Source organism: Schistocerca piceifrons, chromosome X (genome assembly GCF_021461385.2).
Source record: "Schistocerca piceifrons isolate TAMUIC-IGC-003096 chromosome X, iqSchPice1.1, whole genome shotgun sequence".
Taxonomy (NCBI): Eukaryota; Metazoa; Arthropoda; class Insecta; order Orthoptera; family Acrididae; genus Schistocerca; species Schistocerca piceifrons.
The window spans coordinates 561,057,698-561,346,055 of NC_060149.1; the positions used below are offsets into that span (position 1 = coordinate 561,057,698).

Consider the following 288,358-nt stretch of genomic DNA (forward strand, 5'->3'; position numbering starts at 1 on the left):
GTGGCGTCGGGCGTGTAGAAGCTTCGCTGGCGACAGGCCGTTGCAGGGCTGGGAGCAGTACGCTGCGATGAAGATCAGCAGCGCTTGCTCCTGTGTGTGGGAGGCAAGTAGTTCGATCATGCGTTGCTTGAACGTACGCACAAATACTTCAGCTTCTCTGTTCAACTGATGATGAAACAGAGCACTGGTAAGGTGAGTGATACCACTGGCTGTTCAAAACTATTCAAAGTCCTGAGACGTAATCTGTGATCCGTTGTCTGTAACCAACACTTCAGGCAAACCTTCAAAGATATATATATATATATATATATATATATATATATATATATATATATATATATATATATATGTGTGTGTGTGTGTGTGTGTACGACAAAGTCTCAATGGTACTACCCGACGTAGTCGAGTTCATGGGGACACCGATCTGATGTTTGTGAAAAGAGTCCTCAACAATACGGCAATGAGTGTTCCAAAAGGGACCAGAGAGTCCATGTGCACTCATTGCCAGAACGATTGAGATTTTGGCCAAGCTGAAAACGTCTGCGGCGGGGCCGATAGAGTTCCAGCACAAGCGTGACACTGTGACATCATCTGATCAATGTGGGCGTCCATTCCCGACCAGGTGCAGTGCGGAAAGCTAACTGTTTGGTACTACAATTCCCCAATGTCCTTGGTGGAGCAATCGAAACACATTTTTTGCAACACTGAAGGAATAATCACACGCGAATATCGAGAGTCATTTTGCAATAAAATTACACTGTGGTGGGCAAATAGCCTGTGCCGACGGGCAAAATATGGGCGCACGAAAGAATTCGGTACGTTTTTCACTGAACGAGGCCAAGCTTTACGAATGTAGTGCAACTAAAAGTTCAATTCAGGGTCTGCTTTCGTGGCCTGTGCTATTTTACTATAGTACAAAGGTAAAGTTTGCAGAAGTTCAGTGTCCTGCGCATAGATCTGACAACAAGACGAGGCAGTAGCATCGAATTAAGAATCAAGACCAACAGGAAGGTGAGAAAGTGCATCAGCATTTGGAAGCTTCTACGTCGGCCGGTACAATATTACGTACTGTGACAATAACATAGTCCATCGCTGCAGCCTCTGAAGTTTGTGGCGAAACAGGTTTGGACAGGTGAAACAAAGACTGAAGTGGCTTATGGTTCGTCGCTAGGTGAAACTCCAGAGCAAACAGATATTGGTGAAGCTTCGTCACGCCATAGATGATTGCCAGCGCTTCCTTCTCAGTTTGGGAATAGTTACAATGAGTCTTGGTCAACAACCTGTAAGAAAAAGCAATCGGCCTTTCCTGTGAACCAAATCAGTGCGTGAGCACATTTCCGATTCTGTTCGAAGAAGCGTCTACTTCGAAAACCACATGCTTAGCGAGATCGAAACCAACAAAGCATCTGTAACTCAACAAGGCATTTTTAAGTTTCAGGAAGGCATCCCGACACTCCTTGGTCCAAACTAAAGGCATACTCTTCCGGGGCAAACGATGTAACGGAGCCGCGAATAGGCTTGTTTGGGTATAAACCGGATATAGTATGTTTTCCCGAAAACTGGCTGCTATTCTGTTACGTTACTCGGAGCAGGGAGATCGCGGATGGCCAGCAAATGTCTGAAGAACAGGCGCATTTGTCCAGGCGATTCTTCAAACCTGCAGCTGAAAGTACTTGAAAAAGTGTACGAAGTTTAATGATATGTCCCTCCGGCGTCCGTCCTGACATCACAATATCGTCCAAATAATTTGAAAAGAACGAAACTTTTGCAGTAAGCTGTTCCAAGTAGCGTTGGAATATGGCAGGCGTGGAATCGCTGGAAAAGAATAAGACCACAAAGACTGTCTGAGACTCTTCGCATAGAGGAATTCACAAATAGGCATCGCGTGTCAATTTTCGAAAAACATCAGCTTGCAGCAAGGCTGTCCATTAATTCCTCAGGTGAAACAATGGTAAGTGTTTTTGGATTCCCAGCGGATTTAGTCAACGTAACGACAAAGTCTTCCTGGAGGCTTTGGTAAGATTACCAAGGGAGAAGTCCATTGACTTACCTGAATAGGAGCAACAACACCATTGTCTTGCCACTCTTTAAGTTCCTTTGCAGCTTTGTCTCTAAGCGCATAAGGGACAGGATGGCCCGGAAGAACTTAGGTTGCACTTTGGCTGTCATTGCCACGTGCGCCACAAAATTATTTGCTCTGCCGACTCCTTCAGAAAATGAATCAGCAAAACTCCTCAATCAAATGAGTGACACTATGTTCTGGGTTGAAAACAGAAACAGGAAGTACATTGAAAACAAAGACCAAACAAATCCACTGAATCTAACCCAACAATATTTTCGCACTCTCGCGAAAGCAAACTTGTGAATGTCACTGTTCTGGCGTCACACCGTAATGTTGCAGGAAAACTACATGTAACAAGCACTGGAATGTCATGACGGTTAAACGTAGGAAGTTTCTTGCAAGATTTTGTCAATTGTGGCAAGCCTAACTGTTCAACAATGACACGGTTAAGCAATGTAACGGAATCGCCGGCGGCTAAATGAAGTTACACACAGTGTCCGGTCATTACTAAGTTCACAAAGAGTCAGTTTCACTGTCGTTGCACAGTATTTGGGTGCGGTAAATGCACATCCTGAATTAGGTCATTACTATACCAGTAGCTGCGTTAGAAAAAACCACACTCACTGAATGAGAGCGAATGTGAGTAAAGCTCTTTTTCTGTTGCAAGCACACAGCCTTTATGTGAACTTGCTTTCCACAAGTAAAGCAATTCGCGCCCTGAGAGGGGAAATTTTATCGTTTATGCTTGGAAAGCAGCGGGGTGTGATTTCACAGTAAACATACGCGTTGACACTTCTTTATTCTGTCCATGGCGCGGTCGCTAGTTTGCGCCCTGTGGTCAGTCGCAAGGCCATACCTGTTTGTCACTTTGCATTTCACTGCAGACGGGAGCTACCTCAAAGTTTTCCACAGCACTATCTGAGTCCTGATGTTCAACAATTTGTATCACTGGTTACAAAATTGGATCAGAATGTTTCATACTTTGTTCTTGAATCCTACTATCTGATACATTGTATGGAATTACATCACGAATTATTGCGTCTCTATAGTACTGTCCACAGATACACTGAAAAAGGAACTGTTGCGTCAAACCCTGAAGTTTGACTGACGGCATGTCTGTTCTGGCTTTTTTCGCAATCGAAACAACTTCTAACGACCTGCAGCAACCTGTACCTGATGCTTGTAGTACATAGTGAGAGCGGAAACTAAATCTTAAAAAACTAGCAACTCCAACCTACTAGTTGGGAATAAGTTGAGAGCGAGACGATAAACTTCTGTGCTGACCACTGACAAGAAATAAGAAAGTTTCAGGGTACCTTGTACTTGACGTGTAACACAATGAGCGTTGAGCTGAGCGTACCACTCGTTCCTGTCTTCCTGCAGTTCATTGAAGCCGGCCGGTGTGGCCGAGCGGTTCTAGGCGCTATAGTCTGGAACCGCGCGACCGCTACGGTCGCAGGTTCGAATCCTGCCTCGGGCATGGATGTGTGTGATGTCCTTAGGTTAGTTAGGTTCAAGTAGTTTTAAGTTCTAGGGGAGTGATGACCTCAGAAGTTAAGTCCCATAGTGCTCAGAGCCATTTTTTGAGTTCATTGAAACCTTGGAACGCTGGAATGCACGGAGACGGTGCTGAAGATGTGGCTGGCTTTATATTTATTGTTATTGCAACAGAGGCTTGTGCGTTAATGAGCTGCTGGAGTACGGTCATCAACTGCGATATTTGGTGGCTTATTTTTTCGTGAAAACTGTTAAAAACATGAAACATTAGTTGCAGATCTTGGTCACTCCCTTGAAATATTATGAGAATGTCATCAACGTAACTAGCATAAAAACAAATCATATTACCGAACACAGGATTATTTTTGAAGAAATGTCAGCTAAGATACCATCTAAGGGGCAACCCGTGGCTAAGCCGAATGGTTGCTCATACTTTTGCCATTAAACTGAAAGTAATTATAATCGAGTACAACCAGCAGTAGTGACATAAGTTCTGACAGTTGCGACTCACTTAAAGTTTTATGTTGTAGAATAATAATTTCTATAGTTTTAAGGGTGATATCTACCGTAACATTAGTACACAAACTTACAACGTTGAACGCTAGTGAGATGCTCCTTTCCTGTCTTGTTGGGATTTTACGTATTTTGATGATTGTTGTTGGCGGTTTTCAATGTGTATGTGTGGTTGAAATTATTCTGTTACGTTTTTTATTCATGACGACAGATGATTTCGATTTACTACAATAATTTGTTCGTTTTCGCTATTATGTATCTTAGTGTTTAATTTGTGCGAGATTCTCGCGCATAAAACTAGTGCCCTCTCTCGTTGGATATGTTCCTCAGCACAACCTTCACCTGCTTGACACTAGGACACAGGCAAATTGGTGTTCATATTTTCTATTGTAGGCAGGTGTTTTAAAGGGTTCTCATATGTTTCATTTATTAAGACAGAGGGTTTCATTAAGCACAACCTTTAAAATTTTATTTCGCATGAGCATGTATCCCGGGTTTTATTGTGCGTGAGTGTCTCGCGCATACCGTTAAGTGCCCTCACTCAGTGAAACTGTCTGCCCTAGTGCTGCCACACCATCTTCACGCTAGTCCACAGGCTCAGTACTGATAGTATGCCGTGTTCGCATCGACCATTTCTTCATAATTATGCTGTACGGATGGAGGTGATATTTTAATTTTAACTACTGACGACGCCTTTGGGCACGATTGCTTTATTCATCGCCACTGTAGGATGTGGTTTTAGTAAGTGACTACAAGTTTTTGTGCTTGTAATATTTTGGTAAGTTTCATGGCTACTTATGGCTTTAAGTGGTTGTTTTCTTTCTTGTGTCTCAGTGATGGTAAGTTTTCTTGCTAATGATGGTGTCTTCCTGTTCAGGTATATTTTTGCTTCTGATGAAGGTATCTTTATATATACCGAAACCGTGGTAAAGGATTTCAATAAATCTATATCTTGCAACTGTTTGGCTGTTATCGTTTACCGTGAATGTCTTATATCATTTGTCTTGTTCATCATTATGTGAAGAAGGTAGTCACCATCGAGTACATCAGCCATAACGCTTACTATTACAGCTTTCCAAAACGTAAGCGCTGATCACATATATGTTGAAATATTCAAGAACATACTTTCACTTCGAGAACTTAGAGGTTACCAGGGCTCCAACATTTTGACGACTATATTTACCAGAACTCGTCTTGTTAGTGAAAAATGCACACCACTTACAGAAGGTACTCTTTACGAGAGTATACCAACCAAAAATATTTCTCCATCCTTCTTAGGCTGAACTTACGAATTGGTAGTTTTGCAAAGTGAGGAGGAATTTGTAATTAGTGTCGAGCGCAAAAATATTTCGAAAATAATGTAGCTTCATGTGGTCATCAACGTTTTCGATATTTGGTAGCAAACAATCACTTAGCTCTTACGGCTTGGTGTGGGTTGTCAGAGCTTGATGTATCAGTAGAGATGATGATTTCGCTTCAGAACCCGACAAACATGGTTTAGAATTAGCAATAATGCTTCTTTTGCATGAAAGCAGCGGCGGCAACTATGGTGAATCACCCATTTCGCAGACCTGAGATGACGGAGTTCCTTCTAGTCTTGGTGTTTTGTTGAAACAGTCCAAAATTTTTCCACGTTTTGTTGTGTGATGTGTTGACTTAGCTTTAAAAATCAAGATTTCACTATACTAGTAGCTTCCACAACACTGATTTTCGCAACACTGTCGTATCAACACTTTCACAATCAGTGACGTAGAAAATCGTGTACGAAGCGAACTACAACATCTCCAGGTGAGCGTATGCTCCGACGAGTGTCCACCACCTCTATATTGCGCATTGTTTCTGTATTGTGTTATCATGTAATGAAGCACATTCTTTAAATGAATAAGCTATAATTCTTGAAGAATATCTGATTCCCGTTAACCAGTCACAAAGTACAACCACACTAGGTGTCATGAAATTACAATTAAATCAATACCATTCGCTGCTGACAGGCGTTGATAGACATCAACGGGGACAGTTGAAAATGTGGGCTCCGACCAGGACTCGAACCTGTGATCTCCTGCTTACAAAGCAGACGCTCTATCCATCTTCTTTTTCTTTTATCTTATTTTGTTCGATATTGTTCGTTGCATTTGTTCGGTGCGGATATCCCATGACACGCGCTCAAGTTCAGTGTTCAGCCGTTGACTCAGTTTTTTATTACAGCTAGCCTGTCTGAACACGCTGAGCTACCGTGCCGGCATCCATCTCAGGCACGCGAGGGCACAGAAGATAGTGCGACTGCAGGGAATTATCGCCAGCACGCTCCCCGTGAGACACACACTCTCAACTTATACTCCACACACTACATTCGTAGTGCCCCTGCCATTATACCCAATACTCGCGGCAGACAATCCATCGATTCCCGTAAGAGTTCAAGCAATTCGTGTGCATCCGCACTGAAGAAAGTCATCAGCTGGTTAGCCTTAACGAAATGAAAATGGCATCTGTTCTTCCGGACATGCCCGAAAGAACCGATGCCATCTTCATAACGCTAGTTATCAGTGATTGTCCTTTGTGTGGAGATTCATTCCGAATTAGTCTGTCACTGGCACCTTGTAGCATCACACAATCTGCTTCTTCACATAATGAAGCAGAGGTGTTATTAACCCATCTTTTCTATCCATAGTATTACGATATTGTGTGCAGGTGCCTAAGAAAAACATATATATAATTTCGCATTTTGAGGGGAGCTTAAGCACTGAATACCCCCCCCCCCACCCCCTCCTCCTTAAATACGCCACAGGTTTCCACTTTAAACAGATGCTACGCAGTACAAGGATAAACAGAAAGTAAATATGTAAACATGCATACCTTCAGTAAAATAATAATACGATGTAACATCATCTTCTGACTAGGAATATAAAACTACAGGTAGTGACAGATGTTCCTCAGATGAAAACTACAGCGTCTCACCCTCACATTAATGAGCCAAAATCCTATTTATGGCATTTACAATGTCCTCTTCTGTTCTTAGAGGTTTAGACATAATGCATGTGTATATTGCAAGCGACATTTATGCAACTAACAGCGTATTTTATGGAACAAAGCAGTAACTGCGTGAGATCTGTGTACACATTCAAACGTGATTCAACTTCATCTCCATCCCCTCCACTGCTGGGGAACTGCAGCGTCATGAGGAAATGACGTAAATGTCAGTAATGGGATAATTGACCAAACACAGTCCAAAAATAAATATGAAGTTATACGAGATGTAAAATTACTATAACTGCTACAGCAGTGGGGTCGTAACTCACCCGTTCATGGTTCAAAGTCAATCTGGATTTTTCCAAAAAAAGTAAAATTAAGCGTGATAGTTAATTACATTATTTGATAAAAAATCGTAGAAATTCACGAATATAGGCAATAATCCAAATTAGTAACAAATGTAAGAATTAAGGGACGGGTCACAAGTGACAATGCAGTGGTACTAGGGCACACTCAGATATCACACATCAATAATGCCGGTACTAGTTTCTTGAAGACTTGGTACACACCCATGTTTTATTTTTTGCGTTGCATTAATTTTTTAGAGTATTACTTACGAACATCTTTGGTTAATGATACCGAGAAGTATGAGCAAATAGGTAAAAGGTGCAGCAAATGTAAACTGCCATGGTAGTTGGGGGTACATTGAGGGTTAAAGAAAATGATATTGTCTCCAACACACCATAATGTTAAAAGTTGTTCAGGCACATGTTAGTTCCTCATGTTGCAAGTTTAAATAATACACTGCAGACAGGAAACATTGATTTATTATCTCGTTTTGTAATTTCAGCTAACATTGTAGGGAACACATGTATATACAAATACGTGCGTAATTCCTTAGCTACATTCAGTAGCAAAGATGCACCATACATACCGCATACATGAGCGCAACGGTCGTTGAAATTCATAGCGGAAACGTCCTTTAAGGTACTCTGGCGAGTGTGCTCTTTGGGGGGGGGGGGGGGATGCCATAGATATCCTTTTGTGTCGTCTCGTGATCACTGTAGGCTTGTACCATGGAAAGCAAGGAGAGGATATTGTTTGGTGGCCGGTCTCCTTTTTCTATAACGCAACTGCACACATGTATTAACAGAACTCTTTATTAACTAGATCAAGAAGTTACTTATCTTTGATCTAGTTGTTGTGGTACATGTGATATTCCATGTTAGCCTCACTGATGATGAAGTACACATCCCGTTATGCGTACTACTCTGGTCCCTGTATGCTGCCTGAGACTGAGACTCTGATTGTGACTGTACGTGACTGGGCCGCAGCTGATGTACAACAATGACTCCGCCACACAATGTCAGGTGGCTTGCGGGTTATGGATGTAGATGTAGACTCTGTCACTGAGTGAGCCCTCCGGTCCGAGGGGGCGATCTAAATACTAGAAGTTGAGAGCGCGCTGGCTGTTCGTTTCTTGCGAATTTGTCTTTGGACTCTTTCCTCATAGTCTTGCTTGCTCCAGGGCCTACCATCGATCTTCTCGCAACCTCTTTGCTGGCCTGTGCGCTGGTGACAGCTTAGGCCACCATACTAAAAATCCATATGCATACTCACAAAACCTGAATTCTCAGTCACAGCACACTGAATGGTTGAGCTAGCACACATTAAATTTACTGATGATGATTCTTGAGTGCATGTGCATTATTCAGTAATCTACTTGTTATATTGTAATAGATTTCAACTGTTCTCTGGTTGCTGCCAGCATAACCGGTGTAGTAATCTCATAACAAATAAGGCATTTGATCACTGAACGTAGCATGTATAACATACGCCATTCATAGTGTGAAAGCATTACATTATTGCGGATTTTCAATCATTACCACTATGGTGAATCAACACTCTGGGGGCCGGCCGCGGTGGTCTAGCGGTTCTGGCGCTGCAGTCCGGAACCGCGGGACTGCTACGGTCGCAGGTTCGAGTCCTGCCTCGGGCATGGGTGTGTGTGATGTCCTTAGGTTAGTTAGGTTTAAGTAGTTCTAAGTTCTAGGGGACTTATGACCTAAGATGTTGAGTCCCATAGTGCTCAGAGCCATTTGAACACTCTGGGGAGAAACCTACAGCCAAATATTTACTGCCACTCGAATTTAAATTTATGATATAGTGAATAACATCACCTTAATGGGTGAGATATGTCATGTCAGCGGTCCCACGAGAATTTCTGACGATACTGACAATGGGAACTTTTCAATGTCCAAGAACGATTGTTGTACATCAAACAGCTGCTCAGTGTGATCCGGCTTCTGGGGTACGTACGCCAGCTGTCTTTTCTGATCCCGTAATCAAGGTATCAGCTGCTGTGCCAGTGGTGCAGACAATAGAACCACGAACACATGCATACCCCGACCAACATTGCAGCTGGTGCCGCAGCAGTGGAGCGTTGAGCTGTAGGATAAAGAAAATAAATATCCTAAGTAAAACCACATAGTATATCAATAAATAAATTATCATCTGTAGAATGAAAATCGTACTTCCAGAAACATATAGAATATTAATAAATGGATATTCCTTTGTAGAAGGATAAAAAATCGTTATTATATTAAAAAAAACACATAGAATATTAATAACTGATTAATAATGAGAGATATGAACTGACTAAAGCTAGGTGTACACGTGAGATCTTATCACTCTCATAGAGCTTTTGCGAGTAACACGCGTCGTGTAAACAGCGCCAAAGGTCAGCTCGCAGCCAGTGTTCGAGAGTGGTGCTAGATCTAGACAATCGCGCCTGTGCATTGAGAGCTCCCGTGCAGGCGTAAACCTTGAACTCTCGAGAACTATTCGACGTAGGTCTCAGATAAGAAAAAATACGCCGGAATTGTCGGCAGAGTTGAGAATACTCGGAGAGTGTTGAGTAGCCATATTGTATCGCTAGAATTGTGCCGTAGTTCACAGTCTGTACACTACCACATCTTGATAATACATTTTGTCGTACTAATGCATATATTTAGAAAAATTTTCCATGGAACTGCGTGTTTGAGGAATAATATGTGATCGCGGCATGTTTCTGAGTGAATAAATCGCCCGTTTTACCTTCTAAACGAACAGTACGAACAATTAGCCTGTTTATAAAACTGTGGACTCAAACAATGATACGTACCTAGTAACATACATACAATTTCAAAGATATATTATACACCCTGAAGCACCAAAGAAACTGGTATAGGCATGCGTATTCAGATACAGAGATATGTAAAATGGCGCTACGCTCGGCAACGCCTGTATCAGATACAATGTTTCTGGCGCAGTTGTTCGATAGCTTACTGCTGCTACAATGGCAATGGCAGGTTATCAAGACTTAAGTGAGTTTGAACGTGGTGTTACAGTCGGCGCACGAACGATTGGACACAGTATCTATAAGGTAGCGATGAAGTGGGGATTTTCCCGTACGACCATATCACGAGTGTACCGTGAATGTCAGGAATCTGGAAAAAACATCATATCTCCGAATCGCTGTGGCCGGAAAAAGATCCTGCAAGAACGGGACCAACGACGGCTTAAGAGATTCGTTCAACGTGACAGAGGTGCAACACTTCCGCAAACTGCTGCAAATTTCAGTGCTGGGCCACCAACAAGTGTCAGCGCGTGAACCATTCAACGAAACGTGATCGATATGGGCCTTCAGAGCCGAAGGCCTACTCGTGTACCCTTGATGATTGCACGACACAAAGCTTTACGCCTCGCGTGTGCCCGTCAACATCGACAATGGACTGTTGACGATTTGAAACATTTCGCCAGGTCGATCGAGTCTTGTTTCAAATTGTATGGAGCGGATGGACATGGAGACAATTTCATGGATCCGTGGACCCTGCATGTCAGCAGGGCACTATCAAACTGGTGGAAGCTCTGCAATGGTGTGAGGTGTTTGCAGTTGGAGTGATATGGAACCCCTGATACGTCGAGATACCACTCTGACAGGAGTCACGTACGTAAGCATCCTGTCTGATCATCTGCATCCATTCATGTTATTGTAAATTCCGACGGGCTTGTGTAATTCCAGCAGGACAATGCGATACCCCACACGTCCGGAACTTCCAGATATGAACATGATTGAGCATATCTGTGATGCCTTGCAACGTGCTGTTCACAAGAGACCTTCACCCTCTCGTACTCTTACATCTACATCTACATCCGTACTCCGCAAGCCACCTGACGGTGTATGGCGGAGGGTACCCTGAGTAGCTCTATCGGTTCTCCCTTCTATTCCAGTCTCGTATTGTTCGTGGAAAGAGGGATTGTCGGTATGCTTCTGTGTGGGCTCTATTCTCTCTGATTTTATCCTCATGGTCTCTGCGCGAGATATACGTAGGAGGGAGCAATATACTGCTTGACTGTTCGGTGAAGGTATGTTCTCGAAACTTTAACAAAAGCCCGTACCGAGCTACTGAGCGTCTCTCCTGCAGAGTCTTCCACTGGAGTTTATCTATCATCTCCGCAACGCTTCCGCGATTACTAAATCATCCTGTAACGAAGCGCGCTGCTCTCCGTTTGATCTTCTCTATCTCTTCTATCAACCCTATCTGGTACGGATCCCATACTGCTGAGCAGATTTCAAGCAATGGGCGAACAAGTGTACTGTAACCTACTTCCTTTGTTTTCAGATTGCATTTCCTTAGGATTCTTCCAACGAATCTCAGTCAGGCTTCTGCTTTACCGACGATCAACTTTATATGATCATTCCATTTTAAATCACTCCTAATGGGTACTCCCAGATAATTTATGGAATTAACTGCTTCCAGTTGCTGACCTGCTATATTGCAGCTAAATGATAAGGGATCTATCTTTCTATGTATTCGCAGCACATTACACTTGTCGACATTGAGACTGAATTGCCAGTCCCTGCACCATGCGTCAATTCGCTGCAGATCCTCCTGCATTTCCGTACAATTTTCCATTGTTACAACCTCTCGATAGACCACAGCATCATCTGCAAAAAGCCTTAGTGAACTTCCGATGTCATCCACAAGGTCATTTAAGTATATTGTGAATAGCAACGCTCCTATGATACTCTCCTGCGGCACACCTGAAATCACTCTTACTTCGGATGACTTCTCTCCATTGAGAATGACACGCTGCGTTCTGTTATCTAGGAACTCTTCAATCCAATCACACAATTGGTCTGATAGTCCATATGCTCTTACTTTGTTCATTAAACGACTGTGGGGAACTGTATCGAACGCCTTGCGGAAGTCAAGAAACACGGCATCTACCTGTGAACCCGTGTCTATGGCCCTTACGGATTTATGGAAGGGCGTGCTGTATTCATGGTGTCAGTTCCCTGCAGCACTACTTTAGACATTAGTCGAGTCCCTGCCACGTCGTGCCGCGGCACTTCTGCATGCTCGCGGGGCAACTACACGATATTAGGCAGGTGTACCAGTTGTTTCGGTTCTTCAGTGTTGTGTTACCACATGAAAATGAAAAGGCTAATGTCCCGGTGAATATGTACTATAAATTAATGTTAGCGATGTCTCGGCAAAAAAGTAATTAGGACAGCTGTCAGGAAGTGGACTCTGTTCGAAGCTGTGCATTCAGTTCCTTTGTACAAGGAAAGGCCTGCGTTACCAGATGTAAAGCCATTAGACTACAAGAAATGTGATAAGAAGAGAAGTTTGTTAGCAGAAATGGCTACAGATTGTAACACCTTCACAGAATCAATTTACCAGAATACTTATAATTCAAGGAATCAGACAAAGTATTTTTGTAACTTAGATTAACTCTCACAGAGAGACAAGCGATGTTATGTTTGAAAATAAAGTTTTGGAACTCGGAAAATTGACATTTAGCTTCAATTAATACTGATATATCTACATGTTTATATGATGTGGTAAATTTCTTTGTTATATTATTATAATGGGTGTAGAAGAATAGACATTCAGGAATTTAGGGGTTTCCTAAGTCAATACAATTAAAAAAATTTAGATAAATGTATTTATGGAAATGCTTCATTTATCAGCCACCTGGTATACTAGGCTTTTAAACGACTATGAGTATAAAGATGAAACTGCTGTAATGTTATTCTACCACTACTATTACTTTACCAAATGTTAAAGAGAACAAATGTAGTTGCGGTTAGAAATATTATTGTCATAAGTTGTTTGTCATTAACAGCCAGCCGCTGTGGTCGAGCGGTTCTAGTCGCTTTAGTCTGGAACCGCGCGACCGCTACGGTCGCAGGTTCGAATCCTGCCTCGGGTATGGATGTGTGTGATGTCCTTAGGTTAGTTAGGTTTAAGTAGTTCTAAGGTCTAGGGGACTGATGACCTCAGATGTTAAGTCCCATAGTGCTCACAGCCATTTGAACCATTTGTCATTAACAGTTCCTAGATTGGCAATTTCGGGTCCACTTATCAAGAGCGTCTCTTTTATCTCCACAGCTGCCATTCTCGTAAAATGTCGATGTTGTTGTGGATTTTCCATCACAAGCTCTACAATTAGATTCTTGCAAGCGCCAAAATAATACCGCTACTTGAACCTCTCTCTTATCAAACACAAACACTCTCGTTTACCTTCCTTGCCAACAAAAGTATTACAAGTGCAGCCGCAATCAGCAAACACTTCCTTCACGCACAAAACTGTGACAGAAAAATCTTGCTAAGAGTGATCATGCAGATCTCACAGACACTCTCACCCTACTGTGTGTAAACGCTTTCGATATCTGATCAGCGAATATTTGCCGCTTGTGTTAACAGTACTGCGACTAGCATCTGAAAGTACGAAACAGTTTGAGAGCAAAGTAAACTCTAACGTGCATCCCAGCACTAAAACCATTTTTTCGAATGTGACAGTCCTCTTCTTTTTATTCTGGCCATCGGCAGTGGCTGATCTCTGCTGCTGCTGTCGCTTCATAATACTCTTATTAAGGTGTACGGAACACGAGTGCTGAAACCCATGTAACTACGTAACTGAAATAATAACAAAAGTAGGCGAGGAGGTTTCAGGCCTTTTTAATGTTTTCCTGTAGTTTTAAGTCAGTTTAGGTGAGTGGAAGGGGATTCACGCCTTTCTTAAGCCATGCTGTTGACTTAAATCAGTTAGGGAACGGGACCTCGTCTAATCTGTTCCAGATCGTGCATAGTGAATGGGTGACCTTCATTTTCCCGTAATTTTATGTCACGTAATTACCCAAGAACCAACTTTTGACTACAGCGCATACAATGGTGTCCAAAATTAAAGCAACAAACCATTGTTTTCCCTTCCTGTGCCTGAGTATAGCCTTGACTCAGAGCTGTTGCGACAGCTTGTCTGAAATCTACTGAATATTCTTTAGCCTTAGACTTTGCTGTAAGTAAAAGAAAATATTAGAATTAGATTCACTTTATCTCCCCGTTCCAAAAATTATTTATGAAACCCTTAGAAACACTGTTTACGGCGTCCATGCTTACCTGCACTCAGCAATAAATACAAGTAACCCGGGCGAGGTAAGGTTTTCTTTGGCCCCGTGTATAGGTAAACATGCCTACCTGCCTACTAGTTCAACTACAAAATATTTTTGAGTGATACTGCTGCAGCTATGAGGAGCTGAGGAAGTTGCTCAGGGTCGGCTAGCGTGGAGAGGTGCATTGAGCGAGACTTCGGACTGAAGACCATAACAGCAACAACAGTAACAGTACAATGCAATTGTTATACATTCTTTGTGGCAGGGCGAGTCACAAATCCTGAACGACGCCGTGACTCCTTTGGCATTACTCTCACGCACCTCGTGGGACAACATCTGATGATAGTGTTTAAAAATCACGGATGGGAACATGAGTGAATACGAATGATTGGCAGGATGCGTGCTCAGAGAGTATAAGGTTTACGGCGACTGCTCGTGGAGAACAGGAAATTTTCCTTTTGCTGTAGTCTAGCGTGAATTATCAGTAGTTACAACCTATTCATTACCCTAAGTCGTTCGTTTAACGGGAAACTGCAGACGCCAAAGACAACTTCCGTGAGCACAAACATGTTGATGGCAGTGGTGGCGTCGAATACAACGGATCGTAACAGTAGATAGGCGGACCACATTGTAACAGATTACTAAATGCTGGACAACCGGAACCTGTTGTCCATCTTACTTGCTGCGGGCACGGGAGACGGCGTATCGTAACCGTACCTATACTTGCTACATGTAAAAGGTCATGGTTACCAAACAGCCGCCACTGAATGCCTGAAGTTTGAAAAATGTCGCGTACACTAGAAAGACAGTGTACTACAGTGCTCAGAAGTATTCGAACTACACGAATTGCGTTTCGCCTGATCTGCGTGCAACATACATCAACTTCTACATCTACATCTACATCTATACTCCGCAAGTCACCCAACGGTGTGTGGCGGAGGGCACTTTACGTGCCACGGTCATTACCTCCCTTTTCTGTTCCAGTCGCGTATGGTTCGCGGGAAGAACGATTGTCTGAAAGTCTCCGTACGCGCTCGAATCTCTCTAATTTTACATTCGTGATCTGCTCGGGAGGTATAAGTAGGGGGAAGCAATATATTCGATACCTAATCCAAAAACGCACCCTCTCGAAACCTGGCGAGCTAGCTACACCGCGATGCAGAGCGCCTCTCTTGCAGAGTCTGCCATTTGAGTTTGCTTAACATCTCCGTAACGCTCTCACGGTTACCAAATAACCCTGTGACGGAACGCGCCGCTCTTCTTAGGATCTTCTCTATCTCCTCCGTCAACCCGATCTGGTATGGATCCCACAGTGATGAGCAATACTCAAGTATAGGTCGAACGAGTGTTTTGTAAGCCACCTCCTTTGTTGATGGACTACATTTTCTAAGGACTCTCCCAATGAATCTCAACCTGGCACCCGCCTTACCAACAAATAATTTTATATTATCATTCCACTTCAAATCGTTCCGCACGCATACTCCCAGATACTTTACAGAAGTAACTGCTACCAGTGTTTGTTCCCCTATCATATAATCCTTCTATCTATGTATTCCCAATACATTACATTTGTCTACGTTAAGGGTCAGTTGCCACTCCCTGCACGAAGTGCCTATCCGCAGCAGATATTCCTGCATTTCGCTACAATTATCTAATGCTGCAACTTCTCTGTATACTACAGCATCATCCACGAAAAGCCGCATGGAAATTCCGACACTATCTACTAGGTCATTTATATATATTGTGAAAAGCAATGGTCCCATAACACTCCCCTGCGGTACGCCAGAGGTTACCTTAACGTCTGTAGACGTCTCCCTATTGATAACCACGTGCTGTGTTCTGTTTGCTACAAACTCTTCAATCCAGCCACACAGCTGGTCTGATATTCCGTAGGCTCTTACTTTGTTTATCAGGCGACAGTGCGGAACTGTATCGAACACCTTCCGGAAGTAAAGGAAAATAGCATCTACCTGAGAGCCTGTATCTAACATTTTCTGGGTCTCATGAACAAATAAAGCGAGTTGGGTCTCACACGATCGCTGTTTACGGAATCCATGTTGATTCGTACGGAGTAGATTCTGGGTTTCCTAAAACGACATGATACTCGAGCAAACATCATGTTCTAAAATTCTACAACAGATCGACGTCAGAGATATAGGTCTATAGTTTTGCGCATCTGCTCGACGACCCTTCTTGAAGACTGGGACTACCTGTGCTCTTTCCAATCATTTGGAACCTTCCGTTCCTCTAGAGACTTGCGGTACACGGCTGTTAGAAGGGGGGCAAGGTCTTTCGCGTACTCCCTGTAGAATCGAATTGGTATCCCGTCAGGTCCAGTGGACTTTCCTCTGTTGAGTGATTCCAGTTGCTTTTCTATACCTTGGACACTTATTTCGATGTCACCCATTTTTTTCGTTTGTGCGAGGGTTTAGAGAAGGAACTGCAGTGCCGTCTTCCTCTGTGAAACAGCTTTGGAAAAAGGTGTTTAGTATTTCAGCTTTACGCGTGTCATCCTCTGTTTCAATGCCATCATCATCCCGGAGTGTCTGGATATGCTGTTTCGAGCCACTAACTGATTTAACGTAAGACCAGAACTTCCTAGGATTTTCTGTCAAGTCGGTACATAGAATTTTACTTTCGAATTCACTGAACGCTTCACGCATAGCCCTCCTTACGCTAACTTTGACATCGTTTAGCTCCTGTTTGTCTGAGAGGTTTCGGCTGCGTTTACACTTGGAGTGAAGCTCCCTTTGCTTTTGCAGTAGTTTCCTAACTTTGTTGTTGAACCACGGTGGGTTTTTCCCGTCCTTCACAGTTTTACTCGGCACGTACCTGTCTAAAACGCATTTTACGATTGCCTTGAACTTTTTCCATAAACACTCAACATTGTCAGTGTCGGAACAGAAATTTTCGTTTTGGTATGTTAGGTAGTCTGAAATCTGCCTCCTATTACTCTTGCTAAACAGATAAACCTTCCTCCCTTTTTTTATATTCCTATTAACTTCCATATTTAGGGATGCTGCAACGGCCTTGTGATCACTGATTCCCAGTTCTGCACTTACAGAGTCGAAAAGTTTGGTTCTGTTTGTTACAGTAGGTCCAAGATGTTATCTCCACGAGTCGGTTCTCTGTTTAATTGCTCGAGGTAATTTTCGGATAGTGGACTCAGTATAATGTCACTCGATGTTCTGTCCCTACCACCCGTCCTACACGTTTGAGTGTCCCAGTCTATATCTGGTAAATTGAAATCTCCACCTAAGCCTAACGTATTGTTCTAGGAGGTCCTCCGACCCCTTCGCGGTAGAGTCGGCTGATAGTACAAAATGCTTACCACAAGCGACCAAAAGAGAAAACTCCTCTCTATGGTAATCAGATCAAAAGTAAGTTAACAGCACAATATTACACATATTAGAAATAACTTAATTAAAGATGAGACAGTATTGACGCTTATAAACTCAGCTTTATTGCAGAAACCTGAATATAAAATGTATTACCAAATTCATTGAATCAGAACTAACTTTACTCCTCTGGTAGGGACTACCAGCCATCAGTGCCATACGATTATTTCATTTCACTATATTTATCACATAAATCATTCTCTAATCTTTAGTAAAAAAGAAACAAGATAAGCTCAGACAGTATCTAGATTCCTAAAGTTCTATGACAGTTCGAAATATTTTTGGTGTCTGAAGGATTTTCCCACCAACTGCTAAATGTCGTTCATGTGGCAGGTGAGTTTACATTAACTGGTTATTGAATTAACAAGTTTAATTAAATTCGATTAATACCTGCAAGAGCTATATGGGAACCTCAACATTAAAAGCGTACCTGCAATTTCAACCTATTCGTGGTTCATGATAAGTTACTTGTGGACATTATATGACGTGACGAACTCTTTTTTCCAGGTTTTTATTCAAATTCATCACCTACAGCCACTACTTACTAACAAAGCGTTCATGTCAGGCCGAGACTCGATCACGATAACAATCGTCATTGATGACAACTCATAAAAAGATGTGAAGTATCCGTTTTTCAGCCTGTGACAGTTAATAAACCTGAACATGAAAATAAATGAACATCTGTGTAGTGAACTGGGAATAACATCAAGACCTTTATTTTCCCGTTAAATAGCCATATATAATTTCATTTATCAGCAACAATGTGTACACATGTTTAAAACTGAAATGCCATGAAATACATTTCTGGGACGAGAATTCGAACCGAGCAGCTAAATGGATAGTTAAGTACAATCACATGTTAAGTATCGAAATTTATCAACAGTAGCGACGGAACATGAAATGACGACACAAAGTACTTTCTGAAAAATGATTCAAATGGCTCTGAGCACTATGGGACTTAACTTCTGAGATCATCAGTCACCTAGAACTTAGAACTACTTAAACCTAACTAACCTAAGGACATCACACACATATGCATGCCGGAGGCAGGATTCGAACCTGCGACCGTAGCGGTCGCACGGTTCCAGACTGTAGCACCTAGAACCGCTCGGCCACTCCGGCCGGCAAAGTAGATTCTCCCGAGCAGGATTCGAACTCGGCCCCTTCCACCGTTGTTTTCTACCAATGAATAGACGTTAAATATCGATTGTTTGTTCAGCGATAGGAGATATGCACATTTCTGACCATAAAGTGTAACCAGCACCTAACGTTATTGCTGACAACACAAGAAGAGACTTTAAGAATGAAAACAATCTTCCACCAGTAGTTCGGTGTGCCCATGCTAGCCAGATCTTCAGTGAAACGATAAATATTTTTCTGCTGGCATAAGAAATCAGATACTTGCCTATCGTGGAAAACTATATCATTTTCCTATCTTGGCGAAAACGACGTAATGATGAAACGTTCCGAGACGGTTAAATATCGTGAGTGAGATCAGAACTGGAATACAATTTTAGCTCAAAAATTTCTCAAAGTCTCTAGTTCAAATAAAATAAGAGTTCTGTGGCCTTAAATGACTATTGGTTCATAAAATAAAATAAAATTTTTAGTGTAAGCGCGCTGATTGGAGACAGAGTTTCTGTTAGTCATGACTTCGATCTCTGTCATGGCCCAATCTAAACTGACTTTAGCCCAGCCGGCAGCAAATGGGTGCAACTTTTGATGTGGATTCTGAACTACAATGCAACCTGACCATCTTTACTTGGCATCACCATATGTGAAGAAGTTCCGTTCGTACTTGTTAAGAATGGACGCTTGAAGGGTGAACTGAGCCCGTACCTTGCAGATATCAATCTAGAACCAATCCAATACACCATTGCAACACACATTTATATCCCTCATGACAGTGTTGTAACGGAAGATGCACAACAAAGTATGAAGGATCTGACCTCATGGAAGTGTATTCCTAACTGTTCAGTTCAAATGGTTCAAATGGCTCTGAGCACTATGGCACTTAACATCCGAGGTCATCAGTCCCATAGACTTAGAACTACTGAAATCTGACTAACCTAAGCACATCACACACATCCATGCCCGAGGCAGGATTCGAACCTGCGACCATAGCAGTCACGTGGTTCCGGACTGAAGCGCCTAGAACCACACGGCCACCGCGGCCGGCTGCATATAGTTCAACGATGCCTAGACGGTCAACACCACAGTTCGATCGCGTCCGTATTGTTACCTTGTGCCAGGACGAGATTTCAACAACGGAATTGTTCAGGCATCTCGGAGTGAAGCAAAACGATGTTTTTTGGACATGGAGCAGATACAGAGAGAAAGACGCTGTCGATGACATGCCTCGCTTAGGTCGCCCAAGGGCTACTACTGCAGTGGATGACCGTTACCTATGAATTACGCCTCGGAGGAACCCCGACAGAAACACCACCATGTGGAATAACGCTTTTCGTGCAGCTACAGGACGTCGTGTTACCACTTAAACTCTGCGCAATAAGCTGCATGATGTGCAACTTCTCTCCCGAAGTCCATGGCGAGGTCCATCTTTGCAACCACGACCCCATACAACGCGGTAGAGATAGGCCCAGTAACGTGCCGAATGAACCGCTCAGGATTGGCATCATGTTCTCTTCACCGATAAGTGTCGCACATGCCTTAATCCAGAAAATCGTCAGAGACGTCTTTGGAGGCAACCGGGTCAGGCTGGACGCCTTAGACACACTGTCCAGCGAGTGCACCAGGGTGGGGAGTCCCTGCTGTTTCGGGGTGGCATTATGTGGGGCCGACAAACGCCGCTGGTAGTCACTGAAGATGCCGTAACGGCTGTACGATACGAGAATGACATCCTCCGACCGATAGTGCAACCATATCGGCAGCATACTGGCGAGGCATTCGTCTTCACTGACAACAATTCGCGTCCCTATTGTGCACATCTTGTGATAGACTTCCTTCGGGATAATGACATCGCTCGACTAGAGTGGCCAGCATGTTCTCCAGACATGAACCCTATGGAACATGCCTGGAATAAACTGAAAAGGGCTGTTTATGGACGACGTGACCCACCAACCACCCTGAGGAATCCACGCCGAATCACCGTTGAGGAGTAGGACAAGCTGGACCAACAGTGCCTTGATGAACTTGTGGATAGTATGCCACGATGAATACAGGCATGCATCAGTGCAAGAGGACATGCCGTTGGGTATTAGAGGTAGCGGTGCATACAGCAGTCCGGACCACCACCTCTGAAGGTCTCGCTGTATGGTGGTACAACATGCAATGTGTGGTTTTCTTGAGCAATAAAAAGGGCAGAAATCATCTTTATGTTGATCTTTATTCCAATTTTCTGTACAGGTTCCGTAACTCTCGGAACCGAGGTGACGTCAAACTTATTTTGATGTGTGTACATCTAGACCAGGATTAGTGCCATTGCGCAACAAACGGCGACAACAGCGAGAAACTAATGTATAGATCAGGTGGGGGCAAGTCTTGCATACCGCACGTACACGCGTACGTTACGCCACGTCATACAGACACGGCAACTGGACATTATTGTCTCAGAAATACTGTACCATTTCTTATGTCATGTACTCGTTGCTCGTTTCTGTAGGTGTTGTCATTAAAATAGTACCGATCGCTTTTCTCCATTTTCTACAATAAAGCAATATTTCAAAAAAAGGTTTATATAAAAACTAAAAATTTTAACACTGATGCTACGGGTAATTGATATTCGGTTTCTTTGTATGGTTACCAGAAAAAAATATAAAAAACACCTGTTATAACCGAGACGAAAGAAATACAGAAGAATACTGGTTACTCAGAACTAAAGTATCGGTATCGATTTTAACCGGTCGGTTTTTCCCATCCCTAAGCTCCTCTGACTACTCAATGCATATTTTTGATATGCTCAATGCCTCCACAAATAATTCAGTGGTATAATGTGTCACAGTGAAACCATCTCCAAATCCTGTATATGTACGGTTTTAACTGCCAATGAGTTACAGTTACTTTTTTACACTGTGGTTAAAGAGAGCTTACAAATTAGACATGGTAAAGGGGCACAAGGTCTCTGTTAACTGGTTAAATACCAATAAGCATCCGACATGGAAGTTATTCAAGTCTCATATTAGTGGTATGTAGAGATGCTTCTTGTCATCACAGACACTACTTGTAGCCCTTTGGAAATTTTCACTATTTCAAACTACTTCTTTGTTCGATAAAAGCCACTGCAGTATTCATAGTTAAAGAGTAATTCGATTACGTATCTCATTGTTACTGTTTTTTTCATTGAGCTGATTTTGTTACAGGTGTGGTTTCATAAATTATTTAGTGTTTTTTGGCTATTTTTAGAGTCTGTAGCCCGAAAACGGGCAGTTATTTAGTCCTTTATGTATATAGGGAATACTTTTCAGGTGAATATCGGATATCACCAATTATTAACTGACTATACAAAAACTAAAGAAATTGACGAAAACGTTGCTGGATTAGAGAAATCGTGATGTATTACTTTACTTGCTTGCAGTCAGCAATGTCGCTTGTTATACGCTAAAAGTGATGGTAATTGCCAGTTAAAAACCAGATGATGTTAATGTTTTTCGTTAAATGTCATGGTCATTCTCTGCAAATGATTTGATCAAAGTTACCAATATCAAGTAGTACAAGAAACAAATGCAAAGTATTTACCATTTTGGTTGCAATAAACTCAAAATATAGCTTTCGACATGGTTCACATTTTCTAGGAAATAGTTTAAATTTAGTACCCACTTCAACAACGTAGAAACATATTACACTGTTGTAAACTACACATCTGACACAGCGACCTTATACGTAGACGTCAGTCAGAAATTCTAGCTCTGTGGAACACCAGTTCCAGTATCTGATTTAACGAAAACTGTTTACAGCGCTTTCTCCAGCCGGGAAACAGGCAGTTCAGATGTATATGAATTTCTGAGGGACCAAACTGCTGAGGTCATCGGTCCCTAGACTTAAACACTACTTAAACTAACTTATGCTGAGGACAACACACACACACATGCCCGAGGGAGGACTCGAACCTCCGGCGGGAGGGGCCGCGCAATCCGTGACATCACCCCTCCAACCGCCCGGCCACTCACCGGAGCCAGGCAGTTCACACACTGGGTCCATACCTACACTGTAACAGTAATTTAGAGATTTCGCATTGGAGACTAATTAATTCGGGGCTTCCAGCTCTGTATATCCCTGACCTAAACATTCCCTGTGTCATTTCAGGCAGAGGTCAATGAAATATCATATTAACACCAGCAGTATGTTCGTACTGCCGGCTTCATTGTTCACTCACTTGATTTTGAAATCACTGAGATAAGACCACATAACCTCTCAACGTGAAAGGTTTGATTTCGTCCTCCTTTCCTTTCAACCAGCGAAATGTGGGAAAATGCGGCCAGTAACCGATTCAAAAAAATGGTTCATATGGCTCTAAGCACTATGGGACGTAACATCTGAGGCCATCAGCCCCCTAAACATAGAACTACTTAAACCTAACTAACCTAAGGACGTCACACACATTCATCCCCGGGGCAGGAATCGAACCTGCGACCGCAGCAGCAGTGCGGTTCCGGACTAAAGCACCTAGAACCGCTCGGTCACAACGGCCGGCCGTAACCGATTCACAAACCGGTGTCCAGTCTTCTTACGGATATCTGTTTTAACGTTCATTGTAGATGAAGGATATCAGTTTCTTGTAAAACTGGCTCAAGCAACAACTATCATCAATTTCCCGAACAAGGAAAATGTGTTGTGCAAACAGTAATGAGATTTAAAAACAAAGTCTCCACAGTCTCAGCGAGGTCGATCTTTTCATTTGATGGCACTGCCTAAGTATTTTACTAATACGTTTCCGCAGCTGTTTAAGTATTAGTTGAAGCAGTAGCTAAGGTACGGCCAGTTCAAACTGTAAAATACTTTTGAACAGAAAACTGAGTTCATCCTCAAGCAAGACGTATTTATATGACGTAAATTTCTCGAGACTTTATTGACGTTCTTCCCCTAAAATGATGACACTTACGACGTATTAAAATTTATAGAAGCGATAAGATATGAATACACTGCCTACAGATTCGAAATTTACCAATGCCATTGAGGCAGTCGATTTCACTGATATATCTGAATGGAATGATATGGTCTGTGAGGTCATACCTTTGGTTATCACATCCAATAGCCGGGGAAACATAACATAGATCACTATGTGAATCTCAATTTTCCTTCTAAATATGTCTCTTCGATATCATTTGAAACAGTATAGTCACATGCAAAAACGGCGAGCCATCCGGCTGCCTCCACAGCCGATAAGACTGAACCGATTCCGTAAGTGGCCAACATAGCCGCCCCGTAGGATACGAAAATTGGTATCGGAGATGTTATCATCTCCAGGAGCCATCGACTGTCGCGCCTGCTAGTAGTCAAGTGGTAATCGGCGCCTAAAAGGACGACAAAGCCGACTAACTGTATGGCAATTTGCTTGTATGTTAAAACGGTGTATGTAACGGAAGTCCAATCATAATTCCCCATTCTGACACCTCTAAAATGGCAGTCTACTATAAAAGTACTTTATTGACAGATTTCTGGGCTGAGTGTCAATTTCAGAACATTTTCGTGTTTGAGAGGCCTTCCCCACCACAGCAGGCGTCCGCTTTATACAGAATCAGTCGCAGCCTCCTCCTTATACACCGTAACCTCCAACGACACCTCGACGAGATAACACAGTAGTGTAATCGCTGGAAAATAAAAACCAATCCCACCAACTGCCAGGCGATGTATTTCGCCCCTAAAATCAAGCTCCCTGATCGTCAACTCACCAATGACGGCAGAGAATTAATCTGGAGGAAATCAGTACTTTACCTGAGCCTCGAAATAGTCCGACGCGTGACATTAAAAAGGCACCTCACGACCGCAGCAAACAAAGGCTGCGCACTCTTCTGTAGGTTATATCCCCTACTGAAAGGGAACGGGTTAACCATTGAGTGCTTCTTCTTTTCTGGCGCCAGTTCATACTTCCGGTCCTCTTGTATGACTCGGAGGTATGGTCTATGGGGTCAGACAGCACTAACCGCATCGTCTCCAGAACAAAGTTTTCCGTATCATCTCAGGCGCTCGCAGATACGTCCCCAATACACAGGTAAGAGACTTTTTAGGCCAACCCTCCATTTACACACTTGTTCAGGATTAATACACAAAATTTTATGAAACGCCACAAACTTCGCCCCAATTTCTCATTCAAAATTTAGGACACTAACCACCAGAAGCTCCTCTCAAATGCCCAAAATTAATCCTTACACTACACGCCTCTTTAGGGACCAATAACACACACACATAAAACACTAAACACAAGCTTACACACTGAAACCACGCACACAACCCCAATCCCTCATCTTCACGAAAACCCCTAGCGCATTCTGAAGTCAGATGGGCACAGACCAGTAGGACTTCATACGCTACAAAAACAGCCAAAGCCTCGTCAGCGGACGCGGGTGCTGCCCCTTTTGCCAGCCCCCTAGCCGTCCATATCTTCCCTCTGTGTTGCAGTGACTGATTCCGACCTCCGCCGTATGCAACTGCTCTCGGTTTGGCTATTATAAGACTCTTCATAGTAGCAGAGTGAGTTTGCTTGGTAAGAGACTGTCGAATACCGAATGAAAGCAACGCAGTGTGTCTTTGATGGAAACACAGACACATGCTCCCTAACTGAATTCTATGAATGAAGTTACGAACAACACAAGTTTATTGAAACTGACGCAACTGGTATTATGCTAAATTACATCAGAACCGCTTATTTTGGAGGTAACACATTTGGGGGGATTCAGAACATGGTTACTGCTGATGCAAATGTTCCAACATAGTGGTGGGGAATTTATTCATGTAATACTAACATATGGCTTGACAATATTTGCTGCGTGTAACCTGCCACCATGATTACAATGTACCAGAAAAGAAAACTGGACTATACACTTACTATAACTATCTAACAACCAGGATTTGTTATAGCGGAAGGTAAACGTAAACAGTGTGTCCCAGCGATAATTGAAAAATGAGGCAATTTGTCATAATTGTCTTCAGCTGCTAGAGACCACATTCATATTTGTACAGTTTGGCTTCATTCGAATCAGTCACATTTGTCACCTTTATGGCTGCCGTAACATTAAAACAGAAAAGGTCAATACATCTGCCGTTATAAAAAGAAATTAACATAAAATCCAACTTACCCATACGTCAGGAAGCAATACTGTACTGCGCACTTTTGATATTAGCGATCAAATGCCATATACAGGTAGCATTTCAAGACACTCGTCATAATGAAAAATATGACGGTGGAAGTAGCAACTTGTGAAACATTTCCATCGACATCGTATAGTAATCAAATTTCGTATTCACAAACAAAATTTATCTCGTTTGATGCAGAAACGAAAATGAAGATGTGAAGAAGCTTTCAATTCTGCAATTTAATACGTACGTTTTTCATCTCCAGATTTACCATAGTTAAAAGCTATTGAGAGTGTTGTTTGCTACCATAACTATTGTTTGCGGTGATGATACCCTATATGACGAACAAAACACAAACGACTGTCATTAATGATCCCTTACAGTCTTTACAAAACCTTTCTTGTGAAATAACACGATCTTTTCAAAGGAGACACGCTTACAGCTATAAGGTAGTGAAGCGAGGCTGTGCGATGGCTTATTACGTAGAGCTTCTCTTAAGATTTCATTACTGAATTTCGTTCTGCCCATTTGCAAATCGCCAACGGCCTTGCCACAGTGGTTACACCGGTTCCCGTCAGATCATCGAAGTTAGGCGCTGTCGGGGTGGACTAGCACTTGGACGGGTGACCATCCGGTCTGTCGAGTGTTGTTGCAAAGCGGGCTGCACTCAGCCCTTGTGAGGCAAGATGAGGAGTTACTTGATTGAGAACTAGCTGCTCCGGTCTCGTAAACTGACATACGGCCGGGGGAGAGGTGTGCTGACCACATGGCCCTCCATATCCGCAGCCAGTGACGCCTATGAGGTGAGGATGACACTGCGTCCGGTCGGTACCGTTGTGCCTTCATGGCCTGCTCGGGACGAGAATTTTTTTTTTCATTTGCAAATCGAGTAAGGAAAACGAAAAAACCTTAAATACTGCAACATTTCTGCAGAGAGGCACTAGCCGACATCTAAGGTCTCAAAAGTATCAAAGGACAATTGTGTTTCCGCTAATCCGCCAAGACACAGTTGCAGCATACATTCTCTCATTATTTCCATGGTGATCTTGGCTTCAACCAATGTATTTAATAGCTCAGTGTCGCGTCTTAAATGGGGTCATTCAGAATATTTTATCAGGTTGACATAAAGCATCAAATGAATGTAGACAGATACCTTAGCCCACACCCGGAAGTAAGTGGAAGATCAGAGGGTTGACAAACTTTTCATGCTGAATTGTCAATTCCATTCTTCACTAGTGTTCATATTCTAACTGTACGACTGGCTCTGAGGCTCCCGCATACTGCTCAGCCCTAAATTAAGTTGATAGGTGGTCACGCGCCTGGAGACTGCGAAGTGTCTGCAAGAATTTCCCACGGTGCTTCAATGCCATTTCAGTAGTTAGGCTACAAGACTGAACTACCGACAGCAATATCAACCTCGGTGATTACAGCAGCTGAAAGCTACATCAAAATTGAGGATAAAGAGAATTTTTTAGGCAGGCCTGCCAAGCAGCGGTGGTTACACCTGTTGGATACAGTGTTGATCGTACTATAAATTGACATGCTCGTTCAAAAGACGCGTTTCAATTTTGCCACTAATTATCCTCAACTGTAGCGCCTGAAAGTCGCTATCTGAATTTGTCACGGTATTCAGACGGCCATAATTGACGTGAAACTACAATCTGTTTAAGGTAATGGTTGAAAAGTTTTGAAGATCATTATTTACAGTCGTACCGAAATGTGTGTAGACGTCGGTCTCGGGGAAGATCAGTTTTGGTTCCAGAGAAATGTAGGAGCAGCTAACTCTGAGTTGTATCATAAAGATCAGACTGAAGAAAGGCAGTCTACATTTATAGCACTTGTAATTTTAGAGAGTGTTTTTGACAATGTTGACTGCCACCCATTATATGAAACTGCGAAGATAGGAGGGGTAAATTACAGGATATGAAATATATGTACACCTTGTACAGAAACCAGATTGCGGTTATAAGAAACAAAGGGTATGAAGTAGAAGCAGTAGCTGAGAAAGGACTACGGCAAGGTTTCAGCCTCTCCTCGATGTTATTCAATCTGTACACTGAGCAAGCTGTAAATACAAACAAGGAGAAATTTGCAAAGCGAGTTAAAGTTCAGGGAGAAGCTATAAAAACTTAGTGGTTTACCGCAGACACTGCAATTATGGCTGATACTGCATAGCAGTCGTAACATTCGCTAAACGGAATGAACTGTGTCTTGAAAAGAGATTATGAGACGAACATCAATAAAAATAAAATAATGGTAATGGAATGTAGTCGAATTAAATTAGGTAATAGTACGAGTATCACAGTAGGAAATGAGTCTCTAAATGTTGTAGAACAGTTTTACTATTTGGTAGCCCACATAACTGACGATCGAAGTAGAGAGGATATCAAATAAAAATCGGCATTAGCAGAAAGAGTATTTCCGAAAAAGAGAAATTTCTCAATTTCGCATATAAATTTGAGTGTTATGAATTTCTTTTCGGAATGTATTAGCCCAGAGAACAGCCTTGTGTGGAAGTGAAATATAGACGATACGCAGTTCATACAAAAGTAGAATAGAAGCTTTTGAATTATGATGTTACAGAAGGACATTTAAAATTAGATGTGTCAATTTCAGGAAAAAGTAATTTGTGGTTCAACGTGATTAAAAGAAGGAAGCGGTTGACACGACATCCTCAGGCATCAAGGAACAGTCAGTTTGGTAATGGAATAAGGCGTGGGAGGTGAAAACTGTAGAAGGGGGCCATGGCTGGAGCAGAGTGAGCAGGTTCAAATGGATGTAGACTAGCCTCGAGATCCTCGTCAAACCATTCTTCAGATTGCAGATCAAGACAACAACAGCTCAAGATGAAAGATCTATGTGATCAACGGGGCAGTGAAAGAATCTTAGAGTATAATATTTCTTCGGAAAGGTACAGCTTGTGGGATATGAGTGATTGAATATTGGAAAACAATGAAATTATTAGATTACTGGTTCTGTTATTGATACCTGCAGAAAAGGTGTTACTTTACGAAGTCCATCTCAAGATTTGGCTGCGTTGTCAACTCCAACATATTAAGACAAGCTTCTCCACTGCCTACGCAATTTATTCTCGCAGGGGTCCTTCACACAGACCAAATGTCTTACATCTACATCTACTTCTAAATCTATGTGTCTACTCTGCTGTTCACATAAGTGCTTTTCAGAGGTTTCATCGAACCATTTGAGACTAAATCCGTACCGTTCCACTGTTGAATAGCGTGCAGGAAATGCAACACTTAAATCTTCCCTTGCTAACTCTGATTTTTTTTGATTTTTTACGATCGTATTTTCTGCTTATGTAGGATGGCGTCAACAAAATATTTTCTCGTTCGGAGGAGAAAGTTGGTGATTGAAATTTCGTAAAATGTTCTCGCCACATATAAACATGCCTTTCGTTCTGACGATTGCTACCCCCAACTTCGGTGTAGTACTGAAGGCACCCACTCATATGTTTCGCAATAATACAAAACCAGCCGTACTTCTTTGAACTTCTTCAGTGTCAGTCGTGTCCGGCACGTATCCCACACGGCACGGAAGTACTCTAGAAAATAGTATCTCTAGCAGAACTGTTGCATCTTCTGTTCTGCAAATAAAACGCAGTCTTTTTTCTTCGCCTTCCCGACAAAGTTATATACGTCATAATTCTAGTTTAAGCTGTTCGTAATTGTAATCCATAGGTATTTAGTTGAACTGGCAGCCTTTAGGTCTGTATGATTTATCGTGCACCCGAAATTAAACCGATTTCATTTAGTATTCATATGGATGATCCTACACTTTTCATTATCTGGAACCAACTACCATCTTTGATACCTTCTTGCCTAAATCATTTCGCAGTTGGTTTTGATCTTCTGAAGACTTTACTTGGTGGTTAATGATAACATCATCTACAAACGATCTAAGAGACCTGCTCAAATCGTCTCCTAAATCTTTTCTACAAATCAGGAAAAGTATAGGGCCTATAACACATCTTCGGCGAACGCCAAATGTCATTTCTGTTATATTCGACGATTTTTCGTCGAGTAATACGTCTTGTGACCATTGTGACACGAAATCCTGGATCCAGTCGTACATCAAGACAATTCTCCATAAGCACGCAGTTTAGAAGCAGCGTGTGGGAAACGATGTCAAAGACCTTCTGTAAATCTAGAAATATGGTATCAATGATCACCTGTCGATTGTTCATAGTGCTTCGTGTGAATAGAAACCTAGTTGTGTTTCAAATGAATGATATTATCTGATTTCGTGCTGACTATATATCAATATATCGTTTCCTTCGAGGTATTCACAATGTTCTCACTCACACCAAACGACGACAGAAACACGTGACAGGTAAAGTCTTAACCAAAATACACTTCCAGAGTATACTAATCACCGCTCTTCCGATAGGCAGTCAAATGAATAGTGCCTAAAGCGTTCCTCCGATGGGGAGCTACACTGCCTTTCGGAACACTTGGTGGTAGTGGTAAGTTCCTATGTGACCAGACAGCTGAGATCATCGGTACCTGTACTTACACACTACTTCATTTAATTTAAACTTACTTACACTAAGGACAACACACATACCCATGCGCGAGGGAGGACTCGAACCTCCAAAAGGGGGGGGGGGGGGAGTCGTAAAAACCGTGGCAGGACGCCCTAGACCCAGCGGCTACCCCGCGCGGCTCGATGCACTTCGCACGTTTCTAGCCCTAAGGGGACTATATACCCAAGCATAGTAACTGAGGAAGAGACTGGCATGTATATTGTCCATGAGACGAACGAATGCCACGTCTTTCGCTGAACACAAGGTGTGGATCATTCACAGAATGATTCTTGGTTATTCAGCTAGCGACTGCTGTAGATGTTAACATTCAGATAAATACAGTCAGTCACGCGGGGTTGCCACGTGGTTTGAGACGTCCTGTCACGGTGCACGCGGCTCCCCCGTCGGAGGTTCGAGTCCTCCCTCGGGAATCGGTGTGTGTGTTGTCCATAGCGTAAGTTAGTTTAAGTTATATTAAGTAGCTTGTAAGCTTAGGAACCGATGGCCTAAGCAGTTTGGTCCCGTAAGATCTTACCACAAATATACAAAAATACAGTTAATCCTCACGACTGTAAGAGTGAAGGACTTAGCGCATGTCTGTATAAGGGTTGGGTTGTTTTGGAGAAGGAGACCAGACAGCGAGGTCATCGGTCTCATCGGATTAGGGAAGGAAGGGGAAGGAAGTCGGCCGTGCCCTTTGAAAGGAACCATCCCGGCATTTGACTGGAGTGATTTAGGGCAATCACGGAAAACCTAAATCAGGATGGCCGGACGCGGGATTGAACCGTCGTCCTCCCGAATGCGAGTCCAGTGTTTAACTCTGTATTAGGTTCCGGTTCTCACACGACAAAACAGTTAGTAAATTTCGTTGTTGTAGATAAAAGGGAGAACACTTCGTAATTCATTAACTATTCTTTCAGCATGTAAATTAAAATTAGTGTTTACAACAAAACACTTCCTTTCACACCTGCCTCGTAATTACACCCCGATTATTCCTATATGGAAATTATGATAGCTTTAAACGACGACTTTTAATTATAAAAACTGATAGCATTTAGTCGAAAAGTCGAAAGGCGGCTCTTGAATGAGCATGTCAATTTGTAGTGCGCTTAACCTGGAAGGAAATACACTCCTGGAAATTGAAATAAGAACACCGTGAATTCATTGTCCCAGGAAGGGGAAACTTTATTGACACATTCCTGGTGTCAGATACATCACATGATCACACTGACAGAACCACAGGCACATAGACACAGGCAACAGAGCATGCACAATGTCGGCACTAGTACAGTGTATATCCACCTTTCGCAGCAATGCAGGCTGCTATTCTCCCATGGAGACGATCGTAGAGATGTTGGATGTAGTCCTGTGGAACGGCTTGCCATGCCATTTCCACCTGGCGCCTCAGTTGGACCAGCGTTCGTGCTGGACGTGCAGACCGCGTGAGACGACGCTTCATCCAGTCCCAAACATGCTCAATGGGGGACAGATCCGGAGATCTTGCTGGCCAGGGTAGTTGACTTACACCTTCTAGAGCACGTTGGGTGGCACGGGATACATGCGGACGTGCATTGTCCTGTTGGAACAGCAAGTTCCCTTGCCGGTCTAGGAATGGTAGAACGATGGGTTCGATGACGGTTTGGATGTACCGTGCACTATTCAGTGTCCCCTCGACGATCACCAGTGGTGTACGGCCAGTGTAGGAGATCGCTCCCCACACCATGATGCCGGGTGTTGGCCCTGTGTGCCTCGGTCGTATGCAGTCCTGATTGTGGCGCTCACCTGCACGGCGCCAAACACGCATACGACCATCATTGGCACCAAGGCAGAAGCGACTCTCATCGCTGACGACGACATGTCTCCATTCGTCCCCCCATTCACGCCTGTCGCGACACCACTGGAGGCGGGCTGCACGATGTTGGGGCGTGAGCGGAAGACGGCCTAACGGTGTGCGGGACCGTAGCCCAGCTTCATGGAGACGGTTGCGAATGGTCCTCGCCGATACACCAGGAGCAACAGTGTCCCTAATTTGCTGGGATGTGGCGGTGCGGTCCCCTACGGCACTGCGTAGGATCCTACGGTCTTGGCGTGCATCCGTGCGTCGCTGCGGTCCGGTCCCAGGTCGACGGGCACGTGCACCTTCCGCCGACCACTGGCGACAACATCGATTTACTGTGGAGACCTCACGCCCCACGTGTTGAGCAATTCGGCGGTACGTCCACCCGGCCTCCCGCATGCCCACTATACGCCCTCGCTCAAAGTCCGTCAACTGCACATACGGTTCACGTCCACGCTGTCGCGGCATGCTACCAGTGTTAAAGACTGCGATGGAGCTCCGTATGCCACGGCAAACTGGCTGACACTGACGGCGGCGGTGCACAAATGCTGCGCAGCTAGCGCCATTCGACGGCCAACACCGCGGTTCCTGGTGTGTCCGCTGTGCCGTGCGTGTGATCATTGCTTGTACAGCCCTCTGGCAGTGTCCGGAGCAAGTATGGTGGGTCTGACACACCGGTGTCAATGTGTTCTTTTTTCCATTTCCAGGAGTGTAGCTGTAGCCACAGCGACGTAACAGGCCTACCTAAATAAAACGATCCCGCTCTTAATTGTACGTTGCCATTTCCATATTCGTTGAGATCGATATTCCTGTCCAAAATTTAGCCTTGTAGTCTAGTTGCTGAAACGGGATTGACACTGAGTCGGAAAATGGTGCACTGTCCTGGCGCCTGACTATCTATCAAATTAATATCGGGCTGACCTGCAGCTGCTCTCTAGTAGGCGGGCTTCCCAGAGCCACTCGAGCATTTTGGATACGGAAACTAATATAAAATGGAACTGTAACATTGCCTGAAAAGTTTAGCAACACTGAGAGCTTCCACTTACTTCCCGATATATACACTCCTGGAAATGGAAAAAAGAACACATTGACACCGGTGTGTCAGACCCACCATACTTGCTCCGGACACTGCAATAGGGCTGTACAAGCAATGATCACACGCTCGGCACAGCGGACACACCAGGAACCGCGGTGTTGGGCGTCGAATGGCGCTAGCTGCGCAGCATTTGTACACCGCCGCCGTCAGTGTCAGCCAGTTTGCCGTGGCATACGGAGCTCCATCGCAGTCTTTAACACTGGTAGCATGCCGCGACAGCGTGGACGTGAACCGTATGTGCAGTTGACGGACTTTGAGCGAGGGCGTATAGTGGGCATGCGGGAGGCCGGGTGGACGTACCGCCGAATTGCTCAACACGTGGGGCGTGAGGTCTCCACAGTACATCGATGTTGTCGCCAGTGGTCGGCGGAAGGTGCACGCGCCCGTCGACCTGGGACCGGACCGCAGCGACGCACGGATGCACGCCAAGACCGTAGGATCCTACGCAGTGCCGTAGGGGACCGCACCGCCACTTCCCAGCAAATTAGGGACACTGTTGCTCCTGGGGTATCGGCGAGGACCATTCGCAACCGTCTCCATGAAGCTGGGCTACGGTCCCGCACACCGTTAGGCCGTCTTCTGCTCACGCCCCAACATCGTGCAGCCCGCCTCCAGTGGTGTCGCGACAGGCGTGAATGGAGGGACGAATGGAGACGTGTCGTCTTCAGCGATGAGAGTCGCTTCTGCCTTGGTGCCAATAATGGTCGTATGCGTGTTTGGCACCGTGCAGGTGAGCGCCACAATCAGGACTGCATACGACCGAGGCACACAGGGCCAACACCCGGCATCATGGTGTGGGGAACGATCTCCTACACTGGCCGTACACCACTGGTGATCGTCGAGCGGACACTGAATAGTGCACGGTACATCCAAACCGTCATCGAACCCATCGTTCTACCATTCCTAGACCGGCAAAGGGAACTTGCGGTTCCAACAGGACAATGCACGTCCGCATGTATCCCGTGCCACCCAAAGTGCTCTAGTAGGTGTAAGTCAACTACCCTGGCCAGCAAGATCTCCGGATCTGTCCCCCATTGAGCATGTTTGGGACTGGATGAAGCGTCGTCTCACGCGGTCTGCACGTCCAGCACGAACGCTGGTCCAACTGAGGCGCCAGGTGGAAATGGCATGGCAAGCCGTTCCACAGGACTACATCCAGCATCTCTACGATCGTCTCCATGGGAGAATAGCAGCCTGCATTGCTGCGAAAGGTGGATATACACTGTACTAGTGCCGACATTGTGCATGCTCTGTTGCCTGTGTCTATGTGCCTGTGGTTCTGTCAGTGTGATCATGTGATGTATCTGACCCCAGGAATGTGTCAATAAAGTTTCCCCTTCCTGGGACAATGAATTCATGGTGTTCTTATTTCAATTTCCAGGAGTGTACAACGCTATCCGTCTACATACACTTCATACCTCCTTGTCATTTTCATGATATATTCTTAATGACTTCTATTTAAGATGTGACACTGACAAGTTAAATTTATTGTCTGAACCAAAGATAGATGATCGCCGCTTAAGCTACGACTGCTCTCTCTCTTCGCGTAGTGAGCCATATGTATTAGACACAATGGAAGTATGTCAAAAGGAATGCTACAGCTGTGTCTTGTTGGGTTAGCGGTAACACAGTCTGCTAGTGCAGCTTTGGAGGCTTTGGAAGTCGGTTGGTATCTCACTGGAGAAAAGTTTTCATACATTTTTCTTTTCTTTTACTCAATTTTCAAGAAGACAGAACAAAATCTAGAGACAAAATTTTACGTGATTATCTTAAGAGAAGATCTTCATCATAGACCATCTCACGGCCTCGATTCAGTGCCTTGCACTGCTGGCGTAAGTGTCTTCTTTGAAAATACCGATTTACTTAGTAAGAAAGGTTCTGAAAACACTTCAAGAGACCATTAATGACTGTGATTTGAGCTTTGTTCGTCATTTATGGATTCATCGTCCCAGGGAAAAGTTACAGAAGCAATGAACACACTGAGTAGCATACCACTGTGGTAAATCTGGCGATTAAAAACCGTATGAAACAGGAGAATTGACCATTTCTTAGTATCTAAATTTCTCTTTGTGTATCAGGAAAGATAATTTTCTTCGTTACTTCAAAATTTGATTACTGTGTGATTTCGAATAACTTACCAAATTTCCTTATGAATTTACACTGAAGTGACAGAGAAACTGGAATAGGAATGCGTATACAAACACAGGCAGGTTATCAAGATTTAAGGGGAGCCGGAACGATTCAGCTCCTCCATGTTAATTTTAGCAAATAGAATGAACATTTTTTCTAAAACCATTAAACATATAGGTCTGAAATTTGGACTACACGTTCAGTGAATATGTCTCTACAAATTCGTAATGCCATGTTAAGAAATATTTATTGGTTTTTGTTTAACAATTTTTTTAATAGATGCTTATTTTTTTCTGTAAAATTTTGCACTTTTTCTTCTATGACTCTTGAATTATACAGTACATTTTTACAATTTGTTACAAAAATGAAGGAAAAGAAGTAAAAAATATTGTGTATAAATTTCATTGAGATACTTTTAGAAGTTTTTGAGAAAATGTTCCTCAAAGATGAGAATTTTAAACTTACAGGAAATGGCTTGCTAAGTTTTTTTGGCACATTCCTGATCCATATGATGGATTATCAGCATCCTCTTCATTTTTCAGTGTTAGTTTCATTTCCTCTGGTCTTTTCTTCCCTTTTGCAGCATTTTGTAGCCTTTTGTTTCTTCTTCCCGCAACTCTTAGTCTTTCTTCATCAATTAGGCGCATTGTGGAAATGGTGTTGTGTCCTGGTTGGAAACCTAAACGTTTCGGTACATCACATTTCATAATGTTTCCTTCATTGTATGTTGCCACTGCATCATACACTCAAAAATGCAATATTCTTATCTGTACAAACACTCTTTTGGGAATCCTAACTCAAATTAAATTATTTACTCTTTCATTTGGATTTTGTGTTTTCCCATGTAAACACTTTTCCCATAAACTTGGCTGTGATAAATCTCTGAATATTGGCTTAATTACATCAATTACAGCATTTGGCAAACCGTTTTTATGGGAATATTCCTTTCCTGATTGGTACTCATGCCATGACCTGTGGGGCACAGTGCATGTTGAGGGTGCTCATTTCTTAATGCAGAATGAAAAAATAATGCCAATTGCACACCCATAATACCTCTGCAATCTATCAATTGCTTCATCTGTCAGTCTTCCTCTTCCTCCTAGGGCTTTACCATAACTAAGCTTCTGGGACCCTAATGTCTGCTTTAGTTCGCGAAAGCGAGCTCCCATGCGCTTCTGCACATGTCCAATGCACTCCTGTTTTTTAATGTGAATTTCATTGCCATAAGGTTTGAGTTCCTCTACTGTTTTATAACCCTTAGAATCACCATCTCCTAGATAGTGTATCGTACATTATACCACTCCTGTGATCTGGAAAAAACTGCTTTCACTCCCTCTACTTCCATCGCTCCACTCGTGCCGTAAAAATTTGCTTCACAACTTTGACTATGTTCGTCATTGGTATTGCTCCTACATCTACAATCTTTTGAGAGAATAGCAACTTCAATTACTTTGCAACTGTCTCTATTCGTAGCTGTCACAACTCCATTTAGAGATTTATGACTTCTACGTTGCCATGACCCATTTAAAGCTACAGTTAAATCTCTACAATTCCCATTACCTGTCACAGCTTCTTTAACTGCTTTCTTCATTGTTGCTTGAGGAATATCTTCAGCAGAAGATCCCACCAATTCATTATAAAATCCAAACTTTGTTGGTGGTTTTGGAAAGGTCATAATTCCACATAACATTGTTCCTGCAGCACTGCCCTTGCCAATGCAATGCAAGCCATAGGCTAGCCTAACATTTATGTCATACACCCTCTTTCCACTATTACCACTACGAGGAATACTGTTATAATTAGAAAACGAAACTTCTGCATCACATTTGTTACACTTCAATAACATTTTACAAGCCAAACCAATGTGTGAAGTTATTTTCAATTCCAGTCCTCTTTCTTTGCAAACTTGGCATAATACGTTATGTTTCAAAATATTAGAGAGCAAGGAAATGTTAGTTATTTCATTCACATCATTACTGTCACTTTCATAGTTTTCAAATTCTTCTTTGCTGTCACAAAGTTTCTTGCTGGAAGAAGTTCTATCACATTCATCTGGAGTACTCAGTGAAGCAGTTTAAGCAGCATCTCCCTTCGAAACAACAAAAGATTTCTTCTTCCGCTCATTGTGCCTTTTCTTAAACACTCGATTGTTGAAACGGGGCATACTGATATCCACAAACCAAATACGTAAAACAGGTACGAGCAATGTTCGTCAAATCCGCGAAATTGAACAGCTAAACAACACAAAGCGAGCTCCACAAGTCAGCACACACGGTATAGCGTTTATGTGTACCAATATGAACAGTAACTTGTCACAGAGATAAAGCCATACAACGTTGGAAAACAAAACACTGTCTAATTCAGCAAAGATACCATGCTTGCAGCCAGCGAGCGGCGCCGTCAGAGGCGAAACACCAGGTCGCTACAACCGTTTACGCGGCGCGTCAATTTTGTAACGATAAAAAACACACTTAGAATTCACTTAGAAGGGTGAAACTTGATTCGTTTTGTTAAGAAAACTACAAATAATATTACAATGAAGAAACCAAAAATATGTTAATTCTGTCATTTTCATCGTTCCCGTTCCCCTTAAGTGAGTTTGAACGTTGTGCTATAGTCTGCGCACGAGCGATGGGACACAGCATCTCCGAGGTAGCGATGAAGTGGCGATTTTCCCATACGACCATATGACGAGTGTACCGTGAATATCAGGAATCCGGTAAAACATCGCTGCGGCCGGAAAGAGATCCTGCAACAACGGGAGCAACGAAGACTGAAGAGAATCATTCGACGTGACAGAAGTGCAACCCTTTCGCAAGCTGCTGCAAATTTCAATGCTGGGCCATCAAGAACTGTTAGCGTGAGAACCTTTCAACGAAACATCATCGATCTGGGCTTTCGGAGCCGAAGGCCCACTCGTATACCTTTGATGAATGCACCACAGGAAGCTTTACGGCTCGCCAGGACTAGTCAACACCAACACTGGACTGTTGATGACTGGAAACATACTGCCTGGTCAGAGAGTCTCATTTCAAATTGTATCGAGCGGATGGACGTGTACGGGTATGGAAACAACCTCAAGAAACCATGGACCCCGAATTTCAGCAGGGGACTGTTCAAGCTAGTGGAGGCTCTGCAATGGTGTGGGGCGTGTGCAGTTGGAGTGATATGGGACCCCTGATACGTCTAGATACCATTCTAACAGGTGATACGTAAGCAAGCATCCTGGCTGACCACTTGCACCCATTCATGCCCATTGTGCATTCCGAAGAAATCGGACAATTCCAGTAGGACAATGAGACGTCCGGAATTGCTATCGAGTTGCTCCAAGAACAGTCTTCTGAGTTTAAACACTTCCGCTGGTCACCAAACACACCAGTCATGAACAGAATTGATAATATGTTGAAAACCTTGCAACGTGCTGTACACAAGAGATCTCCACCCCCTCGTACTCTTACGTATTTATGGATAGCTCTGCAGGATTCATGGTATCGATTAACTCCAGCACCACTTCAGACCTTAGTTGAGTCCATGCCACGTCATGTTGCAACACTTCTGCATGGTTGCGGGAGCCCTACACACTATTAGGCAGGTTTATCAGTTTCTTGTGTCACTTCCACCACCATGGTTTCACATTATGACGAGTGTCCTGAAATGCCACCTGTATATGAAATCTGATAGTACGTATCTAACTGCAGAGTGTATTATTTCTTCCTGACATTTGAGTCAGTTTTTTTTCAGTTACTTTTTCTTTATGAGGGAATATGTATTGTCCTTTTCTATTTTAGTGATATGGGACCAATCATGGCGATAAATATGACTGATTCTCATGAAGTCAACTAGTATAGACTTCAAGATGACCTCTAGCAGCCGAAAATGGTTATGACCACCTGGATCATTACTCAACTATGACTTTCTTTCTTTGATTTCTTTTGCTTGCGCCTTTTTTTCCCGCGGATACGCAGGGTCGGCATGGTTAATCGGATGTGGCAATGTTAATGTAAGGGGTGGCCGGATGCCCTTCCTGCCACCACCCCGTACTCCCTGGGACGGAATTAGTGTACCCCAACTGTCTGCAACTAGGATAATCCATGGAATAGGGCGGTAGTGTTCAGATGTCTGCGAGCCGTGTAACTGAGGCGGTACGTGGGGACCAGCCCGGTATTCACTTAGGGGGATGTGGAAAACCTCCTGAAAACCACATCCAGGCTGGCCGGCACACCGGCCATCGCCGTTAATCCGCCGGGCGGGTTCGATCCGGGGCCGACGCGCCTAACCGAGTCCAGGAAGCAGCGCGTTAGCGCTCTCGGCTAACCTGGCGGGTCATTACTCAACTATGACTGAAACAAGCAAATTACCTATACCTTTCATTATAAAAAACTTCTGTTGCAAGATATATGTCGTAAGTGCACAATTCAACCATATGTTCTGGTGCATTTTAATGATGGCGGTACATTATATGAATCAAAGATTCTCACGCCTTGCTGCATGAACAATTGTTCAATGAGAAAGGTTGCCACTACTGTGTCAAAACTTTATGACATTTGCATTAGCAGCAATTCAGTTCTCAACTGTTCACAAACAAGGCGTCTCCAAAATAAGTAGCTCCGATAACGTTTAGTAGGATTCATATTGCGTCAGTTTCAATAGTGTTGTATTGTTCATAACTGTTTCATGGAATACAGTGAGACAGACTGTTACCATTTTGATCGAAGACAAACTGCATTGCGCCGGCCGCTGTGGGCGAGCGGTTCTAGGCGCTTCAGTCTGGAACTGCGCTGCTGCTACGGTCGCAAGTTCGAATCCTGCCTCGCGTACGATTGTGTGTGAAGGCCTTAGGTTAGTTAGGTTTAAGTAGTTCTAAGTCTAGGAGACTGGTGGTCTCAGATGTTACTTCTCACAGTGCTTAGAGCCATTTGACTATTTTTTGAACTGCATTGCATTCACTTTGTATATGGTTAGACTCTTCCCATGGAAACTTACACAGCTGCTACGAATGGCCTTATACCAGCCAGAACCTAAACAGCAGCATACGCCGCAGATCTCAAGCAGGGAACATCTGGCCAGCAAGGGGGCGTGTGGCCGCAGCCAGTGGCTGCGCCCGCTCTATTGGGAGCGGACTTCGCCATTTTCGGGGTGCCAAAATGTGGAATTATGCATATGCAGCTGTAGCATACAAGTGAAATTCAATACAGAGAGTGGACTTTGACGAGCTCTTAGATGCCATTTACCAGACGATCACAAGCAGACATGAGAGTCTATGGCTTTAGCAGATGATAACACCTTCGCTACCAACTGCCGTATCCTATAGGGTGGCCAATTTGTGCTGAATGGCAGCCAAAAATTTGTAAATTGTAAATTTGTGGTAAGTTCCTATGGGACCAAACTGCTAGGGTCATCGGTCCCTGACTTACACAGTACTTAATCTGACTTAAACTAATTTACACCAACGACAATACACACACGCACACACACACACACACACACACACACACACACACACACACACACACCCATGCCCGAGGGAGGACTCGAACCTCCGACGTGCCAGACACAGAACTATGAGAATTGTTATGTTGGCCACTTAAGGAATCGGTTCAGTCTTAATGGCTGTGGAGGCTGCCGGATGGCTTGGTGTTTTTTTCAGTGACGGTATTATATGCAATGCAAACGAAGAGGCTCACTTTAGAAATTTAGATTTACATAGTGGCTCATTTTCTGTTTCTCCGGTTATTTGACGTGATTAAACTAAGGTATGAGCTCACAGGCCGTATCATAGCATTCGAAAATAACAGTTGAGCCGACTGCTACAATGACGTCGTGGTTAAATTCGTAAATTTCTAGCTTGTAGGTAGTGTGTTCTAATCCTTTCACTTCTACAAAATTTAATACTTTGTTAGTTTTGTGTATACTGCTTCCAATGCTTGCTGGAGGAAGGCAAGAGGAAATAGTCCCCATTAATTTACGTGACATAAATAGTTGAGGAGGAACTCAGCCTTCGGTTGATAATTGTTTTGCAGTTTTAACAACTCTGTAGCCTTAGCTGTTGAACACACTGATTCAACTAATGCTTTCGACAGCTACAGAAACGCAAAGTGTGTTGTCTCCTAGGTAAATTACTTGTGCAGTGGTATCAGACGAAAAGATCTACCTGGCTGAGAATTTGCAGACTAGATTTTTAAGCCTCTTACTGTTTGGGCAATGACCTTTACTTCTTCGGAAAATTTACGGTAGTTGTTGCTTAAGATTTTCTTGCAAGAAACTAAACTCCTTCAGCTTCATCGAACGTTAAAACAAATGTTCTTAACAGTACTAAACAGCAGTTTTTGAATCGGTTACTCGCCGCATTTTCCCACATTTCGCTGGTAGAAAGGAAAAAAGTTGACTAACAAAAAAAAAAAAAAAAAAAAAAAAGTCTTCGAGAAAGAAAGAAGGATGGTATCAAACTTTTCGCACTGCAAGGTTATGTGATTTTATTTCAGTGATTACAAAATCTAGCGAACGAACAATGTAGATGGCAGTACGGTTACACTGCTGGTGATATATTTCACTAATTTGGGCCTAATCTGATGTAGGGCCAGCTTAGACCATACATATACAGAGCAGGAAGCCTCGACATTATTAAATTCGGAAATCTGAAAGCACGAAAGTACTTTAACGGAAGACATTAACATCGTCTGGCTTTTGAATTGGCATTTACCATAATTTATAGGTGTTTAGAGGTAACATCGCTGAGCCCAAGTTAATAAAGTCGTGCAACGTGATTTCTCTTGTCAAGTATGGTCTTCGTCTATTAATTAAGTTTCGTGAAATCAGTGAATAATTGGAGGTGTCAGATATTAACTTCAAAGGTATTCCCTACGTATGAAAAGAACTAAATAATTACCCGCTCTTTGGGAACAGCTTCTAAAAATAACTGAAAATCATTAAATGTTTTCTGCAAGCACACCTGTAACAGCAACAGCTGAATAGAAAAAGGTAACAGTATTACGATGGTAATAATTAAATAATCTGTTAACTACATAATGTACAATGGGATTTATCGAACTAAGAAATTGTTTGAAATAGCGAAAATTTCAAAATGGTTCCGAATAGGGGCTATGATGGCCAGAAGCGTCTCTACATACCACTGATTTGAGACTTGAATAACTTCTATGCGGAACCTTACTGATAATTAACCAGTTAACAGAGAACTTGTGTTTCTTTACTGCCTAATCTGTAACTCTTTCCAGTCTTTGTATCAGAAATTAACTGTAACCGACTAGCCGTTGAAACCGCACACATGCAGATTTTGGCGGCTATGTCACTATGGTACAATATACAATTTAATTGTGAAATTTGTGAAGAAACTGACCATTTAGAAAATGTGCATTGAATAGCGAAGGAAAATGGTGAATGTCGATGGAGTCGAATACATTTACAGCAGAACCAGAAAATGAAGGCAATGAACAGTCGGGAATACACTTCCAGGGAATCAGATCTTTCATACATTGTTGTGCATCTTCCGTTATAACACACTAATGTAGGTTACAAATGTGTGTAGCAGTGTTGTGTTGAGTTGGTTCCAGACTGATATCTGCAAGGTATGGGCTCAATTGTCCCTCCAGCCGTTCATTCTTAATAGGCACAAAAGTAGCTCTTACACCTCTGGTAACGCCAGGAAAAGCAAGTCGGCTACATCGTAGTTCAGAATCCGCATTAAATATGATGTCAATTTGCTAATAACTGGAGCAAAGACAGTTTAGGTTGGGCAACACAGAGGCAGAAGCTGCGACGGATAGAAAGTCTGTCTCCAGTAAGTTGTTTTACACTAGAAATTTTATTTTATTTTATGAGCCACTGGTCATGTTAGGTTACGGATCTCTTATTTGATTTTAACTTGTGACGTTGAACATATTGTTGGTGCTTTGCTGGAATTTGGGTCTCCCTTTTCACGTTATTTGACCCTCTCAGGGCGGCAGAGTTACATCAATTCGTTATTTTCATCAAGATTTCAAGTTGCTATAGGTCTTCGTGAGAGGCGCGTATCTTTGTTCGAATCCCGTTCCAGCACAAACATATTCACCACTTCATTTCAAGCACTAACTTGCTCACGCCGAACTACTGATGAAAAACAGATTTCCGTTTTAGCGTCGCATTTTTTTTGTCACAAGTAACGATAGATGCTGGTTTCAAGTCACAGGCAGAGAATGAACTTCTAATCACAGTATTACAGGTTCAGACTTTCATCATGTCATTTCAAGTACCAACATTCTACTCGAAGTTCCCGGTGAAAAATAATTATATCACAAACCTCTCTTTGGTTGTACCCAACAACTACGGAACGAGATGGTTTCGATGCCTAGTCAGTCGATAAATTTCCATCAAGTCATTATAAGTTGAAACATGCTACTCTTAGCTGCTGGAGAAAGAGTAATTTGTTTATTAACATATCTTCGTTACGATGTTTGTACGGTTGGAGTTACATTTGCACAAACATTTCGTCACGTTCTTTCAAATCAAGCATGCGCACATATCCCTAATAGTGAACAAACAACATCTATTCTTGGGTGTTCAAAAAAATGGCTCTGAGCACTATGGGACTCAACTGCTGAGGTCATTAGTCCCCTAGAACTTAGAACTAGTTAAACCTAACTAACCTAAGGACATCACAAACATCCATGCCCTAGGCAGGATTCGAACCTGCGACCGTAGCGGTCTTGCGGTTCCAGACTGCAACGCCTTTTTTTTCCGAAGAAGCAATCTTTTGGAACAATTTTTTTTTTCCAAAGCCAAACTCAAATTTCTTTTTTTTTCTTTAAGAACAAATTGTGAGGAATAAATAAGGAAAAGTTTTTTTTCCAAAAGAAAACAAAGACTCCAAACAAAAATGAGTCTTGTTGGCGAAGAAGCAATCTTTTGGAACTAAAAAAAAGTTTCTCAAAGCCAAAATCAAATATCTTTTTCCTTTAAGAACAAATTATGAGGAGTAAATAAGGAAAAGCTTTTTAAGTCGTCGTGCGACATGTAGTTAAAGTCCAGTTCTTACAGGAGCTCCTGAAGTGTATCCGCCTACAGCACGCCAGCTCGTCCAAACGTGTCTTCTCATGGCGTAGGCGTGGGTTCTGGGTAGCAGATCTATTCAGTTCGGTTCGTTTTATACTGTTTTCAGCTTCTCAGGGCTTGGACGTTCCAGCTACGAGGTGGGTCATCGAAAGTGCTCCGTAAGAAATTGGAAAAATATTGTTTATAGCGTGGGTTGTGTATCAGGACGCAGTGTCGGTCGTTGAGATAAGTCCAATATCCTAGCGTAGACTTGTCGCCAGAAGTAAAAAGGTAGCGGATCGTGTGGCCACAGATCCAATTCACAGAGTTAGTTTTGGCGGAGGGGTAGAAAGTCTTATCGGGGTACAAAAACATGTGGACGTCGATCTGAGCCGGTGTCTGGCGAGTAAGAAACGCCAAAATTCGCCGCGCAAGTGTCCAGAGGTCTAGCGCTGTGCCACAGTGGAACCGGTGGACATCCGTGTCATCCACTCCACAGTGGGTGCAGAGGGATGAATCGGCGAGATGGATGAGGTGCAGACGATCTCGGTTAACTTGTTTGCCATTCACGGTGATGTACCATGCTGATTGAACGTCTGATTCGAGAAAACGTGCATGGATCGCCTTCCATATGTGTCGCCACACGTACTGTGGATACTTACGTTCGATGGGGTTGGACGGGCGGCACTGTTGTAACAATTCGGAGATTGTTTTCGTGAGGTACAAACGTGTAAGTCGTAAGGACCGGTAGATATAACTGAACTCCAGGAAAAATCGTTGGATGTAATAAAAGGGGGTTGGAATAGTCGATACCAGTACTGGGGCGGACAAGGAGGCCGGTGCAAAGTTGTGAAGCAGGAGGCTAGTAAGGCTCTGCGGGCAACGATGCCAAAGTTTTAGTTGGGAGCTGACATATAGTGCCTTGACACGAGTCGGCACGTGGATGAGTCCCACCCCGCCACGATCTCGTGGCAGTGCAAGGGATTCATACTACACCTTGAATAACATCCCCGAACTGACGAAGGAGCCGAAAGCCATCAACAGTCGTCGCGCCAGGAGATTTGGGACTAGTAGTACTTGAGCCACGTGTGGTATACGGGAAGCATGATACATGTTCACGTATTGCGCGCGTTAGATAACGTCGAGAGCTCGTAGCCGGTGATCTGCGAGATTTGCTCTGATTGTCTGTAGCAAGTGTCTACCATTGATAGTCGCTGAGCGGCGCAGGTCTGCTGTGAAATCAAGTCCAAGACACCGTATGGTGGCGGCGACACTAATGGGGGGCAGCGCATCTCTCCGGCAAGCCCTCACCAATGAGCAGGACCTTGGATTTGGACACGTTGAGGCAGCTCCCCGACGCTTCGCCGTAAGTCGCCACCCATGTCAGTGCTGCTCGTACTTCATCTTCACTGCGCAGATATAGTACTATGTCGTCTGCGTAGGTTGTACAACAAAAACGGTGGCCTTGCACAGCCATGCCTTCCAAACGTTGGCGCATGCCCTGGAGCAGGGGTTCCAAGGCGAAAGCATACAAAATTGTGGAAAGAGGGCATCCTTGTCGTACAGATCGTGCGATAATCAGGGACGGTGTAAGACGACCATTGTACATGATTTTAGAGGTTGCACTACTCAACAGGCGCATAACCACTGTGACAATACCGCCAGGAAAACCCATATGCTGAAGAACTGTCCGTAAATAGAAGTGGTCAACACGGTCGAAAGCCTGGCTCAAGACCAGTGAAGCCAAGGCGCCAGGGAGACGCTGATGATGCGCTAATGCTATCATGTCTCTGTAACGGCAAAGGGCCGTACGGATGTTGTTGTCGCCTCCTAGGGAAGTCGCAGGATGTGACGTAACGTGCGACCTTCTTGAGTCGCGATGCCAGTAGCCGTGTGAATATTTTCATGTCGCTGTTGAGCAAAGTAATTGGTCGATAGTCCTGGACCCTCGATAACCCGCGCGGTTTATGTACGGGGATAATAATTCCTTCTAGAAAGGCGCTCGGGACCACTGTCATCGGTGACATCAGCTCTTGTGCGATTGCCGTCCACGTGGAATCCAACAAATAGTGAAAACTTTTATAAAATTCGATGGGTATACCGTCAGGTCCAGGAGATCTGTTATCGGAACCCGCCTTGATAGCGTCTACCACTTCATCTGTGGTTACGTCGTCTTGGAGGTCATGCACTGCATCCTCCGGAAGAGTGTTCGTAGTAAGCTGAGCGACTTCTGTGACCAGTGCTGCAGAATGCGGTAAGGCTGCGTAGAGCCCGGCAAAATGAGCATGGAGAGCACGACCGATGCTTTGTTGGGTGTCGTGCCGGCGCCCCTCCACATCAGTGAGGACTTGGATTAGAGCTCGTCGTCGTCGTTGTCTTTCCTGAAGGAGGTGGTACATCGACGGACGTTCTTGAGCGATTCGATTAGAAGCTCGAGAACGGACTACAGTGCCTTCTAAGTTACGCCGCATGATCAAGGAGATCTGCGCCTTCATGCGATGGACCATCGACTGCCGGGCTGGCGAGAAAGGCATCGTCGTACAGTCACGTAGAATGGTGTAGTAGAAGTGCAGGGTGTTAGTTTGCCACGCCTTTAATTCCTTCCCGTAACTCATCAGAGTCTTCCTGAGGGTCGGCTTTGCACAGGAGAGCCACCATGATAAGGTGGAGTCATAGGCTTCTCGAAGATGGTGGCAGCGTGCCCACGCTTCTTCGACCATACGGCGACAGTCTGAGGAGGTCAGGTGAGCGACGTTGAGTTTCCACAGACCACGACTATGCCACACTTGCTGTCGGGCGAGAGTGACGTCACAGAGGTACGCATCATGGTCTGAAAAGGCCAAGGGCCAGACTTCCGCATGACGTGTGCCATCAGCAAGGGAGCGGGTAAGGTAGATGCGATCTATGCGGCTTGACGAGTGAGAGGTGTAGAATGTATAGCCCGTTTGAATTCCGTGGAGCTTCTTCCATGTGTCAACAAGTCGGAGACGGTCGATGACCACTGAGAGAGATGCACAAGGGGAATGTCGCGGGAGTTGGTCCGCGGGCTCTTGTGTCGAGTTAAAATCCCCACCGAGTACCAAATCGTCCTGTGGACCGGTGAAGAGGGGTGTGACGCTTTCGGCAAAAAAAGTTTGTCGGTCATGACGGCGGCCAGTGCCGGACGGAGCGTAGATATTAATAATACGCACGCCGAACAGTGTCAGGGCCATACCTCGCGCAGTGGGGAGGTAGATGACGTCCTCTGCAGGGAGTCCGTCGCGTAGCAGGATGGCGACGCCGCTACCGGTATCGGATGCGGGGGAAACATGGGCGTTGTATCCGGTGGGAACTAGGAAGTCAGCCTCAAACACCTCTTGTAAGAGTGCTATATCCACACACGCAGAGTAAATGGTGTCTCTGAACATGGCCAGTTTATGGGGGGCACGATTGGTGGCAAGATTCATCGTGGCGATACGATATTGCTGTGTACGGCCACCCTCAGTATTTGCAGAACGTGCGGTAGATGTAGCCGGCAGGTGGAGACCCGCCGGTGGTCCCGCCGTGGTGATAATTACTGGCGGGGCGCCAGCCCCAGTGTCGCCGAGGTGGACTCCTGTGCAGACACGCTGGCAGTCTGTTCCACTTCTTCTTCAACGTCATCGGCCCAGGAAGCTGACGACGTGGACATGTGACGGTCACGTACTTCCGGAACGGGTGTTGTGGATTCCGCAACATGAGTGGCAGGGGGACCGCCGTCATCATTCGTTGACAACGGCGAGGACACGTCCCTGGCTGGGAGAGTAGGCGTCACAGGAGGGGCGCCTGTTGCTGCCACATCGCGTGACTGGACGCAAAGTGGGAGATCACCGTCAGACATCAGGTCGACATCTCGTGGGGCCGTCTGAGAAAGGGCGTCATCGGAAGGCGTTCGTCGTCGTTTGCTGTGTTTGCGAGGCGACCGCTGTTTTCCGATGTGGCCTTCTGAATCAGAATGTGGTCGCCCGTCGTCTGACGCCGAACCCGTCTGGACAAAGGCAGACGTCGGCAAGACACCGAGGTCGACGTCCATGGTTCCAACAGGAACATCGGTTTCGGTCTGCATACCGGACGGTCCTGAAGCGAGCACTGGAGGCGACGCCGTGCTTGTATCCTCGGCGCGTTGTGTTGCGGCGGGTGGCGTTGACGATACTGCTGGCGCAATCGAGATTGGTACGACGGGGTCCTGTGCAACCTTGGCGTAGGTGATGGGTAAGGACGTGACCGTCGAAGCCTGGGTCTCTTCACGTAACGGCGTCTGTATTAAACGGCGGTGTAAGCATTCGGAACGTACATGTCCCTCCTGGCCACATCCTGCGCACGTTCGTGGCTGTCCATCATACATGACGATGGCCCTCACACCGCCAATCAGCAGGTACGATGGGACATGTTTCGTCAGCTCACTTTTTATTTGCCGGACGCCATTTAATACGGGGTAGGTCGTAAATGTTTGCCACTTCTCCGCGACGTGACCCAGGACGGTGCCATATGGTTGGAAAGCGGCAATGACCACATCCTGAGGCACCTCGAACGGGAGCTCAAACACCCTCAATGTCCGGAGACCGAATCCAGCATGGGCGACCGTCACAGCTCCCATATGTCCATCAGAGTGTTTAAATTTCAGTCCGGTGGCATGACGGTGAATTATGTCATTGCAAATTTCCTCCGTCGACATCTTGATGTAGACAACATTTCCAGTGATGGAAAAATGTATGCCGGTTACGTCCTGGGGGTTCAAACGTAGATCCTCACGTAGGAACTGTTCGACTTCGAAAGCTCTGGGTCGTGGATGTTCGGCCTGAAACGTTACTTTGATCGTTGCACGGCGGTATGAGTGCGCCATGGTGTACTTCAGTACTGGGCTCGATAGACACAAACACCGCGACGCGGAAGTAAACACCGCCGAGAGCGGAGCGTCGGACGGCGCGCGGAGCAGCTCCGCACGCTAGCACGGCTGAGAGCCGACTGTCTTTAACCGCACGGCCACTTCCGCCGGCTCTTGGGTGTTCAACGAGGGAGGAAAGTGACGAGCTGGAATCCCGCTCAAGCAAAGGTGGTGGTTATATTCGGTATCTAATATTTGATATTATTCAGTTAACAATCCTATTATGTACTGGGTTCGCATTCCTGTCACAAAATTTTAAATCAAGGAATTTAAAATTTAAACAAGTGGGCAGTTCGTTACTTCATCTACATCTACATGATTACTCTGCAATTCACATTTAAGTGCTTGACAGAGGGTTCATCGAACCACAATCATACTATCTCTCTTCCATTCCACTCCCGAACGGCGCGCGGGAAAAACGAACACCTAAACCTTTCTGTTCGAGCTCTGATTTCTCTTATTTTATTTTGATGGTCATTCCTACTTACGTGGGTTGGGCTCAACAAAATGTTTTCCCATTCGGAAGAGAAAGTTGGTGACTGAAATTTCGCAAATAGATCTCGCCGCGACGAAAACCGTCTTTGCTTTAATGACTTCCATCCCAATTCGCGTATCATATCTGCCACACTCTCTCCCCTATTTCGTGATAATAGAGAAGGAGTTGCCCTATTTTGCACCCTTTCGATGTCCTCCGTCAATCCCACCTGGTAAAGATCCCACACCGCGCAGCAATATTCTAACAGAGGACGAACGAGTGTAGTGTAAACTGTCTCTTTAGTGGACTTGTTGCATCTTCTAAGTGTCGTGCCAATGAAACGCAACCTTTGGCTTGCCTTCCCCACAGTATTATCTACGTGGTCTTTCCAACTGAAGTTGATCGTAATTTTAACACCCAGGTACTTAGTTGAATTGATAGCCTTGAGAATTGTACTATTTATCGAGTAATCGAATTCCAACGGATTTCTTTTGGAACTGATGTGGATCACCTCACACTTTTCGTTATTTAGCGTCAACTGCCACCTGCCACACCATACAGCAATCTTTTCTCAATCGCTTTGCAACTGATACTGGTCTTCGGATGACCTTACTAGACGGTAAATTACAGCATCATCTGCGAACAACCTAAGAGAACTGCTCAGAATGTCACCCAGGTCATTTATATAGACCAGGAACAGCTGAGGTCCCAGGACGCTACCCCGGGGAACACCTGATATCAGTTTAGTTTTACTCGATGATTTGCCGTCTATTACTACGAACTGCGACCTTCCTGACAGGAAATCAAGAATCCAGTCGCACAACTGAGACGATATCCCATAGGCACGCAGCTTGATTAGAAGTCGCTTGTGAGGAACGGTGTCAAAAGCTTTCCGGAAATCTAGAAATACGGAATCAACTTGAAATCCCCTGTCAATAGCGGCCATTACTTCGTGCGAATAAAGAGCTAGCTGCGTTGCACAAGAACGATGTTTTCTGAAACCATGCTGATTACGTATCAATAGATCGTTCCCTTCGAGGTGATTCATAATGTTTGAATACAGTATGTGCTCCAAAACTCTACTGCAAACCAACGTCAATGATATAGGTCTGTAGTTCGATGGATTACTCCTACTACCCTTCTTAAACACTGGTGCGACCTGCGCAATTTTCCAATCTGTAGGTGCAGATCTATCTATGAGCGAGCGGTTGTATATGATTGCTAAGTAGGGAGCTATTGTATCAGCGTAATCTGAAAGGAACCTAATCGATATACAATCTGGACCTGAAGACTTGCCCGTATGAAGCGATTTGAGTTGCTTTGCAACCCCTAAAATATCTGCTTCTAAGAAACTCATGTTAGCAGCTGTTCGTGTTTCAAATTCTGGAATATTCCATTCGTCTTCCCTGGTGAAGGAATTTCGGAAAACTGCGTTCAATAACTCCGCTTTAGCGGCACAGTCGTCGGTAACAGTACCGTCTTGATAGCATTCCGGTTTCAGTTAAGTTTTGATTTACTGCGAAGTTCAGATCTGGTAACTGATACTGATTAAATCCTTGATATTCCACGTCTTATTATGCCCAATCAGCAATGAAAATCATTGCCGTGATCGTGGCCTGTTCAGAAATGATAGGTTTTCTTAGTTACCAATGACTACAGATGTTGTTTATGAATTCAGATCCAGAACTAAAAAATGTTCTCATGCCATTTAAAGTTCAAACAGGTGTAAAAATTACATATAAGGCACCATGAGTAGATGAAAATTATGGTGATACGCTTTTTCCTGTTTTTACTTCTCATTCCAGTAACCAGATAATGCAAAACCACCCGCCATAGGAACGACGTTCAGCAAGTGGTGGCAAACGTTTCAGACAGCAAAAATTCTTCGTACTGTCATAGACCTTCGGGAGTCCGGATATTCTCTCAAGACAGTTTATTTCATTTTCATTATAGATCACAGAACGATTTGTGTGATTAAGTAAATTTCAGATCCAAATGGGTATAGTAACAATTGTGAAGCAATAAAGCTGAGTTTACAAGCGTCAAGGACTGTCTCATCTCTAATAACGTGATTTCTAATGTTTGTAACACTGTGGTATTAATTTACATCTAGACTGAATACGATAAAGAGCAGTTTTCTCTACTGGTCGCCTGTGGAAACCATTTTGTGTAGTCAGAAGACTATACCTACAAAAGATCTGAAGACCTGCAAGAGGGCTACAGTGTGTGGGCTGCATGCAAATCAGGAGAAACGCAATTCCGGTCGTTTGGATAGCTCTGAACTTATGGTGGTGACCGCACACACGCCGTGCGGTGGGGACCCAAATTTCTACTGTCCGATGGCGAGTATCTGTTTGATCGTCCACAGATGGCCACTATTTTCAACCGAACAGTGCAACACCCAGATGTCAAAATTACGTTAGCAGCACTCCACAAACATCGCGGCAATTTCATTAAGAGATTTAGGAAAATAAAATAAATCCTCCGTGTGAACGTACGGAATATAATTGGAACCCCCTACGCCCACAATACGAATCCAATGTCTTGATTAGTGAGCCCTTCCGATCGATACACGAAGCCACTGTTGTCAATCATACGTCTCGCGATATAATTTTACCCAATACTGTTACTTTCCCGATCAACTGTACAAGAAGTACTCTTACGAGAACACGTCAAGTGCCATAAACTTTGCTCAGGGGAAGACATACGACCATTTCTGAGAAAATAACCGGACGCTCAGAGCATCCAGTGAGCTAGTGACTAGCGTCATTTTCACTTTTGCGTCCAGTGTTGGAAACCCGATAATTGTTTTTATTTTATTTTTTCTATTATCTACCCACGTCCGTGGAAGTTTACTACATTACTGTTTCTTATAAAGTTAGGGAATACAAGAGCGCTACATTAACTGCAAAATTACGGCTGGGTGTCACAATAGGTGTTACATATTTTTTATATAAAATATATGTGTATATGGTATTTCTAGGGCTTACAGACTTTCTAAATTCTCCTATTCTCATGGTTATTCTTATATCAGTTCTTGAATCTCATATTTTATTCTTACGTTTATTGTTCAGGGAGATTTGCTGCGTTCCTTTGGCGGATACCGATCGTAGAAATATTGGAAAGAGAAATTCCGAACACGAACGCGGCACGAAGGTAGGTTTGCCACAGATACACTTCTTCATAAGAATCTCACTCGGGGAAGAACCGTTCTCAACATTGCTGAGGATTTCACGCGTTGGAAATAAATTCGTGGCAAATCACGCATAACGGATCGTTTTTCCGAAAACTGATACCTGTAGTTGATTATGTATCAAGCAAGATACACTAAAGGAATTCCACCAAAAACAATTACAACCAATTTTTTCATTCATTTTTTTAAATTTATTCGCCAGACTCACAATTAATTGACGAATATGGACAACGTTATTTTAATATACGTTGGAAAGCATTCTTGTTGTTATCTTCTACGGACATGGATAGATAAATGAAAAACAAATATGAAAATAGTAATCAGGTTTTCAGCACGGAGTGCAGAAGTGTGAAGCCGTGACGCTAGCCCATGCACAAGCGCTTCGATTGTACTAGTTGTTCGCTTAAAGGCACATACCCTACCTCAAAAGCTTTGATCGTCGTTATCTCAAAAATCGTCAAATATCTATTGGTAAGCTGAGACATGTGTTTGCTTATTTTGAGCTCTCTTCCACTGAGCAGAGTTTCTGGGATATCGGGTTATGGCACTTGCCGTGTTCTCCTCGTTAGTAGTTGGAAACCTCAGAGTACCGATATGCCTCACTGACTTTACGGACAACTTGTCGGAGTAGGCTAAACCGAGGTGAAGAAGGCCGCTCGAAGGTCTCATTAAAATGAGGGTCACGAAATGGGCACAAAACGTGACAGTCGACCCAGAAGTTGGGATGAAGGAATAAATACTGTTATTAAGGTTAGTACATCTGTCGGAAGCCAGTGAACGTTCTGTGACAGTACACGTGGTCTGGGATTTCAATGCCCGTAGCTGGCTCGTTTGTAGGAGATGAGGACGCATAGTGAGTGCAGCGGCGGCAGCGGCGGCGGCGAGTGCTGACCTTGCGCGGCGGCTGTCCCCCCACCACCGCAGCCGGCAGGCGCTCGCTGCGGCCCAGGCCAGTGCTCCGCCGCTGGCGCCGACGTTCGCAGCCGCAGCGCGGAGCCACCATGCGCCTCCCACCAGCCACTGCACGCTCCCTGAACGTCGGCCGGTACGTATCAGCTGTCACTGCCACACGGCTCAACGCAATGCGCAGTTACCGGCGTTACTAGGCTAGATACCTAACCGTGCGACTAGACGCCAGTGTTAATGCGGAAATGTGACAAAAGAGTAGAGAGCAATATGAGGTAAAAAGAACGAACGTGTATATTTCTTGAAGAAGCATAGCAGAAGTATTGTGATAAAAGTTTACTGTTATTATGTGGAGAGAGAGAAGAATGAGGAAAATTGGCAATACACTGGAAATGATATAAATATGAGTCATACATTATCTTGCTACTGTAAAATGGGCAGAATTGTATCCTCTGATTTATGGAAAAAGCTGCAGCACAAAATGGGCTCGGAAGTAGCTCGCCAATGTGTCTGACGTGCAGCTGAGCCAGTGAGATAATAAACATTGTCACTGTGGACCTAGCAGCTATCTCGACTTCCAGTAATCTGTTTCTAAACAGTAATCATAATGAAGACTGTGTCAGACAGTTCTATTTTCGTACCATCATCTTGCATTTTCCCAGAAAAGTCGCAGAAAAGCTTGAATGTATCTCAATAGGCGCATCTGCGGGAAAACTTCGGGTATCAAATGTTAGTGAATGATACCAAATCTCCGAAAAATATTCGTTCCTGCTCCCAGGAGGTTTAGAACATACTAAATTGTCTGTTCGAGATAGATTTGAAAAGGCCATTTTTGCAATGCACATTTACTGAAATCGCTAGTAGTAAACATTCAGCACACTTTTCATGAAGCCGGCCGTGATGGCCGTGCGGTTCTAGGCGCTTCAGTCCGGCGCTAGGTTAGTTAGGTTTAAGTAGTTCTAAGTTCTAGGGGACTGATGACCTAAGATGTTAAGTCCCATAGTGCTCAGAGCCATTTGAACCATTTTTGAACTTTTCATGAAAAACGTGGGAATAAATGCTCAGAATAATGGGTTGGGTTGTTTTGGGGAAGGAGACCAGACAGCGAGGTCATCGGTCTCATCAGATTAGGGAAGGACGGGGAAGGAATTCGGCCTTGTCCTTTGAAAGGAACCATCCCGGCATTTGCCTGGAGTGATTTAGGGAAATCACGGAAAACCTAAATCAGGATGGCCGGACGCGGGATTGAACCGTCGTCCTCCCGAATGCAAGTCCAGTGTCTAACCACTGCGCCCCCTCGCTCGGTCAGAATACTGGATAAAAATTGGTTCCATACGTCACTTTATAATGGTTGTGTAACAAACAATAAATTTGATCAGTAGTAGGAGAAAAAACATATTTACTAACCTACCAAATGGGAACACACACCAGTGAATAGTTGAATCAGAAACACCCACTTAGTAGCCCTCATTGTTGACTTGAAGACAAGTTGTGGCACGACTTACCGATATACAGTAGTCGCTGATGAGTCACGGCCTCAAAGATCAATCCATTAAATTTTGGTCAGGTGACTTCGGGTTCCAAACACGGGTCCTCATACCCGTGGAGCGTTCTTCATACTCTTCTAACATAATTCCTGCGTGATGCATCGCTTCGCTGGAGATACAGATCACCTATGGGGTGCTAGATGCACAGGATCCTACATCAGATTCGAACATAGTTTTCCAGTGAAAGACGATTGAAGGGCATTGTTTGACCATTCGCTGATGGACCACTCGCTCAAGAGGCATTCGACGTACTCTTTCCGTCCCACAAGGCGACTCCATTCCATGCGCCTTGACGTACGGTAACCAAACGTACAACTGTGGGGCAGTTCTATACTTCACAAGTGGAGTATAGAGTGGCTTTGTATGTTTCGGCTGCTCACTTATTATGTCGCCTAGCACTGGACACTTATCTTCCGTGATGTTTCCCCCGGCTATACTTGTCGTCTACCTCTGTCTTCAACACACTGCCTGCCTAAGACACTGCGGCTGTCTTTCAAACAAATATTCCTGATACACACATTCAGTATTGGTGTGTCGAAATCCCGCTGCATGCTTGACCTAGAGACAAGATACTCGATGTGCGGATCTGGCTGCGCTGACATCGCACATCGTGCTTATCCTGTACTTGAATGTCAGGCGGACGGCCAGAAGAAGTTGTGACGACATCAGAGACACGTGGCACACCGAACTATTCCATTAGCTGCGGCAATACGAGCGCTCTCTCTCCACAGCAGGGGTTACGTCTAGTTCTACTGCTCACCAGTAGATTCGTCAGTGCCACATACTTTCATATTCAATATTAACATTACATTAAATGTGAAACCCTAGTTTCGCACAAAAGTTTGAACTAAGAAAATAATGTTTTGAATGTGATCAAAGACAATTTTGAACACTAATTGCTTGTAGTAAATCAGTCGAGACGACAGAACACTGATGTTACCATAATTCAACATACACACCAAATTCAGCAGCACACATGACTATACGTTTGAATAGTGAAAACGTCTCTATCGAACGTCACGCAACTGAACTTGATGCGAATAGACGAATACCAATCCCTTGTGTGATCAGATTACGGGTTCAAATTGAACTGTAACAGAATCTCTGAGGAATTCTGGGGTTGTCAACTGAAGTTTATAACTTTACGTACCATCGACTTGCATAAATAGACTGTGGCAATTCGCAGAAGAAAATAAACCCACTCAATTAATATTCTGGAAAATTTTCCGTAATAAATGGGTTAAAGCAACAATGCAAGAAAAGCGTCGGCTCATATAGGAAACCAGTAGCGATTGTCAATGAAAGGAACCAAAAACAAAACTCGTACTTATTCCCACACTATTTCTTTCAAAAATCACCCTCATAACTATGTCATAGTGATCACCGTTCTGTCTAGGCCTACCACGCACACTCCAGTATCCCAGGAAACTCACTCACACACTTAGAGGCTGAATATTGGCAACTCTTTTGGAGTGCTGTTTTCTTAACTCTTGAGATCACTGCAGAGAATACGTTACTGAAGTGCTTTCTTTTGACCGACCTGGTAATAATACATGTTAATGCCATTTGTGATCTCACTCGCTTCTTAACTTTGATTGGCAGGGCAGCTAGTTTGAAAGTACTCTGGTAATGTTTATTTCGGAAAACTGGGAAGACGCTTTGCAAAACTGTATCTCGATTCTTAAGTAACTGGTTATCGTGAATTTCGTGTACCACAACATTATATAAACGTTTCTGCACAGAGTAGAAAAGTTTTTTACTATCATTCACTTCCTAATACACTGTAAGCCGTGTACTGAACTTAACACCCCTAGCTTTCTAATGATCGTCGACACTGCTTCGTTCCAAAAGATTTTCCTCCTGTGTTGCGAGGTATAATATCAAAACAGAAATACCGTAAAAGTTTTCGGAGGAATTAGCTCTACTTTGCTTTCCTTAGCGCATAGATGTAAATGATAATCCATATTTGTTCGTTGGATGGCTGGCGAGTTCATGATATGTGCTGTTTAGGTGTTGGCAGAAATATAAAATCACGTTCCAGGTTAGCGAACGCGCTCCATGACACATGACAGACATACAGAGCTCCATTTCCTTTCGCATACGGGAGGACGACGGTTCAATCCCGTCTCCGGCCATCCTGATTTAGGTTTTCCGTGATTTCCCTAAATCGCTTCAGGCAAATGCCGCGATAGTTCCTTTGAAAGGGCACGGCCGATTTCCTTCCCCATCCTTCCCTCACCCGAGCTTGCTCTCCGTCTCTAATGACCTCGTTGTCGACAGGACGTTAAACACTAATCTCCTCCTCCTCCTCCTCCTCCTCCTCCATTTCCTTGTACCTATAACCACACACGAAGAGAGGAATTAAAAACTATCGTATCGGATGTTATTAATGAGGAATAAAAGTCAATTGTCGACTAAGAACCAAGACACGGTAACAAGGAATATTTTCGTAATGGTTTGATTAGCACGACAGAAGTTCTGAGCGAACCTATTATGCTACACTGGAAGGCGAGTGTACAACGGAATCGAAATTAATGTGCCTCAACGAAGCGTTACGGGATCTCTATTGTTTTCATATACGAAACGACTTATCAGATGGGGTCATGATTATCCTCAAATTGTTCAAAAATGTTCAAATGTGTGTGACATCCTATGGTACTTAACTGCTAAGGTTATCAGTCCCTAAGCTTACACACTACTTAACCTAAATTATCCTGAGGACAAACACACACACCCATGCCCGACGGGGGACTCGAACCTCCACCGGGACCAGCCGGACAGTCCATGACTGCAGCGCCTGAGACCGCTCGGCTAATCCCGCGTGGCCTAAAATTGTTCGTTGACGAAACTATTTTCTATGAAGCAGTTTCCTCTCAAGATGTTTGTAAGTAAATGCATAACGACTTTGAAAAAATTATCAGTTGGCGCAACGAATGTCGACCCCCTTTAAATGTTGATAAACAAAAGATAGTGCCCGCAACAAAGGGAGAAAACATGGCTGAATTCGATTACGGGCTCAGTAGTAAGCATCCGAATTTACAGAAAGGCGCTGCTAGAGCCTAAACGGAAGTGCAACGGGGGACAAGCTCAGGAAAGTTAAATAGATATCTTTGAGGTAAAAGCTGCGCTGTTTCAACAAAACCCACCTGTATGTCTGTAGTAACCTGGTATCCAAGTAACACTCAGCAACTATTCTGTAGTAATTAGTGTGCGTACCGAGGGATATAGGATGCTATTTTTCTCTCGCATTGTACGCAAATGGAACAGAATGAAAAGTTGCTAGAATCGATTCTAAGTACCAGCCACCATGCTCAGTACACTGATTGCCAAGTACATATGTGAATTCAGTTGTAGATGAGGATACTCTCTGCGAAATTAAAATTAATAAATACTGATGAGCCTTAACTGTATGAACAGCCCTTTTTCTTAGAAAAGAGATCGCCTGGTTCACGTTGAGGGGTGTGTATCCCAGTGCGGAATGTATTCGGAATGCGGTAGGGTAAAACAGCATCGTCAGTGGACCCAATTTCGAAGGCTGCTGAATTAAGCGACTTTGAGGCACAGCAGGTCAGGATGTCTGGGCTCTGGCAACAAGCGTTATGGAAACGGCGAAGCTCTTCGGCTGTTTAGGTCCTGCTAGCATTAGTATCTACTGGAAGTGTACAAACGACAGTTCAAGCTGCAAGTTTGACCATGGTCGGCGATGGCTTGTTAGCACGGCAAAACAATTTCGACGACAAACTTCAAGGAAACTTTCAAATGTGTAAAGCGAGGTGATCTTCAGTGATTCTACCGGTATGTGTACTTTTATGTCCAAACGATGTAAGTTACCATTGCAGTGGACACTAGAATGTTGTGAGGATACAGTGGGAAAATGAAACACAGTGGACCAATCAGGTAAATCAAGTTCCTGGGTACTTCACACTCGGTCTTGATCGCAATTTTTTTTTTTTTTTATGTATTGGAGTGAGTGACCGGTTTCGACTCTTTCATAGAGTCATCTTCAGATTCTGTAAAGATATATTGCGAAAGTAGTGTAGCTGTTATAATAAGCATATAAAAGACACATAAAAATAAGATAAATAATAATAAATTATACCCACAGAAGAGGATGGACACTGCCAGACGAGTTTTGTCGACCCTCGACGATTGTGTAACTGCTGACTGCATTTTTTCCCCTTTATTGTATTTCGATTCCCCCCGAAGGGGGCGAGCTGGCAGCAGCTTATTACGCTGCTCTGCAGCCTACAGGCTTTTTAAAACGAAAGAAGAAGTTAAGAAACAATAAAAACAGGCGATAAAACGGTGACTTAAAGTGTAAATTGGCGGAAAATTGTGGAACATTAAAACATAAAGCAAAGGGTTGGCAAATCGAATAAAAGACACAGGATGCAGACAGGTAACATAGTAGACAGACAATTAAATAACATGGCGACAGTCTGGTTTCTGTACGCAAGAGATATAAAACCACACCCAGCGACAGTATGATGGCCGTTTGCAACACTTCGGAAAAGACACAACACTGAACACTCACTGTAAACACTTCACTAAAATGTCGGCACAAAGGACACACCATAGCCTACGGCAGATAAGGGGGGGGGGGGGAGGACCTGGACAGATGAGGGGGAAAACAAGGAGGGAGGAGAGGTAAAACGAAAGGGGGGGGGGCAAAGGAGGGAGAGGACTCATAAGGGGGGGGGGCAGGTCATACGTGAGAGGGAATGTTAAAAGGCAGAGGAGGGAAATGCAAAAGGACTGAGGGGCGAGAAGGGGGGCATAGAGAGGGTAGGTGGGGAAAAAAGAGGGCGGAAGGGGGGGAGAGGGAGCCCAAGAAAAGGATGGAGGAAAGGAGGGGGCTGAGGATCATAGTTGATAGGAGGGATAAATGGAGGGAGAGAGGGCATCATCCGGGAGGGGGAGTTGATGGAAGCTACCTTGCAAAAGGAAATGAAGGGTGTAGAGATGGAGGGTTGGGCGGATACAACAGTGAAGACGTGCCAGGGGACAGGGATGGGAGAGGAGAGGAGCAACCAGGGGGTGAGGGGGATCAAGGCGGAGGGAGGTGTGGAGTATGTGGATATGGTCGAGGAATAGGAGCAGATGGGGGAAAGGAATGAGGTCATAGATATTCCGCGTGGGGGACGGGAGGCGTACATGGAAGGCGAGACGGAGTGCATGACGCTCAAGGATCTGGAGGGACTTATAGAATTGGGGGGGGGGCAGATATCCAGGTGGGACTGGCATAACAGAGGATGGGACAGAGTAAGGATTTGTAGGTGTGGAGGTTGGTAGAGGGGTGCAACCCCCATGTCCGGCCAGAGAGGAGTTTGAGGAGTCAGAGGCGGTTGTGGGCATAGGATTGGATGGAGCGGAGATGAGGGATCCAGGTGAGGTGATGGTCAATGGTGAGGCCTAGGTAGGTTAGGAGGTTAGGGATGGGGTGAAGCGGACAGGACGGGCGCAGACGGTAAGGGAGATATCCAGGAGCCGGAAGGAGCGAATGGTACGACCTACAATGATTACCTGGGTCTTGGAAGGAATGATTTTCAGGAGCCACTGGTTACACCATGCGGCAAACTGGTGAAGGTGATTCTGGAGAAGGCATTGGACCGCTGGAGGCTAGGAGTGAGGGCGAGGAATGCGGTGTCATCTCATCGGTAGATTCCAAGAGTTGTACTGGGGGGGGGGGGGTTGGGGCATATCTGCCGTGTGCAGGAGGTAGAGCTGACTGCATTTTTTTTCTTTATTGTTATTTTAACACCTGAACAATCAGGTAGGCTGTCAGCGGCATGCTATGCCGCTCTTCAGCCATAGTGTTGAAAATAACAGTACAATAATGGAGAATTAAAATGAACTGAGTGATGGGCAAAAAATAGTGGTCACAGATACACAAAAAACACAGAGCCGTTCACACTCGACGATAACGACACTGAAAACACGTTGACACGGCGCACATAACACTGAGGAATCCGACGGCACAAGTGAACGTAGAAGCGTGACGGCGGACACTAAAAACACAAAACGACGGCACACACACGAGACACTGATGGCGATGATCTCCAGCGCGCGAAAGTCCACGTAGCATGTGCGAGTCCGGGGACCTGCCAAGAGGGGAAGAAGGGTAAGAGGGGTTGGAGAGGGGAGAACAAAGATGCCAATGGCAGAGGAGATGGGAGGAGGAGTAGAGGGACAGGGGAGGGGAGGCCCAGGGGAAGAGTGGGGAGAAAGGGAGGAAGGAGGGAGGAGGGAGGGAGGGTGCTCAAAGGAACAGACACAGGAAGAGGGAGGATGGATCAAAGTTGGTAGGAGGGGTACATGGAGGGGAGGAGGACTTCATCAGGGAGGGGGAGCTGACGGAAGCCACCTTGGGAGAGGGTAAGGAGGGTGGAGAGATGGAGACCAGGTGGGACATGGGAATACAGGCACGGCAGCGGGTGGGGTTGGGAGAGGATGGGTGATACAAGCGGATGAGGAGGATCGAGTTTGCGGGAGGTGTACAGGATCCATATCCTTTTAAGGAAAAGGAGGAGGTTGCGGAAGGGGATGAGATCATAGAGGATCCGCATGGGGGAGGGGAGACGGATGCGATAGGCGAGGCGGAGAGCATGGCGTTCAAGGATTTGGAGCGATTTATAAAAGGTAGGGGGTGGCGGAGATCCAGGCCGGATGGGCGTAACAAAGGATATGGCGATGAGGGATTTATAGGTGTGGAGGGGTCCAGACCCCACGCACGGCCGGAAAGGAGCTTGAGGAGACGGAGTCGGGAGCGTGCCTTGGCTTAGATTGTCTGGAGATGGGGAGTCCAGGAGAAGCGACGGTCGAGGGTGACGCCTAGGTACTTAAGGGTGGGAGTGAGGGCGATAGGACGGCCATAGATGGTGAGATAGAAATCAAGGAGGCGGAAGGAAGGGGTGGTTTTGCCTACAATGATCGCCTGAGTTTTGGAGGGATCTGACTGCATTGAGGGAACAGATATTAATAGGGCTGGACACACCCACCGTTCTGAGTATCACATCATATGAAGCCCATCAGAAAACACCATCATGATTAGATAACTTAATACATAACTATGAAGGAACAGTTAAAGTTATAATACCTCATAATGTCAATTATCGATCATTATTCGTCAGTGAATTTAATTTATACTATTAAAAAGGTTCATTGGTTTGAAATAGAGTATGCTGCCCTCTAAACTCAGAACTACAAATCTGCACCAAAGGTTTTCGTTGCCCCAACGCTGACGTGGATATTCGGGGGTTACCATGGAAATGGCGTCCTGTTCCGCTGTGGACATGCTGTCAAAGTCTGTACTATGGGGAGTTACGTCTTATGTTACAGTTATGTGCCGTAGAAAAACGGTTAATTTTGCTCTCTTCTGATGTCAGCGCCATGAAAATAACCGTACTATGGCGGAACCATACTAATATTTCTATAACAATAGTGGAACGATGTTACTAAAGTGCATAAATAGTTGCCATAGAAACGGCGTCCTAGCTCGGTGAGGCAGGCATCAGATGATCAGAGATTATAGTGTACTGCGAAAGATATCGCAACGGTTGACATTTCGACCACGAAAACAGAGTTTCCATAGATAAATCGGCAGTTGTTATAGAAATAGCGTCTTATTTTCACTGGTGCTGTAATAAAGTTATAATTGGCGGAATTAGACGCCTTTGTCAATATAGCATAGTATTCGTCATTATGACAAAATTATACGTCATAAAAGGATAAAATTAATGGGTTATAATCAGCTTAAAAATCTCTTCGCAAGAAATTCTTTGTATGAGGTTATAGTATTGGCCATAGGATGCTGTAAAAGTGTATGGTGATTGATTGGAACAGGTGCCTGATACCGCTATGGCAAAGTACAAAGCGTACATCAAAAAATGTTTATGTACGCTTTGTACTTTTCCACAGCGGTATCAGGCATCTGTTCCCACCAGTCACCATATACTTTTACAGCATCCTGTTGCCAATATTATAACCTGACATAGAGAATTTCTTGTGAAGAGATTATTGAGCTGATTATAACCCTTTAATTTTATCGTTTTATGACGTATAATTTTGTCATAATGACGAATACTACGCTATGTTGACAAAGGCGTCAAATTCCGCCAATTACAAGTTTGTTACAGCACTATATATTGTCGCAGTGAAAATAAGACGCTATTTCTATAACAACTGCCGATTTATCTATGCAAACACTGTTTTCGTGCTCCAAATGTCAGCCGTTGCGATATCTTTCGCAGCACACAATAATCTCGCACGCCCGGTTGGCCGTGCGGTCTAACGCACGGCTTTCCGGGCGGGAAAGAGCGCCAGGTCCACGGCACAAATCCGCCCGGCGGATTTGTGTCGAGTTACGGTGACCTGGCCAGTCTGTGGATGGTTTTTAGGCGGTTTCCGATCTGCCTCGGCGAATGCGTGCTGGTTCCCCTTATTCCGCCTCAGTTACACTATGTCGGCGATTGCTGCGCAAACAAGTTCTCCACGTACGCGTACACCACCATTACTCTACCACGCAGACATAGGGGTTACACTCGTCTGGTGTGAGACGTTCCCTGCGGGGTCCACCGGGGACCGAACCGCACAATAACCCTGAGTTCGGTGAGGGGCGGCGGAAGGGTGAAGTGGACAGCGGTAGTCGTCGTGGGGTTGTGGACCACTGCGGCTGCGGCGGGGACGGAGCTTCTCCGTCGTTTTTAGGTCCCCGGTTAACATACGATACAATACAATACAATACACAATTATCTCTGATCATCTGATGCCTGCCTCACCGAGCTAGGACGCCGTTTCTACGGCAACTATCGATGCACTTTAGTACAACGGTTCCGCTGTTGTTATAGAAATATTATTGTGGTTCCGCCATAGTACAGTTATTTTCATGACGCTGACATCAGAAGAGAGCAAAATTAACCGGTTTTCTATGGCACATAACCGTAACATACTACGTAACTCCCCAGAGCACAGTCTTCGACAGCACGTCCACAGCCGAACAGGACGCCATTTCCATGGTAACCCTCGATTATCCACGTCAACGCTGGGGCAACGACAATCTTTGGTGCAGAGTTGTAGTTCTGACTTTAGAGGGCAGCATACTCTATTTTATACCAATGCACCATTTTAATAGCATAATTTATATTAACTGACGAATAATTATCAATATTTGACATTATGATGTATTATAACTTTAACTGTTCCTTCATAGTTATGTATTAAGTTATCTAATCATGAACGTGATTTCTGATGGGCTTCATATGATATCATACTCAGCATGGTGGGTGTGTCCAGCCCTATTAATACCAGTTCGTCCGCAGCTCATAGTCGCGCGGTAGCGTTCTCGCTTCCCGCGCCCGGGTTCCCGGGTTCGATTCCCGGCGGGGTCAGGGATTTCCCCTGCTTCGTGATGACTGGGTGTTGTGTGTTGTCCTTAGGTTAGTTAGGTTTAAGTAGTTCTAAGTTCTAGGGGACTGATGACCTTAGATGTTAAGTCCCATAGTGCTCAGAGCCATTTGAACCATTTGAATACCTGTTCCCTCAATATAGTCAGCAGTTACACAAGCGTCGAGGGCCGACGAAACTCGTTTGGCAGTGTCCATCCCCCGCTCTGGATATAATTTATTACTATTTATCTTACTTTTATATATTATTATATATCTTTTATATGCTTATGATAACGTCTACACTACTTTGGCAATATATATTTACAGATTCTGAAGATGACTCTATGAAAGACTCGAAACCGGTCTCTCATTCCGATAAATAAATAAAAAATTGCGATCAAGACTATTTTAACTTTAACAAATTTTAAGATCGCTGAATATGTTTTCAAAAATTCCAAAAACTTAACATCACCATCAGGTTGTTTCCGCACACAGCGTTTTCTACAAGAACGTCTACATGAAATATGCACAGCCAGACTTAATAAGAGTGTGATGATCGCAATATTACGTTAATGGTAACGGAAATGTGAACGTCTCTGGAAACCGTTGTTGTTGCCGAAAACAATCTGAATGGTGTGAAACACATCCATTACTGCTCACAGTTTGCTTAACTATCGGAAATTGTCCTAAAAGGCAGTTATAGCTTTCATCAGATAAAATATATTAATTAAAATAAGTTGAACATAATGAACGGAGATGAAATCAATAAAATGACATCAGAGAAATCCGTCCAGAAACACTGGACCTTCATTGTAATGGTTACGTCGTGACAAATGAAAATGTGTGTCGGATCTCCTGCGTATCAGAAGCAGTCGCTATAACCATTCACTTGACAAGAGTGCCCTTCAGTTATTGCCGAAAATGACAACCAGAGGTCGTTGCACGGTGTCTGTGACAGTAGGACTACTAGCGGAACGTATTTGATGGAGCGACCCGGCTGTATCACAGACCAAGGGATGGGATACTAAATATAATGAAAAACTAATACCAGTAAATGACTACTTGCTCAGGTATAGGTGGCTGTAGCGTTCGAAAATAATAGTTGAGAAAAGTCCTTGATATTAAAATCTGAGTATATCCTCGAAGATTAATATTGTCAAAGTGACTTTTTGCGACAACCTCTGATTCGAATATCGTTTTGTAAAAATTTTTCATTTGTTACAATTCATTAATTATGACTGAATCTTTCTACAGTGATTTGAGTAACATAAAGACAACTCCCATTTGATATGAACACTATAGAATACGCCTGGGCTGCCATTTCTAAATTGACAAGCGACATTACTATCATCTGCGTTAATTATTCATGATTATATGGTTCCATCCACCTCTTGCCACATATCAATGACTTTGGCAGGGAAGATATTAAACCGTAGCTACTTTTTGTGTCGACCAAAATATCGTCTAGCCAACACTTTCCATTTATTTTAGACAAAAATCAGTAACTTACTTTAGACATATGCTTTATGAACATGACTGTTGCGTGGCCGGGAAAGGTCACGACTGAAAGTGGGTTTCTGTGTTAGTGTCAAAAAGAGATAAAAGATAATTGTTTAATAAATACCAGTCACTTTCCTCTACGGACAGACTGATGTTTCCAGCAAGTTAGCAGAAAGAAGGAACTATTTTCGGGCTAATCACAGTATGTCTACATTAATTTTTAAAAATTTCCATTGCGTACGACAGTTTACTGCTGCGAATGCTGGTTGATCATTGTTTTGAAATGAACTCTCTCGAGGTGAGTGCTGTCCAGGTAATGCTAATGGCATACGACGCCTATCCCGTGGTTGGCACGCTGTGAGTCTGCATTGGTGGTCTATTTTGAAGCACAGTAGTTAATTTTGATTCATTTTTGTTCCATTTGTACTCGCGTACAATAAAGTTACACAGATTTCCAATTCATGTATTTCATTTCACTCTTTACCGTGGCCTCCTGTACTGTATTTTGTGTTGGCATTGAGATACACGCAGCCGCATCAGTTCAGTATACATTGTGGAATTCTTGTGATGTCGCGTTATCGCAAGATATACCGTAATTACCATGACTTATGGAATAACCCTCGTACAACGGAGGGCTATTGGGTAGGTCTGAGAGACAAAATACACATTAATATAAGTCCCAGTAGAAATCCTTGAAAATACACTAGGTACTGAATGTAATTGACGATCGGATAGAATATAAAAATGTAACAAATGAAACTTCCTAAAGGAACACAAATATCTGAGAATGAGATTGACTGGATGTGCAAAACTGCTAGAGTAGCTGGAGCAGTAATGCAAAGTAGTAGAAACATCCATGAATAGCGGAAAGATAGGTGAAACATACAAAATTATTGAACTGACCTTCAGAGAAAGGGGAAGCACCTGCAGGATTATTAGGAACTCAGATAGCAAGCCAGTAGTAGGCAACGAAGGAAAGTTGAAATGCGAAGCGAGTATATAGGAGAGCTGTGCAATATCAACCAATTTTACATCATTGTAGAAGAGGAAGACAAAGTAGCTGAGGATGAAATGGGGGATGCGACATTGCGAGAAGAATTCGGCAAAGCACTAAAAGATCTTAGTGAAAAGAAGCCCTTCAGTGTACATGCCCTTCAGAATTATTGTGGCATTTGGGAGAGTGGGACATGATAAAAAATGCTCGATTTGATGAGCAAGTTATACTATCTGATCAAAACAATCTGGAGACCCATCAGTGGAAACTAATATAGCATTTTTGAAAACTAATATAGTATTAGTCCATCCTTCACCATTTTGACGGCTTGACCTTTGCTGCAGGCGCTTTCAACGAGGTTTGTCAATGTCTGTGAAGGCGTGTTAGCCCGTTCTTCCACAACAGCCGAAATCAGAGAAGGTAGCAACGTGGAACTCAAGCGTCTGGAGGGAAGTCGACGTTCTAACTCATCGCATGGGTCTTCTACTGTGCCCAGACCGGAACTCAGGGCAGACCATTAACTTCCACAAATTACTACCGCACAGATTCTGCATTGGCATGCTGATATAAACAGTAACCATCTCCGAAATGTTCTTCAGTTCTACAGAATACACATTGCTGTACTGTGTGTTGGTATCCTTGCGCATTTAGCGTTTTCTTAACCACAATAATGGGACAATACCTGACCACAAATAACATCACATGCCGTGTGTCTATACCTCAACTGCATCGTTGACACTATACATGTTGAAAAGCAAATTTTTCAGGCATTCGCGAATCCCAAAGCCTTCCGTCGGATTGTGACAGGGTAAAACGTGTTTCATCACACCAAATAATTCGTTGCCAATCATCTGTTGTCTAATAGTGTCACTCTTTATACCCCCTCAAATGTCGCTTAGTGTTCACTACAGAAAAGTGTGACTTATGAGGAACTGCTCGACCACTGAAACCCATTCTTTTTAGCTCCCTACCCACAGACCCTGTGATAAGTGAACTGCTGATAGTGCTTTGGAAATCTCTCTCTCTCTCTTTCTCTCTTCCTCTCTCTCTCACACACACGAGAAAAATTACGTAAGATGTCAGACTGAAAACGTACAGTCTGGAGGGAAGTCGACGTTCTAACTCATCGCATGGGTCTTCTACTGTGCCCAGACCGGAACTCAGGGCAGACCATTAATTTCAGGAATGTTATTATCCACAAATTACTACCGCACAGATTCTGCATTGGCATGCTGATATAAACAGTAACCATCTCCGAAATGTTCTTCAGTTCTACAGAATACACATTGCTGTACTGTGTGTTGGTATCCTTGCGCATTTAGCGTTTTCTTAACCACAATAACGGGACAATACCTGACCACAAATAACATCACATGCCGTGTGTCTATACCTCAACTGCATCGTTGACACTATACATGTTGAAAAGCAAATTTTTCAGGCATTCGCGAATCCCAAAGCCTTCCGTCGGATTGTGACAGGGTAAAACGTGTTTCATCACACCAAATAATTCGTTGCCAATCATCTGTTGTCTAATAGTGTCACTCTTTATACCCCCTCAAATGTCGCTTAGTGTTCACTACAGAAAAGTGTGACTTATGAGGAACTGCTCGACCACTGAAACCCATTCTTTTTAGCTCCCTACCCACAGACCCTGTGATAAGTGAACTGCTGATAGTGCTTTGGAAATCTCTCTCTCTCTCTTTCTCTCTTCCTCTCTCTCTCACACACACGAGAAAAATCACGTAAGGTGTCAGACTGAAAACGTACAGTAAAAGGAAAAATCAGGCGAAAGGAGTAAAAGAATAGAATAGGTAGCTGTTGGCTGAACGATCGCTGAATCAAGAAGAATTATCGAGCCACTTCGCAAACACCGAAATTCCTTTCTGGCCTCTCATCTCAGTACAACATGCAATCAGAAAAAGTGTGGCTACAGTGGTTTACTCAGCACAGACAGCACTGAGTGGGTTATCCTTTCTCTGGAGTAGGAAGAGATTGTCAGAGACGGGCCATGATATGCGTGTAAAAGGCAGGTCGTTGATGATATGGCATGCAGCGGTTATGAATAGGTTGGCAGGCAAGTAACATGAATGGCTAACTCTAGAGATAGGGAGCGAATCAAGAACTGTGGACGTAATTTTTTCTTAACTTCTTTCACAGCTCATGGAGTTTACTAGTATAATGCAAAAATGATCATGTAAGAGCATGTGACGTATGAACACTATATCAGGAGCGAGCAGTGATAGACGACAGTAATGGCAATGAATCAAAGAAATTTCGCATTCTTGATCACAACTTAATATTGTTGAAAAGATTATCTGCTTGGCTCTCACACCAATCATTAGATGAAATTGAAAACAAAACAAAAGTTTTTCGGAATTCTTGAAACAAAAAACAAACTTGCATTACACATACACAGAAAAAGTGTCATTAAAAAACCTGCGGCTCAGAGGATGCGTAGTCTTAAGGTAAACAGTGGACCGGGATTCGTGATACTTCAGTAATGGATAAAAACTCCAAATATTGGTGCTTGTTTCGTTGGTGGAATGATCTGTAACAGAATGTACCATGCAAATATTTTCTGGGAGCAATTTAATTGCCGGAAAGGGCAGTCAAACAAAAAATTCCTTTGTTTGTCAGGAACACAAAAACGTCAGTTTAGCAAACAGATACAAAATGTCGCTGCAGACTGTACAAATAAACACAAGCCGCTGTCCTTGCAACAACAGCAGGAGGCCCCAGTACGGCATACTTTCCGATCACCGTAGTACAGGGATCAGTGGTGTATTCGTGAATGTTAATTTTCAGAAACTGAGGAGTACATCCAGCATTGCGCTAAGTGGCGTGATTTATTTCATAAAAAAGTTAAAATTTGTATCAGTAACGTAAAATGTACCGGAATGCACAAAACGTAAGAAATAAAATGTCGGAAAAAGAAATACAAGTAGTATGAAGGGGAATGCTGTGCAAGGTGACGTCAGAAGTTGTCTCATTACACGGGGGTCCATCAGCATGACTGTGCAGACAGCACAGTAGCCGTTGAAGTGGCAGAGGCGCAAACATTCCCCACAGAGTACCGGTGACAGCCGTCCAGTTTGATATCAGTAGGCGGTATGGATGTCATCGTGACCGCCAGCGACCATTCCAATTTATGGTTCACGAAGAGGACTGGTAGGCCTTCGACTATTATTGACCTCACAACATCAGGCAACAAAGTCTTGGTGTGCCGCTGCTGTGAACAACTAAAAGCAATCATTAACAACGCCATTTCTTTTAACGAGGGCCTGCAGTTCTATTATACACTGATCAACCAGAACATTATAACCACCGGCCTATTATTGATATAAACCCGTCCAGAAGATAGCAGCATCACGTGTCGAGGAATAACTCCTAGTCAGACACAAGCACGTTACATGCTGTATCAGTGGGTGTGCTGCCCGTATGTAGAATGCGGAAAGTGCGAAATCTATCTGAGTTTGATCGAGTGCAAATTGTGACCGCCCAGATGGCTCTGCACGTGCATTACGGAAACCTCACGACTTGTCGAGTGTTTGGGGTGTGCTTTGTGTCTTCAACACATGGCGAAACTAATGTGAAATCACGTCCAGACGTCGTAGGGTTGGGCAGCCATCCCTCATTACAGATGTCGGACCTCATAGGCTGAACAGACAGGCGGCGAATTGTGGCGGAACTAACATCAGACTTTAATGCTGGGCACAGTACAAGTGTGTCTGAACACACAGTGCAGAGAACACTTCAAACGTTGGGCCTCTGTGGCCGACATCCCATGAATATGCCAATATTAACACCACGACATAGGCAACCACAATTGAAATTGGCGGCACGTAACCATAAGCACTGGACGTTGGCGCAGTGGCAGAGCATCGCATGGTCTGATGGAGTCCGTTACCTTTTCCATCATGCCGATGGGAGGGCACGAATCAGTCGCCTTCCAGGAGAATAGCTTCTTAACACCTGTAACAGGATGGAGACAAGCTGGCTGCGGCTCCATTATGCTCACGTGGGCATCCCTGGGTCCCGTGGAGCTGAAGCAAGGAACCATGTCGGCGCAGTGGTTTCGTACACTGGTTGCAGAAGACGTACACCCCTTCATCACTATCATGGTTCCCAAGGGCAGTGGCATTCTCCAGAAAGATGATGCCCCATTTCACAAGATCAGGAGTATGATGGAATGGTTCGAGCAACACAGTGACGAGTTTCGATTGATGTGCTGGCTCCCCCAACTCGCCAGATCTGAACCCGATCGATCACATCTGGGATGTGATTGAACATGGCGTCAGAGCTCATTGCCCTCCACTCAACCCCCCCCCCCCCTCCCCACAGAATTTACGGTATTTAGGTGACTCGTGTGTGCACATATGGTGCCAACTCCCTCCAGCGACCTACCAAGGCCTCATTGCTTCCATGTCACGAAGCGTCGCCCCTTTTAACCGTACCAAAGGTATACCTACAGGCTATTATATAGGTGGTCATAAAGTTCTGGCTGTTTAGTGTATGGTTAAAAGATGATGGCATCCTATGTGTAAAATAATCAGTGGGATTAAGAAGTCCCACACTGGTCCATTTGGATCTCCTAGTGGAGCCTATTGAGGAGAATGTTGTCACCAGGAAAAACGAAACTGACATTCTACGGGTCGAAATGTGGACTGTTTCCTCCCTTAAACGTATAGGTGCACTAGCGAATTAAAAAAAAAAAAAGGAACTGAATAAGTTGAAAGTAGTTTTAGTGGGAAACACTGCAGTACGGTGGCAGGAAGAAAAGGCCATCTGGCAAGGTAAGTACGAAGTTGTTAATACAAAACTGAAGAGCAGTAATGCAAGGAAAGGTCATAAAGAGCGTACTGAATGTATTATCGTAGCCAAGGTAGAGACGAAAGGAAATCCTACCACGGTGATAAAGTTTTATACGTCAGCTAACTCCACTGACGATGAAGAGAATAAAAAATATGAGATGTTGCTATGAAATAACGGGACATTTGCTGTAAAACATTTTAATTCAAAAACGTACTTGTTTAGTTACCGTCACTCTCTACATACTCCCCTCCTGTTGGTCATTCATTTTTGGCGCATGCGTAGTTACTCTGTGACAGCTTCAGTCGCGTTATTTTATAGCCACCCCTCGTATATATTGAGATAAAGAAACCTTACACATTGTAAATGACGACGAAAATTTACTTATGCTGTGGATCTTAAATTGGACATTAGGAAAACTAAAAGAATGAAAAATAGAGGGAGAATGGGAGAGCACGGACTGGGGGAAAGAAATGAGAGAGGGATGGAAGCTGATAGAATTTAGCGCGTAGAATGACTAGTTTCAGAATCATGTAAAGAGGATGAATACGTAGAAGAGACTTAGAAACACTGAAAAGTGTCAGATTGAGTGTATAATGGTTTGACAGAGATTTCGAAGCAAGATTTTAAACTGTGAGACGTTCCCGGGAGCATATGTTGTTTCTGACCATAATTTACTAACAGCAGTTAAGGAGTATGGAAATTCGGAAAGGCAGAAAATTAAGGATGTCGGACGTGTATAAATTTAAAGAGCTGGACGTTGTAGGGAGTTTTAGAGGGAACGCACGGCAACGATTGATTGAAACAGGAGGAAGGAATACAATAGAAATATGACGGGGAATTTATTGAGATGAAATAGACTACCGAGAATGAAATGTATAAAGACAAGACCTGTGTGGAGACCTTGGATAATACCGGAAATATGGAACTTAACTGACGACTGAATAAAATGCAGAAATTTAGCCAACGAAGCAGACGAAAGCGAATGAAGGCGTCTAAAATTAGATTAGTAAAAGGGCAAAATGGATAAACAGGAATTACTAGACGACAAGTGCAACGCTGTAGAAGGATGAAATTGTAGATATGCTACTGCAAGAAGAAACTGACACAGAAATGAAAGACCTGTGATGGACGTCACTGACTCAGATTTATTGAGACCCCTGGAACAGTCAGTCATGACGCAAATATTCAGTGTTATGTAAGAGGTACAATCGTCAGCAACAAGCAAAGTAAACTTTAGAATTGGTCAAGAGTGTAATGATTCCAGTTCCAAACAAAGCAGGTGGTGACAGGTGGGTGATATTACAGACTATCAGTTCATTAAGTTATGATTGCAAAATAGAGACAGAAATTATTCAGAGAAGAATGGGAAAACTTCATGATGGCGCCCTCGGGGAAGTGAGCTTGGGTTCCGCAAAATGTAGCAACACATTAGGAAATACTGACCCTATGACCTATCTTAGAACATAAGCCAAAGAAAGGCAAAAATTTGTAGATTCAGAGAAAACTTTCTACAATATTGTCTAGAATACACCCCTTGAAAATTGAAGCTAGCAGCGATAAAATACATGGAGCGAAATTTGTATACAACTTGTTCAGACATAGAACTACAATTGTAACAGTCGAAGGACATGAAAGATAAGTAGCTGTCGAGAATGGCGTGACACAGGGCTCTAGCCTAACCCCGATGTTATGTAATCTTTACAATGAGCAAACAATAAAGGAAACGGAAGATAAACTTGGAGAGAGATTCAAAGTTAAGGGAGAAGAAATGAAAACTTTGAGGTAAACTGATGGCATCGTAATTGTTTCAGAGACGGCAAAGGACTTGAGAGAGTAGCTGAACCCAATAAATACTAACTTGAAAACATATTACTAAGTGATCATAAACGAAAGTAAAAAAAGGATAATATAATGCTGTTGAAATATATCAGGCAATGCCGAGTGAACTATATTAGAAAATGAGTAATTTTAAGTAGTAGATGAGTTTCGCTATTTAGGAAGTAGATTAACTGATGAGGTCTGAAGTAAGGAGGAAATGTAATGCAGACCGACTATAAGAAGAAATGCATTTCTGAATAAGAGCAAAGTGTTAACGTTTAATATTAATTTAATTTCTTGGAAACCTTTTCTGAAAATCATTTTCTGGATTGTAGCCGTATACATAAGTGAATCGTGCATGATAAGCAGTTCATACAACAAGAGGGTAAAAACCTTTGAAATGTGATGTATAAAAGGATGCTGAGGGTTAGGTAGATGGATGCGATAACTATTAAAGAGATAGTGACTCGAACTGGGGACAAAAGAAATTTGTGTCACAAGCTGACTAAAAGAAATGGTCGGTTCGTAGGACACATCCTGAGGCAAAAGGAGTCGTTATTTTGGTAGTAGAGGGATGTGAAGGATAAAAATTGTAGAGAGAGGCCAGGGGATCAATAGGTAAGCAAGTTCTAGTGGATGTAGGTTGCAGTTCTTATTCAGAGATGAAGGGGCTTTGATAGATAGAGCAGAGTGGAGTGCTGTATTCAACCAATCTTCGAAATGAAGACCTTGGCCACAAACGACAAAGTGACTTCGTTTTATTAAAAGATTCAAAGCGAGTTGCTGTCGTTGGACTCGAAACCATGTGCACAAGGTTAACATGAACTACACCGACTAAACTGGGATGTAGTTCAGGAATATTTTCTGAGTATTTTAGCGTAAGGAAACAAAGGTCTCACTTGGCTGGTTGGAAAGTGATAATGTAGATCGAATTATTCTCTTTGTAACAACAATTGCTTTTGTTTCTACGAGAACACACTTACCAAAAATGGAGATGTGTATAATATGAATTGACCAAAATGTACTACACAAATCATTGAGTAATACGATCATCCTCAGACGAAAAAAGAACATCTTTTTATATTTTGTGTTCAATATCTGCCGTCAGGTTAAGGTACAACATTTAAGAAATGAAAATCTTTTCTCACGGATATGTTGTTCTAAATGTTGACCACTTTGATGACAGCAGAATATACAGCAACGATTCATCACCAGTCTGATGTGCTGCAGAGTCTCAGGAGGGAAAATCCTACCAACCGGAGTCTCGTGAACCAGGCTCCTCAAACGCCCCAGGCAGAAGTCCGTTGTTGTCATGTGTGATAACCGAGGTGACCATGAATCAGGACTAACGCGATGGTTGTCCAAACTGATTTCTATGTGGTTTCTAGTATCGAGCGCACAGTGTGCCGACAATTTGTTACGTTGAAATCACGTAATCTGACGAATTTTCAGCAGCACGTTTTCTAGGAACTGCTGGAGGACAATTTAAACAACGTTTTGTAAACGACTCCCTGCAGTTTATCTGGGAATACGTAACGTTAATTACATAATCGTAACAATACCGCTCTATAACTTTACAGCGGACTTGTTTTACGAGATACACTCCAATGCGAGTGTGTTATATCGCCGTATACCAAGCTATTCCTACAGTTCAGTTTGCCTTCTTTTGTAAACGCTGCACTTGACTGTAAACAACACGAAAACAAGAAAATTTTGGTTTTTTGCACATTGGTGTAGGAACCATTATGCCAAATGCCACTCGATATGTGACTGCCATTTACGTGGGTGTCATTGTTGTTCACTGAAGACTGTCTAAACAGTTGTTAACCTGGTGATCAGACCATGTACGATACTAATGGCACGATTGTCACCAATCATGTATAACACATCCTCTTCCAGGTCGAGTGGTCTGGCATACGCCACGCTGCCAATGTCAATCTTTCTAACACTGAATGGGTCAGAATATGTTAAACGGCTATGTACAGGTGCAGATGTAATGTGATGTGGTTGCCGTCGTTTCGGAAACAGCTAACAACAGCGTCGCTGTGCCACACTTCCGTTACGTTCAGTGAACGCCGCACATGATTTGCACTTCAGTCAACTTTTCATTAGTAAATCACTCTGTACAATTAACACTGCCGAAATAGCAAACCCGAGACTGGACTGAGCAGTAGTAAGAGCAAGCTTGAGGGCGAAGAGTGAAGTGGGTGTTTCTATTGTCTAAACCAAGTCTGGTGAGTGATGGAACAAGCTTCTCTCCAAACAAAACACACAGTGCATACCGTCCCAATTTGTACTCTTGAGCAGATAATTTTTGGTGCAATAGCAGCACGAAAAGTCATGGGGTAAGAAATCTAACGTAATACAATTGCCGTGTAATAAGAGGTAGTGTATATCAGCCGCTTTAAGCGCAATTTAGAGTTCATCTATGACTGTGTCCTGAAGGTCAAAAACTTTCCTTACCGCTACCACAATGAATACATCGAAATTTCACGCTTACCACTTCCTTCATGATATCACTAAAAATTATATTAAAAGAAAAATTATATTGAGCAATTACAGAGAATTATTTTTCTGGCCAGATCTCGAGTGAATTGTGCTACTGTGGAAGTGTTTAATTCCGCAATCGCGAAGTTGATCATCATGGCGATGAATGACTTGTACTCTATACTGAAAATTAATCAGACGTCACACATGTGGAGCATCGTCGATACCACTTTTCAGACATGTCACTATAATGTCAGCCACAAGAGTCCATGCGGCAGCATGTCGCTTATCTTTGGCCTGCTCTAAAGTGTCATCCGATTCCATGTGGTATACATAAACTTTGGTTTCACACCTACAAATCCCCCAATCTACGATCAATTCGTTTCGTCTTTAATCAAGCTGATGACGTTATCGATGCTCAGTCATACATCAAAGAAGCATCCAAGTGACGCAAATGTTTCAGGATGGCACCTTATCACGTTATATGGATCGAACTTCTTCACACAATACATGGGATGACGATATCCATATAGTGCAACTTTAGAGCTTCAAAATGAGGTTCCGCGAATTCATAATAAAAACGTACATGAGAAGCTTTGACAGGAGCACTGTACACATACCAACAAAAACAGAAGTTGTCGGAGGGTACTTCGCACCAGTATTTGTCCATTTCTGTCTTGCTCCATTTGCCTATCGTGTGAAAGAAAAATTATTGTCTTTATGGGTCTAAATGCACTCTGGCTTCTCTTACCTTATTTCCTTAATTCCTACGAGATATTTTGACATCAGAATTTCCTCGATTATTGTTTTCCTAAATATATCCATTTGCGTTGCGCGAGAACAGCGTCGCCTGTTTCCCGTGATATTTACGAGGATTTGAACTTTAATTGTGGCAACTATTTATTTACAGCTGATACGAAATAGATACGTGTTTCAAAGTTTTACAGACCTTCAAAGTAGTCACCAACATTGTGTATAACCCGTTGACAGCGATTTGGAAGTCGTAGGATACTCTTAGCAGTGCCAGTTGTGCTGACAGTTCGAGCGGCGCGGTCTACTTCAAATGGTTCAAATGGCTCTAAGCACTATGGGACCTAACATCTGAGGTCAGCAGTCCCCTAGAAATTAGAACTACTTAAACCTAACTAACCAAAGGACATCACACACATCCATGCCCGAGGCAGGATTCGAACCTGCGACCGTATCTGTCGCGCGGTTCCAGACTGAAGTGCCTAGAACCGTCGGCCACACCGGCCGGCAGCGGTCTACTGCCTGACGAGTTTGTAGCAGTTCTGGAGCGAATGCCGTCAAGTGTTTCCTTCAGTTTAGGAATCGAATTGAACTCACGAGGGCTTAAGTCAGGGGAGTGCAATAGATGGTATAGCACTTAGCAGCCCCATCAGTCAAACAAATCAGTAACAGATTGCACTGTACGTGATTGAGCATTGTCCTCCAAAATTATGGTCAGGTCCTGCAGAAAGTGTCATCCCTTCTGTCACTATGCTGTTAATTTTTGGAACACAGCCTACGACAGAAGTGATGACACTTTCTGCAGGACCTGACCATCATTCTGCAGGACAATGCACAAGCACGTACAGTGCAAGCTGTTACTGATTTGTTTGACTGATGGGGCTGCTAAGTTCAATACCACCTACTGCACTCCCCTGACTTAAGCCCTCGTAAGCTCTACTTGATTTCTAAACTGAAGGAAACACTTCACAGCATTTGCTTCAGAGCTCCTAAAAATTCGTCGGGCAATAGACCGCGCCGCTCGAACTGTCAACACACTGCTTAGAGTATCCTACGACTTCCACATCGCTGGCAACGGGTTATACACAATGCTGGTGACTACTTCGAAGGTTAGTAGAACTTTGAAACACGTATCTGTTTTGTACGAGCTGTAAATAAATAGTTGACACATTTATATAGGATATACCGACCCACTATGATAGTAGAAAAACGTTTCTGAATTCGCTGGACGCCCGCTGCAATGAGTACTAGAAACGGAAATGATAGCTTGTACTTTATCATAAGTCGCACTAGCTAATTTCTTTCGAGATCCCTTCCAACTAATCTAAGTGTTCCACTCATCTTGCCAGTTACGTATTCTCGTGTTCACCCCTTATGATGGAGAACATTGTTGTTGCTCAGAAATATTTGAAAGAAGTGACAGACTCGAGAAGATATTCATGGCCTTTGTTACGGGAATAGTGACAACCGTTCATTCAAGATTTTTTAACCGCATTCGAATCAGTCCCATTATTAAAGAACGGTACGTGTGAACAGAGTAAAGCAATAATTAATGCTGTACGAAAGTTATTTGTAACTTTGAGCTATATGCCACATGAACAAACTCAGTCAATTTATTTATTTTAATAACGGGACTCGTGTCTCACACTGTACTGACGATAGTTAGGGGCCATAACTCGTATAAGGAAGACACAGTGCCACTAGGTACTCGTCCAGAGGGATAGCAACATGCTGTTCAGCTTGTTAGGTCAAGTCGGCGGTTTTTCTTTTCTCCATTACCAGGCTGACTGACCTCAGCGATCAAACTTTGGTAATCTACTCAGGTAATCAGTTTGAGGTTAGTGTGAACAACATTGTATGATTCATACATGTACGAGTAGGTACATGTACAGGGTGAATCAGCTGCCCCTACATATGGGTTTTATGCAACCTGCAACGCCGTCAAGTATCACGTGCAAAAAATTTATATTCCATAGCTCGCTACCCGCAAACTATTAGTCCTACAAAAAATAAAAAATAAAATAAACTGTACATATTTGTAGGGAATTTAATGTAGCTAAATTCTGTACTGGAATACGTTTTCGCTAGAGGCCGTAGTTTTTAATTATTCAATAAATACATACAAAACGTGATGCACAAACGCATTTTTCTTGAATAACTTGAAAACTTAGCCTCCAGCGAAATCATATCCCAGTAAGCCATTTAACTACGTTAAACTTCCTACAAAAGTCCTGTTCATTTTTTTCTGGGAAATATAGTTTGCACATAGTGAGCGAAAGAATATAAAATTATGACACGCGATTTTGTAAGGTGTTGCGAGTTGCATGAAACCTAGCGGTAGGGTCCGCTGAATCACGCTGTGTGTGTAAACGAAAACTGAAAGAAGATAAGTAAAGAAACTGTGACATTTATTCACTCATAACTATAAGCTGAATGTAGGACAGTTTAGATGCTACACGTTGCAGTGGTTCACATTATTATCTTCAGATGTTTTTTAATTAAATAGCTCGTGTAAGTGAAGGCTACAGACGCCTTTCGACAACAGCAGACTTAGAGCAAGGCAAGTTATGTTGCGACTTTTGCTGATAATAAAATTGTGTTTTTAGAAAAGGCACTGTTAAAATCAGCTAAGCATGAATTCGTGAGAATAAAATGTACTTATAACGGAAGTAGAGTCTAAGAAAGGCTGTGTGCTGCTACTTGCGCCACGGGATCTCCACTGTGCGTTAATTTTACACTCTCACTTCGAAGATGTTATACATGTTAGAGATATTCTTGCTTACATTAAGTAAGTACAAAGATAACTGAAAAGTGCAATTGCTGGACCTTGGCTATTACTTACCATAAATCACAATTCAGTTGTTATATTAGACGGTTATTTATACTCCTCATACCTTGTGAATCTGACCAACTATGAGCCACATAGAACTTAAGGTTTCATGACATTTCCTTTCTTCTCTTCTCAGAACCTCTTAATTCTTTCTCTTCTTTTCTTTGCCTGCTCTTCCGAAATGTAACGTATGGACCTCCTAGTTAATGGTTTCTCTTCAAATTATTTTAAAATGCTGTTGATTTTGCTTCTGAATTTTTTTCTGTTTTGGATAATCTCTAGTGTAATACCAGTTTCTTGGGCATTTCTTTCGACTTCTTCTGGCGTCCTAGAAGTGGACTGTGATGATGTGATATAATTGAAGAGCGTTTACCTCAGTCACTGTTCGTCTTTTCTTGCTAGGTTCCATAAAATCTCAACCGTAGTTTCTTCATTGTGTACGTTAACTTTCCGGTGGTCTTGTACAGCTTCCCATTTTTGTGATTCTTCCAAGTCCCATCGTGGCCTTCTGAGGTCCCATAGTTTCCCTGAGAATTTTCCTTCCCTTCTTTTTAAGTTCTTCCAAAGGTCCCTTTTTATTTAGAATAACACTGTAAATCATATACTCCATCTGGTTTTGTAGCTAAATTATAATGCCTCATTTTGGCCTTCTAGGACCTCGTTCGATTGTTGTCCCTGCCTGTGTCAGTTCGTAGGCAACCGCTAAATTTCTATCTCTTGCACTTTTCAATTACTTTTGTACTTAATATAAGCAAGAACATCTCTGACGTGATTAACATCTTTCAAGTGACAGTGTAGATACAATGTACACTGGAGAGCATATGAAGCTCGTAGCAGTATGCAGCCTTTTCTCTATTCCACTTAGCTTTAAGTACACTTTGCTTTCATAAAATCATGTTTTTATAACTTTAACAGCTCCTTTTCTAAAACATATTTTTATTATCAGCAAAAGAACCATAAAATGCTTGCACTTAAGCGTCTGTGCTTTTCACTGACACCAACTATGTAACTAAAAAATCTTAACCTGAAGATGACGGTGTGAACCATCGAAAGTGACTGACGTAGAAACCTGTTTTGTTTTTATCTTTCAACAGTCTCACCCCTCATAATGCCGTCCTTTATCGACGAAATATTCAGTGAGGATGAAAGAGTTTATGCCAATGCAATAATCGCGTTGCTTAGCTATCTCAAATGTGAAAGATTACACTAATCTACGCATATGTTCGAACGTGTAAAATATCTCTATAAGTTATGCACTCTGCTGCAACATGACGAGTCAGTGCAAGCAATGAAAGCAATAAAGCTGTCGGAAGAAATCTGAAAATGTGGCCCGAACTCAGGACTTAAAGCATTGCTATTTACACTTTTAAGTCTACAATTGTGATCTGTTGAGCCATTGTGAAGTTAAATCTGGCAGATTTTGTTAGAAGCTACGAGGTCCATTAATAATTTACGCTTATATGACGTGGATGGAGCATCCCTATGGTAATCGTTATTTGTATCCTATTTTTGTGGTCTTATGCTTAAGAGCTGTCTGGCTTTGTTGCATATTTTATACTTATTTCAGCTGTATATATGTGTGCAGTTATTATTGATGGTTAGATAATAAGCAGTCGTCCAAAGACTTCTGTCTATGTCTCCGAGTTATCATCATATATTCGTCAATCTCTTTAACAGGAAATGAACACGTATGAAAAATAGCATAACGCCAATATTTTGAAATGAATCTGAATTATACTAATAAATTCATCGGATAGTACTTTGATGTTATGACGTAATGATGTTTTCCTGCCACTGTGTTAGAAAGTAGCAAACTGCATTTAAGTCACACTGCTGAAGAATATAATCTCTGTGCAACTTCTAAGATGTCGTTTACTATACATTTAGCAGCCTGAGAGGAGGTTATATTCAAGAAAGGGAACCACTTGACGTTTGTTTTTGCTTGTTTGTACGACAGATAGCACGCCCATCAGCAATTAGGACAGACTATGAACTGCCATTATCATACACATAGCACCACTTAGCAAGGCATAGGCAAACAATCCATAAAGCGTGTGCCACTCAGCTCACTCTGTCTTCATTCTAGATAAAATACTAGTTTCAACTGTGATCTACGCAACATGTCACAGGAAGCAATGTGGCACTGCGTTAACATCAGTTGTGACAAAGACATAAATATGAAGACGGGCATTTATTAAAATCATAAACTGCCAGTATCAGATACGAATCTTACCTTTTACCTCTGGTTACTTTATGATCGTATTTATGAGTAGAAATTCCGGTAAAATCCGAGATACTTTGAACGAACTCTCTGGTAATGAAACAGGACTGTGATGTTAGATCACAGAACTAACGAAAACTATTATTAAGTTCAGTATTGGGAGTTATTATACATGCTGATTTTATGATATGGAAAATTTAACTGCTCCTACTCTATCAAATACACCCTTTTCCTGAATTAAATGGGGATGCTGCCGTCAGCTTCATGTTTTACAGGATATGACCAGTCAGTAACTAAGTAAGCACACTACAGTCTCCGAAGATGAAATAAAAGTGAATTCTAGAAGAAAACGAACAAGAAGCTTATGTACCTTGTATAACGACGATGCCATTAGACGAGGAAAAAGGTTAACTACAAGAAGGAAGTCGTACGTTACGATCAGTGTATCGTTTCTGATTAAGGATACAGAGCTGACTCTTTGGCAACATTTCATACTATTTAAATGTTGCGTCCGTTTACTCACATAGTACGTGTATATCATCCGTTAAATTACAGACACCTTCATAGTAATGTATGAGATAGTCTGTCAATCTGATAACAGTAGCTGCGCATGTTGACATCCACGTTACGAACGTATGGGATACTGGTAACGTTGGGTAGCCACGTTGATACACGTCATCTCAACCGCTGCACACAACTAGCGGAGATTGTAAGTGAAATGTTGGTTGTATGTAAATAGGGTGGTAGTGTTGTTCGAACTGGAGAGACGACAGAATGACAGAAAGGAGCTATCACGTTCGGACGTTCCCAGTACCACTCCGTAAATCAAGTTGCGTATTTGTTAGTGAGCAACATATAAAGCAGCACGACTTGAGTGGGCCAAAAAATTCGTAAACGGGACAGCAGAAAATTGAAAAAATGTTGTGTGGTCCAATGAGTCACGACATTGCCTCTTTTCAAATCTTCGAAGAATCAGAGTGCACAGTCGGACGAATGAAGCCCTTTTCGCGCAAAGTGTGAATGGTTTCGTTCACGCCGGAAGGTTCTGTGATGTTTTGGATGTTTTTCACACCATGACTTTGGCCCACTGATTAAATTTGCCATGCATGTTTATTTCAATTTTGTCGGTTAGTTAATTAGTTAGTTTCATGTTTCATGAATAATTTTGAGCGATAAATCGTAATGATGTCGAAAGAGATTTTGCGTTCGCATCGCAAATTAATTTGTACATGTGGAAACATTTTTGACACTCCTAAGTTTTTTTCCTTACAGAAAGAAAAAAAAGATACAGATATGATTTAGAAATTCATACGCACCACATAAACATTACAATAATAGAATATCTTCCCGGGATTAGAACGAGTTGTCAAGGAGAAACCTTCTAAGTTTGTTAACAAGTTTTACTTTACTGTCTGTCAGAAATTTTATACATCTGAAAAAGTGGTCAATCATGTTAGCTACAGCGTTGTACACCCTTTTATGTGTTAAAGCCAAACTTTATGTTGAGTAATGAATGTAATTTCCCCCTGTAGTATTTTAACTGTGAGTATCATTGTTCCTTTTGAACTTGTAGCGCATTATTTATGTCAAACTTCATCAGAGAATAAACAGTAGTCGAAATGCCCAACTCAGTAAACATATATATACAAGATGATTGTGGATGAGCACCACATATTATACTTAAAGCACGTTTTTGAGTAACGACGACTTTGTCTCTTAAAGATGAGTTACCCCCGAACGTTATTCCATACGTCATTATGGAATTAAAATATGCAAAATATGTTAGCTTACTGATCTATCTCGCCCCAACATTTTCAATGAATACAAGAGCCAATGTAGCTCAGCTACATTGCTTTGGGGCTTCCAAAGTGTGCTTTTTCCGGTTGAAATTCTCATCGATACGGACACCTAACAATTTTGAAGTTTCCATCCTATTTACTATTTCCCCACCAAGTGTTACTCTTATCAGTGGTGCAGTACATCTAGATGTGATATTTTCTTGTGGTTATAGATCTTTTCGCCCTCGTGCATTCTTAATGTGCCCGGATAGTTGTGGTAATCTTGCAGAATTGTGTAGGGCTGCAGACGAAGAATAGAACAGGCGCCCCCATAATGTATGTGTGTTTCTTCTTCTGGGCGTGGGGCGGGGTAGGGGGGGGGGGGGGGATAGAGGAAGGAGCAAGAAGGGTCTCGACCCTTACCGTCTACTTATCCGTTGAACTGCAAGTTTTAGTGAAGGTAAAAGACTAAACCCATGTGAAAATATCACTGAAGGTCAGTCAGTACACAACGGATCAAAGTATGTTGGTGTATCATCCATCTCACCGCAAGAATATCACGTAAATCCATGTTAGCACAAAACAACGAGATGCCTTTTAATGTTGTTTTAGCCCACTCCAATTTCATGAAAATTACGAATGAAAGTAGCCTTTGTCGTCAAAACTGCGCTGGAACCTTCTGTATTTTGCGACGTGGGAAATCTTGAAGCGGAAAGCAATATGCTTTGAGAAGATGCAAGGAAAATGACGGAAGATTTAAATGACCTCGTTTCAGAAAGTACATTTGTTCCCTCGATTAAGAAGAACTTTCTGAATTATATAAGAATTCCACCAACAACGTGTGCCGTTGAAAGGTCAGTTAGCACCGTCAGGCGAGTGAGGTCCTAGCTGCGGAGCACAATTAATCAAGAGCATCTATCGAGCATGTTTTTCTGAAGTTGTAATAAAGAGAGAATAGAAAGAGATGAAATTGGAAGACTCGGCCATAGATAAGATTTATAAGCACACGCAAAATCTTCAGTTTATGAGCTTACGTTCTGTGAAAAGTACAGATACACGAGTGTCATTTTAGTCTCCCATGACAGTGTTCTCCACAAATTGATTAAATACTAATGTTACAGCCCAGCTATAGCTTTCGCATACCGAAGAAAATTGGCACAAAGTTGTAATTAGGTCCAAATGTAGTTGTTACGTACGTTGTGACACGTAATACTACATTTCAATGTCACTGTGCGTTATCATCTACAATATTTGATATTTATTGTGTTTTTTGTGAATGACTGTGTTGAATGAGTTAAAAAGTTACGTTAGTCCCCGCATCCCCCTATTTCACGTGAAAGAAAAAATTTGGATGCACATCAATATGAGTTAACATTGGCTTCCTTTATCTTTCGCCATTTCGAGACGTACCAGAGACCTCATTCATCCCATGTAATTATTACGATTTTGCAGCGCCTGGGTTATTGTGAATTTCTATGTAAGTTCCTTTGACCATGCAGGTAGACCCAAAGGTAAAGGCACTGCGGCGGCTACAGCGGTTTTTAAAATACATGAAATGTATTCGCAAATTGTGAAAATGGCCAACAATCGGCTGTAAAATGTAATGATGAAACCGAAAATTTGTGCCACACCGGGACTCGAACCTAGATTTCTTGCTCATCGTGAGCGGTCCCGTTACCATTTTTTTTTGTTTGCACTTCTTGTTTTTTTTAAATTCTTTTGTTTCAATAAAATACACTCCTGGAAATTGAAATAAGAACACCGTGAATTCATTGTCCCAGGAAGGGGAAACTTTATTGACACACTCCTGGGGTCAGATACATCACATGATCACACTGACAGAACCACAGGCACATAGACACAGGCAACAGAGCATGCACAATGTCGGCACTAGTACAGTGTATATCCACCTTTCGCAGCAATGCAGGCTGCTATTCTCCCATGGAGACGATCGTAGAGATGCTGGATGTAGTCCTGTGGAACGGCTTGCCATGCCATTTCCACCTGGCGCCTCAGTTGGACCAGCGTTCGTGCTGGACGTGCAGACCGCGTGAGACGACGCTTCATCCACTCCCAAACATGCTCAATGGGGGACAGATCCGGAGAACTTGCTGGCCAGGGTAGTTGACTTACACCTTCTAGAGCACGTTGGGTGGCACGGGATACATGCGGACGTGCATTGTCCTGTTGGAACAGCAAGTTCCCTTGCCGGTCTAGGAATGGTAGAACGATGGGTTCGATGACGGTTTGGATGTACCGTGCACTATTCAGTGCCCCCTCGACGATCACCAGTGGTGTACAGCCAGTGTAGGAGATCGCTCCCCACACCATGATGCCGGGTGTTGGCCCTGTGTGCCTCGGTCGTATGCAGTCCTGATTGTGGCGCTCACCTGCACAGCGCCAAACACGCATACGACCATCATTGGCACCAAGGCAGAAGCGACTCTCATCGCTGAAGACGACACGTCTCCATTCGTCCCTCCATTCACGCCTGTCGCGACACCACTGGAGGCGGGCTGAACGATGTTGGGGCGTGAGCGGAAGACGGCCTAACGGTGTGCGGGACCGTAGCCCAGCTTCATGGAGACGGTTGCGAATGGTCCTCGCCTATACCCCAGGAGCAACAGTGTCCCTAATTTGCTGGGAAGTGGCGGTGCGGTCCCCTACGGCACTGCGTAGGATCCTACGGTCTTGGCGTGCATCCGTGCGTCGCTGCGGTCCGTTCCCAGGTCGACGGGCACGTGCACCTTCCGCCGACCACTGGTGACAACATCGATGTACTGTGGAGACCTCACGCCCCACGTGTTGACCAATTCGGCGGTACGTCCACCCGGCCTCCCGCATGCCCACTATACGCCCTCGCTCAAAGTCCGTCAACTGCACATACGGTTCACGTCCACGCTGTCGCGGCATGCTACCAGTGTTAAAGACTGCGATGGAGCTCCGTATGCCACGGCAAACTGGCCGACACTGACGGCGGCGGTGCACAAATGCTGCGCAGCTAGCGCCATTCGACGGCCAACACCGCGGTTCCTGGTGTGTCCGCTGTGCCGTGCGTGTGATCATTGCTTGTACAGCCCTCTCGCAGTGTCCGGAGCAAGTATGGTGGGTCTGACACACCGGTGTCAATGTGTTCTTTTTTCCATTTCCAGGAGTGTATATAGACTTCTTACTCTTCAGGCGTTGACCCCTATCACCCATACTATCCCCAAAAACCTATCTCAAGTAAAAACAAAAACAAAGCTAGTGCAACCGCCATTTTCATCCTAAAGCTAACTAGGACGGTCGTGCGCCACCACTTCAGGCTCCGCCAACGAACAAAGATTAAATATGCCTCTGAACATTTTAATAAAAAAAAAGAAAAGGATAAAGGAAAGGATACAATACTTTATTACATTACATTTGTTGTTCATTTTGTTCTTATGTTTTTGTTTGTAATTCGTTTTTTGTTCAATCATTTTTCCGTGGGTGTCTACAGCAGCCAGACGGTGGGATGTCCAGGTCGTTTTCTCGTTCAGCGAGGTTGAAACACGCTATAATTACCGTTGATGTCTCTCATCAGTCCATCATGTGCAATATCTCAGTCTCTTCTCAGGCTCGGTACACTCCAATGGTCTGGTGAGCGCATAAACAACGACGCCATGTAATTCACAAAGAGCTTACCATACTACGCTTGGCGCCGTAAAATCGTGTAGTTGCACGTTAAATAATGCCTTAAATCTAACAACCCTGCAACACTCTCATTAAAAAAGTATGACAATGCCATACCCTTAACCCACACCTAGGCGTTATGACGAGTAGCAGGGAAGTAAGTGACGTCGGGATGGATCAGTTCGGTGTGCTCTACGGACTGAGGCGTCCGTCTCAGCAACAATGCCAACATGCGCCGTGTGAGGAGCCAGGTCGGTAGCCGTACCACAAATGAAACGGTGCATGTCGGTGTCGACAGTGGTGCATCTGAGGCAGAGAGTATCCTCGGCAAGATGTATCATGTGTAAACGTGGTTGGGGGATTCTTCGGGTGGGGAATTCTTCAGTCGTTATCACATACCACAGCGCCCTGACTGTGGTGCGCAGGAAAGGCGAGTGTATATTATACCACACCAGCCTCCAGCCAACTGCCGGATGTTAGCGTTCAACCATATTAGCAGGCAGCATCCGTTGAAAGTAGCGGTACAAGTCCTTGGTTCTAGGATCCCGCGGGGTCGGCAAGACATCCAACAATTAACTCATGTCGACCAGATAGGTGCGAATGTGACACAGTTGTGGCGTCATATGTCCAACAGGAATCGGCGGAAAGAGGGACTGAGGCAGCACCTCCTGAATCAGTGTACCAGGGAGGGTGTCCTTGTCCGACGTACGTAGGCGATGCATCGTCCGCAGGAAGAGAGCGCGGGCCGTGTTGTGCACGTTTATCATTCCAATACCGCCTGCATGTGTGGGCAACGTAAGCGTCTTGTAAAGGTTCTTGAACACTCTACCCTCGCTGACGAAAAGACCGAAGGCCGTCTGGAACTTGGCAGCTACCGTAGCTGCCATCGGGAGAACGTGTGTGTAATGATTAAGTTTCGGAGCGAGGTAGACGTTGACAAAATGTACGCGCATGATCAAGTCAAGTGTTCGAAAGTTATGGAGACGAACTTGCGTGCAGATAACATTAAGTAGCGTGCGATACGTATATGCTGCTGTGTGCTGCACGTTCCCATGGGAGGTCACTCCCAAACACTTCATCGCCAGGACTTTGGTAATGGGCAGTGGCGCACTCTTATGCAATCCTCTGCCTACATCCATATAATGCGACTTTCACAGGTTGGTACGGCTCCCGGCCACCTCTCCGTATTGCTGAAGCCACGCGATCGCCGAACATATATCTTCTGCCGACCTCGCCAAGAATACTACATCGTCCGCATAGGCACAACATTTAAAATGCACATCGCGGAGGCGAATGCCTTCCAAAAGCAATCATAAATCATGAAGTGCAGGCTAGAGGACGACGGCGAAGAGAAAGGCTGACAGGGGACATCCTTGTCGCACTGAGTGCTCAATAATGAACGGCGGCGAGAAGTAGCCATTGATCAGAACTGTGGAAGAGGTCCCTTGGATGAGACGGAGAACCACACCTGCCGATAGTGGGGCAGTCCCATCTTCTCTAAGACAGCCTGCAGGAAATGGTGCTCAACTCGGTGCAATACATGGTCTAGGTCAACTGCCAAGAGGGCGCCTTGTAAGCAGCATGCCGACATGAGCGCCACCACATCTCTATAAGAGCTTACCGCCGTATGTACATTACTGCCATCGCCCAGACATGTTTGCTTGGCATGAATGGTATCTTTGACAAAATGAGGAGGCGAGCACGAAGATTGTCGAATCATTTCCTGCAGACAGCCTCCTCTTCTGTAGTCGCTTGGGCGACTTCTGCTTACGGGAACGCGTGTCCGCGTCCTGTGGATCACGGAAACAGTAGGCACCTCCCGCATCTCCGTGCCCGAGCTCGAATCGATTTGCTGATGCTCTCCTTCCTGACACGGCTGGTGTGCAGACGTGGTCGCTGCTGTCGAGCTCAGCGACAGTTTCGATGAAGGCTGCGTCGTCGTGACCGTGGAAACCAGCCCGCGGGGGTCGCCAGCTGGAACGGAACCTCGTCCGCGTCCGACATGTTCATCGCTGCCTCGACGTATGTAATAGGCAGCGTTGTCGGTTGCGATTTAGGCGTCGTGTCTGCACGTGGTATCTGAACGATGCGTCAGTGCAGGCATTCAGAGCGTACATGCCCTTCCTGACCGCACCCTGAACAAGTGGGCGGTTGACTGTCATAAATGACGATCGCTCGACAGCCATCAATGGTCACGTACGCTGGGATGTGTTTACGCAGTTCGATTCGCACCTGACGCACTCCATTCTGTACAGGATAAATCTCTAACGTATGCCACTTTTCTTCCACGTCACTTAGTACTTCCCTTTAAGGCCGCAGCACGTTCACGACAACCGTTGCCGAAATTTTAAAAGACAGCTCGAAGATTCGCATGTTCTGAACGCTGAGTCCTGCATGGTCGACAGTCACTACACCCACGTTCCCGTCTGAGTGGTGGAAACGGTATCCATCCGTGGAACGGTGAAGAAGTCGTTCGCACGCTGCTTCATCGACAAGTTTCAGGTAAGCTGTGCTGGAGACGATCGAAAGATGTATAGCGATAAACTTGTGTGGATCGACGTGTATTACTTCACGCAGGAGACGCTCTACTTGGTATGCCTTAGGTCGTGCGTACAGGGCATCGAACGTTACTTTAATCCTGGCTTTTCTATAAGAAAGCGCCATTGTCGTTCGAGGCGATCTGTTTACACTGCAATACCACTACCGGCGCAAGTAAACAACGGTCCGCTTGCGGAGCGCCGCACAGAGCTTCGCGCACGTCCGCTTCACAACACAGCCGAGAGCTGCATGTCCATTTGGCTATCCGTACACGACTCACGGCCAGACCCGCACTTCCAGATGTCGTACATCCATTATTTATATTCCCGTACAGGTGAGACACTTTACTTGAAAGTCGCCTGCCCGATATAAGCGGATAAATACGATATTGCAGTGCTTGTGGTATTCAAAATTACAATTCAGGTTCCTCTGGAAACGCTCGCAATAAGCGAGAAAACCGGGTTCGAGTGTCGGTCTGGCACTAATTTTCATTGTTTTCATTCCATTCTACAGCTGATGGTTGTCCACATTCGCAGTTGTGAATACATTTAAAGTATTTCATAAATGGCTGTAGTCGCCACAGTGCCTGTTCCTTTGGACATGCATGCATGTCTAAAGGAACTTGCATCGTAATTTCGTAATTCAGAATAACACAGGCACTGGAATATCGTATTTATCCGCTGTCACCGGGCAAAGACACTTTCAAATAAAAGTCTCATCTGTTCGGTAGTATTCGTAATGTATGTACGAGTACATAATGTAGACTCATTATTGAGTACATACGAAAGTTTGGGTCTGGCTGTAAGTGATGTACTGATAGCCAAATGGTAAGGCAACCACTCGTGATAAGTGGAAAATCCACATTCATTACGGGGTGATTAACATACCAGGTATAGATTGGAGAGTCATGCTTCCAAAACTAGTACCACAGACGGGCATTCATGTGACATTATTCTGAATGTGTTGTCCAAGTATTACTTCGAACAGGTAATTAAAGACCGAAATCGTGGATGTAACGTCTTATACATCCTAACAACAAAGAGACATGTACTTATCAAGTCAGTTAGTGTGGAGAAAGTTGTCAGAGACCAAAAGACTGTGACGCTATGTCGACGGGTATTAATAGGAATATCAAAAAAGGTAAGAAAATGTTTTTATTTAGCAAAAGCGACAGGATACGTACTTTAGAGTATCTAAGTAGTCTGCCGGCCGGAGTGGACGAGCGGTTCTAGGCGCTACAGGCTGGAACCGCGCGACAGCTGCGGTCGCAGGTTCGAATCCTGCCTCGTGCATGGATGTGTGTGATGTCCTTAGGTTAGTTAGGTTTAAGTAGTTCTAAGTTATAGGGGACTGATGACCTCTGCAGTTAAGTCCCATAGTGCTCAGAACCATTTGAACTATTTGAGTATCTAAGTAGTCAACATCAAATATTCTGTGTTTCAGACGAAGATGTGGTGTACAAATGGAAAAAATTTCAAAAGCATCATTAAATATGCCTTAGACAAGTACTTTCCGAGCAAGGTCAGAAGGGTTGGGGGTCGCGCCATCTTAGGTGCCTTGCAACGGTTCACACGGCTGCCCCTGTCGGGCATGGGTGTGTGTGTGTTGTTCTTAGTGTAAGTTAATTTAAGTTAGATTGAGTAGTGTGTAAGCCTAGGGACCGGTGACCTCAGCAGTTTGGTCCCATAGGAATTAAAAAAAAAACAAAAAAAAGGATGAGTAAGACCCACTATGGTTTGATTCCCGTGTTAGTACACTGATAATTAAACAAAAATAGCTTCATTACAGATTCAAGAGAAGTGATAAGACAGCTGACAAGCAAAAGATGAACTAAGCGAAAATTAGTATAAGGGCAGCAACGAGACAGTCGTTCATTGACTTTGAAAGTAAAATATTGTCAGTCGACCTGATTCAGAGCCCTAAGAGGTTTTGGTCTCACGTAAAATCACTAAGTAGTTCAAAATCATCCGGTCAGTCACTCAAAGACCCTGCTGGTAACGGTACGGAAGATAACAGACACAAGGCCGAAATATTGGATTCGGTCCGTAATACGGCCCTTCCTTCCAGTCATCGTAACGTCGGAATGGCAGATGTTGAAATAACTTATAGCGGAACAGAAAATCTACTACAATCGCTTAGTAGTAAGATTCTAGAAAGATTATGCAAGTGAACTTACTTCTCTTCTAGTAGCAGTTTATCGTAGTTCGCTGGAGCGACGAAGGGTACCTAGCGCCCTGGAAAAAAGCTCAATTCATTACCGTTTTCAAGAAAGCTGGTTAGTGAAAACAATACGACCTTACCGAGTATCGGATACTATTTGCGACTGCAGTCAAGAATTCCTTGCAGAAAAAACTCAACACGGATCTCTTAAAGGAACGAAATTAACAGACGTAACGGTAAATTTCGGAGTACTAAGAGGAAGTGTGATAGGACAGTTACCGTTCACATTGTATATAAATGATCAAGTAGAAAGTTTCGAAATCTCATTAAGACTGTTCACAGATGATTCAGTTGTCTCCAGGATAGTTTAGACGCCAGAAGACAATATCAATTGGCAGAATGTCCAACAAAGAATTGATTAATGATGCAGGCTCTGACTGTTGACCCTGAAATACTGCACGTACGTAGGAAACGAAATCAACTACTGTAGCTACGCGTGGTAGCCGCGAGGTCAAAGGCGCCTTGCCACGCTCCGGGCGGCTCCTCCCCGTCGGAGGTTTGAGTCCTCCCTCTTGCATGGGTGTGTGTTGTCCTTAGCACAAGTTAGTTTAAGTTAGAGTAAGTAGTGGGTAAACTTAGGGACCGATGACCTAGACAGTTTGGTCCAGTAAGACCTTACCACAAATTTCCAACTACTGTACAAATATACTACCGATGACAAATTGCTGGAAACAGTGACTATGGTGCAGTAAAATATCTAGGAGTATGTATCCAGAGCGACCTTAAGGACAATGTCAGCTTAAACACCTTTCAGCCGACTAGTTTAGAAACTTATTTTATTTGGCTACCAGTTTCAGTGTTTCACTACGTCATCTTCAGGTCCCTGAGCGACGTGTCGGAAGATTTACCTCAGTTGTGATCAAAACAGGGGCCAGCAGTACTGGTATTTGTAGATTTTTGCTATAGCAATCACAATCACTTCGACCAACACGATGATTATGATAGTCATTATGTGAACACTTGGTCACAGGCTCGTCTTAGCTTGTGGGGAGTTAAACTGCAAAGTCTCCAAGTACGGAGAATCGCACCGAGAACTGCCAATTAATGCTTGGGAGCGATTTGAGGACAACGACGTACACGCTATTCCAGCGAAATAGCCAATTAATATAGCTAGGTAACAACTAGGAGTCTCGGTTTCACCGAAGGCGTATTAAATGTATCAGACTGAGATTTAACAGTCGAGAGAGATTGAGAATATATTCTCAGCCGCCACTGTCACTGCCGATGAGAAGTAGACACGTGCGCTCGCGCTACGCCAGCAAGTAATATTCAATTGACACTCAGAACTGCGGTCTCTCCAATTTTTTTGTACATTCAACCATGACCTGTAGCGAAACATATTCACGTTTGCTGAAATTCATTGAAAGGAAAATATGCGATATATCCGATCTAACGAAAACGATTGATCAGCCACTGTAAAGCGCTTTATAATCTAAAGTTACTGAATTGTTTTGATTGTGTACTTCTTTTTGAGTGCTATTTACCGTCCCTATTCCATTTTGGGTATTTTCATTGTGCATTTTAGCTTAACTGATAACTCTGGACCCAATTGTATTTCGTTTGATTTTACATTATCGACTCTCAGACAAGGTCATCAACCATCTTACTATTAAAGAACCTTAAAATAGTTAGGAATTTCGCTTCACAGCTGTGAACACCCAATATCAATATTTTACCATCCTGTACGTATTTTTGCTAACATTGCTACGCCAGGCTTCAAGTGAAAATAAACCTTAATAACGGAAATTTAAGGTTTTCATTTTTTGTTAACATGTAGTTACGCCTGAACCAGTACACTAATTTCTGGAAATTGGAAATTTGTGGTAAGGCCTTATGGGACCAAACTGCTGAGGTCATCAGTCCCTAAGCCTACACACTACTTAATCTAACTCAAACTAACTTACGCTATGGACAAAACACACACACAAGCACACACACATGCCCAAGGGAGGACTCGAACCTTCGACGGGGTGAGCCGCACGGACAGTGACAATGCGCCCTAAACCCCGTGGCTACCCCGCGCTGCACTAATTTCTGTTAGCGATAAACTTTCCTGTACAGGGACTGTAGTGGAACTGATTTAGATGTCAGTGTCTGATTACATCACTGTCCGTACTGCTACACTCTCCTGAGCTCTGCATGCGTGAGATGGTATCTTCCTACCTTGCGGGCTGTAGGTTCGACACCAAATTCCTAAAACATTCACAGAACCCCCTTGCGCAACTGAGGCAGGAAGATAGATCAGGACCAGTCTCACACATGTTAGAATACATGACTGAAATAATCACCTCATAAATTACTTGCCCATTTCAGTTGCGGAATTAGAATATGGAAATGTATCTAAACAGTGACATGAAATATTCAGTCACTCTGATTTTCACATTATAACAATATACCAATTTTTATAATGTTCATTTCTTTGATAGGCAGTCATCACCAACACAGTCTTGGCGAGCCTTCTGCAGTACATTCGAAGCTGAACAACCAACTCACCTGTACATCTGCAGCATTCATTGTCTTTACCTATGTCTCCATATTTGCAACGTAATTCATTAAGTTTGCTACTATGAGTCGGTAAAGAACCAGTAAACTGCTTATCGTAATATCGTAATCATCGTCGTCGTCGTCAGCATCACGAATGCTAGAAACGTCCGATGACACTGGCGTTACCTCCGTAGTTCCGGTTTCTTTTCTTCTATTTTTTTCTGGGTGCTCAGATTTCCACATGCTTGTTGTTCAGTCCAGCCTTTCGTGTCTTTTTCATCCCCTACTTTCTTCTTCATTCAGCTTCTCTCACCTTTTTCGTGGGGATGCGTACCATTACCCCAGGTCCGCCCCGTAGCTCAAGTCGTCAGCGTGTAATTGCTATCGAGAGAACCCGAGTTCGGTTCCTGGGTCTGGTATCGGGCTGCGCACAAGCTGAATGGCCGCTGGAGCAAATGGACTTCGATGGACGATAGAGGACAGAGTCTCGCAGCGCTGCACTCACCTAGTGAGTGCGCCACAATGTCGCCAAGTGAGTACACCGACCAGTAATGCCCTTCGGAGCCGGCGTAAATACCGCTGCACCTCGACTGCTCTGTCAGTCGTGTACTTCGTTTAATAGCGTTCGTTACTATATCCACCGTAGTACCAACTACTCGTCGACGACTTCGCTTAGGTATCGGTTTTCCTCTTTGATCTCGATTTGGATTGTGGCTCGTTCTTGACATGTTGACGGCGTTTGTCCAGTCTTCATTGCACTTTGTCGTTGCATATGTTGCTACTGACTTATTGTTGTTGTGTCGGGTCTGCCGTTCGATGAGCCCTGTTGCTCGACTCCGGCGTTGGTTTGAGTACCGTCCGCAGGCTCTCTTCCGTCCTTGCGTCGTCATCGTTTCTCTCCGGTTTTTCTGGTGAGTGTAGCGGTCTCAGGCCACCCGCGGATACACCGCGGTGACGAGGGAAAAGGAAGTTGAAAATGTTAAATATGGCTGCGAAACAGCTACTGTGTGAACCTGAAGAGGTTGAAAAAAATCAGCCAAATAGTGGCAAAACAAAGGTTTTTAGCCACTGAACTACGTTTCGATATTTCTGAACATATCTACATCAGAATGAGTGGGCCTCGGTACAACACATGATGTAACGAGTGGCTCTTGTCGTATATAAAACTGGTTCAAAATGGTTCAAATGGCTCCAAACACTATGAGACTTAACCTCTGAGGTCATCAGTCCCCTAGACTTAGAACTAATTAAATCTAACTAACATAAGGACATCACACACATCCATGCCCGAGGCAGGATTCGAACCTGCGACCCTAGCAGAAGCATGGTTCCGAACTGAAGCTCCTAGAACCACTCGGTCACAACGGCCGGCCTACAAAACTAGTAAAACAAGAATTATCACAAGCCATGACTTTAGATAACAGCCTCATTACGTTTAGCGTACTTCATAATGAATGCCCACTAGTAACTGCTCACAGGTAGAGGCTCTTGTCAACATAAAATTGTAACAGGAGTCATAAATAACCACCGGTGTGTCGTCCGCGGGTAAGGTCTACTTTCCAGTCTGGACCAAGATTTTCGTGTTGTTCCCAACGGCCCCATCCCTTGCGTAAAACATACACTCCTGGAAATTGAAATAAGAACACCGTGAATTCATTGTCCCAGGAAGGGGAAACTTTATTGACACACTCCTGGGGTCAGATACATCACATGATCACACTGACAGAACCACAGGCACATAGACACAGGCAACAGAGCATGCACAATGTCGGCACTAGTACAGTGTATATCCACCTTTCGCAGCAATGCAGGCTGCTATTCTCCCATGGAGACGATCGTAGAGATGCTGGATGTAGTCCTGTGGAACGGCTTGCCATGCCATTTCCACCTGGCGCCTCAGTTGGACCAGCGTTCTGCTGGACGTGCAGACCACGTGAGACGACGCTTCATCCAACCCAAACATGCTCAATGGGGGACAGATCCGGAGATCTTGCTGGCCAGGGTAGTTGACTTACACCTTCTAGAGCACGTTGGGTGGCACGGGATACATGCGGACGTGCATTGTCCTGTTGGAACAGCAAGTTCCCTTGCCGGTCTAGGAATGGTAGAACGATGGGTTCGATGACGCTTTGGATGTACCGTGCACTATTCAGTGTCCCCTCGACGATCACCAGTGGTGTACGGCCAGTGTAGGAGATCGCTCCCCACACCATGATGCCGGGTGTTGGCCCTGTGTGCCTCGGTCGTATGCAGTCCTGATTGTGACGCTCACCTGCACGGCGCCAAACACGCATACGACCATCATTGGCACCAAGGCAGAAGCGACTCTCATCGCTGAAGACGACACGTCTCCATTCGTCCCTCCATTCACGCCTGTCGCGACACCACTGGAGGCGGGCTGCACGATGTTGGGGCGTGAGCGGAAGACGGCCTAACGGTGTGCAGAACCGTAGCCCAGCTTCATGGAGACGGTTGCGAATGGTCCTCGCCGATACCCCAGGAGCAACAGTGTCCCTAATTTGCTGGGAAGTGGCGGTGCGGTCCCCTACGGCACTGCGTAGGATCCTACGGTCTTGGCGTGCATCCGTGCGTCGCTGCGGTCCGGTCCCAGGTCGACGGGCACGTGCACCTTCCGCCGACCACTGGCGACAACATCGATGTACTGTGGAGACCTCACGCCCCACGTGTTGACCAATTCGGCGGTACGTCCACCCGGCCTCCCGCATGCCCACTATACGCCCTCGCTCAAAGTCCGTCAACTGCACATACGGTTCACGTCCACGCTGTCGCGGCATGCTACCAGTGTTAAAGACTGCGATGGAGCTCCGTATGCCACGGCAACCTGGCTGACACTGACGGCGGCGGTGCACAAATGCTGCGCAGCTAGCGCCATTCGACGGCCAACACCGCGGTTCCTGGTGTGTCCGCTGTGCCGTGCGTGTGATCATTGCTTGTACAGCCCTCTCGCAGTGTCCGGAGCAAGTATGGTGGGTCTGACACACCGGTGTCAATGTGTTCTTTTTTCCATTTCCAGGAGTGTATAAATTCATCTATAATGAGAGGCAAAAACCGGTGTAAACACTAAATACTGTCGAAAAGATGGTACGCCCTATGCAAGACGCCACGATTGGAAGCCATTGCCTGCTTTACGTGGTATATGGGTGACTTTAAAGTTTCCGTTGACAGACTAACATCGTCACTAGGTAAACTTTCTGTTGGAATGTGGTATGATAAAATTGTTGAGTAGTGCACCAACCGAACATCAGCCAGAATGAGTGCTCAGGATCATAACGAAATATTATAAAGCCGGAGTATACTATGCTGAGCGAAAACCTTACGACCACCTACTTAAAAGCTAATTGCTCCTCATTTGGAACGCTATGCGGCATTGGACTACAGAAAACTTAAGTAGATTTCTGAAGGGGTAGAGCATCAGGTGTCTACGCATAGGTCACGTAATTCCTCCAAATTAAGGGCTTGTGTTTTGTGGTCTATGTGTTGGCGTCCGTTAGTGTCCAAGACGTGGTCCTCCGCGTTCATGTCAGGCGAATCTGATAGCTAATACACGAATTTGATTTCATTATCATGCCCTTCAAACGAATATTGCACTATTATCGCGTTGTGCCATGAGCATTTACCCTGAAGGAAGATGTCATCGCTGTCGGAGAAGACGTCAAGCATGAAGGGATGTAGGTGGTGCGCATTAATTTTCATGTAATACACAGCTGTCATGGTGCCTATTATTACTACCACAGATACCATGGATGTCCGGTGAATGTCTCCCATAGCATAAACTGTGCCCAATGGCCAGCGTTCGTGGCGTTGTCCATGTTTCGGGCAACCGTTGGCCTTGATGACGGTGTACCGGGACACGACCTTCCTCCTGTTGTAGCAAGAAACCTGATCTGTTCGACAAGGCGATATGTTCCCGTTGATCAGGCGTCCAATGCCGATAATTAAGTACGCACTGCAATCATGCTTAACAACGTGCGGTCAACGGAGTGGCCCAAAACTCTTGTGATTCCGACAGCATTGTACGCTGTCGTCACGCCAGCGGAAGCTCGCCGCCTATTCTATTTTACACAGCGGACAAGCCTCCTACCTCCACGTCATGTATGAGGCGTGAACCCCCATAACCTTTTCGCGTACTCGTGGTTTTTCTATCTTCCAGTCCCTTCCATAGATGCTCGCGACAGCAGTAGAAGTCAGCGGATTTTTCTGTTAGTGGGTTATGTGGTCGCTAGAAGGATTCCCGATTCGATTCTACTCCTCTTGCACACTTTCCTTACGCGTCAAATGCTCGCGACGCCACGAGGCTGCAGTCAGTCGCGCGTTGGGCAGTGGTCGTATTGCTGTGGCTCATCAGTAAGTATGCTCTCTTTGGCCTATGGCCTTACTCTTCGTGCACTGCTTTCATGTTCAAGTCTGCATCATTATCTATCTCTGCACCTACAGCACTACTCCACAAGACAGTTACTGCGTTTTCGATGGTGCCCCAGTAGTTTAGTCCCTGTCCTCTTCCGTTCGCGGGTAGTCTCCGCGTCTACGGCCATTGCTAAACCGACCTATTGGTTAGAATTTGTCGAAGTATTTTCGCAGAATACATGTGAGAGGGGTAATAGGTTGATTGAGTCCCAGTAGAGCATACGCCGCTGGAATTTTAGCAGCAAAATTGCCACTGATGCACATCATTCTTACAGCGTCTGTCATTTGAATTTAATGGGCATCACCGTATCGCTGTTGCCGTTACTAATGGAAACGTTGGCGAAACGTTCCTCTCTTCTCTTTAATCTTTTCCGTCTACACTTCGAAAAATGGCTCTAAGCACTACGGGACTTAACATCTGAGGTCATCAGTCCCTTAGACTTAGAACTACTTAAACCTAACTAACATAACGACATGACACACATCCACGCCCGAGGCAGGATTGGAACCTGCGAACGTAGTAGCAGCGAGATTCCGGACTGAAGCGCCTAGAACCGCTCGGTCACAGTGGCCGGCTCTGTCTCCACTATTTACTCTACCTGATACTGGTTTCCAGATTGCGGAGCGAGCTGTACTCCAAATATCTGTTGAACGAGGGATTCCTAATGTGCTTTCTTTGTTGGCAAATGCGTAGAATCAACTACACCTAAATGTCACTGGGCAGTTTGATGGAAGAGTATCTATTACTTCACCACATCTTACTATTGCACGCTACAGCGGACAGCCTTTCCCATCTCTTCAGTTTTCTTGTTAATAGGTATACGTACACTGTCGTTTTCTCAGCCTCCTTACGCATCTTTTTTAACGTGTGTTACTTCCGATAGCACTATATGGCTGTGCAAGAATGATCCAAAAATCGACTGTTTAGTGTTATTGCTAAGTGATCTGTCTGAACAGCATAAACACTCATTCACTGTGCTACTCAATTTTTTTTGGAATGAAGTCCTTTAAAAAAACCGTAGAAATGACGAATTTTTCAGAATTCAAATGAGACACTAGAATATCTGTTATCAGTTACACACAACACAGTGGGTTAATATTTAGCATATTTTACTACGTGAAATAGTTTTCACTGATTTCATCACCTATGTCACGTTTCTTTTAAGACATATTCTGTACAACTTACAATATTAGAATATTAAAATATTGTTATTTGAGGAAATCAACGTGTCTTTTAAAGGTGCAATTGAAATGCATTTTTTCTGAGAGAGTTGTATGTGTTACGTATTTGGCTTTGAGGTTTAGTGTAGAGGACTGTTACGAGTGCATGTCAGTGGTCGTGTCCTCACTTTGATATTTTAAATAACCATTTTACACTATAGTTTTTTGGAAACAAGGATTACAAAATTTATGAATACTTTATACGGTTCTCTTATTAAGTCCTTCTTTCCTGTCGCAGGACGAGTGTTTTGGGAACACTTGGTAAACTACATTTATTTCCCTTAATTAGAAGTTCAAACTATTACACTATGTTAATAGTCAGTATGTTACTCGTTAAAAGAACTTACCATATACCAGAGAAAACAATATTAATAAAAATGGAAAGTCTGGAGGAAAGGACCTGGGAGTAGAAAAAGAACAAAAGAATAAAGACGCCCAGTCGTCGTTAGAGATGAAGCACAATTTGGGATTGGGGCAGAAAGAGGGAAGGAAATCAGCAGTTCCTTTCCAGAACAACCGTACTGACCTTTCTTTTAACTGATCTAGAGAATCCCTGATAAAGTCAGCTCAGGATTGTCGGACAGGTATTTGAACCACTGGGCCCCGTACCTACAGGGCTTTTCAGAAAGCTCGAGATTTATGTCTCAGGATGTATTCCCAATGGAATCAAATAACTGTGTACAAAAATTATTGGGTACATCCATCACAATGGACTTAGGATTTAGCGGTATCACTCAAACAGTGGCGTAGTGTTACGTTTGTGTTGTTAGTGGCTGAGGTTGTTGGTGAAACTCAATGGTAGCCAATTGCCTACAGACTTCAAATAACATCACACTGCCGACAAGCTTAATGTCATTACTGGACGAATAGGTTGCTGTTAACACTGTCATCTGCCGTCACACTGTAACACCCATGGGGGTAGGATGGTTTGGTTAACCGGTTTCTTAACAGTTAACCCTAAACTGTACCACATCATGTCTCAAACCAAATACCACTTCTCTTTCCCCGTATATATCACCCCACCTGTCGTTTCCGAACCCGAACCGGCTCACTGTGGGTTGAGTGACACTGGATTACCATGTGTTAGCGTCAGACATCAGTTTAGAACAAAGTATGAGTATATAATGTACATAAAATCATAGCAAGGAACTATGCCATCATCACAATGGCAGCTGCAATCTGCTTACCAGCAACAGAGTTTCCCATACTGTCAGTGTAAGTAATACATCTCGCCGTGCAACTATTACTCACGATGGTCCATTAATCCTTCATCTGGCTTCTTGTCACAGAGCCTGTATAAGCATCATGGTGTGGAAATAAACATGGAACTTTGATGTCCGCGTCTGAAGATGAGCCTAAAGGGTTCCAAAACTAGTTACTGGAATAAACGAATATTTCCAAAAAGTGAATCGCTCCAGTTTTCTGTATTAGTATTCAAAATACAGTCATGGTTTCTATAACATCAGCAATGGATAAGAGGCACGCCTGTTAGAGTCTTCGTGACAATTTGGAACGATATGTAACGAGTCTCGGGAAATACTCCCATTAATGTACTTTACTGTTGAACTTAACTGTGTTTCTGCTATTGGGTTCATGAATAGTTGCTTAATCACGGGCTAAGACGTACTGCATTAGAATTGCTTTAGTTCTTTTAATTGTATTATTTCCTGTTCTTCCACTCTGACGGAAAATCCAAAAGTAATACGTTTCAAAACAAGATTTGACATACCCATCGACTGTGCAGACTTCAAATGACAGAAATGTGACTACAGATAACGAATATGTTAACTGAGATCTAGTCAATTATCAGTATGAATTCCGAGTGTGCGCTGCACTTCCGTATTGGCTTCATATATGTTTCCATGTACAGGAACTCTCTGGTTCTGTGTTGTAATTACCGCAAGGCATCTATTAAACTTGACTGAGAAGCACGCCAGGGAATTCTTGTTTTAATTGCCACGCTGGTGTTTACTCTGGGAGCACTGCTGCGGAGAGAGTTCCAGCCAAGTTGGCCGTGTCGTAATATCCGGCAATTTCGCCAACTCCCGCGCAGGGCTCACTGCACACGTGCGACTGAAGAATACAGAAGGCACTAGTGTTTGCTATTAAGGCTCCTGCCTAATTTTATGAACTTCAGTATCTTTCAGTGCACAGAGAAACAGTATTAAAGTTTTTATAGAGAAAGGTAAAAGCCCCTTCAAACACCATTTGTTATAAAATGTAGCAACCGACGAGATGTGAATCCTAAACGACTGAGGTGAAGTTCTAGTGCCACTTTTATTAACAACCTGAAAAAAGTTACAGCGTTTACTTGAGAAGATATAGCATCAAACAAATTACGCTCCTGTATAAGTGTAAAGTCGGCAAGACATTAAATAGTCCACGTTATTCTGTTTCCAAAAAGTTGGTACTTAGGATGCAGAGTATTATATTGTTGACGAGATTCTTTTATAATGCAGCGGAAATGTTGTTTCTTTAAAAAATGGTTTTTCTCATTCAGTGTAATTTTGTAGACCACGATTAATGACTGGATTTAAATAACCGCTGGCCGGGGTGGCCGAGCGGTTCTAGGCGCTACAGTCTGGAACGGCGCGACCGCCGTAGTCGCAGTTTCGAATCCTGCCTCGGGCATGGATGTGTGCGATGTCCTCAGGATAGTTAGGTTTAAGTAGTTCTAAGTTCTAGGGGACTCATGACCTCAGAAGTTAAGTCCAATTGTGCTCAGAGCCATTTGAACCATTTTTGAATTTAAATAAACAAATGAAAAAGATAGCTTTAGGAATGAAAGTAGTGCAACGGTCTATTTCCAAACTTTGCAAGCTGTGATCTAAATTGACGATAAGGTCCCATACTCCGAAGAGCGTAGGGGACGATGCGGGAGACCCGCACCGCCTACTAGGCAAGATCCTAGCGGAGGTGGTTTGCCATTGCCTTCCTCCGACCTTAATGGGGATGAATAAAGACAACACCTAGTCTTCTCGAGGCAGGGAAAATCCCTGACCCCGCCAGGAATAGAACCTGGGACTACGGGCACGGGAAGCGAGAACGCTACCGCAAGCCTACGAGCTGCGGACAGATCTAAATTATATTTTCCTTATTCAGAGACAATTACCATTTCTCTGGCCATACAGATATCGTGTCTAGGGCTTTTTGATTTTTTTTTATCTTCTAATGACTTTGGCAGATGGTAAATGACACAATCATCTGCAAACAATTTGTGAGAGATGCTCTACTTGTCTCCTAAATCGTATGTAAGGGTTTGGAACAGAAAAGAACCTATGACACAGCTTTGGTGTACGCTAGACATCACTTCTGTTTCACTCGGTAATTTTCCGTCGATTATACGTATTGTGTGTGACCTTCCTGACAGGAAATCTTGAATCCAGCAGCACAACTGAAGGAGTTCTCCATAGACATGCAATTTGATCAGAAGCCTCTTGCGAGGCATGGTGTCAAAAACCTTCTGGAAATTTAGAAGTGTTTAATCAAGTTGAGAGTCCCTGTCGGTTGCACTCATTACTTCGTGTGTGTACAGAGCTAGTTGCGTTTCAAAATGACGATATATTCTGAATCAGTGTCGATTTTGTGTCAATAGGCTGACTATGTGTCAATTAACTTCGAGGTAAATGGTAATGATCGAATACAGTATATGTTTCAAAATCCAGTATATGTTCCAAAATCCTACTTCAAAACAACGTAAGGAATAAGGAAAGAAATAGATTTAGGAAGCAGTTGAAGAGGATGACGTAAATATGACTAATGAAAACGAAACGAAAGTAGGCGGGTCATGTAGCTAGATGAATAGGTGGTAAATGGACAAAGAAAGTATTTGCTAGACTTCACGATATACTAGGGCGAATCAAAAAGTAAGTCACACTAGCTCGCCACGAGAGCACGCTGTGTGTCGTGAATGTGGCTAGTATGTGGCAGGAGACAATAATTGCTCACACGTCCGACAGGACGTGTGGTGTGGTATCCCGTTTTGTTGTGTGTGCAGAGCAGGCTAGGCTCAATAGCACGTCAAATAATGTGCACTCCAAGTTTAAGGTGCATGCAACCATCAAACGATAAGATTTCTGTGGGCTGAACGGCTCAATTGCGCGGACATTAATCGTGAAATCACTGCTGTATATGTTGAGCGTGCACTCTCTCACTCAGGTATTGTAATGTTGTGTAAGCAATTTGATGCCGGACCCACGTATCTCACTGACGAATACAGCGGAAACAGGCCAGTAACGCCCAGTACCGTTGCAAATGTTGACAGTGTGAACGTGATCATTAGAGAGGATCGACGCACAGCATTGCAGGAAATCGCCAGTGCCATGAACATTTCGGATGGCAGTGTGTTCTCCACTGTTCACCAGCACCTTTGATATCGTACACTGTGTGCAATGTGGGTTCCACAGCTGCTCACCGATGTTCACCAAGGACAGCGTTTCCAATAATCACTCGTAGTTTTGGAACGGTGTTCTGTGGAGCGCAGCGAGTTTCTGCAACTAATCACCCCAAGGGATAAAACGCGACTCCACCACGTTATTCCCGAAACAAAGAGAACATCGATGTGATGGGTGCACAACACATCAGCACGACGAAGGAAGGCCAAGGTCTAATGTTCAGCGGAAAAGATGACGGCGACAACGTTGACATGTGGGGAGGGGTGGGGTTCACATGGAATTTATGCAAAAAGGCACGACAGTCAACTCTGCTACGTATTGTCAAACATTGCACCGGTTGCGTAAAGCAATTGAAGAAAGCGGCGGGGAAAACTGAGCACCGGTGTGATTTTATTGCACGATGACGCAACAAAGCACTTGGCACTCGAAACGTCAGAACTGCTGCAGTGATTGAAGTAGGAGGTACGGCAACATCCTCCACACAGTCCAGATCTTGCGCCATGCGATTGTCATGTGTTAGGTAAGATGGAAGAGGATCTCGGTGGACGACGATTCCAAAACGATGGTAGGTGAAAGCAACTGTCTACAGGTGGTTACATAGCGCTGGTGGTAATTTCTACACATCCGTAATCGAAAAATTGATTACTTCTTCCGGGAAATGTTTACAGTCGCTTGGAGACTATGTGAAAAGTGAACTTACATAGTATGTCGTTATAACTGTGTTGTCTATGTTATGTGGTTTAATGAATGGCCATAACTTGGAAGTGTAACCTACTTCTTGATTCGACCTCGTACGTAATACTGAGACGACAAACTAATGTGAAGGGAGTAGATGACATTAGAAAATATTCAGAATTTCCATTGATGTGTGTAGAATAAGACTGTAACGCATGGAAATGTCTATAAGAAGCTTTATCCTGCAGTAGATGTCCGATAGTTGATAGTGATGATGCTGTTGATGGTTATTATGATGATGCACACAATACAACCTAAACTTTTGACGCTTTTCTGTTGCAGCATATCAAAAAACTGTATATGTTTCCCCTAGATATTTGGCCAGATTATCATGCTTTTAACTTGCTGTAAAGTGTAGGCACCGTAACTACAACCAGAAAATCAACACACAGTGATAACAATTCCGCTGCGTCTGATGTTTACATCTTATGCCACATAAATAATTAATTACGATTTGAAGCGAAAGGCATTCGTAGTGCTTCTTCTACAGATGTTCTTTATCATCCAAGAGACCTTAGTGATTGTTATTTTGCAGCATCTCCTCAGATGCCTTCGAAGTGTAACCTTTGCTGGTTGTGTTCAAACGGGAGTTAATAATCGTAATGAACTATCTACAATATCTGGACTCTTATCATACTATGGCATGACAGTCGCCATAATAATTTAATACTGAATAATATTAATTAATATATTATTCTCGGGCCGAGGTAAAGCACAGACGAAGAGTGTAAAAGTGTCACATGGAGAGGAAGGGACAGCAATTCGCTTCTTATATTCGTTCAAAGAAATTCCAGTTGAAACCTGTTTCGTGAAGAAGAGTGCTCAGACGCCTTGAAGCAGACCACGTAATGAAGGCATCACTTCACGGCCTTAGCGCCATGGTTCCAATACACAAAATGTTCAACGCCTTTACTAGGTCCGCCATTCCACAACCGGACTAATGTCTGGCCTTACCCATAACAAGTAATGAACGAGTGACTCTAGATAATTACGTATATAGGTTACAGGTTCCTGAAAATTTCACATTTAACAATGCTTCGGAGACTCACAGCAGGTGGACTGTATAGCACACTTAGGACAGTTTCTGTTCCATTGGGGACTATATTAAAACATATCTGTTTTAATGAGCAGTTGGCAACACCGACATTCGACTATGGAGGAATGGAGGTGCTTTCCGTGGATGAAACACGCTTCTGTTTTCACAATCAGTCTAGTAACTCACTCTCCTGAAGGGGAAGTGGTAGCCACTACAGACGCAGGAACGTCCTACAATGTGACCAGTTTGGCGAACCTAAAATCCCGACGAAGGGAGTAATTATAATGAACCAGCTTACTGAGTTCTGTGCAGACGCTGGTCATTCGATGAGTTGCACCAAACTCAATAATATGCATGGTCACTGCTGACCTGTACTTTACCTTCATTGACGATGACTCATGTACCCAATGAGCTCTTCTAGAGGATGAATATCTTGCAGTTTAAAATCCTACGCATGAATAGGCCGACGAGATCTCTGGACAGAATGCGATAGAGAACGTCTGGGACGCATCGATAAGACGAGCGACAGGTCTGCAGCAGGCACCAAGGGCTCCGACAGACCTCTCCGCATAGCTCTTTCTTCCGAACGTTACCAACGGCTACTATATAGCTCACCAACTACGGCATGGAAAGGATGTCAAATAACAGCTAAGTATATGAGGTATTTGGAGTGACCATATGCCTATTATCTGTTTTGATATTACAGTGGTAATTGGTTTAACTGTAATAAAACTGTGTAACATACGGAGTGTCACTAAATTCTATTTACAGACTTTGAGGACAGCTTCCTTACACAAAAACAGGAGAAATATCTAGTAAAAATGAGCTCTAAATGACATACCGAAAGAGCAATGAGCATTTGTTCACCTTAGATTCTGTGAAACACGTTTCTTCTAGTGAAGCTCTTTTGTTTTCCTCATTTTGTGACGAGTTAGTGTGGACCAAAACAAGAAAATAATAGCCAAAAAATGGTTGAAATGGCTCTGAGCACTATGGGACTCAACTGCTGTGGTCATAAGTCCCCTAGAACTTAGAACTACTTAAACCTAACTAGCCTAAGGACATCACACACATCCATGCTCGAGGCAGGATTCGAACCTGCGACCGTAGCGGTCTTGCGGTTCCAGACTGTAGCGCCTTTAACCGCTCGGCCACTCCGGCCAATAACAGCCAGTAAACGTGCACTCTAAAATGCGCACCTGAAGAGCTATGATCACTTGCTCAGTAGACCAGACGTGTTCCACAGTAGCGATGATGAGCAAGTGCTCATTGCTCAAAAGGGATGCATCTTAGAGCCCATGTGTACTAGACGTTTCTTCTTGTATTGCTCTAAAGATCATGTCCTCAACGTCTGTACACCCTGTATTACGAGTGATATAGTGTCACTGGAGAGAGTTGAAGTGTGTCGCTGCCATAAACAGGTCGATTCCACTTTCCGGTTTGTGTCAGTTCCTTTGCTCTTGACAGCCAAGCTATTCACGAAAAGTAAACAAACGAACGGCTTTAGCTGTTGGGGTGGACAACTATCATACGAATGATGCAATCTGCTTAGTGAAAACTGAATTTATCAGGCACCGCAACCTATGAGACTGTAGGGGCCTACGTAATAGTTCGGTCACTGGCGGCTGTGTTCCTCGTACGACCCGTTATTTTCTGAAGCGTTATTAATTAAACGAACAAGGAAACTTGACGCTGATATGTGAACTATTATTAAACTGTGTATTTATCGTAACTACGGCGACGAATAACACTATTACAAAAAGCTACACCAGATACGGATGAGTTGTCGGTGTCAGGGTGGAGTAACGACTGTCCGTTTCTCTTAATCTTGTAAGCACTTCAGATACTGAATAACAGTTCATACCTGTGTACGTTCGGGATGATAGTTTCCCTTAACAGTAGTCCTATTCGTTATCAGTAGTACATAAATGTTTGCATATTATTGGGGCATGGCAAATAAACAGTTTCCCTGCGATCCGTATATTTAACAGTTATTGGCTTTCATAAATACACCGGAGTCCAAAATAAAAGAAAGAAACAGAAAATTTCCTAATTTGCGTTTATTTTGCCACAAAACAGTATAAATAGGTGACAGTAAAGTAGAAACAACTGCAACATGCATAATGGTGTTTTCCAACTTAACGGATTTATACACACATTCCTACAACTGGTTAATGTCCTCAGTATGGGGTGTGATCACCTCTGGCAGCAGTACAGGTCTGACAACGATGGTACATGCTGTAAATGATGTCATCAACCTCATGTTGAGGCAATGACGCCCATTCTTCCTGCATGGCAGCTCGCAAGTCCTGGAGAGTGGTTGGTGGAAGCTAACGTAATGCAACGAGTGTCTCTAGTGCATCCTAGAGCTGCTGTATGGGTATCATATCGGGAGAGCGAGCAGGTTACGCCATGCGTACAATTTCTTCCGTTTCCAAGAAAATATCAACCAGCCATACTCTATGAGGTCGAGCATTATCGTCCATGAATACGAAGTCTGGGCCCACAGCACCTCGCAACAAGCCGACTTGAGGTTACTATATTTCGCCATGATACCTGATAGCAGTTAAACCTTGCCGATTCAACCGTACAAGTTCATGAAGAGGTGTTCTAATGGTCAATATAATCCCTGCTCGCACCATTAGGGTCCCTCCACGATAGCTATCTCTTTCCACAATGTTTGGGCCCCAAAATCGTGTTCCACGTTCTCTCCAGAAGCGAATCCGTCGAGAGTCACTTTCCAGACCAAATCATGATTCATCTGCGAAAAGAACATTGGTCAACTGTTCGACCGTCCAGGTGACATGTTGACGGTTTCACTCTACACCCTGCCCTTCTGTGAAGACGCGTCAGAGGTACGCATACAGCATGTCTCCGGCAATAAAGGCCATTCTGCCGAAGTCTTCTATATACAGTTTGCTTCAATACAACACGTCCTGTGGATGCTGCGAAGTCAGATATCAGTTGGCGTGGTGTAATAAGGCAGTACTGTCGTCCCCTTACAGCCAAATAGCGGTCCTCTCTTTCTGATGTCATACATGGTCGGCCGTCCTTCGGTCTTCGGGCTACTGTTCCGGTCTCTGTGATATGTCGCCACGTTCGAAAAACAACAGCATGAATCACATTAAGCCATCGGGCCACAACAGTTTGCGACTGTGCTGCTTCCGTTCTTCCTATGTCTTTCCACCGCAGAGAGCCTGGAGGGTGTCTTCACTGTGTCATACAGCACGGCGTGGACAATGTACACAGCGATTGTGAATTTGGATTACACGTCAAACATTACCGCGATTGACATGTTCTAACAACCCCACCACAACAAAGGTCAAAATTTTAATAACGATTGTGGTATTGCTCACGCTACTAAATGCTGCATTTTCGGGCAACATCAGTCATATTATGTGGCAGGTGTCATTAGAGCACAGTTAACAGTCATTTCATGTAATAATGAAAAAACTAGGTACTCGTCTTTTTGTGTTTCCCACGCTGGTCTCGTATTATCATGGCTCAATCGTTGAAAATCTAGGTGATTATGATTCCAAGCTCGGATGCAAAGAGGCCTGCCTAGGTTTTAATTCTGCTATATTCAAAAGTTTTGTAGATGCGCTTCACAAATCATTCTTGAAGATTTCACTTTTGCAGGACGATGGTGACGTAAAAAAAGCAATCCGCACTCCGAATTTAAGTTACACTTCCTTTTAATTGCTTTTGTTGCAATATCACGTGACACACTAACAATACTTCACAATACAAAACATACTTGAAAACATCTTCCTCACAGTCACTGTTAAAGTTCACATTTTATAAGCTGACTACGTTAAGCGTCTTTCCAACATGACGTCCAAGACTTGACCTTCTCAAGGTCCGACTCTCTAACAAGTTAACAACTAACTAACTAAAAATCGCTTACGCGCCCAAAAATCAGAGTTACAAGTACGTCAAAGATCATAGTGACAAAAGAAAGAATACACATAAGAATAATATCATTGCAATATAAACATATCGATGTATCAAAAGTGAAATAAAATCTGAATGTTGTCTCAGAAATATGTTAAGTAGTTAACAGAAACACAGTGGAATATTACTGGTATCGATAAGTTCAGGTGAGGTGCCGTAATGGTTGCGTAATTCAAGTACCATTACAATGTGCACTGACGTCATCTTTGGCGTGGTGTTCGTTGACCGGAATGCTGTCTTCCATGCAGAACACGATCGTGCGGACATCTTTGGCAGTGTGTATGATTATATCGTGAATTAGATACAGGACGGGGAAACAGTGGTTTGTTGATTTAATTTTGGACACCAGTGTAATAGGCTTTTCCGTCGCAGTGCCGTCAGATTTTCTCTTCTTTGTGGCCTTCGGACGTGATCGACTAATCCAGCTTCCGATTCATGACATGCGGCGAATTATGGTGAGAAAATTTATTTTAGTAAATAAAAGTCACATTTCAATTGGCACCGTAAACTTATATCGAGAGATAGTTGCAGGCATGTAACGTATCGCAGTTTAAGTAATACCACTTCGTAGGCACAACTTAACTTTCTCAGGTTCGTCCCCGTATCTAATGCCCGTGCTGTCGACGGGACGTTATGCTTCAATAGGTCGGGCCAGCGATATGCTCTGTCATATGCGGCATTTCGGGATCAGAAGATTAGTATAGAACTATTGTATTTATATGGCGATACCACAATTGGCGATGTACATTCAGTGAAAGAAATTATTGAACACAAACAAGTTGTATATATGCCATTTTGTTCGTGCACACACACACACACACACACACACACACACACACACACACACACACACACACACACACACGAACCGCATTCCAAGCAGATGATAAAATATTTACGTTGGTTGTAAAAAAAATGTTATAATTCTTCTTCTAAAGAAGTGATACGTATATTTATGTTGTGACACATCATTCGTTATAAGTAGTGTCTCTTTTCTGTTGGTAATTAGTTGTCCACGAAGCCCTAAGCACAGTAGTAAATTAATTGTCGGCTGTCAGGGAAGCGCGTAGTCTAAAATGATGTGGTCAATGTCTTCCTCCATGCTACAACCGTATCAGCTTTAGTCTGCTGAGGTGCTGTCCGAACCGTGCTTGGTTAAAGCAGAAGCGGAATATCGTTGTCAGAAATTTTCTGTAGTATGTACCAAGGGAGTACCACTGTAGTGCAAGGATGTTTGGCAGCGTAGCTGCATAATGTCTTCCCCCACGTTGTTACGGTAAGACGCCAGTTACCGTTCCACAGAATACCGAACTGCCACCGCACAAACACTATCCCACAAGATGACTGAAGCTCTTGAAATGAAAGGAGTGTGAAGGCGTGATCTCATGGGAAGGACGTGACAAGGCAAAACCGGAAGGCCTTGAGCGCACACCTCTTGTTCCGTGATACCTGGAGGCGTACGTGTACTCCCCTGCTTTACTGTCACGCGGTACCGCCACACAAAAAGTGCAGTTCACATACCGGAAAGTGTTAAGTGAGAAACAGTTGGCGCAAAGCTCTTGAAACAGCAAAACCTGCTTGCTGTACGGGACAAAATCGCTTGCATAAAACGGCTTGAACACTAAATCGAAATCTGTATATGGACTCGACTCTTTCAAAAACATACTGGTTTAAAATAGAGACAGAGACCTAAGATCTTCGAACAAGATAGTTTTCATAAGATGTTTTCCTCAGTAACAGTAGATTTTCTGACGAGCCAATCAAATTATGATCACCTGCTTAATAGCGAGTACCATTTGGGACGCCATACAGTAGCGATCCTGCCTGTCACGGACGACAATATGGGGACGAAAATAGGGAAATCCACTGACATAAGCAACTCTGACGAAGTGCCGAATGTTATGGACGGGTGTCTGAGATCGGACATCTTAGAAACGGCGGAATTGGTCAGCTGTTCACGGTCCCTGCCGTGAGCAGTTGAGCATCCATGGAAGTGTTTGAAGGACGGTGAAACCACGGTAAGCCGCTGGACGTCGACACCTCGTCACACAGCATGGAGGTAGGAGTTCTGCCAGCTCAGTAAAGGAGGACAGGAGGCGCTCTATGGCAGATCCGACGACAGAATATCATGGCGGTGCAGGCACGAGTGTTTTGGAGCTCAGTATTCAGCGCAAATTGTTGAACATGAGACTGCGCAGCGGACGACCCAACGTATTTCCTTCATGACACAGTGACATCGTCAGTTACGATTCAATTGGGTCGATATCATCGAGGTTGGACCTTCGGCCAAAGCAAACGTGTAGTCTAGTCAGATGATTCATTTTTATTATTAAATCAAATTGGTGGCCGTGTGCAGATACCGCATCATCCGGGCGGACGATTGCTCACTGGTCACAGGCCGGTGGAGGCAGTATCACACTATGGAGCTGCAGCACAGGCTGAGATTTCTAAGTTCAGCACCGGCTGTAAAGCAAAGACATCTCCCTCTGCAGTACCACAGCGTCCTCTGTGTGCAGTCACAAGTCGAAGTCTTCACCCAAAAGAGATCCGAGGTGAAGTATCTTTCTCCTTTTGTCCACAACCTCTAGCTGGTCTACCCAGCGCCAGAATCTCAGTAGCCAATAGCAGTATACGTGCCTTTCCAGTTCCTGTCGGTGTATATTTCCCGAGTATACAGTTCCACAGTTTTCCTTCTGGTAACGATACTGCCGTGGTTAACCATTAACGCTCCGTCCTCTCTTAGAGTGGGGTAAAAGACTGTAATATCTCTCGCACTGTATGTGTGTTTTCACGTTTCATCCAACAGACATGGCTTCACGTCCGTTCTCGCAAGTCTCCGGCACTTCCACAAAATTAATTGTCATAAGCCAATAACAGGTCTCGTTACAAAATTTAAACATCTATACTCGATGCCCCCTCTATCCCCCAATGGTTATGTCCCATGCTAGGTGCGTTGTGTTTTTCTCCTTCTTCCACAGATCGTATCTTTTTTAAATAGCATTATTTAGGTTCCTTGCACACTGACAATTTACAATATGCCGGGTACTCTCGGTCTGCAACCTCCATGGCAACCACCTGAGGTATTTACATCTGCGGAAAACAGCGCTCAGTTCTCACTACAGGGAGTCCTTATCGTACAGAAATAAAGAAAACAATTGTTGTGTATCTGGAATCTCTGGTATTACATTTAATTGTGTGCATGCTTTCATGTAGTGTTAAGAACTTAAATTCATTGAGTATCCTTATCTGGCTAATGGTATATTTATAAGGTTACAGATCTTGCATCCTTTCCATATTTGCTTGACAGTCGTAGGATCCTGGTCAAAGCGAGCAACAATACTGCTGAACAATAAACCACAGTCTCAGTATGCTAAGATCCTGCTCCTGTCGAATTACGACCTGTTCTGTTAAATGTTTCTTCTTTCTAAACGAGACATAAAATAATCGTTTCACAAACAAACGAAAATTCCAATGTCATTTCTGTCATTTCTGAATGAGAACCCCATTGCAGATGACTTTACTCCTATCTACAGTTGCGCCCACGGCTTTGGGCGATGAACCGTCCCTGCACCAATCAGCGGAACGACGTCATAGAAGGAGAAATTCCAGTCAGCCTGAGAGCCAGGCGCTTTTGAGGGAGAAAGCATATTCACGTCGAAAGATCTCTCATTCAGTAAGCTGACACTGCAGAAAACGCTAGCCAGCGTGTCTGAAAACCAAAGTTGCGACATTCTGCAGCTCTGGAATAGCTTCTGGAGAAGCTGAGTAGACACGAAAACCAGTGCAAATGAAGTCCTCGCTGCCCAATGGCAATGTCCGAAAGTAATGCCTCCTAATCTTTTATGTGAGAACTCTTACAGTTCTTTTCTTTTAAATAAGACAAACGTTATTAACATTCTGTATCTTTATTCTTCATGTCTACATATCTAGTTCTCAACATATTCACCCTGGCAGCGAAAACATTTCTCCAAACGAGAGACGAGTTTGTTGATACTCTCACTACAGAACGTTTCACTTCGTTGACGGAGCCACATCATCACCACTGCTTGTGCCGCTTGATCACTGTCAAAGTGGAGTCTTCTAAGGTGTTCTCTAAGCTTTGGAAACATAAAAACCTGATGGGGCAAAGCCGGGACTGTATACAAGATGATCGACGGCAGTGAACCAAAGGTGTCGGATTGTAGCAGATATCGCAGCGCTCTTGAGTGGTCTGACATTGTCGTGTTGAAGGTGGGGGTGCTCCATATGAGGACGAATGTTCAAATTCTAATCTTGATTACAGCACGCTCTTTCTCACCCAGCGATATATTTACATTTCACACCATCATGTTACACGCTACAAATCAGAGATGTCAAGCGCCACAGGGCTGCAAATATGTAGACCTGAAGAATAAGAATATAGAATGTTAATAACGTTTGTTTCATTTAAACAGCTTCAAGCGCTTACACATAAAAATTCGGAGGCATTATTTTTCAGTTCGCCCTCGTATATAACCCCATAACCCCCTGCCCCCCATATGAGACCCTCATTCTCATATGTTCATTGTACATATCAACATACAACAGACTGTATTTTTTAAGAATAAATAAATAATGCATGTTACGACAGGTAAGTCTGTGTCTGTGATTCTTTTATTTCCACGACACATCATGCCCTCCTCTTTGTCGACGGAGCAGTGACCCCACGTGCAATTAAATTAGACAGAGCTTCTGCGTGGACTAGCGATCTTCCCTGTCAGTACGGAAAACGGTAGGCATACTGACAGGCAGTCGACTGTACTAGCCATCAGTGTGACAGTCGAGCTCGGACAGATACTGGGTGACCATCAATCCATCTGTAAGGAGCTATCAAAAAGTTCCCGTCTGAAGGCCGCACAGTCCAGAACTAGCTGGCCAGTCAGGCAAAATTACCTTGAAAAATGAAGCAATCATCCCACCGATGCACCAGGTTGAAGATACCCGTTTGGTAAAACACTGTGTCCTGCTGTGTGAAGAAGTCCTCATCCGACTGAAAACGTCGATCCTTAAAGGCCTTTTTAACAAACCCAATTCGTTATAATCGCTTGGGGCGAGATCGGGACTATAGAGTGTGTGCTCGAGTATCTCCTACTTGAGTTGACGTAACTTCTTTGTTACGGCATTTACGACATGGCGGACGTTCGTCTTGTGTCGAATCATCAGTAGCACTGAACTTGGAGCACCGTTCCACATCGATGGCTTTCGACAGACATCCTGCCCCATACACATTCTTCATTCTGCGATGAATGTCTACCGGTGTTTGTCCTTCTGCAGCCAATAAAAGAATAACTGTACATTGATCCTCTTTGGATTCATTTTGTAATAACACCGCCATAGTTCACGTTTCTGCAATTACCGCACACGAGTCGGAAAGTTACGAATGCCACAATAATCCATTGCCTACATGTCGGTGCTCATATACCCGTATCGGAGTTGCGTATACGATGCAGCAACACCCTCAAACAGAAACTCTCTTGATCGTCCCTAATACGTACTCATGGTTTTTAACTTACCACTGTGTAGGCTGTACTTCTGCTCGAGAAAAGCTAACGCCACCACGGCCAAATGTCGTTGCTAAAGGATATTGGTCACCGTCGACAGTCGTGGATTGGTTGGTGAGTATGGGGTCAACAGTGCGAAAACGACTCACCAGATCATTGCTAGACGTCAGCAATCAGTGAGGAGCCACAACATCCAGAAATACATGTTAACTCTGTTGCACGAAGGCCACCGTTCTAAACATGTACCTCTACTCACCGCTTGTCACTGTATGCATAGATTCGCATGCTCAAAGATACGCTGCCATTGGATACTCGCAACATTTGAAAACGCTGCCTAAATTAATGGGTCACAGTACACATAGGTACCCCATGTAGCTTAGAAATACAAAAATAATATGACGCTTTACAATAATATGTCTTATAGAAAAAATACTAAGTTTGTTAGTTTACATTACTATGAAAAATCAGCATCAGAATAGCAACTGTCTTTATAAACTACAACCTGACAGTGTCTTTTGGAACCAAAAATAACTTAGGATGTATTTTGCGACACACTGTAAAGCCCCTCTTTCATGCTTCTGGAATTTATGAAACTTATTGCCCGGACTGTGGGGCCTGTTACGATGGCCAAACAGGAAGGCGGTTGGAAATTAGTGTTGGGGAAGACGTCGCTTTGGGCAGTCAAGGAACCACGGACAAATCGAGGATGTCTGCTCATTTACTTACAGTGAAACATAAGCCGATACAGAAGTGTGAAAATATCCTAGAAGAGCTGGAGGTCTTTTGTCATCACAAAAATGCCAACTGTAACCACATTAATGATCAGATCTGTATGAAATATGTGCAGTTCTGGGAATTTTTTGAAGTCTTGTTGCTGAGAATCAGTGAACGGTTTTCCCCAGTGGGAACGAAGTAACAGTTTTTTTTTTCTTTTTTTCCTTTTATTGTATTGCAGGGTCTCAGGGGTGGGAGGAGGAAAAACTGCTCAGTTGGAAGGAGGGGATGCGAAAGGTGGGCCCTGGGGTGAGGTCGGGGGGCACGAGGTGGGTCTACAGTATGTAAGAAGGGTAAATTTCACAACGAATTTCATCATCCGGGAGGGGAAGGTGATGGAAATAGCCCTGATGAAAGAAATGGTGGGAGTGGAGGTGGAGAGAGGGTGGGAGACAGTGATAGAGGCGTGGCAATGGGTGGGGGTGGAAAGGAAGGAGGTCATCAGTCCCCTAGAACTTCGAACTACTTAAACCTAGCTAACCTAAGGACATCACACGCATCCAGTCCCGTGGCAGTCGCGCGCGGTTCCGGACTGAGCGCCTAGAACAACATACCTGTCATGAGGATTAAATAAAGAGAAAAATAGTACAAAGGATAAAAACATTTAAATCAAATCAATTCTAATAGTTGCAGCATATAGCATGTATCTCCTTGTGTCTTGTAAATATTTCTTAAAAATGTTTTACGAATCTGACGTTACATATGTGTTTTAAGGAATGACAAAAATTGAGTTACAAGGAGCGAATCTGGATTTTTTTTTGTATTTTCTGTGTTTACGGTTATACGTGGAAATAAGTCGGACTGCGACATAAATAATTTTACTTGTATTTTATTTTATGTTATTCTGATGTAAATTTGAAGTTTTTACTAGAGACCATAACTCGTTTCCTTTGAGTGTTGTATATCACGTAGTTCATATAGAGGGCGCCATACAGCCAATCGATGTCTTCTCCACAAAACCTATCTTCATTATATAGTAGTTCAAATGGTTCGAATGGCTCTGAGCACTATGCGACTTAAGTTCTGAGGTCATCAGTCGCCTAGAACGTAGAACTAATTAAACCTAACTAACCTAAGGACATCACACACATCCATGCTCGAGGCAGGATTCGAACCTACGGCCGTAGCGGTCGCTCGGCTCCAGACTGTAGCGCCTATAACCGCACGGCCACTACGGCCGGCTATACAGTAGTCTTGAAAGAACTGTGACAGACGGTTGAACAACAAGGAACTGACATGAATTGATACTAGGAAGCAGTTGTATGTAATCAAATTTTAAGCCATATAGGTTATGCCATGAATTGTAACTTTTTATAGCATCGCCTGACCACATACTTCTTGTATTTCTTAGCTTTGTTAATGGCTAGGCACTAGCCGGAATCTATATTTGCCAAATAAAACCGGCAAAAAAGGACAACTGATTGCTGTGCTCTATCATTTGTAAAGTTTACTAAGGATGTAATTGAGATCCTGGTGCGTTTGACTTCATCTCTCGCCAGCGAAAGTTATAAAAAACTACTGTCCTGTTATCTGGATCTGTTTGTATCGTTCTCAGAACACCCCACCCACCTTTCCCAGAGAAGGCTAGTACGTTTCGTAGGACACCGACTTGTTAAATGTGTCTCATTTAGGTAGAAACACTCCACCGTCGTCAGGCTGTTTGTGTGGCAGCCGTATCGCCTTACCTCGATCGTACTGAGAACCTGTGGGAGGACATCTAATCAGTTATGCATCCCTTGTACCCTTACCCGACCGTTATCCGTGAGTAGGATCCGGTGGTCGGAACAGTATGGCTCCCAATCGGGTCACTAGAGCGAAGGTCGTGCTACGCAGTACTATGCAGAAGCGTCTAATTAAATTTCCCAGGAGTTTGAACAAAGCTGGATGTTTGAGAGTGCCGGTGGTGTTCGAGTGTAAAACTCATCACATATAGAACTAATATTTCATTTACATGTTATTGCCAATTCGTGGCCAGCTTTGAAACCTCGAGACCAAATGGCCCTGGGCTCAATTCCTTGCTGGGTCCGTGATCTTCTCGGCTCGGAACAATGTGTGTGTGTAATCCTTATGATTCAACTGATCTTCATCGAACGGGCAAGTCGTCGGAGTGCCGTCCAACAGGAACACTTGTATTTCGTCTGGCTCCTGTTCCCTTCTTTCTTATAGAGGACCTTCTAAACACGTAGCTTCACTGGCGTATCTGTGAAAACGGGATCACGGACATAATGGGTGAAAAGCAGCAGAGTGAGCGTTTTGAGGAGATACTTACTGTATTATGGTGATGTATTCACGGTAATCAAGAAAATAATTGGAATTAAGCTACTGTAATCGCTAAGCACTTTTCAAGACGTTATTCGGCAAGAACGTGAAAAACATGTTATTTGTTCAACTGGTCAGGAAAAACACTAGGAACATAAACTGGAATGTATTATTTGCCTTAATCTACTTATTGCAGCTGTAGACAATTTAAATCAGGACAGTAAACGAAGTAGGGCAATAATATGAAACTGTACAGACGTACAGCCGTCCATATTTAGGATTTCCTAAGTTTTCTTAAATCTCTGAATTCAAGCGCCGGAACGATTCCTTTGAGAATGACATGGTCGATTTCCTTACGTACACTTCCTTATTCCGAGTTTGTGCTCCACCTGTAAACTCTAATATTCACCTCATGATTTAATCTGCTTGTCTGGACTGGGACGGTAAATCTAATATTTTTAGATGTTTGCTCTGTGATAAGAAAAACAGAACAGCTTTCTAGTTTTTCGTCACCACAGCTCTAACTCACCATCATCGCTTGACTACTTGTCCCTAAATTAATGTTCATATTAGTCTGAAACCTGTTAATCCTAGTTTCTCCAATTTATATAATTAATACTTGTTCTTGAATATGGAGTGATTTAACTAAACAGTTCATCTCATGTTCTTCCTGACCCGTTTAAGACTTCGTAATTCTGTTTTCACCCACATGAATTCCTAAAATGTCCTCACTAAATGACGTACAGTCTTTCTTCAAAGTTATTTTATTTACAGTGACATCGGTATCAACTGTACTTTTTGAAATAGAACTATAGAAATTTTTGCTTGTAGTCCTCAAAGAGATGGGCGCAGCGCCGTTTCATTCTTTGAAGTCCGAACTGTAGTTTCGTATAAATTACAATGTTTAGAGCTTTTTAGAATTATCTATTTCGAAAATGAAACCGATTGCTGTCCTGTTCTGAAGCTAGTGTTGTTGTACCAAACGGTCGCGTCAGGGTGATGGTGCGTTTCAGCTTGACGTAGCTAAGAGAGACTACTTACAAAAGCGAAATAATAAAGAAAAGTTTCAGATAAAAGTAATATTAATCACAAATGACTACATGAGGTTGCACCGACACACCAACCTGAAGGGAAACGTCGAGGCATCTGAGGATGATTCATCACGTACCTACGGTAACAGCTCTGCTCTTGTTTCTTGCCAAATCGTTGAAGGAAATCAGCACGTCAGAAACTAAAGAGATGTGTGAAATAGGGAATTTACATCAAAAATTACACAGAGCTAGCAACAGGAAGGAGATCATAAGGGCTTATGTTCATATACTCTTCCTTAACATTCCATTTATACCGTGAAGTGTTGGAAATGCCCACCGTTCACTGCAATACGCCTTTGCAGCCGCTTGTGCAAGGACTCCTGGACAAACCGAAGAGATTCCTTCGGCATCGTTACACATGCTTCAGTAGTGTGATGCTGAATCTTGTTAGTTCGTCAGAAGTTGTGCGTAGACTTCATACGTGAGTTTATTCCGGAGAAGAAAGTCCAGTGGCAACAAATCTGGTGAACGTGCAGGCAAACTGCTAACACCTTCACCTCATAGCTAGCGACCAGGGAGGAGCTGCTCGAGCACAACCTCAGCCAAAACCGAGGAATAAACCTGGACACTCATCGTACTCGTACGACATTACATCTACGTATCTCTAGCGTTACTTCCTTTAGGAGAGCTGGTAGAACTTCGGTAAGAAATTGTGCTCATGTTCTACTAACTAAGGAGGAATCACTTTGTCTCCAACAATCCAGCTCTAAATGTTTACACTCCACCGTTTCTGAAGTTCAGCCTGCCTCAACCAGTGTGGACTGTCAGTGTACCAAAATGCATACTTCTTACATACAACTTTCCATGATTTGTAAAGGGAGCTGAATCGATAAATGAGAATTTTTTGAAGAAGAAATCTGTTTTCCTGAGGTCGCATCAGAACCGAGAGACAGAATTACATGCGTGTTCTGCAGTCCCGCTGGTTGATCTGGACACCGACTGTCGGGATACTTCTGTGAATATAATTCAACTGTTCTCTTTGTGTTCTTCCTGCATTCCCCTTCAAAGTAGCATAACTAGTTTATCTTTGTTTGTGACATGCAACATAATTGTTCAAACTAACAAGCATCGCCACACATGAATGACACAAATGAAACGAAAGCCTCTTTTCCTCTGCGTTTCTTTCACACCTATATCGCGGCATTGCAAAACTGTTTCTGCTTATCGAAAATGGGGTATTTTCTTATTTGGGTATGAAATCGGAAACTTGCGGTTGAGACAACAATCCGTTTCAAGTGCAAAAAAGATATGTCCTCGGTCCTGATTATTGTGATTACTGCGAAACTAGTAATCGGACACTGTAAACTGAAACGTCCTTGAATCCTTCTCTTTTATAACCACGATACGAGCAGCAGAAATAAATGTAGTTTCACAAAAAGAAGCAAAGTTGATACCGATATTTCCGTAGTTATTATAACTATGAAAAGAGGCTGTACGTCGAGGTATGAGAATTTTCTCACAGTTCATGTGGTTGAAAACAGAATTACGGTAATGTGAACGAATGTGGAAAAATTTAAGGTGAACAGTTTAACGGAAATACTCTGTATTGGTCCATCCTTTGTAGTGATGGTAACGTTACTGGTTTGTAACAGACAGTAAATAAAATTGCAGGATTGCGTTAGGTCATTCAAATATTTTCGAAATTTACCGAATTGTTTTAACTCATATTTTCGTTATACATAATATGGAAACCATCATTTTCATGTTCTGCAAAAGTAATTTACTATCACCAAGGTTTTCACCTGCCCCCGTGGCCGAGAGCGATATCTCACGGCTGTGCGGCGGCCCTCTGCTCGTAGGTAAGGTGGTATGAATCCCGGTGGTGGGTGACATTTTCACTGCCGTTGTTTGGCCGGCAAGTGGAGGAAAAGTGGTGTCCTAAAGTTTCTTATCGCCAGTCTTTGAGCAAATGTCGTTGGTTAAATTCCAAACCCCTCCGCAATGTCTTATAAACTGACGGCATGTGACACTGTTGAGAGTGATCTGTCCGTAGTTTGTGAATGCTACCCCATTGGTTCTTTTTTAGAGGAGTAAACCATGTGCCGACACCTGGTTTCACGCTCTCTCTTCTCTTTAATCTCCAACACGACGATGGCACTATACATCCCACGCGAACGAGTACATACAGACACACACACACACACACACACACACACACACACACACACACACACACACATGCACACATACACACACTTTACTGTAACCTACACTTAACCTATGCACTTTCTCGCACAACTCTCATACTTCGCAATGGAAAGATGCCTGCCAGGAAGGAAAAACCTTTCCAGTTATGCGGCTGACCCTTTCTCTGCGGTCCCACAGCCATTAATGCTATACGACTTTACTTACTGACATTTACTAGTTATTATTTCTCATTCGTCATGTGAAGAAGAAACAAAATTATGTCATTAATGACGCGGACCCAATTTATAAATCACTGATATGTGGCTATGAAAAAAAAGTGAGAACTATTATAACTACTGAATATGACTTTAATATTGTATTAATCCCCAAAGTTCATATGAGTCCACCATTTCGTTTACTCTGGCTGCCATCCCCACATGGCTGACTATATAGCACTAGAGCTACTGATCAAGTGTTCTTAAATAGCCTGAAACGCTCGGAGAAAGGTGACAATGGATGGCAATGAGGTTGCGTTCTGGAGGAACACTTTGGACACCATAAAGCGGCTCGGCTGTCTGTCCTTCACACGCGTGACCGCAGAGGCTGCTGAGTGCGGCCGCGGAGGGCGGATCACATGACGAAGTGCAACTTCCCCAGCAGCTGCTGTCTGTACACGAGGAATGCTTCTGTCTCTTTATGAATGTTTATGGAATTATTATTCCGCATTTCTAATAACGTGTCATGAAGTTAAGAAATGTTGTTCAACAGAAACGAGCAGTCATCTTACGAGCAAGATTTTAACTGGGCTCATGGCAGTGAGAAAAGCATTTTAGAACATTACAGCTCAATTTACACGAATATTTGCTTAGCTATAGAGATGGTGAAGGACGGTTCTTCCTTGATGTGCTGCTCAAGAGGAAATATGACGGTGCATTAAGACATGCCATTAACGTCAAGCCAGCTCATACTATTTGTACGTTCAGGCTGATAAACGTCAACATCTACTCAGCATTAAGTGATGTTGATAGAGCAATGTAACCTCACAAGGAGACCACATGGTCACCAGATGCTTTTAATTTCTCATATTTATGGTACGCAAAGTTCAGAACTTTAATATCAATATCCCAAAGCAAGTGGACGCTCCTCTAAAAAATTTTCGAGATAATCTACTTTGAAGTTTCCCTAAAGTCTTCAATATCCAGGCGGTGTAGACTTTAGATAGAATACTCAGTTGCCACAGTGTGGGGTTTGGGTTCCATTTCAGCCAGATTTAAATTTTTAAAGAAAGGTGTATGTGCTACAAGCTCGTTCCTAAAGCTTAAAATATATAAAGATGGAGAAACAGTCAATATTACTCGTGACTGGTATTCGCTGGATCGCTTGTTCCAATCACGTTTCGGTTATGTTTGTTTGTTTTTGTTATTCGGTGAGATCGAGTACCGACACCACTTAAATATAAAATTCATCAAATATATTCCAGTTGCTATACATGTAATTGTTGTTTTTATGAAAAATAAACGTCTGCTTATTTATAATTACATAGCACATACAAAAATCCAGTTTTCATTTCAAATACTTTCTTAGTAAATACTTTTTGTCTTGATCTAGTTTACGTTTAATGGAAATCCTCGTAGATCCTGCGCCTTATTTTAAAAATCTAACATAGCTATGGATCCAACCCTGGCACCAGTGTATTTTTCGACCACTATCAAATATTAGGTCGATCTTGGTTTACGTAAGGTGAGTGTCTACAGTATCCTTTGCAACTGTATCTTACAATACATTGGTAAAATCATCGGGATTGCGGAGAATGTATATTCAGAGCATTAACGTTACACACACTATCAATACCCTAGCAAATGTGCAACGCTAGATTACTGCCTTGGTACCGGTCATGCGGTGAAATGCTGGCCGCGGTGGCCGATCGGTTCTAGGCAGTCAGTCCGGAACCGCGCGACTGCTACGGTCGCAGGTTCCAATCCTGCCTCGGGCATGGACGTGTGTGATGTCCTTAGGTTAGTTAGGTTTAAGTAGTTCTAAGTTCTAGGGGACTGATAACCATAGATGGTAAGTCCCATACTGCTCAGAGCCAATTACTGCGGTGAAATATAAAAACCACAGACATCGAGGGGTGCAGTTCTTGTTACTGCTATATTATTGTGAAGGAAGCTGTTGAGATTAAACTAGCAAGTGACGTTACTTAAATTCTTCCAGAAAAACTGCTCTGTCCCTGGCCGAGCATCAGAGAGACAGAGCTGACGCCAATAATTCACCTGTTGTTAATTAATATTTGACTACGTCTAACGTTGGATATCTTTGGTTTTGTCGTAGCACTAGTTATTTAACGTGTGTATTGTCTTTTTGCATACACTGTCTTCTGTTTAGCGGTTGACGTTGCCCCGCCCTTCGAGGGTTATGCTGTCAATCACAGAGATCTCTCGTTTCGTTTGTGCTTGGAATGTGACAAGATGCTGACATGTAGAAATATCTATGGTTGTCGTGGAGTCACTAGAACATTGTATACTCCGGTGGAAGCTCAAACTGCTTGGTACAGATCCTTACGCCACTGTAAAATGGAACATAAATATCCTAATGCAGAATTTCTGATGAGTGTGAAGTGTGAATGAGGAGGCTCGATGTCTGTACTGTGGCATTGTTCTGATGATAAAAATCACCTGTCCGACATATTACAAACGGCCACAGAATAAAATACTCAATGTACCGAATAATAACCTGCACTTTACAGTGTTTCAGCAACAAAAACAAGACATTTACTGTCATTGTATGCTATGTCTACCCACTCTATGAGGCCTAGTACCGGCTTTAAATGTCGTTTCTTTATAAATATTGGCCGTCGTCGTTCAATAAGTTGTCTTCGATTCGCAGACGAATATTGCTAACTCTGAGGCAGAATCTTCTCTGAACAGTAACAAAAGCTCTGCGCTGTTCATCCTTCCCTTTGCGCGCTGCCCTAGACTATAGGAGAAGAGTTACACCTCGATTATGTGTGCTGAAATTCAGGTAATTTCTCCACTTTACTGACCCATTATGTCACCAGATACAAATATTTAATATTTCATAAAGCAAAAGTTAGTTTTGATGGTCTCAGTCTTTTCAAGCTCACCTCATAGTCGTATATAAGATTTTCCATTTTTAAAATAAGTTATAAAATCAAAGTTTCTCTTGTACTGCAAGACGGATCGAAATAAAACGTGCTGCAAATTGTAGAGTACAAATGCGGGACAGCACACTGTTGATAGCATCATCATGGTAATGGAAGTAGCAGCAAATGATGAAACCCAGTCGATGATATGGTCCGTCAAAGAATGACTATGTTGACTCAATGATTTCACTGCAGTGAACATGGAATCACCATCACAGTGTCATTTTATTGCGTGAATGAAATGTCAGTTGGAGTCAAACGTGCCATGTCTCCTAATAAACTGCGGTAGTAAGAGTTACCATTAGTCGTGTCTCGACTATCAAAAGAACGCAATGAGACATAAGGTCTATGTGATACTGGTAAGTTTCTCTGAACTCTGAAGATTTTACAAATTTTAGTACAAAATACTCTCTGTATAACCATTAATTGAACTTATTCCAAGGGGTCTTTGTTATTGTGTACAGCAAAAGGAAACGCTGTTAGGTTACGTTACCGGGAGGTGGGCACTATGCCTGCATGACCTTCTGTGAGATTTAACGTCTTGCTGACCTCGAATTCGTAACCGAAGGGCCATTTTCTCACACCCACCAGCGACCTTGTAAGACGCTGGCCTTGGCTTTGTATATGGAACCATAGCCTAATGCGGCTGCAGTGTTTCACGTAAATAATAGGACTTGTAATACAAGATGACGAGAGAGGAATTAAAACAACAGTCAGATCAGTAACGAATGCAAGATACTTCAGTTGGCTTCGTGTCTGCGCGTACGAAAAGAGCCATTGATCTGTCCATCGGTTAGTAACATTATGCCTGGCCGCTGTACTGATGCTGTAAGAGAGAAACGGACGGAGATAAGGTTGAGGATTTACTTTGCTAAATCATATCCCCGAAAATTCAGTTTTAGGCATCTCTTAATATCGGACTCATATTCGTAGCATCATCTGCCTGGTGGTTATAATTAAGCTGCAGCTACTCAGAGAGGTCCAATGTGAGCTATAATTTCGCATGGCAGCGAAACTGTGTAAATAATGTAATGTGTCAAAGCGGAATTGATTTACGCTGGAAAAAAATGCTTCCAATTTTGTCCAATGAAATTCTGGCGCTGTGAATGCAAGAAAGAAATATAGAAATGTTTCCATAAGTAACAGATTAGGAACATGACGTGGGCAGAAAAGGTCAAACAAATGGAAACGGAATAAATTTTATTTTATTATTAACTGTTATTTACACAATTTGTTCAGTATGACCACCTTGAACTTCGACAAGGGGGGCTGTAAAGCACTAGATTCGCACCTTGTGGCAAAAACTGGAACTAATTTTCTTGCAGCCTAAATCGGTTCCACACTAACGCATAAGTGTATCTGCAAAGTTCCGCTGCCATACGATATTATAGCCCACTCTGGATCTTTCACAGTAGTTGCACTTTAATTATAACCGCTTGGTATAATAGCACTAAATCAAGTAGTGCCCCAGCAGAAAGCTCCGTTCATGCCGAGGAAGTGCAGGCAAATGTTATAAATGTAAAAAAAATCAATTTTCGTATTATTAATAAGGCATGGGAGTGCAACCACAACCACAAGAGAAAATATGTTCATCACATTATACATACATCAAAAAAAAGTTTTGCATCACCTCGGTTCCGAGAGTTCCGGAACCTGTACAGAAAATTGGAGTAGAGATCAACATAGACATTCCAACAGCCACTTACACTCATGTGTATTTCATCATTCACCAAGAAATATTTACATACTAGTATAAGAAGTTTTGGTTATACTCTTAAAGATCTCATTAGCTTACATGGATGGGAGAAAAAGGAATCGACGTTAAATATTCCCATTGTGTATCGTATCAGAATAGGCCTGGCCAAGAAGCCACCACCCTCCCTCTCCGCTCCTGCCCCTCCCCCCCCCTGGCCACAGTCCCCCACTTACACCAACGAGCTGTCCTGTCGCCCTCCCGCCTAGCGCTCCGAGAGCAGCCGCGAACAGGCTGAGGCGAAGAGGAGGAACAGGAAAAGGTTGCAGCCGCATGCAGCTAGAGCATGGCAGTCGGCTTGGCACAGTTTGCTAACAATACCAACTGTGTTATATTAGATTTACGTTCTGCATTAAGAATATCATGGCTATTATGGTCCGTGCACTTGTCCAAAAAATAAAAGAGAGGACAAGCACATCATTCATTTCTGAATGGCAGTTGGCATACTGTCGTACCGTAATGCCCGTGACCAGGGCAACGTGTTACATGGTCCTCGCATAGCGTCCCTCGGCTTCCCACAGGGAGGAATACTGAGTTCCTTACGATACACTCTTTACGTCGCCGACTGGGAAACTATTTTTGCCCCAACGTCGAAGTTCTTCAGTACGCAAACGACTTTTGTACATACAGCTATCCACAGCGCTTTTGGGTGATAATATTACAGCCGGCCGGGGTGGCCGAACGGTTGTAGGCGCTACAGTCTGTAACCGTGAGACCACTACGGTCGCAGGTTCGAATTCGGCCTCGGGCATGGATGTGTGTGATGTCCTTAGGTTAGTTAGGTCTAAGTAGTTCTGAGTTCGAGGGGACTAATGACCTCAGAAGTTAAGTCCCATAGTACTCAGAGCCATTTGAACCTTTTTTGATAAGATTACAGCTTCAAGACGCATGTGATAAGCTGGCCGCATGGGAACTAGGATATGAACACACTTTATTGCCCACAATATCTGCTGTGGTGGTATTCACGAGATATCGACGCAATTTACTTCTCATCAGTGCTTTAGCTTGGCTCATGCAGCCTTCTTGCTCAGTCACATGTTAAGCTACTTGGCATGTACTTTGACTGCATACTGACGTGGACACGTTATGTTGCGTACTTCGTAGACAAGGTGCAACACACTGCGGCTGCTTGCTAGAGTTTGGTGGGGAGCGAAACCGACAGTACTCATAACTATATACAAGATCTTGATCCACTCTGTCTTCGATTATAGCAGGATCGTCTATGTGTACCTCGATGGCCTCCAGTAAAGTGTGTTCCCTCTTGTTCTTGGGGCCATGAAATCAACGCACACCAAGGTACTGTTAGTGGAAGCGTCAACAGTGCTCCTCACCGAACGATGACATATGTTGTCCTATAATATTCTAATTATTCGGTCTTCCATATGTTATTGTGCCTCCCACAAGACGGTGGTTCAATTCTGGGGGCTCGTGCAGGCACCTCACAGACGAAGGCGATCAGGACTCTCTTACCGATCCGCATGTATGAGAAATGGAGACATATTTGGCGCTAATCCTACAACACTCGAAACTTCCTTGCGTTCGTTTTCTATTTACTACTTCCTTCACCCTACCGCCAATGTCGTATTTGCCATCCGATTTGAGAACAGGGATGAACATTAGCTCTTCCTTACACGACACTGACAACAGTATACTTTCATCTATACGGATGGCTTCAGAACAGGAGAGTGTGAGTTACGCCTTCTTCAGCTTCTCTAGCGTCAAATTTCATCACGAGCTCTCAAAGAGATTCCAAGACTGTGCACGTTGAAAAGTGATTTAGATTTATTTATCAGACCGCTCTCGCTTTCGGTTGCTGACCTCCTCATTACCTCCAACATAAGCTGATGTATGTGCAATGTTGCAGCCTGGTCAAAGACCTGCTTGTCGAATCCGCGAACTTAAAAGACGCATATAAAATGTTACCCGAAGAGCAATATCCCCAGTTTCTCAGACTAGTCGTGAAATTTATTTCAATGTTTGTTTCAACATACGTTTACAAATGGTTTTTGTATCATGAACCATTGTTTCTAAGTTGAAATGTGTATAAATTAATAAACGTCACATATTATTGTTAAATGCCTGTATGTAAAGTTTTTGCTGTTCTGCTAACGGTATTAACACTGAATATTATACTTATTGACTTGAGTAGTAAAATAATTACTTTGGCAGAAAAATAAAAAGCTAAAGATAATGACTAGTGATAAAATCCTCCTTACAAAAGTATGCTACAATATTCGCCTCTTAGAAGTAGTCGTACTGTCTTGTCGACACGTCTTCCGGTTTCCAAGTGCGCAGCCCTCCGCATATAGTCGTCGTACCTGCTCGGAATAGCGCAGTGGTAGGGGAAACCGGAGCGCTGACCGTACTCCGCTGTGCTAGCGGCGTGCGAGCGCACTCTGGGAGCGCGAATCGTGGCCAGGCATGTGTTAGAATAATGAAAAAAAATCGTCTGGACCGCTCACTACATTTATTATTTTAAATATTAGTATTTACCTGAAGAGCAGATCATATTCCGACTAAAAACTGATACTTAATATTGCTGTTTATCGTGAAGGATGGAGACGCGGGACTTGCTGCTACATTTTCACACTTTTAGACAAATTATGCTTTTCAGCACCATTGGAAAAGAAGATTTTAGTAAAGGATTAGCTACTTTTGGACGATCTATATCTACTACATCTACATGGATACTCTGCAAATTGTTTTATCTTGGTGATCGTTCCTCCCTATGTAGGTGGGTGTCAACAAAATATTTTCGCATTCGGAGGAGAAAGTTGATGATTGGAATTTCGTGAGAAGATTCCGTCGCAGCGAAAAACGCCTTTCTTTTAATGATGTCCGGCCCAAATCCTGTATAGTTTCTGTGACACTCTCTCCCACATTTCGCTATAATACAATTCAATACAGTACAGATACGACATATTCCCTCTCGTTATGTTGCTCAACAGCAATACAATCAATCATGATCAGTGATGCGTGTGAAATCCAAGTAGTTATATTCGTTTCTTATTCAGTACTTCATCATCTAAATATATTACGCGACAAACTTGCTTTGTTTAAAATGTTCGGAATGAACATTTAGTTTGAAAGTGATATTAGACTCCAAGCTTTAGATAATATGTTCCAGTGTTTTCTTTATGGTAGAAACTGACTGTCAAAGAGACAAGGACAATTCACAGACGACGTAGTGATTCGTATCTGCACGAAATAAGAACTGAGTCAATAACGCCACTATGCGTAGTGATTTGGTTCACATTCGAGTTAAGAGGCATGAGTAAACTTGTGCTAGGAATATGACTCAAAGCTGCGTTTCCAGATTTTCATAAACAGTCGACTTACGCATTCAGTTTTCCAAGCACGGCTTCTGTGTCAGCTGATTCTTCCCTCCCAGTTCAGTACAGACTCTTACTCGCAAAATTCCTCTACCATGTGGTAGCAACGTTGCTATGAACGCTGAAACAAGCTTAGTACTCTCTGTGAAACCAGACACATTCCGCTAATTCAGCACAACATCATATCACGGTATTCTTTCATTTCTAAGGAGCAACAGTCACTGAACTAAGACAAATTTTAAACAGAAAAGGACAAAAATCGTTTGCCGGCTACCTAATAAAATCGAACAGTTATCTTGTAGAGCATTTTACTGTCCTCCGTCCATTTTCTCTCTTAAAGCACCAATACAACAGTGGTGCTTAATGTTATAATGCGATGGGAAGATCGTCATCAAAAGGCCCTTACGACGTATAATCTGTTGTTGTTAGAGCAGACATCAGGCCAGCTCAGCTGAAGTGTCCTGCATTCGCTACTATGTTGACAGTAATTTTAGTTCCTCTTCGAGTTCTTGGTGTGTTCAAGGTTCAATGTGAATAATATATGTCACGAAATCGTCATAATTTCTCTTGAGAGAAACTGCCACACGACGGTTCTAATGTCGTCCTTGATATCGTTGATACCGGAACGAGACGGAGTTGGTCCCACACATATTATACTGAGGACATGTCTGGGGTATCACTGGTCACGACAGCACCTCGGCATCATGCAGAGGCAAGCACTATCTGCGGGCGAGCATTGTCCTGCTGAAAATGCCACCATGATACCTTCGCATGAGAGAAAACACATGAGAACACAGGATGTCGGTGACGTGTCATTGTGGCATCCGAGTTCCTCAATTAGTACCAGTTGTGACTTGAAGTCGAAACAGATTGCTCCCCACTCCAAGACGCCAGGGATAATACCGCTATTCCCCTCCGAAACTGTTGGAGGGTAATACCTCTCCACAGGTTCCCGACATGTTCAGCGACGTTTGTCGTCCGGGATAATGCAGAACAGAGATTCATCGCAGAACAGAATGGTTCAAATGGCTCTAAGCACTAGGGAACTTAACATCTGAGATGATCAGTCCCCTAGACTTAGAACTATTTAAACCTAACTAACCTAAGGACATCACACACATCCATGCCCGAGGCGGGATTCGAACCTGCGACTGCAGCTGCAGCGCGGTTCCGCACTGAAGCGTCTAGAACCGCTCGGCCACAGCGGCTGGCCATCGCAGAACACAATACGATGCTAATCATCAGCAGTCGATGGTTACCGGTCAAGACACCACTCCAAACGCAGTCGTCTGTGTTGTGGTGTTAAAGGCTGCTTACTCAAGGGACGGTAATTTCCTAGTCTGGCTGCTGATAGTCTCCTACCAATGGTGCAGGATGACGCAGAAGGTTGCAAGAAGTCACTATCTTACACCATCGTATAGGAAACCTCGAATCCCAATTACTGTAGTCTGCATATTTGTATATACAGGATAAAACTGTCAGTGATGATAAAATTAGTCAATTAAAATTACCAAATAAAAATATTTTTCCTGAATTCATTTGGTTACAGTTGTAAGAGAAAAGTCGTCCAAAATGATGAAGTGCCTTTTTGGTCTGCAGCGGTCATCATACAACAGCGATCAGGACTCAGGATATGCCGCAAGAGAGGCTATATCACAATGATTCCCTGTACACTTTTTGAAAACGTTACATTTCTTTCCGTCTCTTTCATAACTAAAGTTAGCAGCTGATTATTAATGTATCAGTATGAATCCATCTTAAATCGGCAATGCGAACGAAACTGCACTGTATAACAAGAATAGTGTAGCACAAGTAAGGGAAAGAGGAAGCGAAATGTAACTTCAAGCGTTGAGAGGATATTTGATTTTGTTTCAGTTTTACCTAATCGACTGCAATGTACAATGATTTGACGGTGTGGCGTTGCACCCTCTCTGACGTTGATTTATGCTCTGATTCGGTTAGGAAGGGTGTCATAAAGCCATCATATTCTCTCTTGAGACAGCTGTTGTAACTGGTCCTTGATATCCTCAATACTGACAACGGGACGGAGTTGACCTCCGAACTTGTCGCACGCATGTCCTACCGGGGGCTGATCTGCGTTCTTGCTGACCACGGGAGAACCTGAACATAACGCAGATATTTCATAGAGACACATTTTAGGTGTGGACGAGCATTCTTCTGTTTACGGTCGCATGAGAGAGAACACATGAGGATGCTGGATGAGAGTTCCCTCAATCACTACCAGCCATTACCTTGAGCAAAACATTGAAAGAATGGGACCTGCTTACGCGTCGTGGCCATACTCCCTGACGATGGGGTGTTGCAGAACCATGATTCGTCGCTGAACACAGTGCGACGCCATTCGCCAGCAGTCCATGCTTCCTATGCACAGCAGCACTTCACACGCAGCCGTTAATGTTGTAATTATAATGGCTGCCTACGCAAAGGGCTGTAATATCCTAGTTGGGTGCAGCTAATCTCCAACCAGCGCTGCAGGATGATACTAAAGTGTGCGAAGTATTCATTACTAGTTCTCGGTTGGCAGGCGCAGATGTGAAGGAGTTGCAATGAACTTGGTACACAGAACGGCGATCCTCCCTTGTTTTGGTCAGACGTCGTCAAACGGTATCTTGACGATTGGAAGAGGTGTAAAAATTCTCCCTCCAGGCTTTCTGCCCCAGTCTTCACCGCAACCATTAAGGCAGCTCAACTTATCCACAAGGAAACGCAAGAGTACATATATATTGAAATACGGCCATTAAAGCAGGCCAAATTGGATGTATGCAATAGCGGCAGGTTTCATTTGACAACAGGTTGCACTATCAGTCCAGTGTGACTACAGAATAACCAGTTATATCTAGGGTGTTCCAAAAAAAGTGTCCAATACTTTAAGTAGTGTTGGTACTTATTGAAACAAGAAAAATAAGCCCAATAAACGTGAGTCCGGCAACTCATACTTTCCGAGATGAACACGTGTTTACAAGAAGGGCTGTGCGACGCTTGGTTGCGGATATTAGCACAGTCGTTGCATTGGCACTCCGTCAAATGTGTCGGCAGGTTATTATGACGTCTTACTCACCATATTCTACCTATCATTAAGTGGCCTGCAGTCAACTGAGTGGTTCGAGTCGTGTTGTAGGTTACGTTTGTTTTCATCGTGTTTTATGCCTTATTGTACAATACTGTCAAACCTCAATTTGTATCATGATGTTTCGCCTTCTCCTAAAAGTGGATTCACTTATGTTTTTACCGTTATTGATCTGTTTCTTCGTACAAATGTTGTAGTACATTTACATTTTCTCTCTTCCACCACTTGTTAGCAATGTTAGCAATGGAAGCGTAATACTCGAAAAGTGAAATGGCGGATAAGATATTCTGCTATGGTTTAGCAAGTGGATGTAGCCTGCGATCCCGAGCCCCATAGGCGGAAAAATATCCACAGGGCAGAGTGCCCTCTGATAAACAGTTCGGCAGATTTCTCCAACGTCTGAGGGACACAGATACCCTTGCACCTCGGAAGACTCTCAGTGGAGGGCCCTCCGAAGTCCTCATACATCAAAGATAGTGTGCTACGTTTGGTGGAAGAAACGACTGGGACCAGTGTCCGACGATTATCAGCAGCCAGATCGGGTTGTCTCACTCTCTTATCCGGGAGGGGCTTCATGAAAAATTGCTGTGTCCGTATCATCTACAGCTCGTTCAAGCCCTAAGGCCACAGGATTTTCATGGCAGACGGCGGTCCTGTCAGTGCCTGTTTTGCTTATGCGGACACGTGAGGGAATTGGTCTACGCCAAGCCAATCACTTGACCCTACATGGTAGTGTCTTCAGTACGTGTCAGCGGATGAAAGAACAACTGGGTGTATTTCAAGGAATGTTTAATTCCTTACACCGGAGGGAGAGAGGTGCATTGTCATCAACCGACGCCACGTTGAACACCTTCTGTAAACACCTGTTTATCACAGAAAGTGAGCATGTCTGTACCCATGTTTATTGCAATTTTCCCAGTAAACATGCATTCCCGGACCCTTATTTACTGGACTTATTTTTCTTGCTTCGATGAGTACTACCACCTCTCAAAATACTCGACACTGTTTTTGGACACCCTGTGTCTACGCAGGTACTTCGGCTGCAGCTCAGTTATCGTAACGGAGGGAGCAGCAAAATGAACAAACCAAACTTAACAGAGATTGAGGAGAAATTAAGAATTGAAGACTATGTAGTAGTCACGAAATAGAGCCTAAGTTCAGAATGTGAGAACAATACCTGTGTTTATGAAGCAGCTTCAAATAATTCGGTAAATGTCTCGCAATGGAAGTTGTGTAAACAGTTAGTAAGCTCTCATTCGAGAATCTCTATTATGTTACGAATTGTTTACCAATTTGACCAGCGGCATGCTAAATTCATATATATTGTTTAAAAGGACAAAGCCTACAAAATGTCTCTTTGGTGGTCAGATATGTGGACACCTCTAATTAACATCGACTTCTCAGTATCTCTTAGGCACAGAACTATCCCTTCAGTGACACTACGGTGTAAACAATACGCATCGGACTTTAAATGAGAATGACAAGAAATGTATTCCTTTGTTGTGAAACTGAATATAGCAAACTGTTCTTTTCATTCCAAGAATATTAATATTATGCCCACGTAGGTAACTATATTGATAAAGGTGATCAAGGGATCTTTTCTACTTGAACAACAGATAGAATTCAATATCATAAGACATTAATTTCTTAGACTCATGTATTAAAGGGAACGTAGGTCAGCATAACACATCGATTATATTCTTCCTTGTCTTCATAGAGTGACTAGTTTTGTGAAACGGTTAACAAAGTTGAAGAAAATGTGATGACTTGACGTTAACTTTGACTTCAAAAATATGGATAACGCAATCTGACTGTGATGAATAATAATGGCAGTGATTGTGAACTGTACCCTGAAACAAACTACCACACTGCCCTTTAATCGGTCAGCGACTAGTGCTGCTGTGAGCACGCAGTGCATTAAAAGAAATTCACTCTTAAAGATTGCTAGTGCTGATGCTGTGAAATGCTCACCATGCCGGTGTAGAAATCTCCAGATGTAGTGGCCAGTGCGCCTCTGCAACAGGTCAACTGATGGACCTCCGTCTCCTCTTCTGGTTCTGATTCAGCTTTGCGCCCACTATCCGGGTCCAGAAACAAATCTCTTCTCCAATACCAAATCGACTACTCTTCACCAAGGTCCGAAGTTGAGATTAAGATACCACACAGTACATTGAAGTCCACCAAAATCTCTATGTGGAGTTTGCCCCAAAAAGCTAAAGCCACCAACTGAAAGCTGATAAAAAGGCCTGCACCAGTCACATATCACTCTGCGATACAACCTCCCTCCATAAGAAGTGTAAACTGTCATTCCATTCCAAACGTATCTCGAAGCATTGAACAGGCGACCTCTGTTACATTTTCTGGCGTCACGGTCCACATCCCAATCAACACACTGTTACTTTACGCGCTGTGGAAGTAGCATGGTTCATGCATCTACACGACCTCAAAAAAAGCCCGCACCTTTCTCGGCCACCTAGTGTCTCACTCCTGCAGTGTCACTCTATGTCACCCGTTATGGAGAAATGTTTTACCCGCCTAGCAGATAGTGAACTTACACGAAGTTTCCCAGAAAACCACGTGAGTGCGCCTCTCGAAACGGTAGAATGAGTGTTGCCTCGGCTGCAAACAATTGCCACTCCCTCAGTCCATGGCAACTCAGCGAAAACAGTCATAAAAAGTTTGGCCACTGGCCTCAGGGACAATAACTGTGGCCTCGTCCCATGTTCTCCACCTCTAACGACCAGTGCCTCCCTATGGCTTAGGCCGAGTCTTCTGCAGTAGCTTCCTCTGTGCGAAAGCGCCTGTCTAGGTCTCGCTTCGCTCTCTCCATACCTGCGACTAGCCGCGTTTTGCTACCATGAAATTCAGCATTACGACGACTATCAACTCTGTCTAATGCTCTCACTGACTCTGGAGCCTGTAAGTGTCCGTTCTATTGAATAAGTTCAAATGGTTCAAATGGCTCTGAGTACTATGGGACTCAACGGCTGAGGTCATTAGTCCCCTAGAACTTAGAACTAGTTAAACCTAACTAACCTAAAGACATCACAAACATCCATGCCCGAGGCAGGATTCGAACCTGCGACCGTAGCGGTCTTCAGGTTCCAGACTGCAGCGCCTTTAACCGCACGGCCACTTCGGCCGGCAATTGAATAAGTAAACCCGAAGAAAGGTGGGTCGAAAAGACCTACCATCTTTCAAGATTTAGATAAAACAGTTAGAGATTTGAAATACTTTCTAATACTTAAAGAAAAACTTCAAAAGGGACAGCAACCAACAGTCCCAAAAACAAACGCTGGTGTTGCAATAAAGCCAGTTTCGCGTAATTTGAAATTGCTAATGTAGACAAAACTTTTGAGTTATTTGGCATGTGGGGAATTTCAAGTGGAGGAAGTTAGTTGGGCTTGTGTTTTTATTTTTGACTTTTAAGTGTAAATATGTCGTCAGGAAAGGTGGGTCACCCCCTTCAGAAATTAATCAATGACTGTGCTGGTTAACCTCTTACGTTATTTGATTTTCTAACAGCTGAGCAGAACTGAACGTACTCAGATATTTCTCTCTTTACTTATTCTGATCAACACTAAACTGACACATAATATTTTTAGCGCAACGCAATCTGACTTTCAATAATCCCTACAAAAGAATGGCCCTGAGTAACAATAACCTATACCTTTCATGAATCACTTACCTCACAAGAATCTCCTTTACTCGAACTACTGCAATACAGCGAGCTCCAATACTGCCAGCTAAATAAAAGATTCTAACTACTGAAGGCACCAACTACTGATAGGCATAGTTAGCAAATGAGAGATTTTGATAGAGAACAAACAATATATTTACCTTAATAATATTCAAAAGCCATCATATATATATCAGTCATGATATACAGTATTACAAATTTACTCTTTCTGATGGACACACGTCCAAATGGTCCGCTCTCAAAACCCTGCCATCTCTCTCCCCACATCCACCATTGCTCTCGGCTCACCTCCAACTGCACAACGCTACGTGCTGTTCACATCCAACTGCCCAACACTACAATAGCAAAAATTCCAACAATGCAAACCAACCACAGACTGCACACAGCACATTCAGTGATTTTCATACAGAGCGCTACGTGGCGTTACCAACATAAAAACCTAAACAGCCTACTTACCTACTTACAAAGGAATCAGTAGTCAGTAATAAGAGATGTCAGCTCGATAAAGAGAAAGAATCCGATAATGCAGGGCTCAAAGAATCCGACTAAGAGAGAATCTACAGACATAGAATTGACGGCGGAATTAGGTGCAACTGAAACCTCGGCGCCAGTGACCCATAAACGGGAAGAACTGGAGGCGACACCACTTGGCAGTAAAACCGAATATCAGTCGCGTACGAGCAGCAATCAATACGATACGATCTCACTACTCAACACGATGAGCGAAGGTCAAAAGAAAATTGGAAAAAAAGTTAAAAAGAATTCACAAAGGAAGTGAAAGGAATGTGAAGAAGAGAAGTCTTCTAGGTGATCTAGACTGTTTTTTGAAGTACAATTGGGAAAATCGATCGCTTTTTTCCCAAAATGTTTTCTAAAATATGGGAACTAATAAAGGGCTTTAAGGAAGAATATTTAAATTGTCTGAAAAAAGTCAAGTGAGATTAAATACAGACTTTGAAGAGAAGGGAGAAAAGGTAGTCGATAAGGTCAAACAGAAGCACAATAAGGCGATGGCGAAGATATTTGAAGAAGACAAGAAGAGAAACATGAAGATATATGTGAAGATACGCAAAATGCGACTAATATTACAGTCTGTGCATTACCTGGGGAATCAGGATTTTAAAACAACTTTAGACACCGACTTATTAATTTAAACATATAGTTCTGAACTTAAGCGTGTGAAGCAGAGCGCCAACTACAGTGATCTTAGATGACGAAACAACCATCAAATGCACAGATGTCGATAGTACTGAAATGGATGCTAATATTTTTGGTACGGATTTATAAGTATTGCCAGTGGATGAAGAAGGCACTCTTAAACGGAATATTCAAGGACACGGAAAAGAAGATTATTTTTTAGAGGAGTTGAATCATACTGTCATGGAACAAAAATAAGATTTAGAAGAGGAATATCAGATATCATTAGACAGAGAGGAGAAACTTGAGGATATGTTGTCTTTGGCGCAGGAAGTACAAAACCTGCCGTTTTCGGAATTTTAGAAGATGTTCCTGAAGAAATACTAATTTAAAACACGAATGATGGGAGCTTAAATTTCCTCGTCAGCCATCCATATTACCAGAAACGCGATGAACAGCATTTATAATTAGGAAGCAATCAGTATTTACAAGTGCGGTGTAAGGAAAATTACATTGAATGCAGGATGATCCAATAGCAACCACGCAAATTTGGTAGTTTTCTGCCTAGCGCAATAATTGGGATGGTGAAGCGGGGATGGCAAAGATTCGAGATAAATGGAACAGGGAACCAACAGCGGGAGTCAAGAGGAAACACAAAAAAAGCATGATTACCACCGCAAACACAGTCATGTTGAGAAAAATCTCCGGAACAACTAGACATAGGATCACGTACAGCATTTTCAGCAAGACAGTGCACTTCTATATGGGACTGAATGAACACGTGCCTTCTTGGTGTCTCAGGATATCAGCCTTTTGCCCTGGCCGCCAACCGAAAACATGAGGGATATGGTGAAACGACGGGTGCAGTGCTTTGACCCAATGCCAGTCACCGCAGGTAACCTTTGGAACAAGGTGAATGCAGCATAGACGGGTAAATCGCAGGACTCCAATCGCGCACTATAGGCCTATGCGTCGATACCATTACGCGTGGAACAAGTTACCATGTCCCATGACAGACCCTGTGCCTACAAGGCAACATGGCACATTTTGAACCGAAGTGACGGAAATGCTAATCATTTCTGTAGAACATACTAATGTACATGTCCTGTGAATGCGAGCGTCCTATCTCTAGTCGTTCAAGGTGTGCTGTTTCTGAAAGTGAGTGTATATGCAAGAAGGTTATGGCCGGCCGACTTACTAACAGAAACACAGCAAGAAGTGGAATGAGAAAGGAGCGAACGGCCAAGGTCAAACATAGGTGTGCGGTCTGACACGAAGGAGGATAGGTAGAGATGAAGTGACTTACTGTTGTTTCGACGTTCACAAGGTTCTAAATATTATGCAGTGGAAGATGAGATGCAACGAGTTGGCAAGGACGTTGAGACGATGCGTTTATGCATGTTGTACGGCCTCAAGAAAACGAGGTTGCTCTAACGAATAAGAGAACTATCAAATTTTTACGAAGAGTGACTTCTTTTAATAATTTCGTATTGGTATGCGTCAGTATACTATATATGTGGTAAGCCAGCAGCAACGTAGGCTGTCGTTATAGTGAACAGAGAAATGTTCCTTCTTTTTGCAGTCCGTAGTTGCAACATTTACAAATGCAGCAATTTTAGGCTTTGCGCGTGCTTTGATTCCTTTTCCGGCATGCTCATTACGTTTACATGTAGTACACCTTCCAAAAGATGAAAACCGAATGTCGGAAATCATTTTTCACTGTCGTGTTTACATGTTAAGGGCTGAAGCGGATTTTCTGTCTTTGCTGAATTTAATTCTAATTGAATCAGAAGAATCGCTATTTCTGTTCACTTACGTAATAGAAGTAGACAGTTTCATGCTCAGTCTAATATTTCTGCATCTCATTCACGACGCAGTTGCATATTTTGAAAACAAGACGTAACCCAACGATCCAAGCACGTTTCAAAACCGTTTGTGCGTTTATATGGGAACTAACTTCGATTGTGGAAGTTGAAAACCAGCAGCTAGAAACGCACTTCCAGAATCGACTTTGAAATTTTTACATGCCCAAACAGAAACCGTATTGTGAAATCTGCTTAATAGATCCGGTTTTTGGTGGCCCACGCATATTTAGTGACTGTCAGTGGTCCATGATATTTGCAACTACGTTCGCTGTGTTACCCGCCGTAGCGATCTCGCTTTCAGAGCACGGGGTCCCGGGTTCGATTCCCGGCGGGGTCAGGGATTTTCACCTGCCTCGAGACGACTGAGTGTTGTTGTGTCGTCTCCATCATCGTCATTCATCCTCATTTCGGTCAGAGGAAGGCAGCGGGAAATCACCTCCATTAGGACCTTGGCTAGTACGGCGGTGCGGGTCTCCCGCATCGTTCCCCTACGCTCTGTCAAGAAGCATGGGACTTCATTTCTATCCCAATCATAAACTTGTATTTGTTTATGGTAAAATAATTTTTTTCGTCTTTAAAGACATGATTCTTAGCCTGTCTTGCATTTCACACACGCATAATCAACGTTGGATCTGTTCCTTTATGTTATTGTTGTTAACGTACTCTGACGGAAAAAAATCGCAATTCCAAAAATTAATTGATGTGGGTACATTTGTCCATGTAACAAAAAATTAATGATGTGGGTACATTTGTTTATGTAACATAATTAAGTGATTAGCACAGGGACATCACAAGTCAATTTTACCGCGATGTAAGTCACCGCAAATGTGAAATATTGGTACACTAATAACCGATATAACCACCAGAATATTGAAAGCAATTCTGCATTAGTGCGTGTGTTGCCAAGTTTCAGTTTGTGAGAATGATTTCCATGCCTGTTGCACTTGGTCTGTCAATACAGGGACGCTTACTGCTGTTTGTGGGTGATGCTGAGAAGTTGTCCGATGACCTCCCATATGACCTCGATTGGGGACAGATCTAATGATACAGCAGTCCAGGGCAGCATGCCGACTCTCTGTAGAACATGTTGAGTTACAGCAACACACCTCACTTGTAGAAGGCTTACCCAGGCATGTGACGTTCTGTATGAGTGGGCTTTCTTCCGTAGCTGCTCGTGGGAACACCATGAAGGTTAAATCTCATTTTTCTACTCCCAGCAATTTGGGTGTTCCACTGGGCTGCATTACCAACCAAAACCCTATGCGGCTCGTCCACCTAGGTCATCTCTGAGAGTCAACAACAGTAATCAAAGTAGCAGACCACATCATGAAGTGGGTAATGTTTTTGTCGTTCGTGGAGACGGTTCTTTTGAAAAACTGTCGACGTTTTATATCCCTAAAGCGCTGAAGGTACTGTTTTGGTGGAGACTACGAGGGCTCCCCAAGTACAGAAGCTGTTGAATGCCAAGCTACTTGGGGAATATCCCATCGCCAGTGAGCTGCCCACTGGCCAGAACATAATGGATATGGATATAAAAGAACTACAATGGGAATGTGAAAGTGGATGGGTGGCTGACCTCCAAGATGTTTCAAAGTTGCGTGGCTATATTGCTGCAGGATTTCTCTGCCTTAAGGTAAGACTGTATGTACCAAATCCAATTTCGGTAACACCGCTATGGGTTGTAATGGTTGGGCTACATGTGGCCAATGTGGTAGCACGGAATACGAGCAGGGTTTCCAGTGCACTGCAACACTCAGGTGTGTTAACTGCTCTGAGGCCCATCCGGTTTGTAGCAGGGATTGTCCTGTCTACACTGAAGAAAAGAAGATTCAGAAAAATTAAAGTCTCGCACTTTATCCCGTACTCTGAAGCAAAGAAGGAATTGAAGGCCTTGCATCCACCAATTTTCGTCAAGTCTTTCGTCGCAGCGTTGATTCAGCCTGTCTAGAAGGTCAGTGTTAGCACGCAGACTATGATTGTTGAACAGGGCACATCTACCTATAACTGTGAATGTAGCTGGCAGCCTGCGCTGCTGGTCCCTATAGCTGAAGCATTGAATGTTGCTTAACATAATGTCAATGCAGACAGGAAACTCTCATGGCCGACAGCAGAAGAGATTCACCAGAGTGTTTCTGTTGCATCAGCCTTGCCAGTCGCCGCAAAATCATACCTGGGGACGAATGCCAAATGGCCAAAGCGGTCCGCTCCAAAGCCAGCACAATATGCGCCCTTGCTGTTGTCTAATGGATCCAAAGAAGATCATGCCCTTGCTGGTATTGACTTCGAAGTTTTCCTGAGGTTAGCAGACAGTCTCTCAAGTGACACTTCCCCCTCTGTTTATAGCGAGAATGGGAAAGACAGAGTAAAACCTCATCGCTATAATGGCTTCCATACTGCAGTGGAACTTCAGTGGGTTCAGGATTCATGTTGAGGAACTGGAAATCATAGCACAGGCCTGGCCCTTATGCTTGTGTTTACAAGAAACACATTTTAAAGATACAGACGTCCCTGTGCTGCACAGTTATACAGTGTACCGCAAACATGATCTGTAGAGGAAAAGAGAAAACGGAGGAGTCAGGGTGTTTGCCAATAATGTGAACAACTCCTCTGCTCTGGACTTGGCTACTGACCTGCAAGCAGCTGTATTTGAAATTCATGGACGTCACAGGACTACAGTTTGCTTGCTGTGTTTACTCCGCTAGATGTGATACACTCTGAGGCTCTCACACCTCTTGTATTATCACTCCCCTGATCATTCCTCGTCCTTTGAGACTTCAGTGTCCATCTTGTCTTGTGGGGCTCGACCTCTACTTGCCCTAGGGGTCAGGTTTTAGAGGGCTCATGACGTGTAGCGAGCTTTGCATCCTCAAAACAGGCACTCACTCTCAATTCTGTACTGCTACTGGCACATTCTCAGCCGTCGACTGCTCTCTCGCACTTCAGTGGGAGGTCATTGACGACCTTCATTCCAGTGACCACTTCCCATTCTGCATCCACCTATGGATGGAACACTCCCTGAAGCAGAACCAACAAAATGTTTTGTCAGCAGGGCTAACTGGATGCACTTCAGCTAGCTGGCAGTGTTATAACACTGCAATAGCGACCACGAATTGATGGACCACATCACACGAGTGATCCATCACGCTGCCGATCTGTCTATCCTGAAATCCTCAGGTCATCTTAGGAGGCGACCTATACCGTGGTGGACAGATGAGTGCTGTTGAACAATCCCGGACATTTGTGTATCACTTAGACATTTTAAGTGCCGACGAACAGCAGACAACCTAAGGCCTTTTAAGTCGCGAGGGCCACGGTTCAATACATCGTCAGGGAGAGTAAGAAAAGGTCATCGCAAGAGTTCCTGGACTTCATCAATAGTTACATTTCTTCTACAATTGTATGGGAAGCCATATAGAGGATTTCTGGTAAACACAGTCGTTTATCAATAGCAGCAGTGCTGAAACAGGGGTGTCTACAAACAACCTCTGGAAACATTGCTCAGATGCGGGCCAAACAATTTGCAAAATCTACTGCAGTGTACACCAGAATCTGGCGTTTCGTCTCTACCATGCAGCTATAGAGAGGGGAAAGTAGGGCCTCAGAACCAATAGTTCTGAGGCCTACATCTCCCCTTTCTCCATGTGGGAGCTTAAACCGGCGCTGACTGAGACTCGTGGCACCTGGTCACGACCAAATACGGTACTGCATGTTTCGGAATTTGCCAGCGGCGTCGAAGGAAATCTTCCTAGAATGTCTTAATCTCATATGGCGGACAGGTATCTTCCCCAACCCGTGGATGGAGACCATTCTCATGCCTCTTCTCAAACCAGGAAATGACTTCATATTTCCCAGTAGTTATTGGAGTATCGCCTTAACAGGTTGTGTAGAAAGACCATAGAGCGAATGGTTAACCGTCGTCTAGTCTGGTCATTAGAGATCAGGCAACTCCTTAGCCACTCTCAGTGTGGATTCCGGAGATTTCAGTCCACAGTCGACGACCTGACTCTGCAAGAGGCGGGTATTTGGCAGACTTTGCTATGTAAACATAACTGTATCAGCATATTCTTCGATATCACTGAGGCGTATGATACTGCTGGGAGACACTGTACTCTCACACAACTGCATCAGGGGGGCTTTCGTGGCCACCTCTCCATCTTTATATGGTCTCTCCTGTCTCAGCGATTTTTTAGGACCCGAGTTGGTCTCACAGAGTCAGATCGATTTGAGCAGGAGAATGGTGTTCCTCATCGCAGTGTCTGAAGTGTTACCCTCTTTGCCTTGCATATGGGGGAAACGAAAGGGCGGATCTAGCAGCCAAGGAGGCGTGACTTGATCCTCAGATATTTTAGTGTGCCATTCCCTGCGTGCTATGACGTTGCTGTTGAGCTCCAGAGTCTTGCGTCGGTGGAAGGATGAGTGGCTGGAGATGAATGACAGCAAGCTCCGTGTTGTTAAGACCACAACTAGGCCGTGGCGAACCTCCTTCGAGTCATGTCAACAGGACGAGGTCCTCCTCACTCGCCTTCGCCTAGGCCACATCCCTATGAAGCATATCATCTTGCTCTGGCAAGAGAACCGTCCAATGTGTGGTGTTTGTGGCATGCAGAACATTATGTGCCACATTTTATCAGACTGCATTTTATTTTCCAACCAGCGGGCCACGGCTGATTTGCCAATGGCTTAGCATTCTATTTTAGATAATAATGCAACGAATGTGAGTAGAGTTTGAAAGTTTTGTGAGTTGATCAACGTTTTTACGAAGATTTTTGGGGAGAACTGAAATATGTTCTCAGGGTGACTGTCTTGCCCATATATTATGTAAGTGGTTGGCCGGTGACATTTTCCTGTGCCTTCCCTTTAGCTCCTTTGTCGTTTTCCTTGTATAGTATGTTTTATTCTTTCCCGTTGTCTTAACGTGTATGATCGCGTTCTTATAATTTCTTCCTCATTCGTTTCTTTTAATATGTGTAAGGGCGCTGATGACCTTACGGTTGAGCACTGGTGAGCACCACACACACATCGTCGTCTTGAGGCTTGAAGGACCACAGAACGTCCCGCCGTCTCAGCGGCCGAGGCTGCCCCGGTTAGGAAACTTCTGGGTCAAACAGAAAGCGGCCAGTTGTATGGCCCAGCATGCGACAGCTAACCGCTTGACCACCCAGTATGTTGGCAATGGAATTATTTTTTCAGTTCCAGGCACAGTAATGTTAGCTGCCGACCACCTAACAGAACCCCTAAGCATCACCACTCCAGCCCATTCTGGAATATTTTCTTGGGAGGGCCACTAACAGCCGTCCCGCGTATGACGGCCTATTCTCCATACGTACGCCAGACAATGCGACGGAAAAGTTTGACGGTTCGTCAATACGTGCACAGTCTAATGATGATCGGATTAGATCGCCATTTCGGTCGTTTGGTAATAGCAAGTATTTAGCGATATTGAGGGAGAGGAGCCGCTCCAGCCATGCGTTACAGCTCATCGAATTCTGCCAGCATCTCTTTTGTTCACGACACCTAGTGCTCAGGGTTCAGTATGCTCTCTCCGAAGTGTTCTCAATTAAACTTGTGTAGCTGCAGGTAAATTCTATTTCCATATGTCATTTAGTGGATGTGCCTATAGCAGTGGAAGCTGGCTTCGGTTAGGATTGCGTTTTTCTGTCCTGATTTAAGAATATATCTCTCAGTGTTAATTTCAAAACGTTTAATTTGTGTTGCAATTTCTACCACCTCCACGTAATATCCATTCAGTGGCTCCCTGCATGCAGGATCGTAGTCCATGCCTTCCCATGGTCTCACACTGAGTAGAATAATGAGACGCCGATGGCCAGTCATTGTTTGTCTCAAATGGTAAATGAGGCAAGCTCTTTCCATTCAGGCTGCCTAGGATACGAAAGCTGTGGTAGTCAGTGTAGGTGAAGTAGAGCAAGGTTCACTGTGGCTAACATGCAGACAGGTTGACTGAAGGCACTCAAATGGCCTCCTCGTAACCAACACATGGTCATAAATGTCACCACGTCAGAACCAGCTTTCATCAGAAAACACAACATACCTCCGCCCTGTATTTCAGTGAACTCTCGCTTGACATCACTGAAGTCACAAGTGGTGATGATATGGGGTCGGTGGAATGCACACGACAGGGCGCATGGCAGGGAGCTGTCCTTGATGTAACCGATGTGTAACATTTGTTTGTGTCACTGTGGTGTCTGCTGCTGCTCAAATTGCTGCTGCAGATTGAGTACGAGGCGGCAGAACCATACGCCGTACACGATGATCTTGCCTCTCAGTAGTGCCACGAGCCCGTCCTGAGGCTGGTCTCCTTGCGATCGTACATTCTTGTGACCACCGCTGCCAGCCGTCATGTACGGTGACTACGTCCCTACCAAGTTTGCCTGCAATATCGCAGACGGGACATCCAGCTTCTAGTAGCCCTATAACAAGACCTCGTTCGAACTCTGTGAGATGTTGGTTCATAGTGGCGTCTTTGCCGTTTTAAACGTATTTTTCACTAACATCAACACACCACGTCCAATCTCAAAGGTAGCGAACGCTCACGACCATCACAGAGTGTATTTAAAAAGCAGACATGATTTGGATCCTCGTAGCAGCGTGACTAGCACCACTCCTATGCGACAAGTACGAAATTTGGGTAGACATCATCATTCAGATGTATAAACGCGCCTACCAAGTTTTATGTCGCACAACTCTTTCTTCGTGTTGAGATTTTTTCCCGTTAGTGTACTTTAAATTTGATGGCAAGTGTTTCCAGGTAATTTTATTATCACATGAGTTACAATGTACAATTTGATGTACACGTGTAAGAGGTCACCATATTAGATAACCAGCTGGTAAGTTATTAGGTTCTAGTTTAATAGAGGTCTACAGTTTTTTTTATTTCTTATACAGGGTGGTCAATCTGAAGTTTCGGATGAGATTATCTCGAAAACTATACATCGGGTAAAATAGTGGGTAAGGCAAGTTCGTAAGCTCAAAGTGGGTGGGGCAAATTTTAAATCTTAAAAGGAAACACCCATTTTTATTGCAGATTTGGTTTCTCCATAAAACATTAATCAAGTTTTGTCAGAAACATTTTTTATACCATTGACAGATAGCCCTGAAATCGAGAAAAATTAAAATTGGGGAACAATCGCGATCTATTTAGAATGTTCGGAGAAGGACGCATCAAATCGATACAAAATGTTCACCAATTCTTTCATTACGCTAAATTAAGCCTTTTTTTTTACAAAATGTATCCTACCCGCCACAGTTTTTGATGAAGGGAGGCGGAATGGTATCAAAATCTCGTTAGGGAACTCTTCACAATAGCATTACTCATCCGACTGTGGCGCTACCGAGGCCAAACTGCGAACTATGGGTCTGTTTAAAGGTCGGTGCAATTCGATCAGGCGTCACTTCACTTTCAGGTTGTAAACCGTATACATCAACTGACGAAAGTAAATTATTCTTTAGCGAAACATGGCTCACTATCCTCCTACAGAGATTGTTGATATGATGTTAATTGTAGGTGAATGCCATGACAATTACGCTGCAGCTGCGCAATTGTATGCGGATCGTTTCCCAAACAGACGACCTCCAAAGGATAACATTATTCGAAATTGCACTCAACGAGCTCGAAATATATACATGCACCGTCCTCCTCGTCATCTCGAATACAATGAAAATGACGCTCTTACCCTTACCGTTCTCGCCTGTGTTCAATTGGATCCCGAAATTAGTAGTCGTGCGACTCAGAGACAAACTGGAATGCCGAAATCAACTGTTTTGAGGATTTTGAAGGCACATAAATATCATGCGTATAATGTCACCCTGACCCAGGCATTTACGCAGAAAGATATCCAAATACGCGTGCATTTCTGTTAATGGGCCTTGGAAATGATAGGAGGTGACAATGACTTTTTTAGATACGTTATGTTCACTGATGAAGCCACATTCAAAAGCAATGGCGAATTAAATCGTCATTATTGTCATTATTGGTCCCCTGTCAATCCACACTGGCACAGACCCGTTGACAATTAACACAAATGGTCTTTAATGGTCTGGTGTGGAATTTTAAAAGTTTACTTGATAGGACCGTATTTTTTTGACCGAAATGTTGCTGGGGAATCCTATTTACAACGTCTCCACGATTATTTGTTGGATCTAATGGAAGAGGTTGATTTAGAAACCGGGCAACGAATGGGGTTCCAACAGGACGGAGCAGCTCCCCATTATGCGAAAAATGTGCGGAATGTTTTAAATTTACGGTACCCTGGTCGGTGGATAGGATGTAGCGGGCTTGTGAGGTTATTTAAAAAATATTGCTTATGACAGACAGCCCACAACCCGAAACGATATGGAGCAACGCATTCGAAGAGTGTGTGCAGCCACATCACTGGATGTGCTGCTCAAAACTGTGGACAACTTTCGCAGACGAATGACTTATGCATTGAAGCAAACGGGGATAATTTTGAACAATATTTTCGTGGCTAATCTCATTAATTAAGCATCCCAAATTGTGAGAGGCAAGGGTACTCACACCAATGAAGCACCCCAACATGAGAGAAGCAAGGGGACTCACACTAATGAAGCACCCCAACATGTGAGTAGCAAGGGTTCTGACACTAATGAAGCTCCCCATGGAACATCATTCTACTACGTCCATGTCGTTGTTCCCGGGTAACGCTAAAAGTAGGATACAGTACATTTTGCACAAAAACAGCATAATTTGGCGTAACGAAAGAATTGGTGCTCATTTTTTATCGATTTGATGCGTCTTTCTCGGATAATTCTAAATAAATCAGAGTTCTTCCCCAGTGCTACTTTTTTCTCGATTTCAGCGCCATCTGTCAATGGTTTAAAAAATGTTTCAGACAGAACTTGATTACTATGTTATGGAGAATCCGAATCTGCAATAAAAATGGATGTTTCGATATAAGATTTTAAATTTGCGGGGGCTGGAGTTCACGTGTAGTATCATTTGATGTCCCCCTTTGAGTTTACGAACTTGCCTTACCCACTATTTTTACCCGGTGTATAGTTTTCGAGATAATCTCATCCGAAACTTCAGATGGACTACCCTGTATGTACTGAGCTACCGTTGTACATATATTTAGATTTCCCTTGTGTAGGCTGATCAATGTTTGTAAACAAAGGACAGTTCAGATATCATAACGTCTGAGTTTATGGAAATATGGCTGAGGGAGATGAAAACTCATTCATGATTACAGTCAAAAGGTATATTCAGTGATTTTGAGCTAAAGAGAAAGAAATGTATGCGGTTTAATAAGAAACATTAACGACTGTGATACGTTGCATGCCATAGAGATTTCACTGATGCAGAGAGGATTTTGATTTTCTTTTTTCTTCTGTCAATTTCATTTCTATATGTGTTGATTGCCCACTTGTCACGTACTCGTATATTAACTAAAATGTAATCGGCTGTAAATTTTCTGTGTAGGAACAAGAGAACGTGAAGTGTGGCTGTTATTGTTGGTATAATAACTCATGAGGGAACAATTAGTTGGTGATATGTTGGTATGCGATTATTTGTTTGATGTTATGACATATCGATACCTTACTTATTGCTGGCTTCTGAAAATTTCTAAACTAAGAGCGCCTTTTCCATAGAGACATTATTATCTTTTTGTGTAATGGCTTCAGTGACCCAGCGATAGTCGTCACGCGCCGTCTTGGTGTGGGGAAGAGAGTCATTGTTCACCTCCTGCACGGTCAGCGGTCGTGCGCAGACGCTTCGAGGTTTAAAAGTGTGATGAAATTGGTAGATAGTATAATAGAGAGTTGAAAGTATTACGTCGGTTCGTAGGAGAAACGTGCTTGTGTAATTCAGTTATTTCGTGGGAAGTTGCGCTGGATCAGTTACATGATTTATGGTTCAAATAGTGTCGTGTTTTAGCTGTTAATACTGGATGAGTTTAGACATTGTTAGGGAAGTGTGCTAGTGCTAAAGGCAGAATAAGGCAAAGTACTGTTAACATTTTAAACTTACTTTTCAACAGACTAACTTTAATATTTGTAAAGTGTAAGATAAATTTGACACATGGTCAAGTCTATTTCGTAGCGATTCCGAATTTTACAAGTTAGAGCACACATAAACATTCCACAATCAGGCTCTGAAACAGCGTTCAGAATATTCTGTGTTCTTCAGAACGTTAAAGTAAGAACCTGAGCTCCGTCGAATTACGCTAAGTTCAAGGTTATGCACTCTGCAAAAGATAAGATGTTAAGTGGCGCAGCCTTCTCACCGCTCGTGTACAGTACAGATTCGCCAGCGTGATTGCAACTAAAGAGAGACCACTGCCAAAAGAAGATACCTGCACCCTTATATTTTCTATTTAACGTCAAATACCATTAATCCAAGTTTAATAATGATCATCTTTCAAAATTAAAGATATTTTCAGATGTACGCATTATATTAAAATAACCTTAGATTTATCGCAGATGATTTGGCCATCTCTCAAGAGATTAATAATATAATATCAGATAAGATATTAGTGGACTACAAATCACAGTCACAAGTGCGTTTCGTAACGCAAGAGAACTACGTTAAATAAACTTTCAACGTTAAAAGTGAAAATAGCTTTCTTCCGCCCTCTATTCATTTGTGACTTAAGATGTTTCATAGTGTAACCTTTTATTAATTAAATAGAATTCGACTGATAGAGATATGTATGGTTAATAAACAAACTAATAAATAAACTTCAACCTCAGATACTTACCATCGGGAATGATTAATAAAAGAGGAGTGTATCCCACGCTGCCTTCAAATTCTGTGTAGCTGTGTGGAACTCAGAGCTAAGGTGCGTTTGCGTCCTGATAGCGTTATGCAACTTGATGTAACTTTTGACAAAAGTAAAGTTTTTAAGATGAGACTTTTGTGGTGCTTAGTGATTTCTTCAACATTCTTTAGATACTTCATGTGCTGTAATAGTTCTGTGTTTTTTAGTTTACTTTTTCATTTTCCGTAATCATAAACATTGTTATCTTTCGTAATAAAATAAATTACGATCTATGTTGTAATGAGTCTGTCTCATTGCCGCCATCTCTATGATGTGTTCAGTTTTATTGTAATGTTTTCGTAAGACGTGGAAGTTGTTTTTCTTGAAACTGTTACAGGCGTGCACTATTGGATCAGCGCTTAGTCGCCACCATCGCATGCCTTCCAAGTCACCTAAAGCCATCGTTTCTCCCTTCACACCATGGGAGCTACTCCCAGGCTAACTTCCTGAGCGTCGCCTTGTAACTGCTACTGATATGTTTTCCAAAATGTCATCATCTCAGTCAGATGCACATATAAGAATATTTACTTAAGGAGTAATGCTTTCTGCGAAAAAATATCCCCTTACTTGTGCATAGATGAACCTTTCATGTTTCCTGCCATATGTCTTAATAACAACAGAATCTCCATTACTTTGTCATTCCGATTAGCGAACGTAAGCGTGCAGCAGTGCTTCATTGTTTACAGCTTTTAGTTCATCCATTTTGCTGTACCCACCGGCATTCAGTGTTCAATGGTTTGCAAAGTATATACGTACATGTAAATTTAGTTTATATATTCTATGTTCAACAAAAGCTCTTCTTGTGATAGAAAGGCCGTCTCGTCACTTTATATGGAAATTGAGTCACTGCTCAAAGCAAGTGAATTTATAAACGTATTGAGTATATAGTGTCTTGCAGCTCTCAGATATTGATATTTTTATGTCTTTAACACCAAAACTGCTATTTATTTATAGGTGAACTAGTTTCGGGATTTGTCCATTTTCCCAAGCCACATATTAAGGAGAACAAAATTTGCTGTCTACATCTACGTGATTACTCTGCTACTCACAATTAAGTGCCTGGCAGAGGGTTCGTTGAACCACCTTCAAGCTGTCTCTCTACCCTTCAACTCTAAAACGGCGCGCGAGAAAAACGAGCACTTAAATTTTTCTGTGCAAGCCCTGGTTTTTCTTATTTTATAGTGATGATCATTTCTCCCTGTGTAGGTGGGTGCCAACAGAAAGTTTTCGCAGTCAGAGGAGAAAACTGGTGATTGAAATTTCATGAGAAGATTCTGTCGCAACGAAAAACGTCTTTGTTTTAATGATTGCCACTCCAATTCACGTATCATGTCTGTGGCACTATCTCCCCTATTTCACGATAATACAAAACGAGTGGTCGTGTCGAATGTGGATAATAAATATATCTCGTATGTGTGTTAAATGATGTCACTGTGTCCGTTATCTCTACAGAGTGTTCAATCTTCGCTGCTATACAAGAATAGAGTGTTGTGCAGCTTGACTCTCGTGTGACGATGGACAACAGATGGTCTGAAGATGCTATTTATTAGACCTGTAACTTTTGCGAAATTTGTGATTTTGTACTGCATTTCGTTTTCTTGAATGTAGATAAGGTTGTACCCTAGGTATTTGTATGTTGATAATTTGCTCGAGGATTGTGTTGTCTATCGAAATTTTGGCTCTAGTGTGGTCTTTTCCAATGATGGGCATATCTTTGTTTCTATTATTCACTGATCTCTGTAGATCGTCCACGGATTCTGCGAAACGTAACTCGTCGTCTGCAAACAGTAGTGTGTCTACGTCAGTTTCTCTCTCTATGCTGATTCTGCTACGCCTGTTTTATCTCCAGTCACTGTCGATTTTGTTTATATACATGGTGAATAAAATTGGTTAGAGGTGACTTCCTTATCTAATCCCATTGCCAATGTTTTTCCGTTCAGACAGCTGTTGTCCGATTCTGACTGCGAACTTGAACGTGCTTATCTCAACTTTTCATAACAATTAAAGAATGATGGACTTCATTTTGGTATGAGGAGAAAGCTCCGAAAGACTATAAATTTGTATCTGAAACACCCGGGGGAAGATATCAAAGCTAAATGAACAGTTTTAAAGTTTAATTCCTGCTTTCCATTTTTGAGGAGGTCAACAGCACTTTGTGACCAGTTATGGTCATTGAGTTACTTGAGGATTTTCTCTGATATTCTTTTTTTTATTTTATTTTCTTCTCCATTGTCTACTTAATAAATGAATGTAAATGGACATTTCCTAGCTTTATTGCCTAATTTGTTGATCATTTTATTTTAGACCAGCTGATTTTAATCATACTGCACCAAAAGAAAAGTTTGGAATCAATGGCGCAATTAACATTACATAAAAACTGTACGTTATACATAATAACAAAATCATTTGTCCTATTTAAATACCATAGTAATCCGCTTGCAGATAATATTGGATCAGTTAATATCAGTGTTTTGAGACGTAATAATTTTTGTGCTTATGATATTAAGTACTTGAGAACGCCCACGTGCATGAGCAGTGTAAACTGTAGGACATTCTGCACTGCAGTATTAATCTACGAATATGAACTCTGCGCTCAAATTCATTTAGTAGCATTGCTTACACATGTTGTTTGTGACACCGATGTAATAGCTGCACCAACAGTATTTTCCACACTGTATTGTCCAAAGTGTACATTTCACGGGCAGCTGGTCGGGCTATTACTGTTTAATCTTCACCCACACGATATATCACCATGTTCTCTAATTTTGCTGTGCGAACAGTCTTTTTCTAGAACCAACGATCTGTTGCTTGAACGACGCTAATTCTTGTGCTTCTCAGTTAACAGCGTTAAGATTTCTTTTCACATTAAGGCTCCGTCTATTGCGAAACTCCTGCCTCCACTTGATATTGGCTTTCCGGGCACATCCTGCTGGTGTTTATAAGTTTATGTAACGAATAATGCTCTGTCTTTGACTACAGTGATCAACAGTACAAATATCCACAGCAGAGACAATTGTACATGTTTTTCAGAGGTATCGCACGCGCACCGATACGGATGATAGTTGTTCGTAAAGCAGTTTTCAGACCCATACCTTACTCCTTTTGCTCATTAAAATCCTAATGTCATCTGTAATATGAGATTGCACCCTAGGTATTTGAATGTTGATAACTGCTCGAGGGTTGTGTTGTCTAGTGAAATTTTTGTTCTGCTGTGGTCTTTTCCGATGAAGGCCATTGGTTCCACGTCTAAAACGACTCAGTTTATAACCTACATTCACCTGTATAATTTCTATACTAAAAGTAGGCGACACGTTTTTGAAGAGATAAAGGCTTCTCAGATGAATCGTTTAAGAGCTTGGTTTAGGCTTCATGCAGCACACCCCTGTAGGGTTACAGATATACTGATTTTATCTACTTTTTCCCAAGAAATTTTTGATTTCGTTTCTGTGAAGTACAGACGCGGCAGTCGCATAAACAGGTTGTTTATAGAGCGAATCAGATGATGCCCTGTATCGGCACGTCCTTCAATTTGTGGGTTAAAAGTAAATCGTTCGGTTTCTAATGCAGAAGCAATTATTTTAATGTGTTAGTATTACTTCTTCTGATATGATAAAACGAATCACAACGTGCTTGAAAATCCCTGATGATCATCGACACAACACTCTAAAATCTGAGACGCTCTGTGTTATCTATTCCACGTAATACTCGGTCCGTCATTCCAAAGAATTGCAGAGAAATAGTGGTGCATCACATCAATTACCACCTTGATCGTCGAGGATGACGGTCGGCCGCATGGAATCGGAATGGCGTTGCAGCATAAATGGGAATCTATAATTTAAATTATACGAAGATTGGAGTCAGTGATATGACCACATAGCGCCAAACTGGCATATTCGTCTGTTATGTGTGTTGTTTACTGGGGATTCACGCCAAGGCTCTTCTTTTACCTTCACTTAATCTACTAAGATGCAGCAGTTGTTACTGGCGAATTTGTTACTGTATTATTCCCACAGATTCTGTTAGTCATTGACCAATAACACTACGTTATGCTCCCTGCAGGAGATAAAGTTCCTGTAGACTACGTAATTGAAAAAAAAAATCAAATTTTAGTCAACCACGCAAACCGATGAATATGAAATGTGTATGTGTCTGTAAGGAGAGGAGTGAGTATATATTAAGGTCCTATGTTCCTGGTCACTCTGAATTATGCAGTAATTTGGGGAATCGTGAACATTTCAGTGGTAGCTTTATCTGTGACCCGGTGATAGTGAGAATCAACAGATAGTTTCATTATCTGATGGGCGTATCGCAAGACTAACAGACCAGACCATTTTGGAAGAGAGTCGGTGTCCTGATGGCCGCAAATGGATTAGGTAAGTAATACATGACAGTTACACTCTGTACGGCTGTCAGCCACCTCTGCCATTGACTTAGCAAAGTAACGGATGCTGAAGTTGATAAATGAAATGTAAGTCGCTGTTCGAGAAAATTAAATTTTAGTCAACAACGCAAACCGATGAATATTAAGTTGTTAATCTGTCTCAAGAAAGAGCAGAAAAAATGCTTTGTTGTATATTCCAAACAGATTTTTACCTGAGGTCGAATGTTAAGATGTCCGTGAAAACAGGAAATACGCCATACATTCAATTTGAAAATTCATGTCTGTGTATGAATTCCTTATTAATTAGCTACTTCGTGTTTGAGATCACTCACAGATGTGTCATTCCCTTTCTTACATTAAAGTTGAAACCACCTTACGTGCTGAATGTTTACCTTACCTTTCCTCTAACATTTCTCCGTTGTGCCGAATGTGTTTTGACGTTTCAACAGTCACAGCACGATACGACGTACGTAATTTTCACCGAACGGTCTTAAGTAATGTTTGTGAATGAGTAGCTTCTACGTTCCTCGAGTTATTACTATATACACACAAGCAATGAAAGTGATTAATGGGTCGGTGGGAAATTTCGTCATAATAATTCATAATTTATCTTTTTCTTTCATAACTATTACCTCGAGACAGGCAATCAATACTTTTTTCTTTCCGAGATAGTTCTTCAGCATACATACTTTATTATTCCAAAAAAAATTTAACATGTACTTAAACTCTTTAAAATTAGTTATAAAACGCACTATTTAAAAAAATGAAAAGATATATATGAGTATTTCTATAACACTGTGCATAGCTCAGAAAGACGAGGCAGAAATCATTGCCCATTTGGCAAGCCTTGGTCCGCAAATTGAAATACTTACAGTATTGTGCTTTCACGCTTAAGCCTGCAGCAGGAGAAATTATCTGATGGAAAGTTAATTCACAAGAAAAGATGTCTGTCTGGAAGCGGTTTTCTGCATTTCGTCACAGGTGCATCCATTTTGAATATGATAATACAATTAATGGGATTAAACAATAAATTTCGTACATTTCGGTGAGATGGTGGCACTTTGAGCTTGCTGTAAAATGCAGTCATTACTATTTTGTCATTAGGAACAAGCGTCAATAACTTGAACCGATTTCCAAACGCTATTTTAGAACACAAATTAGGAGTCATTAACGTGTTTATAAGGAAACCCTGACAGCACGTGTCTGAATGTATTAGCCGACGCAAGGCTGATGACTGTTACCAATGTCATTTAATAATCTATACAAATGACAGGACAGCTACCTGTAGACTCAACATTGCTGAAGGACTGATTTCAAGGCCTGTGCTGGAATGAAAATCTTCACTCACTGGTTCACCTTGGTGAAGGCAAACGAGAACTCAGTCCCTAGGCACTGCACCTGTGTTTTAGTTTACAGTCGACAAATTAAATAACTTGCAAGAAATCCCTAACCCAGTTTCCTTCTACTGTAGATACGTTGAGCAAATATTCCGATTGTCAATAAGCCATGGGACGGTGCCTACCTGGATTATCCATTAAGACTTCGGAGTCTCGATGATCCAAGTCTTGTGGAATATATATACGAGTAAATTGATTTCTAGGAATTGTGAAAACGATGTACTCTACACAGAATCACAAGTAACGTGGTTTTCATCCCGATTTATATCCACCTCAAACATAACAATGGCCAAAATCAGTTACGCATTACATATTTTTATGCAAGCAGTTACCTCCATATATTCACTACACTATATCCAGTCGTAGCATTAACAACATAATCGCTGCAGAAAGTCACAGGTCTCTGTACACACAATGATAGCAGAACAAAGTGGCTGTATAAAGTGGGCACACTCGAAAGGAGGTATGCGGGAAGGAAGACTTGGATTTATCATCCCGTTCGAATGAGTATTCGGCTGTGTGTGAATTCCTGAGGGACCAAACTGCTTAGGTCATCAGTCCCTAGACTTACACACTACATAAATTAACTTATGCTAAGAATAACACACACACTCATGCCCGAGGGAGGACTTGAACCTCTGGCGGGACGGCAGATCCGTATGTGACTTGGCGCCTCAAACAGCGCGCCCACTGCGCGAGGCCATCCCGTCGATATACAGGTCATTAAAGATGGAGCACAAGCTTATTCAATGGTGATGAAGGAAATCCGCTGTGCCCTTGCAAGGGAACCAACTCGGAATTCGCATGGAGTGATTTAGGGAGATCACGGAAAAACCAAATCTTGATGACCAGACTCCGATTTGAACCGTCCTCCTCTTGAAGGCGAGTTCAGGACTCTAACCACTGCGCCACCTTGCTCGGTCAGGCACTGTAGTTATTGAGAGTCACCGAGTTTATTAAACATCATGTGAATAACACGACACCCTACCGAGGCAAATGACGTTTACCAGTTCAGAGAAATTAACACACTCACAGCTTTATAAAGTTACATCGGAGAAACGGCACATACTTGCTGCTCATATATCCATAGTCAAAATATTTATATAGAAAATGCTGGATATGATTTTCATGAACATTTTATAGTTATATGTATGACAACACGAAAATCGTCAGCATTGTAGATGTAACCCGCGATGTATTAATACATCGAGATCCCACATAGACGTTGAGCGAATGCGAGTTGGTCCGAGACTACATAACATTGTTACAGATATCGACAGATATGTTTCTAGTTTGATAGCTTCCCTGAGACTGATTGTTTTGAGGGTGAGGTGAGCTGTATAACGTCTGGCATATGAACATATTGCGACTTCGGAAACTACACTACTGGCCATTAAAATTGCTACACCACTAAGATGACGTGCTACAGACGCGAAATTTAACCGATAGGAAGAAGATGCTGCGATATGCAAATGATTAGCTTTTCAGAGCATTCACACGAGGCTTGCGCCGGTGGCGACACCTACAACGTGCTGACATGAGGAAAGTTTCCAATCCATTTCTCATACACAAAGAGCAGTTGACCGCAGTTGCCTGGTGAAACGTTGTAGTGGTGCCTCGTGTAAGGAGGTGAAATGCGTACCATCATGATTCCTACTTTGATAAAGGTCGGATGGTAGCCTATCGCGATTGTGGGTTATCGTATCGCGACATTGCTACTCGCGTTGGTCGAGATCCAATGACTGTGAGCAGAATATGGAATCGGTGGGTTCAGGAGGGTAATACGGAAAGCCGTGCTGGATCCCAACGGCCTCGTAGACTATCACTAGCAGTCGAGATGAAAGGCTCCTTATCCACATGGCGGTAACGGATCGTGCAGCCACGTCTCGATCCTTTAGTCAACAGATGGGGACTTTTGCAAGACAACAACCATCTTCACCAACAGTTCGAAGACGTTTGCTGCAGCATGGACTATGAGCTCGGAGACCATGGCTGCGGTTACCCTTGACGCTGCATCACAGACAGGAGCGCCTGCGATGGTGTACTCAACGACGAACCTGGCTGCACGAATGGCAAAACGTCTTTTTTTCGGATGAATCCAGGTTCTGTTTACAGCATCATGATGGTCGCATCCGTGTTTGGCGACATCGCGGTGAATGTACGTTGGAAGCGTGTATTCGCCATACTGGCGTATCACCCGGCGTGATGGTATGGGATGCCTCTGGATACACGTCTCGGTCACCTCTTGTTCTCATTGACGGCACTTTGAACAGTGGACGTTTCATTTCAGATGTGTGACGACTCGTGGCTCTACCCTTCATTCGATCCCTGCGAAACCCTACATTTCAGCAGGATAATCCACGACCGCATGTTGCAGGTCCTGTACGGGCCTTTTTGGATACAGAAAATGTTCGACTGCTGCCCTGGCCAGCACATTCTCCAGATCTCTCACCAATTGAATACGTCTGGTCAATGGTGGCCGAGCAACTGGCTCGTCACAATACGCCAGTCACTACTCTTGATGAACTGTGGTATCGTGTTGAAGCTGCATGGACAGCTGTACTTGTACGCGCAATCCAAGCTCTGTTTGACTCAGTGCCCTGGCGCATCAAGGCCGTTATTACGGCCAGAGGTGTTTGTTCTGTGTACAGATTTCTCAGGATCTATGCACCAAAATTGCGTGAAAATGTAATGACATGTCAGTGCAAGTATAATATAGTTGTCCAATGAATACCCGCTTATCATCTTCACTTCTAGGTGTAGCAATTTTAATGGCCAGTAGTGTACATATTCATTTTAAAGAGGGCTAGTTTACATTTTGCTACTCGCGATAATCTATTTATATATTACCAGTAATTTGGTTTCAAAAATGGTTCAAATGGCTCTGAGCACTATGGGACTTAACATCCATGGTCATGAGTCCCCTATAACTTAGAACGACTTAAACCGAACTAACCTTAGGACAGCACACAACACCCAGCCATCACGAGACAGAGAAAATCCCTGACCCCGCCGGGAATCGAACCCGGGATCCCGGGCGTGGGAAGCGAGAACGCTACCGCACGACCACGAGATGCGGGCTAATTTGGTTTATGAAATATGTTGTGGATTAGCAGAACAGGAAAGTTTAGGAAACCACCTTACGCCTCCACTTGCCGAATACCCCGTTTTCGAGTTCAAACGCAAAAATGAAAATTATGATGAATAAACTAGAAACTTTAATTAATAGTCTAATTAATTAGTGAAGTATGTCACCTTGTGCAATGAAATCGGGTCGACAGAAGAATAATGGCAAAGGTCTGAATGCAACAAGCACAAAGGCGAAAGCTGCAATGCAAAATGTAAACGGGCCCGAACTTGAATGGTATTTATCTCGTAAGCTGATAGATTTTAGGCAAATCAAAATACTTTGTTGGAAAGTCGGGATGTCGGTCTTTCTAATGGGTGATGTCATTATGACCAGAGCTGCCGATTAGCTCAGCTGTAATTTACGATTGCGTATTGCACTGAGAAGTTCAATTATGCACCTTTTTTAATTAGCAAAGTTGTCATGACAATTATCTACATTAAGAGAATCAGCACACTAAGAAAAAGACTCTGAACAATACATCCAACTGAAAATTGTCGTTGTTAATGTATTGAAATATTGAAACTTCCTGGCAGATTAAAACTTTGAGCCCGACCGAGACTCAAACTCGGGACCTTTGCCTTTCGCGGGCAAGTGCTCTACCATCTGAGCTACCGAAGCACGACTCACGCCAGGTAGTCACAGCTATACTTCTGCCAGTATCTCGTCTCCTACCTTCCAAACTTTACAGAAGCTCTCCTGCGAAATATTCATGCGCAAGCTACATCTAAATTACGTAGACAATTTGGAAATGTGTGGCAAGTTTCCATGGGACATAATTGCTGAGGTCACCGGTCCCTAGGCTTACACACTACTTAATCTAACTTAAACTAGCGACAACACACACACCCATGCCCGAGGAAGAACTCGAACCTCCGACGGGGGGAGCCTTAGACCGCACGGCTACCCCGCGCGAAAGATACGTAGGTAACTGTATGAAAAATGCAGTAACGAACACGTAAACAGATAAAAATTATTAGCAGCGGTGCATTAAGAGGAGATGACTAATTCCAGCTTGACTGGCTTCGGGCGCTTGAAATTCCATTGTCAGTCTGTGGTTTCAATATTTTCATTCTGATTTATTCAGAACTATACGTTCCAATAAATATTGCAACTGCGATCTAATTGTGAAAACTAAATTACATACCTCTTGTTACAGTATCTGTAACAGACAAGCGACCTCAGAAATTGATCAACTTAACTACTGAAAGTTTCACAAACCGTATCTGACGGTCGTTAGCAAAGCAAAACAAAGCTCCCCCGTTCTGGCCTCAGACTGAAAAACCGGGATCTATCGATTACCGAATCATTCTTAACCAAAGGCGTCATCTGGATGCGGTATTGGGGTGCATGGTGTCAATGAACCCCTCTCGCGAACGTTTTCTGCTTCTCAGACCTTGGGGCCACTGATTCTGATTCTAGTTGCTTCTGAACTGGAATCACCAGGGTGACTGAACCCCGTGTCCAAGGAAGAATTCCTGGCAGTGCAGGGAACTGAACGCAGGTCATCCGCATGACGGTCTATCATGTTGATTACACAGCTGCGGATGCGTACATTTGATATTTACTTTAGAGAGAAATCAAAATTGATGATGTAATCAAAAAGTTACATTCTATGTTTTCGTAAATATATGTAGGGTAACACGCCCCAGTAATAAAGTGCCAGAAAAAAATATACATCTGGAAAGCTGACGTCGAATTCGATCCGATAATTGCATATGCCACCTGGGGTATGGTAGATGTATTGATAATGATTTCAACCTCGTCCACGGCAGATAGCATAGTCGCATAGCTACTAGAGCGCCATCTGAGTCTACCCGTTGATAGGGAACGCACACCGCCAGAAGGCTCAGTATGGTGCGAACGTGTGACGCACGCAGGCAACCATGCCACGAGGACGCACTCGTGCATCCTAAGCCCACTGAACAGGTTTGAATAGGGTCGAATTGTGGCCTTCTGAGTGGTGGGATGGTCCTTTCGGGGAACTGCTACACAAGCTGGACGTGCTGCGTGAGTTATGCAACGATGTTGGTACCAATGGTCATTTGTATATTCTCGCACACGTGTACGACGTTCTGGACGTCCATGCAACACAGACGCCCGCCAGGATTGTCGTATTGTAAGGACAGCAGTGGCAGATCGTACAGCTACCACAGCAGAGATATGAGGGCTTGTAAGCCCAGATGTGCCAATGTGAACTGTTCAGAGACACTTGTTAGCAGTATTACTACGGGCACGAGCACCTCTAGCCCGTCTAGCACTCGCGCCACATCATCGACGTGCCCAGCTCGACTGGTGCCGTCAGAGAACCACTTGAAAGATGGAATGGTGGGCTGTGGGTTCCAACGATGAAAGCAGATTCTGCCCTCACACAAGTGATGGTCGTTGGTGCAGACGTCGTAGACCTGGGGAGCGATGTCTTGCAGAGTGTATTCGTCCGAAACTCACTGATCCCATCCCACGCCTTATGGTCTGTGGTGCAATAAGCTACAACTCTCGTTCTGGAGGGGACGCTAACCAGCGCCCAATACGTGCAGCATTTTATTACACCAGTTCTTCTGTCGTTCTTGGAACAGGAAGGCGATGTGTTGTTCCAACAAGGTAATGTCCACCAATACACTGGCCGCGAAATTTAACGTGCTCTGCAAGACGTGCAGAAACTTCACTGGCCAGCAGGATCTCCGGACTTGTCTCTAATGGAGCACGTCTAGGATATGATGGGACGAGAAGTGACTCGTGCGACTCGTCAACCTCAACTCTTATAGAACTACATGAACATGTCGAGCAGGCGTGGTAGAACGCATCCCAGGACAGTATTCGCCATCTGTACGGTCGACTGGCTGCCAGAGTCAGCGTCTGCACTGCCTCCCGTGGAGGCTAGGAAACTACACCACGTACTAGTATGGGTATTTCAGCATGGGTCGACGTCTGGTACCTCACAATCTCTGCTGCTACTGATCTGTAAATGTAATCATTTCATGTACTCCGTATGCGCTGTTGCAACATTAAATATTGAGTGAATTGGAAACTTCTGAAAGAGTGCACTCATTATTTTCCGGCGGCGTTTATGAACATAGAGGGAGGGAAGGACCTGTATGCTTCTTCCTTACAACAGATCTGTGTAGGCACTCATGGTAAACCTTAAGAACGCCTGCAGTATAAGTGATAACATTTGCTCAATGCTGTTGACAAGGGAAATAACGTAACGATGGTAATAGTATACACTGCTAACAAGTTAATTAACCAGATGATATGGTCAGATGCAGTGCTGCTTCGTACATGTATTCTGTGTTGGAGAGTTTGTAAATGATAATAGTTATAAATCTCTGTCATCGATAAGCCACGGATATCCAGCGTCTCACCTGATGCCTCTCATGAGACCGTACCGTGGTGCCATTTTTAGACGTGACATCGCTCATCCACTCATGGCAGGTGTCTCAATGAACTGTCTACGTGATATCCAGGTACTTCCGTGACCAGGAAGAGCTAAGATATGCCACCGGCAGTACATTTGTGATACCAGCTCGAACGTAAACTCCGTCCCAGTGTTAGTATCGAGGATGTCAAGGACTATCTACAACAGTTGTGGGCCAGCTTATATCAGGAGAGGGTACAACGGCTTTGTGACACCCTTCCCAACCAATTCAGTCTATGCCTCCCTGTCAGAAGAGGTACAACCTCACACTGATAAACAGTTTCATACTGCCATGTTCATTGTAAATTTGACTCGGCTTTGTAGTCACTGAAATAACATTACATACCCTTCCAACCCGTGAAATATCATTTTGTTTCCCCCTTCCCATCACGGCGCTTCGCTTTTTGTGCTAGGCAGTGTATAATCCAGGTAGTTCCTGCATTTTCGTTTTCGTTATTTATTTAAGACGGATGACAAAGAATGCCGATTTATACTGGTTTATTAATAATCAGTTTCAAATTTAATTTTGAAAGAAATTAAAAACACGTTACGTTTTGTAGCAGTGCACGATCTCTCATTGTGATAGGGCCTTCTTGACGTTATATCCTGAGTCCTGATCGCAGTTGTATGATGATCGCTTCAGAAAAAAATGTACTGAAACATCTTGAACGACTTTTCTGCTGCTACTGTTACCAAATGGATTAAGGAAGCCTATTTTCATTTGTTAATTTTAGTTACCTAATTTTGCCATCCGAGTTAGCCGTGAGGTCTAACGCACTGCTTTCTGGACGGGAGGCGTGCTGGTCCCCGGCACGAATCCCTCCGGCGGATTAGTGTCGAGGTCCGGTGTGCCGACCAGGCTGTGAATGGTCTTTAAGGCGGTTTTTCATCTGCCACGGCCAATGCGGTCTGGTTACCCTTATTCTGCCTCAGTTACACTATGTCGGCGATTGCTGCGCAAACACTTTCTCCACGTACGCGTACACCATCATTACTCTACCACGCCAACATTAGGGTTACACCCGTCTGGGGGCCGAACCGCGCAATAACCTTGGGTCCGGTGTAGGGCGGTGGTGAGGTGAGTGGACTGCTGTAGCCTTTTGTGGGGTTGTGAACCACTGAGGCCTACGGCAGGGACGAAGCCTCTCCGTCATTTCTAGATCCCCAATCGCATACAATACAACACAATACAGTAGCTAATCTTTATTGTCAGTGACAGTTTTATTCCATATGTACAAATATGCAGTTTACTGCAGGGATTCAATGTATTCTATACGATACAGTCAACTATAAATTGAATCCTGAAGACAACGGACCTATTGCGACGTCTTAAAATGGCACCTACTTTCGAATCACTTCGAGGCAGCGCACCCTATTTCAGTTCACGATAACATCGACACTGAGGTCAAAAAACACTAAGGTCGAGTGTAACGTAATCTTTTTAGTCCACACTACGGCTGTTGCGCAGCGTGTCCAGAGGCTTACAACGCCAGCAACCATGGAAACCGTAATCAGAGATTTCAGTGGCACGGTGGACACTGATGCGCTGCTGACACTATCGGGGTTGCCGAATGCTAATACTCGTAAGATATTACGATAACACACATTCTTTTTATTTTTATTTATGTATTTATTTCACTTGGGCAAAACTGTTGTGCAGTGAAGCATCGTGTAGCAGACAATCTGTGTGCAGAGCTATTGAAAGACTGGTAACATGTCAAACACACAGGGAGGTGTTCAGGTGGTTAATGTTCAGCTTTCGTTTGTTATTAGATTGTGCCAAGAATTTCTGGCCATTCATTATTTTATTGCAAGGTCGGTTCTTTTAAGTCGTTTAGGCAACAAACGATATTGCAGTGCCTGAAATTATTCTAAACTACGATGCGCATCGTAATTTGGAACAACAAAGGCATTGTAACATTGTATTTATCCGCCGACACCGGACAAGCAACTTTCAAGTAAAATGTCTCCCTTGTGCATAACGGATCTGAGAGTACAGGTTGTGGACACGTGGTTCACGACATGTGGAAGTTTGGGTGTGGCCGTGAGTCGCGCTCGGATCGCCTAAAGATAAGGCGAGCGCCCACGATAAGAAGGAAATCCGGATTCGAGTCCAGTCCGGCACTAGTTTTTATTGCCTCCGTTCAATCACAGTGCTGATGGTTGTTTATAATCACAAAGGCGAATAAATTTCATACATTTTAGGTAACAAGTTTCCAAGATCTGCAGTAAAATCAGAACTACCCTCTTTATTGACTGTAGCTCCTCAATTTGCGCCGATGAAAAGAAGAAGATTATGGTTTAATGTCATGAAGTTATGGGTGACAAAACCGGTGGTCGGACTGAACAAATACTGGGAAGAAATTCTGGCGTTGCATATGCAAAATAGTTCAAATGGCTCTAAGCGCTATGGGACTTAACATCTGAGGTCATCAGTCTCCTACACTTAGAACTACTTAAACCTAACTAACATAAGGACATCACACTCATCCATGCCCAAGGCAGGATTCGAACCTGCGACCGTAGCAGCAGCGCGGTTCTGGACTGAAGCGCCTAGAGCCGCTCGGCCACAGTGACCGGCGGCATATGCAAAGAAACCCATCTGACAACGATTTAGGGAGATTTTACTTGTTCTATGGAAATGAAAAATCTAATTCTCGATCATCTGAATAGGAGTCCGGCATCTTAAACACTTCGGTATCTCATTTTAGCCCGAATAAATATATTACAGATTTCTGTTTGTCGAAGCCTCCATGAAAATTGTGTCTCTTCATGTCTGCAAACTATGGGGAGTGATGATGTCGAAGATAATCCATGGTCCTTGATGCCATGACAACAAAACTATAAGAAAACTTTCGGTGGGTTGCTACTGAGCTTATAGTTTTAATCTTGTCAGCATCTTATATGTTCTATTTTGTTCTTAGAGTACTGACGATACTTAAACATGCTGTAACTGAAAGATCCACTCATTTAGTTAATATCATGTTGTAACCTCCCCGCAAAAATGAAGGATATAATACTCAAATGTAAATCGACATAGAGCTAAGTGTAACCTCCCCAGAAAAATTTTAATAGAAATGGCAATAAATCTGAACTAGGAATATGACCCCAAATGTAACTTGCCCACAAAATATGAAAGTCAATTCAGTGATAATAAAATCTCAGTGACAATGAAAATGCAAGCAGACCGAAATGTCGATCTTAGGCCCTGATTAAACTAAAATTCTTACCTCAGTAAAACTGCATCTGCTCTTATTTTTCGCCATATCTTGGAGGAAATTCATTGCAAAAATTTTGAATTTAAGGGAAAGTTTTCTTTGAGGAAATGCAAGGGAAATATTACTTCAAAAATGGATTCTTTGTTAAAAAATGGTTGGTTTAAAAACAAAATTATTATTGCGGCGATTCTTGAACAAATTAGTTACAATTACAATACATTATTAGCTGAGCGCAATGCTGCTTCATTACCTTATTTAAAAAATATTATACGTCGTCCTGAATCTTGACCAGAGACCCATGTCGACGGCCGCCGACTCCTCACACACAACTGCGACTTTCTACATGCAACTGAACTCTCTCACAACTCGACCGCCACTGAACTCTGTCGTAACTCGACTGCCACAGAACTGTACTGAACTCTCCCATTGCTAACTCGCAACTGCACACTCGCGCGGTCAAGCGCAGACTAGGAACGACAAATAGCTCTCTGGTCAGAGACTCTGCAATGCTTCGCTATCGCCGCCACACAACATACGTGTTTCATAACCCTCCACTGGGGGGGGGGGCAAAAATTTGGCAGCGATGGTGAGTCATTTGGACTTGCCAAGCGCGGCAATTTCTTTTTAATTAATCAACTTTTACAATTTACAGACTATTCAGATGTAGTACATGAATTAAATGTGGTGCACATGCACCGAGTACAAAACATTTCAGATAAATACAAAATATGAGTACAAAACATATTAGCAAAACAGAAAAAAGTATATACAAATTATTTGATAGATAACAAAGTGCACACGCACTGAAAAAATTCTTTAGCATTTTCAGAACAAATAAACAGAATGGCAAAATATCATGTTGAAAAGTGACATGAGTGCACATGCACTGCAGTTCAGAACATATCAGCAAATGACGAAATGTATATACAATGAGTAACAAATGACATAAGTGCAAACGCACTGAAGTATTGAACATATCAGGAAATCATAAAAGGTATACAGAATGAGTACAAATCATATTGAAAAATGAGAAAAGTGCACAGTCACTGAAGTTCAGTAGAAAACATATTAACACATAACATAAGTTCACATGCACTGAAAAACTCTTTAGCATTATCACGACAAATAAACCTAATGAGTACAAATCATATTGACAAATGACAAAAGTGCACATGGGCTGTAGTACTCTCTAGTATTTTTCTACAACAAACAAACAAATCAAGGAGTGTAATAGAGTGCACATGCACTATAGAAGTCTTTAGTAATTTCAGGATAACTGATCTTATTAACAAAAGAAAGGAAGTGCACACGCACTGTATATGACTTTTTCATTTTACAAGAATTAGGGAAGGAATAGGAAGGATTGCGTCATGGTTGTAGCACTTAGGTTGCACGCAGCTACACTGAAAGACCATATCTTTCCACAGAAGTACAACACCAAGTGAGACAAACTGAAGTTCTTTTCCCATAAGTATTTATCAGCGTAGCGAAGACACTGAAATGTCGTAGTAATATTCCATGTTATCATTTTGGCAGTACATCAGGTACACCAAACAGTGGGACCATAATAACGTCTCCATCGCTCATGGTGGTGGACAGCATGTCGTGTAAACACCACGCTCTTACAAGGCACACCAACGTATAATTAGTGCAAAACCAAATATAGTGCTCCATGATCATGAGGATAGACAGGACAAATGGACATTGCAGTAATTCAGGGTAGTTAGGTCAGTAGTTGAAGGACATTAAGTCACATACTAGTCTTCATTGAGAATTACATTCGTAGTTTGCGGCATTTATCGCCCAGTTATTGAACATTTCTGTACCATGTATTTGGTATTACAGAATAATGTTCATAAATCATCTGACTACAATCAATATTGCCACTTATCGGCCAGTTACAAACGTCAAAAACTCATCATTGATAACAGGAGCTAATGAATGGCAAAGTATTAACATAATTGATCTAGGTATACTAATTATTGGCACTAATTGGCCAGTTACTGACATTAAAAGTCATCATTGAAAACAGGAGCTAATGAATGGCATAGTATTAACATAATTCGTTTAGTTATACAAATTATTGGCACTAATTGGCAAGTTACAGACATCAAAAGTCATCATTGAAAACAGGAGCTAATGAATGGCATAGTATTAACATAATTGATCTAGGTATACTAATTATTGGCACTAATTGGCCAGTTACTGACATCAAAAGTCACCATTGAAAACCTAATGAATGGCATAGTATTAACATAATTCATTTGGCTATACAAATTATTGGCACTAATAGGCCAGCAAGTATTGAATAGTACACAACATTTTTAATTCTTCCAGTGACATATACGGTATTCAAAATGTAACACACTTTAATTATTACTCAACGTCTGTGACTAAAAAAAAAAAAAAATCATACAGTATTACTCAGAACTCTCCTAAATGGGTAGCATTATTTGGAACTGGTGATACATTTTTTTTTTGTTAGTTAGCAATGTATTGCTTTGGGTAATTATAAGGGAAAGCAAGAAGAGAAAAGGAAAAAAAATTGCTTCTGGGTTGTTCCTGTAAATGAAAAAAGTGTAACGTCATTCGTCATGAGTCAGCTGTAGCAAGGTTGTGACACAAGTGGGTAAAAAAAAATGCAAGTACTAGTATAGCTTTAATAAGTAACTAATTTAGTAAGCATCATGAAAAGCTTCTCCTGAAAAAAAAATACAAAATGGATTATTGAGCTGAAAGAAGAAACGCAGACTATGCTGAAAAGTAGTGAACTTCGAATTAACAGGTAGTGAAATGTGTATAAAAAATGTGTTCCATAGCTGTCCTTTCCAAAACCTTCAGTCATCATACCATACGATATAAAACATACTGTCAAAACAAACTGCAACAAATACTTAAATAACTACATAGCATAAATACATAAACTTCAACATCATCCTCATCTGTAAAGAAAAACCTCATTATCCATATTATCAGAACTTCATTATTATCATCATCTGTAAAGAAAAACATCATTATTCATAGTAGCATATTCTTCATCATTACTCTTCATCAGCATTCATTATCATCTGCAAAAATCACTTCATTATTCATTACACAACTATTCCTTATCTCTAGCGTATTTCATCACTTAAAACTAAGATGTGTAGTTCTGTCTGACAGCCTGCATCAATCGCCTTGTATTCTGAAAGAAAAAATTAGTTAAGACTGCTATTTTACGATGTGTAGTATATTCTTGTTAATTCTGATCCATTTACTCTTCCTCATAAGGTTTTTGTATCTTTTGTCGTCAATTCCGTAGGTGAAATTCCCATCTCTGTTTAATTTATTTCCTTTACGCATCATTTCTTTCTGAAATTGATGAACAAAGTTTAATGTCTGGCATTTAAATCATATACCCACTAAATAATGACTGGTTTATGGTGACATAATTAAGCATACAGCATAACATGACAGAAAACGTAATATGTCAAAAGCATAGACAGTGTTCAAAGGCAAAAATGTACAGAGAATATCACAATGCAGCAGAAAAAAAGAAAAATGTAAAATAGTCACGATGTTGAGATATCACAGGGCAAAAAAATATCAAAGTCAACTGGTGTTTGCTATGTCTTAGCTATTTCATAACGCATATAAACAGAATATGAAAACAATCATACACACAAAAAATGGAAAATGTGCACGGTCTGATGTGTAACGACAAGTAAAGCGACCTGTTAACCTTATCTTGCCGGGCACTCGCCAAGAAAAAATACGATAATCATCAATAATTAGTCATGTGAATATAATTGCAGAAATGATCATAAAAATTAGTAAATGGCATCATAGTGTGATAAATAATAAAGTATGTTCACTCAATAAAGGGTTTTATGTTGGATATGTGGTGGTTTCCTTTCGATTTTCTGGTTCTCAGAGCTTCGACGTGTACAACATTGGGGTGAGGAATGCTGCGAATTCGATATGGACCTGCGTATAGAAGTTCAAATTTACTGCACTTACCTTTTATTTTATTGGATAAATAGTGTGTTCGTACTAATATCTTCTGTCCAATGTGAAAATCTCGGCGCGTACTAACCTGTTTATGTTGTCTTCTCCGGCGCTCTGCGGCACGTTTGATGTTGTTCAGCGCAATGTCAATTATTTCGTGGTGTCTTAATCGACGAGATGTAGGAAACGTTACTAATTCTTTAATTTTGTTTGGTGGTTCAACGTTTTTCAGTATAACAGACGGAGATAGCGTAGTTGATTCATTTGGAATGGAATTAATTACATCTTGGAATGAGAATAGGTGTGTGTCCCAATCAATATGTCTTTTGTGGCAGTATATTCTACACAGTTTACCAATTTCTTTCGTTAATCGTTCACAAGGGTTCGAAGAAGCATGGTACTTGGATATATAGATCGGAGAAATGTTTCTAGCTCGTAACATGCGTGTCCATATAGCAGAACGAAATTGTGATCCATTAACGGAAATTACTCTCATCACATGCCCTACATGAAATATAAAATGTTTTACAAATGCTTTTGAGACAGTTTTAGCAGTAGCTTTGCGTAACGGAGTGAAAGTAACAAATTTTGAAGTGAGTTCAACAGCGACAAAGATGTTGCAAAAACCTCTATTAGTTCTGGGAATCGGACCAAAAATGTCTACTGCGGCCATATGCCTTAATTTAACAGGTATAATGGGATATAATGGAGGAATATGTGAAGTGGTGTCTGACTTAGCTTTCTGGCAAATTTTACATGACGCTAAAACTCGTCGTATACGTTTTTCCATGTTGGTAAAATAACAGATCTGTCTCAGTATAAGAAAACATTTTCTGGCTCCGTAATGTGCATAACTTAAATGAGTATACATATTAATTTGTTAACCAGTTCGTCAGGAATGCATAATAACCAATTGTTGCCGTCTGGATGAGAGCGGCGAAACAGAATGTCATTGCGTACAGTGTAGTGGTTCCTAATCGTAACATTATTCTTATCTTGCCAAAGGTGTTTAATTTCTCTCCACACGTTGTCTTTACTTTGCTCTTTTGCTATGTCCTGTAATGACGATGAAATAAAATTTTCAAATGCAACTTGCTGAATATACATGACACTGAAATTTGCTTTGCAGAAGTTGGTTGCTACGTCTTGCTGATTGTTGCTGAGAGAACGTGATAGTGCATCTGCTATAACATTTTGTGTGCCGGGAATGTGAACAATCGTAAAATTAAACTCCTGTAAATAAAGTTTCCATCTACTTAACCTGTCGTGAGTAAATTTAGCTGAAAGTAAAAATTGTATCGCTCTGTGATCTGTGTAAACGGTGGTATGTCTGCCATAAAGAAAGTGCCGAAATCTCGTGAAAGCCCATACAACACATAATGTTTCCAGTTCTGTAACGGAATAATTTCGTTCAGCAGGTGACAGAATGCGGCTTGCAAATGCGATGTTTTTGATTACTGTAGAGCCATCTTCTTCAATTTCCTGAAAAATGTGTACGCCTAAAGCGGTGTTAGAACTGTCGGAGGCAATGGAAAAATTTCTGGTAAGATCTGGGTGCGATAAAAGTGCAGCATTCAACAAGGCTTCTTTCAAGTTCACAAATTCAGAATGTGCTTGCTTATTCCATGACCAAATAGTGTTTTTACCTGTTAATTGGCATAATCTAGGTGTGTCTAAAGCAGAGTGATGAATAAATTTACGAAAAAAAGTTAATTAAGCCCAAAAACCTACGTAATTGTTACTTCGTCGTAGGAACAGTAATGTCACGTAGAACTTGAAGTTTTTCCGGATCAGGCGCAATGCCTTCTGCTGAAATTACGTGTCCAAGAAATTTTATAGAAGTTTTACCAAAATGCGATTTACTGAGGTTAACTGTGAGTCCTTGTGCATGGAAAGTTTGTTACAGACGTTCAAGAATCATATTGTGTTCAGACCAGTTAGCTTCTGCAATAAGAATGTCATCTACGTACGTCGTAATTCTGTCCTTAAGTTCTGTCGGAAGTATAGTGTTCAAACCGCGAATAAAAGCTGCAGAAGAAATAGTTAAACCGAACGGTAATTTGCAAAATTGATAACAGTCGCCGAAACAGAGAAAAGCTGTGTACTTTCTGCAGTTCGGATGAAGTTGAATTTGCAAAAATCCCGATTTTAAATCTAATGTAGAATAAATAGCAGTACCATGAAATTTCAGTAGCAGTTCTTCTAAAGTCTGTGGTCGATCCGTTTCATTAATAATAATGTCATTAATGTGACGTGAATCAAGTACAAGGCGAAGTGATCCATAATTTTTCTTAACAATATGTAGCGGGTTTATGTGCGGACTAATTGCTGGTTCAATAATTCCTTGGTCAAGCATATATTGCAATTCTTTTTTAACTTGATCTCTGTGGATATATGGAATGGGATAATGCTTTGCTTCAAATGTATCGTGCTGTTTGACTTGAAATTCATACATAAAACCGGACATAGTACCAGGAATGTTGTGGAAAACTGGAGCTTGCTGTAAAAGAATTTTGTGTAGTTGCTTTCGTTCGTCGTCTGTATTTGCACTGCTTTGTTTAACTTTATCGGAAATCATCTGCATTACGTCGTAGTCAGCTTCGTCTGAAGTGTTATAGTTATGTAAGTACGTATCCGTGAACAATGTGGGATTACAGTCTATGTTACGTGATACGGAAATGACCTCTGTGCGATTAATTGTTTGTTCTTCCGCAGATGATGAGTGCTGAAATTCTAAAGCCAATTGCATATTTTCATCCTTCAACATTAAATAGGAATTTTGAAAATCAACCACTGCGTCGTGTTGTACCAGAAAATTAGTGCCTAAAATAACGTCTGTTGTCAATAAGGGAACAATCCAAAAATTTGAGTGAAATGTGTGACCTGCAATACAAAATGATAAATGCGTCTGTAATTTAACGTCTACTCCTTTACTCGATACTGCTCCTTTTACTTTCGTTTTGCCTAATGGTAATGTGGGATAAGTATTCTCTTTGTTGCACTCGTTGAAAGTCTCCTCATTTATAACTGACATAGGTGATCCGGAATCGATTACTGCTGAAAATTTCGATGAACCAATTTTAATTTCGATGACAGGATGTGAAATGGTTTTCTGAACAACTGGTCTTTCCTGTAAAAGAGTGTCTCGGATGTCGTCGAAAGTAATAACATTTTCGTGAACAACATTTTGCATGTCAAAAGTAGTGCTTGTATTACTGGAAGATGCGTCCTGTACAGTATCTAGTCAGATTGTGTTATTATTATCAGGAGGATGCTGTGGCATTTCTACTATTTGAACAGTTCTATTACTTCTTCCAGACGTATTACGCTCTGGATGATACCTACTGTCGGGTTCATTCATAAGAATATGTTCTTGCGGATGATTTTGCTGTTGGTAAGACCGACTGTTATTATATGTACGCTGATAACGGTGCTCAGCGTTTTTACGTCTGTCGTGATAGTCATTCCTATACGGTGCATTGCGATAGGAATTGAAATACTGTGTTTTCTGTACGTAGTTGTTCCTTTGCTGCCGTGCGTTACTGTTTGTTGGATCTGGGACTATACGTGCATGCGGCGAAACATTAAAGTTAGGTTGACCCTGTGCATTACATTGTTGGTTATGTATTCCAACCGGCTGACTTTCATGCTGTTGTGGTGGAAAACGTCTATTGTTACCAAAATGTGGTTCCTGTTGCTCATAATTTTGACGATACCGATAATTAAAATTTTGCCTGCTATCAAAGTTCTGGTGGTTGTCGTTCCTAAAGCGTCTGTTACTTTTGCTATTGAAACTACGTGGTTGACCGTAATTACTGCAAGTTTGCTGACCTTGGTTATTATAAGAAAAATTTTTATTTACAAAAGAATAATCAGATTGTTGTACTTCCAAAAGCTGTAACAGATCTCTGAATGCCGAAATGTTTTCTTTTTGTTGACCCGTTAGAAGTGACACTCTTAATGATCGTGGTAATTTAGAGATACATAATTGAATGAGTGCAGATTCACTATAGGGTTCACTTAAATACTGGTTTTGTTGCACCATGTGCTCAAAAAATTGCGTCACACTCGGAAAATTTGAGTTCTCATAATTCGGTAAACTAATTAACTGATCTTTAATTCCGCGCTGTGTCGTCTTCGACCAATACGCTGACAGAAAAGCATTCTGAAACTCTTCTACCGAGTAACATTGTCTCGCGATCGGTCTCATTCGAGTTGCCGGTTCGCCTTCCAAAAAACTGCAAATAAATTCAAGTTTATGCGTAACGGGCCAAGTCGGTGGAAAAGTAAAGCTAAATTGTTGTATCCAATCCAGTGGGTGAATCTGTGTTCTGTCATTCTTAAACACTTTAAATTTTCTTACTGACAGAAAATGTTTGTAATCGAAATTATCGTCTCTGTGTGATGGAACAGGTTCAGGATTGTAAGAGAATCTGTTGAACTGTGGTTGTTCGTAATCTAAGTCCCGTACTGTCTGTAGATTACCCAAATTATACGCGTTGCGCGAGTCTGACAAATGTTCGCAAAGTGGCGTCTGCTGTGGTGTGTTATTAACTGAAATACTTTTCATCTCTGTTACTTCCTGTTGTAAACTTGACAACTTTCTACGCAACGTGTTATTAGACGAATCGATCTCATTAATTGTCTGGTGTAAATTTTGAAATTCAGGTGTTTGATTAAATGAAACCGGTGAAGTATCGTCTGATTTGCTGTCATTATTACTTTCAATGACGTCAATACGACTGGCCAATTCATCACATTTATCAGTCAGTATTTTTACCTGATCATCGGTTTTAGTGTCAGTGGCATTAATCTGTTTTTGCAATTTACGTGTGGTTTCGTTCAGTTTTTTAACGTCAGCTTTGACGACATCGGAATCCTGTGTTAGTTCTAATTGTTCGAGTCTGTCGGTCACTGTTTGAAAATCGGTTGTGTATGTGTCTGTTTTCGATTTAAGATCCGAAATTTCGTCACGTAATTCTGTGTTCGACTGTTTGATGGTATTAATTTCGTCGGACACTGTGGCAATATTATTGTCTACATACGTTTTTGCCTTCGCAAACATTTTACGTTTGTCTTCTTGTCTCTGAGCAGTGATTGTTTCCATGACTTGACGTTTGACTTTATGTTGATCCTGAATAAATTTGCGGAAACGCGTATCACTGTTTTGTATGTGAAGACTATGACGTTCGTTAATTTGAGTGTTCTGTTGTTCGAATTTCACGTCGATCTTTTCATCCATTGTGCGCGAAAGTTCTGCTGTCATTGCTTTAAACTCGTCGCGTAATTGTGTAGCTTTTTCAGAGCATTGTTTAGCGACTCCGCTAATTTCGTCTCTGAGTGTTTCTGTTGCAGCTGTTTGCAATTCCCTTAATTCCTGAGCAACAGACTTAATTTCTTCGCTACTTTTTCTTGAACAAGCCTCTATTTCCTCGCGTAACTGTTCCTTGGTATCATGACACTGCGCGGCAACGTCTCTAATTTGTTCACTAAGCTGTCTGGAATTGTTGTCTAATTTTTCATTTAACTGTTTGGAATTGTTGTCTAATTTTTCATTTAACTGTTTGGAATTGTTGTCTAATTTTTCATTTAAGTGTTGTTTGACTTTTTCGTTATCTTTTTTGACCTGTTCATTAAGTTGTTTGAAATCTTCACTCTGTTGTCTGACCTGTTCACTAAGTTTGTCTTGTTTTTCATCCGACCGTATTGAATTGCTGTCTATTTTCTCACTAAGTTCTTTGAAATTTTGTAGCAACAATGTTATAATTGGATCCGATACAGAATTAGCATTTCTATTCTCCGTGCTGTTTGATTGCGTATCTTCAATTGTCGCGTTTTGTGTGACCATTTGGTCATTCTGTAATTTACAAAATCGTTTATCAGTCGGATGTAGACTGTCAGACACTATTTCGGAATTAAACAAATCCGTCGCACTTTCAGTACATTGTCCATTTTCATTAGAAAAATTTGTCTGTACATTATTTGAAATTTCCGAACCGGGTGTATTAAGCTGGGCAGCGCTCATTCCAACAGAGCGCCCCGCGTCATCAATTGTCCTCAAATTAACAGAGGAGACAATTGAGTTCGTTTGTTCATCAGTAGGATAATAATCATCATTAGAGGTTGGAACGCACTGATTGTCGGTGAACGCAGGATTGTCATCATTACACTGCGTGTCACAATTACTATCAGTCACGTTGTTTAAGTCGGTAAATTCATTCATAATACCTCGCGATACACTATTCATAGTCTTTCGCGGCATTTTTACAATAGTCACAATTATTCACTAAAGAAATAAGCACAATGCAAAAAGCAACAAACACAAATACAACAGAGCAAAGAATTGCCGATGATCTGAGGAAAGAAATTCACAAATTAGTAAAAGCGTTGCGCCAAATGCTAATTATATTTAAGCAAATAAGAGCAGATATCTGGCTACGTTTCAGAAGATTCTCAACGAAATACGATCCTGGACTGGATGTCGCCAAGTGTAACCTCCCCGCAAATATGAAGGATATAATACTCAAATGTAAATCGACATAGAGCTAAGTGTAACCTCCCCAGAAAAATTTTAATAGAAGTGGCAATAAATCTGAACTAGGAATCTGACCCCAAATGTAACTTGCCCACAAAAAATGAAAGTCAATTCAGTGATAATAAAATCTCAGTGACAATGAAAATGCAAACAGACCGAAATGTCGATCTTAGGCCCTGATTAAACTAAAATTCTTACCTCAGTAAAACTGCATCTGCTCTTATTTTTCGCCATATCTTGGAGGAAATTCATTGCAAAAATTTTGAATTTAAGGGAAAGTTTTCTTTGAGGAAATGCAAGGGAAATATTACTTCAAAAATGGATTCTTTGTTGAAAAATGGTTGGTTTAAAAACAAAATTATTATTGCGGCGATTCTTGAACAAATTAGTTACAATTACAATACATTATTAGCTGAGCGCAATGCTGCTTCATTACCTTATTTAAAAAATATTATACGTCGTCCTGAATCTTGACCAGAGACCCATGTCGACGGCCGCCGACTCCTCACACACAACTGCGACTTCCTACATGCAACTGAACTCTCTCACAACTCGACCGCCAGTGAACTCTGTCGTAACTCGACTGCCACAGAACTGTACTGAACTCTCCCATTGCTAACTCGCTACTGCACACTCGCGCGGTCAAGCGCAGACTAGGAACGACAAATAGCTCTCTGGTCAGAGACTCTGCAATGCTTCGCTATCGCCGCCACACAACATACGTGTTTCAATGTTCCAATGTAGGTCGTAAATTCTTTGCCTTAAAGTATTGTGTTATGTTTCAGTTTACCATATTTAATGACCTACATTCCTAGAACGTTCAATTACAACTGACAGAATTTTTTAATTATCTTTATTGTTGTGTTGTAATTATCCTCGATGTTTGGAAAAAGATGTTTGTATGAAGTCTCTAAGGAGAAAATAATAATAAATAAATCGATCATCTATGATTCTAAGATGCGGCTAGTGCGAGCGCGTAGTGAAACGAAAATCTGCTAAAATACTTCATGTCAATAAAAATTCAAGGAGGAGTCAAACATTGCAGTTCCCTACGCTTAATACTTCTGGCTGACAACACTCTGCAGGAATCCTCTGAACGAATAGTTTACATGATGCTCAAAGCACGGATGTTTTCCCGGTTGGTGACAGTAAAACTCTCCGTATATTGGGTTGCTACATAAGTTCGTAGCGTTTGTCCCTAAGTCACTACAGATAAACATAAAAGAGACTTTGATCATCAATAACACATTCCCCTTCATTGTCTACAAAAGTGTGACAACGCATGGGTAACTTTTCGAGTCCATGACTGTCGAAATCACGTGGTTTAGAGGCCAAGAGCTCGTCGAGCCATGTTCGGAGTGCATTTTCATCCGGAAGGTGAGTTCCTTGAAGGTCATTCAACAGAGAGCAGAAAAGGTGAAAATTTGAGGCCGCAAGATCAGGTGAATAAGGTGCGTGTGGAACGACTTCCCAGCCCAACTCCTGTATATTGCTTTTTGTCAGTCTAGCAGAATGCTATTGGGCGTTATCGTGGCGTATCATCACTGCACGAAGTCTTCCTGGTCGTTGTTCTTGGACTGCGTCTGCAACACCTGTCAGTTGTTGACAATAAACGTCAGCAGTTATGGTTACATCTCGGTAAAGATATTCATAGTACACAACACCGTCGCTATTCCACCAGGTGCACAACATTATCTTTTGTGGAAGTGCGTAGGTCTTTGTACTGGAGTTTGGTACTTTTGTTTGGACCCAACCAATCCTGTCTTTTCCTTGTATTAGCATAAATACACAATTTCTCGTCACGAATAACGATATGCAATAGGAACGGACGGTGTTATTCACTAGCCAATTGATAACGAGCAAGGAGAGATGCACATCTGGCCACCAGATGATTTTGAGTTTGGCTTAGGGCATGCGGTACACTGATACATGATTTTTGAATGTTCGCCATTTCTTGCAAATGCCGCACTGTGGTGGAAAGATCACATTTCATCACATCTACCACTTCTCGAATACAGTGACGTGGATCATGGCGGGTTAATGGGTTTAAACGATCTTCATCGAACCCCGAATGTCTTCCTGAACGTGGAGAGTCACTAATGTCAAAATTATTCTCCCTAAAACGAGAAAATCATTTTCTTAACGTGCTCTGTCCAGTGACATTATCCCCATGGCGCAAAAGTTTCTGGCTGACTCCGCTCCTGTACCCTCTCTATTGATCTCAAACAGAAACATATGTGGGTTTGCTCCTTTTTCTCACCTTGGCACTCCATTTTCTAGCCTACAGAGCTCCACTCGTTTGTAGTAACGGTGCACTACAAGTAAAAAATGACATTCTATAAAAAAATAGCAGTCGGAATACCAACATGCTAAATAAAAACGCTATGAACCTTTCCACCAACATAATAAATTATCATTATGGTCCTCAAAGAAAGACTATTCATCGATTAATTAGCAAATGTAAGAGAGGCATCAGCTATGACACTAGTCGTCGTGAGGTGTGCCTTTGGCGCAGGGTGTTCCATCATCTTCCCAGCTAAAGTGTGCAGGAAGAAACACAATAATGGGAATAAAATTATTGGATTAGTTAAAAAGCAGTTTCTTCTGTTCATGGCCTTTAACTAGTATGCAAGTCTCTGACAGACTATGACTGCAGCATACGAGCTGACAGATGACAGTTTTCTTCAATAGCTAAATGCCTGAGTAACGAACAAGAAGGAAGTTTCGGTTGTTCAATGGCGATAGACATCCGCTCAACAGGGGAAGTCAGGGCGCTACCATGACTCATCCCGTGTGCACTGTGTAACATGAAGTAAGTAGATATTTGCTGTGGTTTTCAGTCCGATGTCTGGTCTGGTGCAGCTCTCCATGCTACTCTATCCAGTGCGAGTCTCTTCTTCTCCTAATAACTATTTCAACCGACATCCTTCTGAATCTACGGACTGTATTCATCTCTTGGCCTTCCTCCACGATATTTACAACCCACTTTTCCCTCCAATATTAAATTGGTGATCCTTTGATGTCTCATAATGTGCCCTATTAACCGATCCCTTATTTGGTCAAGTTGTTCCACAAATTTCGTGTCTAACCAGTTCTATTCAGAATTTCCTCATTAGTTATATGATCAACCCATTTAATCTTCAACATTCTGTTGTAGCATCTCATTGCGAAACTATTTATTCTCTTTTTGTCTAAACTGTTTATTGTAGGTGTTTCACTTCCACACGTTGCTATAGTCCACACAAATACTTTCAGAAAAGATTGGCCCACACTCAAGCCTATATTCGATGTAAACGAATTTCTCTTCCTCAGAAATGCTTTTCTTGCCATTGCCATTCTACATCTTATATCCTCTCTACTTCACCCATCGTCAATTATTTTGCTGCCCAAACAGCAAAACCCATCTACTACTTTAAGTGTTTCGTTTCCTAATGTAATTCAGTTAGCTTTGCGTGATTTAATTAGCCTACATTCCATTACTCCTGTTTTCCTTTTGCTGATGTTGATCTGATATCCTCCTTTCAAGGAGAACATATCTAGTGTCCATTCCGTTCAGCTGTTCTTCCAAGTCTTTTGCTGTCTCTGACAGAATTACAGTGTCATCGGAAGGCCTTAAAGTTTATTTCTCCTCCATGGATTTTAATTCCGACTCCAAATTTTTCTTTTGTTTCCTTTACTGCTTCTTGAATATACTGGTCTAATTACAGCATGGATAGGCTACAAACTTGTCTCACCCCCTTCTCAACCCCTGCTTCCCTTTCATGCCACTCGAGTCTTATTGCTGGTTTCTGTAAAAATTGTAAATAGCATTTCGCTCCCTGTATTTTATCCATACTACTTTCAGAATTTCAAAGAAAGTATTCCAGTAAACACAATCAAAAGATTTCTATAAGTCCACAAATTCCATGAACATAGGTTTGCCTTTCCCTAACATGTCTTCTCTAAGATGAGTTGTGGGGTCAGTATTGCCTCATATATTCCTGCTTCTGCTTTTTTTTTCCAAACTTTAGTAAAGAATTCGTGTTAGTATTGTCCAGTCATACCTTATTAAACTGATAGTACCGTAATTTTCACACCTTCAGAATCACTTTCTTTGGAATTGGAGTTCTTACATTGTACATGAATTCTGAGGGTATTTCACCTGTCTCATACATCTTGCACACCAGATGAAAGTTTTGTCACGGCTTACTATCTCGAGACTACCAGTACTTCTGACGGAATATCGCCTACTCTCGGGGACAGATTTCGCTTTAGATTTTTCAGTGCTCTGTCAAATTCTCCTCGCAGTATTACGTCTGCAACCTCATCTCTATCTACGTCCACTTCCCTTTCTATAATACTGCCTTGAAGCTTATCTCCCTTGTTTATACATTCTATATACTCCCTTCAGCTTTCAGCTTTCCCTTCTTTGCTTAAGACTGGATTCCGATCTAAGCCCTTGATATTTATACAGCTGCTTATCTTTTTCCGAAGGCCACTTTTATTTTCCTGTAAGTGACTTTTATTTTCCTGTAAGCGGTATATATCTGTCCGTTGATGAAATATGCTTCTTAAACCTTGTTCTTGTCATCTAGTCACTCCTGCTTAGCCATTTGCTTCTTCCTGTCAACTTAATTTTTTAAACGTTTTTATTCCCTTTCGACTGCTTCATTTGCTGCATTTTTATATTTTCTGCTTCCATTAGTTGAATTGAGTATGTTATCAATGGATTTCCTTTAGGCCGTGTCTATTTAGCTATTTGACCTTCTGCTGCATTCACTGTTTCATTTCTTAAAACTACCCATTCGTTTTCTACTGTATTCTTTTCCCCTGCGTTAGTCAACCGTTGGCTAATGCTGCCTCTGAAACTCTCAGTAACCTTTGGTTCTTCCAAATTACACAGGTCTCATCTCCTTAATGTCCTACCTTTCAGCAATTTCTTCAGTTTTAATTTACCAATGAACTGTCGTCAGAGACCACATCTGCCCCTGAGAACGTTTTACAGTTTAAAACCCGGTTCCTAAATCTCTGTCCTACCATTATATAATTAATCTGAAACCTTCCGGTGTCTCCAGGTCTCTTCCACCTGTACAACCTTCTTTTATGATCCTTATATCAAGTGTCACCAATGATTAAATTATAATTATGCCCTGTGCAAAACTCTACCGATTGGTTTCCTGTTTGATTCCTTTCCCCCTGTCCTTGTTCACCTACTATGCTTCTTCTGCTCCCTTCTCCTACCACGGAATTTCAGTCCACTACCATTATTAAATTTTCGTCTACCTTAACTATCTGAATAATTTCTTTCGTCTCATCATACATTTCTTCAATCTCTTCACCATCTTTGGAGCTAGCTGGCATATAAACTTGTACTACTGTCGTGGCTTGGGCTTCGTATCTATCTTGGATACAATAACGCGTTCGTAATGCTGTTTATAGTAGTTTACCCAGACTCCGATTTACTTATTCATCATTAAACGTACTCCTGCGTTACCCCTATTTGATTTTGTGCTTATAATCCTGTATTCAGCTGACCAGAAGTCCTGTTCCTCCTGCCACCGAACTTCAATAATACTCCGTGTATCTAACTTCAAGGGACCAATTTCCTTTTTTAAAGTTTTATAATATAACAGCCCGATTAAGGGATCTAACATTACAAGCACCGATCCGTAGAATGCGAGTTGTGTTTCTCAAGGTGACAACATCCTCCTACGTAGTCCCCGCCCGGAGACCCGAATAGGGGACTATTTCACCTCCGGAATATTTTCCTTAAGAGAATGCCATCATCATTTAACCATACAGGAGAGTTGCTTGCTCTCGGGCGGTAGTTTCCCTTGGATTCAGCCGTTCGCTGTACCATCACAGGAAGGCCATTTTCGTTGAACTTACATGGATGTATCAGTCAGTCCTCCAGACTGTTGCCCTGCACCTACTGCAAAGGCTGCTGTCCCCTCTTCAGGAACCTAAGGAGTTTCTAATGATTTTAAATCCTACATTCATGACAGACGACAAGTTTTCCATCTCATAGAAATGCTGTTACTATGTAGTAGATTAATACAAATGCCGTAATTCAGACAAAATATCGATATTATTGCCCATCATCATAGTAAGTGGGTGACTTCATCTAAATATGAAACTGGAGTACATGAAAGAAAGGAACCGAGGTATTAACCATCAGTTCGTAACATATACGATGTCCGAAAAGGAATGGTCAGTATTCCAGAATATGACATGCACGAAAAAAAAAAAAAAAGGTCTAGTGAACATGAGTTCAAAAATGCATACCCGAAGAGCAATGACCACTTTTGCAGTAGGAGGAGTGTGTTCGACAGGACTGAAGACCAACAAGTGCTCATAGCTCTTAACATATGCCCCTTAGAGTCCATGTTTACTACAGTTTTTTCACAAAAGATGGAAAGCAGAGAGCTTACTGTAGGAGAGTTTTTTTCTCAATCTAGAAGATGAACAAGTGGTCATAGCTCTTGAGATACGAGTTTTAGAGCCCATCTTTATCGGATGTTTTTGCTTCGAATGATCGTTCTGCTTATATTCCTGAATATTGACCACATCTCCCGGGACACCCTGTATATAATCTGTCGCAAATCACTTAGTTCTTTATGAGTGCACTATCTTTGTTTACCCGTTCTTATGTGGCTGTCTGGGAGTGATTTGTGTGTGGGAAAGAAGAAAGTTGTAAAGTGGACTCCTCTTTGAAAAATCTGCAAGAGTTTGTAAGTTCTCTCAGCGTATTTGTCTGCGTATCGTGTGTGCCCCCATTTGATTTGAGATATGCAGAACGAAGACCCGATGATGTACGATGGCTGTGAGCCTACATGAATCTTAAAAAGGTTTGTACTTTTCTTTCGAAACGTTTGTACTTTTCTTTCTTTAAGTTGCGTTTGTTTTCCAGATGCTTTGATTCTGCGGAAATCTCCTTAACTGAGTTGACTCTGTTGTTGTTCAGTAAAGTAAAAATACCTTTTTACTGGGAGACATTTGAATTTATCACCTCATAGCCTATCCACTACCTAGCTTGTACACTGCAACACATGTGTTAGCATTGGCCAGTACTGTTACAGACCAAATTTCACAAACGTCTGATCTCAAGTACGTCCACGTTACAAGTGCATTTTGCTTCAGAAATGCTTGGGGTCTTTGCAATGAGTCCTACGTCAACTGGTTGCTTACAATATTAGTTTCGGGTACAAATGTTAAGTAGGATTTACAGTAGGCGTGAAGTTTAGTATGCGTACTAACTTCTTTTGTACATAAGTCGAAATTAGACTATTGGTGCTTAAATACGCAAATATGGCTTTACAAACTCTTCGGTAAGCAGTGCACTTATTTTGACTAGAGCATTGTGTTCTGGGTGTTGTTGTCAACATAAATATTTTATTACATGTTCCTGACTCAAAAATGGCTCAAATGGGTCTGAGCACTACGGGACTCAACTGCTGTGGTCATCAGTCTCCTAGAACTTAGAACTACTTAAACCTAACTAACCTATGGACAGCACACACACCCATGCCCGAGGCAGGATTCGAATCTGCGACCGTAGCAGCAGCGCGGCTCCGGACTGGAGCGTCAAGAACCGCACGGCCACCGCGGCCGACATATGTTCCTGAAATCTCTGCTGAATTTCGTGTTATGTAATTAATTTGACAGTATAAAAGCATACGTGAAATTCCGACTACCTCAAAAGTGTTAATCAGTTATTTACGAGGCAATAAAATTCGTAGTTATATCGAATAATCATCAGTTTAGCAAATTTGAAGAAAATGAGACTTTTAACCGGTTCTCCGTCGCTTGAGCTTTATAATGGGATACAAACTGCAGGAAAAGTGATTAGTTTATGATTTATGAGTTTTATTAAGTTTTTATCACTTTAAATTAAATGTTGCTCATATGTTTTGGTGGCTGTGAAGGTTTCTTACAAGTTTGGTATAACAAAGACCAGGTTGGACATCATTACATTTTGCTATCAATTAGTATTGTTTTATTACGTAATTTCAATCATGGCAGGAATTTTGGCTTATCACTAAAATAATTCCATTATACCAAAAGTATTACCTCATGTAACCATTTACGAGCAATACTGAGAATATTATTATTGAAGTTACGTAAGTTTTCTTTCTTAAATAGTGCAAACTTGGTGATACTACTTCTAACAAGATTAGTTGTTAAGTTACCGGGTTGAGTATAAAGTGCAGGGATTTATACCATATAAAATGCGTTAAAAGATCCGGCTAGTGGTTTCTCAGGCCAGAGGTAAGTTCACACCACTTCCAGTAAGACCGTTCATTGTGGATGCTCGATTTACATGTGCTTATCATATTAGTCATAGAAAAGCAGAGTTTCTTTATAGTGTGAGCACATTACTTAGATACAAAGAATCATGATGACTTTGACAATTTAGTTTCTCATTACCAGAAGGAAAAAGTGCCTCTTCGTGGTGTAACCCGATATTATGCTATAATTTGATCGTTTCAGACTTCCCTTCCTCAAAGCTGTTAGTTTCGAAGGTAATAGCAACAACGGTCGTAAATTATAGATGATTACCCGCTATCGATATTACGATAAGCAACGCAGCAACAGCTTTCGATTAGCCAAGTTCTCCCACAATCTCGACCGTCAGGCTGTTTATGATGGCACAAAAATTTCATATTTTCCCGTCATATTTCATTGACAGCTCATTACCCAACTGCATACCTTCAGCGTGTAACTAAACTTACTCATAACTGTATGGCAATAATCTATGTTATATAATACTTAGTGAGCCTTAGGGCACTACGTTCTATAAAAAGATATGTAACATAGGAACATGGAGACTACTTGAACATTGCTTCATGATATTTCAAATTTACTTACGTCTGATGTCACCAAATACCTCGATCAAACAATAGTAGTAACTCGAAAAAATTATTGCATTACGCCAGAAAAGATGTAGAGTTCCACGCACTGCAGACATGGCGGACATTACAGATGGTGTATTACCACTATTGGATACAGTCGTGGATGTTATCATCACGTTTATGTGTAAGAGCAGCTAAGGTTCACAGGTTCATAGCTGATTGTGTTGATAGTAAAACAGAATTTTACAAATGAGGTTTTAAAATTACAAAATCATTCCAGAAGCAGTCATGATCTCTGACCATAGTTTGTTCGCTGTGAACTGAAGAACTAAAACTGAAACACCTAAATCTAAACAAGGCAACTACAGCAGACGATATCCCCCCGAAATTATTAAAATCTGCAGGGGTATAGATACCGTGAGAAAACAATTCCATCTGGTATGAAAAATACATGAGAGAGGTGAAATACACTCAGGCAGAGTTCAGGGAGAATGTAATAATTTGAATTCTTAAGAAAGCAATAGCTGATATTCTGACTATAGGGGAACGAACACTTTCATATGTTACGGTCGCAAAATACTGGCACAGAACGTTTATAGAAGAATGGAGAAACATCGCGAAAGTTTGGTTTGTATTCAAGATAAACCTAGGAAAACGAAAGGCGACACTGACTCTATGAGTTAGCCTAAGGAAAGGAAGACCTATTGTTACACTACTCATATATTTAAATATAATTTTAAGAATGTTGACTGCAATACACTCTCTATAAATCTTAAGGCTCCTGGACCAAAACGTTGGAAGCGAAAGATTTTCTAGTACTTTACAGCAATCACATCGTAGTTAGAAAAGTCGAAGGTCATGAAAAAGACATGGCACTAGAGAAGTAAGTGAACAAGTATTTTCACCTATTCCTGTTCTGCTATCGATACGCTACAGAAGCAGTAAGGGAAATTTAGAATTTAGAAATATAATTAAAGCTCAGCGAAAATAAACAAAATCTTTTAGGTTCATCGATGACACTGCAGTATGAACGGAGACGGCTAAAGTCTTGTAATATTAGTCGAACCCATTCGACAGTGTCCTGAAAAGATAATATTATTTGAATACCAGTAACAGTAAAGAGAAAGATAATTTAATTTAGTCGAATCAAATCAGACGATACTGAGGATATTAGATTAGAACTTGAGACTGAGAATTTGAGAAACTAGTAGATGTGTTTTTTTATTTTTTGAGCAAAAGAGCTGATGATGGAAGATGTGGAGAGCGTTTAAAATGCACCTAGCAATAGCAAGAAAAGTAACTCTGAAGGAGAGAAAATTGTCAACACTAAATATAAATTTAAATGACAGATTTTTTAGAGGGGATGATCGGGAGCATAGCTTTGTACGGATGTAAAACGTCTACATGAAACAGATCAGACAAGACACTTTTGAAATGTGATGCTACAGCAGGGTAATGAAGGTTAGATGAGGAGACGGAATGAATATGCGAATGAGGAGATACAAACTCGAACTGAGGAAAAACCAAATTAATGACACAACATGACGAAAAAAAGGTGATTGTGTGATAGGACACATAATAATGCTTCAAGGACTCGACTATTTTGTAATGATGGGAAGTTGGTTGGTTTGTTGATTTGGGCGACACTTTGTGATCAAAAGTATCCGGATCTAAGTTAGCATGGCCTAAAACAGTAGGAGACCAACGCTTGATCACAGTAAGTAGGTCAAAATGGATATACATTATGTGATCAAAAGTATCCGGACATAGTCAGCTCCAAGCATTCACCGCAGGACACAAAGATATTGAGCATCTTTGGTCGGAATTGAAACGTATTGTCCACCACATGCTAGAGAAATATGTGCCTAGCAAAAATATAGGGGAGGGAAAGGATCCACCTTGGTTCAACAAACATATTATCAAGTTGAGGAGAAAGCAGAGAATTTTGCACAGTCGTTTTAAACGTAGTCACTGCCCCACTGACAAACACAAATTATCCTGCGTTGGGCATGGATGTGTGTCCTGTTCTTAGGTTAGTTAGGTTTAAATAAATCTAAGTTCTAGGGGACTGCCGACCTCAGATGTTAAGTCACATGGTGCCCAGAGTCTTTTGCACCATATTGTGGAAGAGAGAATAACGAAGACACAGTCGATTTTGAAACTACTGATACTTGATTGATTGTATATATGAAAATGTCAGTTTCTGTTCAAAAAGTGCCACACAGTGGAAATACTTAATGTTAGATCCCTGAAAGAAGACCCTTGTGACATTTGCAATAGTACTTACGGTAGCTGTCACACAGAAAGTCATTGTTGATGTGCAAGCTCTTACAGAAGTCAGTGACCGAATAACACATTCGCTTCAGAGAGAGTGCTATACCTTTTACGAACGCTATGATGTTCTTGAAGAGTACGGTAGGTATGAGTGTATTTATTCCACGGTTTCTCTTCCATTGTAAAAAGTTGGTAGATAGCTATGTTATTCGTAACGTACACAGTTTGCTGGCAAATGCTATTAAGTGCCGTTTCGAGTTCAATAATGAAGATACAGCACTAAAGTCTTGGTTGTCTAATGAAGTTTTTCCGAATATCTACTCAAATCGCAAGAAATTATTGTTGGAATAGTTGATGATGTATAAAGTGTAGATGACAATGTAGAATGTGCTCTAAACTCTTATATTTGCACAGTATAAATTTTGAAAGTGCCCCTTGAAAATATTTTTGTTGTTTGGTTAGCATTTCTTTCCTCAGTAATAGATTAAAATAATAAGTTAATTTTGATACAGTTATGAGTGAGACATGAACTAATTACTGGACAACGCAGATTTGTACCATATTGTTTGTGTAAGAAATACAGAGGTATGTGTTTATGTAAATGATGCGTAATATATCGACTTTGGAATCATTTTTAATGTTATCCACAGGTATGCTTACGTACACAAACGTTTTTGACTTTCACAAAAATAATTTAACTTGACAACTTTTCTACGCATCATAAATTATCATAGCGATACTTAATTATACTTGCACTGATGTTCAATGATTAGTGATGGTTGGTGATGAATGATGGTCAATGGTCAATGCTAGTGATCAATTACAGTCAGTGATGAATCATGGTCGGTGATCAGAGATGGCCAGTAATCAGTAATGGTCAGTGATCAACATTCGTTATGTGTGAGGCATCAGACTTTTACAGTTTACCATTAAGTTCTATCGTTAGGCGTTTAGTGTTTACGGCTTGGTATTTGTTGTTTAGCGTTTACCGTTTACCGTTACGTGAAGCACCTGACACTAATGGTTTAGCATTCAGCGTCTACCATTTTACATTTATTGTTTACGTTAAGCGTTTAGCTTCTACCGTTTAGCATTTACTTTTTACTCATTTACTATTTAGCGTTTGCCATCAGGCATTTATCGTCTACCCTTTAGCGTTTAGCATTAGTGTTTACCGTTTCAGAATTTAGCATATAACGTCTGCCATTTACCGTTTAGCGTCCAGCATTTACCATTACGCATGTAGTGCTTATAGTTTACTGGGGAGGGAAAGGGGTACAAAACACGCTATTGGCCTATTTCCATCAACTTGGATTTTGTAGAACTGCTTTGGAAAGAGGAGGGGAACTGCAAAAAATACCGCACACAGTTGGTCGGTACACAAATAATGTAACTATCTTACACACTATTTTTGTACCCGAAATAATGAAGATACTTGAGATTCAAGGAAGTATTGAATATCTTTAACTTTCAATTGGTGGTTACGTAATATGTTACTATATACCAGGAACATCATTTAAATTCTACACTCTGATGGTGAGAAAGTGGACGTCGGGGGTGTATAAAGCACTCAGTTTGTCTTTTTACATATGAAGAAGAGAGGGATTTCTATTATCACAATTTTGCTGTTTCCACCATGTTCGATATTAAATAACATGCTATCATTTGGCTGAGACAAGAGGGGGGAGGGGACATAACTTGGTGAGTACATCAAAAATAACGTAATTTGACTTATTAGTACTACGATCTGATTGGCTGTAAAGAGGAGGGAGTATAAAGCACACAATTGGTTTCTGTTTCCTTGTAAAAAGGGGAAGAGTATTTTAAATTTTTCATTAACTCAAATGTGTTGTTTTCTCTATCTTCGATTTTTAATACTGTACTGTAAGTTGCTGGAGATAAGGAGGTAAAGGGGATGGGGAAAGTGTCCTAGCTACAAACAGGTACGGATGATGATGTCACTGATGACAGCGATGACGTCACCAATGTGGATGATGCCATCACTAGGTCAATTACCTAGGTCACATGACGCAACAGAGCGTCGAGTTCATAGGAGACAAGGCCTTTCTAGACAACGGCTAGCTTTCCCACTGGTGATCAAGGCAATCAGTCGCTATCAATGAATAACAAGAAACACTGCCCACGTTCTGCCTACGGTCCGTCAGCGTACAGAATTATGTTGGCTGTCAGAGGGTTTGGCCTAGTATTACGTGCCAGCGTCTATAACTTCTACGCCATATGGCGTCGTCGGATAACACTTCTGGACACGGCTTCCTATCCTTGATTTGTTCCTCAAGACACCCTCTACAAATCCTCGAAGCTTGTCACAACATTTCTGGGACACCCTGTGTATAATGACTTAGTAGATAAAGTCTGAAGTTCCATGAGGCTTTTACCGGATGATTCTATTGTGTACAGAGATGCCTCGATGCTAGAAAACTATAGTGAAATGCAAGTATACCTACAGAGGATCGATGCGTAATACAGGGAGTGGCAATTGACCCTCAACATTAACAAATATGAAGTACTGCAAATATATAAACGGAAAAACCTTTAATGTATGGTTACAAAATAGCAGAAACATCACTGAAAGCAGTTATTTTCACAAAATATCTTAAAGAGTTGTACGGACCGATTTGAAGTGGAAAGATTATATAAAACTAGATGTGAAGGAAGCACGTACGATACTGAGATTCATATACCTTGCTATAAGACCACGAAGATAAAATTATGAGCGATTAAAGCCCACACGTAGGCTCGCCTGCAATCGGTTTCCCCGCGAATCATACCCGACTGGAACAGGAAAATGGGGGAGTGATACTGGTAAATAAAGTACCCTGCACCGCACACCGTAAGGTTGTTTGCAGAGTATAGATGTTGGACTTGGCAACGCAGATCGATCACCATCCTATGGCATATGATGTCATTCGGATGCTTTGTTACGGACATAGCTACACCGCTCTCTGACCGTTGTCAAGTTCCCAGACATTGGAGCAGCTACTTCTCATTCAAGTAGCTCCTCAGATGGCATCTCCAGTCCTCGCACGAAGGAAATGAACCCGGGTTTTCCGCATGAGCATCATTCGCGCTAACCACTCCGCTACGAAGGCGGACTATCAATAACTGTAACGTGTCACAAAATATTGTATTTAAAATGAAGGAGACGCATCAAATTATGTATGGGATTCGGGGAAGAGATGCTAACATGAAAGCCTGTTGTTTCGAATTACCTGAGTGTATATTCAACAGGAGGACGTTAGAAATTTGGAATGAGATTTTGCGAAACCTCCGTCTTCTGCAAAACCACACCGCGTCCAACGTGAATCTGCAGTGTAGTTCACATACGCAGAACTTGATATACAAGCAAAACACTTAACATTTTAGAATTAGATACTATATTTTACGTTCAGTGTTATTTTCGCCGTTAGAAAAATGAAGTGCATTTCTTTGACTTTTCGTTTATTAGTGTCAGCGCGTTGATCTTCCCTGCCACATTTTGCTAAAGATCTCTGTTACTGCCGTATTCACAGGTGATACGTCCGCTCAACAGCACGAAATATGATGATGAGGTCACACGAGTGTGTCGTCTTGGCGGGCAGATAGGTTCCTGTGTGTTCCACTTTACTCTGTCACGTGTTGGTACTGTAGTCTTCTCAAAATCAGCAAGATCTGGGCAGAAATCTTTTATGATGCAGTGGAGAACGAAGGGAAGCACGAAATGAAGAAACAGATTTCGGTTGACTGAAACGAATGTAGTTAACATCTTACGATTCCTGGACTTACAGATACGTCACGTTTAATAAATGCAATTACGTTTTTGCATTTTCATTGGAGCCTTCTCATATTCTCTTTACATTAAGCGTCTATTCACACTCATGCTTCTCAATATAGGCTGATGCCGATGATATTCAGCATTAATTACAGAGTAAGTGCTAAGCTCTTGCAAGTCTAGACGAATAAAATGAAAAAAAATTGAAAAAAAGTTATGTACGTGCAACCCAAAGCATTATGTGTAATTTGAGATGTGTTTTGAGACATTTTTGAAACAAAAATACGTAATCATTTTAGTGTGCATATTTGGCGGTGTCATGTTCACCGCTTCCGCACGCACGAACGTGAACGCCTAAACACACAAATACACATACACTTACACACACACGCACACACACACACAAATACGAAACATACATATAAACAAACTTTTATGTATTAGTGTTCATGTGTTTTGATCGGATTGTGATAAATCGTTTACAGGTAATGTTCATTTGCACAGTAAGTTTGGTTTCTTACGAAACTTCCTGGCAGATTAAAACTGTGTGCCGGACCGAGACTCGAACTCGGGACCTTTGCCTTTCGCGGGCAAGTGCTCTATCAGCTGAGCTACCCATGCTCAGTTGGTAGAGTACTTGCCCGCGAAAGGCAAAGGTCCCGAGTTCGAGTCTCGGTCCGGCACACAGTTTTAATCTGCCAGGAAGCTTCATATCAGCGCACACTCCGCTGCAGAGTGAAAATCTGATTTTGGTTTCTTACGGTTATGAATTAAACTGTTTTCATTTCCTTTTCTTTAGTTTATCTGGCCTGTTAATGATAGTGTCAGTGGCATGTCTCTTTAATGATGAAAGACAAGCGTGTGTAATCCACATCTGTATCGTAATTGTTCAGATTAAGAACACTATTCTCGTGTATGAAATGTTTTACATTCGTTGCGTTGCTATAGTGTTTTAACTTCATCACGTTGTGTATGCATGACTGAAGCAGGAAACTGTAACAAGCAGGGTATTCATATAATAGTTAACGAGTTAAAGTGCATGCAACTTCGCAGAAACTTCAAATAAAATTTGTTTTATTTGCCACTGGTGCAATTAAAATATTATTGGATGAGATAAAAACAGAGGATATGTTTTGGAAACCGCTTCAAAAAATTAACTCTTTTACGTCATGCGTGATAAACAAGAGTCACTCTTTGTCCAAGAATCATTGGAAATGAATGAATATAATGTTTTCGCGCCTTGGTCATTTTCTTACTAGGCATGTAGCAACAAAAATTATTGATACTGCATGTTCGACAGTTGGTTGTCAACATAAGCTGCTCAGCAAAAGAGATGATGATTTTTGCACAACAGCAGTGCGGCAGTACAGTGGGTTCAGACCCTAAAAAGAAATACTCGTAGTTAGGGCAAATGGTTGAAAAAAGAATTAGAGCGACACCATTCTTCATTTGTAGCCCGGGAGAGGATAGAAGGCCGCTAGATTGCATCAGTACGGACATCTTAAGAGTCACTGGCGGGAGAGAGCTCCAGAGAGAAAGAAATCGCACAGACTTTAAACAACCTTCTGTCCAACGTAACAAATTACTGTACAGTGCAGAATGTAGTGCAGTGTAGGGTAGTGGACCTACTGTAACTACGTATAAGGTAAGGAAATAATGACTGTATGCTTTTGTATACGTTCTAGTATGTCTTATTTTGTTCCCATGATCCCTTCAGAGAATAGTTGCTCATCCTGTCTCGAACACCTGTTCTTTAAATTTACCAAACGGAATTTCGAGAAAAAAATGTATATTTTTTCCATAGATCACCATTTCAACACCTTGATCGTGTGACTCTCAGTGTTTTTCTACAGTGGTTGGACGAAATCATGGAAACACCGCGAGAAACGCATGCCTGAACCTAAATTAAGATGACAGCCAACCTGCACGTTGAGCCGTTGTATTTGACGACTAAACGCACTTGTGTAATGCTCTTAATACCTTGTAACGGTCACTCGTGATCAGAACAGTGTTCTGTGTCGTTTGAGTACATTATGTCGTAGCTAAGTAAGTCCGGTCGTGGGTAGATTGCTGGTGTTGGTCGACATCAGTGCTTCTGTTCACACAGCGTGCGTCGTTCAGGATTGGTTTTCTCAGCACAAGGATCTATTGTCGCATCTTCCCTGTCCGCTACAATCACCAGATCTCACTGGTACTGAGCCTTTGTGGTCTACTTAGGAGAGAAGTGCGTGACTAGCATCAGCTTCATCGTTATGTGAAGTTTCCACTACTTTGCATGCAGAATGGTATAAGATTCCCTTCAAAACGATTCAGGACATATAGTGATCCCCTCCGGGACCCTGGAACCTGTTTTGAATGCCAAAGGGTTCCCTACAATGTGTTAAGTATGATACTGTGCTGTGTGTTTGGTGTTTCTATATTTTTGGCCAACCCTTATACGTTTACTGCCTGGGCAGCCTGACAAGGATTACAAACAGTGGGGCAGTGTCCCAGAACACTGAGCTGGTGTAGTGGATAACAAGCCTTCAGGAAGAGCAACAATGCTATTCCCGTTCTGCCACCCAGATTTAGGCTGATCTCTAAGTTATTTAAAACAAATGCTGTGAATGTTCCTTTGAGAAAGACACGGCCGATATCGTAACACATCCCTGTGAAATCTCTGGTTAAGTTACGTCTGTTATGACTTGGTTGTTGACGGAAAGTTAAAATATAATGAGAAGGCACTAGCGTCTTGCCGCTGTCTCATTAACTGTTGCATTGCACTTCCCGACCCAAAAAATATAAGTCATCCATTTGTATTCCCGCCAGACTTCAGATGTAAGCTTTTAGTATTTTATTTTGGCATAATTCTGCGTTTGTACACATTTGAAGATGGAAGAAAGGAAGGAAAATTAGGGTTTAACGTAGCGTTGAAGACATTTAGAAAGAGCTGTCATACTGAGAAGAAAATATTAGGTTGATGCATAAATTCGTAGCGTTTTTCCATTCCCTTAACAAACACATCTCATACATATAAGAGAGATTTTAGTCATCAATATTACATTCTCCTTCACTATTTACAACATTCTGTCAATGCTGGGGTAACTTTTCCATTCCGCGACTGTAGAAATCAAGTGGTTTCGAGGTGAAGAACTCGTCGAGCCATGTTCAGAGCTCATGTTCAGCCCAAAAGTAAGTTCCTTGAAGGCAGTTCGACAGATAGTGGAAACGGTGAATATCTGAAGTGGTGAATAAAGTGGGTGCGGAATGAGCAGCATCATTTCACACAGTCTTCCTGGTTGTTGTTGTTGTCGCGTTGCAAGTGCAATACGTCTCTGTTGTAGGCCTCCAATGTCAGCAATGATAGTTACACCACAGGAAGCAGTTCATAGTACATCACATGGTGGCTGTTCCAGAAGACGCATCTTTGTGGATGCGCGCAAGTCTTTGTACGGGGAACTGCTGCTCTGTCTGCGCTCACCCATTCCTTTCTCTCCCCTGTGTTAGCATAAAGACACCATTTATCGCCACCAGTAACGTTACAGGATAGGAATGGTCGGTGCTGTTCACGAGGCAATTGATGACGAGCAAGCAGAGATGCAGATATGGCCACAGATTTTGACTCAAAACGTGCGCTCTACGTGCACCCGATTTTTGAACCTTTCCCATTGCATGCAAATGTCGTATAATGATGGAATGATCACAAGTAATGACATCCGCCATTTCTGGAGTACACTGTTGCCGACCATTGTGGATTAAAGCGTTTAAACGATCTTCATCAAATCCCGAAGTTCTTCCAGAACGTGGAGAGTCACTAATGTCAAAACGATTCTCCTTAAAACGAGAAAACCAATTGCTTGTCGTGCTCTGTCCAGTGGCCCACAGCTCTCCTCACTATCTCCAAATCCCAAAATGACAAGTTGTTAACTCAAATAGCAACAGTGAACTACAAATAAAAAATGACAATCGATAAATGAAACCACAGCAACCTGGATAACAACATGCAAAACAAAACCTCTATAAACATATGCACCAACCTAATAAATATACACTGTTGGTCGTTCTTCATTTGCTTCCCAACACTGACCAATTTATGATATACTGCTGCAGACAACACCAACATCAGTGAACATTCTGGAAATACTGTTGCCCATACACGATAACTGCTTATCTACAGTCTCAATATATCGGAACTGGATTAATAAAAAGTAGAGAACTGTCTAGACTGTGGTTTTAAAACTTCAAGTGTTCTACAAGTCTTCCCTCCCCCCCCCCCCCCCCGCCCTGCCCCCACTCCAGTTCATACAGAACGTCTTCAAAACAATATTAAAATGTCAGGAAAGTCAATTTTTGGGATGTTGTTCAACTAGTGCCTCACATTCGCACCTTCTTCGGTCTTGCAGAATTCAACTTGCGCTCACATTCCCACCTTCTCCTGTCCTTGAGAACTGTGAGAGATCCACTCCACACGTTACAGTCTTGTGATAGTTTCGTATTGGCAACGCGAAGTCTTCTCACCAGTGACAATGTTTTTTTTTCAGGAAAGAATTTTCCGCGTTTTTCATGGTAGTCAAGATGCGGCATTCGTCCACGCGTCGTTGTTCCTGTTCGGGAGTCAAGGTGTGTGGACAGATTTTGCATAAATTTTTCTCTTCCTCAAAACGTTCTAGAGAATATCTGGAATACTTGATGTAGAGGTGTTCATTTTGTCGCACCCTTGTGATGTGTTAATCAACAACGTTTACACACTATGGCCGCACGTCCACTGCCTAAGGCTCCCTGCTCGGAACTGATAGGTCAAACGTATGTCTGTTGTTTACGGCTTTAGCTCAAGCTGCCACCGTAGTTGCTACGCTGGCGTCATCATAAATCAGAATAAGACCGGTCTTGTATCTCTTTGGACGGAAGGTGTGTCTTGAGAAAATTAGCGGTCCTATTACGCTGACTTTTCGAACGCCAGTTTTTCCTTTCGTTTCTGTTGAGAGCTCAGCTCTAGAGCAACCTACTGGGTTCTTGAAACTATCTAATATTTGTGAAGGGACTCTGTGTGATCGTATTCAGGTTATCAAGCCGGCAATGTAGCTCTGTGTCTAACGCCTTCCAGTACTCTCGTCACACACGATAATACGACTATCTTTGATGAGAACGTTACCGATCTAACTACACTGCCTGTGGGCACACCCTATGTTCCTTTCGAATCTGCTGACGATTCATCGTCTAGTTAAGCCTAGTACACATTTCCTTAAACAATCGTATCACTGTGAACATTCTCCGTATGACCGTATACTGGTCGCCAGTTGTCCATATGATTCTGTGTCGAACGAAATACGTGATTCTACGATCACTGAATTTAATGAACGCAAGTGAGCATGTGTATGCCTGTTCACTTACGTCTATTTGATTGAATGGCCAAAGGTCACAGGAACGATTGTCCCTAATGTAACCTACAGGAATAAATAAATACATTTATATTTACAGTATACACTGGCGATCAGATATTATCAAAACTTTACCCGCCGAATTCTTGCATCCGAAGAAAACAGTCCACAAGTAAATATACGAGGCAGAAGAAACAGGTACTTGAAGTTCCATATGTTCAGCGTCTGTCAGAGTGTGCAATCAGTTGCATTTGATAATAATGTGATCAAATTCAGATCGCTCCACTCAACGTAGGTCACTTTTATATGAATCCAGAGGACATGTTTCCAAGAGCATCAACAGTAGTCAAACACAGCTGACAGAGGCAAATTCCTGTGGCAGTACAGCAGAGTGAGATGATAACAACAGCTCAGTCCAGCGAAGTGGGGCGACGTCGTACCCATAATTCAGAAACAGTGGTGGTGAGAAGACCGTGGCCTAGCGTAGTTGATGATGATCAGCATGAAATAGCTGCGACAAGAGAACCCACTTTCACTTATATTGCCATCGTCATTGCTTCTCAGGCGCATGACCTGCTTGGGCGAATGTCATGTGGATGTAGCTACCACGGCTCATGGCTGTCCCAATAAACTTATATGACAACAATCTCTGCCATCGATGCGTATTATTCCGTTGGTGCTCAAGATGGTCGTGTGTGACACCTTAATGCTGCTGCTAGTGGCGTTGTAATGTGGGCTGTAGACAATATATCTGAGCAGTTTGTTACGGAAAGGTGAGCACTGAACATGGCATCACGTCTAGAGTTAACCGATACGAAAGTGAGATTATAATCAGTGGAAGACGCATAGGTCACACAATATCGTCGTATGTAAATTGGTGGTGGAGGGGGGAGAAGACAAAGGAGAAGATCTGATTATATCACCTGCACCGATACATTACGCAGAATTGGCGGTGACGAGTGAAAATGTGCGCCAGCCCGGGACTCCAAACTGGGATCTCCTGCTTAGTAGACAGTTGCGTTAACCACTGCGACATCAGGACACAGTGTTTACCGCAAATGCCCGGACTGTGTCGTCACGCTCCCCTGCCGACCCATACTTCCACCTAGCGCCACCCATTTGCAGGCCCCGTCCGTGACCTCCATGCTCGCTAATTTTACATTTCCGCCGGAGGTCAAAACATATTGTGCATCCTCACTGAAGACTGTGAATTCATTGCTTATTCACGCGAATCAGTTTTATGAATGTGTGGTGTATGTTCTTTCGGACATCCACAACCTTCGGCGCGGACGTACAATATCATTCGACCTCCAGCGGGAATCTGAAACTAGCGATGATGTTGATGAAGTTTTGTTTGTGGGGCGTTCAACTGCACGGTCATCAGCGCCCGTACGAGGTTCCAATTTTTACACAGTCCAGTCTTTCCACTTTCACGAATGATGATGATGATGATGATGAAATTATGAGGACAACACAAACACTCAGTTTCCGGGCAGAGAAAATCCCCAACCCGGCCGGGAATCGAACTCGGGACCCCGTGATACAGAGGCAGCAACGCTGCCCACTAGACCACGAGCTGCGGAATAAATGTAGCGATCATGGAGGACACGAACGAGGACTGCTGATAGGTAGTGCTAGAGGGGAATGCAGGTCGGCCGGGGAGCGTGCGAAGATAATCCGAGCATTTGCGATTAACTCTGTATCCGAATGGCGCAGTGGTTAACACAACTGCCTAGCAGGCAGGAGATCCCAGGTGCAAGCCTCGGTCCGGTACACATTTTCAAAAAAAAAATGGTTCAAATGGCTCTGAGCACTATGGGACTTAACTTCTGAGGCATCAGTCCCCTAGAACTTAGAACTACTTAAACCTAACTAACCTAAGGACATCACACACACCCATGCCAGAGGCAGGATTCGAACCTGCGACCGTAGCGGTCGCGCGGTTCCGGACTGAAGCGCCTAGAACCGCTCGGCCACACTGGCCGGCACACATTTTCACTTGTCGCCGGCGATTCCACATACAGTCCGTCTGCTGCTGATGTTATCAGAAGCTTTCCTTTCCTTTCACCTCCCTCCACGTTCAGTTTGTATAATGCGTAGTACAGCTGCGGATTCCGTGTGGTGTCTTCTTTCGGATATGGCCAGAAGTGCTCATTCATACAATATTTCAGTAGTTCCTACAGCCGATCTCCATTATCACGACACAATGTTTCACATGCATAATCCACCGCAGAGGGCAAGCATAAGTGTTTGAAAAACGGATGTCACGTCATGTGTGTAGAGATTGGCAGCTGTGAATTAGCACAGCGTTGCAGAACTGTTTCCATCGGTGTTGTACCCTGTTCTTGAGCGTATTGAGGCCTTGCAGTAAGGGATAAAAAGCCTTATAGTGCCAAATTCGGTGTGTGGCGTGAATTGACTCTTGTCGGAATGATCGTTTGATTTTCACTGTTAAATCTGAGACGGCCTCATCAATTCTCTCAGTGCTTGAAACGTCCACTGTTGGGTTGACAGTGTTGTTGAGCCATGTAGTGTACTGATCGCAGTTTGTGACCATAGTTGTGGGCAACAGCATGTGGTCCAGGTTGTACCAATGACTGGGTTGTGGATTGAGATGAGGTCCACTATGGTGGTGAGTTGGAGTTCGAGAAGGAGATTCTTTAGCATCGCCACATCGAGATCATCAGAGCAATGGGTCCTGTTGTGCTGAACGTGCGTCGGATCATCAGAGCCGACGGTAATTGCCCAGGTGTTTTTCAAGGAGATGGAATTGTTCTCCCCTTCGGTTGCAGCAGTCAGACTTCCACCTGTAGCGCTTCGCATTTAGATCTCCACATAGGAGGATCCGATGGAAATGGGGACTGTGGACATAAATTCAGAGATGCTGGACAACATCTGAGACAGTTCACAAAAGGTAAAAGTAGGTTGGTCTGAAGCCGCTGCCGTTGGCGGTTGTGAGTTCTAGCGGTTAGGTGGACTTCCTGTGGAAGTCAATGGCACTGCCTTTGGTTGCAGTGACAGGAACTGTTTTGGGGTGTGCATCTGTGGTGCTGGTGGGTTTGAGGCTTGTTACTGCTGGCAAACTGATGCTACTTGGCGCTGTGCCGTGTAGATTTTCAGTGCCTACTGAAATCTAGGAAGTCTCCTCCCCCCCCCCCCCCCCCCCCAAGTAATAGGATGCTCACCTTGGCAGCTGCCACACTTCGGTTTCTGAGTGGCAGTCGTGGTACATTCCATGGATGGGTCATTTACAGTACACTTGACGCAGCAGAGTGATAGAGAGCAGGAGTATGCCATGTGCAAGAACCGCTGACAGCGTTTGAACTGTGGGGATCCTTCCTTTGGCCGATAACTCTCAATTTTATCTTAGTACCCAGAATGTGTCACACATCTTAGATAGACTAACGGGTTGAACCTGCAGGGAGCTTAACACAGTAGATTGGTTGAGACACAAGTTTATTGGTCTGTTCATCGGTAGATTTGAGCTGATGAATCGACGAGTGTGAAAATCTTAGGGATCGAAGTTCTTTTTCAACTGTTTGTGCAGTGATCTCCGCTGGCATGTACTTAACCTCAACTTTCAGTGACTTATCAGCTGGTGGTTGATCCGTAAAGAACAGAATTTTTGCATTCAGAAAGAAGCGAAGACACAGTCTCTAGTCTGTGATCGATTCCAAATGATATTTGTTGGTGTCATCTTTGTAGACGGCATTGGTTGGTCCATGGACGTGTTTCTTCAGTTCTGCGTTTAGAGAGAGTTACCATCCTGTGTACTGAACTGTGATTGGTGGAATTTTGGTCATTGGTATCGGAGCTTTCGCAGATGGTCCCGGAGTAGGTTGAGTAGTTGCTCCCGTAGTCGTCAGTTGTGCTGTGATGTCCATGTGTTTCGCCAGTCTGGAGAGGGACGATAGTATTGGATGTCGGATAGGTAACTGAAGTTGGCCGATGTCTATGATTTGTGAGTTTTTCCTCTTGCGTCCAGTCTCATTCCACCGTACAAATTGGAAATCTCGGTCAGCATCGACGTCAGTCGCGAGTGGTGGTCGATGTCGGAGTCGGAGGCGGGCTCATGTGTGTAGGTCCTCGTCCGATTCTGTATTCGTGTCATTGTTTGATATAACTGAGCGTGCCTGGCGGCGCGGTTCCTGGTTTGTTGCTCGTGCATTTCCTGTCATCTTTAGTAATCGATTAGCTTGTGTCTTCAGCTTGCGAACCGATAGGAATCGTGATGGGGTCCCATTTCCCATAGCAACAATCCCGATCGTGGAGGTGTTTCTAATGCCAGAACGCGAACGTTGTCGAGGACAGTGGCTGACCGGCCGTGACCGGGGCCTGGGTCCACCGTTGTTGTCATCCGTGGTGCTGCCACAGTGTACCGTTTCTGAAGCCGATGTCGTCATAAGCTGTTTCCCGTCCGCCGTAGCCTGTGTCGTAGTAAGCAGGGTGGCCGATGGGTCCGGCGGCGGCGCAGGCACCGCCGGACAGCAATCGGCAGGCTCCTGCGATGCCCAGGCTGCTGCTTCGGCCGCTCGCTCGCATCGATCTGCTCGCTTTTGCATCGCGTACTCGACTGAACTGGAAGAAAATGAACCACAAACTTGACGTGAGAGCAAGATGGTGCGCTGCCTCATGGGCATAACTCAGTATGCGATTGGTTAAATAACGTCGTACCCGACAGCTGGAATAACTGCAAGGAGCCGGATGACAGAACCTGTTTTGGATGACAGTTCACACACGCTCCGACGCCATTCGAGTTTTACCTTTGGGTATTCATAATGTATAATGTGTATGTGCCTCTGCTACCTGGTGATCAAACCGACTTCAGAAAGAGCATTGTTACAACGATTACTCCAGACAGACACATACAGGTTTTTGGAGAACTCGCCTATCGACTCGATGTATGACGAGTGATGCTCACACTGAACTCCTGTAAGATAAACTGAGTTGCTCTTTCATTTCATGGGCTATTTGTAATTGTAAGTTGGATGTAATATATGCTACATAGCCTTAAAACCAGTGTATTCATTTTGATACGCTCTGTATAGACAATTCGTTTCGGATACCCACCCATTTTTATAGACATGTTGACTACGATGTACTGGTGTTTCAATACTATGAAAGGCTTCATTTTCTAACTGCTGTGTAGTACTATTTGACAATGATATTTGCTCACTTTTAAAGACAGGACACTCCTTCCTTAAAATGACAACATTATGCTACAACTAGTGAATTAGGGTGGTAATCATGTCCTCACCGAGCCCGGGTATAAACATTAAAAAAATGAATGTGAACTTGTTGTCACTTCGTGCTGTCGGCCTACAGCTGGTGATGTCGTCTTGCCTGGACCGTGGCGTCAGCGATGAGGTGGGTGGCGTACCCCTGTTGGCGGGCCAGGCAGCCATCGACTACACGGTGCTGGCTCTGATGGTGTTGGGAAACTCGTTCATTGTGGCGTCCGTGTGCCGCTACCGGCGCCACTACCCGGTCCACGGGACGGCCGCTTCGGCGCGCTTTGCCGCCAACCTCGCGCTGGCCGACACGTACGTCGGCGTCGCAACCGGCTACTTCCTCGTCTTCCGCTACTTCTGCTGGGCGCAGGACGTGCTCGGCTCCCGGAGGTTCAGCTGCGTGCTGCGCTTCTTCCTCGTGAGCAGCGCCCACATGACCTCAGCGTACAGTTTGGGAGCCATCGCCCTGGATCGCTATGTGGCTGTCATGCATGCCCTGCAGTACAGGAAGATAATGAACCTCAGGTACGCTTCTGCAATGCTTCACAGTTGATTCGTTCTGAAGAACTGCGAGAAAAAGATCGTGCATTTTCTTTCATAACGAAGCAATGATCATTCCAAAAGAAATAACTCGTGGAGACTGTAGCATACAACTTGGGTTCGTGCAGTCCTCCAAGGTGACTCAAAACTGGTGTGCTCAGTGCTGTAGCATTTTACCCGCTAGTAACTACGATCCATAATTAATGTAGCGGTTATCAGCTGCTATTGTTGACCGATGACGACCACTACGTGAACACAGTTTCAAATGTACATTTATTTATTTATTTATTTATCTCATTAACAGTAACCCACCGCCTTCAAATGTAAGGTGGGTCGGATAATTCTGAATCCTACAGCAAACACTTCTCAGTATTGCAACGTTAGTGGTATACATTTTTAATGCTTTTTATATAATATAAGGAACATAACATAAAAATTTCTCTAAGGTTACAGCGAATTGAGTGTTCAACGTTTGTTAAAATGGTTCTATACAATTTGTTTCTGCCTAGCTGATGAGAATATAATTTATACATGCAAATGTCAAAGAAAAAGAAATATGTAATACAATGAGTTCAAAATGGTTCAAATGGCTCTGAGCACTATGGGACTTAACATCTGTGGTCATCAGTCCCCTAGAGCTTAGAACTACTTAAACCTAATTAACCTAAGGACATCACACACATCCATGCCCGAGGCAGGATTCGAACCTGCGACCGTAGCGGTCACGCGGTTCCAGACAGAAGCGCCCAGAACCGCACGGCCACACCGGCCGGCTAAATACAATGTGTGTGGTGGAAATAATTTGCTATATATAGAGGGAAGTAATATACTGTATCTAGATGTGTAATACAGCCTATGTGGCATGCTGGCTGGTAATGGCCTATTTGTACCTTCTACATTTCAAATCTTCAGTAAATTATCCTTCGAGAAATGAAAAATGTACACTGGTCACATTGTTCTTTTCACAAACAGACACACAGAACGCTCTACTGAAACGCTGTGAAAATGCAGGCTTATTCTTACCTGAATTACCCAAGTGGCTGCACATAGCCATGTCCCGTGATCAAATGAGCATTGGGAACGAGAGGTAAACTAATGTATGTGACGAGAATGGTGCGAAATATATTTGAAAAGTTTACAATACGCTTGGAACGACCTCTGCTGCTGTAGATGCAGTGATGTGCTCAATTTATGAATCTGTGAGACACGCGTAGCAACTCCGCAAGGGATGTCAGTAACAGTTGATTCAATGTTCAGATGAGGCGCTTCGAATGTATAAGAATTGTCTGAGTACGTCTAAGGCTTCAACTTACGCCGAGGTGCAAATCACAAGGAATGACATCACCTGATCTTCGACTGCAGGAAATTTTACTGCCTTCGCTGACTGTCCTCTGTGCACCGAACGGCTCATAAACTCCTGTCGAAGTTGCACGTGTGGTGGGTGCGGTAACTGCACTTTTCTGATAATATAGATATCGACTTTTATCTTACTTCAGGACGCATAAATCTCTAGGGTCGTTTAGATTACGGTCTTACTAATTTAAGGAAACAGATTTAGGGACAGTTTTATTTTGACCACCCTGCACAAACAATAGAAGTTGCCGTTTGAAATTCATTTTTTCGGCCTCAATGGATACGATCACAGCATCCTCAAAGGTGGCGCTCTTGTTTTCATGAAACGGAAATCAAAATAGACTCATTTCATTGAAGGTACAGTGGGCAGTTGTGTCATAGGTACACTCAAGAACATGCCGAGCAAATTACCAGCTTTAGTTCCCTTATTTTAAAGAAAAGGAAATAGGTTTACGTAGCCTCGCTGCAGATTACATTTATTTGCCTAGCAAAGTACTTTCCTGGCAAGAAAATTAAATATGGTGTAGCCTGAGATTGTGAACAAGGTTTCTGGAAGAGTTGTAATCGGTGTAAGGCAAATTCCGGGATCATAACTGTTCTCCTCAAGAATATATTTGGAGAAATACCCAGCGTTTAGCTGAACTGAACCGAAAGTGAGAGTAAATGCGAACAACCAAACGGAAAATTGAAGTAAGAACCTAATCCTCAGTCATTTCGTTCACAAGCCAAGTACTTTACCCACTATTCTAAACTTACAATTCTTTGCATGTTCATGCTTACTTTGAATGATTCCTCTCAGATATCATTGATGTTTTCTCCGTGTAGATTTGATGAAGTTCAACTAATTTGTTCTTTTACCTCAGCAAAAATGAAAACGCCATTTTTTTCTGGTTACTTGCATCATGAACATGTATTCATCTCTTGCGACCCGGACACCAATCAGCATCGTGGAGCCTACCAGTTTTTGTATTCTCCAACGAATACGTTTTGTACTAGACGATGAATTATAAATTAGCGAAAGGAAACGACTTACTCGAGAGAGTTGTTGTTGTTATAATTGTTATTGGTGTTGTCATCAGTGTGGAGGCTAGTTGGATGAATCTCTACATCCATGTCCACCCAGTTCAAGTATCGTCACCTCTCGATAACTTTCGTAACCTACATCCGTTAGTAATTGCTTAGTATACTCAAATCTTGTTCTCTCTCTAAATTTTAACTCCCAACGCCTTCCTCCATCACAAAACTAAAGGATTCCTTGAAGCCTCACAATGTATTCTGTTTACCGAACCCTTCTTTTAATGGGGTTGTGGTATAAATTCCCTTTCCCTTCGAATTCGATTCAGTATAAAATCTTCAGTATACTTCAGTAGATCCAGATTTAAACTGCGTCTAGTCTCTTCTTCTCTGAACTTCTTATCTTCCACATTTCGGTGCCATACAGGGCTTCACTCCAGACAAATACCTTCGGAAAGAGTTTACTAACAATTAAATCTATAAACTAGGTCTGTGGGTATCTATTTTGCCTCTTATAAATTGCACGAAAGGTTGATTAATACGTCTTGAGTGGTTCTCTCATGGGTCCCAATAATTCAGTGTAAATTTCGTCATCTCTAGAGGCCTCTAATCTACTTAGTTCTTTCAGTGTCCTGTCACATTTTTCTAGCAGTATCATATCTTTCATCACATCTTCAAATATCTTAACATCCGCTTAAATAATACTATCTGCAAGTTTATTTCCCTTGTAAAGACCATCTTTATAATTCTCTGTTGGTCCATCATGTCCAGTGAACATCGTCTGGTATATACTCTTTAATTCAATAAACTTTACCAACAACCATACAATTGAAGGAATTTTATTTTATTTTGAAAGCAACCAGTTTCGACAATTCATTTTTCCATCTTCAGGCCCAATACGCTTTTTTCAAATCAACGAGCTTATAGCATAGCGCCATAAAACTGGATATCGTGAATCCCAATCCTTGTGCAGCTTATCAATTGCTGTCACACTTTCGTCTGAATTAGTTGCACAACGACTGGGAGTCACGATATCCAGTTCTGTGACGCTATAGGCTAAGCTCGTTTATTAAAAAAAAGCGTACGGCGCCTGAAGATGGCAAAATGAATTGTTGAAACCAGTTGCTTTTTAAAAAAAATCTTAAAGTGTACAGCTGTTGGTACAGTTTATTGAATTGAAATCTGTATAATTGTTTCCACCTTTCAGCTGTCGCTTCTTTTCTTTATTTGTTTCGAAGAGGGAGATAAAAACAACAGCAGAGCTATCCCTCTATTTCTGGCACCAAAACCGGGTTAATAGTGCAGTTTCACTCCCTGTGGTTCAATTAAAGCCAACCACTACCCTTAAGTAATAGTAGGAGGCCCTTCGCTGGTCCTTCATTAGACATACTTCCTTCAGGGCTTGATGACCCGAATATTCTCTGTCCTTTATTCTCCAACTCCCCGCACTAGAAGATTAACCTACAGACTACAAATAGGGGCTTCTTTCTCTACAGCCATCGTGTGTAGGTGCTCCTTAAAATTTCCATGGCTTGTTATTGATCATACAAAGTGTTTGGTCTGTCTCCTGTTCAACCCCAGGATTACAGAACTTCTCTTAATGCATAGCTTCGGTTAGGACCGTTTCTGGTCTGACAAATCGAGGCATCCCACATATCCCGGCCAGCTAATCAGCTTGTTCATTATGACTAATTTCTGAATGACCAGGGATCTTCAACATGTTTACTCTGTCGCTTTCCCCTAATCTAACAAAGTCTTTGTGGCATCCTTTAACGATCTTTGATCTCGTTGGAGGGACTGATAGCGATTTCAGAGCTGCTTAGCTGTATGATTGAGTGGAGATCCTGCGGCCTTTGTACCAACTACGCAAATTCACCTTTGCGGGTACCTTCATGCCAAATATTTTCGCCTGGAAACCGTGGCCGGTTTCCCTAGAGGCATAGCGACCCCTCGTGTACTTTGTCTTCCGCATACCACGTCCTGAGCGTCTTCGTCTATTTTCGACCCGTCAGTAAAGCAGACTATGTCTCCTTCACCATATTGTGCTTCATTCTTCCACTGCTCCCTACTTCCGATTGTTACATGAAAAGGTTTATTAAAGTTGCGGAATGTTATTGTATAGTCAGCCCGAATTTCCGCGACCATTCTATCTACCTCTACATCTACATAGATTCTCAGCACGCCGCCGTACGGTGCATGGCGGAGGTACCCTGTACCACTACTAGTCATTTGCTTTCCTGTGACACTCGCAAATACAGCGAGGGAAAAGTGACTGCCTATATGCCTCCGTATGAGCTCTGATTATTCGTATCTAATCTTCGTAGTCCATAGGCACAATATATGTTGGCGCCAGTAGAATCCTCCTGCAGTCTGCTTCAGATGACGGTTCTCTAAATTTTCAGAATAGTGTTTCTCGAAAATCACGTTACCTTACCTCCACGGAGTCCCATCGGAGTTCCCGGAGCATCTCCGTAACACTTATGTGTTTTTCGAACCTACCAGTAACAAATCTAGAAGCTCGCCTATAAATTGCTCGGACGTCTTCCTTCAATCAGACCTGCTACGGATCCCAAACACTCGAGCAGTACACAAGAATACGTCGCATCACAGTCGTACATGCGTTCTCCTTTACAGATGAACAACACTTCATTAAAATTCTCCCAATAAACCGAAGCCCTCCACTCACCTTCCCTACGACAGTTCGCACGTGATAGTTCCATTTCATAGCGCTTTTCAACGTTACGCCTAGATATTTAAACGACTTGACTGTGTCAGGCAAGACACTACTAACACTGTATCCGTACATCACAGGTTTGTTCTTCCTACTCATCCGCGTTAACTTACACTTTTTCACTTTTAGAGCTAGCTGCCATTCGTTACACTAACTAGAAAATTTTCTCTAAGTCATCTTGTACTTTCCTACAGTCACTCAACTTTGACACTTTAGCTTACACCACTGCATTATCAGCAAACAACGGGATATTGCTGCCCATCCCGTCCGCTAAATCAAGCATGTACATACAGAGAACAACAGGGGTCCTATCACAGTTCCCTGGGGCACTCCTGACGATACCTTTATCTCTAGTGAACTCTCGCCATCGAGGATAACATGCTGGGTTCCATTACTTAAGAAATATTCGAGCCATGCACATATTTGTGAACTTATTCCATATACTGCTACCTTCGTTATCGGCCTGCAGTGTGACACCTCGGCCAATGATTTCCGGAAATCTAGAAATATGGAATTTATTATACTCTAACTCAGAATATGCTATATAATTCTGCAGCAAACCGAAGTTGGGGATATTGGTCTGTAATTTTGCGGGTCTGTCCTTTTATGCTTCTTATATACTGTAGGGACTTGCGCTTTTCTCCAGTCGCTTGGAACTTTGTGCTGGCCGAGAGATTCACGATAAATGCAAGCTGGGTAAGGGGCCAATGTTTCAGAGAAACCGAATGAGGATTCCATCCGAACCTTGTGATTTATTTTCTTTCAAATCTTTCAGCAGTTTCCCTACACCAGAGAAGCTTCTTACTATATTGTCCCTACGGGACTCTGTTCCACAGTCAAATTGTGGTATGTTTGTACTTTTCTCTTGTCTGAGCGATTTTTTTAACGTAAAATTTTAAATTTCCGCTTTCGTTTTGCTATCTTCACCTGCCATACCAGATTGGGCAACGTGGGACTGAATGGAAGTCTTAGACCAGATTAGCGATTTTACATAGGACCACATTCCTTATTTTGGTGTGGGATTCAGAATATCCTAAGGGTGTCCAGTTACTTCCAGTTTTTAGCCCGTATGATCCTGCCGCTGCCTCCATTTTAGCCCACAGGTGTACGGGTGGCACGCCCAGCATGTTCCCCATTCTAGCAGTGGGTGTGCTGCTAATGTCCAGTCTTATTGTTAAGCAGGTGAGTCCCTACACATTGCCAACCTCTATAGCAGCGACCTTCTTTTTTGCTTTCTTGAACCACAGTGTCGCCCCATAATTGTCATTCGTTTTACTACGATGATGTATACCGAGTACATACTCTTGGGGTTTCGACACTAGTTTCTTCCTCATATTTATATAAAGCTCAGAAGAGCATTTTTTGCCTTGAAGCGTGTATTCTTTATGTGAGGGTCCATGATGGTTTCGCATCCAGGGTTACTCGTAGATACTTCGCTAGCCCCTCTACAGATACAGTTCCATCGTGAATCGTAAGACTCCAGTACCTGTGCTGGATATGGTTGCTCGGAAATGGTACTGCAACAGTTTGTTTGGGGCTGAATCTTAGAAGCTGTTTCCTGCACAAGTTTCACACAATATTCAGTGCACAGTTCTAAAGTATTACCAAACTTGCAAAATTTTATTTTGACTAATTTGTCTGCGTATATTTGACATAAGTAGCCTCCTATATTTAACGCTTCAGTGAGTTCAGTCATAACTAGGTTCCACAGTATTGGGGACAAAACCCATCCTTGTAGACACCCCCTAATAGTGTTGGTCACCATTTTATGATTCATCATGTTCGATCCCACCTTTCTTCTGTTTAACGCTGTCTTAATCCTCCTACGTATGATGTTCTTCTATAGCCCTAACCACTGATTCGAAGGTCGTATTCCTAAAAGCTTCCTCGATATCCAAAAAGATGCATAGAGCAGTTTCCTGAAAGTGAAGTGTGTTCTCCACCTTCCCAATAAGCTGGAGAAAACTATTTCAAGTGATTTACCTGATGATATGTCTGTTGGTTTGCCTGTAGAGGAACCTTAGTTACCCTCCTTTCCATAACGAGCCCAATAACCAACTTATTATAATGTCTTTTTAAAAAAGATGGACAGAATAATTGGTGTTGTAACGTTGGCCTTGGTATGATCAGTTCTCTCTGGCTCGCAATGAAAGCTACCCTCACTCTCCTCCAAGCATTAGGAATGATTCCATCTGCTAGGCTGACACTAAACACCCTGAATACAAATCTCCAAAAACTCAGCCCTGCTTGTTGCAGTAGAGAGAGAATGATTCCATCTTCTTGAGGTGACTTAAGTGGTTCAAATGTTCCCTACGTCCACTGGATTTTTTTTGATCAACACATTCTCTGGCAGATTTACAGTTATTCCTTTCATTATCTGTATACAAGGGCCTGGCAGGGATTCAGCCTTAGTCTATGTTGTCTGCTAGAGTGTTTTGAGGGGAATGAGTCTTGAGGTGCACATCCAGCGTCTCATCCACTGTCCTAGTATATTAACTATCCTCCTTTCTTATAGAATCTCCTGAATTATATGGTTTTCCGGCGGGAATTTTGTGAAGTCTGACGAAAGTAGCTGTACCTTCTACTTCCTTATACAGTACCTTCCAGGACGATAGTTTCGCTTGCTTATTGGCCAGATTTTATTTGGTGATGCCTCTCAGTATTTTACTAATTGTTCTTTTCGTCATGCAAGGTGGATCAGTCTTCCTTTACAATCCCATGTAGAAGTTCCACCAAGGTACATTCCTGTCTGTATATTTCTTCGTGATGGGGCAGATTTATAAGTACTTGGTCATAATGGCAGATGTTACTGCGTCTGACATTTTCTCAAAATATGTTGGATTCCTTGTAGAAGTTCTGACGTCAGATAAGAGTAAGTTGAAGTGTTTTCTGTAAGATTCTAATTCTGTTTCCCTATTACTCCTGTAGGCCATGATCTGTGTAACACCCTGATCAGCCTAAAACTTAATACACGTGTGATCAGATAATGATGGCTCCAACGCCACATGCCATTGTTCGACATAGATACCCAGTAGAATGGACCCAAAAGTTATGTCCATTTACTTCTTCCCTTTCGTTCCTGAAAGTAGGTTTCCTGCCCCTATTCAGGATATGCAGGTTACTCCAGAGTAAAAGTGCGAGAAAGTACTCACCTCTGCTGTTTTTGTCGCTGCTTCCCCACACAACCAACCATCAGTTGTTCATTCTGCCGAGAGCAGCTTTCTACCAGTCTATTCACCTCCTGGGAAAGAGCAGTAATCTGAGACCAATACCATTTCCTTCGTGCTGCCTTGCTCACGCTGCTTAATCTTGAAGGTAGCTAAGTCCCTGAAACAAGAGTCCGTCATCAACATGAATCAAATTCTGTTCTTATCATAAATGCATGTCCAGCAGTTCTTTAGATTCATAGTACAAATCAACTTACCTCCATTTCCTCCGCGCCTTGAAACACCCCCTTTGTGCAGACAGGCTTCCAGGATCAAGACCACGTCCACCTCCTGTCTTCCTAGCCAACGAATCAGGGTGACAGTTGCCCCTTTAGTGTGTTGCAGGCGTAACTGCAACACTTGCAGCCTCCAACTTCTAGCCATGGTCGCATGCGATGTGTTTGATTATCCTGACGACAACCTACGAGAACCCTAAGTAAAGTTTCAAGTAGGATTCTCGCATTACCGTCAGGGATTTAATGCGCACCACTTGCAGCACAAGCGTTTGGCTGTCCGATCAACCATTCGGTTGCTTACACTCAAGTCTTCGGTCCTCTAGTTCTCTGCCTGAAATTTACCGACCAGTCTTAGAACAATCGGTATCATATCTTCCATCACATCTTCACACACTTCCTCTTGCCTTTCTATAATATTTATTTTTATTAACTTATTTGCAACTTGGTCCACTACTACATTCATATATTTGTGTGTGTGTGTGTGTGTGTGTGTGTGTGTGTGTGTCTGTATAGTAATGTTTGTATGAAGATGATGATGATGATGATGATGATGAAAGAAGGGAGACAGAGGAGGCCGCCAAGCTTAACGTTCCCATCCGACGGACGAATCGTCGTCAACTGTGTCACATGCGCTCACTTCATGAGACATTGTGGGGAGGTTTGGTATTTAAAGCAGGACACTGCACAAAATCTGCTGGTCAGAAACCTTACGCAACAACCTCTCCTCCCCTGGCCGGCCAAATACTGACGGTGCAAATTTTTTACACTACCAGGATTCGAACCGGTGGAGTGCCACCGCAGAAGCGTCCGTCAGCGATCTGTTTTGTTATATTTTTAGGATTTCTAGTACTTAATTTTTTTCTTTCTACCTAGCGAATGAAAACAAAAACAAACAGTACTAACTGTACGGGGCACCGCCGCTTGTGACGCTACCAAAAACAGATAAACAGATCTCTCTTCAGGTGTTGCCATCCCAACGACACCTAAAACTTCCCCCTTAACCTCCCCCCCCCCCCTTCCTCCTAAGAAAACTGAACTAAGATAACTAAAAGGGACCATTGTTAGAGAGACAACCCTTAAGGGCGATCGGAATGAGGGATAGGGGATCCCAGTTAGAAGGAAACAAGTTCTTTATGTATTTATTTACTTTTGTTCTTTTATTTATTTTTAATTTTTTGTTTTTTCGTATTTTATCCGTTCGTTGGTCTGTACGCGCTGGTGCACCGTACCGTGAAAGATGATCACGGATTCATCTTGAAATGGGGTGACGGGGCACGCCCCAAACTTTTGGGGTAGGAGGGCAAGGCGAGGGTCAAGAAAGAAGCATCTCAGCCACATAAGTCTTTCTATAATATTCTCTTAAAGTTGATTTCCCTTGTATAGGTCATTTTTAAATTTCTTCCAGCTTTCGGCTTTCTCTTCTCTGATTAGTAATGGCCTGCCATCTGAACTCTTGATATTCATATCATTGCTTATCTTTCTTCTAAGGGTCTCTTTGATTTTCCTATTGGCATAATCTATTTTCCTCCTAGTCATCCATGTTTCTACAGTATTCATTTGTGCTCTGTAAATACCTGCTCAGGTATTAAGCAGTTCCTGCCAATCGGGAACCCGCGAACCATACGCGACTGGAACAGGAAAGGGAGGTAATGACAGTGGCACGTAAAGTGCCCTCCGCCACACACCATTGGGTGGCTTGCGGAGTATAAATGTAGATGTAGAATCTCATTTTGTAGAATTTGTATTCAATTTTGCCTACATAATTTACTGCATTTTTCTATTTTCTTCTTTCTTCAGTTACACTCACTACCTTATGTGTTATCCAATGATTTCTACTAGCTCTTTTCTTCTTGCATATATCGTGCTCTGCTCTCCTTATTATTTTTTTTCTGAAACCTAACTATTCGTCATCTACTGTATTCCCTTCCTTCGTCTGAGTAAGTCGTTGCCTAATGGTTTCTTTCAAGTTCTCAGTAGCCTCTTGTTCTTCAGTTTATCTAGTTCTAATCTCCTCATTATCCTACCTCTGTACAGTTTCTTCACTTTAATCTGTAGTTCGTAACCATTTACTCCTGGAAGTATTCTGCAGTTTAAAATGTGGTTTTGACCTTCCATGTCTTCAGATCTCTTCATCGTATTTTACCTTCTTTCCTGATCCTTAAACCAAGTCTTTGCAATGATTAACATTGATGTTCTTTCCGTCTCTTCTCTTTCCTACTATCGAATTCCAGTCCCCGCCAAACGTAATTCTTCATCTTCCTTAAAAATCTGAATAATTTCCTTTATCTCACCATACATTCTTTTCATCTTTTTATCATGTGCGGGGCTAAGAGGCAAATGAACTTGTACCTCTATGGTTGTTTGCTTCATGTCTGTTTTGGCTACGACAATGTGTTCAGGTTTCTGTTGATAATAACTTACACATCTGTATTTTCATATTGTTTACTTGTCCTAATAGCGCAAAACCTCTATTTCATCTTATATTTATAAGCCTCTGCCGACCTCATCAGATGTCTTTTTCTTTCTACCAGAGCACATGTGTAATACCTAAAGTTCAATCTGTCCAGTCCCCCTTATAAATCTCTAAAACACATACAAAATTAAGATACGTAACATTCCAAATTCAGTCTCGTAGAGCGTCAGTATTGTGTTTCCTTGTTGATAACACGCCCGAAGATCCAAATGGCGGCTATTAAATCACACACACACACACACACACACACACACACACACACACACGCACACACACACACACATACACCCTCGCGCGGTTAGAGGCGCCATGTCACGGACTGCGCAGACCCTCCTGCCGGAGGTTCGAGTCCTCCCTCGGGCATGGGTTTGTGTTTTGTTCTAATCATAAGCTAGTTTAATTAGTGTGCAAGGCTAGGGACCGATGACCTCAGCAGTTTGCACACACACACACACACACACACACACACACACACACAGACACTGACACACACACACACACACACACACACTGTCTAATTAAGTAACTAATGGCGAGGAACACGTTTCACCTTGCCGAACGGTCAATCTCCTCGATGTTTAAGTTAGAAGCTGATTGTAGTTAATCTGCGGAATAAGGAAACTCCCACAGCGTTGAGGACTAGGTAAGCAGTATAGATAGGGCGATTGAGTTTTGCTACATCTGGACATGTGTCCGGTTGTGTAAGATTTATTTTGCACACCTAGTCAGCAAACTTTTCTTATACCAAACAGTGTGTTAATAGTAGTGTACTGAAAGCGATATTACGACACAGCAGTTTCATCTGTTCATTACACTGACTAGGAAATCACTTCAAGTTTTTAAAAAAGCAAATGTGTTTCGAAATGACGATGTACGACTCTCTTAAAGATACAGAGCAACTGTATTGTAATAATGAACAACAATAACGGGCTCATAATTATATTCGTAATCTAATGTGGAACTTTTGCTTGATAGTGACTCTGACGTCCTTTGGTAAAGTTAAAATTAATGTGCGATGGTTTGCTTGATTCCAGGCGGTCTGCGACGCTGCTTATTACCGTGTGGGTGTGCCCATTGGCTACTTGTTCCCCACTTTTGTATTGGAACAACTGGACTGATGGTATCATCTGCGAGGTGGAGGCTGTTGTTCCTGTAGAGTTTGTGACGGCTATAGGCATGTTGACGCATGCCAGTATCATTATAACCGTCACCGTTATTCATTACCGTGTTCACAGGTTCGTCCCACACTTTTCATAATGGTCGTAATAAAGTGTCGGTTTAAGTGACAATAGTATCACTTCATACGTATATTCACTATTTAGTTGGGTATTTTCGTGTAAGTTGCCCTTTTATTTAGCTAAATACAAAGTGAAGAGAGAAAATGTTCGATGGTGTTTGTTCCATACTGTGAATATTGTGGTTTTATGTACAAATTCATCTGCTGTAGTGTGGAAAGCTGACGCGATTAAGTCTCCCTGGTTTCAGTCATAGTTCTAACATCCGACCTCGATGTCTTCGACTCTGTTTCGCCTCTCCGGGTATCTTCGTTTTGGAAAAGTTGTGTACAACCAAGTATGCTTACCTCATTACCAGAAACTGTTTCCTTAATTACCTTACGTTAGATTTTCGCTACCGATTTTACAAGGTCTGTGGAAACGTTAGTAGCCGTCTGTGCGTTTACGAACAACATGATGTTACGTTCCTCTTGCGGTATGTGAACCTGTCTGATTACCAGCAATGGAAAGTTCACATGACTTAGCGACCATTTAGCCTTTCTGGGTTATGACTGGTCGGCAGCTTGTTCATCATGGCACCGTTGTCGATGCTTTGTGAATTTGGGTGGCAACTGAATGGCGCTCTATTCATCTGAAGCATATACAGATTCTCTTTGATTACCTACCATTTCATTTAGAGACACTGATTACAGCACATCGGAATTCGTAGCTTATTGAATTCTCATAGATCATTTATTGTTTCGGTATCTCATTCATTTGGCTATTGTTATACACCTAAACTATGCTGTACAGTTCATTTCAGTTACAAGATTAATTCTTGCTGTTGGTAGGTTCACACAGGTTAGTATAATTTTTTAAATCAGTAAGGCTTCGAGGTCCACATATTGGAGAGACTTATTCAGAAGCAAAACGCCTGTTAATTTTTTCCTCTCTCTGAATAAATTTCTCCATAAACTGCGAGGCAGATCAGATCCTTTGTTTCGCACTCGTGTTATCTGGTGCTACAGCTGAAACATTTGTCAACATATGTTTGCTCTCAGTTCAGCGAGGCATGTTGTGAGTAGCTGTGTGGAGTTTGGAAAATATGTGAGAGTTAGTGACTCGTCGAAATTCGTGTGGATACTTTAGTAAGTTCATCTCCTGTGAAAGGCGGTAGTGGCAGGTCGAGTCTTGCTCCAACAGTATTTTCCATTTACGGAATTCTTTTTTTAAGCTGTCCGCAGATCATGCTTTGTGCTGTTTGTATACGTTCTCATTTTGTGTCTTATATGAAGAGACGCAAATTTCAAATTATCATTAACGGTTAACGAAAGTCAAAATCTTCACACAAGTTAGTGGTTTGTAGCATACTAGTGGTCGTCAATCCGGAACTTCAGTCATACATTACTTTGTGTTTGTCTGTAGTAGAGAACTGTACTTTTAACCCCCAAGGAGTTATCACTGCGTAACCGGTTGGCTGATGATCCTCGCTTCTGACGGGTGAAACAAGTATCTGAATTTGCTGAGTTATTAATAATAATACAACTGTAAACACGAACGTCATAAAGTCAGTGGATTGTTTACGCACGACCTCGCGAACCTACTAAATTTCAAATATATTGTTATTATAAAGTTATAAGCAATTAACTTATGTTTTGTTGATGTATTTAACCTGGCAATATTAGAGCCAACAGGCCCTGCCTTACATCTAAATTCTGCTCGTTTAACGTGACATTCATTATGAAAAGCATATAATGAGTTACATCTAATACATAAGGGACATTCAAATGAAAATGAGTCAGATGGAGAAAAAGTAAGCAAACTGTTTATCATTTCACAAGTGAGCGCCGTAACTGTCAATTAAGTTATCCCTAGTCGATGTCTTAACGGAAAAATATTTGTAGTTGTCTATGGGACCATGATCGTACCGAGGAATCTTACAATCCTACAAAATTATCGCTGGGAAGCCCTTACACATCCTCCATACAGTCCCGATCTCTCCCCATGCGATTTCAATTTTTGGAGCCCAGAAGAAAGACATTCGTGGCCGTCGATTTTCTTCGGAAGAAGAGGTGAACGCCTGGCTGCAATCATGGTTCCGTTGGCAACCGCAAACATTTATCCACGGAGACAATGACGGTCTTGCCTCACAGTGGTACACTGGTATTAGCAGTTATGCCACGAACTTTTGAAGTGACAAACAGTAACTGATTTTTCCAATCTGTTCCATTTCCATTTGATGGCCCCTTATAATTATAACATTTAGAAATTCCTGTAGTGCAGAAATAAAACTCTGTTTAAATTAGTTCTCCAATGGCCTCGGCTTTCCCATCAGATCAGCGAAGTTGTCGGGCTGGGCTAGCAATTGGATGGGTAACCATCCGATCCGCCGAGCGGTGTTGGCAAGCGGGGTGCCCTCCGCCCATGTTAGGCAAACGGAGGAGCTACTTGACTGAGAAGTAGCGGCTCCGGTCTCGGAAATTGACATACGGCAGGGAGAGCGGTGTGCTGACCACATGCCCCTCCATATCTGCACCCGGTGACGCCTGAGGGTCGAGGATGACACGGCGGCCGGTAGTTACCTTTGGGCCTTCATGGCCTCTTCGGGCGGAGTTTAGTTTTTTAGCTTTAGATTAGTTCAGCAGCAATAAAGACATATAACTGGAAAGTCGATTTAAACTTCTGGTGGTGGCAGCACTGTACATGTGAGAGGGAGTGAAAGACGAAAACAGCATTAACGAAGTTGAAGGAGAAGAAAGTTGTGTGGCTGACGAAAAATGACAGATAAATGAGCGTAACTGGGAGAAGATGGGATCATTTGCTTTACTGTTTGTCAGAGGTAAAGACCACCCACATAAGTTAATTTTTTAAGGAAATGATATCAGAGTGAGATAGTGAAATTCTTCGGCTTATTCTGAAGAGTAATTGTGCAGAGTGCAGGGTAGCTTCTTGCAAAGGCGGACGGCTGCTATAAAGAAGGAGACTGCAGATTTTTACGGGTGGACACATCTAGGGTACTAAATATGTGAGACCTAGTGTCTCGATTATAATGAGATGACAGGTGCTTCCCCTCTGATGCTAAGTACTGGGATGCATTAACACTGAGATGCCGCAGAAGCGTACGTAGCGTATGGTAGTCACGACCAAGTCTGACCGCAACCAACGTAAATGGGCCTATGAAGCAAGGACATGGTCAAATAGATGGACGTTCCAAGTATAATGAGCAGAAGCATTCCTGTTTAGTTGCTAAAGTCCAGTGTTCTCACTTCTCATGCAATGTTCATGGCTTTAGTGGAGATTCCGTAAGACGAGCGACTACACAGTATCACAGTTCACATCCTCTGGGTAGATATTCCTAAACCTTTTGAGATTATAGAGGAAAGCGTAAGTTCTGCAAGTGTGGCGATAATACCTCTTTATGAACAGTAAAATATCTTTCCTGGTTCCAAGATATTTGAAAAAGGTTAGCCACGACGACCACTTTTGAGCGACATCAGTTCTATAACATGATGAAACATATGGTTTCGTTACTGAGGGGATTTTATCGTGAGAAATTTCGAGCAAAATTTCGACTTGCCATGAACAGTCTCCCCTGCCTCAAGGTAGCAAGGCTATTTATGGAAGGTTCAAATGGCTCTGAGCACTATGGGACTTAACAACTGTGGTCATCAGTCCCCTAGAACTTAGAACTACTTAAACCTAATCAACCTAAGGACATCACACACGTCCATGCCCGAGGCAGGATTCGAACCTGCGACCGTAGCAGTCCCGCGGTTCCGGACTGCAGCGCCTAGAACCACCCGGCTATTTATGGAAGGATCTGAGGGGATAAGAACTCTAGATGAAAGGCCCTAAACTAAGGTACTTAGCATAGAGTGTACGTTAATGAAAATTTTGAAGTATGACAATAATAATCTTTATATACAATAACCTTTATTACTTCATTTTTGGGGTGCCGTACCTCAATCGGTAAAACCAGAACCCTTACAGTATCTCTTCGTTGTACGTCAGCCTGTCAATCTGTTAAGACTCCTTTTCCTCGGTAATGGTTAGAGGTATTGAGTCGAAATTAACATCAAATACCAAGGTATACGACAACTTGGCGATGTAAAAATTTAAGCTTCTAAGTCAATACAGTGAAAGATACGGTTATTTATGGCATATACTTCTATACTCGGAAATTCACTCTTCAAAGCCTACAGGAAACTATCTGTTGACCAACAATCATAAAAATGGAAAAGAAGCCTGGTAACACAGTGTAAGTAAAGCAAAAAAGAAAACTGTTAATTTTCAATTATATCACTTTTTTTCCATAAGCTGTCCGTCTGTCTCTCTCTGTCCGACTGTTAAGACCCCTTTCTCTCAGGAGTGGATAAAGGTATCAAGTTGAAATTTACTTCAAATATTTAATCCCACGGCGTAAAACATTTAAGATCCGAAGACAATGGAACCAAAAGATACGGCCATTTACGACGCTTATCTGATACTCGCATACTCACTATTAAAGCATACAGATGGACTATCTGTATAAATAATTAATTTCCTATGGAATCCTCAGAGCGCGATTCCTACTCGCATTTGTCTGTTTTTTACGTCTCAAGTTCAATCCACAGGTTTATCCAATTCATCATCAAAGAAGAGAAATATGACTTTAACCGTTTTCTGATATCGCCGTAAGTCGCAAAGTGTATGGATCTTTATGACAGTAAACCTGTGCATATTGATTTGTATCTGCAGACTTCCAGCACCCTCCAGACTTTCCAGACAATGACCAGCCTTTATACGCTTGTGTCTGATGGGAACAGCTTTTCAAAGGATCTGCGATATCTAAAATATGTGTAAATTTGTAGCGGATGTTCATTACCTGTGACGTAGTCGGGGTTATGAAGCTCTTCGACGGCATAACGTAAATTTTGTTGTACCAAAATTATTTTGTCTTATACTTAATTTTACCTTTCTCACAACTCCTTGTGACGTAAAGGCTTCCATATCTGAGGCATAAGGAAGCATATTTTTTAACGTGGGTGTACAAAAGTAGTCCGAGAAATGCAAAATTCGGAACTGTGCCGCTAAGTCAGAAGTATAAATTGCAGCCACTCCGCTGCATCACGGACGAGGACGTATTAGCCGTGATATGCATCGATAGGGCTGAAAATTCGGGACACGGAAAACAGCTTTCATGAAGTATATAATTCACCTTACTGCACTGACACTCGTCGTCGAGACACACCAGAGAAGTAACCTGTTGGAAGGTTAGTTTCATCTGATATTTATCATGCGATCAGATGTGGTTAGTGGGTACACACATGCCAAGTCGTAGTATTCCTGCGCAGTAAACGTTAAATATCTTGACTATGAATGACACGAGACTTAATTATTTTTTGAGACTTATATGGATGGTGACACAATGTAATCTAAAACTCAGACTTCACCTTCCCCAGAATTTAAGATGTTGCTCTGCACATTTAATTTTTTTAAATTTTTTTTCTGTAGACCATATACGAGTTGCATTTTGCTCATGTTCAATGATAACTCCTTACTGTAGCAGCTCTGACACTGAGTAATATACAACCATACCATTTGTAATAAACAAGATATCAGTATCTTCGTTATGTTGTACGAAGGCTATTCGGATAGTATGGAACGATAGATCGCGAAATGGAAACCACAGTCAAAATCAAAACTGTTTCATTAGCAACGGTTAGATACACCTTCCAGCTACTTCTCTACACTGCCGCTCAGACTTAGACATCTGTCACAGCGTTGTACCAACTTTTCAATTCCCTCGTTGTAGAAGACAGCCGCCAGTGCATTTCGACAGTTTTCTGCTCTGGACTGCATCTCTCTGTCTATGTCAAAATATTGTCTTCATAGCCAGCGGTTCATTTGTGCAGAGATGAACCTCAGGGTAGCCAGTTACGGGCTGCATTGGGAGTGATCAAACACGTCCCATTGAAAACGCTGCAGGAGCATCTTCATTGCCCCTGCAGAGTGCTGCTGAGAATTGTCGTGTAGAACAAACCGCATGACAGTTATGTTATGTGGATATCATAGCTTCAGGCGAAATCTTTCGCCAGGACCTCATACTTAGCGAAGATACACTAATTACTAGCCATCTTTACGTTCTCACTGTGAACTCAGAACTGAAAAAAGCGACATGATGCGATCGACGGGCATACTAGACACAGTGCCCAACGCATCTGTACAGAGCTTCATCAGACTTTCACTGTATTTTCCATTTCGCGACCGATCCTTCCTTACTTTCCGAATAACCTACGTATTTCAAGGGACATCAGTGTAAGGTGGTAAATTTTTAACTGCGTGTGAATGACTATACTCAAAACTATAAAAGCTATTTTTGCAAAGTAAATGTGTAAACTCGAATACCCCTGACATCACTCGAGTAGTTAGTTAATACCATGTCACTTGAACGTATATTAACAAAGGTCATCAGGCACACTTATATGTGGGAGAAGTAGCATATTATGACGCTTCTGTGGTGTAAATCGTCTTTTAGGAAACAGATCACTTTTGATCAGCCTTAACGGCACAAGATATATTCCTTTATTTTGTATCAATCATTGAAGCTCGAGTATCTGGTGACCCTCATATTGAATCATTAGTAGAATCAAACAACAGCAACAGCTAACTTACATCCTCCTCACGTAATAACAGATAGGTATTTATAGATAACACTACCAGGGAGTTAACTTTTCCCATTGCGGTATACAAAAACTTCAAACGTTTTAGTAGTATGAAAGACAAGAGCAACTAAAGTATCGAAAAGATTAATATAGTGTTAACTGGAATTCATCGCTCTAACTTCCGATACACGGAGATTAGTGAGACCCATATGCAATCCATGCGGCAGATTAAATGCCATTTGTCTGATCACGGGGAAGTCCTAGGTTGTTTTTCACGGTAGTTGAGACAAATGATGAGCTGGTCCCCAGTCTGCGGCTCAGACTTGTTGAATCTATGACTCTCTTCCATTTAAATGAATCATTCAATTTTTTTTGAAATTGGAATAATTTCTTTGTCTCACACAGGCATCATATGTAACGATTTCTGTTTCGTCCGAGTCATTCCTTTGTGGAGAGTCTTTATTCTTGTCTTACAGTGTATTTTCATTAGCACCAAACGAAAGTTTCTGTGGATATTCATGTAACACTTGTCAATATCCAGTGATTTACGAAAGATAGTGGCGTGAGTATTTTAATCATAATTACTGATCCTAACTAAATAAAGATTTTTCTGGAAAAATAAAGCTTTTATTCGTATACAGATTTGATATTATTCCAAAGTTGATCGAATTGTTTCATGCAGGTCGTTTGCAGGTGGATTTCACTGTGTGTTGCTTTCCTTGTAGACAAACTGTTTGCTTCATTTTACATCAAATCTTCCCAGTTAATTAATGTTAGTCGTTACTTCTGTTGGATTCGGACCACTTTCTCCATAGTCTCTAATGGTATCTCCCCACAAAGTCACGAAATGTTAGGTCCAAGACGATGAACTAGAACTAACAAACCAAATGTCAGTGAACATAATTAAAATAAATTCAGAGCAAATTTTAGGTCTATTTCGGAAGTTAAACTTTTGGAGAAGCTACAGCTTTGCTGCCCAAATTTAGAGTACTCTACTAGATCATTCTTCGTAAGGCAATTTTAACTGTTTCAGGGAGGCAGTGGCTGTGAAAAAGAGACGGCGCTGCGACGAATCGCAGCAGGTGATCTTCACACTACGCTGCCCGGATGGCAACCACCTTTCTGCTCCGAGAGCCATAAATACCAAGTCTGCTCGAATTGTTCTATACGTGACGGGGGTGTACCTCTTCTCCTGGGCTCCTTATACGGTCCTATATATAATTAAGTCATGTGGCTATTCTTCTCCAGAAATTAATGTCATTTATCGACTCTGCTTATCGTTTGCTAACATAAATTACCTTATCAACCCATTTTTGTATTCGTGGAATAATTCTGCCGTCAGAAAATCAATCATTAGTTCTCTTAAATGTTTAGGTGTGCTGAATAAACAGAAACGTGACGTAGGTAGTAGAAGTTCTTCATCACGAATCAGCAGTGCCGTCCCAAGCGGTCCTTCAGTACACGGCATAAGATGAGTGCTTTCTGATTTAGGCTATATGTCACCACAGTTAGAAACTAAAAGTATTTACTATTCCTGAGTTAACTAAATGTGATTTTTCGGCGAGAATTATTTCTGATGCGTGTATGACACAATGAATATCACAAAACTGTGGCCGAATAAGAAAACTGAAAGAGTGCCGAAATCAAGTTTCCCGAAAAAACGGTGCTTTCTCGAAGACCTTCAGTGTATATTGCGTATATTGCGGGAGGAGTTTGTCTTTTAATTAAATGTTTCTCATAACTATAGAACAATAAATGTTATGCAGCATTTAAAACGTAGACCGAACTTTCTTTTTTAGTATGAGACATTGCTGATACGTTTAATATCAAGACGTATTTCACCGAATTGCTGTCATAGAATGAGTCTGGCGGAATTGTCGAACTGTATGTGATCAGCGAACATCTAAGGATAGCAAATAACTTCAATAGCGGTGAATATCTTGGGAACAGTGAAAGGTTATTGGCTGAAGATGATTAAATCATTTGCGTTTCAATGTATAATTTCCTTTTAATGAGCAGAAAACAGGAAGTCAACTCGCCCCAATAATAGTACTTCTTGAAACAGTATTTTAACAGTATTATGATTTTGTTACAATTTGAACGCCATAATAAAGAAATATTTTTATATTACTTTTCTAAAGTACTCTTTCTTTCACTATATATATATATCCAGAGAGGGCATCTAAAAGCTCAATCAAATAAGTGTTTTCTCCCCAGTTCACATTGACGAATTCTTTCACGTTATCCTCTCCCTAAAATGACTGTGATAATATGGTGGTTTACAAGAACACAAATAACACATTTATTCCGATGTATAAAATTTGATCCCAAGCGAAAATGCACTACAGAGAATGATAAATTTCCTCACATTTACATAAAAACAAAGACATAATTTAAAATTAGTATTGAGCTTTTACGACATTCAGACGAAAAGAAGAACGATACTCAGTGAGTTTTAGGTTAGAAAAGTCAATCAAATTACAAATGTTAATGTTACCAGTAAACGGGTACTGTAATGACACTTTCCTGAGGCACTTAATTACTATAAACGCAAATCGTCTATGTTTACTTACAGATAACCCGATGTATTTCCTTTCGTTGTATGTGATACATCAGCTTTATATGACGGGGAAAATTAGTCCAAATTCAGTGTATCCAAGTTAGAACAACGTGGGCTCTAAACACTGACAACTTAAGTGCTGGGAATCTGGTCTATGGTCGCTTACATGAAGTAAAATATTGTACCATAACATTTTTGTACAAAGTAATTAACTTACTAATATTGCAGAAGGGCTACTGAAAGCTAACTCAACGACGCTATGAGAAAAGCTAATGTGATGAACTATAAACACAAAGATACAACAAAGATTTTCCAAAGTGATTAAAGTGCTGGAAATGAAACTTAAATTAATTAATGCAACAAATTTTATTCCAAAACCATCTGATTAATTGTTCTTAAGAAGAGAATAAACTGCTTTTATATTTGCTTTGTTGAAATATTTTGAATATTGCGTAATTATTCGATCTGGTATTTTCTGATTATTATTAACGTGATTAAAATTAATATGACACGTAGCTCTGATAGGGGAACAATTTAGTGTCCTGGTCCAGACAAGAACGATTTTGATCAAACAAGGTGAGTATTACAATAGAAGGTCAACCGAGTGGTTATTATTATGACATTAAAACTGGAAGACTAGTGTGCCTTCTGCAAAACAAAATTTGCTTGAGTTGTCTCACACTTAGAAGGGGAGATTTAAAAATGGTATCTGACGCCAGTGACAAAAAAACATCAGCGCCCACTTAATGAAGTTTTATAGCTGAACATAGGTTGTTTCTGGCCTTGGATTGTTCTAAGGACCTGCTACAACACTGCCCATTTCACATTGCAGCAACATACCTTCTCACAGTACACGAATGTTATATTATTTGTTGACTGGATGTGTGTCTTACAGGCACATTGAAGCATTCAAACCCTCTCATAAAGACAAACGCTTAGGAGACTGAGATGGTACATTTTGTTCACTTTATATATCTTCTAACGGTATTAGAAAGACAGTATACTGTGGCGATTTACAGAGATCATTAGATATCTTATCTTGAGAGCCAGATGTTGTGGATGTTACACAAGGATAACAGACATGGCAGAACATATAATTTATACTGTGAAATTATTATTAAATGTTATTTTAAATTTGAATAGCAATATGGACAAAAGAATAATAAGTTTAGTCAGAGATATATTTTACAGAAATAGTTGTACACTGTTTTCTACATATCTGTCTTGCTTTTTTTCAAGTGCCTAGTCTTTCATTTTTTTCTCATTTACTGTCATACATTCAAGGAAATATTTCAAAAAAGTGAAACAAGTGTTACCCAAACCCGGAAATCTTCATATTGCTTCAGTATGAAATTTTATACCTTCATACTACATCCGAAAACAAACCTATTTTCTTATATGTACAGAAGTGAAATTTATGATCTTAAATGTAGTAAAATGAATTCTTACATGGTTACTAGTAATTCATATACTTCGTTTAGCCTCAGATCCTAGAAACATGAGAAATTAAAACAGAGGTCAGCAATGTCTACATTATTCAGTGGCCGTTTCGTCAAACGCAATGTCCATCGGATATGCATGCATGTACAGCGCTATTCAAAACGAAGGAACAGACTTCAAACATTTCTTGCTTCCAAACTTCAAAGGTTAGAAACGCAACTCCAATGTTCCTGGTAAGAGAAAGTTCAATTTTTTACGTATTCAATGTGAGCACCATGTGTTACACGACAAATATCAAAACGGTGAATTGTTTCCTCCCACACATGAAGCAGCTGGTCTCTCGTTATCGAATTCAAAACTTCACAATGCGATGTCGCAGACTTTCAAGAGTGTAAGATATAGTGGGGATAAAACGCTGCCTTTTACGTAATCCGACAGATAAAAGTCACAAGGAGTGAGATCTGGAGACCTGGGAGACCAACGGCGACGGTGTTCCTCTTCTGCTCTTCCTCTTCCATGCAACCTCCTGTTAGCGTGTCATTCTCTAAGCACGTCCGATATTACCTCAATGACTCCATTCTAGGACGCTGGATTGGAGTAGGATGTGCAGAAGATGATCTACATCGCCGGTGGCTTCCCAGGTCTCCAAATCTCCCATATCATGACTTTTACATGTGGGGTTACCCAAAAGTCGCGTTTTTATCCCCCCTATGCCTGACAACCTTGAAAGTCTACGACATAGCATTGTGAAGCTTTGAATTCGATAACGAGGGATCAGCTGCTTCGTGTGTGGGAGAAAATAAGCCACCATTTTGATATTTGTCGTGTAACACATGGCGCTCACATTGAATACATAAATATTTGACATTTTTCTTTCCAGGAGCGTTGGAATTGGGTTTCTATTTCTTGTAGTCTGGAATGAATAAATGTTTGAAATTTGTTCCTTCGTTTTTAATAGCCCTGTATGAATGAACAGACACTGCCAATGATCTACAGGAGTATTAAATTAACCAAGTGTATTAACCGACTGAATGAAAAATTTTGCTGGATTTCCTCGTTTTGGATATAAGTGCACGTTATAGTTTTTTTTACTAATTTCAGCAGTCATCCTCATGTAGATCATGTCACAATATTTATAAACACTTCTTACTATTATTTGGTCCTCACAACATTTCAGTTCCAGAGCTATCTATATAATTTTCTCTGAGAGAATTAACAGTATGATCACATTCGATAATAATAAACAACAAATTTTTCAGCTTCTTTCACACAACACATGTCAAACTGTAGCATGAGTAACAACCATATAGTTGACATTTCATGAAACAAACAACACAAGAAATATTCTAGAGCATTGTGGTCAACGTTACTTCAACATTCAGTCTCCAGAAATTTCACCTAAATTCCTTGATGCTACATTAGAAAATCGAAGTTTCGATTTCTTACAGGGTGAATCTGTATTTGTACTCAGAGCGAATTCCTACTCGAAAATATGACAGTCTCTCCTATTGTATAGAAAATGTCAGGCTGATACAGAACCGCTATGCATGCAACAGCATGTGTACCTAATATCTTAAGAAACGGAAGGCTTAAAAACGAGATTTTCCGGTGCTCATAGCTCGGGCTCTGTTGGTGATAAAAAAGATAGGGTCGGTGGTTTGGATAGCCCTTGATCTAGGCACAATTTGCATACCCAGCCCAAGGATCATCTTAGTGTCACTATCCTACAGTGCAGGGTCAAAGTATGAATATTAAACACTTCCTCTGCTTAGGCAAATGGAGCAAATGCTTTGGTTCTTTTTGTATTTGATGTAGTGCACGGAGTAATTGATGGGACTTACAGAGGCACCATTAGTTCATAGACGGTTCCGTAAGAAACTCCCACAAAAAGAGTTTTATTACTATATTTTCGCCGTCAGCAGCGGACGAAAACCCAGTTGAGGATTCCTGGACTGCTATGCACAAAAATGGTCAAAGTTCTGACGATATATTCGTAACCTCCCGATCTTGAAGAATATATCATTACACGTTTACCAGATACAGAGGTTCAATATTGCCCTACTTCTACACGTAAAACCCGGTATAAGGCGAAATCTAAATAACAAATAACAGCAGAAAATTCCTCAGATTTAACGCTATGCACTGTATGTGTATATCGAAATGAAACATCTTCCCGTTTTCAAAAAAATTTACCCTCATCGAGAAACACACTTTTCGTGTACGAAAACCCAGCCATGGAGTCCGAGAGGGCTACGAAAAGCAAACAACTGTAAATTTACGATGTATCCCTAAGATCGCGATTTGGAAGAACCTTGAAAATATTCTTCATAACTTTATCCTACTCCGAAGCACGGAGGATCGAAGGTACCGTATTTGTACACGTAAAATCCGGTGTGAAGTGAAAACGCCGTTTAGAAAGTGACGTATCACTGAAAAATACGTTGAAAAGTGTCTTCGTTACCATTTGCGAACCGCACGTTGTAATACTTAAGGACGTGCAAATTTTTTGTACGTAAGATGTTGTCTGATGTGTAAAATCAGTCAATTTTGCATAAGAAAACTATTTAATTTTTACTGACGAATACACTTCTTTTCATATGAGCCAGCGGGGAAATGCTCTTATCGGAGAACTAAAAATGCGAATACATTCCGGGTTATTTAGAAGACTCTCCCTGAAAAGTGGGGTACCAGCTGCCGCATTCTACCTTCATCAGCACCTCTAAAAACTTTCCTTGAAATACTGGAATGCGAACAAACTCACACCTTTTTATGCTGACAGGAAGACTGTGGCATTGGCAACGAGACGGAAAAGTAAAAAAAAAACTGGAAGATAGTAGGCTGTGGTTGGGTTATAGAAAGAATGTTAATGTCAGTGTGAGTGAAAGAGAGGAACAGCGCCAGTGGAACATATTTGATAGTGACAGAACAGTATTAGGAAATGGGTGAAGGAGACAGTGCCAGGGGGGAAGGAATAAAGAGAAAGAGGAAGAGAAGGTGGGTGAGAGCCAGTGGTAATGACAAACACAGTATACGACAGGGACAACGAGGAAGAGAGAGAGAGCGACGGTGAGAAGACACAGTAGCAGTAGGAAGGAAGGATTAAGGCATTAGTAGAAGAGAAGACTGTAGTACTAAGACAGAACGAAGGAAACAATGGCTGTAACACAGAAGACAATGACAGAGAGAGACAAAGAGGTAAACGTAGGTGGATATAAGCTTCCAGCACATGTAAGAAGGCACACTATGGAAGAGGAGGAGTTGCCATATATGTTAAAACCTGCCATAGTGTGAAAAATTCAGAAACTAAAAAAAATTGTGTAGAGGAACATACAGAAGCACGTGCGTGTGAGCTTAAACTGAACAATGGTTCTTTTATTATTGTTCCCGTGTATAGCTCTCCTCTGGGAAATTTTCAGCTATTTTTGAGAAACCTGGGATTCTTTGGTGTGCTGCCAGTCAGACAGAGGAAAGAACATTATTGTTTGTAGGAATTTCAATGCAGATTTTCTGAAAGAGTCCTCTAGAAAGCTTGACTTCGAAGTATTATTTGGATCTTTCAATTTGATGTCAGCTATTGATTCTCCTACTCGGGTGGTACAGGAAAGCAGGACACTGATTGATGATGTTTCTATAGACCAAGATAAATTTAATCAAATAGAAACTTTTCCTGTTAAGACTGGTCTGTCCGATCATGATGTACAGCTAGTTGTAATATACACATAGCTCCATACAATAGCACAAAACAGTCCTCCAAAACACTGCATTAAATTAACTATTTAACAATAGAAAATTTTAGGGAAACCTTGCAACAGTTAGACTGGATGAGGTGAACAGGAAACCTGATGCTAATTTAAAATTTAACCTTTGCCAAGATACCTTTGTGAGTATATTTGAAAACGCTTCCCCTAAGGAAACAGTGGAATATAATTTTATGAAACTACCCAAAAGCTATGGCTTACTAAAGGGTTAAAAATATCCTGTAAACAGAAAAGGGAAGTATTTCTTAAAAGTAGGAGTATTGATCACTGAAATTTTATAAAAAAGTTGCACTGTCTTAAGAAAAGTTATAAAAAAGTTTGGATGTGTGTGTATTATGTCTGAATTAGAACATTTCATAACAAAATTAAAACAATTTGGAATATTATGGAAAGCGAAACAGGGCAATCAAGAGCTCAGGAAGACTGTATTTCTCTCAAACTCAATGAATAGTTTGTTAACAGAAGACAGAGGTAGAAAATATTTTTATTAATCATTTTTAAGTGTTGTAGAGAAAATAGTATCGAGCTATTCATTAACAAATGCAACGCAGTATGCGGAAGAGGCAATACAACTGCAGTTTATAAAACTGAAATTCAACCCACTTCTCCTACTGAAATTAGGAAAGTAAGAAATTCACTCAAAATTAAAAGCTGAAATGTAATTGATGGCACTTCCAATGGAGTACTAAAAGCTAAGTATGATTCTCAGTCACGTATGCAGTAGCTCACTGATACAGTGCATTTTTACAGAAAGACTGCAATATGGTATTATTAAATCATTCCATTAAACAGAGGACAGTTGTGATACTAACACCTGCTTCCCAGTCTCACTTCTCACAGCTTTATCCAAAGTTCTTGAGAAAGGTATGTATTCATCAGTACCATCGCATCTTGTAAAAATGAAACAGTAACAAAATGTCACTTTGGTTTTCAGAAAGGCTTTTGAACAGTAGAAGCTGTATATGCTTTCACTGATCAAATATTAATTGCTTTGAATAAGTGAACATAACCCATTGAGATCTTTACTGATCTCTCAAAAGCTTTTTACTTAAATCATGAAATGCTTCCAGATAAGCTGAAGTATTGTGGTATGAGTCGGACAGTGCACAACTGGTTTAATTCATACTTAAATGGAAGAATGCAGAAGGTTGAAATTAACTGTACAGAGTCCTCTAACAGGGGGGGGGGGGGGTATCAAGAATGGTGTCCCATGGGGTACAGTCTCGGGGCCCTTGTTGTTCTTAATATGTATTATTGACTTGCCATTCTGTATTCATGAAGATACAAAGCTAGTCCTTTTTGCTGATAATGCAAGTATAGTAATCGCACCCAACAAACAAGAATCAGCTGAGGAAATTGTAAATAATGTCTTTCAGAGAATTATTACATGGTTCTCAGCAAATGAACTCTCATTCAGTTTTGAGAAAACTTAGTACGTACGATTCTGTGCGGTAAATGGCATAACACCATTGATAAATACAGACCTTGAACAGGAGTCTGTTAATAAGACAGAATATTCTAAATATCTGGGTGTGTGTACTGATGAGACATTAAAATTGGAAACACATTGATGATCGGCTGAAATGGTTATGTTCAGCTACTTATGCTATTAGGGTTATTGCAAATTCTGACGATCAACATATCAATAAATTAGCCTACCTTGCCTATTTTCATTCACTGCTTTCAGAAAGCATGATATCTTACCATAGTTCGTAATTAAGAGAACAAGTATTCATTGCACACAACTGTGTAATCAGAATAATAGCCGGAGCCCACCTAAGATCACCTTTCAGACATTTATTTAAGGAATTTGGGATATTCACGGTACCTTCGCAATACATATATTGCCATGTGAATTTTGTTATTAACAACCCATCCCAATTCATAACTAATAGCAATGTACATAACTACAGCACTAGAAGAAATGGTCTTCTTCAGTATTGTGGGTTAAATCTGAGTTTGACACAGAAAGGGGTGAATTATGCTGCCACAAAAATCTTTAGTCTTTTCCAAATAGCATAAAAATTTTCACAGATAGCCAACCGACGTTTAGGAACAAATTAATAGAATTTCTGAATGAAAACTCTTTCTACTCAATAGATGAATTTTTAAATATGCAATAGCAACTGTCTAAAATTAAAAATATTCGCTGTATTGTGTAAAGAGAACTTGTGTTAAACTGCCACATTCCACATCATCACGAAATGTCACGTTCGTGACGTATGGAACAAGTGTTAATGTAAGGTAATGTAATGACAATTAGTTGGGATGAAGGAGTGATGGAGAAAGACCAACTGGGAGTAAATAGTTGTGTGTGACTTACAGCAATGGACTAGTGGGTGTGAGTTAGTTACAGTTACTGGAGCTTGTGGGAGTTTGAGGTGAGGTGCGTTCTAAGAAAAGCGCGAAAATTTTCGCACGCCAAAATTCCTGGGAAAACTTTTACAGGTTCTGAGGAAAGTACAATGAGGCAGCTGGTACCCAACTCCTCTGACAGAGTCTTTTAAATAAACTGGAATCTATTCTCATTTCTTCACGGCTATTGTTATCTTTTCATATATTTAAAAGTGGTCTGAATTTACCCACAATATCAAAAGCATATCTTCTTTTATCTAAAGGACCTTGTTTGAGTTCTCAAGTATGGTGATATCATGATCCTAGGAACACCTAGATTTATTTGATAGTTGTAATATGCAATAGCAACTGTCTAAAATTAAAAATATTCGCTGTATTGTGTAAAGAGAACTTGTGTTAAACTGCCACATTCCACATCATCACGAAATGTCACGTTCGTGACGTATGGAACAAGTGTTAATGTAAGGTAATGTAATGACAATTAGTTGGGATGAAGGAGTGATGGAGAAAGACCAACTGGGAGTAAATAGTTGTGTGTGACTTACAGCAATGGACTAGTGGGTGTGAGTTAGTTACAGTTACTGGAGCTTGTGGGAGTTTGAGGTGAGGTGCGTTCTAAGAAAAGCGCGAAAATTTTCGCACGCCAAAATTCCTGGGAAAACTTTTACAGGTTCTGAGGAAAGTACAATGAGGCAGCTGGTACCCAACTCCTCTGACAGAGTCTTTTAAATAAACTGGAATCTATTCTCATTTCTTCACGGCTATTGTTATCTTTTCATATATTTAAAAGTGGTCTGAATTTACCCACAATATCAAAAGCATATCTTCTTTTATCTAAAGGACCTTGTTTGAGTTCTCAAGTATGGTGATATCATGATCCTAGGAACACCTAGATTTATTTGATAGTTGTAAAGGGAGAACAGGTCTCAACACCTTCTAGTCTCTGAGGTTCTTTGATACATTTAGTCATAACTACATAGCAGAATTATTGCAACCCTCTTTCAGATTTTCAAAATTTCTTAAGTTTTAGAGAAAACAAAGCATATTTCAAAATGCGGAATAATTTACTTATTAATTATCAATCTCTTTTGAATTATGACTCTGCAGTGAATGGCATGGTGGAGACGTTACGACACTAGACTGAAACTGGGAATAGTTGTGCCTTGGCAAAAGTTTTTGCTTTTCTGCATCATGATATCCAAATGTAAGACATCACCTGCTATGGAATAGTAGGCACAGCAGATTCATGATTTTTATCTTAATTGAATCACAGAAAGCAAGGTGTATGAGTTCTAATCAATCAGATTTTGAAGCAGTCACACATGGTGTACAGCAAGGTTTACTTTCGGATACTCTGTTCTTTCAGATATACATAAACTATCTTCCATTTACACTATCTGAAAGTCCAATTTTTTTCGTTTTCCAGATGATACAATTGTAGGAACAAAAGCATAGAAGTAGGTCGATACCAAAACTGCAGCTGATGATATATTTGTAAATGTGAAGAGCTGATTCATGACAATTAATTTATCATTGAATTCTGACACAGCTCAGCACATACAGTTCAGTGATTCTCGCAGACTTCCTCAGCTGCAAGAATAAATTTCTCAGACAGTGAAATACAAGAAGTTCAAAGATGTAAGTTTTTACAGCTCTCTAGATCATAGCCTTAATTGTTGGAAAACACACTGCCTAGCGGTAATGAAGCACCTTGTTCCTCTATATTTCAGTGTTCGTAATCTATGATTTGGCAATCTAAAAATGAAGAAAATAGTTTATTCTGCATATTTACATGCCATTACATTCTATGTATTATCGAGTCACCAGGTGCCATGAAACTGGTTTAGTTCGGCCAGCGGATGGCCTCCAGCTGGAAGGTATTTCACCTGATGGCGGTATTAGGACCAGCAGCAGCCCATATTCAAGCAGCTAAAACAGAACCATCTTAATATACAAGGTAGTACTGAAATATAGTGCGACCGAAGTTTTTATCCGAAAACTTTTGAAGCTGTTTAAATAAAACGAATGTTATTAACATCATGTATCTTCATTCTTCACTTCTGACGACGAACACGTTTTTCCCAGCGAGAGACCAGTTTCTTGATACGTCACTGCAAAATTTTTTGCCTCACTGATGGAGCCACAGCCTTACCTCTGCTTGCACCGCTTCATCACTATTAAAGTGAAGCCCTCAAAGATGTTCTTTAAGTTATGTAAACATAGGGAAATCGGATGGAGCCAACCTGGGGCTGTATGGGGGAAGATCAATAAACGTGAAAACAAGGCATGGATTACGGCAGAGGTTGCATCTCTCGTGTGTGATCTGGCATCGTCATGCGTGGACGTCCATGTATGGACGAAGTTTTAGAATTCGAAACACGAGTGCGGCACGCTATGTAGTTACATTACACACCGCCATGTTTAACACCCCAATCCGGATCCCTCTAGTGGTATAGTGCTGCAATTTGTAGACATGATAAATTAAGATGTAGGATCTTAATAATGTTTGTTGTATTTAAAGTGTTTTAAGAGGTTTCACAAGAAAATAATTGTTCAGCATGCCCTAGTGGTATTATTTATTTCGTGATCTTATCACACGTGGGAAAAGCGTGTGTGACATACATGGGTGGGTCTGTTTTCTCCCCATTCCTCCTAACATCCCCCCTGTTGAAAGACTGATGATGTTATAGGTGACAACGAATCTGGTGAACTAAAAGAACAGGTAGGACTGACGTGTATGGCAGTCTTATTTATTGGTAACGCCGCTTCGACATTCACTGGAGAGATCATCTCAATAACCTGATAAGGCTCTTGTCACATACTGATGGCTTTAAACTGAATGTTATGTACGTAGAACACAACTTTTAGCCCACTGCTCTACATTTCGAATATGTATCCTGTACCATTCATATTTTTTCTATTCTTCTACCTGTGGTTCTACATCCTCCACCGAACGAGATGGTGCAGTGGTTAGCATTCGGGAGGACGACGGTTCAATCTTGCCTCCGGCCATTATGATTTCGGTTTTCCGTGATTTCCCTAAATCGCTTCAGGCAAATGCCAGGATGGTTCAAATGGCTCTGAGCACTATGGGACTTAACTTCTGAGATCATCAGTCCCCTAGAACCTAGAACTGCTTAAACCTAACTAACCTAAGGACATCACACACATCCGTGCCAGCAGCAGGTTTCGAACCTGCGACCGTAGCGGTCGCGCGGTTCCAGACTGTAGCACCTAGAACCGCTCGGCCACTCCGGCCGGTAAATGCGAGGATGGTTCCGTTGTAAGGGCACGGCTGATTTCCTTCCCCATCCTTCCCTGTTCCAATGAGACCGATAACCTCGCTGTTTGGTCTTCTCCCCCAACATCCTCAATGACCGATAACATGTGATCGTATGATTACATCAGTGTTTCTTCTCACAGCGCAAAAGCGAGCACTACGTCAGGCCCAAGCCTTGTTGTCTTACACAATGCACCATCACAAATAGTAAGTTTCAGTTGCACTGAAAATAGTTTGCAGCCCCCATCAGCAGCTTGTGTCCCTCTTTTTCTGATTACTCCCTCCACATTACTGTGTACCTCGCAAGATTTGTGAACTATCAAAATCAAACTCGCTCAGTTTAAAAATCCATCATGGAGGTCTACTTGAGGGATCCTTTAATGCGAATAACCACATCAATGCTGTACAGTAAATCAATAAATTAATTTTTCTCCATAACGTAGCAGCAGGAAAACGTCACTCCGTTTATCACGTTTAAATCTCCTTTTTGATGCTTTGCTCAACTGTCTTGATGCATAAGCATCAGTGTACTCTGTACCCTGCATTTACTGTCTTACAACACAACCTGCCATATCACTGCTAGCAGCACATGATACAATAATTTTTTTTCATTCATCTAAAAAAAGCAGTAAAGGACGAGTTGTCAATAATTCCGCTAAATTCCTCAAAAACACTTTGCCCCTCTGGTGTCGTTGCAACTTCCCGCCTTTCAGTAAGTGTTAGACTGGTAAAGTTATATCTGCAAATTATTGAACAAATGTATCTATAGAGTGTAGAGTTCAGGGGTGACTTGACCTTCAAGGTTGTTGGAAGATGCATTTTTCAAATAGTGGGGATGGTATTTGGTTCTCCACCCTAAGTTTAGTGATTATGAGGTTAAGTCAGTTCTTCAGGGTACATTTGTGCACTGTTGCTGGTGGTGACCAGAGTCAGACCTTGCCCCTATGAGCAGCAGGATTTTCCCAGTCATAGAAGGCACAGTTGGCTATCAGTAAAAGCAGGCTGTGGTAAGGTGGAATTCTCCCATTAACAGTACAGCGGTGAGGAAGTATACACTTTCTGACACTGGATCATGCCACAGTTTGGGGCGCGCCAGAGCATGCAGAGTCAAACTGTGAACCTGAGCGTAGGTGGCAGTGACAGCAGCTGGCTGTGTTAAAGAGTGCCTGCTCGGGGCAGCTAGGCAGTAGCAGTGTATGGCTGCATAATTCAGCTAGGCTGACTCAGCCATGAACCAAGGACCCCCAAGTGGACGACCTGCAGTCTGCTGAAGTTGGCTGGTTGGTTGCTCTCTGGTTGTATGGTACTAGTTCAAGTTCCAGTTGCATTCAGGCTTGGGTAAGAGAGGAACAGTCTTTCAACTTGATGAAGCCACCGTTCAACGGTGAGGTTGATGACGTACCTAGATTTTCTTTCGTAGCAGCATATAGGTGGTGACTGATACTGTCCAACTATAAAGAGCTATAAGTATACAGGGTTCACTCTTCACTATTTTGTCAAGGCATGGTTTCCCATCGCTTAAGCCATACAGAGCTGGAATGGAAGGCCGTGGCTTCTGTCATTCCGCTGTGTCAATGGCATTACATCTCTGGCTTCGTCTTTGGGGTCTAAATCTGTGGGAATCATATCAAGGCCTGGATGGCAGCACTTGCAGTATAAGTATATTCTGTTTGTCTATGACTGCTTCCCCAGCCCCCATCTGAGATGCTTCCAAGGTGCTTCTGTTGTTGGCCATCGGTGACATCTTTAATTTAAACATGCCATGTAAAGCAGCTGCAGCACAAATGCCTTAACCGTTCAGAAGTTCTGGTCCAACAGATCGCAGGCTCTCAACAATTCAGGAAAAGTCTTGTCAACATATCTTGCGGTTTAAAAAATATGTACATCACACTCAGGTCGCCTTATATTAATTCAACCCAAACCAGTATATTCATTGGCTAATTATCTAACTCATTCCTACTTTCTGATTTTGGACCAATCTACTGGCAACTAATGTAAAAGGAGCTCAGATGGGCCAGTAGGCTTTCGCCTGAAATAGATAGTGTGTGCACAAAGAATCAAGAATTCAGTGGTACCTGAACCTGAAACCTTCATTACCAAGTCTCTGGGGCGTTGGCTGCTGTGATATTGCTGCACATGCTAGAGCATCTTCTCCGCCATAGAGCATCGTTCCTCGTTCCTGAGATGCTATTAGCTATTCCAGTGGGTGGAGAAACCTGGGTTCCAATAGGTTATTACGATAGGTTAGATTCTGGGCCGGTGGCACTTCTACACATTTATCCAGTCACTACAACAAAGGAGGTGTCACGTTCATTTTCTGTTTCAGTAGCTAGGAGGTGAAATATTGTTCCTAACATCTCACAAGTTATACTGATTGACAGACCACTGAATTTTGGCTGTAGTTGTAATACGTCCTTAGGTTGACCTTCCTCGTAACAGCTTGCGATAACCACAACGGAATTGCACATGAGAAAACTCCAGTGTATCCCTTCTCTCTACGCTGTTAGCATCCTACCACTCTTGCTCTTCCTCGGTGTAATTGCAACTTGCATGCTCCTGCATAAGCTGGAATCACTTGTGTCAGGCATTACACAGTACGTTCATTCCAACTACACTCATCCTGATGCTATGATTACGATATGCCCATCCAAGAAAACTATTCACAACCAGTTAAGAATTTTCTCAGCATACTGCCCACAAACAAATCACCAACCACATACACTAACGTGACGAATAAAGTGTATTCGATGCGAAAACACACAAGTGCAAAATAAAACTTTATTATTCCAAATTATTTGTTGAATCCAAATTTCACGACATCAGCTGCAAGTTGTATATATACACACATAAATTAATTTACATCACCACGGTTCCCAGAACTACTAAAGATAGCATTATTATGATGCAAAGAAAGAAAGATTTTGCTGTAGCTATCATTATCTGAATATTGCAGAAACTCCTGATAACTTGGGACACTGTAAACGTTTCTGCACTGTAGACGTAAGTAGTTGGTATCAACAGTTGGAAGTAGCACCAGAGGACTGACCAAAAACTGCGTTTACTGTTCCTTGGGGTCATTCAGAATACTGGCAAATGCTGCTTCGTTTGAAAATTGAACGAGTCACATTTTAACGATTGTTGCATGGATTTTTCATAACGATGAACCTAGGTCTTTGTACGGTGTACACTGATGATATTACTTTATTTGCAAAAGATGTGGATGAGCATATGTGATGGCTGAAGGAAGTTTTTAAGATATTACATTCTGCACATATGACCCTAAACATCAAAGCGTGCCGTTTTGCAGGGAAAGGAGTGAGTTACTAAGGACTTGTAACTAGCCAGGACATTGAGAAAACAGATCCAAGATTAGTGCAGTTGGAAAATTTTCCAAACGCTACTGACGAGTAATGAGTTACGGCCAGTTTTGGAACTCACAAATTATTATATGTAACGTTATGTGTACGTAGGCGAGCTAATCGGCCGCCTGCAGCTGCTAAGAGGGAAGATGACTTTGATTTGCAGCTGAGCGCTAGTGCGTCCAGGACTCAGCGCTGGCTGCAGCAGACGCTTCTGTCAATCAGACATAATGAATAGTTTAAACACGTATATAAGGATAATCTGTTTCCATTTACTGTGAGCGTACTTGCACAAGAATACTGGCTTATTTATTTATAGACAAACCTTTTTTTTTATATTTCTCGTATCGTGATTACGAAATGGACTTAGTTTTCACATATCTGCGATAGCTATTTACTTTGGGGATTTTGCTCCCATTCTCGTAACGCTCTCAACGTAACTTTTCTGCATTTGATAAGGGTATTTTCTGTCCGTATTTTAAATGAATATCGTAGGACCACTTCCTGTTTATGTTAGATGTCCTTTCTTGAATAAACATTATTCAAAATAAATGGTTCAAATGGCTCTGCGCACTATGGGACTTAACTACTAAGGTCATCAGTCCTCTAGAACTTAGAACTACTTAAACCTAACTAACCTAAGGATATCACACACATCCATTCCCGAGGCAGGATTCGAGCCTTCGACCGTAGCGGTCGCGCGGTTCCAGACTGTAGCGCCTTTAACCGCTTGGCCAACATTATTCAACACAGTGCTATGTCGTCTATATCATTTAAGACGTTAGAATTGAAAACTTGTTCTTAAATGATTCATTAAACTTCTGTTTATAATTTCAGTGTATTTTATTAACTCTCAATTCTCGCCGATGCCTAGACTGTTGGACTGTAGGATCACAGCTACAGGTTATTATTTGCAGCGAATTAGATGTGGGGCATGAAAGCAGATGTGCGGAGCTGTTATTTGTAAGCGAAGCTGTGCGTAGCCAAAGTATCTAACGTATGAGTAGCCACAGGAAAAAAGTAACTGGTCTGCTTGTATGAGATGCTATTTGAAGAATAACTACTAGGAGTAAACATTAGATACCATCATATATAGGTAGCCTGTTACAGGATTTGTGAATACAGCACAACCACTCATGTGTTTACTTTGAAAAAGGCTTCGGTGGAAACCGGAGTGTGAAACTTCATTTCAAAAAATAATAGGATCATCAACAAATAATTCCATGTTGATCTTCCCAGATTACAAAAACAATTTATTTTATTATGTGAGACTAGCAGCCTTATGGTAGGTTGTGTTCTAAGTCGGAAAGTGCAGTGTAATGAGCGTCCAGTTGCTTATAAAGCATGACAATTGAAAGAGACTGGGAGAAACTACTCCACCACTGAGAAAGAGATGTGAGGATTCGTTTGTGGTATGACATACTTCTGTTGCTATTTGTGTGGGAAGAAATTTAAGGTGTTGGATTTGGAAGATCCAGCAAGCAGCCTTATAGAGTGGTCATTAAAATTAAGAATGTTTTGAAGCTATTCACAAACTTGTTACGAAATGTGGTAACGCAGATGGGCTCAACATCAAGTTTGGTATGGTTTAAGCACTTGGTTTTAGCTTCTCTGAGTGGAAGCGCGTACAAGATGCTGATGAAGATTGTAAACTATTTACCATACAGCCTCAGTTCACCATTCATGTTGGTGCAGTGTGTAGAGCCACGAAGCTGGAGGCATGCGGTTTAGTCCCTGCAACACTATAGGAAGAAGTTTTAAGGGAAGTCCATGATCGTATATTATGTGGGTACAGAGGTCTTAGAACCATGGACTGGAGAGTACCTGACGATAACTGGCCGACAACACGGAAGCAAGAAATAGAAAAACGTGTCAGAAACCGTGCAATATGTGTAATATGCAGATTCAAGTCATAAAAATTTCCAACTATAGAGGTAGCCAAAGGCCATTAAACCATTCACAATTATTGGAATGGTTATTTTAGGACATTTCAGCCAGACATCAGCAGAAAATATATACATTCTGAATATTATAGAATAGTTCTCTCTACATATTTTGATAATTGGTATTCCAAACCAACCAGCACACGTAGTAGCATAAAATGGTAAATAGTTGGCTGCTTAAGCTTGGTGCTCAGAGATGATGATCACAGATCGGGGCCCAACTTTATATAAGAGCTAATGAAGCCGTTATGTCATCATTTTCTGCATTTGAAAACCAAGAGTGAGGCCATGACATCTACATGCCAATGGAAGGACAGAACATGTACATCAAACCATTGCTATACATTTGATATATTACATTAACAGCCATCATAATGAGTGTGATATTTTCACATTATGGATGGCAGCAGTGTATAATTCAAGTATTTATGATAATATGGAGCTGTCGCAATATAAGGTGGTGTATGGTACGTTCACCGTTTGATGTAGTCACACCAAAAATGGGAAGGAACTGGGAACGTGTATGAAATTTCGATAGAACGTTGCAAATGGGTACAAAATCCTAATACCAGGCCTCCGAATGTCAGAAAAGAATGGTGTGAAGTTTTAGTTATTTTGCTCGCGTATCATATACAAGTCACTGGGTATTAATGAAAAGCCCTTATACCCCAAAGGGTGAGACAAGGAGAGTCATCTCTCGTTGTCAATGTCAGTGCCAGATTTCAGAAGTGACGTTTCCTTTAAAAGTCAAATAACAGTTATCTCGGCATACATCTGTTGTGCTCATAAATTGCCTTCGCTCTTTCAAAGAAGCACCAAATCCGTTGCCACCATCGGTGACACCAGTCCCTAAGAAGAAGGGAGGAAGTAAAGTGAGGAATAGGAAACCAGAAGCAGGTTACAAAATAGTCTTTAATGAACTGTGACAAGAGTCTGAAAAACAGGTTTGGATGTACTAGTACATTTATGATGTACTAGTACATCATCAGTGTATTAGGACATGGATGATGATTAGTTATTAGGCGAAATCATGATCTGCTCTAATGAAGCTAGAACGGAACCGACGACTGATTGCTGCTCTTTACCATTCTGAAAGTTATATCGCTGTTGTGGAGGACATTCCACTTTCATAATGGAAGGTTATTTGATGAACCCAGAAGCATTCGCATTAACTTCACACTAAATTCCATACAAACTAGTCACGAATGTAGTGGAGTATGCTATGAAGTTTTGTTGTTATGTGTGCTTCTGGTATGACCATAGCCAATTATCCTGGGTGACCTAACGTGCGTTTTTGTAATATTTTATAGATTATATATTCATGCAGATTTTGGGTGATGGGTTTAGATCAAGAGAGTAATCTAGTGCATTCTCTGTGAGAAGGTTTTTGCATCTTATTTTTCGCATTTATTAATTTTGAATGAGTTCTTAATTTAGGGTGTTCATGTTTCTTGGTTACATGTACAGAAGAGTGGGGAATAAATGGAATCAGTGCTGTCAGTTTTATATTGTTTACATACGATATGGCAATCAGAAGCTGTATGAAACATTATTCTAAGTTATGTACTGAATACAAATTTCATAACATCTGCTGCAGCGGGTATAAATGTATTACTCCAGTGTGACGTATGAAAATTTGCGGTGGACCTGGACTCGAACCGAGATTCCCCAGTTATAGCAAGCTGTAGCCTTAACCCTTATGGCAACCCATCCACAAATCCCAACCTGATCCTAACCTTCGTATGTTACTATCCACTTCCTTGTACTGTAGTCTTAATTGTATCTTCCTTTAAGCATGCATCTTTGCTTGAGTCCACTCAGGAGAATGACACCACAAGAAACTGCGACAGTTTTTATCGTCGTATGTCATGCTCCTGAGCAGGAATCAAGTAATGTTTCAAGCTTAAAGGGAAACATACCCAAGACTAGAATATAAGGAAAGGGACAGTGACGTCTGAAGGCTTTGTAAAGCTGAGGAGAATTCATGGACAGCAAAAATAATTAAGGTGGCTGCTGACGATAAGTGGGAAACCAGGGTTCAAGTCTTGGACCGGCAAAAATATTCACATGTCACAGGTGGACAATATACACACATCAAAAAAGTTTTGCATCACCTCGGCTCCGAGAGTTCCGGAACCTGTACAGAAAATTGGAATAGAGATCAACATAAACATCATTTCCGCTCTTTTTATTGCTCATGGAAACCACACATTTCATGTTGTACCACCATACAGCGAGACCTTCAGAGATGGTAGTCCAGATAGCTGTACACACCAGTTCCTCTAATACCCAGTAGCTCGTCCTCTTCCAATGATGCATACCTGTATTCGTCGTGGCACAGTTCCACAAGTTCTTCAAGTCATTGTTCATCCAGAGTGTCCCACTTCTCAACGGCAATTCGGCGTGGATCACTCAGAGTGGTTGATGGGTCACGTCGTCCATAAACAGCGCTTTCCAATCTATCCCAGGCATGTTCGATAGGGTTCATGTCTGGAGAATATGCTGGCTGCTCTAGTCGAGCGATGTTGCTATACTGAAGTAAGTCATTAACAAGATGTGCACGATGGGGGAGCGAATTGTCCTCCATGAAGACGAATACCTCGCCTATATTCAGCCGATATGGTTGCACTATCGGTCGGAGGATGGCATTCACGTATCATACAGCCGTTACGGCGCCTTCCATGACCACCAGTGGCGTTCGTCGGCCCCACATAATGCCATCATAAAACATCAGGGAACCTCAACGTTGCTGTATTCGCTGGACTGTGTGTCTAAGGCGTTAAATCTGACCGGGTTGCCTCTAAACACGACTCCGACGATTGTCTCGTTGAAGGCATATGCGACACTCATCGGTGACGAGAACGTGATGCCAAGCCTGAGCGGTCCAATCGGCATGTTGTTGGGCCCATCTGCACCGCGCTGCACGCTGACGTGGTTGCAAAGATGGACTTCGCCATGGACGTCGGGAGTGAATTTACGCATCATGCAGCAAATTGCACACAGTTTGAGTCATAACACGACGTCCTGTGGCTACACGGAAGGCATTACTCAACACGATGTCGTTGCTGTCTGGGTGCCTCCGAGCCATAATCCATAGGCAGCGATCATCCACTGCAGTAGTAGCCCTTGGGTGGCGTGAGCAAGGCATGTCATCGACAGTTGCTGTATCTCTGTATCTCCTCCATGTCCGAACAACATCGCTTTGGTTCACTCTGAGTCGCCTGGACACTTCCCTTGTTGAGAGCCCTTTCTGGCACAACATAACAATGCGGACGCGATTGAACCGCGGTATTGTAGTCTAGGCATGGTTGAACTACAAGCAGCACGAGCCGTATGACTGGAACTGATCTGCTGTCGGACACCCGCCGTCTAATAGGCGCTGCTCATTCATGGTTGTTTACATCTTTGAGAGGGTTTAGTGACATCTCTGGACAGAGAAATGGACGGTGTCTGTGTTACTATATCCACAGCACTATGGGAACAGGCATCGTTCATGTATAAGTACTTTCCTCTATGATACCATCTTTCAACTGTTGGTTAAATTAATCCTTCCATTGTTCGTTCTAAGTGGTGGTGTACAGTATGTGACTTACAATACACAGGAGATTTATCTTATTCCGGAATCTTTTGCTGTGTCATGGGGGTTGCTGGCAGTGGCCGTGAATATTTAATAGGACTTCAAATTCCTACAATAATTTTCCCATCATCACCCCCAAGGTATATAACTGAGCTCTGTAGATCATACTTATATAGAACGTCTAAACTGTTATCAACAGTCCTTTCGACAAAATTAGATCATAGTGCCAAAGAAATCATTACTGATGCGTACGGTGCACTGACTTGTACAGATACAACAGTCCTGTCTATGAAACGTCATCATCTGTCTAGCTCATCATTCTTTTCCAGTGATTCTACCACGCACAGTACGTTGACAGGTAGTTCCCACGTATACCCAAGGCAATTTTCCTTTTCCTTGCAGCATATTAACTCTCGAATTGATCTTTAATGATTTTTCCCACAGTTCCATTGGTTTGTCTTCCATGGTAGACGAACACTATGATAGTAGCTCATTCCCAACAGATTCCAACAGCTGAAACAGTGTCCCCCGAGTTCCACCGTGCATTGCCAAAGGCAAGATGTTTATACAGGAAATCCAAACCTAGATTCGTTCAGCATAGTTCACCTACATGGGGCAAACCTTTCAAACTTTCTTGGAACAATTTTGTTCCAACCCGGGAACTTAACATCGTTGCGCCTAGCGACCATAGATCATTATCCCCAAGCACACATAACTTACAACATGGAGGGCTTAACTGACTCTCCATACTCACAACAGAGATGTGAGCCTCTCTGTGTGATGAAAAAGATTATGCTATCTATCGTCTATTACGCCTGTTAAGCAACACTCCACCTCTGCATACGCCTTGAAAGCATCAAAACTTCTTACGAATGCCGCTCGGTGATTTAAATTTCCCACTGATGTTAAACACTTGAATGGCACAGCTTGTTACACACCTAAAATGGCTTAAGGAATTCATTTTGAACTCACATTAAATACTGTTACATTCGACTTATAGAAGTTATAAGAGCAATTACTTTAATTTGGAAAATAATTATTTCAACAAAAATATCTTCCTGATTTACCATCGTTCAGTCTAACAAGTTCTCTAAACTGTAGTCTTCCATCCGTTAACTATTTGTACAATCATATAAATGCATTTAGTATATTCGGTTCATATTATACGCACATGTGTTCTACACACGGCTTTGTTGTACTCTTTACTTAAGTCAAGGGACCTCCTAGACGCACTTAGCGTAAGTGGTTTCTGTTTTTCGGCTCACAGGTTTGTGTCTCTTTATACAGTCGACTCTAGACATACTGCTCTTGCAGAGGCTGATTTAACACTTGTTCCTCTTTTTGGAAGATTTCGGTCCTGTACCCTCTTCTTTTGTCTGTTCTTATTTCTACTCTTTTGTTTCGTTGAGTTCATTCGTCAGCTGAAGAATGAACTTCGACTTTTCCATTTTCTTCTTAGTTATTATTTTGTAGATGGCCCGTGCATCTATTTCCGCCTTGTACAAGATGTTGTAGAAAATATGCTTTGACCATGTCTTTCATTAAACTGTTATAGCATGTTTATAGTGTTTACTATTTGTAGTACATTTATCACTTCCACCCTGTACTTTGTTGCATTCTAAAATGTTATGCTTTCAGGTGTCATCCGTCCTTCTTTGCTTATTACTACTTCGACAGGCAGTGTACTCAGAACAATGACATATCTATTTATCTTTACTTGGCATACAGTCATAGTGCAGTCTGTATTTCCAGTACGGTGCAGAATGCTGATGGAGTGTATTTTAGCATTTGGCTTCTTTACCTCATCAGATATTTCGTGAAGAATCTTATTCATTGCATCAATTAATGAAATTCTCTTTTCTTTGAGCTTGTTAGCAAGTCGGAGAGATATGAGGAATTTGTATCTCATTATGTTTCTTTCGCAATTGAGAAATGGCTCCATGAAAGGAAAAACGATATGTTCTTCGACTGGCCGGCCGCAGTGACCGAGCGGTTCTAGGCGCCACAGTCTGGAACCGTGCGACCGCTACGGTCGCAGGTTCTAATCCTGCCTCGGGCATGACTGTGTGTAATGTCCTTAGGTTAGTTAGGTTTAAGTAGTTCTAAGTTGTAGGGGACTGATGACCTCAGAAGTTGAGTCCCATTGTGCTCAGAGCTATTTGAACCAAGTCATTTCCTCGACTGGTTGCTTTTCTCTCTCTGTGTCCTCTTTTCAGAGGTGTGGGAAAGCCTTACTTATCGCTACATCGACAGCAATCAAGAATTGGACATCTTATTTGTGGAGTTTGTTGAGCATGAACTGCGAGTGCTTACTTATTGTATTGATTGGTAATAGTTGCTCATGTATGATTATATTTTCTCCAGATTGGTATCACGCAACATCAATTTCGATGAACTTTCACTAAATTTTACACACAAGAGTGAATTTGTTGGTTCAGCTCGAGTTGATTTTTCATCGAAATGTAGATATATGAGAAGAAATCTGTCCCTTGGACTAACATCCATGTTTCCTCCCATGAGTTGCGTGAAAATCAGCGTATTCCTCAAATCCGTATGACATAGGCCTATTAGTTAATGTTTCCACCATCACGCGCAACGTAGTCATCTATTACTAATGCCCGTCTGTCCAGAAACCCAGCTTCGCAGCTAGCAGAAAGTCAACCTCAAATCCTAAAATATGCTCTGTTGCTTTTCCCGAAAAAAAAAACTACTCAGTCTAGTGACAGCTGAGTGTAATGAGGAATCGGTCAAACTGAACGATGGTCTGTCGCATCCTACAACATTCAGTTGTGTATGTAGTTTTATTTCATTGGTTCTTAAATGAGTTACCTGTTCTAACAAAGACTGCACCACGTCTTGCGTTTGAAGCCCCTGCATCTTTGACATTAATAAATGGTTTGTAGCCAGTTCTCTAGCACTAAACTTGAATGAACATACTATATGCTGTTTAGAACTTGTAAAAGATTTCCTCCCAGTATACACCTAAAATAGGACGTCAAGTAAATATGAGAAGTTGACAATGTTACGTTCTTGGGATTACAGCTTGATAATAAATTGTGCAAGGTGGAGCATAACATAGAACTGTTGAAGCGCCAAAACAAACTTCTCTTTTCTATGCGAATGGTATTAGACATCCGTGATATAAAAGTAAAAAACCTAGCGTACATTGCTTCCTTTCAATCCATAGTGTAATACGGGATTATTTTCTGGGTTAACTCATCAAACCTAGCTATCGTTTTCCGAGCCCAAAAACGTATGGTGTGAACTCAAAAACTTCCTGCAGAGGGCAGTGTAGGGAATTGGGGATACAAACTACTGCTTCGCAATATATTCATTCCTTATTGATACTTGTCTTTTCTTTAAGCAATAGCTCAGTTCTTGGAATCAATAGGAGAAATAAGAGTAACTTTAACAAATATCTGAGGCACTTACTTCGGTTCAGAAACGTGTCAACTATACACCATTAAACATTTTCAATAACATGCCAACCGCCATACAGGTTTAGCTAATAATTAAGTTCAATTTGACAAGAATTTAGAAGATTTATTCTTGGCCAACTCCTTCTACTCCATTGATGAATTTCTTAACAGAATCGATTGACGCAGATGTGTTATTAATAATATCATATAATATGAATATTGTGTACAATGTGACTTTGTGAAGTAACCCGTTCGTTGTAAATAAGTTCTGTAAAATTTATTTTATTTTTTATTTGATGATATGTGGCTAAAATAGCGTAAGAGTTATCTTATGCACCAAAGTGTATAGAACATTTAGCATTTTAAAATTTGGTGACCAATTTTATATCTTAAATGTAAATATGCATAAGTTTTTACTTTTTCAAAAAAATGTTCAAATGTGTGTGACATCTTATGGTACTTAACTGCTAAGCTCATCAGTCCCTAAACTTACACACCACTTAACCTAAATTATCCTAAGGACAAACACACACACCCATGCCCGAGGGAGGACTCGACCTCCACCGAGACCAGCCCCACAGTCCATGACTGTTTTACTTTTTGACAAATCTCATGTCCATAAGGGCAGTTTTATTTGGGATCTGTTGAAGGTACATTAGCGTATCTGTTTTTATTTTGTAAATATTTATTATGTGTTCTCATTTGCTGACATGTTCCACATCTCAGGGGATCTCCTCTCTATGGATCAACTGGAACGAAAAGTACATTTAATCTAATGTAATCTCAGATTTTGTGGAACACCAACCAGCACAAAAAGTACAATGGGGAGACAAAACAGAAATAAAATCGACATGGGAAATCATAGCATTGCAACATTATTTCTAATTATTACACCAAATCATGAGCCATATTGATTCTCCACAAGGCCTTACATACAACATGCAACTGGTGCTAACTGAGTACACGACTTGCTGTGGCTTGACAGTTTACACTGTATGCACCTAAGTGAATGCATGCCGGATTTGTATTCCCTATTATTATCCCATAACTGTGATGGGTCTGCATTTTCCTATGGTCTCAATAATTTCATCCTCAATTTCTTATGGCACTTCTGTCATCACACCCTAACTTGCGCACCTAACACGAAAAAAAAGTCAGCTATAGCACTCACCTCACTGTGTCTTGACGTTGCGTGTTACAGCTGGTGATGCCAATCTCAGTCCAGTAGTAGAAGAAGGAGAAACCACACCCTTCCCCCATTGTCGTAGAGTAGAGGTCAGGGGTGACTTGACTTCTACCATGGGTGGAAGAGCAATTCTTCCGGTAGTCAGAATGGTGTTCGGCTCTCTAACATGAACATGGTGACGGGAAAGCGACGGGCGGGAACCTGATTGATCTCTTCTCATATGTCGAGAGGGTGGCACCGTCATGCGTTTATCCGTCATAATACGTTACTGCGTTGTCGCCGGTGGTAACCAGAGTCGGCGTGGTGAAGCGGATAATATGAAGGCCTCAGAATCCAGCCTTCGGAGGCATGGTTAGCTCTAGGCTTAAGCAGGCCATTCTGAGACAGCATTCTGCCTTCAGCAGTACGACGTTGAGAACTGCCTAGCCATATCACCAGCCATGACGACATGTAGCTGTTGTGGTCCCCGGGAAAGATAGCTGTGCCTGTTAGCATCGGCTCATGCCTCAGTGTGGGGCACACCAAAACATGTTCTACTCAAACAATGAACCATAGCATAGGCGGCTGTGATAGGAGTTGACAGTGGTAATGTGTGCCCACCCTGGCGGCTCGGCAGCCATAGAGCATGCCTGGACAACACAGGCAGGCTCAGGCACACGCTAAGGATCCACAAACAGTTGACCAGAAGTTGACAGAAATCAGCCGGCAGGAAGTCCTCTGGATCGATGGCACCGTTTCTAGTTTCAGCAGCATCAGAACTTAAGCCCAGCAGGCGGTCCCACTGCTTAGTGAAGTCGGCGTTCAGTAATGGAATCTAGAGGATCAGTTTCAGGGACAGTGACTGGTGTAGACTACCTCTTGTAGATGGCTGCAGCTGTTGACTCGGACTGTCCATCTAAACTGGGCAGTATTAATACAGGCTTTCCTCGTAACAGTTTCGGCAAGACATTGTTTCCCATTACGTAAGCCACAACAAAGTTGTGTCGTGAAGCCATATGGCAGTCAGGTCACCAATGCCTAAGTGGCTTTATGTTTCCAGCTTGTCAGTGACGTCACGTTTCTGACTTCGCCCTTGGCACCTGGATGTGTGGCAACTGCCCCAGCCCTGGACAGCAGTCTTCAGCATTGGCGAGGTCTGCTTGTACACGATGGCTTTGCTGTACTCCCTCTGACCTGCTTGCATGGTGCTACTTACATTACCCTATGGGTGAGCTCTTTATTTTAATTTAGTCAGTCCAAGTAAAGCAGCAGCGCTGCAACAAGTAATTAACTAATCCCAATGCAGGCTGTAATGCCTTGCTTGTCAGTGGTGTTTTGAAACTTTGTGTAGTGTTGACTAATCTTCAAAACGTTCTAACTCCATTTTAGTGAATGTCATGTCCAAGATATATTTTAACTTTCTGCATTGAAAAATGACACCTGTCTGTTCTAAGAATTAAGTGTGCACAAAGCAGTTTCATAGAAATTCCCTCAACTATTGTATATGTTCCTTCATATCCGTCGCAGTTATGATAATGCGATTTGGATACTCCCTACATTCTTTATTGTTTGTTTCCCTCAAAAATCCGTCCAACAGCCGTTGAAACATGGTTAGTACATTTTCCAAACCAACTGGTATTCACCAATGCTGGTAATGTCCCCAAGGAACCGTAAATTTAGTTCTTGGTGAGTCTTCTGGTACTACCTCCAGTTACCTTCTTAGATCTATAGTAGAGAAGTACCAACATTACCCCCCGTTACCAATGGTGGCTGTATATTCCCTTTGGATACACATCTGTAACAGCACGACTATTGAATTATCTGTAAACACAGCGGAATTGATACTACTTCGTACTCTGTTTTTTGGTACTGTCCATAGGCGCACTCAGGGGATGGTGTTTCCTTCAGTTACACCATCATGGAATTGTTCGTTAATGAATTCCTCCATTGTAAGGTCTACATGATTAGGAGCTCTTCATGGCTTACAGAACACAGATATTTGATTCCCAGTTGGGATCCTGTGTTGCAACACTAGGGTAGCTGCTAATGGCCCACGAGAATGAAATAGGTACGCAAACTGCAACAGTAACTTCTCCATTGCTACTCTCTCAGTTCCTATAAATATCCTACCTTTGCAGGTAGCACAGGTACACTGATGACTTCTCATGGATTGAGTCTGAACTTGACCTGTCTAGATCATCGTTATCTAGAGCTTCTAAACTGGGGACTATTAACCCTTTGCCGGCCAGTGTGGCTGAGCGGTTCTAGGCGCTTCAGTCTGGAACCGCGCGACCGCTACGGTCGCAGGTTCGAAACCAGCCTCGGGCATGGATGTGTGTGATGTCCTTAGGCTAGTTAGGTTTAAGTAGTTCTAAGTTCTAGGGGACTGATGACCTCAGATGTTGAGTCCCATAGTGCTCAGAGCCATTTGAACCATTAACCCTTTACTTAGACTTACGCTTCCGTTCCAAAATTATCAACATCGATGGGCACTACTCATTCACCATCCATTTCTCATATGTGCACAATACCCCTTTTCTTGTAGTCGTTCTCCGACAGATAACATGTTTATAAATGGTTCAGTTCCCAGTTTCATCCAGTGGTGTTTCCCTGTACCCGGGGGCAAGAAGTTTAATTTTTTACATTTCATGGGAGACGTGGTATGTGGCAGCACATCAGTGGCAACAGTATCATCCAGATGTAACAATATTCACCTGAGTCCAACAACCCATTGTCGAAGGTCAATTTTAGCAAGATGCTTGCACGTGAAACCGAGCAGTACGCTTCAGTTACACGGAATGTGGTATCGGTTCGTTTGAAAATAGCAAAGCCGATTTTCTCCCCATCATTTCATAATCAGAGCCTGTGCTTCTGATGACTATGCTGTTGACAGGACGTTAAACTTCAATCTTCCTTCCTTCTTTAGCCTATAGGGAGCGAAACTTCCATAATTCCCCAGACTTGATTTGCCCCACATGAAAACTCGACACTGCTGAACCCACCGACTCTACATCATTATCTCTCACTGAGTATAACATATACCGTGGAGGGTTTAACCGCCTCTTTCCCATGAAGTCTAGACTTGCCACAAGCACGTGAGTACCTGTGTCTAACAAAAATCTATGTACCCTACAGTCTACTGCTCCAATCAAGCAATATTCCACCTCTGTATACAATTCTGTAGCCTCAAATTTTACTCGGAGGACCTCTCGTCGTGTTTGGCATTCCAGTCTTTGTTTAACAGTTCATTATTTACACTCTGTCCTTCCCCAGTATGTCCTTTACTTCTAAAATTTCGCTCCCAGTGTCGTACTATCCCACATCTCTTACACTGTGGTTGTCGACAGTCTCTGCGTAAGTGACCCGAACATATTCACCGACAGCACTTTATGTCAGATGAAAAAACATTTCCTCTATCACTGATTGTCGTAACCATGTCTATCCGCTAGTGCTGTAGCTACGTTTATGGTTTCAGCAATGTCCTTTAGAGATTTTGCAAATGCTGTACCTTACTTGACAACTTGTGTGAAACGTCTCTTTGAAAAGCGTCTAACTCCCTCTGCTACGCTTCTGCAGAACAACCCTATTTGCTTCATCACTATCCGTCAGTAGAAAGGTATCAGCATTAATTTTCCGTATCATGTCTTCAGCATCCTCGACTGATTCTTTTTGCTTGTGTGACATTTCTTTTAATAATGTGCGATAATATCTGGAGCTATTTTTCCCCCTGTATCGTAGTACTAGACCTCTTGTCCTATCATTGAATAATTGCGTATTCCTCAGGTACTCGTGGCACATAAGTTTTCGCATCTCTCGTAAAGTACAACTTGGTCATCTGTCCTAGATACCACCTTTGCAGCTGTCAATAGGATACCTATATACACTAGTACATCCTCCTCTATCTAGCCTGAAAAAGGGTTCAGTGGGCTAGCAGCAGCTGAATCGAGGATGAGAACAGCCAACCAGACGATGCACCGCCCTACCTTATTCCATTCAGCTGCCTCGATAATCCTGTGTTTTCTGCTGTCAACTGAGCTACTGATAGAATAAAGATTTGCAATGATTCCCCAGTAGCGAAAGTCTATTTTTTTAATCAACCATTATGAAGCATTTATCTTATTCATGAAAACAGCAGGAGGAACAAAACGGCAATGACGCAAGAATAATTGCTTCCAGCACCACGGTAATAGTTCGTGCTACAATTCAGTTTCTCTGCCTGAGCGGTTACTTAAAGATACCACTCTATAAACATTTCTAAACGAACTACTGGTGGTAAATATTACATATTCCTTTCTAAATCCTATTTGCGCACCTATAAATCATCTTCTAAATCTACTGTCACTCATCCAAGTGAATGGGCGTCTTAAAGCCATAGAAGCAGTGATAAAATTATAGCCAGTTAATTCATTACAGGCATTCCAGCAGTTCAAACGTCATCTTGCTGCGGTCAGCACCAAAGTTAGCAAGTTGGCCACGAGCAGTAGTGTGTGCGTAGCTGAACACGTGGTCTCAGGAGCTGGTCGGCTCGTAGAGTCGTCGAGCCGAGCAGGCAGCAGCGGTGGCACCACCCAAGTGTAGGGCAGCGTCTGGCCGGCGCAGGCGGCATCACGCACTCACAACGGGCTCCGTAGTAAGGCGGTCACGCCGACTGGAACAGAGGCATCAAGTCAAAGAGTATGTTATTGTGATTTACACCAGACGATTTCACTTGATAAGTGCATTTGCTAAGCAGACAATATATGTTGTACTGCGAAAGCTGCTGATGTATATTTACCTATTCTGTAATTTATTAATTGCAAGTAATTACAACATCGTCTTACGAGTGGAACTAGTTGTGAGGAGTGAGTTGTTTTGACGTCCTGCTCCGACTGAAATACATCAACTGCTTCAAAATGTTTTTATAAGAAGATGTCAAGATGAAGCTGATCATTGTCCTCTTATGACACTTCGAAGGATTAGGTGATAAACGCTACCCCCCACAAAGCTGTTATTTCACTGTGAATACGAAGTAGTTCTAACTTCCAGCACGTGCTAGTAAAGCTCAGAATAATTCCAATAAATATGACGAATGGGCATCTGCATAGAACGAATTCTTCAGTTACAAGTACACGACTACCCTCTTCACTGCTGCAGGCTCGTTCACTGACTGTAAAGAAAACCGTTTCCTTGTAACTGCGGAGACGTTGTCTGGTTACGACTACAAGTTGACTGAAGCGATAGAGCCACATGACATTTCTACTGACCTCGTCGGCGACAGGACCTTCACCCATAATTTATCTTCCCTCTCCTTTTCCGAGTATTACATATGATGCTAAATTAAATCTATGCAACTGTCCCACGATCTTACTTGCACTTTATCTTCAGTACAAATATATTTCTATCACTGATTACATCATTTTGGACTCCACCTCTTTACATTTAACAAGGAAATATTTCAGGAATGGTAATTTATGTAGAGTTTCGTTATGATTTCTTCATCCAAATAACCTTAGAGTTATTCACTGAATCATTTGACATCCATTCATTAGTTATTTATCTGTACGCTCTGCGTATCCCCAAACGCTATTGTTTCTAAAGCTGTCTGAAGTGTGCTTGCCTTTTTATCTTGAAACATCATTAATATGGACTTCGGATCTCCATGGTTATTATGTTAAAAAAACGGTTCTTTCTGATTTCCCGACCTATCGAAGGTTAAAGGAAGGTAAACTCCATAGTGTGTGCCTCCAGGACAGTGAAAGATTTTCTGTGGGTGGTTAGATGCAAAATACCGGATGATAATCTCGATATGGGGTCTGTTTCGAGGTAGTTAAAAAGAAATACCAACTAAGTGGGAAACTGTGGGGAGATGTCGATGGACCTCAGATGACCAGCTTTGTCGTGTTGAGAGCAATCAGGTTTCCAGTAAGTTAGGAAAATTACACGTAACTAAATAGATGTTGCTGCACATGAAATTTTAGTGACGCTGCTGACCTTTAAGCCATCTCTGTTACACCTTGCATCCAACCAGGCACGCTACGTATTTTGTATTACATATATTACAATAAATGTGTTATTAGTTACATCTAATATAGAATACTATACATAAAAATTGTATTAACACAAATAAAAACACAGTTCACATTATTACATGGTAAGTGCAACAGGAAATTCAGATTATGGGAAGGTAAGCTTAAACCGTGGGCGCTAACGACAATGGACGTGACAGAAAATGATGGGCGAAGAAAAGAACGAGTAGCATGATAACATGCGATTAATGAAGTTACAAAGAGGGAAGTCACGTGCCTGATGAGAACTGAGAAGAAAAAGAATTCTACCAGGGAGAAAATGTGTGCATAAGTTTGAGTCTTTGACACAGGAAATATCTTTCATATGCATTCTAAGACAAAAAACGACGCACCACAAAGGAATTATGCGGATGGAGCGGAAATCAATATATGAGATTTACATTTACAGCCAAATAAATTATTAAAATTTCATATTAAAATTTCAGAAAAACTGGATGATTTATTCAAGAGGAAGGGCATCACAAATTCAGTAGTTCAGTAAAGCGTTGCTACAGCTGTCACCCTTATATAAGCACTTATTGGGCTTGGTATTGATTAACAGAGTTGTTGGTAGCATAGTTGCTGGATGTCCTCCAGACGGATATCGTGCAAAATCTCGAGCTGGTTGGAGGGCCCTGCGCATAATGCTCCGAATGTTCTCACTTTGGGAGAGATCCGGCTACCTTACTGGAAAAGGTAGGGTTTGGGAAGCACAAGGACAAGTATTAGGAACTCTCGCCACGTGCGAGCGGGCATCATCTTGGTAAAATGTGAGCACAGGATGGCTCGCTATTAGTGGAAAGAAAACGGAGCGTACAATTAGTCGACGTACCGCTGTGGTGTAAGAGGGCAGTGGATAACAACGGAAGGGATAAATCTGTGAAAAGAAATGGGACCTCAGACTATCACCCCTGGCTGTCGAGCGGTATAGAGGGCGACAGTCAGGCTGGTATCCTACAGCTGTCCGGCGGGTCTCTAGACACTCCTTCGGCCTGGAATCTCATTGGCTGGATTAGAGCTGTCTTCAGTGATGAGTTCGCTTCGAACTGAGCTCCAATGACAAGCGAAGACGTGTCTAGAGACACCCCAGATGGTGGTGGGGTACCAAACCGACTATCGCCGGCTATACGGCCCGACGACCAGGAGTGATGGTCTTGGGTCCCATTTCTTTTCACAGCATGACACCTTAGCTTGTCGTACGCGGTATCCTTGGAGCACAGTGGTATGTCAACGATATTCAACGCCCCGTTTTGTTGCTCTGGACTTCAAGCCATGCTGTGCTTACATTTCAGAAAGTAATGCCTGCCCGCACACAGCAGAGTTCCTGTTGCTTGTCTTCGTTCTTGACAAACCGTACCTAGGCCAGCAAGGTGGGCGGATCTCTCTGCAATGGAGAACGTCTAAAGTATTAAGGGCAGGGCCCTCCACTCAGTTTGGGATTTTGACGATATAACGTGCCAGGTGGACCGGATTTGGCATGCTAACCCTCAGAAGGACTTGCAGTAACTCCGTAAATAAGTCCCAAGCCAAGTAACTGCTTGCATAGGGGCCGGAGCAGGACCAACGTGTTATTGGCTTGTTCAGTTTGCGAAGCACTTTCTCTTGAATGAGTCATTCAGTTTTTCTGAAATTATTGTCATTTCTTTGTCTGTACATATACTTCGCATGCACTGATTGTCGTTTCATGGGACGTCGTTTTCTTTTGTATGAGGGGGTGCACTTATTTTGGTGGAAACTACATGAGCACTAAGAAAAGGAAGTGCTTAACCTTCTTGTTACAAGGAAGGGGCATTCACTTGTGAGCAGAGTACTGAGCAGCTTGTGACAGAGAGGGATGACGACAACAGAGAAGGAGTCCGGGAATGGTTTTATAATGAATGGGCACAGCTTAAGTACTAGCTAAGTGAGAATTTGTGTTTAGGTTATGAGGAGATGAATGATATTCAAGCTCTGATTCGAGGTACTGGAGTGATTGCGCAGTGAGGAACCGATGAAGCGGATATAGCGTATGATAGTCAAGTTTCTTATCCTGCCGGATATGTGATGCGCAAACATGATCATGGCGACAAATACTGCAGACATAACGTATACCAGATTACATAGCTTGTTCTAACCGTCTGGTGTTTTCACTACTTTTGCTGTGATGGATAATATCGCAATAGTGCATGTTAGGTAGGAGAGTTATAGCATATGTTTATGTTTCATACATTGTGCAGATATTTCCGTAAAGTATCTGAGTGCGTAGAGTCAATCGGAATTCTTCCTGTATGTGATGGCAGTATCTTCTGTTCAACTGAGATGCTCATGCAAAATTACACTCAAGTTCTTCTCTGTTTTCAGATGTGGTATTATAATACCACAGATAAGAATAGGAGGCCACTATTCGCGGATTCTTGTACTTATCATTTTCTGATGGGATACTAAGACTACTTGGGACTTTTTTGGAATTGATTTAAGTCACAGATTTTGTGCTTACAGATCATCATTCAACTGAATGATCGAAATATTGATACCTTCACATCAGTCACTTAGGTAAAACTTGAGGTCGCCGGCATAAATATAATATCTATAGAACAGAAGTAACCAGATATCACTGACCTACAAAGAAAACCAAAGTGGGCCCAGTATTGTTTCCTGTGACACTTGTTAGAGAACATTGATGTCTGTTTTAGAAGGAGCCTTCAAACCACTTAAGTGCACTGTCTAAAAATATTGGCTGTCACATTTTTCTGAGCAGTACGCCAAAATTGACAGTATCAAATACTTTGTTGAAGAGTAATAGAGTCAATATTGTGGCCTCACATTCGTCCATAGCATATTTCTGAGTTTCACTTTCATTAATTACTGCAGTTTTTGTGCTATTGTGTTTACGGAAGCCGGACTAGTATTTGTCATATAATTGGGATTTGTGTAAGTGTTCAGTAATTTCGACTTGAGATAAATATTCCGTGTCTTTGTATACAACGTGAACTACTCGCATTGGTCAGTAATCACTAGATCGTTCAGAGTCTTCAGTCTTTCTGACAGGTAAGACTATGCTTTTATTTCTAAACGATGCTATGTGTTCCTTTCACGAGAAACACATTAAATATTGTTTTATCCATAATGGGTTGATAACATCCCGGCTGGTTTCCTAAATAACACTTAAGGAAAAAGTTGGAACCAGAAACTCATTTCTAAGAATTCTTTATTTAGCCGCCAACAGCTCCGGGTCTGAACCCGTCCTGGTACGGCAGTAGTGGTATGTTGTACAAATTTGACAATATTTTGGTCCCATAATATAACAGAACATTAATGATTTCTTATTTACAAAAGCTTTTACTTTATGTCCATGGTCATCACAACCTACTTGAGAAAAGGTTTTTGTTTATCACTTACAGCTTTGCGATGTACGTCCATTATATCGAATATGCTGAACGTCAGTTTGACTAAAGACAAGATGACAGACACATTTAATTACCTCTGATGTTGGGTCAGTTAGTTATTTGATTGGTTCCACTAAACAACAAGATGGTACTGTAATGGCATACCTTTACATGTATGATGTATATTACTGCAAAGATTCTTTATTTTTTTCTCCTTTACCATTGATTGTTACGCGTATTATACATTAAGTCTTAAAAAAGCTCTGGTAATTTAAACTGAGGGTTTTTATATCAGGTTTCCGTCACTAACTAGACAAACTATGACAGTGTACATATTCCCTTTATCGATACAGTACTGCGGAAGCTCGATGAAATTTTGTACCTACATTTGATTTCTTATCTCTGTTTGGTTATTTACGATACAAGTAGATTTATTGTGAAGTTAGTTCTGTATTTATATTCGTTTCACTAAATTCATTTACATTAGTTTCTCAGCGAACTGTAGCATTCCTAAACTTTCTTAAATGCTATTCTGTGTCACTGGGTTGGGCCATTTGATCAGCAGTAGCTGATTTATTGTAGTTTTCTAGCTTGAGTGAATCGATGTGTTTTCTATGTTTAATGTTGAATCTCGTACCATTTGGACCAATATAAAAGTTAGGATGGAAGGAGCAATTTAGTTGATAAGTACCAGATTTATTGCACGACTCATACTAAGATATAAGTTACGAATAAGGTTATCTACCATATTACTATTTGTGGAAAAGTTAATCTAAATATTTTTAGCATGGAATAATTCTGAAGTTCGATGTGACACTCTACCTGTGAAAGAGATAGGGATATATTTCACTTAGGTGTGGAGAGGAAGACTGTGCGATAGTACTGTTAGTTGTAGACATACAATTATCTTCGTTATTGTGTTTGTTTTTAATACTGCAGTAAAGCTTATTGATGTTGACAAATGTATAAACGTTACTTAGAGCTGTCTTTTTATCTGTCTTAAGTTCTCACAGTTTATCTCAGCGTCCAATGGCTTTTTTCCACACTATTGTGTATGACTCTGACCCGCAAGGTTAGCCGAGAATGCTAACGTGCTGCTTCGAGGACTCGCGTAGCGCCGCCGACCCCGGAGCGAATCAGCCTGGCGGATTAACGATGACGGCCGGTGTACCGATCAGCCTGGATGTGGTTATTGGGCGGTTTCCCACATTCCACTAGGTAAATACCGGGATGGTCCCAATGTCCCGCTTCAGTTATACGGCTCGCAGACATCTGACCACGTTCGCACGATTCCATAAATTACACTAGACGCAGACAGTTGTGGTACACTAATTCTGTCCGAGGGGGGTACTGTGTGGCGGCAGGAAGGGCATCCAACCACCCCTTAAAAGAACCTGGCAAAATCCGATTAACTGTGCTGACCCTGTAAAACTGCAGGACAAAGGGGCAAGTTAAAGAAAGAAGAAGGAATATTGTGTATGACTCTATAATAAACTATTTTGTGGTGCTTGGGTGGCATGAAGTGCAGCTGAACAGAAGTCACTTAGCTGATTTTTGGTGATCTATAAGTAACACCATTTAAGCAATTTTTGCTCTGTACATTTGTTATAACGAACGTGAATTTATACCGTTCTTGTGCGTTAGCTTTCAATGTGCTTAAGATCTTGTGTCTGAGGTCAGATAGAATGTACACGCCAACACTCTCACCATAAATAATTAGCCTGTCAACCATGAGATACACGCCAGTGTGCTCCCTGCCGCCGTTGGATAAGCAGCTTCCAGCAGATAGTCGTGTACTCCTAGCTCACTTATTTGTTACATAGTTTAATTCTTAATTTATTTGCGTGTTTTTGGTACTTGCATTGTTTAATACATAAATTTCGGGCGTATTATAGTATTTGAGAGTTGTAGCATCGCGTTTTAGTACCTGAATAGTGTAAAATCGCGTAGTCTCCTTCCGCCGCTGAGCAGTGTGCCAGCAGTGCGCAAGTAGCAGCATTACTGCATTTACTAGGCAATCTTGTATTTTAATAACCGTTTCAATTTTGTGTCGATTTCTTTGTGCTCTCTGTATATTAGTTCAGACGTTCTTTGCACAACAGTTTTTAGCATGGATAGGGACTGCAACTGCTGTGTTCGGATGCAGGCTGAGTTGGCATCCCTTCGCTCCCAGCTTCAGGCAGTGTTGGCTTCGGTCACATAGCGTGAGGCTGTTGCCAATGGGCATCACTGTGGGGGTCTGGATGGGGGTTTGTCGAAGACGGCCAGCTCGTCCCACGCATCCCCCGATCGGACTACGACTGTGCCTGCCCGGGATACCGCCCTCATTGAGGCTGATCCCTCACCTGTGGTAGAGTGGGAGGTCGTCTCGACGTGTGGCAGGGGGCGAAAGACATTCCTGAGGGCTGAACGGAAGGCCTCTCCAGTTTATCTGACGAACCAGTTTCAGGCTCTGTCTCAGGCTGATACTGATCTTCGGCCGGACATGGCTGCTTGTCCTGTTCCAGAGGTTGCCCATCAGTCTGCAAGATCCGGGCGGTCGGAGAGGGTGGGCTTACTGGTAGTTGGGAGCTCCAACGTCAGGCGCGTAATGGGGCCCCTTATAGATATGGCAGCAAGAGAGGGGAAGAAGACCGATGTGCACTCCGTGTGCATACCGGGGGGAGTCATTCCAGATGTGGAAAGGGTCCTTCCGGATGCCATGAAGTGTAAAGGGAGCACCAATCTGCAGGTGGTCGCTCATGTCGGCACCAATGATGTGTGTCGCTATGGATCGGAGGAATTCCTCTCTGGCTTCCGGCGGCTATCTGATTTGGTGAAGACTGCCAGTCTCGCTAGCGGGATGAAAGCAGAGCTCACCATCTGCAGCATCGTCGACAGGACTGACTGTGGACCTTTGGTACAGAGCCGAGTGGAGGGTCTGAATCAGGGGCTGAGACGGTTCTGCGACCGTGTGGGCTGCAGATTCCTCGACTTGCGCCATAGGGTGGTGGGGTTTCAGGTTCCGCTGGATAGGTCTGGGGTCCGCTACTCGCAGCAAGCGGCTACACGGGTAGCAGGGGTTGTGTGGTGTGGACTGGGTGGTTTTTTATGTTAGATCGCCTCGGGCAAATACAGAAAGGGCAGCAGCCTCGAAGGGTGCGGGGCAAAGTCAGGGCATGCGGGGACCAAGCAGCAATCGGTATTGTAATTGTAAACTGTCGAAGCTGCATTGGTAAAGTACCGGAACTTCAAGCGCTGATAGAAAGCACAGAAGCTGAAATCGTTATAGGTACAGAAAGCTGGCTGAAGCCAGAGAAAAATTCTGCCGAAATTTTTACAAAGGCAGGATAGATTGCATAGGAACGGTGGTGGCGTGTTTGTCGTTGTTAGTAGTAGTTTATCCTGTAGTGAAGTAGAAGTGGACAGTTCCTTAGAATTATTATGGGTGGAGGTTACACTCAACAACCGAGCAAGGTTAGTTATTGGCTCCTTTTACCGACCTCCCGACTCAGCAGCATTAGTGGCAGAACAACTGAGAGAAAATTTGGAATACATTTCACATAAATTTTATCAGCTTGTTATAGTCTTAGGTGGAGATTCCAATTTACCAGATGTAGACAGGGACACTCAGATGTTTAGGACGGGTGGTAGGGACAGAGCAACGAGTGACATTGTACTGAGTGCACTATCCGAAAATTACCTCGAGCAATTAAACAGAGAACCGACTCGTGGAGATAACATCTTGGACCTACTGATAACAAACAGACCCGAACTTTTCGACTCTGTAAGTGCAGAACAGGGAATCAGTGATCATAAGGCCGTTGCAGCATCCCTGAATATGGAAGTTAATAGTAATATACAAAAAGGGAGGAAGGTTTATCTGTTTAGCAAGAGTAATAGAAGGCAGATTTCAGACTACCTAACAGATCAAAACGAAAATTTCTGTTCCGACACTGACAATGTTGAGTGATTATGGAAAAAGTTCAAGGCAATCGTAAAATGCGTTTTAGACAGGTACGTGCCGAGTAAAACGGTGAGGGACGGGAAAAACCCACCGTGGTTCAACAACAAAGTTAGGAAACTACTGCGAAAGCAAAGAGAGCTTCACTGCAAGTTTAATCGCAGTCAAAACCTCTCAGATAAACAGAAGCTAAACGATGTCAAAGTTAGCGTAAGTGAATTCGAAAGTAAAATTCTGTGTACCGACTTGACAGAAATTCCTAGGAAGTTCTGGTCTTACGTTAAATCGTTAAGTGGCTCGAAACAGCATATCCAGACACTCCGGGATGATGACGGCATTGAAACAGAGGATGACACCTTTTTCCAAAGCTGTTTCACATAGGAAGACCGCAGTACAGTTCCTTCTCTAAATCGTCGCACAAACGAAAAAATGGCTGACATCGAAATAAGTGTCCAAGGAATAGAAAATCAACTGGAATCACTCAACAGAGGAAAGTCCACTGGACCTGACGGGATATCAATTCGATTCTACACAGAGTACGCGAAAGAACTTGCCCCCCTTCTAACAGCCGTGTACCGCAAGTCTCTAGTGGAACGGAAGATTCCAAATGATTGGAAAAGAGTACAGATAGTCCCAGTCTTCAAGAAGGATCGACGACCAGTTGCGCAAAACTATAGACTTATATCTCCGACGTCGATCTGTTGTAGAATTTTAGAACATGTATTTTGCTCGAGTATCATTTCGTTTTTGGAAACCCAGAATCTACTCTGTAGGAATTAGGAATCAACATGGATTCCTGAAACAGCGATCGTGTGAGACCCAACTCGCTTTATTTGTTCATGAGACCCAGAAAATATTAGATACAGGCTCCCAGGTAGATGCTATTTTCCTTGTCTTCCGGAAGGTGTTCGATACAGTTCCGCACTGTCGCCTGATAAGCAAAGTAAGAGCCTACGGAATATCAGACCAGCTGTGTGGCTGGATTGAAGAATTCTTAGCAAACTGAACACAGTATGTTGTTATCAATGGAGAGACATCTACAGGCGTTAAAGTAACCTCTGGCGTGCCACAGGGGAATGTTATGGGACCATTGCTTTTCACAATATATATAAATGACCTAGTAGATAGTGTCGGAAGTTCCATGCGGCTTTTCACGGATGATGCTGTAGTATACAGAGAAGTTGCAGCATTAGAAAACTGTAGCGAAATGCAGGAAGATCTGCAGCGGATAGGCACTTGGTGCAGGGAGTGGCAACTAACCCTTAACATAGACAAATCTAATGTATTGCAAATACATAGAAAGAAGGATCCTTTATTGTATGATTACATGATTTCGGAACAAACACTGGTAGCAGTTACTTCTGTAAAATATCTGGGAGTATGCGTGCGGAACGATTTGAAGTGAAATGATCATATAAAATTAATTGTTGGTAAGGCGGGTACCAGGTTGAGATTCATTGGGTGAGTCCTTACAAAATGTAGTCCATCAACAAAGGAGGTGGCTTACAAAACACTCGTTCGACCTATACTTGAGTATTGCTCATCAGTGTGGGATCCATACCAGATCGGGTTGACGGAGGAGATAGAGAAGATCCAAAGAAGAGCGGCGCGTTTCGTCACAGGGTTATTTGGTAACCGTGATAGCGTTACGGAGATGTTTAGCAAACTCAAGTGGCAGACTCTGCAAAAGAGGCGCTCTGCATCGCGGTGTAGCTTGCTGTCCAGGTTTCGAGAGGGTGCGTTTCTGGGTGAGGTATCGAATATATTGCTTCCCCCTACTTATACCTCCCGAGGAGATCACGAATGTAAAATTAGAGAGATTCGAGTGCGCACGGAGGCTTTCAGACAGTCGTTCTTCCCGCGAACCGTACGCGACTGGAACAGAAAAGGGAGGTAATGACAGTGGCACGTAAAGTGCCCTCCGCCACACACCGTTGGGAGGCTTGCGGAGTATAGATGTACATGTAGATGTAGAACACATTCACCATATATAATTAGCCTGTCAACCATGAGAAATGTACACTACTGGCCATTAAAATTGCTACACCAAGGAGAAATGCAGATGATAAACGAGTATTCATTGTACAAATATATTATAGTAGAACTGACATGGGATTACATTTTGACGCAGTTTGGGTGCATAGATCCTCAGAAATCAGTACCCATAACAACCACCTCTGTCCGTAATAACGGCCCTGATACTCCTGGGCATTGAGTCAAACAGACCTTGGATGGTGTGAATAGGGTACAGTTGCCCATGCAGCTTCAACACGATACCACAGTTCATCATGAGTAGTGACTGGCGTATTGTGACGAGCCAGTTGCTCGGCCACCATTGACCAGACGTTTTCAATTGTTGCGAGATCTACAGAAGGTGCTGGTCATGGCAGCAGTCCAACATTTTCCTGTATCCAGAAAGGCCCGTACAGGACCTGCAAGATGCGGTTGTGCATTATCCTGCTGAAATGTAGGGTTTCTCAGGGATCGAATGAAGGGTAGAGCCACGGGTCGTAACACATCTGAAATGTAACGTCCATTGTTCAAAGTGCCGTGAATGCGAACAAGAGGTGACCGAGACGTGTAACCGGTGGCATCCCATACTATCACGCCAGGTGATACGCGAGTATGGCGATGACGAATACACGCTTCCAATGTGCGTTCACCGCGATGTCACCAAACACGGATGCGACCATCATGATACTGTAAACAGAACGTTGATTCATCCGAAAAAATGACGTTTTGCCATTCGCGCACCCAGGTTCTTCGTCTGGTACACCATCGCAGGCGCTCCTGTATGTGATGCAGCATCAAGAGTAACCGCAGCCATGTTCTCCGAGCTGATAGTCCATGCTGCTGCAGACGTCATCGAACTGTTCGTGCAGATGGTTGTTGTCGTGCAAACGTCCCCATCTGTTGACTCAGGGATCGAGACGTGGCTGTACGATCCGTTACAGCCATGCGGATAAGATGCCTGTCATCTGGACTGCTAGTGATACGAGGCCGCTGGGATCCAGCACGGCGTTCCGTATTACCCTCCTGAACCCACCGATTCCATATTCTGGTAACAGTCATTGGATCTCCTCCAATGCGAGCAGCAACGTCGCGATACGATAAAGCGCAATCGCGATATGCTACAATCCGACCTTTATCAAAGTCGGAATCGTGATGGTACCCATTTCTCCTCTTTACACGAGGAATCACAACTACGTTTCACCAGGCAACGCCGGTAAACAGCTGTTTGTGTGTGAGAAACCGGTTGGAAACTTTCTCCTGTCAGCACGTTGCAGGTGTCACCAACGGCGCCAACCTTGTGTGAATGCTCTGGAAAGCTAATCATTTGCATATCACAGCATCTTCTTCGTGTCGGTGAAATTTCGCGTCTGTAGCACGTCATTTTCATGGTGTAGCAATTTTAATGGCCAGTAGTGTATATCCAGGAAGAAGAACGAATGCAATGGAGACGTGTGGTTATGATCATATTCGGGACAGGAAGGTTCGGAGAATGTATAGTTGGCTTGCCTCCCCGTTGCATGCATGTAGGGATTAGACATTACAGTGTGCTATTGACAGCTCTGATGCGTGCATCCGGGTAGCCTGCTGGAGGCCGTTTGACGAGTTGACCTCTAGCAGAGGTGAAGGGCAGTGCCCCACATTTTCAGGTTGCGGCATACACTGGCGTGACAAAAGTCATGGGCTACCTCCTAATGCCATGTCGGACCTCCTTGTGCCCGGCGTAGTGCAGCACCTCGACGTGGCATGTACTGAACTAGTTGGTGGAAGTCCCTTGCAGAAATGTGAGTCATATTGCCTCTATAACCTTCCATAATTGCGAAAGTATTGGCAGGGCAGGATGTTGTGCACGAACTGACCTCTCGGTTATGTCCCATAAACGTTCGGTGGAATTCATGTCAGGCCATGTATGTGGCCCAATCATTAGCCCGAACTGTCCAGAATGTTCTTAAAACCAGCCGCGAAGAGTTGTGGCCAGCGACATGGCGCATTGTCATACATAAAAATTAAGTCCATGGATATTTGTAAATTGTCTCCTAGTAGCCGAACATAGCCAGTTCCAGTCAATGATCTGTTCAGTTGGACCGGAGGATCCAGTCCATTCCACGTAAACACAGCTCAGACCATTGTGAAGGTGCCACCAGTTTGCACAGTACATGGCTTCACGGGGTTTGCGCCACACTTGAACACTGCTGTCAGCTCTTACCAAATGAAATCGGGACTCATGTGAATGGATCACTGTTATCCAATCGTCGAGGGTCTTACCGATATAGTCATGAGCCCAGGAGAAGCGCTGCAGGTGATGTCGTGTTGTTAGCAAAGCCACTCACGTCGCTCGTCTGCTGCCACAGGCCATTAACGCCAAATTTCGTCGCGCTGTCCTTATGGATACGTTCGTAATACGTCTGCGTTGAATTTTTCGATTATTTCACGCCGTGTTGCTTATCAGTTAGCACTCAAAACTCTATGCAAATCGCAGCCGCTCTCGGCCGAGAAGCGAAGTGCATCGGCTACTGCGTTGGCCGCGGAGAGGGGGAATACCTGAAATTAGGTATTCTCGACATATTCTTTACACTGTGAAATTCCTAGCAATTTCAGAAGTGAAATGCCCATACGTCTAGCTCTAACTACCATTCCGCGTTCGAAGTCTGTTAATTCCCATCGTGCAGTAACAATCACGTCGGAAACCTTTTCAAGTGAATCACCTGAGTAGGAATGACAGCGTCGCCAATGCACTGCCCTTTTACACCTTGTGTACGCGACACTACCACCATCTATGTATGTGGATATTGGTCTCCCATGCTTTTATTTACCTCAGTGTAATTCAACTGTGACCAAGCTATTGTATACTAATGTGATTCTAACTAACAATCGTTAAAGGACGAGAGATCTCATAGCCAGTATTTTCAAAGACTACAGAGATATGAGGTATAGAGAAGAATTATTGGTTGTGAAGAAGTATGCCCGAGATAGTGATTACTGTGAAACAATTAACTCTACTTCTTAAAGGATGAAATTTAATTAGTGCATAGCACAGTAAAGTGGAAAGAAAAAGGCGATTGCTTTACAGGAACAATGCGCTCAGCACATGAAAATAATCTTAATAGCTACAAAATTAGCGTAGACAGCTACACTTCAGTTGTAACTTACTGTAATGATGCGGATTGTGCTATTTCTAATTAGGAGCTTAGAACAGAGATAACCAAGAAGACGTGTGAGTGACTTAACCAAGGGAAAGGGCAGTAATTACAATGCTACAATTACAAACAGGTAAGAGAATTTTTAGGTCAAAGATAAATAGTTAGAGGTATTTACAGTAACTAGAATTATCGAATCAGTTAACGTAGAAGAAAGTATCAATCATCAGAGGGCTGTGACAGCACCTATGACGACGGGTCCTACAAGGAATGTTAAGAAAGTGAGGAAGATATATTTGCTCAGCAAGGGTGACAGGATACAAATTTCAGAATATCTCAGAAGTCAGCATTAAACATTCACCGATGAGGATGAAAATTTGGAGAACAGATGGAAAAAACACAAAGCATCGGTCAGTATCCCCAGACACGTATGGTCCGAGTAAGGTTTTAAGAGATGGGAAAGATTCAACGTGGTTTAATAGCTGCGTTAGAAACGCGCTACGTAAACAAAGCGCTTCATCTCAGACTTAAGAGAAGTAAAATCCTAGTTGACAACCAAAAGCTGAACGAAGCGAAAATGTGAGTACGGAGAGCAATGAGAGAAGCGTTCAATGCTTTTGAAAGCTAGACGATGTCAACCGATCTGAGTAAAAACCCTAGGAGATTTTGGTCGTACGAAAAATCAGTAAGTGGGTCAAAATCATCTATTCAATCTCTCAGCGACCACACCGGCACCGAAACGGAAGGTAACGGAGAGAAGGCCGAAATACTGAATTCAGTCTTCCGAAGTTGTTCATCACGGAAGATCGTAACACTGTTCCTCCTTACAACTCTCGTACGAACATCGAAATGGCAGATATTGAGACAACCGATCGTGGAATTGAAAAGCTGCAATAGTTGCTAAGTAGTGGAAAGGCTTCAGGACCAGATGAGATACCTATAAGAATCTATAAAGTTTATGCGAAAGAACTTGCTTCCCTTCTAACAGCAATTTATCGTAGATCACTTGAGCGATGAAAGATACCTAACGACTGTAAAAAAGCGCAGGTCATTCCCACTTTTAAGAAAGGACGTAAGACAGATCCTCACAGTTATAGACCTATATCGTTGACGACAGTCTGTTGTAGAATTATGGAACATGTTTTATGCTCAAGAATTATTAAGTTTTTGGAAAATGAATATTTCCTCTTTAAAAATCAACATGGTTTCCGCAAACAGAGGTCCTGCGAAACTCAGCTGTTCGTCCATGAGATCCACAGGGCAGTGGACAACGGCGCTCAGGTTGATGCCGTGTTTCTTATTTCAGTAAGGAATTTGACACCGTCCCACATTGCCGTTTAATGAAAAAAAAAATACTAGCTTACGGAATATCGGAGCAGATCTGTGATTGGATCTAAGATTTTCTTGCAGATAGAAGTCAGCACTTCGCTCTTGACGGAACTAAATCGACAGATGTAAAGATAATATCCGGAGTACCGCAGGGAAGTGTGATAGGACCGTTGCTATTCACAATATATATAAATGATCTAGCAGAAAGTGCCGGATGCTCCTTAAGGGTATTCGCAGATGATGCAGTTGTCTATACCACAGTAGCAACTGCAGAAGATAGTAAGAATCTGCAGAACGACCTGCAGAGAACTGATGAATGGCGAAGGTCCTGGCAGTTGACCCTGAACGTTAATCAAAGTAACATATTGCGCATACATAGGAAAAGAAACCCACTACTGTACAGCTACACTATTGATGAAAAACAGCTGGAGACAGCATCTGCCGTAAAATACCTAGGCGTAACTATTCAAAGCGACCTTAAGCGGAATGACCATATTAAAACAGATAGTGGGAAAAGCAGGCACCAAATTCAGATTCATCGGAAGAATCTTAAGGAAATTTAGCTCATCCACGAAAGAAGTGGCTTGTACTGCGCTTGTTAGCCCGATTCATGAGTACTGTTCATCTAGTTGGTATCCCTATGAGGTAGGACTGATAGAGGAGACAGAGAAGATTCAACGAAGAGCAGCCCGTTTCGTCACGGGATCGTTTAGCTGGCGAGAGAGCGTTACGTAGATGATAAGCAAACTCTACTGGCAAACGTTACAAGAGTGTTGCTGTGCATCACGGAGAGATTTACTATTGAAATTTCTGGACTGAACTTTTCAGGAGGAGTCAGACAACGTATTACTTCCCACCACATACATTTCGCTTATTGACCACGAGAAGAAAATTCGAGGTATTAGAGTCAATACAGAGACTTATTGGTAATCATTCTTTCCACGCACTATTCGCGAATGGAACATGGTCGGAGGGATGACATAGTGGTACCAAAAGTACCCTCCGCCACACACCATTAGGTGGCTTGCGGAGTATGATGTAGAAGTAGAAACAGTAAATATTGATTAATATAGTAAGTACATGAGGCGAAGGCGCAAGTACAAAGATAATTAGAGTTAATACCATTGAAAGATAGCACTTGAGTGTATACAGAATGTTATACAAATTTACTGGCAAACTAAGGCAACAAATGCTAAGTTTACAGGTTGGCGAGCGAAATTTTATTTAATGTTGCTCTGTACTGTCGTATTCGTAGGTATCTTCTCTCCAGTTGTAAGATATATATAGGGTGATCAGAAAAAGTCTGAAAGGCTTCTAAGGGTGTTGCAGGGTAGGCAGTGTTGAGAAATGTTTGCTAAAAAAAATATTCGGTACGTTGCGCCGTTTCAAAACTAATTAGCACTGAAGTTAGGCAATCGAACAGTTGTGCGTTCAAATTCAAGCGGCCACGCAGATACATTTAGTGTCTGTTCTCATAGGGCGGTTGAGAGACAGCTCATATTTTGGTTAGAGCTTGATCCTTATTAGCCTCCAATGTTGAATTTGTGCATCGCTCTTGTTCCGGTTTAGAATGCCAAACGAAGGTTACGTACGGCGGCACCGTCTCTGGCTGACCGCTTGAAATTGCACGCGCAGTGGGCAGATTGGTTAACGTCAGTGCTAATTGCCTTGGAAGCGGTGCAATATATGAAACATTTTTCTTAGCAACTATTTGTCAGCACTACCTACCCTACAACCACTTTGTAAGCCTTTCATACCGTTTCTGTTCAAATGTGTGTGAAATCTTATGGGATTTAACTGCTAAGGTCATCAGTCCCTAAGCTTACACACTACTTAACCTAAATTATCCTAAGGACAAACACACACACCCATGCCCGAGGGAGGACTCGAACCTCCGCCGGGGCCAGCCGCACAGTCCATTACTGCAGCGCCTCAGACCGCTCGGCTAATCCCGCGCATACCGCTTCTGATCACATGGTATAAGGCGCAGTTATATGATAACGAGACAGACGGGAAAAATGCAGGTAACTGTTTATTATTTCAAAAGTAATCTCCATATATCCTAATACATCTGTCCCACTTGAGGCAAGTTGATCGACGCCTTCATTAGAAAATGTTTGCAGTTGCGTATGGAACCATGACTGTAAGTAGACGTGCACTTCTTCGTCTAAAGTACATTGACAGCTACGAATTTCTACCTTCAAGGCGCCAAAAATATGGAAATCCTATGTGGAGAGATCGGGACTTTGCGGATGACGTGCAAGGGGGGTTTCCAGCGAATCTATTGCAGCGTAGTCGAAATAACTTTGGCGACGTGTGGGCGGGCATTGTCCTGCAACATAATGATGTCATGCGTCAACTTTTCTGGGCGTTTCGACATTGATGGCGCGCATTAGTGTTAGCGGAGTGTCCACTTACCACTGTGGGTTAGTTGTGGCGCCGCATTCCAGGAAGTCAATGAGCAGTGGGTTAATCCAAGGTTGTTTCGTCTACACTGCAGGACTTTCCATGGGGAGACCTTACACATCTTCCATACAGTCCAGATTTCTCCACATGTGAATTCCATGAAATACTTTCGTGGTCGTAGATTTTCTTTGAACGACGAGGTGCATTCCTGGGTAGAATTATGTTGCCGTAGACAACCGTAGACATAAAGGCATGAAGGCACTGGGATAAAAGTATCAACAGTTATGGTGACCGCTTTAGAATTAATAAACATTTCAGTCACTGTTATTCGGTTTCGTTTCATTTTACTACCCCTTATAATTATGCTGCCACCCTGATCCACACTTTCTGAAGATGAAATGAAATATAGCGCTGTTCAAAATCTTTAGTAGTTCGTGCGTATAAAAATATTATTCCCGAAGCTCCTACTGTCATGTTGCTCCTACACACGTTCGTCTAGATTTAGGCGTTGACTGTCTGTGTTGTAATAGCCTATGCTGTTTCCCAACGGTATATATTGATCCTTGTCATACCAATGATGAATCGCATTACTCTATAATATCGGCATCACTTCTCACAACAGTTTCACTATCTGCAGGTGACATTACTGTTACGTACCAACCGAATGTATTTTTTAAGAATTAATTCAGCGTGTTGTAGACGAACAGTTTACTGATGAGGATCTCTTGGTTTCCTGTAAAATACGCTCAGTTAAACTGCCTCCATTGATATCTGCGTCCAGTTAAGATCGAAGAAATTTCCGAACTGCGCAACTTGCTCGGCAGGTAGAAGAGCCGAGGGCTGGAGAACGGCATATGCTCTAACACGAACTGTAATGCCAAAGTTTTTCAACTGAAAGTGATCTTAATTTACTTTATTCTTGGTCACACCCAACACAGAAGTTTTACTTATCACAGGATCTCCAGAAACTATAACGAAAAACAAAAACCAAATTACAAACATGCAGTTTAAAAGTCTTCATTTTTCTACACAACAAAACACATTTCAATAAAACATGAGCATATGGTTGATGTAACGTACATAAGATAGATTGTCGTCTTATATACGAATGTTCCTTTTTTGTCCCTTGTGCGTTCCTACACCATGCATCTGGTTGTGAGTTAGCATAGGTGAGTTGTTGACCACACGCCCTTGGGGTTTTCCAAATTAGTACATTAATTTTCAGTTTCAACAAATGTGTGTATTTTATATAGTTCAGCAGCAGTTCGCGTTTTTTCGGTGTTAGTAGTGTACACTCTAACAAAATTGAACTGAGTCAAATCACATGTAACATAGTAGGCAGTATTGATTGTGATATTCCATTAGGCAAAAGATGTCACTGGGGTTTTATTTTATTTTCCTAAGTGGATTTCTGATGGTCGTCACAAAGCATTACTTTCGCTGTCAAATCGGTTGTGCCACCCAAAGCGATTGGTCGATCTGCACCTAAAGGAAAAAAGCATCATGATCTTCCGAAACAGACGAACAATGGGAATCAAGAATGGAAACCGTTAGAGTATGCAATGCTTTGGCCTGTTCGTCTGAAACAGTCAATCAACGAAAGCAAGAATGGATACCGTTCGAGAACGCATGGCTGGATCCACGCAAACACTGCACGATGGTTTATATCTTGTTGCATTCCATTACGATGACAATTATGATTACAGTGTTTATCCAACTGTTTTTATGGGAAGAGTAAATAAATAACACCCGTAGTTCAGTGTCCCCACATTTAAGAATGACATATCAAGAATGGGTTGTGCAAGTGCCAAAGCGAATTGCCAGAGTTTCATTCACTACCCAAACCATTATTGTCGTTGGTATCAGGTGACACAAGCAAATCGAAAAACATTCTTTTCAAAGATATACAAGTATGATTCGTGTTTTCACATGACACAGTTCCTTGCAACGAATAGCGCACACAAGAATTACATAAGAACATTCAAAAAGCAAGGGTAGGTGTAGATAGGTGGAAGCATATTCCCAGCTATATAGTCTGGAAACGACCACATGCTACCCCACTTCCTGCCCTGATCGTACATAAAGAGTCAAGTTCATTGCCCACTAGAGGTTTAATTTGACCCAGTCTGCGAGGCCACAAAGAAGTATATACGATGTGATGATAGATTAAGGAGAGAAGGGGCTGTACAGCTCTACTGAAATAACAGTCAGCTACAGACTATTTTAAACAAGAGATTTTTTTTTTAGTCATCATTCTTCTGAGTGGTTCGATGCGGTCAGCCTCGAATTCCTCTCCTGTGCCATCCTCTTCATCTCAGAGTAGCTACCTACATCCTCAATTATTTGTTGTACTTATTCCATGTCGTCCTCTACAAAATCTATCCTCTCCAACTTTCAGTAGCACTATAGAAGTTATTCTCGGATGTCTTAACGTACGTCCTACCATTTTGTCCCTTCATCTTGTCTATGTTTTCCGTACGCTCCTTTCTTTACAGAGCCGGCCGCGGTGGTCTCGCGGTTAAGGCGCTCAGTCCGGAACCGCGCGACTGCTTCGGTCGCAGGTTCGAATCCTGCCTCGGGCATGGATGTGTGTAATGTCCTTAGGTTAGTTAGGTTTAAGTAGTTCTAAGTTCTAGGGGACTGATGACCACAGAAGTTAAGTCCCATAGTGCTCAGAACCATTTGAGCCATTTTCTTCGCAGATTCTGCGGAGAACCACCTCATTTCTTACCTCATCAGTCCACCAAAATTTCAACATTACTGTTAAGAACCGCACCTCAAATGCTTTCACCCTCTTTTGTTCCGGTTTTTCAACAGTTCGTGATTCACTACCATACAACGCTGGGCTCAAAACACACTTTCCCCGAAACTTCTTCCTGAAATTAGGTCCTATGTTTGATACTAGTAGACTTCTCTTGACCAGGAATACCCCTTTTTGCCCGTGCTATCTGCTTTTCATGTCAACTTTGATCCTCTCTTCATGGGTTATTTTGTTTCCAGGGCCGCAAGACTCCTTAACATTGTCTACTTTTTGATCACCAATTTTTATGTTAAGTTTCTCGCTGTTCCCATTTCTGCTACTTACCATTACTTTCGCATTTCTTCGGTTTGCTCTCAGTCTGTATTATGTTCTCATTAGACTGTTCATTCCCTTTAACACATCCTGTAATTCTTCTTCACCTTCGCTGAGGACACCGATATCATAAAAGAATCTTATTAGTAGTATCTTTTCACCTTGAACTTTGGTCCCATTCTTGAATGTTTTCCTATATTTCCGTCACTGCTTTCTCGATGTACAGATTAGGCAGTAGCGAGGAAGGACTGCATCCCTGTCTTTCATCGCTTTTAATTCAAGCACTTCATTCTTGGCCTTCCAGTCTTATTGTTCCCTCATGGTTTTTGTACAAATTGTATATTACCCATCCTTTCCTATAGCTTAGTTCTATTTCCCTCAGTATTTCGAACATTTTGCACCTGCTTACATTGCCGAGCGCTTTTACTGATCGACAGCTCGTATTAAATTGTCTGCATTTTTCTTCAGTATTTCCTCCATTATCAATTGCAACGTCGAAAGCGCCTCAATGGTGCCTTTACCTCTCCTGATGCCAAATTAATCGTCGTCTAAAATTTCCTCACTTTTGTTTCCCGCTCTTCTGTATACTACCCATGTCACTAACTTAGACGCAAGAGCTATTAAGCTGATTGTGTTGTGGTTCTCGCAATTGTCAGCTCTTGCTATCATCCAAATTGTGCGGATTATGTTTGTCCGAAAGTCTGATGGTATGCCTTGAGTCTCATAGACTCTACACACCAACTTGAATAGCCAGGTTTTTCTACTTCCCCCAACGATGTTAGAAATTCCAATGGAATTTTATCTATACCTTCTGCATTATTTGGTGATAAGTCTTCCAAAGCTCTTCTAAATTATGACTTTCGTAATGGATCCCCTAACTCTTACGTATCGACTCAAATTTCTTCATCCATCACTTCATCAGACAGTTCTACCATATCATTGAAGCCTTTGATGTATTCTTTCCATCCATCCGCTCTATCCTCTACGATCAACAGCGGAATATCCTTTGCACTCTTAGTGTTTCCGCCACTGCTTTTCATTTCATAAAAGGGTGTTTCGACTTTTCCATACTGAGGCAGTCCATCCGACGATCATTTCTTTCTAGATTTCTTACAATATTTTTCCAACAGTTACTTCGCCATACATTTTTTCCCTTTCCTATTTATTTCATTCCTAAGTGTTTTATATGTCTGTATTCCTGTCTTTCTCTGAGCATTTTTGTACTTCCTTCTTTCGGCGATCAACTGAAGTAGTAGTTCTGTTTTCTTTGCCAATTTTAAGTTACGTAACCTATCTCTGCTTTCCTCTAACGGTTAGGATCGCTAATCCGACGTCCTCAATGTACATATGCACAAAAGACCGCTCAAACTAGGCACAAAGGGACCCCGGGCAACAGCAAAACGGCATCTTTGTGAAAATTATCTACTTTTGAATTATCAATAACCAAGACCTGTATAGCTTACATACCATAAAGCTATACCGTGGCATCATCACAGACTATTCCTTGTCTTTCTTCAGGCCTCACAGCAAACATAAAATGACGAATAATTTATAGTTAATATTTGGTACATTATATTCAAACAGCTCTGATCGTGTCACAGACCGATTTGCCAGTAATTGAGATGTAGCGATACAAGTTTGCCAGCCCTAAACATTGTGACATCACAACAGCCTCTTGAAAGTGTCTCCAAGAAAATCAGAGGCCTTTACATGCTTTCAGTTTGTGGCTTTGGACTACGTTGTAGGGGATCTCTTCTTGTGAAGGAACTATTTCGTCTGTTATCGTCACATAAACAAAAGCAAAACCATTGTAAAAAAAAAGGTTACAACGCTAAGGTATTCATGAATGGCAATACAACAACAAAAAAAACATATGTATATCACTGCATTCATAAGCAAAAGTAAGGAATCCGTTGTAATGACGTCGGCAGGCGCATTGTTCACACACTCATACACGGTGTTTTTGTAGAGACGATGTACTCTTCTACGGGGTGGGAAGAGGACAGCTGTCATTGCCGCTGGAAGGAAAGCATGTCAGGTCCTCCAGGGCAGCCGGCGGCCTGCAGAGGGCACTGGCGTTAACCTAATTCGGCGAGTTCACGCCACGGGCAGGCAGGTCTAACTTCTGGACGGTGATCGCTCTCTCCTGCCACTGAGGGCACCTGGAGAAATACAAAACTCTGAGCTACCGAGTATACTGGACCGGACTTACACTCATAAGGAGGAGGGCCAGTTTTCCGCAAATGCAGTGGACTGATTACGGTGTTACTTCGTCACTTGAGAGCCGCAGAGCTGTGTACGACACTTTACTTTCCTCAGTCACACAGTTGAGGACCTAACTACTTGGAACAGCTTACAGGAGTGTGGTGTTTTATCAACTCCACCCACTGTCATGGTTCTGCTTATTACACGCCGGCAGCGATGCATGCGTGTCTATCAATCAACATCAGTATCCAGCGATCACAGGCCCTACAGACCCTGCACTACTCCCAAGAACTGCCTCCATTTCTTTTCTGTTTTGTCGTCGGTTCTTCCAGGTGCCTTCAAAAAAAAAAAAATGGTTCAAATGGCTCTGAGCACTATGGGACTCAACTGCTGTGGTCATAAGTCCCCTAGAACTTAGAACTACTTAAACCTAACTAACCTAAGGACAGCACACAACACCCAGCCATCACGAGGCAGAGAAAATCCCTGACTCCGCCGGGAATCGAACCCGGGAACCAGGTGCCATCAATCCCCAGCGCTGCCAGGTCCTTCACCAGGTCGTCCGTCAAGCGTTGCCATCAGGTTCTTCTGCTCTTCAACTTCTGCGGGATTGTTGGTTGTCACAAGAAGAGGTGTATTTGGTCACTCTTCTTCTTTACCTAAGATGGGCCCCATATGTTCGTCATTACTCTAAGAGAGTAAAAAATAAGAAATCACTGATTGCAATGAAACATAAGGGTCATGTTCAGTTATTATTAGTTTCTTTTTACACCGAGAGGAATATTAGCAAAACTTTTTAGTTGGTGGGAAACACCCCGCCAAGAGTCATCATGTCTTAGATAAAGGAGCGCAACGTAATAGCCTGGCATACTGACAGTTAATTTACGGGTATGAGGTATTTCCGATATACTTGTTTCTTTACTCACACAACAAACTGCGGCAGACACTTCGGAGTAATCTTCACCTATTTATAAACTGAATTGGATTAACCCTGCAGACTGTTTCTTGTCAGTGGTTAGTATTGCAGAGAGTAAGTGCGTGGAAGCTGCCTGTGCTTTTTCTCTTGGTACTATACTAACTCTGTGCTAAGTGAAACAAAAGTGTGTGAAGAATGGGGGGGGGGGGAGGGGGGAAATGGAAGGGAACAAAATTAAAAAGGAATAGAAATTAAAATTGTTGATGGTCGTCGCCTGTCCCATCTTAGCTTAAAAATTCCTTAGAGCAGAAGCCTCAGGCAATTGATCGTCTAATCCAGTGACAGTCACGGCGATGCAGGCAACCAGTTGCTAAGCTTCAACATTTCGGAGAATCTACTGAGTTTCTATACCTGTTTCAGGTGTCGATAAGAAGTCATGTGGGTCTTGTGAGAAGATTAAAGCATTCGGAATACCTGAACGTAGCGGTTGTTGTAGCCAAGTTCCAGATGGAAGACATTCAAAACAGATGCTTGTGTTCTGTCAAAGTGAGGGAATATCCAGGCCAGACTACGAGGGCATCTTTCCACTCGTGTAATATTTATCACTGCCCAGACGCACAATACCTCGTTAAACAACAACGTGACATACATGGCAGACGCAATTGGTATTTGTATCAGAAGGCTTAACTCTAGATCATACATGCACTTGACAGATGAATTATTTGGTTTGAAAGAGGGTACGTGGGATGACTGAACTACGTAGGATAAAATATAAAACATCTTTGAAGAATATTCAGCAGTCACATCTCCATCTGGTCTTCCTTGCCTTCCAGTATCAATCAGTATAGCTATTTTGCTTATCTGACTTTAAGAAATGGAATTCTTGAACTTACTATTGAAATGTTTTCCACTTTGTTCTCCAGCGTTTGGCTGAGACAGAAACAAAGGGTGAGCCCCTAGCCAGTTTTCTTCACAAAAATGTCCGTCGTATGGAAGACTAAACTTAGCTCTCTTCCTCTCCATGTTGACTGACTTTTCATGGTTGCAATTAGGATCAAATCTGCCATGTAAAGCTGGGTAGGCTTGCGTAGTTCATCATGTCGTATATTCGTTTACTTCCTTTAACTCGTTATCGTTTCCAAAGCCGTCACAATCTTTGTTACCGCGCTAGCCCTGTCCAGAAGGAAGGTCAACATTTTTTATATGTGGTGCCGTTCCCTCTCTTCCAAACATTAAGGCTTTATGAGTGGGTAAGCTGGTCCATTGAACAGTGATGCCGATTCTCTTGTGCACCGTAGCTTAATTTCGACGCCCTGTTGGAACGAAGAGATCTAGTAGTCCTTCCTGCTGATGGAACGTAATTCACACTCGCTATGCGCGTTACCCACAGCATACATCATTCTAATGTTGTGCCTCGGCTCAATCCTCAGCGACCGCTAACTGCTGCGGACGATATTAATTGAGAATTATTCTCATGGTCATCTCGGTGTAGCTGACTCGAGCACAAGATTTTTTGACCCGCTATTACGTTCCATTCCAACGAGAACTCATCCTTCGCCGTCAGTAGCTCTAACGCTCTGTCTATCCCTCTCAATGGAACACTCAATAGCTGTCAACGTGCCCAATCAGGTAGGCGTTCATGTCATGACAGTAGTCCCTCCAGGCCCATAAAGGGCGAGATGCTGGGTAGCATACGCTTTTTACATCTACATCTACATCTACATTTATACTCCGCAAGCCACCCAACGGTGTGTGGCGGAGGGCACTTTACGTGCCACGGTCATTACCTCCCTTTTCTGTTCCAGTCGCGTATGGTTCGCGGGAAGAACGACTGTCTGAAAGCCTCCGTACGCGCTCTAATCTCTCTAATTTTACATTCGTGATCTCCTCGGGAGGTATAAGTAGGGGGAAGCAATATATTCGATACCCCATCCAGGAACGCACCCTCTCGAAACATGGACAGCAAGCTACACCGCGATGCAGAGCGCCTCTGTTGCAGAGTCTGTTACTTGAGTTTGCTAAACATTTCCGTAACGCTACCACGGTTACCAAATAACCCTGTGACGAAATGCGCCGCTTTCTTTGGATCTTCTCTATCTCCTACGTCAACCCGATCTGGTACGGGAGTTTTGCGGCCCTGGAAACAAAATAACCCATGAAGAGAGAATCAAAGTTGACATGAAAAGCAGATAGCACGGGCAAAAAGGGGTATTCCTGGTCAAGAGAAGTCTACTAGCGATACTCAAGTATAGGTCGAACGAGTGTTTTGTAAGCCACCTCCTTTGTTCATGGACTACATTTTCTAAGGACTCTCCCAATGAATCTCAACCTGGCACCCACCTTACCAACGATTAATTTTATATGATCATTCCACTTCAAATCGTTCCGCACGCATAGTCTCAGATATTTTACAGAAGTAACTGCTACCAGTGTTTGTTCCGCTTCATATAATCATACAATAAAGGATCCTTCTTTCAATGTATTCGGAATACGTTACATTTGTCTATGTTAAGGGTTAGTTGCCACTCCCTGCACCAAGTGCCTATCCGCTGAAGATCTTCCTGCATTTCGCTACAATTTTCTAATGCTGCAGCTTCTCTGTATACTACAGCATCATCCGCGAAAAGCCGCATGGAACTTCCGACACTATCTACTAGGTCATTTATATATATTGTGAAAAGCAATGGTCCATAACACTCCCCTGTGGACCGCCAGAGGTTACTTTAACGTCTGTAGACGTCTCCCCATTGATAACCACATGCTGTGTTCTGTTTGCTAAAAACAGACGCCAAATACACTCCTGGAAATGGAAAAAAGAACACATTGACAGCGGTGTGTCAGACCCACCATACTTGCTCCGGACACTGCGAGAGGGCTGTACAAGCAATGATCACACGCACGGCACAGCGGACACACCAGGAACCGCGGTGTTGGCCGTCGAATGGCGCTAGCTGCGCAGCATTTGTGCACCGCTGCCGTCAGTGTCAGCCAGTTTGCCGTGGCATACGGAGCTCCATCGCAGTCTTTAACACTGGTAGCATGCCGCGACAGCGTGGACGTGAACCGTATGTGCAGTTGACGGACTTTGAGCGGGGGCGTATAGTGGGCATGCGGGAGGCCGGGTGGACGTACCGCCGAATTGCTCAACACGTGGGGCGTGAGGTCTCCACAGTACATCGATGTTGTCGCCAGAGGTCGGCGGAAGGTGCACGTGCCCGTCGACCTGGGACCGGACCGCAGCGACGCACGGATGCACGCCAAGACCGTAGGATCCTACGCAGTGCCGTAGGGGACCGCACCGCCACTTCCCAGCAAATTAGGGACACTGTTGCTCCTGGGGTATCGGCGAGGACCATTCGCAACCGCCTCCATGAAGCTGGGCTACGGTCCCGCACACCGTTAGGCCGTCTTCCGCTCACGCCCCAACATCGTGCAGCCCGCCTCCAGTGGTGTCGCGACAGGCGTGAATGGAGGGACAAATGGAGACGTGTCGGCTTCAGCGATGAGAGTCGCTTCTGCCTTGGTGCCAATGATGGTCGTATGCGTGTTTGGCGCCGTGCAGGTGAGCGCCACAATCAGGACTGCATACGACCGAGGCACACAGGGCCAACACCCGGCATCATGGTGTGGGGAGCGATCTCCTACACTGGCCGTACACCACTGGTGATCGTCGAGGGGACACTGAATAGTGCACGGTACATCCTAACCGTCATCGAACCCATCGTTCTACCATTCCTAGACCGGCAAGGGAACTTGCTGTTCCAACAGGACAATGCACGTCCGCATGTATCCCGTGCCACCCAACGTGCTCTAGAAGGTGTAAGTCAACTACCTTGGCCAGCAAGATCTCCGGATCTGTCCCCCATTGAGCATGTTTGGGACTGGATGAAGCGTCGTCTCACGCGGTTTGCACGTCCAGCACGAACGCTGGTCCAACTGAGGCGCCAGGTGGAAATGGCATGGCAAGCCGTTCCACAGGACTACATCCAGCACCTCTACGATCGTCTCCATGGGAGAATAGCAGCCTGCATTGCTGTGAAAGGTGGATATACACTGTACTAGTGCCGACATTGTGCATGCTCTGTTGCCTGTGTCTATATGCCTATGGTTCTGTCAGTGTGATCATGTGATGTATCTGACCCCAGGAATGTGTCAATAAAGTTTCCCCTTCCTGGGACAATGAATTCACGGTGTTCTTATTTCAATTTCCAGGAGTGTATAATGCGTCGTTACAAATTTCGGATGGTAAGAGGCTCCAGTCATAATCCGGAGCTTAACCTGCTGCTCTTGCGCTCTACCTAAGCACTGCAACAGAAATTCAATGTGTTACACGCTGAACATCCCGAAAAACTAATCTGTCAAATCTCACCAAAGCTTTGTGTGTGATGGGGGGTATCAACTGAATAATATAAACTTCTGGGTATCTGTCAGCTGAGCAGAGGCTAATTACTTCCAAAAATATTCAACGACATGAAGTGGGTGAGTTTGAGAGCCGAAACTTCCAATTTCACTCTTGGCGCAGCCATCACTTGCATGAATTTGCTTGCGTTTTCCCTGCTAGCTATTCTAATTACTTTTTGGTCACAAATGCCATCAGCTATTACTGAGTCTGTTGTTGCGCTCACAGCATTAAGCATGTGCATCTCCCGTTCCTGGGAACATGGTCTGTCGGCTAGACTAGCTACCTGCCGACGAGTCTGGGTTACTGCCTGAAATCCTCCTAGGCCCATGTGAGAGCTCCTCCATGACCTTCAGAACTACGCTGCTTTATCAGAGCTCAGCAATGGACTGATCGCTTCTCCACACTTCGGAAATGGTGCAAGATAGGCTCCTACTATCCGCTGAGATAAGTTCCACATGCAGAAACCTGCCTCTCTGGGGATGCACTGGCCCTCTTGACAATCAACAATCTTAATATTTATAGTGTTATCTACTGATTTAATACGATTCTCGGTGCTACAATTTGTGAAGCAAGTTGATTGTTGAGATTATTGGTGAGAGAATGTAATTCAGTTTTCAGTCACTTCAGTTTTTCCCCTTACTGAATAACTTCACCACGGACATCCCCAAATTGATAGGTCAAGGAAGTTAGCGCTGACTTCTGCAGATCTAACTGCATGTTCATGCTATCCATTTTTCTAGACTGCTAATTTAATTTAATGTTTATTGCATAAAATTGTTTGTTTAAACTATCTGATTATTCTTTAATATGGTTTATAGTTTAATAGTGGTTATTTTCATGAATTTCGTCGAAGATAGATTCTTTAGCTCTGTCTTCTTCTAAATGTCAGGATCGCTGCTCTGACGACCTTGCAACTCTCACAAAATCAGCAATAACTTATAGTAAACATTGAATATATTTGAGAACCTCAAAGACTCGTTAGCCTGTAATCCCGATCTGGCTATAATAATTTGCCGGACTTAGAGAGTGTGATATCACAATAAACTCCAGAAAGTGTTGCCACACCTTGCTGCCCTATCAGTTTGCAGCTTAGGGCTTTAATAAAGAGTTTCTTTTCTACTCGATTAACAGTTGCTACTCTATTATCGTCACATATACAAAATTTTTTAGGGAGCATATTGTGCTCATGTGAGAATTCCTGCGATCTTGGCAACCAGTTTATTGTTTTACAAGCATTAGATCGCTCCCACATGACCACATTGCGCTCCTTACAAAACAGTATGCCAAGCCAGGCAGTGGGAAACATTTGTATAAAATGAATTCCTGCGATCTTGGCTACCAGTTTATTGTTTTACATATACAAAAGCAAAGCCATTACACAGTTAGTAGGTTATACGCCAAACTGTTTATAAATCTAAATGCAACAAAGAAACGACATCACTATACTCGCAAAGAAAGGAAGGAAAAAGTAGCAATAACCTCGACGAGCACATTATTCCTACACACAAACACAAACAAACACACACGTACACACACACACACACACACACACACACACATACACACACACACACACACACACACACACACATACACGAGCACGCGAGGGCGCGCGCTCGTAAGCACGCACCGTCCTTGTTTGTGTGTAGACAAAAAATGGCTCTGAGCACTATGGGACTTAACATCGATGGTCATCATACCCCTTGAACTTAGAACTACTTAAACCTAACTAACCTAAGGACAGCACACAACACCCAGCCATCACGAGGCAGAGAAAATCCCTGACCCCGCCGGGAATCGAACCCGGGAACCCGGGCGTGGGAAGCGAGAACGCTACCGCACGACCACGAGATGCGGGCTGTGTGTAGACAATGCACTATTCCACGGTGGTGGAGAGCTGGCACTTTTCACAGTTGCTGGTCGAAATTTGGGTCAGGTCCTTTCTGGGAGCAAGCAGTCTGGAGAGGGCACTGATATTTACCTAATTCGTCGAGTTACCACCGGTGAGCAGGTAGGTATAACCTCTGAATGGTGACCGGCACCTGGACCAATACAGAGCTCTAAACCACCGAAAGGTACTAGACCACACCCACCCTGATAATGAGGAGAGCTCAGGTTTTCGCAAATACAGCCGAATAATTACAGTCTTATTTCGTCAGGTGGTACGCACACAATTGTCCAGCCCCCTTTCCTTTCTAAAGTTAGACGATTAAGGAGTCAACAAATTTAGCGCAACTTGCAGTGGTGTGGTATGTTACCAACTAACCTACCTCTGTCCAGAGATTTGTTACGGATAGCACGTATGTTGATGGAGAATGCTTAGGGCAGTTGCCTAGCTGATGCCCCTTCCTCTTGCGATTGCGCGGGAACTAATGTCCGGATCAACGGCAAAAGTAGCAAGAACATTAATTTCCCCGTCTCCTGTGGTCACTTGATTCCTTTTGGTACGTTCACTGGGTGTTACACATCACTTTCCCGTAACTGATTGAAGATGCTGATAAATAATTACCAAGACAGTTAACGTCTATGGGGATATCTTGCCGCATACACCGTACAACAACTAACTGCATTATTCTTACAGTCTGCAACAGCATAATCATGTCGGCTTTTTCTGCATTGATAAACCCCATCGCCTAATCACAGCCTATTGCCATCAAGTCGCAGTGCACTCAAGGAACACAAACGTACACTCTAAGAAAACAACTACGCGGGTTGAGTAGCACAAACAAGAGTCGATGTGGAAACTTTTCACAACATGGTGCCTCGTAAACGACTCGCACTGGACTCCTGTCACATATACCACTGACACTCTCATTTAGCCTACTAATGTCTACAGGCATTGTTACATTAAGAGACGTGTACGTCGGCACAAAAAATACACTTTCTATGTATTATTACAATCTGTTTAGTGGCTAACAGTACAAACCCCTGGATACCAATCCAATCTATCGCACATCAACAGCACTCTCAGTTTCCAGACTATTTGCGGAGCAAGTTTCAGATGGTTCATCCGGTATACAGAGTTAAGGTAAATTTTAGCAGATTAACCTTCAGTTTGCCTTCTACTACATATTGTAAATAGTAAATGACAAAAACCTCGAGTTTCCATGGCGAATGGGGTGTATAACTGAAAATTTTCCATAGCAAAATGAACGCACAAACATGATTCGAGTAGGCGTCCAATTGCATTTAATGGTCGTTATTCAAATCCTCATGGAGGTTAGCCATTATTTTTATATCCAGACAAATGTAGTCGATGGAACACAAGAATTTTAAAAAAAAACTGACTTCGTAGACCACTATGTAACTCTTCTGAGCAGCAGAACATTTAATGCAAACATAGCATATATACATATGTAAGAGGCCAAACATTAAGGAATCACTTGGTCTAATGAAAGTTAAATGCTGTGTTCGGAGTTTACCTAGGACGAAGAGAGGAATAGTTGTGAGACCCTACAATGAGTGGGGAACATCAAGCCTAGAGTAATCACCCTTCCCATTTCTTAGTGGGATGAGCAGACAGTAATCTCTGGACGTAGTCGCAGTTGTTTTTATGTTCATGATGTACTTCTGAAACACTTTTTCCATACTCACAAAAATAAAACTGATCACACAAAATGTTTTTTACACATACTAGGCGGTATGTGTTCAACAAATGTAAACAGAAGTGCTGTTGGTTACGTAATTGTACAATGTAAAAAGTATCTGTGAGCAATAGAGACATGACCTTTTGGGTAACATGCTGTGTGATTTTAAATACACACATCAAAAATAATTTACATCACCTCGGTTCCGAGAGTTCCGGAACCTGTACAGAAAATTGGAATAGAGATCAACATAAACATCATTTCTGCCCTTTTTATTGCTCATGAAAACCACACATTGCATGTTGTACCAGGATACAGCGAGACCTTCAGAGGTAGTGGTCCAGATTGCTGTACACACCGGTACCTCTAATACCCTGTAGCACGTTCTCTTGCATTGATGCATGCCTATATTCGTCGTTGCATAGTATCCACAATACATCAAGGCACTGTTGGTCCAGATTGTCCCACTCCTCATCGGCAATTCGGCGTAGATCCCTCAGAGTGGTTGGTGGGTCACGTCGTCCGTAAACAGCCCTTTTCAATCTATCCCAGGCATATTTAATAGGGTTCATGTCTGGAGAGGATGTTGGCCACTGTACTCGAGTGATGCCGTTATCCTGAAGGAAGTCATTCACAAGATGTGCACAATGGGAGGGCGAATTTTCGTCCATGAAGACGAATGCCTCGCCAATATGCTGCCGATATTGTTCCACTATCGGTCGGAGGATGGCATTCACTTATCGTCTCCTACAATTGTCTGGTTGAAGGTATATGTGACACACATCGGTGACGAGAACGTGATGCCAATCCTGAGCGGTCTATTCGGCATGTTGTTGGGCCCATCTGTACCGCGCTGCAAGGTGTCGTGGTTGCGAAGATGGACCTCGTCATGGACGTCGGGAGCGAAGCTGCGCATCATACAGCCTATTGTGCACAGTGTGAGTTGTAACACACCGTTCTGTAGCTGCACGAACAGCATTATTCAACATCGTGGCTTCGCTTTCAGGGTTCCTACGAACCATAATCGCTTAGGTAGAGGTCATCCACTGCAGTAGTAGACCTTGCACGGCCTGAGCGAGGCATGTCATCGACTGTTCCTGTCTCTCTCTATCTCTTCCATGTCCGAACAACATCGCTTTGGTTCACTCCTAGCCGCCTGACACTTCCTTTGTTAAGAGCGCTTCCTGGTACAAAGTAACAATACGGACGCGATCGAACCGCGGTATTGACCGTCTAGGCATGGTTGAACTACAGACAACAGGAGCTATGTACCTCCTTCCTGGTGGAATGACTGGAAGGAATTGGCTGTCAGATCCCCTCCGTCTAATAGACGGTGCTCGTGGATGGTTGTTTGTATGTTTGGGCGGTATTAGTGACATCTCTGAACAGTCAAAGGGACTGTGTCTGTGATACAATATCCACATTAAACGTCTTCAGGAGTTCTGGGAACCAGGGTGATGTAAAACTATTTTTGATGTGTGTAATTTAGCTATGTCAAACGTTTATAATTATGGAATCCGGCCCACTCGTCTCTTATATGGGGCCTCTGTTTTCACTGATAAATAAACAACACACAAGCAAATCATGTTAATGGAGTTTATTACAGTAGTTGAATTGACAATACTTCCGTTTCTACTGGATGGTTCGCAAGCAATTGGCGGCATGGAAATAATCAGTGTCCTTTGATAGATACAATTTCCATGCAAGCTAATCCCACAAGTTCATTAGTTACAGCAATCGCTAATATCACTGCGGTTCTTCTAGTGCCTCTGTTCTGGTGCGTCTTCTAGTGCCGGTCTACTAGTGCGACCGCGTCTATTTCTTTTTTTTTTTTTCTTTATTGAATTTCAATTCCCCCCAAAGGGGGGCGGGCTGGCAGCAGCTTAGGACGCCGCTCTGCAGCCTACAGATTTTCTGACAGAGAGCAGGAGAATAAATAATAATAAAAACCAGGCGATAAAATTGGGGACTTAGTGAGTAACAAGGTGAAGAGAAAATGGGGAAATTAAAACAAGCAACAGAGGGATGATGAAGCGAATAAAAATACATACGGAGCAGACAGGGAAAACAATAGACAGTTAAAAAAAAACACGGCGACAGTCTGGATTCTGTTCGCAAAGTATATAAAATTCACACCCAGCGACAGCATGGTTTCTGTTCGCAACACAACACTGAATAGGCACTAGAACACAGCACGAAAAAGTCGGCAAAGGTGACACCACAGTCGAGAGCAGGTGGGGGGAAACTGGACAGGAGATGGGAAAACAAAAAGGGGGGAAAGGAGAGTAAAAGCGAAGGGCGGGGGGGGGGGGAACCGGGAAAGGAGCTGACGGAGGATGACGACCCATAAGAGGGGTAGGGGGCAGACGCGACAGGGAGGGGGGTAGGCAGAGGAGGGGAATACAAAAGGACTGGGGGGGAGAAGGGAGGTAGGGAGAGCCGCAGTGGGGAGGAGACAGGACGGAAGGGGGGGGGGGAAGAGGGAGCCCAGGGAAAGGACAGAGGAAAGGAGGGGGAGGGAGGATCAGAGTTGATAGG

The 288,358-nt window shown here is 42.5% G+C and overlaps 1 protein-coding gene across 1 annotated transcript; it reads left to right on the top strand.

The window, feature by feature from the left end:
• Positions 1-54,297: 54,297 nt before the first annotated feature.
• LOC124722072 (melanocyte-stimulating hormone receptor-like) lies at positions 54,298-224,687 on the top strand. The gene is made up of 4 exons (XM_047247270.1): positions 54,298-54,374; positions 203,231-203,661; positions 215,724-215,924; positions 223,581-224,687. Exons 2-4 carry the CDS (start codon positions 203,237-203,239, stop codon positions 224,020-224,022), a joined length of 1,068 nt encoding a protein of 355 aa, XP_047103226.1. The 5' UTR covers positions 54,298-54,374; positions 203,231-203,236; the 3' UTR covers positions 224,023-224,687.
• The last annotated feature ends 63,671 nt before the right edge of the window (positions 224,688-288,358 follow it).

Coding starts and splice junctions, on each gene's coding strand:
- LOC124722072 (XM_047247270.1), top strand. CDS start 203,237: ATGTCGTCTTGCCTGGACCGTGGCGTCAGCGATGAGGTGGGTGGCGTA. Junction 203,662..215,723: donor AGGAAGATAATGAACCTCAG/GTACGCTTCTGC, acceptor GCTTGATTCCAG/GCGGTCTGCGACGCTGCTTA. Junction 215,925..223,580: donor ATTCATTACCGTGTTCACAG/GTTCGTCCCACA, acceptor TAACTGTTTCAG/GGAGGCAGTGGCTGTGAAAA.